Below are 288,358 nucleotides of genomic sequence, written 5' to 3' on the forward strand. Positions count from 1 at the left end.
TATTTTAATATCAATATCCCGATGTATCAAAACAGTCACACCTCTTGCGCATGATGAGTACACTGAATGAAAGGAGTGCTGTATCCATGGTTTACACAGCCCCTGTATTGTTTCGCTAGTCAAATGAGTCTCTTGTAGACAAAGTATAGCGGGCAAAGATCTGTGTATTGCATCAAAAACTGCCACCCTCTTTGCTCCCCTACTCAACCTCATAATATTCCAAGAAATTATTCTCATAGAGGCCTGTACGTTCTTCTAGCCTAGCTGGGTACCCTGGGGACGAGGGGGAGGAGAGAAGACAGGGGGAAAAAAAAAAAATCCTCAACCCTAATGAGCAAATACCCTTCCCCATTCCCTCCTAAATGAGCCAGGCTAGTTACTCTCCTGGTTCTCTTGGCATTACCCCCTCCTTGCCAACCTCCTGCCCTTTTGCCCCTCAGCTCCTTATATTTTCTTTTATCAAACTTTGGACCGCATCTGCTTTCTCAAAAACCCAGTTTTTATTTTCCCACTCAATCCTAAGTTTCGCCGGAAACATCAGCGAATATTTGACATTATTAGATCACAGTTTTTTTTTCACCTCAATAAAACTGCTTCTTTCCTGCATCGTTTGTTTTGCATAGTCTGAGAAAATCATTACTGTTGCATCCAAATATTGCAATTTCCCTTTTGCCCCAGATCTACGCAAAATCTCCTCCTTATCCCTGATCAATAGCAGACTAAACAGTATAGGTCTCTATCTCGTTCCAGATACCGGTAGCTTAGATGGTATCCTATATGCACATTCCACAAAATTTTTATAATCTGAGATGTCCTGAGCTCCCTGAGCCATACTTGCAGAAAGGCACATAAATCTTGCCCCTCCACACTCTCAGGGATCCCAAGACACCTCAGATTTAACCTTCTAGTCCTATTTTCCAGCTCCAGTACTTTATTTTTTAATAACCTTTCTTGCTTCAAAAAAATTTTTTATACTTCACCATGGTCTGCAGCAGGTCCTCAGAATCAGATGCCCTTTTCTCAACTTCTATCACTCTTTCTTTGTATTTTTGGACATCCGCTCTGAGGAGCCCCACAGATTCCCTAATATTTCCAGTCTGGAGAGAGAGATCGTGGATTGCCATATTACATTTTTTAATTTCTTGGAATATATCCTGCAGGCTTGGAGCTTGCAACTCTTTTGTTGCGGCAATTTCTTCACTCGTCCCTGTCTTACGACACTCTCCACAGACTGGAAACTTGCCTCTAATGTTTTCAACCCAAAACTTCCCTCCATAACAGGTTCTCCCTCTTGTACTAAAGACACATCCGCTTAATTCTTTTTTGGCGGGCTAATCTGTCCTCGCATATTGGTCAGGAGTAACTGTTTTGATTTTTCAGATTTTTTAGTCATTGGGGAAATTGAGGTATTGAGCTCCACCTGTGCCCTGAACCTTTTTTCGCACTCCCTGTTGAGCCATCTCAGTGTTTCCCCTCCACCTACCACTCACCCACCTCCCCTACTCGCCTTACCTATCGACCACAGTAACAGTACTAAATCAATAGCAAAGAAGCAACAGCTCACTGATCCAATATATACCTGTTTGTCATCAGTTTTCTGTTGCATACATATTCCATTGCCCCTACTGCTTCATAGAATCCTGATCTAACACTTTACATTCTCCCTCCTAGACCTGCACCTGCAGTTAGTTACATAAGGTTATAAAGCAGGAGAAGGGAAAAAACGGAAAGGGGAGATGAAGAAAGGGAAAAAAATAAAATAAATTATTAGCGATGGCAATCTCCTGATTAATTCTCGTTTGCTAAGGAATTAGTACATATCAATCATAACAGCCTGTAGTTGCACAGTTCCATTGGCAAGCACTTAATGCCTATTTGTGTCCCAAAAGACGGTAATGGATCTCGATTAGTAGGTGTTAATTTTCCAGTTAGTTCCTACTCTTCATGAAAGTTTATTATTCAGTTAGTAGAAAAAACTTCTCATTATTATAGTTCCATTTCCAGAGGCACCAGCAGTCACACCGCCCGGTCCTCAGAACTTTCTATTCAGTTTGCCACCTCTCCGCTGATTACATGCAGCAGCCTCTCCTCTTGCCTCGGCTCCAAGATCCGGACCTTACACAATCAGTGCGCCCAGCCGCAGTCCAGTGGCACGGCAGCACCTCGATTCCTCAGGGCATCAGCAGGAGGTTGAAACTGGCAGCGGTACACCTAGCACAGTCTCGGCGTTCCTGCTCGTAAGGGCGATCGTCTGGGCAGGAGCTCGGCAGCCAGGAGGGAGGTGCGTGCGTCACCTACGTATGCCCGCCATCATGCCGCTTCTCCCCTGTCGGAGGGTTGGTACTGGTTAATCCTCCCCATAATCTAGCGATAATCCAATATTCAAAGGGATAAATGTTCAAAAAGAGTGATTAATCCAAAGAGTTAATAATTATAAAAAAATGAATCCAGCTGGGGGTTCCAGTTTGTCACAGAAAATGATAAGGGGCTGCCAAAGGTCTGTGTGACCAACATTTAGAGTACTATAGCAGGCAGGTGTTCCCACAGGAAGATGATACCCTGTCTGCTGTTACCTTTTTGATGTCTTCTACGATCGCTTGCTGATGTCTCCTCTGGCAGCAGTCTCCTTTTAGTGTATGCGGCAGGGATGGTGTCCGCGTGGTATTGGACTTTGCGCACTCACAGTGCTTGGCATCCCACGTGGTCTTCTGTTGACTTCGGATGAGTTCGGCATGTCACGTGGTTGTTCTGCGCTAGTAGTATATGCCGGGGAGGCTGTAGTGGATATGCAGGCAGTGATTATCTGCAGAAGCATTTCCTAAAATGTCCATTCATTTATTGGACATGGGGGTATCGCAATATACCAGATGCTTTTTGGGGTCTGAACTGACCCCTTCCTTAGTGGTAACCCGCAATTGACAATGGTGCCCTTTTTATCCACTCCCTCTAATTAAAGAATAGTTTTAATCTAAATTGAATAAAGCGGTTTTATAATGATATAATAGGTGTTAATTAATTGTTGGTTCTGATTGTCAGCGCAATCTTCTTGGGTTTAACCCTTGAGTGCAGTGATTGGATGTGTAAATAGTAGGAAATCATTTCAAAAGAATAGTGTATTAAATATAAAAGAGTGGTTGTTTGAAATAGTTTGTATTTGAGTGGAGGGAAAATATATAATAAAAAGAAAAAAAAATGAAAAATGATAAGAAGTACAGGTATTATTGTGTGGAAAGTACCTGACCCAGGACTCACAGGAATCCGAATAATTCAAGTTCTGCATTTAGGCCTTCTGGTAAAAGTGTGTTGAATTCGAAGATGAAGCATGATTCTGCAGGACATTTTTGTAAAATGTTCTCCTCCCCTCCAATTGTTCTCGATCTTCTCAATGGCTGCAAAGGATATGGCTCTAGGGTCTTGATTATGGTATCTTTTAAAATGGCATGACAATGAGTGTTTATTGTATCCTTTCTTATTGTTGTTGACATGTTGTGCTCTCCGTGTTTTTAATGATCTTTGTCCTCCCCATATATTGTTTCTTGCACGGGCATTGAACAATATAGATAACATTGGTGCTGGTGCTAGTGAGGAATTCCTTGATCTCATGTGAGAAGTTGTTTGTGGTGGAGCATATCTTATCGGTCTTCTTTGGAAAAGAGGTAAGTTTGCAGTAAGTCTGTTGCATCTATAGAAACCTTTTAGTTTAACATGACTGCTGATTGGATGTTCTTGTGTTTTTGTTTTTATGTGGTTTGATGGAAGGTGCAATCTTCAGGCCTAGATCTTGGTCTTTTTTTTTGTCTCCCAGACCACTCGCAATTCTCTGTAATTTGAGAATCTGTCACGGCTGTAAGTGAGCAACACACAGTAAATAGCAACTGACCGGACCCAAACTAGAGAGGATAAAGGGTGACCCCTGTCAGACCCTAAAAGCTCTCCCTAAGCTGCTATGCACATGTCCAGATCCATATGGTGGATCGAGACATGCCCGCGTACCTCAGGCTGATGACCACTGAAACCCCTACAATAGTGTAAGGGGCACGGCCACCGGTGCCCTGCTCAGTATATGGACGGAACCGGGGTCGCCTCGGATCCAGTCAGCAAAGAAACAGAAACACACAATGTCTGAACACTTATCTGAAGGAGCTGCGGCTGCAGTGAAAACAGATCCAAAGTCAGCAGACAATATCCGAAGTACTTGCTTCAGCAGAACACAGATCCAGTGAAAAGATATCACACAGGTGAAGATACTCAAGCGAGAGATACAGCTCAAATGAAAAGTATAATCCGCACCTCTACAAAGGAGGAGGGGTGATTTAAAGGCAGCGAAATCAAACACAGGAGACACAGCTGGGAGGAAGGAAACAGAAAGTGAAGACCTCATCACAAGGGCGGAGAAACAGGGCAGAGGGAACTCCTCCAAGCTCTAGTAGTGACATCATCACAGGGGTGGAGAAACAGAGCTGTGAGAACGTCTCAAAGCTCTGGTAGTGACAGAATCTGTCCCTTATTTTTTCCGATAACCTTCCCTGCCAAGTTGAAGAAGCTACTTTTGCTCCCCAACCTACTCCACTTGCGTCTGTTACTATCTGTATCTCCAGATCTTTCTGTCAGACAGCACCACTTGAGAGATTTGTCTTTTTCTTCCACCAGTTTAGGTCCAACTTTACTGACTGTGGAATGACTATCTTCCTGTCTAAGGATGATTGTTTTTCGTTCTAACTTCCTAGGATCCAAGTTTGCATAATTCGAGTGTGAGCCTGACACCAAGCTACTGCTGTTATGCGGGATGTCATAAGGCCTATATGCTCATAGCCGTTCTGATAGAGCACCGATGTAGAGATTGGAAACTTGCTATCTTTTCCCTGATAGCTTCTATTTTCTCTTGCGGGAGAGATGACGTCTGGGACACCGAGTCCAACATTACGCCCAGAAACTTCCTGCTGGATGAGGGTATTAAATAAGACTTTTTAGGTTTACTAACCAACCCAAGTCTGACAGTTTTCAAGGAAATACTCTGTATGTCTAATTGTTACCGTTTCTGAACTTCCTATAATAATATCATCCAGATATGAATGATTGACAGTCCTTCCTCCCTGAGGGGGGCTAACATTTCTACTACCAGTTTTGTGAAAATTCTTGGCACCGAGGAAATACCAAGTGGAAGGGCAGTGAACTGGGCATGATGTAATATGCCCCTGGGATCTCTTAGTGCAAAACTGAAATACTTCTGTAAGTTTAGATGGATGGGAATGTGATAGTAGGCGTCTTTTAGATCGATTGACGTCATACAGGCCCATTTCTTGATTAGAGGTACGATGGACCTGATTGATTCCATTTCAAACTTTTTATACATAATCGATTTGTTCAAGCTCTTTAAATTTATGATGGCACGGAAGGATTTGTCAGTTTTTTTTACTAGAAACAGCCTTGAATAGAATCCTTTGTCTGATTTGGGTACAATTACTATTACACCTGATTCTTTTAACTCTAGCACCCCCTGCCAGATTTTTGATAAAATGGCGGGACTGTGGGAAGTGGTCTGAAACTTTTTGGGGGGAGTTGAGGAAAATTCTATTTTGTAAGTTTTCATAATGTCTAAAGCCCAGGGATTGGATGTTATGGATTTCCACTGCATCAGAAATTTTCTCAACCTCCCCCCTACTCTGGCATCATTGTGTTTTGCCCAGCTTATTTTGGGGATTAAGGAGGAATACCCTACCTTTACCTTCTTTTTAATAGCTCCAGCACCCTGTTTCTCCTTTACCCCTATAGGGTCTGGACTGCGAGTTAAATAGACAAAAGGGTCTTTTTTTTTTACTCTCCCTTTCATATGGAAAACCCTTCTTTTTATCAGCAGCTTTCTCTAGTATTTTGTCTAGTACAGGACTGAACACATTCGACTGAAAAGCACAACCCCTCCCTAGTACTTCATCCAAAGAGCCCATCTAGCTGAATTAGAGCCACATCCTTGGCTGCACATCTAACTGATTCAGCGGAGGTATCTGCTTGGAACGCAGTGGCAGACCTAAGAAGGGGAATGTATTGTAAAATCTCCTCCCTTGGCATCTTGTTTTTTTATGTGATTTTCTAGCTCATCGAGTCAGAAATACATGGCCCTAGCCACTGAAGTTGCGGCAATATATGTCTTTACGCCAAACATGGAGGCTTCCCAGCATTTTCTCAGGAGGGCATCGGCTTTCCGTTCCATTGGATCACGTAACTATGATGAATCCTCAAACGGCAGAAGTTTTCTTTTGCCACCTGGATATAAATTTTTGGGTTATCATTAAAAAGCTTAGCTTCAGATGGATCAAAGAGTACTCTATTTCTAAATTCTTTAGAAACTCCCAACCTCTTTTCTGGTTCTATCCATTCATCAAAGATCTTATCCTTAACGTTTTCGTTAATAGGGAACACTTTGGACTTTTTCGCACTTAATGCCCCAAACATTTCATCCTGTACTGACTGTGGTTTTTGAACATCTTCATGGCCTTTAGTAAATACTCCATTTTCTCTGAGGAAATTTTTTATCGTCTTGAACTATTTCGCCATCAGACAACTGATCTTCGTCAATACCATGTCTAGAGGTGGAAGCCTCTTTATCCATTGTTTTTAAATGGAGGCATAGGAGGAACTGGCGTACGAGGCTAGGGAAGATCTAATTTCATCCTGAATCATGGACTTTACTTCCATAAGGATAGATGGTTGCTCTTTCTTTAACAAATCATTGATGCAGGATTTGCATAATTTATTTTTGTAACTTTCTGGGAGTTTTTTGCACAAGCGGCAGATTTTGTGTATTTAGATTTAGATTCCTTCACTCCCTATAGAAAAAAGAGCAACCAGGTATCAGAAGTGCCATAGGCGCGCTGACACGCGCACATCCCGAAACTCCGTCCCCTCACCGGGAACTCTGAGAGCTGTATTCTGGCTCTGCCCCCACGACGTGTGATGTCCAGCTATCAGAGGGATGAGAGACCATGCGGCATGGGGTGAGAACAGGCCCCCGACTTCAGGGACCAGAATCATCCTAATTTCCTCTGCCCAGCTTTAGCTGCAGCTGTGGGAGGGCAGAGGAGAAGATTGGCAAGCCAATCCTTTGAATATAAAAGGAAATAAAGAAAAAAGTTAACTATAAAAACTAAAAAAGTCTTCACCTCCCTCCTGGGAGGCTTCTCTGTGTAATGCCTCCATATGGACAGGAAACACTGAGGGAGAGAGTGGGTGGAGGCTTTTATACTCTCTGTATCTGTGTATTTCTACCCGTACAGAGGTCAATCTCAGCTGTGGTCGTGGTGGTGGATGAAATGGAAAAATTGTCTTGGTCCTTAAAGGGGTATTCCCATCTTGCTACTTCATCCTTACCTGCAGTCAGCTATGCTGTTCACTTTCTGGTTTTCTACTTCTAAGGCTGGGCAGGCTTAGACAGTTTGAGTGAAGGCCGGCCACACCTCCTTATGACATCACACTGAGAAGTCAGTCCTTGCGTGCTAGTTTATGTGAAGAGTATGAGTCATCAGTCTGGCAGCCTGCAGGGTCTGTGAGGCCCCTCCCCCCTGCTGGGGAATCTGCTCAGAGAGCCATGGGAAGTGATCTCAGTGTACAGTAACATGGGGCTGTCCTGTATTCTAATACCGTTTTACACACAAAACCCATTCTGAGCAGCAAAACAATAATTCACTACTATATATCAGCCCAAAAGCATGTTGCTAGTAGCCAAATGATCTGTGCTTTTGCCTCCCCTAAAATATTACCATCCTCCACCAACCAGCACTGATGCAGATTTGTTTCCATTACAGCTCGGATCCGGCATTTTCCCCCATAGGAATGTATTAGTGCCAGATCCGTCTTTCCGATCTGTGCAAGCACAGACAGAAAAGAATTAATGCCAGATCTGTTTTTCCGGATGACACCGGAAAGACGGATCTGTCATTTCAATGCATTTTTCTGACTGATCAGGATCCTGATCAGTCTTACAAATGCCATCAGTTTTTGCCGGATCCTGCAGGCAGTTCTTGCGACAGAACTGCTTGCCGGATCACTCTGCCGCAAGTGTGAAAGTAGCCTTAGACCATGTATCTGTATAGCTGCATATACAGCTCTACTATATCTATCTTCGCCAGTACCCTCTAGCACTGTGGCAGAACCGCTTCCTATACAGCTCTGCTACATCTGTCTTCGCCAGTACCCTCTAGCACTGTGGCAGAACAGCTTCCTATACAGCTCTGTAACATCTATCTTCACCAGTACCCTCTAGCACTGTGGCAGAACAGCTTCAGATACAGCTCTGCTATATATATATCTATATTGTTCCATATACAAGCAGTGTTCCATATACAAGCGGAAAAAATAATAATATATATATATATATATATATATATATATATGGAAAGGACCCAGACAAAAAATACTTTCTTGTGCATGAGCTCTAAGGGTAGGTTCACACTGAGGTTTTTTGAAGCAGGTTTTGAGGCAGATGATTTCCAGGGAGGAAGGAAGGCAACGTTGAGTCCTTCTTTTACATTTCCAATTCCTTTCGAACCCACTTCTGGTTTTAAATGAAAAAACTGCAGGAAATTTTTCCTCAAAACCTCCTCCAAAAATCTCTGTGTGAACCTACCCCTATTCATGTCCTTTTTACGCAAATAACTGAAAAATAACAGGGCATATCTGTAAATTTTCTAGACAAAATGCTGTATTTATGAAGCGCTGCTCTGTACCATGCACCAGTGTTGATAAACCTGCGTTCACACTGCAGTCAGTGGACGCAGTTGGCGTATGTAGCCATAGGCCTGTATTCACCCGACGGGAGCCAAACAAGTTTCCTCTTGGCTTCTATGGCAATTTATTACCTCATAAAAGAGCGCGTCGGGCTGGCTATTCATATACAGCAGGTCATAGCTTTTTTTTTTTTATTATTATTATTATTTAGTAGCCGTAGCTTTTTTATTTTTTTTATTTTTTAACCGATTGTCCTAGGTAGGGGCTAATTTTTTGTGGGATGAGATGACGGTTTGATTGGTACTATTTTGGGGGGAAAACGCCCTTGTGATCGATTGGTGTTGCACTTTTTGTCATGGTAGGTGCCAAAAAATAGCTTATTTAGATTTTTTTTTTTCAGTGTTCACCTGAGGGGTTAGGTCATGTGATATTTCTATAGAGTCGGTCGTTACGGACACGGCGATACCTAATATGTTTACTTTTTCTAAGGATGCATATGTCCTTTCGATCCCTTAGTGTGGCACTTTTTGTGATAGTAGGTGACCCAAAAATGTAATTTTTGGCTTTTTTTTTTTTTACCGTGTTCACCTGAGAGGTTAGGTCATGTGATATTTTTATACAGCTGGTCGTTACGGACGTGGCGATTCCAAACATGTTTAGGGTATTTTGTTTTCTTAATTTTTACTGAATTAGAAAAGTGTGTATATGGGAAAATGTTAGATTTTTTTTTTAAACATTTTTGGCTCAGACCCACTTGGTTCTTGAAGATCCATTGGGTCTGATGCCTCTATAATACACTGCAGTACACTGTATAGTGTACTGCAGTGTATTTTCTATTACACTTTAGCAGGAGACTGATCAGGCTTAGATATACCATGGCAAGCCAGATGCCTGTGAAGGAGTCCGGTTGCCATGGTAACCATCGGGGCTCACACAGCAGCGCAGCGGCCAATGGAGGAGGGAGCTCCCTCCCTGCCCCTTCCATACAGCGGTCCCTATGGACCGCGGCATGGAAGGGGTTAACTGACATCAGTGCCAGCATGGGGCATGGGATTCCACTCGTCCTGAAATTTAAAGGGGACGGGTGCCGGCACAGTTATACACAGCAGCACAGCCTCGATCTCCTCACCACTCACTGAGGAGATCAGGGCTGCGCTGTTTAACGCTGCGAATCGAACACAAAGCCCGGACAGCTCCACTCCTCCTCCCCTGATTTTCAACCATTCTCTCCCCCTACGACTGCACTGAATACAGAGCATGCGCGGCTCTGTATCAGACGTGCGCACTCTCGTGCGAATGACAGGCTGCCTGGGTGAAAAGTAAGTGCGGTCTGTGCAAATGTGGCCCATAGATGCGGCTGTGGAGTGGTAGCCGTATCTATGGGTTGCCAAGTGCAAACAATAGGGTAGGAGGGAAGGCAATTTATCTAAAAGGGTGCATTATAAATAATAGAAGCAATTTAGAAATTGGTACTCACTTTTCCATAAGCCCATGACAGCACCCTTGAGAGACCGCCTCCATCCAAGACAGGAAACAGGAACTTTTGTGGAGAGCTCTTAAGGAGGAGCATGGCCCCAAGACCACCAGTTAATAGCGAGAACTTGTCCTAAAACACACTCTTACAGAAAAGATATTATACACTCACCTAAAGAATTATTAGGAACACCATACTTCAGAACTGCCTTCATTCTACATGGCATTGATTCAACAAGGTGCTGATAGCATTCTTTTAGAAATGTTGGCCCATATTGATAGGATAGCAGCATCTTGCAGTTGATGGAGATTTGAGGGATGCACATCCAGGGCACGAAGCTCCCGTTCCACCACATCCCAAAGATGCTCTATTGGGTTGAGATCTGGTGACTGTGGGGGCCATTTTAGTACAGTGAACTCATTGTCATGTTCAAGAAACCAATTTGAAATGATTTGAGCTTTGTGACATGGTGCATTATCCTGCTGGAAGTAGCCATCGGAGGATGGGTACATGGTGGTCATGAAGGGATGGACATGGTCAGAAACAATGCTCAGGTAGCCCGTGGCATTTAAACGATGGCCAATTGGCACTAAGGGGCCTAAAGTGTGCCCAGAAAACATCCATTACACCACCACCACCAGCCTGCACAGTGGTAACAAGGCATGATGGATACATGTTCTCATTCTGTTTACGCCAAATTCGAGACTCATCAGACTAGGCAACATTTTTCCAGTCTTCAACAGTCCAATTTTGATGAGCTTGTGCAAATTGTAGCCTCTTTTTCCTATTTGTAGTGGAGATGAGTGGTACCTGGTGGGGTCTTCTGCTGTTGTAGCCCATCTGCCTCAAGGTTGTGCGTGTTGTGGCTTCACAAATGCTTTGCTGCATACCTCGGTTGTAACGAGTGGTTATTTCAGTCAACGTTGCTCTTCTATCAGCTTGAATCAGTCGGCCCATTCTCCTCTGACCTCTAGCATCAACAAGGCATTTTCGCCCACAGGACTGCCGCATACTGGATGTTTTTTTTTCCTTTTCACACCATTCTTTGTAAACCCTAGAAATGGTTGTGCGTGAAAATCCCAGTAACTGAGCAGATTGTGAAATACTCAGACCGGCCAGTCTGGCACCAACAACCATGCCACGCTCAAAATTGCTTAAATCACCATTCTGACATTCAGTTTGGAGTTCAGGAGATTGTCTTGACCATGACCACAACCCTACATGCATTGAAGCAACATACATACAGTACAGACCAAAAGTTCGGACACACCTTCTCATTCAAAGAGTGTTCTTTATTTTCATGACTATGAAAATTGTAGATTCACACTGAAGGCATCAAAACTATGAATTAACACATGTGGAATTATATACATAACACAAAAGTGTGAAACAACTGAAAATATGTCATATTCTAGGTTCTTCAAAGTAGCCACCTTTTGCTTTGATTACTGCTTTGCACACTCTTGGCATTCTCTTGATGAGCTTCAAGAGGTAGTCACATGAAATGGTTTTCACTTCACAGGTGTGCCCTGTCAGGTTTAATAAGTGGGATTTCTTGCCTTATAAATGGGGTTGGGACCATCAGTTGAGTTGTGGAGAAGTCAGGTGGATACACAGCTGATAGTTCTACTGAATAGACTGTTAGCTGCTTTTTTCTTGCCATAATACAAATTCTAAGTAAAGAAAAAAGAGTGGCCATCATTACTTTAAGAAATGAAGGTCAGTCAGTCCGAAAAATTGGGAAAACTTTGAAAGTGTCCCCAAGTGCAGTCACAAAAACCATCAAGCGCTACAAAGAAACTGGCGCACATGCAGACCGCCCCAGGAAAGGAAGACCAAGAATCACCAGCCTCAGAAATCGCAGGTTAACAGCAGCTCAGATTAGAGACAGGTCAATTCCACACAGAGTTCTAGCAGCAGACACATCTCTAGAACAACTGTTAAGAGGAGACTGTGTGAATCAGGCCTTCATGGTAGAATATCTGCTAGGAAACCACTGCTAAGGACAGGCAACAAGCAGAAGAGACTTGTTTGGGCTAAAGAACACAAGGAATGGACATTAGACCAGTGGAAATCTGTGCTTTGGTCTGACGAGTCCAAATTTGAGATCTTTGGTTCCAACCACCGTGTCTTTGTGCGACGCAGAAAAGGTGAACGGATGGACTCTACATGCCTGGTTCCCACCATGAAGCAGGGAGGAGGAGGTGTGATGGTGCTTTGCTGGTGACACTGTTGGGGATTCTTTCAAAATTGAAGGCATACTGAACCAGCATGGCTACCACAGCATCTTGCAGCGGCATGGTATTCCATCCGGTTTGCGTTTAGTTGGACCATCATTTATTTTTCAACAGGACAATGACCCCAAACACACCTCCAGGCTGTGTAAGGGCTATTTGACCATGGACGAAAAATGGGGTGCTGCGCCAGATGACCTGGCCTCCACGGTCACCGGACCTGAACCCAATCAAGATGGTTTGAGGTGAGCTGGACCGCAGAGTGAAGGCAAAAGGGACAATAAGTGCTAAGCATCTCTGGGAACTCCTTCAAGACTGTTGGAAGACCATTTCAGGTGACTACCTCTTGAAGCTCATCAAGAGAATGCCAAGAGTGTGCAAAGCAGTAATTAGGGCTGCAACGATTAATGAAAATAATCGATAATAATCGATAACTGGATTCGTTGTCGACGAATCCAGTTATCGAATAATCGCTGATTCGTTGCTATCACTGCATCTTTATTTTACCTTTTACAATGACGCTCCAGTAACAGGCAGAGCGGACGGCGGCGTAACGTCACTTACTCACGTGATGCACCTGCTCCACCTCCTTCATTCATAAAGTGGGCGGAGCAGGTGCGTCACGTGAGTAAGTGAGGTTACGCCACCGTCCGCTCTGCCTGTTACTGGAGGGTCATTGTAAGGTAAAATAAAGATGCAGTGATTAGTCCGACTAAGCAGCGGGGCCGGGGCTTTTATGGGGAGGGGGATCGGTCTATGGCACTGCTATGGGGAGGGGGGTCTGTGTATGGCACTGCTATGGGGAGGGGGATCTGTGCACCGTTATGCCCATAACAGTGCACATATCCCCCTCTTCATAACGGCGCCACCCACAGATCCCCCTCTCCATAACGGCGCCACCCACAGATCCCCCTCTCCATAACAGCGCCACCCACAGATCCCCCTCTCCACAACAGCGTCACCCACAGATCCCCCTCTCCATAACAGCGCCACCCACAGATCCCCCTCTCCATAACAGCGCCGTCCACAGATCCCCTCCCATAACAGCGCTGTCCACAGATCCCCTCCCATAACAGCGCCGTCCACAGATCCACCATAAGTGTCGTCCACAGATCCCCTATAATAGTGTCATCCACAGATCCCCCCATAATAGTGTTGTCCACAATTAGTTTTAATATGGCCTTTGAACATAATTTTTCAAGTAAAAATCATATAAACCTCTTTGTTTTGTAATTTTGTCGTTTTTCCCGATTAATCGTAGAAATTAATCGGCAACTAATCGATTATTCAAATAATCGTTAGCTGCAGCCCTAGCAGTAATCAAAGCAAAAGGTGGCTACTTTGAAGAACCTAGAATATGACATTTTCAGTTGTTTCACACTTTTGTTATGTATATAATTCCACATGTGTTAATTCATAGTTTTAATGCCTTCAGTGTGAATCTACAATTTTCATAGTCATGAAAATAAAGAAAACTCTTTGAATGAGAAGGTGTGTCCAAACTTTTGGTCTGTACTGTGTGTGTGTGTATATATATATATATATATATATATATATATATATATATATATATAATTTATTTATTTTTTTCATATATATTTTATATATATATATATATATTTATTTTTTTGGTATATACAAAAACACAAATAAATATTATATCTATATGGGGTGGGAATAAATCCCGGGTGCTGTCATGGGCTTATGGAAAAGCGATTACCGGTGAGTGCAATCTTAAATTTCCCTTACGGCCATGACAGCAACCTTCAAGAGACGACTAGAATAGTAATTCTTTTAGGGGGGGACTACTGCCTGGAGGAGTTTCCTACCGAAAGCTAGTTGTTCCCTAGAGCCTAGGTCTAGTCTGTAGTGACGAAAGAAGTTACACGGCAACTGCCATGTGGCTGCTCTACAAATCTGTTCTATGGTAGCATCAGCCCTTTCTGCCCAAGAATTGGAAACTGATCTGGTGGAATGAGCACCAAACCTTTCGGTGGAGTTTTCCCTGCTGAAGAATAGGCCAAAGTAATGGCGCTCACAATCCATCTGGAAAGAGATTTAGGAGAGGCTGAGAGACCTTTGTTTTTGCCACTAAATTGAATGAAAAGCTTAGGTTTTCCTCCATTGACTAGTAATGTCCAAATAATGAGATAGACATCTTTTTACATCTAAGCAATGGAGTTTCTTCTCTTTTTCATTACTTGGATTCTGGCACAGGGAAGGAAGGACAATGTCCTGTGTTCTATGGAACATAGAAACCACTTTTGGCAGAAAGGAATGGTCTGGCTTAATAAGTACCCTGTCATCTAAGATGTTAGTATAAGGTGGGGAAATTGAAAGAGTCTTATGGGTAAGTCTTGTAATGGTTCAAAGGGAGGATCCATGAGGCTAGTGAGGACTAAGTTGAGGTCCCATGGGGGAACTGAAGGTCCAAGTATCGGTCTAACTCTGCTGATGGCTTTGAAAAAATCTAACCCAAGTGTGGTTAGCGATCGGGGAATCAAAAAAGGCACTTAGGGCAGATACCTGTACCTTGAGAGTGCTAGGCCTCAAATTCTTTTCATGACCGCCTTGTAAGAAATCTAGGATCTTACACATAGGAGGAGGGTTTACTTTATAGGATTCACCGGATCCTTGGCAAACTTCTGGAAGGTGTTGCAAACTGAGATAAATCCAGGAGGTGACCTCCTTTCTGCAGGATAGCAAGGTGGAAACTACTTTCTTGGAGAGGCCTCTACTTTCTAAGATTTCCCCCTCAAGAGCCATGCTGTTAGATGTAACTGCCTTACATTCGGATGGATGACAGGTCCTTAAAACAAAAGATCTTGCCTTTCTGGGAGAATCCAAGGGTCTGCTAGGGAAAGTTTCCTCAACCAGGTGAACCAGGTTCTTCAAGGCCAAAATGGAGCAATTAGGATTACTCTCGTTCGTTCTTGCCTTAACTTTTGGAGAAACCTTGGAAGGAGTCTTAACGAAGGAAAGGCGTAGAGGAGCTGGTTCGGTCAATGGAGGGAGAAGGCATCTATCCCCGATGGTGAATCTCTTGCCCTGAGGGAAAAGAAAAGACAGCATTTTCTGTTCTCCCTGGTTGCAAATAAGTCCAGATGCGGACGACCCCAGGATAGAGTTATTTGGTTGAAGACCTTTTGATTTAGACACCATTCCCCTTGGTCTAGTGTGTTTCTGCTTAAGAAATCTGCTAGCTTGTTTTCCGTGTCCTTTAGATGTACTGCCATGATGGATGGAACGCAAGGAATTATAAGAGAAAAAATGTCTGTGGCCAAACGGCATAAGATTTTCTGATTTGGTTCCTCCTTGTCTGTTGAGATAGGAAACGACTTTCCCCTGAATTAAAGGAAGAAATTATTTTAAAGGAAAGAAGAACTGCTCTCAGTTCTCTCATACTTTGAGAGTCCTGACTCTCTTCTTCTTTCCAAACGCATTGCCGCAGGTACCCCTGGCAATAGGCCCCCAGCCGAAAGGACTTGAGTTGGCGGTAAGGGTTATAAAATTCAGTTGGTTCCAAGGAAGCCCCTGAGACAGATTTACAGGATTCAGCAACCAGCGTAAAGATTGGTGTATCTAGCGGGCAAAGGGCACCCTGCCATTCTTTCAGGATTTGCCACTGGAGGGGTCTGGAGTGAAGCTGGCTCCAACTGACCGCTGGTATAGTGGAAGTCATTCTGCCCAACACCGCCATAGCCTGCCTGATAGTACGGTTCTTTGCAGATATCAGAGACTGAACTCCCTCTGTTAATTTCTGAATCTTGTCTTGGGGAAGGATACAGCATAAATTCTGCGAGTTCAGGATCATTCCTAGAAAGATACATTCTTGGGAGGCTATTAGATGCAATTTCCCCCAGTTTATTTGCCAGCTGAGTTCTTCTAGGATCCGCACCACTTCTTTGAGATGCAACTCCAGACGGTTCTTTGACTCTGCTATCACCCAGAGATCGTCTAGATAAGGGATTACTAGAATGTCTCTCTCTCTTATATGGGCCATGACCTCTGCCATTACTTTCGTGAATAGTCTGGGAGCCTGAGAAAATCCAAACTGAAGGGCTGTATATTGCAGGTGATGAATCTGACCTTCTATTGAAACTGTGACTCTGAGAAATTTTTGACAGTCTGCATGAATAGGGATGTGGTAGTATGCATCTCTTATATCTATTGTAGCCATGAAACAGCCCCCAAAAATATGTTTTAAAACTGACAGGATTGACTCCATTCTAAACTTTTTGTAAGAGAAATTGATTTAGATCTTTTAAATTTATAATGGTTCTGAATGTGCCATCTGGTTTGGGAACCAGAAAAAGGGAAGAGTAGAAACCTTTCCCTTTCTCTGATTCTGGCACTGGAACAAGGACATTTTTCTCTAGTGTAAAGCTAGGTTTTTCACTGAATTTCTTAGGATATTTGTGACTTTGAATCTGTCCAGCGGGCGAGAGACAAACTCCAGGTAAAAACCTTCCCTTATAATGTTCAAAATCCAGAGGCTTGAGATTTTCTCCCAAGCTTGAAATGAGTGAGTTTGCCGCCCACAGGAGAGAGTCATTGCTGAGTGGGTTTGGAACCTGAGGAGGATTGGGAACTTGCCTTTCCTATTTTTATTATCTGCTCTGAAATCATTTCTTTGTCCCTTTTATAAAAATCCTTTTTGTTCCTTCGAAAAAAAAGCATATTTTTTTTTTTTGGGGGGGGGGGGTCTGGAGGTAGGGAAACCTTTTTTATTGTCTGAAGCCTTATCTAAAAGGTCGTCTAAAATAGAACCAAAAAGATAATCGCCCTGACAAAGAATGGCACAAAGTTTATTTTTAGATCCAGTGTCTCCAGACCACCCTTTGAGCCAAATAGCTCTCTTAGCGGAATTAGAGAGTATGGCTGACCTAGCGTTCAATTTCAACGCGTCAGCTGAGGTGTTGGAAATGAAATCCACCGCCTTAAGGATAGTGGGAAAAACGGCTAGTAATTGATCTCTGAGTTTTATTTTGAATGTGAGATTCCAACTCTTGTAGCCATAATTTTAAAGATCTAGCAGTGGATGTGGCGGCAATGTTAGGCTTGAGCTGAGGTCTCCCAGACTTTTTTTAGGTAAACATCCGCTCGCCTATCTATAGGGCCTTTTTGAAATTTTAGCAACTTGTGCATCCAACTTAGGAGGCCTGTCCCAATTTACAGAGTTCGCCTCATCAAAAGGAGACTTCCTCTTTACATTTTTAGGGACAAATTTTTTTTTTATCAGGCTTTTTCCATTCTTTTTGTATCAAGAATTTTAGGTTTTCATTCCTGGGAAAAACACTGGATTTTCTCTGACCTAGATCACCAAACATAATATCCTGAACGGATTTCTATCACTGGATTCATCAGGTTTCATTGTAGCACGGATTGCTTTTAATAAAGCTTTTGTATCATCTGGGGAAAAAAGTGGCCTGCCGGTGGATTCTTCGTCCTGCGACGAGTCTGAACTATCTAGGATTTCCCCTAGCTCACTTTCTTCTGATGAATCCGAATCTGACGTCTTATTAGCCATGCCTTGTCTGCCCGAGATTACGGAAGGGAGGCTCTTTTTAAAAACTGGGGCAAAACCAACCTCACCACTGGGTTTTGCAGGGGCCTGTTTGCCAGCCTCTTGCCTCAGGATTATGGCCCATACTAGGAGAAGACAGACAGACCGCACAGCTTAAATCTGTGGAACTGTTTTGGGCAGGAAAGCCAAGCTTGCGGCCGGCCAAATGTGACTTCCATGGAATTCGGGAACCCCTGCTCTGATCTGGGTGATTTTTGGATATGTTGTTCGCCCAGATCAGAGCTATCCATGGATGTATACATTATGGGGATATGTGGGGTTTTGAGGTGTTTTCGGTGTTTTGGGAAAAATGTGTGGTTTATGTCTGTGAGTGATTAAGTTAGCCCATCAGGTGTATATAAGTCAATGCTGTGTGCTCAATAAAGAGTTGCTGTATTACATCCAACATAGAGCCTCGTCTCATGTGTGTGGGGATTGCTATACGTGTATACTCCCCTGGCTATTACTTCTAGCTCTTGTAAGAGCTGTTCCTGGTTCCTGTGGTGGTATCGGTGTCGAGCGGAGTGCTTGGAGTCCTCGGGAGGCACTGGGAGCATCCATCAACGGAGGTACGCAGTCGGGGTGTCAGGAGATCCTTTACAAAAACTTTCAAGGAATCAGACACTTCCGACTTCACCATATCTCTAATATTCTGAAGTAGGGATGGGGATTCTTCTTTGACTAGTTTTTCAGCACAATGTTAACATAACATCTTTGGCCAAGAGGGCACAAGCTTCTTTTTACACATGGCACATTCTCTCCCTCTGGTCTTTGAGACAGCCTTTCTAGGCCTCTCTTTTATTGTCTAAAAATCAAGACAGAGACAAAAGAACGCTTAGCATGGCCCAGAAAAAAAAATAAAAAAGGATGGGGAATGATCCCCCTTACCCCACCAGGAGTTCCAGTCTGATTTCATGACCCTCCTGTGGTTCAGCGAGCTGGGCACTCTCATCCTCCATGGTACTGCAGGATAGAGTGTTTGTCCAGAGAGGATTCCGGATTCTCAGTAGGCTGGCAGAGCTGCTTCTGACCACGCGCTTCAATGGGAAAGAAATTTCCCGGTCGGGTCCTTGCTGATGCATGCTGCGGCCTTTAGTAGGGATTTTACTTCCTACTTCCGGAACGCACAGTGCGTGCGTTCCAAAACCGGAAGTCGTCGAGTGGCAGGCGGTGATCCGAACTGGGTGCCTGCTCAAATCATTGAGCAGGCACCCTGGGACAATGCAGGGGGGGGGGGGGGTCCTGTGTCTAGCGATGATGATGAGCCCACAAGGCGGCTGAGACGCCGCCAGGCAGAGCAAGGTGACCGCCATGCTAGGGACCCTGTGGCCCACACTAGTACGAGCAGCTCTGATGCTCGTACTAGTTTTCCGGCCCACCAGTTAAGTCCACCAGAGACCCCTGCCGGTGAACTCGTCTGGTGTACCTCAGAGCATTTTGAGCCCGCAATTCCTGATTTTGTAGGCCAACCAGGAATCCAGATTTCCACAGTGGGCTTCACTGAATACGACTAACTTTGTAAACCTGATGGTGGAGCAGAAGAACCTGTATGCCCAACAGTTTGTTGCTCAACACTCGGGCTCCTTTTTGGCTAGGGCCGGTGGCTGGACTCCGGTCAGTGCAGCCGAGATGATGACATTTTGCGGCCTCGTGCTACAAATGGGCCTAGTCAAAAAACCTAGTGTCAGGCATTACTGGAGTGGGGACGTCCTCTACCAGACCCCACTTTACAGTACGGCCATGACACGTACCCGGTTTGAGGCCATCCAGAAGTGCCTGCATTATGCAGATAATGTAGCATGCCCCCCCCCCCTCCCCCCAAGGTGATCCTGCCTAAGGCCGATCAGGCCGGTCATCGATCACTTTGGGGCCAAATTTGTGCAGGCCTATGTACCTGGAAGGGAGGTCGCGGTTAAGGAGTCTCTCATTGCTTTCAAGGGGAGACTAATTTTCCGCCAGTATGTTCCCTTAAAGCGGACGAGGTATGGCGTGAAGCTGTACAAACTTTGTGAGAGTACCTCAGGGTACACTTACAAGTTTTGTGTGTACGAGGGGCGAGATTCCAGTATTGAACCACCAGAATGTTCCCCCATTCTGGGTGTTAGCAGGGAACTTGTGTGGGACCTTATGCACCCACTGCTAGATAAGGGTTACCACCTGTACGTGGATAACTTTTACACTAGTATCCCCTTGTTCCAGTCCCTCACCGCCAGATCCACGTCCACTTGTGGGACTGTGCGGAAAAATCAACGCGGCCTCCCTACCCACCCCCTCCAGGTACCTATCCCCAGGGGTGCGACCCGTGCCCTTACCAGTGGAAACCTGTTGCTGGTCAGATATAAGGACAAGAGGGATGTCCTTGTACTGTCCACAATTCACGGTAACGGCATCACCCCGGTTCCTGCGCGAGGAGGTACCATGGCAACGGTCCTCAAGCCTGATTGTATCGTCGACTACAATCGGTATATAGGAGGAGTTGATCTCTCTGATAAAGTCCTCAAGCCATATAATGCCATGCGCAAAACCCGGGCAAGGTACATAAAAGTTGCGGTCTACTTGGTACAGGTTGCCTTGTACAACTCTTTTGTGCTGTCCTGGAGCGCTGGCAACACAGGGACATTCCTTCAGTTCTATGAGGCAATCCTCAAGGACCTGATTGTTTCTGACCGGGAAAGAGCAGGCCGGGGTACCTCGGGAACTGGAGGCGCCTGGATCGTCCCTGGCCAACACTTTCCAGGTGTGGTCCCCCATACTGGAAAAAAAGGACGGACCCCTAAAGTGCAGAGTGTGTCACAGGAGGGGGATACGGAAGCACACCACTACTCTGTGTGACATGTGCCCCGATCATCCGGGCCTCTGCATTGACGGTTGCTTCAGGGAGTACCACACCTCCATGGAGTACTACATTTACATTCCCCTTCCCAAATTTAGCAACTGACAATCGGATAAAAAAAAACAAATGGTTCTCAGACTTGAGACCCTAAAACAAAAAACAAAAAAAAAATCACAAATATTTAGTTAAAATAAAAAAGTAGACATATTAGGTATCGCCACGTCAGTAAGAATAAAAAAAAATTAAATAAAAACGGTGCCAAAACAGCAATTTTTTGGCATAACATTGTAATAGCAAGCAATAAAAGTCATATGCCCCCCAAAATAGTGCCCCAAAAAAATGAGCCCCTACCGAAGATAATCGGCTAAAAACAAAAAAAAACAACTAACTCAGACTATAGAGATACTAAAATGTTTTGGTTATAAAAAGATAATATAGTTTAAAACATAAATAAATAAAAAAAAAGACATATTACGTATTGCCGCGTCCGTAAGACTCTGCTCTATAAAAATATCCCATGACCTAACCCCTCAGATGAACACGGTCCATAAAATTAAGTAAAACGGTGCCAAAAAAGCAATTTTCGGGCAAATTTTCCATTTTAATCCGTTTTTTTTCCAGTAACAAAGCAAGGGTTAACAGCCAAACAAAACTTTAATATTTATTACCCTGGTTCTGCAGTTTACAGAAACACCACCTATGTGGTCGTAAACTGCTGTATGACCAAACTGCAGAAGGAAAGGAACGCCGTATGGTTTCTGGAAGGCAGATTTTGATGGCCTTTTTTTGGCACCATGTCCCATTTGAAGCCCCCCTGATGCACCCCTAGAGTAGAAACTCCATAAAAGCGACCCCATCTAAGAAACTACACCCCTCAAGGTATTCAAAACAAATTTTACAAACTTTATTAACCCTTTAGGTGTTCCTTAACAGTTTATAGCAAATGGGAGATGACATTTCAGAAATTATATTTTTGGTAACCTTGCCTCACAAAAATGGAATATAGATAAACCAAAAATCATATGTACCCTAAAAGTAGTCCCAAAAAAACTGCCACCTTATCCAGTAGTTTCCAAAATGGGGTCACTTTTATGGAGTTTCTACTATAGGGGTGCATCAGGGGGGCTTCAAATGGGACAAAGGGTGTAAATAAACCAGTCCAGCAAAATCTGCCTACAAAAAACCACACGGCGCACCTTTCCCTCTACGCCCTACTGTGTGCCCGAACAGTAGTGTACGGCCACATATGGGGTGTTTCTGCAAACTACAGAATCGGGGCAATAAATATAGCATTTTGTTTGGCTGTTAACCCTTGCTTTGTTACTGGAAAAAATGGATTAAAATTGAAAATTTGCCAAAAAAATGAAATTCTCTAATTTTATCTCCATTTGCCAATAATTCTTGTGCAACACCTAAAGGGTTAACAAAGATTTTAAAATCAGTTTTGGATACCTTGAGGGATGTCGTTTTTAGAATGGGGTCATTTTTGGGTGGTTTCTATTATGTAAGCCTCACAAAGTGACTTCAGACCTGAACTGGTCCCTAAAAAATTTTGGGGGGGAAATTTCAAGATTTGCTTCTAAACTTCTAAGCTTTGTAACGTCCCCAAAAATTAAAATATCATTCCTAAAATGATCCAAACATGAAGTAGACATATGGGGAATGTAAAGTAATAACTATTTTTGGAGGTATTACTATGTATTATAGAAGTAGAGAAATAGAAACTTGGAAATTTGCTAATTTTCCCCAAATTTTGGTAAATGTGGTATTTTTTTTTATAAATATGGTCTGGATAAGTAAAAGCGTTAAAGTTATCACCACATAAAGTGACACTGATCAGAAGGTCCTTAAGGGGTTAAATTGTTATGATTTTTGTACTATTTATATATGGATTAAAAAACGAATTTGTATTTTTAAATATGGTCACAGTTTACCCAGCTCAGCTCCCCTAGCTTAAACCCCCTTAAAGGGATTCTGTCACCTCCCCTAAGCCAAAAAACGATTTAAAAGCAGCCATGCAGCACAGCTTACCTGGATTAAGCTGTGCTGTTTAATCTTGAAATCCGTCCAGCAGTTACTGCAAAAAACCGCCCCTCTTTCAGTGCCCAGCCCGCCTTCCTTGTACTTCCTAACCGCCGCCCCCAGCCTGCCACAGCCTCCCCTCCCTCTCCTCCCCCTCCCTCACGCCGAACGAAGTCTCGCACAGGCGCAGTAACCACTGAGGGCTGCGCCTGTGCGATCATCAGGAGACTGAGGGCGGCAGCTTCATCTTCGTCACTGGGCATGCGCCGAGCCCAGTGACCTCCGATGCTCGCTCTTCCCTCAGTCAGTCTGGTAGGAAGCGCAGAGGATTGCCGATCGCTGCTGCACCCTGCGCTTTCTCCAGTCTGCCTGCCACAGTGAAGACGGCCAGCGATTTCTCTCCCCACCCTCCCTTCAGGAAAGAAATAAGTATTTGTTGGGGCGAATTAGGTATTATTATATTAAGTAAAGGTTTACTGAATTTATACATTTTCACTGAGCAAAATGTAGGATATAAAGATAAGAAATGAATGTTATGTGAGCAGCTAGGTCTGCACCCTTAGGAATAATATGTCTGCCACCCTCAGTATATCTGTATGTATCCCCTCCACCATCTATGCCCTCCTCAAAGCCTGCACACCCATCATAGTCAGGACCTCCTGCCCCAATATGTCACCCCCTCCATGGCAGGAACACACACACAATTGCCCCCCCCTCCCCCAAATGCTGGAACCAACATATGTGTCCCCTTTCAAACGCAGCATACCTCATTTGGCCTCTCCACCACCCCCTCCCCCAAATGCAGGCAACCCCTCCCTTATGTGTCACCACCACTGCTGTCAGTCACAAATCTTACGCCACCACTGCTGTCAGTCAGATGTTACGCCACCACTGCTGTCAGTCAGATGTTACGCCACCACTGCTATCAGTCACAAATCTTACGCCACCACTGCTGTCAGTCAGATGTTACGCCACCACTGCTGTCAGTCAGATGTTACGCCACCACTGCTGTCAGTCAGATGTTACACCACCACTGCTGTCAGTCAGATGTTACGCCACCACTGCTATCAGTCAGATGTTACGCCACCACTGCTATCAGTCAGATGTTACGCCACCACTGCTGTCAGTCAGATGTTACGCCACCACTGCTGTCAGTCAGATGTTACGCCACCACTGCTGTCAGTCAGATGTTACGCCACCACTGCTGTCAGTCAGATGTTACGCCACCACTGCTGTCAGTCAGATGTTACGCCACCACTGCTGTCAGTCAGATGTTACGCCACCACTGCTGTCAGTCAGATGTTACGCCACCACTGCTGTCAGTCAGATGTTACGCCACCACTGCTGTCAGTCAGATGTTACGCCACCACTGCTATCAGTCAGATGTTACGCCACCACTGCTGTCAGTCAGATGTTACGCCACCACTGCTGTCAGTCAGATGTTACGCCACCACTGCTGTCAGTCAGATGTTACGCCACCACTGCTATCAGTCACAAATCTTACGCCACCACTGCTGTCAGTCAGATGTTACGCCACCACTGCTATCAGTCAGATGTTACGCCACCACTGCTATCAGTCAGATGTTACGCCACCACTGCTATCAGTCAGATGTTACGCCACCACTGCTGTCAGTCAGATGTTACACCACCACTGCTATCAGTCAGATGTTACGCCACCACTGCTATCAGTCAGATGTTACACCACCACTGCTGTCAGTCAGATGTTACACCACCACTGCTGTCAGTCAGATGTTACGCCACCACTGCTGTCAGTCAGATGTTACGCCACCACTGCTGTCAGTCATAGATGTTACGCCACCACTGCTATCAGTCAGATGTTACGCCACCACTGCTATCAGTCAGATGTTACGCCACCACTGCTGTCAGTCAGATGTTACGCCACCACTGCTGTCAGTCAGATGTTACGCCACCACTGCTGTCAGTCAGATGTTACGCCACCACTGCTATCAGTCACAAATCTTACGCCACCACTGCTGTCAGTCAGATGTTACGCCACCACTGCTATCAGTCAGATGTTACGCCACCACTGCTGTCAGTCATAGATGTTACGCCACCACTGCTGTCAGTCAGATGTTACACCACCACTGCTATCAGTCAGATGTTACGCCACCACTGCTGTCAGTCAGATGTTACGCCACCACTGCTATTAGTCAGATGTTACGCCACCACTGCTGTCAGTCAGATGTTACGCCACCACTGCTGTCAGTCAGATGTTACGCCACCACTGCTGTCAGTCATAGATGTTACGCCACCACTGCTGTCAGTCAGATGTTACGCCACCACTGCTGTCAGTCAGATGTTACGCCACCACTGCTATCAGTCAGATGTTACGCCACCACTGCTATCAGTCAGATGTTACGCCACCACTGCTATCAGTCAGATGTTACGCCACCACTGCTGTCAGTCAGATGATACGCCACCACTGCTGTCAGTCAGATGTTACGCCACCACTGCTATCAGTCACAAATCTTACGCCACCACTGCTATCAGTCAGATGTTACGCCACCACTGCTATCAGTCAGATGTTACGCCACCACTGCTGTCAGTCAGATGTTACGCCACCACTGCTGTCAGTCATAGATGTTACGCCACCACTGCTATCAGTCAGATGTTACGCCACCACTGCTATCAGTCAGATGTTACGCCACCACTGCTGTCAGTCATAGATGTTACGCCACCACTGCTGTCAGTCAGATGTTACGCCACCACTGCTGTCAGTCAGATGTTACGCCACCACTGCTATCAGTCAGATGTTACGCCACCACTGCTATCAGTCAGATGTTACGCCACCACTGCTGTCAGTCATAGATGTTACGCCACCACTGCTGTCAGTCAGATGTTACGCCACCACTGCTGTCAGTCAGATGTTACGCCACCACTGCTATCAGTCAGATGTTACGCCACCACTGCTATCAGTCAGATGTTACGCCACCACTGCTGTCAGTCAGATGATACGCCACCACTGCTGTCAGTCAGATGTTACGCCACCACTGCTATCAGTCACAAATCTTACGCCACCACTGCTGTCAGTCAGATGTTACGCCACCACTGCTATCAGTCAGATGTTACGCCACCACTGCTATCAGTCAGATGTTACGCCACCACTGCTATCAGTCAGATGTTACGCCACCACTGCTGTCAGTCAGATGATACGCCACCACTGCTGTCAGTCAGATGTTACGCCACCACTGCTATCAGTCACAAATCTTACGCCACCACTGCTATCAGTCAGATGTTACGCCACCACTGCTATCAGTCAGATGTTACGCCACCACTGCTATCAGTCAGATGTTACGCCACCACTGCTGTCAGTCATAGATGTTACGCCACCACTGCTGTCAGTCAGATGTTACGCCACCACTGCTGTCAGTCAGATGTTACGCCACCACTGCTGTCAGTCAGATGTTACGCCACCACTGCTGTCAGTCATAGATGTTACGCCACCACTGCTGTCAGATATTACGCCACCACTGCTGTCAGTCAGATGTTACGCCACCACTGCTATCAGTCAGATGTTACGCCACCACTGCTATCAGTCAGATGTTACGCCACCACTGCTGTCAGTCAGATGTTACGCCACCACTGCTGTCAGTCACAAATCTTACGCCACCACTGCTGTCAGTCAGATGTTACGCCACCACTGCTATCAGTCAGATGTTACGCCACCACTGCTGTCAGTCATAGATGTTACGCCACCACTGCTGTCAGTCAGATGTTACACCACCACTGCTGTCAGTCAGATGTTACGCCACCACTGCTGTCAGTCAGATGTTACGCCACCACTGCTATCAGTCAGATGTTACGCCTCCACTGCTATCAGTCAGATGTTACGCCACCACTGCTATCAGTCAGATGTTACGCCACCACTGCAGTCAGTCAGATGTTACGCCACCACTGTTCACAGTGACAGATGTTACACCATGATTCCTGATACTGAACACTTTTTATATTAATTTAATTTCTATGTTTTAATTTGTTTAAATGTAACACTTATTTTATAAGATTTGTACCACTATGACGTCAAGTGAATGTGACGACATTTCGGATACAGTAAATGAAAATCAAAATATTGATTCCTCGACGACAAACATTGTGAGTATACAGGATATTATTAACGCTTTAATATTAAAATATAAATACTTAGATATGTAACTAATTATTTATATTATAGGTAACTAATTCAATGGAGTTGGATATACTAAATTCTTCAAATACTTGTACTATCTATCTGGATTATCCATATCAATTGGAGGCTTGTTATGTGGATGATGAAATTGTCAACCTTGAGGTAATTTAACCACTTCAGCCCCGCTAGGTGAAACCCCCTTCATGACCAGGCCACTTTTTACACTTCGGCACTACACTCCTTTCACCGTTTATCGCTCGGTCATGCAACTTACCACCCAAATGAATTTTACCTCCTTTTCTTCTCACTAATGGAGCTTTCATTTGGTGGTATTTTATTGCTGCTGACATTTTTACTTTTTTTGTTATTAATCAAAATGTAACGATTTTTTTGCAAAAAAATGACATTTTTCACTTTCAGCTGTGAAATTTTGCAAAAAAAACGACATCCATATATAAATTTTTCGCTAAATTTATAGTTCTACATGTCTTTGATAAAAAAAAAATGTTTGGGCAAAAAAAAAATGGTTTGGGTAAAAGTTATAGCATTTACAAACTATGGTACAAAAATGTGAATTTCCGCTTTTTGAAACGGCTCTGATTTTCTGAGCACCTGTCATGTTTCCTGAGGTTCTACAATGCCCAAACAGTATAACTACCCCACAAATGACCCCATTTCGGAAAGTAGACACCCTAAGGTATTCGCTGATGGGCATAGTGAGTTCATAGAACTTTTTATTTTTTGTCACAAGTTAGCGGAAAATTATGATGATTTTTATTTATTTATTTTTCTTACAAAGTCTCATATTCCACTAACTTGCGACAAAAAATAAAAAATTCTAGGAACTCACCATGCCCCTCACAGAATACCTTGGGGTGTCTTCTTTCCAAAATGGGGTCACTTGTGGGGTAGTTATACTGCCCTGGCAATTTAGGGGCCCAAATGTGTGAGAAGAACTTTGCAATCAAAATGTGTAAGAAATGACCGGTGAAATCCGAAAGGTGCACTTTGGAATATGCGCCCCTTTGCCCACCTTGGCAGCAAAAAAGTGTCACACATGTGGTATCGCCGTACTCAGGAGAAGTTGGGGAATGTGTTTTGGGGTGTCATTTTACATATACCCATGCTGGGTGAGAGAAATATCTTGGCAAACGACAACTTTTCCCATTTTTTTATACAAAGTTGGCATTTGACCAAGATATTTCTCTCACCCAGCATGGGTATATGTAAAATGACACCCCAAAACACATTCCCCAACTTCTCCTGAGAACGGCGATACCAGATGTGTCACACTTTTTTGCTGCCAAGGTGGGCAAAGGGGCACATATTCCAAAGTGCACCTTTCGGATTTTGCAGGGCATTTTTTACACATTTTGATTGCAAGGTACTTCTCACACATTTGGGCCCCTAAATTGCCAGGGCAGTATAACTACGCCACAAGTGACCCCATTTTGGAAAGAAGACACCCTAAGGTATTCCGTGAGGGGCACTGCGAGTTCCTAGAATTTTTTATTTTTTGTCACAAGTTAGCAGAAAATGATGATTTTTTTTTTTTCTCTTTTTTCCTTACAAAGTCTCATATTCCACTAACTTGCGACAAAAAATAAAAAATTCTAGGAACTCGCCATGCCCCTCACGGAATACCTTGGGGTGTCTTCTTTCCAAAATGGGGTCACTTGTGGCGTAGTTATACTACCCTGGCAATTTAGGGGCCCATATGTGTGAGAAGTACTTTGCAATCAAAATCTGTAAAAAATGACCGGTGAAATCCGAAAGGTGCACTTTGGAATATGCGCCCCTTTGCCCACCTTGGCATCAAAAAAGTGTGACACATCTGGTATCGCCGTACTCAGGAGAAGTTGGGGAATGTGTTTTGGGGTGTCATTTTACATATACCCATGCTGGGTGAGAGAAATATGTTGGCAAAAGACAACTTTTCCCATTTTTTTATACAAAGTTGGCATTTGACCAAGATATTTATCTCACCCAGCATGGGTATATGTAAAATGACACCCCAAAACACATTCCCCAACTTCTTCTGAGTACAGCGATACCAGATGTGTCACACTTTTTTGCAGCCTAGATGCGCAAAGGGGCCCAAATTCCTTTTAGGAGGGCATTTTTAGACATTTGGATCCCAGACTTCTTCTCACGCTTTAGGGCCCCTAAAAAGCCAGGGCAGTATAAATACCCCACATGTGACCCCACTTTGGAAAGAAGACACCCCAAGGTATCCAATGAGGGGCCTGGCAAGTTCAAAGAATTTTTTTTTTTTTGCATAAGTTAGCGGAAATTGATTTTTTTTTGTTTTTTCTCACAAAGTCTCACTTTCCGCTAACTTAGGACAAAAATTTCAATCTTTCATGGACTCAATATGCCCCTCAGCGAATACCTTGGGGTGTCTTCTTTCCAAAATGGGGTCAGTTGTGGGGTGTTTGTACTGCCCTGGCATTTGAGGGTCTCCGCAATCATTACATGTATGGCCAGCATTAGGAGTTTCTGCTATTCTCCTTATATTGAGCATACAGGTAATGAGATTTTTTTTTCCGTTCAGCCTCTGGGCTGAAAGAAAAAAATGAACGGCACAGATTTCTTCATTCGCATCGATCAATGTGGATGAAAAAATCTCTGCCAAAAAAAAAAAAATGGAGGGGAAAGGCGTCTGCCAGGACATAGGAGCTCCGCCCTACATCCATACCCACTTAGCTCGTATGCCCTGGCAAACCAGATTTCTCCATTCGCATCAATCGATGTGGATGAATAAATCATTGCCGGGATTTTTTTTTTTTATATATATATACATACAAAGCGCTTGCCAAAGCATAGGAACGCCGCCTCCTCCTCAGCTCGTATGCCTCGGCAAACGTATCTGTCACTGCAGAGGAGAAAATCCCGTCTTGCAGCGCCGTATACACCGACTTGCGTGTAATCTGACAGCAGCGCAATGCTTCTGTCAGAATGCACATCGGTGCTGCAGCTAGTAGATCGGTTGGTCCACCTGGAAGGTAAAAAGACAAAAAAAAAAAAAAAGAAAAAAACAGGCCACAACGCAATAATTTTATTAACTTTGGAACAGAACATGTAACTTTAACTTTTGGAACTAAACATTAACCTGTTTGCTTACCTGTTTTTTTTTTGTTTTTTTACCTTTATAGAACAAACCTCTCCTTCCCCATGGGTCAATGTGCAAAGCGCAAATCGCCCAAAGATGTGGCGAAGTGCGTTATGCACTTTGTCCCATGTGAAAGGAGACGTTTGCAGCAGCAGTGAGTGAATGGGCCCTAATAGCCCTGTGTGCCTGTCCTGGTGAGATGATCCCTATGCTAATAGTGTACCTGTGAGTGGTACTTCCGGAAACACTCTCCAAAGCATAGGGCAGGGTGGTCCGGACAGTCAGGACAGAAATAGCGGGTGTCACGCCTTATTCCACTCCTGCTACAGACACAACATCTTTTTCGGGGTGACGGTTGGGTTGAGGTACCAGGAACGACATTGGGGAAATGTCGCTCGTGTAGACGGCTAACTACACTGGTGGTTGGGGCCACGGAACCTCCTGGATACAGGAGGTTCTCAATGATCTCTTCCTGAAATTTGAGGAAGGATCCAGTTCTCCCAGCCTTACTGTAGAGAACAAAACTATTGTACAGAGCCAATTGAATTAAATATACAGACACCTTCTTATACCAGCGTCTGGTGCGTCGGGAAACTAAATACGGAGACAACATCTGGTCATTGAAGTCGACCCCTCCCATGTGGAGGTTATAGTCGTGGACTGAGAGGGGCTTTTCAATGACACGGGTTGCTCGCTCAATTTGTATTGTCGTGTCTGCGTGAATGGAGGAGAGCATGTAAACGTCACGCTTGTCTCTCCATTTCACCGCAAGCAGTTCTTCGTTACACAGTGCGGCCCTCTGCCCCCTTGCAAGACGGGTGGTAACGAGCCGTTGGGGGAAGCCCGCGCGACTAGTTCGCGCGGTACCACAGGCGCCAATCCGTTCTAGAAACAAATGCCTAAAGAGGGCCACACTTGTGTAAAAATTGTCCACATAAAGATGGTACCCCTTGCCGAATAAGGGTGACACCAAGTCCCAAACTGTCTTCCCACTGCTCCCCAGGTAGTCAGGGCAACCGACCGGCTCCAGGGTCTGATCTTTTCCCTCATAGACCCGAAATTTGTGGGTATAGCCTGTGGCCCTTTCACAGAGCTTATACAATTTGACCCCATACCGGGCGCGCTTGCTTGGGATGTATTGCTTGAAGCCAAGGCGCCCGGTAAAATGTATCAGGGACTCGTCTATGCAGATGTTTTGCTCTGGGGTATAAATATCTGCAAATTTCTGGTTGAAATGGTCTATGAGGGGCCGAATTTTGTGGAGCCGGTCAAAAGCAGGGTGGCCCCTGGGACGGGAGGCGGTGTTGTCACTAAAGTGCAGGAACCGCAGGATGGCCTCAAAACGTGCCCTGGACATGGCAGCAGAGAACATGGGCATGTGATGAATCGGGTTCGTGGACCAATATGACCGCAATTCATGTTTTTTTGTCAGGCCCATGTTGAGGAGGAGGCCCAGAAAAGTTTTAAGTTCGGAAACTTGGACTGGTTTCCACCGGAAAGGCTGGGCATAAAAGCTTCCCGGGTTAGCGGTGATAAATTGTGTGGCATACCTGTTTGTTTCGGCCACAACTATGTCTAAAAGCTCCGCAGTCAAGAACAGCTCAAAAAATCCCAGGGCCGAACCGATCTGAGCCGTCTCAACCCGAACTCCAGACTGGGCAGTGAAAGGGAAAACTACAGGTGCGGCTGAAGTTGGGGACTGCCAATCAGGGTTTGCCAGCACCTCTGGGATTCTAGGGGCTCTACGGGCACGTCTTTGCGGTGGCTGCGACGGGGTCACTACTGCACGTGCCACCGTACCAGCTTCAACTGCCCTTCTGGTGCTCGCTACTTCACCAGGTTGTACGGCAGTGCTGGTACTAGGTCCAGGGAGGGCTGGGCTGCTGGTGTATGCCTCACCACGTAATCCGACAGCACCAGCCCCACTCTGCTGCTCTTGAAGCGGATCCTGCGCAACCTGCGGTCTAGCGACACGGGGCCGGGTACGCCTGGTGCTATCAGGGACCTCAGCCTCCTCGTCCGAACTTTGGGTCAGAGAGCCACTGCTTTCTACAGGTTCGTATTCTGACCCGCTGGATTCATCAGATGAGGGTTCCCACTCCTCATCCGACTGGGTCAGAAGCCTGTAGGCCTCTTCAGAAGAATACCCCCTGTTTGACATGTGGGCAACTAAATTTAGGGGTATTCCCTGAGACTACCCAAGAAAAAAAAAGCAAGCCTGTCTTACAAAGGGGAGCCTAGCGAAGTACCGGAGGCCGCTGCGGTTGATAAAAAATATCAAAACTGATTTTTTTATCGCCGCAGTGCGTGTAAAGTGAATGTGCAGTGATCAAAAAAAATTTTTTTTTTGTCACTGCGGTGGGGCGGGTGTGGGCGAACGCACGTGTGGGCGACCGATCAGGCCTGATCGGGCAAACACTGCGTTTTGGGTGGAGGGCGAGCTAAAGTGACACTAGTACTATTATAGATCTGACCGTGATCAGTTTTGATCACTTTCAGATACTATAAAAGTACAAATGCTGATTAGCGATACGCTAATCAGCGAATAACGGACTGCGGTGCGGTGGGCTGGGCGCTAACTGATCGCTAACTACCTAACCAAGGGACCTAAACTATACCTAAAACCTAACGGTCAATAACAGTGAAAAAAAAAAGTGACAGTTTGCACTGATCACTTTTTTCTTTTCACTTGTGATTGACAGGGGGTGATCAAAGAGGTGATCAAAGGGTTAATTGGGGTTCAGGGGGGTGATCAGGGGCTATAGTGTAGTGTTTGGTGTACTCACTGTGAAGCCTGCTCCTCTGCTGGATCCAACCGACGAAAAGAACCAGCAGAGGAGCAGGCAGCCATATAACAGATCATATTTACAAATATGATCTGCTATCTGGCACTTTGATTGGATTTTTTAAAAATCAGCAACCTGCCAGCCACGATCATTGGCTGGCAGGTTGCTGACGAAATACTTCTGTGCGAAATGCCGGCGCGAACTGCGCATGCGCGCGCGCATAGTCGCGTCATCTCGCGTCTCGCGAGATGACGCGTATATGCGTGACTGTGCGCAGCGCTGCCACCTCCGGAACGCACATGTGCGTTAGGCGGTCCGGAGGTGGTTAAAAGTATACTCCAAATAATATATGTTGTTTTTTTTTTTACAATGGTAATCTGTCAACAGGAATTTTTATATTGAAAGGTACAATAAAATAACTTTTTTCGTGCAGTAGTTCATGCTGTGATAATTTTTTATTATGTCACGTTGTCGAATTTAGAGTTATGCAAAGGAATCTCGAAGGAGGTAAGACTGGCGTTTTCGTCCACCTTTGCAGCCCAATAACTCCCCCCCTGCAGTGCCCAGCCGTTCAACCGTGATGTTCCCGGATATTTTAAGAAGTGGGCGCGTGCTTTGGCTCGAAATTAATGTGTGCTGGGCACTGCAGGGGCCATAATTTGGATGCAGAGAGGAAAGGTAACACTCCTCCGGGCACTTTGGAGGTTCATTTGTGTCGCGAAACCAACCTCGCCACTGTGTTTTGGAGGGTGCTGTTTAAAAGCCTCTTGCCTCAGGATTATGGCCCATTCTAACTTTTAAACACCTGAACCTATTGCAGGTAATTTTGGATAGGTTTGTTCACCAAGTTATACTGTTTAAATTGATGTAAGTTTTATGTATGTACAATGTAACCTCGCAAAGTTGTAATAATTTATAATAAGTGTAACTTGTCAGCTTTGGAGGAATATGCTGGGTGTGGTTCTATTGTCCCATTGTGTGTTTAAATGGTGATGTCTGTCCTGTTGTCTCCGCATGTGTATTGGCGATCTCCCCTTTGTCCTGAGAGATAATTGGATTGCCCTGTGTTGTCTCTGGGACAGAGAGGAGGAAACCATGATGCATTGTGGGGATGTGTTGTATCTGTCCTGTGTTGCAGTCTGCCTTCTGCTCCTCTGGGAACGTGAACGTTTGGTTGCTGTATTTACATTGTATGTGTTGTAAATTACTGATTGGTTGTATTTCAAAACACTGTGGGCGGACCTGTATTTGCAACAACTGTAATAAAAACCAGGATGGGTGTGCCAGCACATCAGACGACTGCTTGACCCTCAAGACGGAGCCTTGTCTCGTTATTGGGGGGATTCCCTATATGCTGTTAGAGACTGTTTGCCATGAGTGTAAGCGAATTGTATGCTTTTCCTGTTCGTCTGCCGGCATCTATTAGCAAGGTTCCATTTTGGAGCGCTAATTTGTATCCAGTTCGGAGTTTGGTGTTATGCAGTAGCTGGGCCTGTCTCGCAGAAAGGGGCATATCGCCTAAACGGATTTTAACCCCTTGTCTGCTGAAACGGTCCGTTACAGTTTGGATAACTAAAAAAAGGAAATTTTATAATAAAATTACACCGTGACATAAAAAAAATAATATCACAGCAGGAAAGAAGGTAGTTTATTGTATCTGGCAATGGTGGAAGATTAAGGTAACATTGTAATTACTGACATTGGGGGCATATCGCAAAGATATGCCCCCCATTCTCTGATCATTGCGGGTCCCACCGCCAGGACCAGCAATTATATTGAGAACGGGGCCCAAGAAGTGAAGGAGGGTGTACCGCCCATGTGCGACCGCCATCCATTCATTTCTATGGTGCCGCTGACAATAGCCGAGCTGGCTCCGCCATATCAGTGGCCTCTATAGCAGTGAATGGGAGCGCAATGCGCATGCCGGGCCCATGCTCCCATTCACCTCTATGGGGGAGTCTGGGAGAAGTGATGGGTGGTTGAAGGACCACATGAAATATGTGGTCCCCCTAGCCAGAACTCTCCCTGCTCCATTTTCAATATATGTGCTGGTTGCACCAATAAGACAATAGGGACATATCCTAGCGCTATGCACCCATTGTCTGAAATGAGAAAACCCCTTTATTATGTTTAAATCGGATGACAATTTCACTTTCAAATAACTAATTTAATCTAAATTATTCTAATAAATTGAAAACTATATTTGTGAATTATGAGATAAATTTATTTTAAATTATTTAACCTTATGAACATGATATTTTTTACAAATATATTTTATACTTTTTAAAACAGAGTCTATTTGAAGGAGAAGGACAACTATTAGATCAAATAATCGAAGAATCAAGCGAGGTGGCTATAATTATAAAATCAGAAGAGTCCTCCACATTAAATTCAAGAGACAGTGTGAATACCACTAACAATGTTGGTAAAGCAAAGGGAAACACAGAGGTATATAAAGTATAAACATTTTGATAACTTAATTATTTATAATTGAAGACTCAGATATGATGTCACCATGTTTTAGCATATTAAGCTGTCACCGTTGCAGTGTACAATAAACAACCTTTTTTCCTTTTGTGGTCTTATTTTTTCATGACATGATGTAATTTTTATAAAGCAGCGATTTTAGTGCTGTGCAAATCAACCTGCAAGGTGCACAGAGGGCCGTTACCTTTCTTCTCTGGAACAAGTAACGCCCATCTGCTGTGTTCAGTCGTTCAACTTGGCTATAGGAGGATCTTCCTTGAGAAGAGGTGGGTTGGGAACTGACGGGTGCGTTACTGGTCTCCATAGAAGAAAGGTAACTACCCTCTGGACACCTTACAGGTTGATTAGCATAGCATTAAATGCACTGTTTTATCAAAATTACTTCATGACATGAAAAAATAAGAGCACAGCAGAAAAGAACGTTGTTTAATATACACCGCATTGGTGACTGCTTAACATGCTGAAAGGGGGTGACATATTCCGTATAAAATATTATAAACATTGGTAGTTTATATCAATGTTTCTGATATTATATTCATTACTGTATTTTCCAGCGTATAACACGACTGGGCGCATAAGACAACCCACAACTTTTCGATTTGAAATATATGGTTTGGGCTATACTCGCCGTATAAGACTACCACTCTTCCAACGCGCACTAAATAAAAAAATTTAATCACCCAATTTGAATTAAATATGGTAATTTTAATTGAAATGCCCAGCCCTCCCTGTCTCAAAAACAATCTTCTCCAGTGTAGGCTTCAGTAGCATCCTGGCTGCCATGGTAACAGATCGGAGCCCAGCAATTACACTTGGTTAAAAAAGAGTTACCCGGAATCTCATTGTTGTAATAAAAAACATACTGTACTTTTGTTAACCCCACCTGTGGTTTACAGTATTTATTTCCAAAAAGCAATTTTATATATATGCAAATTTCCAGTACCGTTGTTCCAAGGGGCGTTTCCTCCGCCGTTTTGTGCCCAGCCGCGCTCCGAATCTTGGATCCCAGCGCTGCCACTATGTTAATTTATTCACTGCACTTTTTTTTTTTTTTTCTTCTAAAGCTGCTCGTATTGTAGCGCATGCGCAGTTAGTTGGCGCGGTCTCCTCTATTCCCTCTGACCTCACAGCAAGAATGAGCGAGTGATCCAACTAACTGCGCATGTGCGAGATTACGAGCGGCTTCAAAAGATAAAAAACGGAACTGCAGTGAATAAATTAAGAGAGGTGCGGCGCTGGGATCCAGTATTCGGTGCGCGGCTGGGCACAAAACGCCAACAGCCCCTTGGGCACATAGGTACCGGTCCTGGTAATTTGTATTTCTAGTAAATTATTTTTTTTGCAAAAAAAAAAAAAAAAAAACACATGTCCCTCCTCCGCCCCTCTCTCATCATTGGTGTCAACGGGCAGCACAGGGGGGAGGGAGGTACTGCTTCCTTCTCCCCTGTGCTGCCTAATACCCGGCGTATAAGACAATCCCCGACTTTAAACAATGATTTCTGGTGTTAGAAACTCGTCTTATATCCCTGAAAAGACAGCATTTTAAACTGCCATCTAAACTTAAGTAAACTTTATAATTAATAACAATGATATATTTATATTATTATTTAACAGATTACTGCACTTCTTTCGGAATTACGACTAAAATACACTCAACATTCAAACATGGAATGCTTCCCTCACAATCCAACTAGAAGAGGAAACGAACAATTTATAGAGTTTGATGAAGAGCCGGAGGATACCCGAGTTGGAAACACCAATTGGTGTACATGTTCAAAATGTCATATAATGCCAACTTATGTTGAGTCCATCTGTTGCCAAGAAATCCAAAATGCTGAACCGTTCATTTTGGACTGTTCATGTATAACACTTCATGAGTATTTTAATTTATACTGCCAACGAGAAGAGCTTTTGAATATAAATTTACGTGCCCTTGGACAAGTTCGGACACCACCTGCGGATAGAGATCTCAACCGGTAATTTGTTCATCTAATAGAATTATTCTAGTTGTAAATAGTTTGCATTTTTTATCTCTCGGACGCCAGTGCCATGTGAATAAAAACTCCGGGCCACAGGGCATGGACACAGAGTTTCGAAGCCGCAAGGGAATCTAAGCCCCATTCCGTGATCCCTCCATTCCCCCCCCCCCTCCAAAAAAAAATAAGACTGTTTTTTCGTTGAGCAAGTTTGGAACTGAACCTCTGAAAGCAATCTGTATTGACCCCCGCAGATCAGCTGTTTGAAAAGGCAGCGGCGCTGGCAGTAGCACCACAGCCTTCTCTCTGTTTACCGCAGGCCCAGTGACGTCATGACTTGTATCACTGGCCTGTGTGGAGCAAAGCTTCATTTCTAGTGAACCGAGCTTTACTCCGCCAAGGCCAGTGATACTAGTTGTGACGTCACTGCCCCGGTGGTAAACAGCGAGAGGGCCTCGGCACTACTGCCATTGCGGCTGCCCTATCAAACAGTTGATTGGCGGGGTTCCCTGGTGTCAGACCCCTGCCGATCAGATGCTGATGATCTATCCAGAGGATAGATCATCAGTTTAAATAAGCTGCAGGAGTCCTTTAACTAACGCCAGTTCTCTTTATCCCCCTCTTGTCATTTCCCCCCCTTTTAATTCACTTCACCCAACTTTGTTATTCTCTTTACCTTTTGTGTCACTCTCCCACCCCCCATCCTTGTTATTCTTTTTACTCCCCTTCTTATTTTCTATCCATCTTGTGTCATTCGTCCCTCCCCCGTCATTCTCTTTATCACCCCTGTCATTCTTGTCGACCTTGTCATTGTCCCCCTCCCCTTGTCATTCTCTCCCCCCCCCCCCCCGCTACCTCAATTGTAGCGTGCCCGAGCACTGTATGCTCCACGGGTACTGGAGCTTTAGTTTCCTGTACCCGGGCAGACTGACAGGAAGTGCATACTGTGTGCACACTTGATGTTGGTCCGGCAGGGTACAGGAGACAGATCCTCCCTGTACCCTTGCACCATAAAGGGCTTGGCCACGCTACAATGAGGGACTGACAGGAGGGAGCGCCGAGCGCTTTCCTCCTGTCAGTCACTTTCTTCATGCTGTGCCGGGGCGGGGCGCACTCATGGACGCGCCAGACGGGGCAGTGCAGCAGCCGCCGAAGGCTCTATATAGAGCGCTTGGGCGGCTGCAGCATGAGGGGTGGCCAAAGCTCCCAAGGGGCACTCTACGCGGCTGCCTAGTCAGCCTATAGGACGCACTATCCCTGCTTTCAGGGCACTGCAGATTCCCTATTCCCATTATTACTTTAGTTGCCCTCCTCTGGACCCTCTCCAGCTCTGCTATGTCTGCCTTGGTCACAGGAGCCCAGAACTGTACACAGTACTCCATGTGTGGTCTGACTAGTGATTTGTAAAGTTGTAAGATTATGTTCACATCAAGGTCTGCTATTAAATATTACTAATAATAATTTTTTGCTAATTTTTTAATAGGATACGGCGTAAGACGGCATATCGTTTTTTCACAACTTGGGTACATGGATACCTTGGTGTTGGAAACCGCAAACCTATACCCTCTTGTGCAGTCTATCTTATCCGAAATACCTTTCCAGATCCAGAGGACCACTACTTGGGTTTCAAAGAAAGTTCTAATTACCCTGCAGAGTATTTAGCTTTGGAATAAATACATTTTTATAGATAGAAATGTGATTTTTCAAAGTCAATTGTGACGGCTTTTATACTTTTTCTGTTTAGAAACAGTAAACCTTACTCATAGAATGTTTTATAAGAGTGTTATTTTGTTTTTGCTGTGGCATGCATGACAAATAAAAAAAAAAAATCGTTGTTATTGGTGTTAGAGATAATGGGGGTATATTACTAGAATATGCTCCGATTGTCTGTTATGTTAGGGTCCCACCAGTGGTACGCACACCTATATCAAGAACATGGCCACTTTAAGTGAATGAGACCGCACTCCGCATGTGCGACCCAGGCTCCAATTCACCTATATGTAGCCAACGGCAGTAGGCCAGTAAACGCGCTTGGCTATTGTCTGTTGTCTCCTAGGAAAGTGAAGGAGGGTGTCCGTGCATAAGCAGTACGCCCTCCTTCACTTACGGGGCCATTTTCTCGATATAGGTGTCCGTACAAGCGGTGGTACCTGAAACTAACAGACAATGGGGGCATATCCTAGCAATATGACCCCATTGTCATAAATCGGAATAAACTTGTAATATTTAAATTTTATACACATTTGTTATTCTAAATCTTGTAGTTTTTTAATATTGAATTATATATTATTAAACAGATGTGTGAACAAACAACAGATAATATTTGTCAAAAGTAAATTGTATTTTATTTTCATATTTTTGAAAAATAAAAATTATTTAACGATGTATTTTTTTGGTAAACAAAATTTAAGACAATAGCAAGACAATAGCGGTAACTTAACAAATAATCACTATACACATTTTATTAAGAATACTTTATATTGAATAGTAAAAGTAATACTAAATAATCAAATTATACTATATAAAAAAATTCCTCTCCTCGAAATACACAGAGAAATCTATAATGAAATTGGAAGATGATGGAATTCTTTTTAAAATTTTTGTACTTGATTATAATTTCTTAAGATTATTTTTTAATTTTTAAACAAACATATATAACATTTGAACTAAACAGTGGTAGAAATTTTCAAAAACTTTGATTTCTTCTTCTTGTAGTCTTATTTTTTTTACTTTTATAATCTGGGATGCGTTGAAATTAGGATTTAAAAATTCCTCTTGTCCAAATGAGTCTTTGTTTTTTTATATCCTCCTTGTTGGGTCTCTCCATGTTACTAATATTAGGAGGAAGTGAAGGAGCTCTTGAAGTCCAGTCTGAATCCAATTCTCCATTAGCAATTTTGAGAACATCATTGCACAATTTCTCCAGATACTTTACGGACATTTTCTCATAGATGTTCCTTGCTATCCAACGGCTATTGCCTTTTGGTAACACAATGTTGGTTCTTCGTGTGCCTAAAGGCTCTGTTTTTTTCTTTTCAACAGTTACAACTGCCTGTGTTCTACCGACATTGTTATTATGTGTTAAGACGGCCAATTTAGTCCGCGCTTCCATACCGTCAATGGAGAAGTGTATCCTCTTTGTGCGATACTTTAATGCAAGGTTATGGAAATTCTCTAAAGCCCCTGTTATGGCAGTTGTGTACCAGATGTTGAAGATCATTCTCTAGTTGCCGGCTATTTACAATCTTTTGAATGTGGAGATAAGGTGGTTTATCTTTTTGTAGCCAAAAAATGTTATCATCATTTTCAACAACAATTTCGCCATGTGAACATTCGGAATACAACTCTCCATCCCACTGGTGTTGATCAATTAGATGTTGTAATAGCGATAGCCATTTTTCTTTCAAAAGGTCATTGTTGTCATCGCAAGTTTGTATGCTCCACCAAAAATGCCTGATTATTTTTGGAATCCAAGGTGTTATCTCCTTACATAACTTTAATCTGCTTGCAGAAGTAAGCTTCTTTTTGAGTGACTTGGCATAATGCCATACATCAAACTGGTGTTTGATATTGCTATATTCCTGTCTCATTTTCTTTCTGATTCCGACATGCCGATCAGATGCAAATATTTTTATGTTGTATTTTTCATTTAGTATTCGATCGAGAACAATCCCGAAGCCATGCTTCTCCATAGCAACAGATGAAGAACATTGAGTTCTTTGCACGACTTCAAAGTCTAATATTTTCATTGTGACGGTGTCCATCATTGTGTACACGCAATATTTTGCATTATGTCCAGGGCTATCACACTGCCCGTCGCCTGCAATGCACAAATCTTTATGCAGAATATCTTCTTTGGTAGATTTTTTATCTAGTTGCCAGGCCAAATCAATTGCAGGGAAAAGAAACTTACTTTGGTAACGGTAAAAACTTTTTTCAGAAAAACTCAACAGGCCAAATATATTAAAAAGTTCTTTTACCTTATGAAAATTCAGTCCACTAAACAAGATTGCTGCAGCGAGAAGTAAATTGCCCGCGCCATAATTTTTAATTTTTGGTTGGTTTTCAAAAACTTTAAATTTGTGACCTATACCACAAGTTGCATTCACTGACATATAGGTTCCTTCAATATTCTTTTTAAAACTTTTAATAAGAAATGGACAGTCAACATCAAATTGACATTTTACCTTATACAAGAGATTGTCCAGGCATGATTCAAAAACTAGAAGTTTATTTTCCAACACCAAGTCTTTTTCTTCTGTAAAGTTGACCAATGGTGTTTGTTGTTTTTGGATATTAGAAAATGTATTGAATGAATTTAAGGTTTCGTTATCGTTAGATGTCAAGCTTTGATCATGTGGAATGTAAGTTTCATCCTTTTTCGAATTGTCTAACTCTTCTTCCGTAACATTAATGGATAAATTCATTAAATCATCTTCTATTGTTTTTTCTTGTGTCTCTTGGAGAAGTATTTCTAAGTCTTCAGTAACTGGATCGATCTCATTAGGAAAAAATTCTTTTTCCAAATTTCGCCTTTTCCTTAAAGGAGATGCAACTTCTTCTGTATGGTATTTTCTTGTTGAATTTATTATGGAATGTGGAGTCGAAGAGGTTATTGGTAACCCGAAAACCCTATTAGTAAAGTTTGGATTGGAGACAGTAGTGCATTCATACTCCTCCTTGAATGCGATGACACAATTACTGAAAGTGTAGTTGGTCTGTGTACTAGCATCTTTAAATTTACTGGACACTTGTGTCTCTTCATTAATTAACTCTTCCACTATTGTACTCGATTCTGAAGGTTCATTCAAAGCTAACATTTGTTTGCAGTCTCTCCTTCTTTTATACTGTTTTTTTTTTTAAAGGATTCCGATATTATGCTTCCACCATCTTCAATTATTGGAAAAATTGTTGGTAAAGCATCTTTTTTAAGATATTTTTGGTGGTTAATCACTTCGTAGCAATCGTGTGTAAAATGACAAGAGCAGATTCTAAATTTGTCCTTTTTCCTACCCTCCATTATTTTGGTAACCATGCTGTTAATATCGTTGAACCTTTGTCTAGTCTGCTCTAGCCATGTTTGAATTCTTTGAAAATCTGGAGGAAAACGATGAAGGATAATGTTTTCACTTTGTCCTTTGCGACCTGTTTTGCTGAAACATTCATTTACAATGCAGGACGGCATTTTCTTGACTAAACAATTCACACAATCCTAGGATAAAACAAAAATTTTGAATAAAAAATTATTTTATTTTATAGGCTATTGTATAATAACTAAACATAAGTGACATCAATTAGAAGGCATCATTTTACTCATACCTGTTAGTCAATACGCCTCCAATGTTGACCAGGTTTACTATGTTGATTTTTATGAAATGAAAGATCACAGATGTTCAATGAAATCACCAGAATGACGTACTTTTTTGAGGTTGGATAAAAGTTTTTCTGATTATGGATGACCTATACAGAATAAAAAAGATATATAATTGGTATAACTCCTTCATCAGACACTAACATTCACTTCTCTGAATAAACTTACCTATTACTGTTTCAATTTCATCCACGAATAAAAATGGACTACTAAACTACTAGTAGTTGTTTTCTAAAAACATTATAAAGATAAAAAAAATTTGTTCTATTTGGTACATACGTAATGTCAAAAATATAAGAATGTAATATAATGTACTTTGCTGTAAGTCAAAAATTTAATTTGCAGTCTGGAAATTGTATAATTGCTATATAGGTGCACAACTATAAATAATTAACGTTCTTGCCTAACATCTGTGACTGTCAGCAGTGGTGGTGAAACATCTGACTGATAGCAGTGGTGGCGTAACATCTGACTGACAGCAGTGGTGGCGTAACATCTGACTGACAGCAGTGGTGGTGTAACATCTGACTGATAGCAGCAGGGGCGGACATACCGCATGTGCAGCCAGTGCGGCTGCACAGGGGCCCAGAGCAGGAGGGGGCCCCTTCCTACCGGCAGCAGGGGGACATGAGCGCTTCCATTGTGGAAGCGCTCATCTCTATTCATCTGTATCGCTGTCCTTATGACAGCGATACTGATGGATGCTGCGACGGGGCAGGGGAGAGGCATCTCACTTCCCCTTCCTCTGATAGGTTGCAGGCCTAGTGCCTGCAGCCTATCAGAGGACGGAACAGGCGGCGTGATGACGTCATCACGCCGCCTGAGCCATACAGCGTGGGACACAGGCCAGAAGAGGCCTGCATCGCATCGCTGAAAGTGGCAAGGAGGTAAGTATGTGAGTTTATATTTTTATTTATTTACACTTTACTAGGGGCCCTATCTGGCACTCATGGGGGCATCTACTGGGGGCCAGATCTTATGGGCACTATGGAGGAGGAGGAGCACTATGGGGGCCCTATTTTAAATACTAACACACATGGGGCACTGTGGAGGGGGGGGGGGGGAGTACGATTTGGGTCCTATTTTATATATTGGCACACATGGGGGGCACTATGGAGGGCTCTATTTTATATATTGGCACACATGGGGGCACTATAGAGGGGGGAGTACTATTGGGGCCCTATTTTCTATACTGGCACACAAGGGAGCACTATGGAGGGGGGAGCACTATGGGTGGCCCTATTTTAAATACTGACACACATGCTGGCACTATGGAGGGGGGAGTACTATTAGGGCCCTATTTTATATACTGGCACACATGGGGGGCACTAAGGAGGGGGAGGAGCACTATGGGGGCCATATGTTAGTTAATGGAACACATGGGGGGTACTATGGAGGGGGAGAAGCACTATGGGGACCTTATGTTATATACTGGCACACATGGGGGGCACTATGGAGAAGGGGGGAGAGGAGCACTATGGGGGCATCTTCTGGGGCTCTATCTTATATATTGGCAGACATGGGGGGCACTAAGAAGGGGGGAGCAGTATGGGGGCATCTACTGGTGACCCTATTTGATATACTGGCGCACATTATGGGGGCATTTTTTACTGGCACATTGTCAGGCACCATGGGAACAAGGGGAGGCACACGATATAGGAGTATTTCATACTGGCACAAATTATAGGGCACAATGGGGACCTTGGCTTAACTGGGGCACTAAGAGGGTTTTTTGGGCAAACAGTAGAGGGCATTGGCACACATTATGAGGGTACTATGGGGACATTGACTCTACAGAGGGCACTAAGAGGAGATATTTTTTTTATACTGCCACACAACAGGGCACTTTTATGTACTGGCGCACATTATAAAGAGAATTATTACCACTGGGGACATTATGGTGGACTTTATTACAGTTCAGGGACTATGAGGAACTTGAATACTAGTATGAACACTATGGGAGCATTATTACTTCTGGGACACAGTGGGGTCATTATTACTGTAGGGGCACTATTACTACTACGTGTTGTCTGGTAGATAATTATTTCTTTTGGTGGGGTTTTAGGGAGCACTGTTACTTTGGTGGGCACCCTGGCACGGTATCAGCTTAGCACACTTATTTTTGGAGAACATTATATTTACACTATTAGTGTCAGGGACACTGTTTCCTGGGCGCAGTTATTTTTTAGGACACTGTGTGCCAGTAATTATTTAAGGGGAACTATCTTTGTGTAACTAGTATAGGGAGCACAGCGGGCACAGTATTAGTGGGAGGGTGATGGAAAACTAGGAAACTAAGATGTCTGTCTGTCAAACCCTGCAGAAAGAAGAGATGACAGAAAGAAATCATCATGGCGGTGTGGTCTGAAACAAGAAGATGAAGACAGAGAACATCTACATCAACGAAGACGTCCCTGGATGTACGAGGTATGTGGACCTGTATTAGGCTACCTTCCCATCTGAGTTAGTGATTCTGGCAGAGAACTGGAATGCTCCAGCACTGCTGGATGCAGACAGAATGTCCGCTGGCCTCATTAACTATAATGGGGTCTGGCAGAGATCGGCCACAATCCGGCAAAAATGCAGAGAATCAGCGGGACACAAACCGCTGCATGCCTGAGTTTGTGTCCGGCCAATTCCATGCATTCTCTGCCGGATCAGGTGACCGGAGCGTAGTGCTGCAGGTGTGAAAGTAGCCTTAATCTGTATGTTTTGTATTGCTATAAGTAATGCTAGGACGGAATAGGTTATGTTGAGAATTTGGCTTGAGAGGAGGGGGGGGGGGGGGGGGTCAGGCACATTATTTGCACAGGGGCCCTCTGCTGTCTGTGTCCGCCCCTGGATAGCAGTGGTGGTGTAACATCTGACTGACAGCAGTGGTGGCGTAACATCTGACTGACAGCAGTGGTGGCGTAACATCTGACTGACAGCAGTGGTGGCGTAACATCTGACTGACAGCAGTGGTGGCGTAACATCTGACTGACAGCAGTGGTGGCGTAACATCTATGACTGACAGCAGTGGTGGCGTAACATCTATGACTGACAGCAGTGGTGGCGTAACATCTGACTGATAGCAGTGGTGGCGTAACATCTGACTGATAGCAGTGGTGGCGTAACATCTATGACTGACAGCAGTGGTGGCGTAACATCTATGACTGACAGCAGTGGTGGCGTAACATCTGACTGACAGCAGTGGTGGCGTAACATCTGACTGACAGCAGTGGTGGCGTAACATCTGACTGACAGCAGTGGTGGCGTAACATCTGACTGATAGCAGTGGTGGCGTAACATCTGACTGACAGCAGTGGTGGCGTAACATCTGACTGACAGCAGTGGTGGGTAACATCTGACTGACAGCAGTGGTGGGTAACATCTGACTGACAGCAGTGGTGGCGTAACATCTGACTGACAGCAGTGGTGGCGTAACATCTGACTGATAGCAGTGGTGGCGTAACATCTGACTGACAGCAGTGGTGGCGTAACATCTGACTGATAGCAGTGGTGGCGTAACATCTGACTGATAGCAGTGGTGGCGTAACATCTGACTGATAGCAGTGGTGGCGTAACATCTGACTGACAGCAGTGGTGGTGTAACATCTGACTGACAGCAGTGGTGGCGTAACATCTGACTGACAGCAGTGGTGGCGTAACATCTGACTAACAGCAGTGGTGGCGTAACATCTGACTGACAGCAGTGGTGGCGTAACATCTGACTGACAGCAGTGGTGGCGTAACATCTGACTGACAGCAGTGGTGGCGTAACATCTGACTGACAGCAGTGGTGGCGTAACATCTGACTGACAGCAGTGGTGGCGTAACATCTGACTGACAGCAGTGGTGGCGTAACATCTGACTGACAGCAGTGGTGGCGTAACATCTGACTGACAGCAGTGGTGGCGTAACATCTGACTGACAGCAGTGGTGGCGTAACATCTGACTGACAGCAGTGGTGGCGTAACATCTGACTGATAGCAGTGGTGGCGTAACATCTGACTGACAGCAGTGGTGGCGTAACATCTGACTGACAGCAGTGGTGGCGTAACATCTGACTGACAGCAGTGGTGGCGTAACATCTGACTGACAGCAGTGGTGGCGTAACATCTGACTGACAGCAGTGGTGGCGTAAGATTTGTGACTGATAGCAGTGGTGGCGTAACATCTGTGACTGACAGCAGTGGTGGTGTAACATCTGACTGACAGCAGTGGTGGCGTAACATCTGACTGACAGCAGTGGTGGCGTAATATCTGTGACTGACAGCAGTGGTGGCGTAATATCTGTGACTGACAGCAGTGGTGGCGTAACATCTATGACTGACAGCAGTGGTGGCGTAACATCTATGACTGACAGCAGTGGTGGCGTAACATCTATGACTGACAGCAGTGGTGGCGTAACATCTATGACTGACAGCAGTGGTGGCGTAACATCTGACTGACAGCAGTGGTGGTGTAACATCTGACTGACAGCAGTGGTGGCGTAACATCTATGACTGACAGCAGTGGTGGCGTAACATCTATGACTGACAGCAGTGGTGGCGTAACATCTGACTGATAGCAGTGGTGGCGTAACATCTGACTGACAGCAGTGGTGGCGTAACATCTGACTGACAGCAGTGGTGGCGTAAGATTTGTGACTGACAGCAGTGGTGGTGACACATAAGGGAGGGGTTGCCTGCATTTGGGGGAGGGGGTGGTGGAGAGGCCAAATGAGGTATGCTGCGTTTGAAAGGGGACACATATGTTGGTTCCAGCATTTGGGGGTGGGGGGGGCAATTGTGTGTGTGTTCCTGCCATGGAGGGGGTGACATATTGGGGCAGGAGGTCCTGACTATGATGGGTGTGCAGGCTTTGAGGAGGGCATAGATGGTGGAGGGGATACATACAGATATACTGAGGGTGGCAGACATATTATTCCTAAGGGTGCAGACCTAGCTGCTCACATAACATTCATTTCTTATCTTTATATCCTACATTTTGCTCAGTGAAAATGTATAAATTCAGTAAACCTTTACTTAATATAATAATACCTAATTCGCCCCAACAAATACTTATTTCTTTCCTGAAGGGAGGGTGGGGAGAGAAATCGCTGGCCGTCTTCACTGTGGCAGGCAGACTGGAGAAAGCGCAGGGTGCAGCAGCGATCGGCAATCCTCTGCGCTTCCTACCAGACTGACTGAGGGAAGAGCGAGCATCGGAGGTCACTGGGCTCGGCGCATGCCCAGTGACGAAGATGAAGCTGCCGCCCTCAGTCTCCTGATGATCGCACAGGCGCAGCCCTCAGTGGTTACTGCGCCTGTGCGAGACTTCGTTCGGCGTGAGGGAGGGGGAGGAGAGGGAGGGGAGGCTGTGGCAGGCTGGGGGCGGCGGTTAGGAAGTACAAGGAAGGCGGGCTGGGCACTGAAAGAGGGGCGGTACTGGGCTCTCTCAGAAGAAAAAAAACGCCCCTCTGGGCACCTTCAGGACGCATTTCCTTATTGATCAAAGTCGTTTTTTGAAGTAACTGCTGGACGGATTTCAAGATTAAACAGCACAGCTTAATCCAGGTAAGCTGTGCTGCATGGCTGCTTTTAAATCGTTTTTTGGCTTAGGGGAGGTGACAGAATCCCTTTAAAGTTATATTATAATCTTAATGATCACTGTTAAATCTGTTAATGATTTAACAGTGATAGGAGAAAGGATTGCGCTGCAAGAGATGATTTTTATTTATTTTTTTAAGTTCCTATTGTTTTCTCTTTCTTACATTCGGAAAATCTTCAGTTAGATGGACCACATTCAATCATAGAAATTCAACAGATGCATGGAAACCTAAAATGCTGTGAAAAAAACGCACTATGGTGTAGTATGTTCAGACACCAGTCGCATCAGATGTATGCGATATACTCACAAGGATCACTTGTAATGCACATAGAAAGAGATCGGTGTGTCTTCAGTAAAGGAGCTCGGGTTGTGGGGCAGGTCAGGCCCAGAAGCCGTCGATTCAGAAGATCTTTGTCTGAACTAGGATCCTACCAAGAGAGCGTCACTCCAAAATATCACCCGTCTCACACTTCCATAAGGCTCAAAAAAGGAAGGAAGGCGCAAAGATGGTGGTTGCAATTGAAAAGGGTTTATTGTACTTACAAAAAACACAGGAATAAAATTGTGTTAAAAACAATGTAAGTACAATAAACCCTTTTCAATTGCAACCACTGGTAAGTACTTCACCATCTTTGCGCCTTCCTTCCTTTTTTGAGCCTTATGGAAGTGTGAGACGGGTGATATTTTGGAGTGACGCTCTCTTGGTAGGATCCTAGTTCAGACAAAGATCTTCTGAATCGACGGCTTCTGGGCCTGACCTGCCCCACAACCCGAGCTCCTTTACTGAAGACACACCGATCTCTTTCTATGTGCATTACAAGTGATCCTTGTGAGTATATCGCATACATCTGATGCGACTGGTGTCTGAACATACTACACCATAGTGCGTTTTTTTCACAGCATTTTAGGTTTCCATGCATCTGTTGAATTTCTATGATTGAATGTGGTCCATCTAACTGAAGATTTTCCGAATGTAAGAAAGAGAAAATAATAGGAACTTTAAAAAAAATAAAAAAAAAATCCTCTCTTGCAGCGCAATCCTTTCTCCTATCACTTTATCTAACAGACTTTTACCCACATTGTCTTGGGATCTGCAGCGCTTGAGTGGACCGATTTCTTATACAGAGACTTTGTGTTTTTATTCCAATTATTTAACAGTGATAATTTTTCTAAATATAGTTCATTAACAAATCCCCACACCTTAGAAAAAAATAAACCTATACTTACCTGACTGTTGTCTTCCGTCTCCCCTGGTTACGGCCCCCGCTCTTCTCAGGAATCGCAGTGGCCGCGCGTGCTCAGACGACTTCTTTTCTTCTCCTGGCCGGCCGCGCGCTGTACTGAACGCGCACGCCGAGTCCGCGCATGTGCCCTGGTGACTTCTTCCTGGCCAGTATACTATACTGGCCAGGAAGAACTCACCAGGGCGCATGCGCGGACTCAGAGTGCGCATTCAGTACAGCGCCCGGCCGGGAGAAGACATCAATGAAGATAGAGCCCGTCCCTTGCCGAGTGCCGAAACCAGGAAGTGGACGGCGCGCCGGGAGCAGGTAAGGATAAAACCGCGTCTTGAGAAAACCCCTTTAATGACCAGACCACTTTTTACAATTCTGCACTACACTACTTTCACGGTTTATTGCTCGGTCATACAACTTACCACCCAAATGAATTTTACCTCCTTTTCTTCTCACTAATAGAGCTTTCATTTGGTGGTATTTCATTGCCGCTGACATTTTAACTTTTGTTTTATATTAATCAAAAATGACCAAAATTTTTGCAAAAAAATTTCATTTTTCACTTTCTGTTGTAAAATTTTTCAAATAAAACTACATTTCTATATAAATTTTTCTCTAAATTTATTGTTCTACATGTCTTTGATTAAAAAAAAAGCAATAAGTGCATATTTATTGGTTTGGGTAAAAGTTATAGCGTTTACAAACTATGGTGCAAAAACTAAGATTTAGTCTTACCGGTAAACGGTTTTCCCAGAGTCCGACATGACAGTACCCACTGGAGGATGTCCTATTGGATCTCTGTAGGGACAGGAAGAGTGAGAGGTTAAAAGGCCCCTCCCCAGCCCTCCCACCAGTGTTCTTTCCAATTACTACACCAGATAGGATCCAAAGCATTTATTAACATTCCATGTTAATCTCACATTGGAAAAGTAATTAAGGATCCAGTCAATAACCGGAAAGGAAAAAATGGCGGGGGGGGGGGGGTAAATAACGGGTACTGTCATGTCGGACTCCTGGAAAACTGTTTACCGGTAAGACTACATCTTAGTTTCCATACTTTCTTAAATTCTCTGGGTTGGTCCACCAGGATAGAGAACTTAGACACTGCTTTGTAAGCACTATCTTTGAGTTTAAGGAATGATGATCCCTGTCCCATAATGCCAGGACTGCGATCTGTAGGATCCTGGAATGAAACAGAGCCCACAGAATTACCGAAATACATGATGTCATTAGGCCGAGAATCTTCATTGCCTCTCTTAGAGTATGGACCTTTCTTTTCTGGAAGGATACTATCTTTCCCCTTATTTTCTACTGCTTCGATTCTGGAAGGAAGGAAAATTGATTCTCTGTGTCTAAGAGAACTCCTAAAAACTGCTTCCTGGTACTTGGTACTAGGTCTGATTTGGGGTAATTTATTACCCAGCCCAGATCCTTGAAAAGGGCTATGGTCTGATGGATACTGCTCTCCAGATTCTGTCTCGTGTCTGCAATTAGGAGAAAATGGTTGCAAACCTGAGAAATTTTTGGTATAGTGGATGAATCAAATGTGATAGTAGGCATCCTTCAGGTCCATGGTACATAGGAGATCTCCTACTGAAATTAACGGAATTGCTGACTTTATGGATTTCATCTTGAACTTGTGGTAAGCTAATGACTTGTTCAGAGTCTTCAGGTTGATAATTGTCCTGTAGTTTCCATCCAGTTTTTTTTTATTAGAAAGAGACTTGAATAATGACCCAAGTATTTCTGATCCTCTGGAACCTGTACTATAGCTTTCAGTTTTAAAAGTTTCTGTAAGTCCAGACATAACTGATTTTGTTGCACCACTGATTGGAATCTTGTGATTAGGAACCTTCACGGACGGAATTGAGGATCCACTGATTTTGGGTAACCAGAGTCCAGGATTCCCCAAAAAAGCGGAGCCTGCCCCCGACTGGCCTGATGTCATTGTTTGCCTGAGCCAGGGTTTGGGTTGAAGAGGAAACCCCTACCTTTCCCTCTTTTAGGGTAGCTCCATCTACCTGTTTTACCTTTCCCTCTCTCTGAGGTTGTAAACTGCTTAGAGGTTTTACGAAAGGGCTGTGGCTTTTTTACTTTCTCTTCCGGAAATCCCTTCTTTTTGTCCGCTGCACTTTCCAGAATGGAATCGAGGACCTCACCAAAAAGGTATGCTCTGGTAAAGGGGATTGCACATAATTTATTTTTAGAGGCAATGTCTCCCGTCCAGGATTTGAGCCAGAGGGCTCGTCTTGCCGTATTTGTAAGAGTGTCATTTTTAGCTGCGAATCGAATAGATTCCGCTGAGGCATCTGCCATGAAGGACACTGCAAACTTTAATAAGGGTAAGGATTCTAATATTTCCTCCCTGGATGTCTTCATCTTGAGATGATTTTCAAGTTGCTCTAGCCATAAACACATGGTGCGGGCTACCGAGGTTGCTGCAATATTAGTATTAATAGTGACTGCAGAAGATCCCCAGTTTCTTCAGAAGTCCATCCATCTTTCGATCCATAGGGTCTTTTAACTGTGAGGAATCCTCGAACGGTATGGACGTCTTCTTCACAACCTTGGCCACCTGAATGTCGACCTTTGGAATCTCATCCCAAAGTTTTGTTTCTTCAGGGTTGAAGACCAGCCTGCTCTTGAATTCCCTGGGTACATAGAGCTTTTTGTCACCCTCTTCCCATTCATCTTTAATAAGATCCTGCAAATAGGAATTCACAGGAAAAAGCTTCCTTTTCCTGGCTCTTAATCCACCAAACATTTCGTCCTGTATTGTACGTTTCTGCTCCTCTTCCTCCACCGCCATGGTCTGTCTTACTGCTGTTAGGAGCGAATCAAGATGTTCTGTGGAAAACAGATATCTTCTAGGTTCCTCCGTCATGGAAGGGGGAAAATCTTCCTCCAAATCGTCCGAAGGGCACCCGGGTTCTTCCTCGGAATCCAAAACTAACTGTACTCTGGCACGTTTGGACGGAGGGGAAGAGGGGACTGGAAGGGAAGGGGGCTGACTCATTCCCGCCGCCTGTACTTTCTCCCTCACAATGGTTCTTAGCTCCTCCAGAAAGGACGGTTGTTCCTCCTTCAGGATCTTCACTAAACAATCTGTGCAAAGGGCCTTCTTATATGACTCAGAAAGCTTCTTAGTGCAAGTTGCGCACTTCTTAGCTTTTTTCTTGGAGTCCCCATGCGGTCTATGTCCAGTCTCCTTTTCCACCTTAACAGGGGGAGAAGGAGATATATAATCGGGCCAGTAGGAAATTCACCTAACCAGTGGATACTACTTACAATATTTTGGATGAGGGGGTCAGCAGCAGCATCTAGCTTGCTCAAAGCCTGGGCCTCCATGATGCAACAGCCTGTAGCTAACATCAATGCTTTTTAACCGCTTGCCGCCACGCTAACGCCGAAAGGCGTCATCGCGGCGGCTCTCCCAGGTCACACTAACGCCAATAGGCGTCATCTCGCGAGACGCGAGATTTCCTGTGAACGCGCGCACACAGGCGCGCGCGCTCACAGGAACGGAAGGTAAGCGAGTGGCTCTCCAGCCTGCCAGCGGCGATCGCTCGCTGGCAGGCTGGAGATCCGAATTTTTTAACCCCTAACAGGTATATTAGACGCTGTTTTCATAACAGCGTCTAATATACCTCCTACCTGGTCCTCTGGTGGTCCCTTTTGTTAGGATCGACCACCAGAGGACTCAGGTAGGTCAGTACAGTCGCACCAAACACTACACTACACCCCCCCCCCCCGTCACTTATTAACCCCTTATAAACCCCTGATCACCCATGATCACCCCATATAAACTCCCTGATCACCCCCCTGTCATTGATCACCGCCCTGTCATTGATCACCCCCCTGTCAGGCTCCGTTCAGACGTCCGTATGATTTTTACGGATCCACGGATACATGGATCGGATCCGCAAAAAGCATACGGACGTCTGAATGGAGCCTTACAGGGGGGTGATCAATGACAGGCGGGTGATCACCCATATACACTCCCTGATCACCCCCTGTCATTGATCACCCCCCTGTCATTGATCACTCCCCTGTAAGGCTCCATTCAGACGTCCGCATGATTTTTACGGATCCATGGATACATGGATCGGATCCGCAAAACACATGCGGACGTCTGAATGGAGCCATACAGGGGGTGATCAATGACAGGCGGGTGATCACCCATATACACTCCCTGATCACCCCCCTGTCATTGATAACCCCCCTGTAAGGCTCCATTCAGACGTCCGCATGCGTTTTGTGGATCCGATCCATGTATCCATGGATCCGTAAAAAATCATGCGGATGTCTGAATGGAGCCTTACAGGGGGGGTGATCAGTGACAGGGGGGTGATCACCCTGATTACCCCCTGTCATTGATAACCCCCCTGTAAGGCTCCATTCAGACGTCCGCATGCGTTTTGTGGATCCGATCCATGTATCCATGGATCCGTAAAAAATCATGCGGATGTCTGAATGGAGCCTTACAGGGGGGGTGATCAGTGACAGGGGGGTGATCACCCTGATTACCCCCTGTCATTGATAACCCCCCTGTAAGGCTCCATTCAGACGTCAGCATGCGTTTTGTGGATCCGATCCATGGATCCGTAAAAAATCATGCGGATGTCTGAATGGAGCCTTACAGGGGGGGTGATCAGTGACAGGGGGGTGATTACCCTGATCACCCCCTGTCATTGATAACCCCCCTGTAAGGCTCCATTCAGACGTCCGCATGCGTTTTGTGGATCCGATCCATGTATCCATGGATCCGTAAAAAATCATGCGGATGTCTGAATGGAGCCTTACAGGGGGGGTGATCAGTGACAGGGGGGTGATCACCCTGATCACCCCTGTCATTGATAACCCCCCTGTAAGGCTCCATTCAGACGTCCGCATGCGTTGTGTGGATCCGATCCATGTATCCATGGATCCGTAAAAAATCATGCGGATGTCTGAATGGAGCCTTACAGGGGGGGTGATCAGTGACAGGGGGGTGATCACCCTGATTACCCTGATCACCCCCTGTCATTGATAACCCCCTGTAAGGCTCCATTCAGACGTCCGCATGCGTTCTGTGGATCCGATACATGTATCCATGGATCCGTAAAAAATCATGCGGATGTCTGAATGGAGCCTTACAGGGGGGGGGTGATCAATGACAGGGGGGTGATCAGGGAGTCTATATGGGTGATCACCCCCCTGTCATTGATCACCCCCCTGTCATTGATCACCCCCCCCTGGTAAGGCTCCATTCAGACATTTTTTTTGGCACAAGTTAGCGGAAATTTTTTGTTTGCTTTTGTTTTTGTTTTTTCTTACTAAGTCTCATATTCCACTAACTTGTGTCAAAAAATAAAATCTCACATGGACGCACCATACCCCTCACGGAATCCAAATGCGTAAACATTTTTAGACATTTATATTCCAGACTTCTTCTCACGCTTTAGGGCCCCTAAAAAGCCAGGGCAGTATAAATACCCCACATGTGACCCCATTTCGGAAAGAAGACACCCCAAGGTATTCCGTGAGGGGCATATTGAGTCCATGAAAGATTGAAATTTTTGTCCTAAGTTAGTGGAAAGTGAGACTTTGTGAGAAAAAACAAAAAAAAAATCAATATCCGCTAACTTATGCAAAAAAAATAAAAAATTCTAGGAACTCGCCATGCCCCTCATTGAATACCTTGGGGTGTCTTCTTTCCAAAGTGGGGTCACATGTGGGGTATTTATACTGCCCTGGATTTTTAGGGGCCCGAAAGTGTGAGAAGAAGTCTGGGATCCAAATGTCTAAAAATGCCCTCCTAAAAGGAATTTGGGCCCCTTTGCGCATCTAGGCTGCAAAAAAGTGTCACACATGTGGTATCGCCGTACTCAGGAGAAGTTGGGGAATGTGTTTTGGGGTGTCATTTTACATATACCCATGCTGGGTGAGAAAAATATCTTGGTCAAATGCCAACTTTGTATAAAAAAATTGGAAAAGTTGTCTTTTGCCAAGATATTTCTCTCACCCAGCATGGGTATATGTAAAATGACACCCCAAAACACATTGCCCAACTTCTTCTGAGTACGGCGATACCAGATGTGTGACACTTTTTTGCAGCCAAGGTGGGCAAAGGGGCACATATTCCAAAGTGCACCTTTCGGATTTCGCAGGCCATTTTTTACACATTTTGATTGCAAGGTACTTCTTACACATTTGGGCCCCTAAATTGCCAGGGCAGTATAACTACGCCACAAGTGACCCCATTTTGGAAAGAAGACACCCCAAGGTATTCCGTGAGGGGCACGGCGAGTTCCTAGAATTTTTTTATTTTTTGTCACAAGTTAGCGGAAAATGATGATTTTTCTTTTTTTTTCTTTTTTCCTTACAAAGTCTCATATTCCACTAACTTGCGACAAAAAATAAAAAATTCTAGGAACTCGCCATGCCCCTCACGGAATACCTTGGGGTGTCTTTCCAAAATGGGGTCACTTGTGGCGTAGTTATACTGCCCTGGCAATTTAGGGGCCCAAATGTGTGAGAAGAACTTTGCAATCAAAATGTGTAAAAAAATGCCCTGCAAAATCCGAAAGGTGCACTTTGGAATATGTGCCGCTTTGCCCACCTTGGCAGCAAAAAAGTGTGACACATCTGGTATCGCCGTACTCAGGAGAAGTTGGGGAATGTGTTTTGGGGTGTCATTTTACATATACCCATGCTGGGTGAGAAAAATATCTTGGTCAAATGCCAACTTTGTATAAAAAAATGGGAAAAGTTGTCTTTTGCCAAGATATTTCTCTCACCCAGCATGGGTATATGTAAAATGACACCCCAAAACACATTCCCCAACTTCTCCTGAGTACGGCGATACCAGATGTGTCACACTTTTTTGCTGCCAAGGTGGGCAAAGGGGCACATATTCCAAAGTGCATCTTTTGGATTTCACCGGTCATTTTTTACACATTTTGATTGCAAAGTTCTTCTCACACATTTGGGCCCCTAAATTGCCAGGGCAGTATAACTACCCCACAAGTGACCCCATTTTGGAAAGAAGACACCCCAAGGTATTCCGTGAGGGGCATGGCGAGTTTCTAGAATTTTTTATTTTTTGTCGCAAGTTAGTGGAATATGAGACTGTAAGTAAAATCATCATTATTTTCCGCTAACTTGTGACAAAAAATAAAAAGTTCTATGAACTCACTATGCCCATCAGTGAATACCTTAGGGTGTCTACTTTCCGAAATGGGGTCATTTGTGGGGTTTTTCTACTGTTTGGGCATTGTAGAACCTCAGGAATCATGACAGGTGCTCAGAAAGTCAGAGCTGTTTCAAAAAGCGGAAATTCACATTTTTGTACCATAGTTTGTAAATGCTATAACTTTTACCCAAACCATTTTTTTTTTGCCCAAACATTTTTTTTTTATCAAAGACATGTAGAACAATACATTTGGCGAAAAATGTATATATGGATGTCGTTTTTTTTGCAAAATTTTACAGCTGAAAGTGAAAAATGTCATTTTTTTGCAAAAAAATCGTTAAATTTCGATTAATAACAAAAAAAGTAAAAATGTCAGCGGCAATGAAATACCACCAAATGAAAGCTCTATTAGTGAGAAGAAAAGGAGGTAAAATTCATTTGGGTGGTAAGTTGCATGACCGAGCAATAAACCGCTAAAGTTGTGGAGTGCCGATTTGTAAAAAAGGGCCTGGTCACTAGGGGGGTATAAACCTGTGGTCCTTAAGTGGTTAAAGGACTTACCCTTTTGGCCCTGCCCTAATCGCCGCACGGATCCGCCTCCTCTTCTGGGGGACTCATTCCTAAGAAGAATCGACCTGTCATGTGAGGCCTCCAGCATGGATGCACGCCGTCATCTTCACTGCGTCACTTCCGGTCGCATAGGAAGTGACGCGGACCGCTTCATCAGAGGAGCGACGGAGCCGCCGCTGTGCGCAGAGCTCCACCAGAGAAGCCGCAACAGTGGCCTGCAGCAGAGAAAGGTACCCAGAGAGCTAGGGGACCCCTTCCCAGAGGGGTGCTGGCTTTTTAGGCTGTGACAGAGGCTGAAGAGAAGAGGCATGAGCCCCCCCGACCAGCCTCGGCCTAGTGATGTTCCCTACTATCCAATCAGGGATTCCTCCTCACTGCTCCTATCTCTGTAGAGACAGGAAGAACACTGGTGGGAGGGCTGGGGAGGGGCCTTTTAACCTCTCACGCTTCCTGTCCCTACAGAGATCCAATAGGACATCATCCAGTGGGTACTGTCATGGAGGGACGTCCTGGAAAAATTTATTTATGCACTTTCTGAGCACTGTCATGTTTCCTGAGGTTCTACAATGCCCAGACAGTAGAAACACCCCACAAATGACCCCATTTCGGAAAGTAGACACCCTAAGGTATCCGCTGATGGGCATAGTGAGTTCATGGAAGTTTTTATTTTTTGTCACAAAGTTAGCGGAAATTGAATTTTTTTTCTTACAAAGTCTCATATTCTGCTAACTTGTAACAAAAAATAAAATTTTACATGAACTCACCATACCCCTCATGGAATACCTTGGGGTATCTTCTTTCTAAAATGGGGTCACTTGTGGGGTATTTATACTGCCCTTGCATTTTAGGGGCCCTAAAGAGTGAGAAGTAGTTTGGGATCCAAATGCGTAAAAATGCCCTGTGAAATCCTAAAAGTACTCATTGGAATTTGGGCCCCTTTGCGCACCTAGGCTGCAAAAAAGTGTCACACATGTGGTATCGCCAGACTCAGAAGAAGTAGGGCAATGTGTTTTGAGGTGTATTTTTACATATACCCATATTGTGTGTGAGAAATATCTCTGTAAATGACTTTTTACATGTTTCTATACAAAGTTGTCAATTTACAGATATATTTCTCTCACCCAGCATGGGTATATGTAAAAATACACACCCAACCACATTGCCCTACTTCTCCTGAGTACGGCGATACCACATGTGTGACACTTTTTTGCAGCCTAGGTGCGCAAAGGGGCCCAAATTCCAAGAAGTACCTTTTAGGAGGGCATTTTTAGGCATTTGGATGCCAGACTTCTTCTCGCGCTTTAGGGCCCCTAAAATGCCAGGGCAGTATAAATACCCCACATGTGACCCCATTTTGGAAAGAAGACACCCCAAGGTATTCCGTGAGGGGCACGGCGAGTTAATTTATTTATTTTTGGCTCAAGTTAGCGGAAATTGATATATTTTTTTTCTTACAAAGTCTCCCTTTCCGCTAACTTGTGACAAAAAGTTCAATCTTTCATGGACTCAATATGCCCCTCAGCGAATACCTTGGGGTGTCTTTTCAAAATGGGGTCATTTGTGGGGTGTTTGAACTGCCCTGGCATTTGAGAGTCTCCGCAATCATTACATGTATGGCCAGCATTAGGAGTTTCTGCTATTCTCCTTATATTAAGCATATGGGTAATAAAAAATAATATATTTCCGTTCAGCCTCTGGGCTGAAAGAAAAAATGAACGGCACAGATTTCTTCATTCGCATCGATCAATGGGGATGAAAAAAATCTCTGCCAAAAAATGTGCCAAAAAAAAAAAAAAAAAAGGGGAAAGGCGTCTGTCAGGACATAGGAGCTCTGCCCAACATCCAAACCCACTCAGCCCGTATGCCCTGGCAAACCCAATTTTCTCCATTCACATCAATCGATGTGGATGAATAAATCATTGCCGGATTTTTTATTTATTTTTATATACAAAGTGTTTGCCAAAGCATATGAACACCGCCCCTCAGCTCATAAGCCTCGGCAAACGTATCTTTTTTACTGCATAGGAGAAGTCTTGCAGCGCTGCATACACCGACTTTTGTGTAATCTGACAGCAGCGAAATGCTTCTGTCAGAATGCACCTCAGTGCTGCAGCTGGTTGATCGTTGGTCCACCTAGAAAAAAAAAAAAAAAAAAAAAAAGCACAATTAGTACAAATGCGATTGATAAAAATATATGAAAACTTTTTTTTTTTTTTATCGCCGCAGCGCTTGTGTAGTGCTAAAATTTTTTTTATAATTTTTGTCACTGCGGCGGGGCGGGCATGGGTGAACGCACGTGTGGGCGACCGATCAGGCCTGATCGCGCAAACACTGCCAATGCTGATTAGCGAATCAGCATTGGTACTAATCAGCGAATCAGTGACTGTGGTGCGGTGCGGTGGGCTGGGCGCTAACTGAAGCCAACTGCCTACCAAAGGGGCCTAAACTAACCTAAACCTAACAGTCAATACTGGTGAAAATAAATAAATGTGACAGTTTACACTGATCACTTTTTTCCCTTTCACTACTGATTGACAGGGGTGATCAAGGGGTTAATTGTGGTGATGGGGGGGGTGATCTGGGGCTAAATATGTAGTGCTTGGTGTACTCACTGTGATCTGTGCTCTCTGCTGGGACCAAGCGACAAAAAAGACCCAGCAGAGGAGCACAGAAGCCATTTAACACATTATATTTATAAATATAATGTGTTATATGGCTTGTTATTTTAAAAGTCACCAACCGGCGGCCAGCGCTGATCATTGGCTGGCAGGGTGGTGACCAACTCCTTCTGCGCCTTTTGCTGACGCGCACTGCGCATGTGCGGGCCGGATATGCGCGTCATCTCGCATCGATGCGTCAAAGAGGAATAACCCGGACGCCGGCAGGACGCATCCCTGCGTTAAGCGGTCGGGAGGTGGTTAAGTGCTACTTGTACTTGTTTTAGTAATTTTCTATGCCTGGATATCATATACATCAACCATTCATTACATTAAAACCAGGTCTGCTTATAGTTGATAACTTACAACTGTGGAAAAACAAAGCTCACATGACAGACAGTTTTCACGTCCAAGAGGATTTAACAAGCTAACAATTTTATTTTTATTGTGTTCTAGGGACATTAAAAAGGTACTAAACTAGACAGTCCAGTTAAAGCTCCATTGTATAGGCTCAGACATCAACTATGCCAATCTCTGTTTGTGTTTGCCATTACTCTTGCAGTAGACATAAAGCTGCCCACGTCTTTTCACAATGTAACAGTCTTTGCAGCGCTTCTTCAAGACACCTTTAGTTTTCAGCCCAGACATCTGTTGCACTGGTAGCAAGTAATTACCAGGCAGAAGAAACGTACTTCTGAAGTAAATAATATTCTTTGGATTGCAATATCGAGTACAAGTGTTGAAGGCCATGGACATGAAAGAACAATGTATACTGCTCTTGCCAACAAGTTTCAGAGGATTCGACATAGAGTACAAAGCTCTCCCAAGAAGCAATGCCATAGTCAGACCTGCAAAAATAAATTATGTAAGATTAGGTCAACTTTAGTATGTGAGATACTTTAGAGACCCTCCAATCAAAACCTAGTATCAGACCATACATGACAATTGTATATTCTACATAACTACATTCACATTCTGCGTTTTCATGCAGAGAGCTGTAAGAGTCTAAAATAAGGTCCACTCTCCTTAGATGAAACAGAACCGATGACTTATGGGCTGTCTATCTCAGGAAAGGAAAGGAAAGGGAAGGGAGAACAGAACTGAGGCAGCAAGAGAAGAATGTAGGATACCAGGTATAAATGTTGTGGCAAAACCAACCTCGCCACTGTGTTTTGGAGGGGGTTGTTTGCCAGCCTCCTGCCCTGGGATTATGGTCCCTTAAGTTATTGGGTCTTAAGGCACTTGGGACTGAGCCCTCTGTCCCTGGATTGCATCATTTGCCTTACTTGCTTGGATTTTACTATTCCCATGGTGAGAACAATGGATGAAGCACATGGTGAGAACAATAGATAGCGGCCATTTTAACTCACAGACCACTGCTTGACCCTCAACACGGAGCCTTGTCTCGTTATTGGGGGGATTCCCTGTATGCTGTTAGAGACCGATTGCCAGGAGTGTAAGCTGATTATATGCTTTTCCTGTTCGTCTGCTGGCAGCTATTCGCGAGGTTCCAGTTTGGAGTGCTATTTTGTATCCAGTTCGGGAGTTTGGTGTTCTGCAGTAGCTGTGCCCGTCTCTCAGAAAGGGGCATATCGCCTAAACGGATTTTAACCCCTTGTCTGCTGAAACGGTCTGTTACAAATGTTAACTATATAAATGTGACATACATAGTCATATTTTAGGTACTGTATGGACCGGAGGGTCACTAACATTCAAAAGCAAGATCAACATATTAAAGCAAACAAATACAACCGAGGACTATTCTAAACCTATTTTATTAGAATTATTTCTTAAAGGGGTTGGTACATCTAAGACACTGATAGCATATCCTAGTGATGCCATTAACGTCAGCTAGGTGCAGGTCCCACTCCTATCTCCAGAACGAGGGCCTCCAAAGGGAAAGGCAGCACACCCACATGCACGGCATGCTCGCCATTTATCGCTATGGAAGTTCTGAAGACACGATCAGCTGCTTTTGAAAGTCCCATGGAGGTAAATGGAGGGTGCACTACACCAGCACAGACACTGCTCCATTCACCACTATGACACTTCTGGAAATAGCCAAGCAGCCACTCAGCTAATATCAGAATTCACATAGCGGTCAACAGAGGGTGGCTGCACAAGTGGGACTGCAGTCTGTTCACTTCGGGGACCCCGCTCTGGATACAGGAGCAAGTCGCAGAAGTGGGACCTGCACCTATCTGACATAGCGATGTGCCATCAATGTCTGAGATGGGAATACACCTTTAACCCCTTAAGGACCGGGCTCATTTTCACCTTAAGGACCAGGCCATTTTTTGCAAATCTAACCAGTGTCACTTTAAGTGCTGATAACTTTAAAACACTTTGACTTATCCAGGCCATTCTGAGATTGTTTTTTCGTCACATATTGTACTTCATGACACTGGTAAAATAAAGTCAAAAAAATTAATTTTTTTGCATAATAAAATACCTAATTTACCCAAAATTTTGAAAAATTAGCAAATTTCAAAGTTTCAGTTTCTCTACTTCTGAAATACATAGTAATACCCCCAAAAATTGTGATGACTTAACATTCCCCATATGTCTACTTCATGTTTGAATTATTTTGGGAATGATATTTTATTTTTTGGGGATGTTACAAGGCTTAGAAGTTTAGAAGCAAATCTTGAAATTTTTCAGAAATTTACAAAAACCCAATTTTTAGGGACCACTACAGCTCTGAAGTCACTTTGCGAGGCTTACATAATAGAAACCGCCCAAAAATGACCCCATTCTATAAACGACACCCCTCAAGGTATTCAAAACTGATTTTTACAAACTCCGTTAACCCTTTAGGTGTTGCACAAGAGTTATTGGCAAATGGGGATGAAATTTGAGAATTTCATTTTTTTGCCTAATTTTCCATTTTAACCCATTTTTTCCACTAACAAAGCAAGGGTTAACAGCCAAACAAGACTGTATCTTTATTGCCCTGACTCTGCCGTTTACAGAAACACCCCATATGTGGCCATAAACTACTGTACGGCCACACAGCGGGGCGTAGAGTGAAAGGTGCGCCGTATGGTTTTTGGAAGCCAGATTTTACTGGACAGTTTTTTGGACACCATGTCCCATTTGAAGCCCCCTGATGCACCCAGTAGAAACTCCATAAAAGTGACCCCATCTAAAAAACTACACCCCTCAAGGTATTCAAAACTGATTTTACAAACTTCGTTAACCCTTTAGGTGTTGCACAAGATTTAATGGAAAATAGAGATACAATTTCAAAATTTCACTTTTTTGGCAGATTTTCCATTTAAATTTTTTTTTCCAGTTACAAAGCAAGGGTTAACAGCCAAACAAAACTAATTATTTATGGCCCTGATTCGGTAGTTTACAGAAACACCCCATATGTGGTCGTAAACTGCTGTACGGGCACACGGCAGGGCGCAGAAGGAAAGGAATGCCATACGGTTTTTGGAAGGCAGATTTTGCTGGACTGTTTCTTTGACACCATGTCCCATTTGAAGCCCCCCTGATGCACCCCTAGAGTAGAAACTCCAAAAAAGTGACCCCATTTTAGAAAGTACGAAATAGGGTGGCAGTATTGTTGGTACTAGTTTAGGGTACATATGATTTTTTATTGCTCTATATTACACTTTTTGTGCGGCAAGGTAACAAGAAATAGCTTTTTTGGCACTTTTTTTTGTTGTTATTTACAACATTCATCTGACAGGTTAGATCATGTGGTAATTTTATAGAGCAGGTTGTCACGGACGCGGCGATACCTAATATGTATACAATTTTTTTTTATTTATGTAAGTTTTATACAATAACTTTTTTTTAAAACCAAAAAATTGTTTAGTGTCTCCATAGTCTAAGAGCCATAGTTTTTTCAGTTTTTGGGCGATTATCTTGAGTAGGGTCTAATTTTTTGCGGGATGAGATGACGGTTTGATTGGCACTATTTTGGGGTGCATATGACTTTTTGATCGCTTGCTATTACACTTTTTGTGACGTAAGATGGCAAAAAATTGCTTTTTTTTACACCGTTTTTTTTTTTTTTTTTTTACGGTGGTCATCTGAGGGGTTAGGTCATGTGATATTTTTATAGAGCCGGTTGATACGGACGTGGTGATACCTAATATGTATACTTTATTTTTATTTATGTAAGTTTTACACAATGATTTTATTTTTGAAACAAAAAAAATCATGTTTTAGTGTTTCCATAGTCTAAGAGCCATAGTTTTTTCAGTTTTTGGGCGATTATCTTGAGTAGGGTCTCATTTTTTGCGGGATGAGATGACGGTTTGATTGGTACTATTTTGGCGTACGTGCGACTTTTTTGATCACTTTTATTACCTTTTTTGGGAAGTAAGGTGGGCAAAATTTCAATTTTCTCATAGTTTTTATTTTTTTATTTTTATGGCGTTCACCGTGCGGGGAAAGTAACATGACCGTTTTATAGATCAGGTCGTTACGGACGCGGCGATACCTAATATGTGTAGTGTATTTTATTTTTTTAATTTTTATTCAGTGATAAATGTTTTTTTTTTTATCTTAACTTTTTTCACTTTTTTTTTATTTTTTTGACCCAGACCCACTTGGTTCTTGAAGATCCAGTGGGTCTGATGTCTGTATAATACAGTACAGAACCTATATAGGGTTCTGCACTGTATTTTACTTACACTGAACAGATCTATGCTTTCAGCACAGATCTGTTCAGCACCATGGACAGCAGGACGCCTGAGCAGGCGTCCTGTTGCCATGGGAACCTTCCCCGTCTGCCACAACTTCGCAGACGGGGAAGGGTGAGGACGGGGCTTCGGGGGGCTGTCTGGGGGCTCTCTCCCTCTCCCATCGGGGGGCTGCAAAGGCACAGCAACCCCCCGATCGGCGAGGGAGGGAGCTCCTTCTTACTGTTAACTCTTTCCATACAGCGGTCCGTACGGACCGCTGTATGGAAAGGGTTAAACGGCTGACATCGCATCAACGATGTCAGCCGTTTATACCAGGGTGCCAGCAATGTGCTGGCACCCTGGTATACCCACTGTACACCAACGATTACGCAATAGGAGGCGGGCGGGGGATCGCGATCCCGCCTGCCGCACCGCCCGCCTCCCGCAACGCCCCCACCGCCTGCGACACCCCCCCCTGCACCACCCGCCGCCATCAAATCGTGCAGGGGTGCAGGGGGAAGGTGAAATCTTGATTTTAGGCACTCTGAAGTTTCTGATCCCCACGGATCAGAAACTGCAAAAAGCGCAGCAAACCGCAGGTCTGAATTGACCTGCGGTTTGCTGCGATCGCCGACACGGGGGGGGGGGTCAAATGACCCCCCCCTGCGTTGTTACGGGATGCCGGCTGAATGATTTCAGCCGAAATCCCGTTCCGATTAACCCCCGCGGCGCCGGTATTCAGATTTTAAATCAGGACGTACCGGTACGTCCTCGGTCCTTAAAGGGAACCTGTCACCGGTATTTTGTGTATAGAGCTGAGGACATGGGCCGCTAGATGGCAGCTAGCACATCCACAATATCCAGTCCCCATAGCTCTGTGTGCTTTTATTGCTTTAAAAAAACGATTTGATACATATGCAAATTAACCTGAGATGAGTCCTGTATGTGAGATGAGTCAGGGACAGGACTCATCTCAGGTTAATTTGCATATGTATCAAATCGTTTTTTTTACACAATAAAAGCACACAGAGCTATGGGGACTGGATATTGCGGATGTGCTAGCGGGCATCTAGCAACCCATGTCCTCAGCTCTATACCCAAAATCCTGGTGACAGGTTCCCTTTAAGGACTCGGGAAATAGGGCGTACCGGTACGTCCTCGGTCCTTAAGGGGTTAAAGATGTTCCTAAAAGCTGATAAAATGTTGATCATACTGCCTAATCTGTGTGGCTACATCAATCTACCCCAGTTAAGCTCTGTTTATGAGCCAACAGCATTTTGCAGGTCTCAAGTTTATTTATTTTTTCAATAAATAAGAAAATGTTAGGCTATCATTTTATGAAAATGAAAAAATGCTAACTCTTAGGCCCAGATGTACTAATCCTATAGACCAGTGATGGCGAACCTATGGCACGGGTGCCAGAGGCGGCACTCAGAGCTCTCTCTGTGGGAACCCGCACTGTGAAAAAAAGTCTATGGTGTACCAATATGCCTTAGACTTTTCCTGCCATTCATCAGCACAGGGCACACTATGTACAGCACAGGCAGGGCACTGAATGTAGGCAGGCTTTAATAGCTAAATGATAAAGTACATGGAATATATACTATATTGAACTATAGTATTCAGGTTAAATTGCCGTGTAGGCACTTTACGATAAATAAGTGGGTTTTGGGTTGCAGTTTGGGCACTTGGCCTCTAAAAGGTTCGACATCACTGCTATAGACAGTGTAAACTTAGGCTGTCAAGTCAGGGATCCGCCTGGATGACACATTTGTCTAACTCCATAGCCTCTATCGGTTAGGTTAGCTTACTTTATAATGGATTTTTATGCCAGAATTGTGGTTAATTTTAGACCACACAGCCTTTGCAACAAAGATCTTCCCCCTTGTCGACCAAGATCCATATTGGACTTTCAATCTTTCGCCATGCACACCACACTTTCCTTTGGCACCTGCTGCTCCAGTGCTCTGATCCAGAAGTGTGTGGTCCATGAAGACATAAAGTGACTGTGGTCAGTTACTGCAGATGGACATGATACAGGCAGGAAGTGGCCGTCAGTCACATGACTATAGAGGACATATAATTACAGCAGACCCTTACTAAGTGTAGTCACTATTTTTATATTTTTCTCGAAACAAACTTTATATGCACATAACAGATATAACACAAAACTTTGACGCCCGTGTGACTCGACCCAGATAAGCCATTACCCATCCGCTTACTGTAATTCTCACCCCCGAGCCGGACTCACTACTGAATACACCGACCTCAACACTGCGGACCGCTCCACGCAAGCGCACTTCTCAACCTCGGCTGTTACTAACCCGTCGGGGAAGGTGGGGGTGTGTGGATGACACACAAGTAACCCACTCTCTCATTGGTTCGCAAGATCTTTAAACTCGGAGATACTTGTACTTCTTTACACATTACTTCCGGAGTCCAAGTCACTTTAAGGCGGAGCTAACTGGGAAAAGTGGAGGTCACTGTTGACATGGCGGCCTCCTGGTTGGTGCTGGGACGTGGTATCGTAAGGAGTTACCGGAGCTCTTTTTTTGTTCCACGTTCCTTGGCATGTGTATTCGTACATACTGGGAGACAGCTCAGCGCCGCTGTGTCGAGTACTGGGGAGAAGGTCACCCACAGCGGACAGGTCATTGTATTTTCCATCTCACTAACCCAGAATGATGCACAGGCCCCACAGTTCTGAATGCATAAAACTAACACTGACAGCAGCCCGGCTACATCAGCATTGTTTCTTCCACAGCCTGAGGCCCCTTTTGCTATCAAAAGCCATGTGCACTTTTGCAATACCTTTGCAAAATATCGTGATTGAATGTATATTACCATCATTTTGTATACGATTATAAGGGTGCATTCTTCCAACCTTTATGTATTTTGCGGTCTGCAAAACACAGATCCGTAAAAAAATACGGATGATGTCTGTGTGACATCAGTGTTGCATCCGTTTTCATTGCAGATCCATTGTAACAATACCTACCTATCCTTGTCCCCAAAATAGACAAGAATGGGGGGCATACTAAAAGGAATGACAGAGTGGAATGCCCATAGAGAATAATTAAAATGTAATATTTGAATTAGAGACAAAACCATTTGACATATCAAATAATTATTTAGCAGACATACTTTCCAAATTCAGTGGGATTATTTAATGTTCAGATTAAGGCTCCTTTCACACCTGCGTTCAGGTGTGCACTCGTGACCTCCGTTTGAAGGGGCTCACAAGCGGCCCTGAATGCAGCCGTCTGGCCCTAATGCATTCTCAGTGGAGGCGGATCCACTGAGAATGCATCCGCCTGCCAGCGCTCAGCCTCCGCTCCGCTCAGTGAGCGGACACCTGAACGCTGCAAGCAGCGTTCGGGTGTCCGCCTGGCCGTGCGGAGGCGAGCGGATCCGTTCCGACTTATAATGGAAGTCAATGGGGACGATCCGCTTGAAGATGACACCATATGGCTCAATCTTCAAGCGGGTCCGTCCCCCATTGACTTTCAATGTAAAGTCTGAACGGATCCGCTCAGGCTACTTTCACACTTAGAATTTTTTTCTAAGTTATAATGCAGACGGATCCGTTCTGAACAGAGCCACCGTCTGCATTAATATGAGCGGATCCGTTCAGAACGGATCCGCCTGAACGCTAGTGTGAAAGTAGCCTAAGTGGAATTATCTGCAGAATGACGAGGGTGCAATGACACAAAGGCATGTCCATAGACTATAATGGGAAGTAAAATATGAGTTTATTTACAGGTAAATCTGTGTTTATGTAGGAAATTAACCTTTACTGCAATTGTTCCCTGGTTAGAGTAGCATATTGTAAAATGAAAATTACCTTGAATTATAACTGTTTTCTATAGACTGCCCATAGACTATAATGGGAGGCAAATTTTGATTTGGAGTCTGAACCATTTAACATATTGAGTAAATCTTTAGCAGGCTTACTCGTCAAATTCAGTGGGATTATTTAAAATTGAAATTAAGTGGGATTATCATTGGTTTCTATGAAATGACAAGAGGTATGACACAATGGAATGCCCATAGACTATAAGGGCTGTTTCACACGAGCAGATGCCGAGCGTGACATTCGCTCCGTTAATGACAGCCAAGACCCGATGCGGACAGCAGAAGCACTAACATGATTGATAATGCTCCGTGCCTCTCTGTGACCTCTTAACTACAAAATCACAGTGACAACTTTATTTCACTGTGATTTCGTAGTAAAGAGGTCACAGAGAGGCACGGAGCATTATCAATCATGTTAATGCTCCGTGACTCTGCAGTCCGCATCGAGTCTTGACTGTCATTCACGGAGCGGATGTCACGCACGGCATCTGCTCGTGTGAAACAGCCTTAATGGAAGTAAACTATGAGCTTATTTGCAGATAAATCTGTGTTGTGTAGGAAATTACAGTGGAATTTATAGGGTCTGTCTGTGTAGGAAATTAACCTCTACTTCAAGTGTCCCCTGGGTTAGAGTAGCATACTGTAAAATGAAAATTACCTTGGATTATAACAGTTTTTTATAGAATGACTGAACACAACGTCAAATCTACAGCATCAAATATGTGCAGGATACAGTACGTTTGAATACACCCTTAGGATAGGGTGACACTGAGCGCATATGCAGCGTATTTGTGGCTGCGAGATATGTGCCGGGCAGCGGGAAATACTGCATATGTGCTAGGAGCAGACACACAGGGCATTCCCTCCGCGGCCCTGTGTGTGCAGTAAGGTTCGGAGGCGGGCAGAGCGCACTGACGTAACTGACGCGCGGGGTCACCTGCAGACACTGTGGAGAAAAGCCCTGTGTATCTGCTCCTAGCACATACACAGCGCATTTTCTGCTGCCCGGCACATTTTTCACAGCGTCAAATATGCTGCGTATGCGCTCAGTGTGACCCTACCCTTAATTTGTAAAAAAGAAGCCTCTGAAAAATTTACAAAGCAATCTGTTTGGTTGCTATGGGCAACTGTCAGCTATTCCTCTGTACAGATTTTGATAAATCTCCCCCTATGTTTTTAGGTTTATCAATTTGTTGTAAAAATTGTTCTTGGTTTGTTTACCCTTTTCTCTGACAATATACTTTGCTACTTCATACACTCCCCTATGGCACTGCCATTGTTTGCCACTGCATTCTTTTGTCTGAGTCTCGTGTTTTTCCTGCTGGGTCAGAAATGTCTGTTTATTTGTATACTTTTTATTTTGACCCCTCCCCACTTCCCATCCCTTCTTTGCTTTTGCCTCCCTCCTATTTTTGATTCCTGTTCTACAAAAAAAAATAAAAATAAACTTTCAATAAAAGTTCTGTTAAAGGGATTCTGTCACCTAACCCAAAATCGGCTGTGCTCTTCAAACTTGTAATCCGTCCAGTAGTTTGAGAAAATCGACTTTTATGATTATACAAATTAGCCCTGAGGGTGCCCAGAGGGGCGTTTTGTTCCCCTTAGTGTGCCCAGTAACACCCTCTTACAGTGCCCAGCCCGCCTTCCTTCCGACTGCCTAACCGCCCACAGCCTCTCATCCCTCTCCTCCTCCTCCTCCCTCACGGCCGAACGAACTCTCGCGCAGGCGCAGTACCCACTGAGGGCTGCGCCAGTGCGATCTGCAGGAGTCTGAGGGCAGGAGCTTCATCCTCGTCACTGGGCATGCGCCGAGCCCAGTGACGTCCGATTCTTGCTCTTCCCTCAGTCAGCTGACTGGATTACCCCTTTAAATAAGACAAGTTTTAAATAAAATAAGTATTTACACATTCTCTATAAACTTGTCAGTTTTCATTCTCAGTAATACCAACATGCTATGGGTGTTTCTTCAGTCAAAGTAAAAATCTGCTCAGCAATTACACTTGGAAATTTTGATGCAGCAATCAATGTCAATTCCGCTGCACAGTGCACACTACAGAATTCCACAGAAAATTTTCTGGCGAAAGAATGAACATGTTCATTCTTTCAGCGGAATATTGAGCGGAATGCACTGCCAACTATAGGAAACGACAATGGCTGTGCTGCCCAAGCACCGACTAAGGCCTCATGCACACGACAGTTTTTTTTCACGGTCCGCAAAAACGGGGTCCGCGGGTCTGTGATCCGTGACCGTTTTTTTCGTCCGTGAGTCTTCCTTGATTTTTGGAGGATCCACGGACATGAAAAAAAAGTCGTTTTGGTGTCCGCCTGGCCGTCCCCATTGACTTTCAATGTAAAGTCTGGAGTTCTTTTATACCATCGGATTGGAGTTTTCTCCAATCCGATGGTATATTTTAACTTGAAGCGTCCCCATCACCATGGGAACGCCTCTATGTTAGAATATACTGTCGGATATGAGCTACATCGTGAAACTCATTTCCGACAGTATATTCTAACACAGAGGCGTTCCCATGGTGATGGGGACGCTTCTAGTTAGAATACACTACAAACTTTGTACAAGACTGCTGCCTGGCAGCACCCGATCTCTTACAGGGGGATATGATAGTACAATTAACCCCTTTAGGTGCCGCACCTGAAGGGGTTAATTGTGCTATCGTATTCCCCTGTAAGAGATCAGGGCTGCCAGGCAGCAGGGGGCAGACCCCCCCCCCCCCTCCCCAGTTTGAATAACGTTGGTGGCACAGTGTGCGCCCCCCATCAGGCCCCCCCTTCCTCCCTCTAATGTTAGAAATCGTTGGTGGCACAGTGTGCGCCCACCATCGCCCCCCCTCCCTCCCTCTATTGTAATAAATCGTTGGTGGCACAGTGTGCGCCCACCATCGGCCCCCCTCCCTCTATAGCAGTAACAACATTGGTGGCAGTGTGCGGCCTCCCATCCCCCCCCATCATTGGTGGCAGCGGAGTTCCGATCGGAGTCCCAGTAATCGATGGGGCTCCGATCGGTAACCATGGCAACCAGGAAGCTACTGCAGCCCTGGTTGCCATGGTTACTTAGCAATAGTACAACAGTAGAAGATTCATACTTACCTGCTTGCTGCTGCGATGTCTGTGTCCGGCCGGGAGCTCCACCTACTGGTAAGTGAAAGGTCTGTGCGGCGCATTGCTAAAGAACAGTCACTTACCAGTAGGAGGAGCTCCCGGCCGTTCAGACTTACTGCTGCGATAGCAGCAAGCAGGTAAGTATGAATCTTCTACTGTTGTACTATTGCTAAGTAACCATGGCAACCAGGGCTGCAGTAGCTTCCTGGTTGCCATGGTTACCGATCTGAGCCCCAGCGATTACTGGGACTCCGATCGGAACTCCGCTGCCACCAATGATGGGGGGGGGGGGGGGAATGGGAGGCCGCACACTGCCACCAATGTTGTTACTGCTATAGAGGGAGGGGGGGCCGATGGTGGGCGCACACTGTGCCACCAACGATTTATTACAATAGAGGGAGGGAGGGGGGGCGATGGTGGGCGCACACTGTGCCACCAACGATTTATTACAATAGAGGGAGGGAGGGGGGGCGATGGTGGGCGCACACTGTGCCACCAACGATTTATTACAATAGAGGGAGGGGGGGCGATGGTGGGTGCACACTGTGCCACCAACGATTTATTACAATAGAGGGAGGGGGGGCGATGGTGGGCGCACACTGTGCCACCAACGATTTATTACAATAGAGGGAGGGAGGGGGGGCGATGGTGGGCGCACACTGTGCCACCAACGATTTCTAACATTAGAGGGAGGAAGGGGGGGCCCGATGGGGGGGGCGCACACTGTGCCACTAACGATATTCAAACTGGGGAGGGGGGGGGGGTCTGCCCCCTGCTACCTGGCAGCCCTGATCTCTTACAGGGGAATATGATAGTACAATTAACCCCTTTAGGTGCCGCACCTGAAGGGGTTAATTGTGCTATCATATTACCCTGTAAGAGATCGGGTGCTGCCAGGCAGCAGGGGGCAGTCTTGTACAAAGTTTGCAGTGTATTCTAACTAGAAGCGTCCCCATCACCATGGGAACGCTTCTGTGTTAGAATATACTGTCGGATATGAGTTTTCACGAAGTGAAAACTTAGATCAGAAAAAGCTTTTATGCAGACGGATCTTCGGATCCGTCTGTATGAAAGCAACCTACGGCCACGGACACGGATGCCAATCTTGTGTGCATCCGTGTTCTTTCACGGACCCATTGACTTGAATGGATCCGTGAACCGTTGTCCGTCAAAAAATTGGACAGGTCATATTTTTTTGACGGACAGGATACACGGATCACGGCCTCGGCTGCGAAACGGTGCATTTTCCGATATTTCTTTATTTATTTTTTATTTTTTTTTATTTTTTTTTCCACGGACCTATTGAAAGTCAATGGGTCCGCGAAAAAAAAAGGAAAACGGCACAACGGCCACGGATGCACACAACGGTCGTGTGAATGAGGCCTAAATCAGTTGGGACGGGACGCATTTGGAATTTCAGAACTGATTTTCTCCGCTTGGAAATTTCGTAGTGTGCATGGACCTGTAGTTGCCCCCCATGTATCTTCCACCCCAAAATCACAAAATCCATTTCTAGTCCTGGGCCTATATTTAGTAAGGGGGAGGAAAGCTGTTGTCTTTAGTTCAAAAATTCTATTTCAATTATTCTCTAGGGTTATTCCTCTTCCCATTATACCCTTTGAATCCCCTTTAATTTAATTTATGTCTGCTAAAGATTTATTTGATATGTTGAATGGTTCACACTCCAAATCACATTTTACTTCCCATTATACTGTATTGGCATTCCATTCTGTCATTCACATGTTATTGTATAAAAAAACTGCTTTAATCCCAGATTGTTAATTTAAAACTATGTGCTACTCTACCCAGGGAACACTTGTGGTAAAGGTTAATTTCCATTTCATCCACCATGACGACTCTATCATGATATTGACCTCTGTAGGGGCTAGGGTTGTTGCGGGTATCGAAATTTCGATACCCAATCGATACTTTTGTCCCGGTATCGATACGATACCGGGATTTCCGTTTTTTCGATACTGGGCTGCGCTTCTGCGCAGTCTAGTATCTCTGAACATGAGCGCGCTGCTATCGGCGCGCTCATGTTCTCTCTCAGCAGCACGGGGAGAAGGAAGCTGTCCTCCCTCCCCCTGTGCTGCTGCTGCTGCCGCTGCCACCAATGAGAAGCGAGGGGCGGAGGAGGGGCGGCAATGAGAAGCGAGGGGCGGAGGAGGGGCGGCAATGAGAAGCGAGGGGCGGAGGAGGGGCGGCAATGAGAAGCGAGGGGCGGAGGAGGGGCAGCGCCGGCAATGAGAAGCGAGGGGCGGAGGAGGGGCAGCGCCGGCAATGAGAAGCGAGGGGCGGAGGAGGGGCGGCGCCGGCAATGAGAAGAGAGGGGCGGAGGAGGGGCGGGCGCACTGCGCCACCAATGATAGGATTATTTCAACACAGAGCTGCGCCCAGCGATGCCCCAGCACTCACCATTAGTCCTGGGCGCCGCTCCGTTCGCCTGCAGTGCCCCATTACTGTCTCCTCTCCTGCTCCACATGCTGCTGATTACTATCGGAGCGATGGGAGGAGACATCAGCTTCACTAGTAGGCGTTCCTTCTCCCTGCGCTGCGATTGGACAGCGCTACAGCCAGGGAGAAGGAACGCTCACTAGTGAATCTGATGTCTCCTCCCATCGCTCCGATAGTAATCAGCAGCATGTGGAGCAGGAGAGGAGACAGTAATGGAGCACTGCAGGCGAACGGAGCGGCGCCCAGGACTAATGGTGAGTGCTGGGACATTGCTGGGCGCCGCTCTGTGTGGCCTGATAGTGAAAGTCTGGACTCATATACAGTAGTCAGTCTTTAACACATACAGGAGGCGGGTGCCGGCAGCAGAATCGCATTGCCGGCACCCTGCCCCTGACAGGGAGCTGCGATCAGCGGCAGTTAACTGCCGCTGATCTGCCAGTACCCGCCTCCTGTATAAAGAGGTAGTTATCATTGTCCCCCCCCCCCCCCCCCTCAACCCACCCATCCCATTAAAATCATTGGTGGCACAGTGTGCCGGCCCCTCTCAACCCCCCAGTATTAAAATCATTGGTGGCAGTGGCCACAGGGACCTCTCTCCCCCCCCCCTCATTGGTGGTGCAGTGGCAGCTTCTGATCGGAGCCCCAGCTGTGTAAGCCTGGGGCTCCGATCGGTTACCATGGCAGCCAGGACGCTACAGAAGCCCTGGTTGCCATGGTAACATCCCTGATGCTGTGTGCACAGAGCAGCAGGGACAGTGTGGAGTCCTATTCACCCTAATAGAGATCTATCAGGCTGAATAGGAAAAGGGATGAAAGATCCCAGGTTCTAGCCCCTAAGGGGAAAATAGTCATTAAATAAAAAGTGTAAAAAAAACAAACAAAAAACACTAAAATATGAAGTATAAATCACCCCCTTTTCCCAATTTCACATATAAAATATTTAAATAATAAACATATTACATCGCCACGTCAGAAAAGTCCAAACTATTAAAATATATAAAAAAAAATCTAGGTGGTGAATGCCGGAACAGAAAAAATAAAATAAAAACTGCGCGATTCGCCATTTTTAAAAATGAGGAATGCACGTGGCTTTTTTTGTTTATTTTTTTCGCGTGGTATCGAATGGTATCGAGTATCGCAATACTTTTTCATGGTATCGAAACCGAATCAAAAAATTGGTATCGCAACAACTCTAGTAGGGGCAGGAACACAGAATACTCTATGGGCATTCCGTTTGGCTTCATTATAGTCTATGGGCATTCTCTTCCCTTGTGAAACTGTATGGGCATTCTATTGTCATTCCTTTTAGTATGCCCCAGAATAGGACATGGAATGGACATACGGATGCGGCCAGCACACAGTGCGCTGCCTGTATTTTTTTGAGGACCCATAGGAATGAATGGGTCCACATCCTATCCACAAAAAATTCGGATCGGACATGGACAAAAAATAAAGTTGTGTAAATGCACCGCGCCTGCATCGAATGCTGAACGGCGTGAGATTTCACCAGAGCACAGGGCTGGCAGACAGATGTGAGCGCTGCCTGGCCCTGTCAATCAGGACTTGGAGGGAGGTGACAAAGGTGGGAGAACAGAGCCTCTAGGAGCAGGAACAACGCCCCCCCTGCTCCTAGAGGCTAATTAGCATATTATAAAAATAGATTTCTTGTGTAACGGGCCATAGATAAAAGTAGGTATAGGCTAGTTAGGTTTAGCTGACAGCACATCGCTAATGTCAGCTAGCTTAATAGGGTTAATTCTGGTGACAGAATCCTTTTTAAGGCCTCATGCACACGACCGTTCTGTTTTTGCGGTCTGCAAATTACAGATCCACAAAACACGGAAGCTGCCCGTGTGCCTTCCACAATTTGCGTAACGGTACAGGTGGCCCATTGTAGAAATGCCTATTTTTGCCTGCAAAACGGACAAGATAAGGATATGTTATTTTTTTTGCGGGACTACGTAACGGAGCAACGGATGCGGACAGCACACGGAGTGCTGCCCGCATCTTTTTCGGCCCCGGTAAAGTGAATAACTCCGCACCCAAGCTGCAAAAACTGCGGTTCGGATGCAGACCAGAACGGTTGTGTGCATGAGGCCTTACATGTAGACTGTGTGGTTATTGACAAAGAATATGTGCAGTCTGTTCCTTCAGTCATGGGGGGCTGTGTTCACACTGCATCTTGGTCTCCTTTTACAATGAAAACCAAAGATCATGGCATCTGTGAAGTAGGCAGGAACATGTTTGTGCATTATTCCTGTTATATTTGACAGAATCTGCAAAGTGCCTTCAGGCAATGACACTAAAGTTTGTTTCTCAACCCCTTCCTGACGTGGAGATTTTCAGTTGGTGTGCGTGTGTTTTTTTTTTTTTTCCCCCCTCCACTCCTTGCCTTCCCAGAGCCATAACTTTTTTTTTATTTTTTCAGTTCACCTGGCTGTGTGAGGGCTTTTTTTTATTTATTTTTTTTGGCAGGACAAGTTGTACTTTCTAATGCCACCATTTAATATGGCATACAATGTTGAGGGAATGCCCTCCTCCTCCACAGTATGGGGAAGGGTGATCTCTAATGCCATCACTTGTCCCAATACATAATCATTGTCTGCCGCCAGAAGAGACTGTTTGTTTACACAGCACAGCAAAACGATCATTTTTGTGATCACATGAAGGATCTATTACCTGATAAACAAGGCTTTTGCTCGTTCATCGGTTAATTGGTGGCACATCTACACTGCCAGTTAATCGCTAACGAGTGTTCCTGTAAACACTCATTAGCGATTATCTGTGGGATTCTCAGCTTAGGCTCCTTTCACACTAGCGTTCGCTGGTCCGCTCGTGAGCTCCGTTTGAAGGAGCTCACGAGCGGACCCGAACGCAGCCGTCCAGCCCTGATGCAGTCTGAATGGAGCGGATCCGCTCAGACTGCATCAGTCTGGCGGCGTTCAGCCTCCGCTCCGCTCGCCTCCGCACGGACAGGCGGACAGCCGAACGCTGCTTGCAGCGTTCGGGTGTCCGCCTGGCCGTGCGGATCCGTCCAGACTTACAATGTAAGTCAATGGGGACGGATCCGTTTGAAGATGCCACAATATGGCTCAATCTTCAAGCGGATCCGTCCCCCATTGACTTTACATTGAAAGTCTGGACGGATCCGTCCCAGGCTATTTTCACACTTAGCTTTTTTTAGCTAATATAATGCAGACGGATCCGTTCTGAACGGAGCCTCCGTCTGCATTATTACGATCGGATCCGTTCAGAACGGATCCGATCGAACGCTAGTGTGAAAGTAGCCTTATGTAGAGGGCTTTTTGACACAAGCGTGTTACTTGTGGGAATCGCGTTCCGTATGAGAGAGGGATTGTGTAGTCGGGACTTACAGAAGTGCCCAGCATTATCAATCATGATAATTCCGGGCACACAGATGGGCATCAAACTGGGCACAAAATTGTGACTTAAAGGGTTGAATGAATTTGGGCCAGTGATCTTGCACTGCTATCATACAGAGGGTGATGCCCTGTATCGTATGCAGTTCAACCTAGCCCAAGCAGATTCCTGATGTAACCTCATAATATGGTATCAATTAGAGTTGCACCGGGAATCAAAGTATTAATACCCAATCGAAACTTTTAGACCTGGATCAATCCGATACTGGGTTTTACTATTTAACGATACTAGGCTGCACAGCCTAGTATCAGTTAGAAAACATGGCATGCGCCGCGCTCAGCGTGTGTGCCATGTTCTCTTCAGCAGCACTGTGCTGCTGCCACCAATGGAAACTTGCTACTGAGGAGGGACTCTGGCCACTTCGCCACCAATGAACATAATCAATTTAAGTGTAGGCGCCGGAGGTATCCTATACACGGCCTTAATAACAGCACCCGCTTCCTACACTTAAATTAATGGGTTAATTATTTTCATTTGTGGTGCAGTGCCCCCTCCAACCCCAGTATTATAAATAAATTATAATCATTGGTGGCGCGGTGCGCCTCTAACACCCCAAGTCATTGGTGGCAGGAGGCCTAAAGCTAACCATACACCTGAGAGTACTGCAGGCTGAACACTTTTTTTCCTCCAGCAGATACCTCTCAGGCTTATTTCACATAAGGGCTCTTTCACATCTGCGTTCTTTTCTTCCGGCATAGAGTTCCGTCGTTGGGGCTCTATGCCGGAAGAATCCTGATCAGGATTATCCCCATGCATTCTGAAGGAATAGAAATCCGTTCAGGATGCATCAGGATGTCTTCAGTTCAGGACCGGAACGTTTTTTGGCCGGAGAAAATACTGCAGCATGCTGCGCTTTTTGCTCCGGCCAAAAATCCTGAACACTTGCCGCAAGGCCGGATCCGGAATTAATGCCCATTGAAAGGCATTAATCCGGATCCCGCCTTAAGCTAAACGTCGTTTCGGCGCTTTGCCAGATCCGACTTTTAGCTTTTTCTCAATGGTTACCACGGCTGCCGGGACGCTAAAGTCCTGGCAGCCATGGTAAAGTGTAGTGGGGAGCAGCATACTTGCCGTCCGTGCGGCTCCCGGGGCGCTCCAGAGTGACGTCAGGGCGCCCCAAGCGCATGGATCACTTGATCGCATGGCACGTCATCCATGCGCATGGGGCGCTCTGACGTCACTCTGGAGCGCCCCGGGAGCTGCGCAGACTGTAAGTATACCGCTCCCCCGCTCCTACTATGGCAACCAGGACCTTAATAGCGTCCTGGCTGCCATAGTAACACTGAAAGCATTTTGAAGACGGATCCGTCTTCAAATGCTTTCAGTACACTTGCGTTTTTCCGGATCTGGCGTGTAATTCCGGCAAGTGGAGTACACGCCGGATCCGGACAACGCAAGTGTGAAAGAGGCCTAAGCTATATGGTTTGTGTCAGGATCTATTCTGAAAAAACTGGTTTGCAATTGCAATCAGTGTTTTCTGTCTGGATTGCATGTTATTTTCATGCACATGAAGAAAAAAAACACAAACAATCTGTATATCGCATTGCATCCTGATGCAGTGCTTCAGACAAAAAAAAAATACCTAGTAGCCATTGGCTCCTGAACTGAAAAATTTAGGAGCCAAATCAAATTTTTAGTCGCCAAATCGAAACCCAATCAAAATTTTGGTATCGTGACAACGATACGCCGATCAGATCGGCATAGGGTTGTTTTGATACCAAAATTTTGATTCACTTTCGTCACCATAAAAAAGTATTGCGATACTCAATACCGGAAAAAAAGCTGTGTGCATTTCGCATTTTATGTTTATTGTTTTTATATATTTTATATGTAAAATTGGGAAAGGGGGGATTTAAACTTAATATTTTAGGGTACTTTTACACTAGCATTTTTCTTTTCCGGCATAGAGTTCTGTCACACAGGGGCTCTATACCAGAAAAGAACTGATCAGTTTTATCCCCATGCATTCTGAATGGAGAGCAATCCGTTCAGGATGCATCAGGATGTCTTCAGTTCAGAAAAAAAAACGAAAGATTTGCCTGAATGCCGGATCCAGCATTTTTTCCCATAGGAATGTATTAGTGCCGGATCTGGCATTCAAAATACCGGAATGCACCCGCAACTCGTGGTTGCTAGGATGAAAGTCTATTCACTGTATTATTTTCACTTATAACATAGAAACATAGAATGTGTCGGCAGATAAGAACCATTTGGCCCATCTAGTCTGCCCAATATATCTGAATCCTATGAATAGTCCCTGGCCCTATCTTATATGAAGGATAGCCTTATGCCTATCCCATGCATGCTTAAACTCCTTCACTGTATTTGCAGCTACCACTTCTGCAGGAAGGCTATTCCATGCATCCACTACTCTCTCAGTAAAGTAATACTTCCTTATATTACTTTTAAACCTTTGCCCCTCTAATTTAAAACTGTGTCCTCTTGTGGTAGTTTTTCTTCTTTTAAATATGCTCTCCTCCGTTACCGAGTTGATTCCCTTTATGTATTTAAAAGTTTCTATCATATCCCCTCTGTCTCTTCTTTCTTCCAAGCTATACATATTAAGGTCTTTTAATCTTTCCTGGTAAGTTTTATCCTGCAATCCATGTACTAGTTTAGTAGCTCTTCTCTGAACTCTCTCTAGAGTATCTATATCCTTCTGGAGATATGGCCTCCAGTACTGCGCACAATACTCCAAGTGAGGTCTCACCAGTGTTCTGTACAGCGGCATAAGCACTTCACTCTTTCTACTGCTTATACCTCTCCCTATACATCCAAGCATTCTGCTGGCATTTCGTGCTGCTTTATTACATTGTCTTCCCACCTTTAAGTCTTCTGAAATAATTACTCCTAAATCCCTTTCCTCAGATACTGAGGTCAGGACTGTGTCAAATATTCTATATTCTGCCCTTGGGTTTTTATGCCCCAGGTGCATTATCTTGCACTTATCCACATTAAATTTCAGTTGCCAGAGTTCTGACCATTCTTCTAGTTTTCCTAAATCCTTTTCCATTTGGCGTTTCCCTCCAGGAACATCAACCCTGTTACATATCTTTGTGTCATCAGCAAAAAGACAAACCTTACCATCGAGGCCTTTTGCAATATCACTTATGAAGATATTAAACAAAATTGGTCCCAGTACAGATCCCTGTGGAACCCCACTGGTAACATGACCTTGTTTTGAATGTTCTCCATTGACTACAACCCTCTGTTGTCTGTCACTCAGCCACTGCCTAATCCACTCAACAATATGGGAGTCCATGCTCAATGACTGCAGTTTATTGATAAGTCTTCTATGTGGGACAGTGTCAAAAGCCTTACTAAAATCTAGATATGCAATGTCTACTGCACCTCCACCGTCTATTATTTTAGTCACCCAGTCAAAAAAATCTATAAGATTTGTTTGACATGATCTTCCTGAAGTAAACCCATGTTGTTTTTCATCTTGCAATCCATGGGATTTTAGATGTTCCACAATCCTATCCTTTAATAGGGTTTCCATTAATTTGCCTACTATTGATGTCAGACTCACTGGTCTATAGTTGCTCGATTCCTCCCTACTACCTTTGTTGTGAATGGGCACGACATTTGCCAATTTCCAATCTTTCGGGACGACTCCTGTTACTAATGATTGGTTAAATAAATCTGTTAACGGTTTTGCCAGCTCACCACTAAGCTCTTTTAATAATTTTGGGTGTATTCCATCAGGCCCCTGTGACTTATTTGTCTTCACTTTAGACAGCAAACTTAGAACATCTTCCTCTGTAAAGACACATGCATCAAATGATTTATTAGTCATCCTTTCTAGTGGAGGTCCTTCTCCTTTTTTCTTTTGTAAAAACTGAACTGAAGTATTCATTAAGGCAGTCCGCTAGCCCTTTATTCTCTTCTACATACCTTCCGTCCTTTGTTTTTAATTTAGTTATTCCTTGTTTTAATTTCCTTTTTTTCATTTATATATCTGAAGAATGTCTTATCCCCTTTTTTCATAGACTGAGCTAGTTTTTCTTCTGCCTGAGCTTTAGAAGTTCTTATAACTTGCTTGGCCTCTTTCTGCCTAATCTTGTAGATTTCCTTATTTTCATTGCTCTGGGTTTTTTTATAATTACAAAATGCTAGCTTTTTATTTTTAATGATTTGGGCCACTTCTGCTGAGTACCACAGTGGTCTCTTCCTTTTTTTGCTTTTACTGACAAGTCTAATGCAATTTTCTGTTGCCTTCAATAATGCACCTTTTAAGTAGTCCCATTTCTCCTGGACTCCATGTAATTAGTTCCAGTCTGATAAGGACTCATTTATGACTAATTTCATTTTTGAAAAGTCTGTTTTTCTAAAATCTAAAACTTTTGTTTTTGTGTGGTGGGACTCTTTCACAGTTATTATATTAAACCACACTGACTGGTGATCACTAGATCCCAAGGTTTCGCCTACAATGACATCATATACCGAATCCCCATTTGTGAACCTTCCGGGTTGGCTCCTCAACCATTTGTTGTAGGGATAACCCCAGTAGGGAATTTAGAATATCTGTACTCATGATAGAACTTGCTATTTTGGTTTTCCAGTTTATATCTGGAAGATTGAAATCTCCCATGATGAGAACTTCTCCTTTCATTGTCATTTTAGCTATTTCTTCAACTAGTAGATCATCTAGTTCTTTAACTTGACCAGGTGGTCTATATATCACACCTACACGAGTTACTGCATGATTAGCAAACTGCAACGTAACCCAAACTGACTCTATGTTGGCCTCACCAACTTGTATTAGGTTAGATTTAATGCTATCTTTCACATACAGGGCCACTCCTCCTCCTTTCTTGCCTTCTCTGTCTCTTCTGTATAAAGAGTACCCTGGTATGGTTATGTCCCAGTCATTTCTTTCATTAAACCATGTCTCCGTAACAGCCACTAAATCTACATTCTCAGATGCCATTATTGACCCAAGTTCATAGATTTTTTTTACCTAAACTGCGAGCATTTGTAGACAGGACTCTGAGCTTATCATTTAACCTCTGTGCTTCTGACCTGTTCTGGCATTGTTTCGGGGGGCAATTGGACTCTTTTATTTTCACTCTTTTTTGCCCCCCCTTCCTAGTTTAAATACTCTTTCGCAAATTCTTGGAGTTGTTCACTAAGTACATTTGTTCCTTTGAGAGAAAGATGCAAACCATCTTTTTTGTACAGTTCTTTTCTATTCCAAGTAGAGCTATCATGAGAAACAAAGCCAAATCCTTGCTCTTGACACCATTTACCAAGCCATATGTTGAACTCCTTTATGCGCCTCTGCCTATTATTAGCAACATTTTGCACAGGCAGAACTTCAGAAAATGAAATGGTGGATGCAAAATCCTGTACGTCATTACCAAGTGTGATAAAAGATTTTTCACCTCTGACACTTCATTGCAAGCCAGGTCATTTGTCCCTAGATAGACAAGAACATACACGTCCCCTTCCTGCTTTGCTTGCTTAACAATATTAATAATACGTCTTCTATCTCTTCTAGCAGTAGCCCCATGGAGACATCTCACAAAACCATTTTCTTTAAGCTCCACACTTCTTATGATTGAATCTCCCAGCAACAGCTGCTTTCTTTGAGACTTCACTTTGTCTTTTTTGTCCTTGGCTGCAGTCTTGCATACGTTAGACATAGGAGTCGATGGTTTCTCCCCCTCTGTGCTTGAGTCCATATGCATGTTGTCCTTACATTCTGAGAGTGCTGCAAATGAATTATGGAGAACCACCGACTGTGGGACATGTCTTCTATCCACCACTCTAAGTCTTCCAGAACCTACAGTAATCCATCTGCCATTTCTAGGGGTCCTCTGTGGCAGTGGAATTGCAGCAGTCCTAGCTGGAGTTTAACAGATAATTTAAATATCTCAGATTTCAAAAATGCAATTTCCTGCTGCAGTAAGGAGAACTGTCTACAGATCTGACAGCATCCGAATCTCCAAAGAGTGGTTATAAGGGAAAATAGCATTCTTTAATACAGAATGCATAGTAGAAGGTCAATATAATAAACAATGGTGGCGCGGTGAGCCCCCCCAACACCCCAGTATGATAAACATTGGTGGCGCAGTGCGCCCCCCCCCCTAAAATCCCAGTATGATAAACATTGGTGGCGCAGTGTGCCCCCCTCAATATAATAAACATTGGCGCAGTTCGCACCCCCCCAACACCCCAGTATAATAAACATTGGTGGCGCAGTGGGCAGTGCCAATGAGGGTTAAAAAATAAATAAAAAAATTAACTCACCTCCTCCAATTGATCGTCTCCTGTTTTCTTCAGGACCTGTCAAAGGACCTGTGGTGACATCACTGTGCACATCACATGATTCATCACCATGGTAATGGACCATGTGATGAGCTCAGTGACGTCACCACAGGTCCTGAAGAAAGAACAGTAGACCGGCAGCTACTCGATCAATTGGAGGAGGTGAGTTAATTTTTTAAAATTATTTTTTAACCCTCATTGGCACTGCCCACTTAGCCACCAATGTTTCTTATACTGGGGTGTTGGGGGGGGGGGGGGGCACACTGTGCCACCAATGTTTCTTATAATGGGGTGTTGGCACAGTGCACCCCCCCAACACCCCATTATAAGAAACATTGGTGGCACAGTGTGCCCCCCCCCCAACAATGTTCCTTATACTAGGGTGTTGGGGGGGGCCGCACTGTGCCACCAATATTTCTTATACTGTGGTGTTGGGGGGAGCACATTGTGCCACCAATGTTTCTTATGGTGGGGGGGGGGGGGGTGCACACTGTACAGGGAGTCTAAGAAAGAATCGAATGAGTCACTAACTAAGTCGGATCTTTAGATTCTTTTCACCTGTGACTCATTCCATTCTTTCTTGGGGCTCTTTCACACTTGCGTTCTTTTCTTCCGGCATAGAGTTCCGTCGGGGCTCTATGCCGGAAGAATCCTGATCAGTTTTATTTTAATGCATTCTGAATGGAGTGAAATCCGTTCAGTATGTCTTCAGTTCCGGAACGGAACGTTTTTTGGCTGGAGAAAATACCGCAGCATGCTGCGCTTTTTGCTCCGGCCAAAAATCCTGAACACTTGCAGCAAGGCCGGATCCGGAATTAATGCCCATTGAAAGGCATTGATCCGGCCTTAACCTAAACGTCGTTTCGGCACATTGCAAGATACGACGTTTAGCTTTTTCTGAATGGTTACCATGGCTGCCGGGACGCTAAAGTCCTGGCAGCCATGGTAAAGTGTAGTGCGGAGCGGGGGAGCAGCATACTTACCGTCCGTGCGGCTCCCGGGGCGCTCCAGAGTGACGTCAGGGAGCCCCAAGCGCATGGATCATGTGATCACATGGCACGTCATCCATGCGCATGGGGCGCTCTGGCGTCATTCTGGAGCGCCCCGGGAGCCGCACGGACTAAGTATACCGCTCCCCCGCTCCTACTATGGCAACCAGGACTTTAACCCTGGGTTCACACCTGAGCGTTCTGAAAGGAGCACTCTGTATGCGCGGTTGTACCGTCGTTTACAATTGCGCATACAGAGACAGGCGAACACACATTGTCGCGCGTTCCCGAATATCTATGTACGGGAACGCGCGACAAAACCCCCCTAAAAAGCTCAAGAACTTGTTTGAGCGTTGGGCGTTTTACAGCGCGATTGTACGCTCTGTAAAACGCTCAGGTGTGAACTTAGGGTTATAGTGTCCTGGCTGCCATAGTAACACTAAAAGCATTTTGAAGACTGGTCCGTCTTCAAATGCTTTCAGTACATTTGCGTTTTTCCGGATCCGGCGTGTAATTCCGGCAAGTGGCGTACACGCTGGATCCGAACAACGCAAGTGTGAAAGAGGCTAAGACTCCCTCCTGTACTTGTGTCAGTGACTCAGAACTGCTAGTGCTTGCCTTGCCTCAGCTCTGATTGGTTGGTGGGCGAGGAGAGGAGTGGCTGGCAGAAGCAGCTTACACTCTAGGATCAGATTACACTCCTCCCGAGCCCCTCCCCTCCCCGCTGCCAGCGGCTCTGCTATTGTGTGCTGTGACTCACTGACTCAGACGGAGAACAACATCGGCGGCAGGGCAGAGAACTATCAGCTCCTGTGCCCGCCGCTGTTCAACTGCAGAGCTGCCGCGGAGGGTCTAGTCGCAAATGGCGACAAGACTAAAAAGTCTTGTCGCCATTTGAGCCCTGTGATGTCTTCCATTTTTCACGCTGAAGTGCGAATATGGAGTTTCTGATTATTGGGTCTGATAAAATTATCCTGCTTATATTTGTCGGAACTGTTTATTGAGAACTTGTCCATTTCTGTCTGAAATGAGCAAAGAAACTGGTGTGGAAATGTTTGTGGAAGGCTTTGTCTATTTTATCTGATAGACTGGACAAAGAGACGTGTACCAAGTATTCTTCTATGTATTTGTGTCGGTGAACAAGGTGCTGTTTGGAAATGTGTGTGCAGGAGAAGAGTTAGCATTGTCTGCATAGTTTGTCTTGGTATCCTGATTTACTGAGCAGCTATTTTTCCCACGTTTATCCCCATTTTCATGCACTTCCCACTTTATTATTACCTATTGACTTGATACCTACTTGGCACTTGTCAGGGGTAGATGGGATTTGCTGCTTTTATTATATTGCTACATTACCAGCAGTCCAGTGTCATTCCTGTCTTCATTGCCATATATATGTTTCACATACAGGTATGTTTTACATTTGAATACGGCTGTGTTGTACGTTTTATAGGTGTTTAACATTCCCCATATGTCTACTTTATGTTGGCATCATTTTGTAAATGTCATCTTATTTTTTTGGGACATTAGAAGGCTTAGAATTTTAGCAGAAAATTTCCAAAACCCACCTTTTAAGGACCAGTTCAGGTCTGAAGTCACTTTGTGGGGCTTGCATAGTGGAAACCCCCATAAATGACCCCATTGCAGAAACTACAATACCTCAATTTACTCAAAACTGATTTTGCAAACTTTGTTAACCCTTTAGGTGTTCCAAAAGAATTAAAAGAAAATGTAGATGAAATTTCACTTTTTTGGCAGATTTCCCACTTTAATCCATTTTTTTTTTTCTTTCTTTAACACATTGAGGTTTAACGGCCACAAAACACTGTCCAGAGATCAGAGAGAAAAGACTATACGGTACACTATACTGTGCAACAGTCCAATATACTGTGTATAAGACTGTCCTATATCCTGTGCATTCATCCCAGACTCCACCCACTGCTCCCTGCCACAACGACCAGACATCCCTGTTCAATTCTCCGATCCCTGCCTGACAGATTTGGTGCTTCTTCTTCTTCTGAGATAGAAATTTAAAATTCAAATTCTGCACTGAAGACATTAGAGGAAGACTGGTAATGTTTTCCCTTAATGTTATGTAGGCCTACGTATTATATTTATAAATAACTGCAATTTTCGTCCTCCGCTAAAAATACTCTTCCAGAAAAAATGTAGTGCGACCTCTTCCCGATAAACAAATTTGTATGGATTAATTCACCCATGACTAGTTGCGACTTTCTGAAGTTTTATACTGTTTATGCAACTTTGACAAATTTGCCACTTAACCCGTTCGATACCAGCGTCGTACATGTACAGCGCTGGATCAACATGTAAACATGGCACCCGCTTGCACGTGCAGAGGGCGCCATGGCCGGCAGATCTCTGCTGTTTCAAACAGCAGAGACCTGCAGCTAATTATTGTGACCGACAATAATGCTGATCGCGGTAATTAAATGCTTGGTCACAGCATCTAAATGCACAAACACCTGGAAGCTCGGGCTTCCTACCATCGGTACTTGTGCTGAACACTTTCAGCCTCGCTGATGAGGCTGAAAGTCTTTGTGATGCAATTCTTATTTTGCCCACCAGATGGCAGGCCATAATAAGACATTCACAAAATTGAGCTTAAATGGCATTTTAAAAATCCCTGATAGACCAAAAAAAAAATAAAAAAATTATAGGCTCATAGACTAAATATATAAGTAAAAAAATATATAAAAGTTTAAATCACCCACCTTTCCATATTAATAAAAAAAAGCCTAAATAACAATAAATGTAAACTTCATGGGTATCACCGCAACCAAAACGCCCATACTATTTAAATAGTAAAAAAAATATATATACGGCAAATGGCGTAACGAAAAAAAAGGGTCAAAATGACTGATTTGCCTTTTTTTTCATTGCTTCGCTTACCCAATTTTTTAAAATAAAATGTGATCCAAAAAGTCACGCACACTCCAAAATGGTATCGGTAAAAACTACAGATTGTTCTGCCAAAAATGAACCCCTGAACAGCTCAGTAGACATAAGTATAAAAAAAGTTATGGTGGTCAGAATATGGTGTTTCAATTTATTTTTACACTATTTAGACATAAAGAACCTATACATATGGGGTATCGTTGTAATTGTCCTGACCCAGAGAATGAAGGGCATGGGTCAGTTTTTCCGTAAACGAAACGCCGTCAGAACAAAACCTGTAAAACTGTGGATGAATTGCGTTCTTTTCAGAATTCCACCCCACTTGAATTTTTTTACCGCTTTCCACTAGGGATCGACCGATATAGATTGATATATATATTTTTTTTTTATTTTTTATTTTTTTTTAGAGCCGATACCAATAATCTGTGAACTTTCAGGCCGATAACAGATAATTTATACCAATATTCTGTCCATTTTTATTTTTGAAAAAACTAATAATTCCTACACAAATCTGCTGAAAATAACCATGTTTATTGTTAACTTTTAGCTTTTTTATTTATTAATTTTTTAATCTTTTTTTTACTAACTTTTAGCCACCTTAGGGGGGCTCGCAACCTTGTCCTATTCACCCTAATAGAGCTCTATCAGGGTGAATAGGACTTCACACTCCCTGCTGCTCTGTGCTTTGTGCACACAGCAGAAGGGATCTGACTATGGCAGCCAGGGCTTCAGTAGTATCCTGGCTGCCATAGTAACTGATCGGAGCCCCAGGCTTACACTGCTGGGGCTCTGATTAGAGGCTGCTACTGCACCACCAATGAGGAGGGGAGGGGACCCTGTGGCCACTGCTACCAGTGATTAATACTGGGGGGGGCTTGGGTGGGGGGGGGGGTGCACTGCGCCACCAATGTCTTTAATACTGGGGTGGGGGGCGCACTGCAACACCAGTGAAGATAACCCACCCATTAATTCATATACAGGAGGCGGGTGCTGGCTGCGGAATCATCAGTTTAGAGTTGTTTCGATACCAACATTTTTACTGTTTCAATACCATAAAAAAGTATTGCGATACTCGATACCATTCGATAACGCGCAAAAAAAAGGTGCGTGCTTTCTGCATTTTATGGGACGTCCGGCCCATAATCAAAGTCCTATCCTATTTTTTGGGGGGAACAAGGTGACTAAAAGAAATGGCGAATCGCACGGTTTTTCTTTTTTCTTTTACGGCGTGCACTGCATAGGAGATTTTAAAAATATTTTAATAGTTTGGACATGGCGATATGTAATGTTTTTTTGTTTATATATTTTATATGTAAAATTGGAAAATGTAGTGATTTTATACTTTACTTTTTATTTAATAACTATTTCCCCCCCTTAGGGGCTAGAACCTAGGATTTTTTTTATCCCTTTTCCTGTTCACCTTAATAGATCTCTTTTAGGGAGACTCTGTGTCACGGACGGTGTACAGGAAACAAGGCAAAGCAACATGCATAAATGACTCGCTGGATTCAAGAGCTAAGGAACCAAAGGGAGACCCCTGCAGAAGACCTGGCACTTTCCCTGGCTGCTCAGCCTATGCAAAGATCCGAATGGTGGAAGTTTGCATATCCACGTACCTTGACTATATAACCCCTGAGCACCCTACAATAGTGAGGGGACACGACCACCGGCTCCCTAAACAAGATACGGAGGGAGTCAGGGTCACCTGGGATCCAGCAAACAGAAAATAACAGATAAATGTTCAAACCTTAACTTTGTAGCAGACAGGAGAACAAGATCAGCATGCACACACACTCCAGGAAGAAGTATAAGCCGCCCAGAAAAGCATTCTGGGGAGGAATTTAAAGGGAAGCAATTAGTCCAACACATGACAGCTGAGAGAGGCTAATGAGATGAGGAACTGAATACCACAACAAAGAAACTCAAGGGGGAGGTTCTGAAAGGCCTCTGTCAGAGCTTCTCAGCTGTCTGGTTGTGACACTCTGCCTGCTGCCCTGTGCATAGTGCACACAGCAGCAGGGAGCTAACTATGGCAGCCAGGGCTTCAGTAGCATCCTGGCTGCCATGGTAACCGATCGGAGACCCAGGATTTCACTGCTGGGGCTCAGATCAGAAGCTGCCACTGCACCACCAATGAGAGGAGGTGAGGGGACTCTGTGGCTACTGCCACCAATGATTTTAATACTGGGGGGAGGAGGCGCACTGAACCACCATTGATTTTAATACTGCGGAGGGGGAAGAGGGAGGGCGCTTTGCCACCAATGTTTTTAATACTGGAGGAGGGGAGCGTACTGGGCTGTGCCGCACCTGATGGGTTAATTGCAGCGGTATTGCAGTACCCTGTCAGAGGTCGGGTGCCGCCAATGTGTTTCTGCCGCTGGCTGTATTTGTATTAAACGTTAATTATCATTGTAGCGCAGAGACTGCTTCCTTCTCCCTGTGCTTCTGAGAGAACAGAGCCGCGCTGAGAGCAGCGCGATCCATATTCTCCGATACTGGGCTGTGCAGTATAGCACAGTCTAGTATTGATAAAAGGCAAATCCTGGTATCGTATCGATACCGGGACAAAAAGTATTGATTGGGTATCGAAAATTTGATATATAGTACAGACCAAAAGTTTGGACACACCTTCTCATTCAAAGAGTTTTCTTTATTTTCATGACTATGAAAATTGTATATTCACACTGAATGCATAAAAAATATGAATTAACACACGTGGAATTATATACATAACAAAAAAGTGTGAAACAACTGAAAATATGTCATATTCTAGGTTCTTCAAAAAAGCCACCTTTTGCTTTGATTACTGCTTTGCACGCTCTTGGCAGTCTCTTGATGAGCTTCAAGAGGTAGTCACCTGAAATGGTCTTCCAACAGTCTTGAAGGAGTTCCCAGAGATGCTTAGCACTTGTTGGCCCTTTTGCCTTCACTCTGCGGTCCAGCTCACCCCAAACCATCTCGATTGGGTTCAGGTCCGGTGACTGTGGAGGCCAGGTCATCTGGCGCAGCACCCCATCACTCTCCTTCATGGTCAAATAGCCCTTACACAGCCTGGAGGTGTGTTTGGGGTCATTGTCCTGTTGAAAAATAAATGATGGTCCAACTAAACGGGATGGAATAGCATGCCGCTGCAAGATTCTGTGGTAGCCATGCTGGTTCAGTTTGCCTTCAATTTTGAATAAATCCCCAACAGTGTCACCAGCAAAGCACCCCCACACCATCACACCTCCTCCTCCATGCTTCACGGTGTGAACCAGGCATGTAGAGTCCATCCGTTCACCTTTTCTGCGTCGCACAAAGACACAGGGTTTGGAAACAAACATCTCAAATTTGGACTCATCAGACCAAAGCACAGATTTCCACTGGTCTAATGTCCATTCCTTATGTTCTTTAGCCCAAACAAGTCTCTTCTGCTTGTTGCCTGTCCTTAGCAGTGGTTTTCTAGCAGATATTCTACCATGAAGGCCTGATTCACACAGTCTCCTCTTAACAGTTGTTCTAGAGATGTGTCTGCTGCTAGAACTCTGTGTGGCATTGACCTGGTCTCTAATCTGAGCTGCTGTTAACCTACAATTTTCCCCTCCCCCACGACAGCACCTTAGAGAGATGGCTCCGCCCCAGGACAGGAAACCTGCAGCATAAAAAAGGTGGAGCCGCTCTCCCACCTCAGTGAGGTTTCCTGTCCTGGTACGGGAGCCTGCAGTGTCGTCCTGACCTTGAAGTCCCGGTAGAAGGCGGAGGGTCGGGGCGGCAGTCGGTACCTGCCCGATTGTTCCCCACAGGCGCGGGGATGAAGTTCCGGAGGCGGCCGGGCGTCTCACTGGATTCAGGGCGGAAGGTGCTGGTCCCTCAGGCGAGGAGGACGGCGCCGGCGGTTGAAGAAGGCCAGAGGGCCTTGCTGACTTGCAGACTCTCCAGACGCCGCCGGATGTGAACGCGGCGAACCGGAAGTGCCGTGCGTTCCACGGCAGTGCACTTCCGGTCAGGTGACCGGAAGTTCGGCTTCCCGGTAGTTTTTAAACCCGGCTCCAGGCAGGTATGATAACTGGGTGGTTCTGGACGCCAAAGGCGGATATCCAGAGGCCAGAAAGTGGACCAGAGGGGTTCCTGGACAAATTTGGCGTGGTGGGTCTGCAGAAGCAGTGATCTCTCAGGTGAGAGTAGCACTTGGTGGCAGTTTATAATTAAGGCATTGTTGTATCAGTGCAGGTTGTTGCCCCCACTATGGACGAAGAGAAGAGGTCTGAAAGTGCAGATGTGGAGATCCTGCCACCGGTATTGTGAGTCCTATTCTCGATTGTTAGAGAGATCTGGACTGTTCCTCAGTGTTGGGTGTGTTCCGTTTTTTCTTAGACGGTGCCTAAGAAGGTGGCGGCAAAGAAAAAGAATAAAGAATGCCCTATCTGCAAATGCCCGCTGTCTTCTTCTTACACTAAAAAGCTCTGTCAGCAGTGCATTGAGAAGACGGTGGCGGAGGAGACTCCAAGTCTTCTGAAAGACCTGAAGTCAATCATGTCTGAAGTTAAAAATTCCCTGAGAAGTAGGAAGAGGAGAAAAGCAGTGAGGCAGGAGTCCGACGTCGAATCGAAGGATAGCGACTCTTTATCCAGGGACGAGGACTCTGATTCCTTTTCTTCAGAAGATAATATAAAAGAAGGAAAGTTCCTATTTCCTGCGGAAGATACGGACAAATTATTAAAAGTTATCCGATCTACCTTGGAGTTAGAAGATACCAGGGAGGATAGGTCGGTAGAGGATGTTATGTTTGAAGGCCTTAGGGAAAGGAAGCGTAGATGTTTCCCGGTCCATAGGTCTATCTCAGCAGTGATAGAAAAGGAATGGAAAAAACCGGATAAAAAGCCGTTCATTTCTAAAACCTTCAAACGGAAGTGGTCTAGAATCTCAAAATTGGTGGCTCACCTCAGGCAGGGTTCTGGATGGTGCTGCTAGCCCAATTTAGAGGATCACCCCTCCTCTAGTAATAAATGTAGCAGAATTTAAAAGTGAGGGCGAGCACTCAACACCTGGAACCAGTTAGTGATGCATAAAATTATTTATTAAATCACCATATAACAATATGACATACAAATGGACCATATAAACTAAAATGCAATAAAATACAATATAGATACCACTTAGAAAATAGTTAATAGTTAAATAATGACAGTCTCTTCTGTTCAATGCTGGTAATGTAGCAAATAAGTTATACCGCTAGGTTACAGTATCCCATGCGAATATAGCAATAGTCAATGGAATTAGCTGGCTCTTAAGTGCTGCTCCAATAACGGCCCAACAGTAGTGCAAATGGATTCAGTAATGTCCGCCACCACATATAAACAGGGCTTGATATCCTTAGATGCCAATGATCTTATAAGCATGCACCTTCCGTTGGTAAGCCTCACCGTATGAGGTTTGGACTGATAATGTTCCTACCTTCCTCTGGTTTCGAGGACGTCCCGTCGGACGTGTGCGGTGGCTTCTTTATGGATAAGATGGCTAGGACGGAGGCAACACAAGATGTCGAGACCATTAACAATAAAATCATTCTTCCATTCACGAAAAGTCATAAGCGATTACAGAAAATTGTCAAAACCCACTGGCACCACATTTTATGTGACAAAAAGATAGGCCATCTGTTACCAACCACCCTGGCCTTAATATTCACCAAGGCACCTAATCTAGGTTTAAAAATAGCCCCCTCAATTAAAAGATCTGAAGCAATAAAAAAGGAGAATACAATTTTGGGCTCTTGGATGAACTTAAAGGGTTTCTTTAAGTGTGGGAAATGCATGGCCTGCAGGGTCAATCCCACACTCAGAAAAACCACCACTATCTCCTCAATGCAGAACAACTTCACATGGGAGATTAAAGAGTGCATCACTTGCAATACGTCGGGAGTTATCTACCTTGTCCAGTGCCCCTGTAGGAGACAGTATATAGGGAGAACTAAACGTCCCTTGAAGACCAGGCTAGCTGAACATATAGCGAATATAAGGAAGGGCTACGACAAGCATTGCCTGTCTAAACACTATAAAGATATACATAATAAAGATCCTTCCGGCCTGGTCTTCACGGCACTGGAGAAGGTAGACAGACATTGGAGGGGCGGAAACTATATCAAACAGATGTCCAGGTTGGAATCCAAACACATTTACCAGTTTGGATCTCTGTTGCCAGTGGGCTTGAACGCCGAATTGGAGATTTTTGGTTTTTTGTAGATTGGGTGCCCCCATCTCGACTCCTACGACTTAGTTTGGTCGCTTAACGACACTAAGTCGTGGCCTCGATTGTGGGCACTCAATCTCATTCACCACATCAAGTTGATGAAGCCAGTCCGAACCATAGTATTGAAACTGACATGTAACCATCCTGAATGTGCGTTTTTCAATCTTTAAATTTTTATATTTTTATATTTTATACATTCTATTTTATACATTTTTTATATCGAGATTTTGAGATTATGATTGTCTAATCTCTCTCTCAGCCTAATCCATCATTTTATACATCTGTACTGAAGTAAATGTATGTACTACATATCACCAAGATACCAATAGAACAGATATTTATATTTATATACACAAGAGTTATGTTCTACTGGTAATCTATATTTTATACAGTTTTATTGTATTTTTATATATAAGAATAGATACCCAGATGCTATATATGCCATTTATTATGGTTCTATCAATTTAAATAGGATAACTTATAATGCAGGTTGCTAGTCAAATGATATTATCCAATATCTATTTGGATGCCAACATTTTTATTTCAGTCATATAAATGTAAATTACATATATGACCTATGCAGGATACATAGATTGTCATAAGGAATCCATTTTATATCAAAACGCATGTCTTTAAAAAAAACGCTCCAATACCGCTAGAAAAAACGCATGTATACTCCATGTATTTGATAGCCAATCCGGTGATCCAGTTTTTTTGGGAGCTAATTGAAGGTATAAAAGGCGGAGTAAAACAGGTGTAGCTGGACCACTGACGAAGGGAAGGAGTTCCCGAAACGCGTCTGGGCCGTACACCTGTATCAGAAGCATCTCCGCAATAGACGCATGGCCATGCAAACAATTCAACTAGCGGAAGAAGCAAGATCCCTGAGACGCTAAGTACATAACTTCTAATCACCGCTGTGCCGTCCAGGGACATACCACTTCCGAAATCCCGCGAGACTTGGGAACAGCTGATCACAGACACCACGAGCGAGACGCCGGAACAGCCGCTTACAGCCCATCCACCGCACACGTCCGACGGGACGTCCTCGAAACCAGAGGAAGGTAGGAACATTATCAGTCCAAACCTCATACGGTGAGGCTTACCAACGGAAGGTGCATGCTTATAAGATCATTGGCATCTAAGGATATCAAGCCCTGTTTATATGTGGTGGCGGACATTACTGAATCCATTTGCACTACTGTTGGGCCGTTATTGGAGCAGCACTTAAGAGCCAGCTAATTCCATTGACTATTGCTATATGCGCATGGGATACTGTAACCTAGCGGTATAACTTATTTGCTACATTACCAGCATTGAACAGAAGAGACTGTCATTATTTAACTATTTTCTAAGTGGTATCTATATTGTATTTTATTGCATTTTAGTTTATATGGTCCATTTGTATGTCATATTGTTATATGGTGATTTAATAAATAATTTTATGCATCACTAACTGGTTCCAGGTGTTGAGTGCTCGCCCTCACTTTTGAATTCTTCAAACGGAAGTATCCATTTGAGGAGGAAGCGTCTACATCTTGGGACAAGGCCCCTAAGCTGAATGTAGCCATTTCTAAGATTTCTAAAAAATCCTCACTGCCCTCTGAGGACATGGGGTTCTTAAAAGACCCCTTAGATAAAAGAATTGACTCCTCCCTTAAGAATGCATGGGAGTCTTCTGCGGCTGCTTTCAGACCTAGTATAGCTGCCAGGGTTGTTGCAAGGTCTATGTCACTTTGGTTGGAGAGGTTAGAAGGGCAGATTAGGGAAAAATGCCCTAGGGAGCAGTTATTGGCTTCAATTCCGACCTTCCAGAAAGCCGCGGATTTTATTGCAGATGCCGCAGTGGACTCGGTAAGGCTGGAAGCAAGGACCGCTTTCCGCTTCCCTTTCTAATTCTGCACGACGAGGTTTGTGGCTGAAGAATTGGAAAGGGGGAGATCTGTCATCCAAGTTGAGGCTTTGTAGCATTCCCTGTGATGGCCAGTTTCTTTTCGGGTCAGAGCTTGACTCTTTACTCGAGAAGGCGGCAGATAGGAAGAAGAAGTTTCCCCAGGAATCTCTTACGCAGTTTAGACAATATAAGCGGCCCTTTCGGAACCCGTCAAGGTTCCAGGGTAAGAGGCAGATGGGGGACAAAGAACAGGGGGAGTGTGCCAGGTCTCTGGATCGGGTTATGGAGGTTCTTCGGTCTCTGGGTTGGAGCCGTCAACGAGCCAGGTTTTTCTGGGTCTGGTTCTGAACTCCAGGCTGGAGAGAACCTTTCTCACAGACGAGAAGGTAGCTGGGGTTCAGGGAAGAGTTCAGGGGGTTCAGTTAGAACGGAACCTGTCTATAAGAAAAGCTATGTCTCTGTTAGGAGTTCTAACTTCCTGTATACCAGCAGTCCAGTGGGCTCAGAGACATTCCCGCCAGTTACAGGTAGAGATCTTGGCTGCTACGAGACGGGCGGGGGCATTCCTGGAGTCAGTGATGAGCTTGTCAGAGGTGACTCTTTCTTCCCTAGATTGGTTGAAGGAGGTAGAAAATCTGAATCAGGGACTTCCCTGGGCCTTTCCGGAACCAGTGGTGGTTACTACAGACGCCAGCCCCTGGGGTTGGGGGGCTCATGTGGAGGATCGGATCTTTCAGGGAGAGTGGTCCCAGGGTCAGAAACAGTTTTCATCGAATCGGAAGGAGCTGAGGGCAGTTTTGCTGGCCTTGAGAGCGATTCTTCCGATGATCCTGAACAGACATGTGAGGGTGATGTCCAACAATCGGACAGTGGTCTCATATCTCAATCGCCAGGGAGGGACCAGGTCAGATTCTTTACTGAGGGAGTCGAGATGGATATTCGAGGAGATAGAGGGGAGAGTACTTCATCTCTCGGCCATTCATATCAGAGGGGTCGAGAATTCTCGAGCAGACTTTCTGAGTCGCCACAGACTGCGTCAGGGAGAGTGGTCTCTAAATCCCAAGATTTTTTCCCGGATAGTAAGATTATGGGGGTTACCTTCGGTAGATATGTTCGCCACAAGAGAGAACAGAAAGGTACAGAATTTTTTTCTCCCTCAGTCCAGAGGAGTGCCCATCTGGGGTAGACGCCTTTCTCCAGAAATGGGATTTTCCACTAGGCTACGCCTTCCCTCCGCTTCAGCTGATTCCTCTGGTAGTAAGGAAGATCAGGTACGAAGGAGCCAGGGTGATCATGATAGCCCCCTTCTGGCCGAAGAGGGCGTGGTTTTCCCTGTTGAGAGCAATGTCAGTCTCGGATCCTTGGATCCTCCCAGAAATTCCAGATCTATTATCTCAGGGTCCCGTGTCCCACCCAGAAGTGGGGTCCCTACATCTTTCAGCATGGAATTTGAGGTCATTTTTAGCCAGTCAGGGATTCTCCGAGGAAGTAATTTCCACTTTGATGAAAAGTAGGAAGGAGGTAACAAATGTTATTTATGCTCGGGTATGGAGAAAGTTCCTGTCCTTTATAGGCACAGAAGTGGTTTCCTGGCCGTTAGAATTTTCCATAGTTCAGGTGTTGGAATTTTTACAGAGGGGATTGTCCCTCGGGTTAGCAAAAAGTACACTAAAGGTGCAGGTGTCAGCCTTATCAGTTCTGGGGAGAAGAAGTTTGGCCATGGACCCTTGGGTGGTTAGGTTTTTTAAGGCAGTGGATAGGATTACGCCAGTAGCAGGCCCTAGGTTTCCTCCCTGGGACCTTAACTTAGTACTTAATGCCCTTACCAGACATCCCTTTGAACCTCTGGCATCTTGCTCGGTCAAACCATTAACCCCTCCAAACCAATAACTTTATACATGCCCATTGGGTTTGGAGGGGTTAATGGAAGCACCTTGGCATTAGGCATGTATAAAGTTATTGGTTTGAAGAGGTTAATGAAAGCACCTAGGAGGTGCCTTCATTAACCCCTCTCTAAACCAATAACTTTATACATGCCAAGGTGGTGCTTGCAGCCTCCATTAACCACTCTCTCTCCATCTGCCTCCCCCCAGCCTCTGATCTGCCTGCCCCCTCTGGTAACGCAACCCCCCCCCCCCTCCCCAGTATTAATCATTGGAGGCAGTGGCCACAGGGTCCCCCTCCTCCCCCCCATCATTGGTGGCAGTGTCAGTTCCGATCGGAGCCCCAGCAGTGTAATGCTGGGGCTCCGATCGGTTACCATGGCAGCCAGGAGTCACGCTACTGAAGCCCTGGCTGCCATGGTATGTTAGTGAGCAGAGAGCAGCGCATTATACTCACGTGCGCTGTGGCCGCCGGTCGTTCCTTCTGTCTGTGCGGCGGATTGCTAATGCTTACAGCATTAGCAATGCGCCGCACAGGCCTATGAGAAGGAGCGACCGCCGGCCACAGCGCACGTGAGTATAATGCGCTGCTCTCTGCTCACTAACATACCATGGCAGCCAGGGCTTCAGTAGCGTCCTGGCTGCCATGGTAACCGATCGAAGCCCCAGCATTACACTGCTGGGGCTCCGATCGGAACTGACACTGCCACCAATGATGGGGGGGAGGAGGCGGACCCGGTGGGATATGGCCGGCACAGTCATTGGTAGCGCAGTGGCCACAGTCCCTCCCCTCCTCCTCCTACTCTGTCCTCATTGGTCTTCAGCGGAAGCCGCGCACAGTGGGGAGGGAGAGACTCCCTCCTCCTCCCTCAGCTGTGCCGGCCGGCTCAGTCCTGCCTCTCTGACCTCCGGAGGACACGGAAGCGGTGAGTGAGGCGCTTAATTTCACTCCCGCTCCGTGATCACGTGATGTAAACGATTCATCGATGCAGGGAAACTGCATCGATGAATTTTTTGACTCTATTTAATCGAGTTATTCGAATAATCGTTTCAGCCCATATATATATATATATATATATATATATATATATATATATATATATATATATATATATATATATATATATATATTTATTTATTTTATGGTAAAAAAATTATATTCTACAGAAAGGGGTGTAATTTAATTTTTATTTTATTTTTTTAACGTTTTTAAACTTTTTTAAAATGATTTTGAAGATAGTACTTGAGCCTACAAAATCCAATATTAATATATATTTTTATTTTTATTTTAAACAATCATGGAATTTTTATGTCCATTAATTGTTTAGAATTGCTAATTTCTTATGTTGGCCTTCAATACCTTTGGTCTGCGAGACCTAGGGTATTGAATTCAATTACCGGCATACTCTTCATACTCCCTTTTTCACCCTTTTAGATGCTGTTATCTCGCTTGATCACGGCATCTAAAGGCTTTATTGCTGTTTGTGGTCATTAGATACGGGTTTGAAACAGCATAGACCCGCCGGCGAGCACACCCACAAGCAGGCGCCTTGTTTGTACTTTGATCCAGTGCCGTAAATGTATAGCCCTGGCAGTGAAGGGGTTAATAGGTCTTTTATTATCTTGCTCCAACACCATTTGGACAAAAGGAGCTTTTACACTGCGCTGATGAGCAGACAGTTAGTTATTGGGAAGAAAGTGTTCCATCTTACAATTGCCTGCTGAAGCACTGCATTTACAGAGGTGTGCTGATTACATAGCCATGATCTGCTGGCCAGAAACAATGACTGAAGTGTCTGCATCAAAGATCCTTTCACCTGATGATGAACAAGTGTTGCTTGTTCTTCGGGGGAAATGCAGCACCTTTAGGGCTGTTTCACACGAGCGAGTCCATTGCGGGAATCGCGCTCCGTGTGAGTGAGATCCTCTGCTCTGGACTTGCAGGAGCGCACAGCATTATCATGATTTATAATGCTATGTGTCTCTGCATGGCCTTTTTTCCACAGAATCATAGTAACAAAACTGTCAGTATGATTCTGTACAAATAAGGTCAAGCAGAGACACATAGCATTATAAATCATGATAATGCTGTGCGCTCCTGCAAGTCCAGAGCGGAGGATCACACTCGCACACGGAGCGTAATTTCCGCAATGGACTCGCTCGTGTGAAACAGTCCTTAGGCCTCTTTCACACTACCGTATGGCTATTTCAGTGTTTTGCGGTCCGTTTTTCACTTTTTGATTTTTTTGTTTCCTTTCCGTATGGCGTATACAGTAATTACATAGAAAAAATAGGGCTGGGCATAACATTTTCAATTGATGGTTCCGCAAAAACGGAACTGATACGAAAGACATACGGATGCATTTCCGTATGTGTTCAGTTTTTTTTGCGGACCCTTTGACTTGAATGCAGCCATGGAACGCGATTTGTGGGCAGTAATAGGACATGTTCTATCTTTCAACGAAACGAAAATACGGAATGCATACGGAGTACGTTATCTTTTTTTTGGTGTGAAAGAGGCCTTACATGGACAGTTTCATACGAACACTTGTTCCCAATAATGTTTATTGCCCATAATCTGTCTGACGAATGCGCCTTAAAGGCTATGTACACACAATTTTTAAAACCATGATTATTGCATTGTGCATTTTGAGCTAAAATCATTTTTTTGATTGGTCTTTTAAAAAAATAAATAAAAATATGGTATCCTTTTTTTTCTGTACAGAGCTGACATGCTGTAGTGGCAGCCTGTGGATTTTCTGTCTTTTCCGTCATCTGGGGAACAGACTTCTTATCTCTGCTCAATGCCCTTATAAACAGGCATAGCTCAGTTCTTCTATTACTGCTGTGTTTATGACCTCTCAGAAGTATAGAGATAAGGTTTATTAGATGACCAGCACAAAGTGAAAGTACTAAACAGATAACCCTTTGTGACAGAACAGTTCAATGTATTTAAGGCTACTTTCACACTGGCATTTTGGCTTTCTGTTTGTGAGATCCGTTCAGGGCTCTCACAAGCGGTCCAAAATGGATCAGTTTTGCCCTAATGCATCAGTTTGCCTCCATTCCGTCTCCATTCCTCTTTGGAGACAGACACCAAAACTCTGCTTACAACGTTTTGGTGTCCGTCTGACGAAACTGAGCCAAACGGATCCATTCTGACACACAATGTTAGTCAACGGGGGCAGATCCATTTTCTAAGACACAATAGAAAACGGATCCGTTCAGTGTTTTCAAGACGGTGTTTTTCGGTGTTCAAGACGTCTTTGGCTATGTTAAAGATAATACAAACGGATCTGTTCTGAACGGATGCAGATGGTTGTATTATCTCAACTGATCCGTCTATGCAGATCCATGACGGATCCGCATCAAACGCGAGTGTAAAAGTAGCTTAATAAAGGCTAATTGAAAAAGTGCTTTTTATTTTATTTATATATATATATATATATATTTTTTTACCAAAAATAAGCAACATGCAGTCATTTAAAAAAATTGCCTCAAAGGTGTACATAGCCTTTTAGGCTACTTTCACACTGGAGTTTTGGCTTTCTGTTTGAGATCCGTTAAAGGCTCTCACAAGCGGTCCAAAACGCATTCGTTTTGCCCTAATGCATTCTGAATGAAAAAAGGATCCACTCAGAATGCATCAGTTTGCCTCCGTTCAGTCACCATTCTGCTCTGGAGATGGTTACCAAAACGCTGCTTGCAGCGTTTTGCGGTCCGCCTGACAAAGCGGAGGCAAACGGATCCGTCCTGGCACACAATGTGAGTCAATGGGGATGGATAAGTTTTCTCTGACACAATCTGGCCCAATAGAAAACAGATCAGTCCCCCAAGACATAATACAACCTAATCCGTTCATGGCGGATGCATGCGGTTGTATTATTGTAACGGAAGCATTTTTGCAGATCCATGACTGATCTGCAAAAACCGCTAGTGTGAAAGTAGCCTAAGACTGCTGTATGAAACATTGGTCTTGGTAAACTCCATGAGCACACTGGGGGAGCTTTACCAAAACAGCTGTAAAGGAAAACTGGCTTGGTTGTCCGTAGCAACTTGTGTTGAGCAAGGCAAGCTTTGGATGAAGCATCTGAATTCACTTCTTTCAAAACTTCTGAATACTATAATACAGTTATACATCTCCGTACAGTATTAGAATGTATGGGCCCCCATGAGCCGAAGCTAGTTATTCATGAAGTCGCATGTGACTTCATTGAGTAACTTCGGTAATTGATTTTTAAAGTGTAAAACCACATTAAAAATCAATTACCGAAATTATTCAATTATTCAAGTCACACGCTACTTCTTGAATAACTTCTTCGGCTCATTGAAGCCCATACTTTCTAATACTGTACGGAGATGTATCTCCACTTCCACAGTATTATTCTGAAGTTTTGAACAAAGTGACTTCGGATGCTTCATCTGAAGCTCTCTTTGCTCAACACTAGTAGCAACCAATTGGATACCACATTTCATTTTTAAGAACTCCTTTGGAAAATGAAAGGTGGAAACTGGTTAGCTGCTATGAGCAACTAAGGCTACTTTCACATTTGCGTTCGGGGCTCCGCTTGTGAGTTCCGTTTGAAGGCTCTCACAAGCGGCCTCGAACGCAGCCGTCCAGCCCTAATGCATTCTGAGTGGATGCGTATCCGCTCAGAATGCATCAGTCTGGCAGCATTTGGTCTCCGCTCAGCAGGTGGACACCTGAACGCTGCTTGCAGTGTTCGGGTGTCCGCCAGCCGTACGGAGGCAAACGGATCCGTCCAGACTTACAATGGAAGTCAATGGGGACGGATCCGTTTGTAACATCCCCAAAAAATAATATATCATTCCCAAAATGCTATAAACATGAAGTAGACATATGGGGAATGTAAAGTCATCACAATTTTTGGGGGTATTTCTATGTATTACAGAAGTAGAGAAACTGAAACTTTGATATTTGCTAATTTTTCCAAATTTTTGGTAAATTAGGTATTTTATTATGCAAAAAAATTAATTTTTTTGACTTTATTTTACCAGTGTCATGAAGTACAATATGTGACGAAAAAACTATCTCAGAATGGCCTGGATAAGTAAAAGTGTTTTAAAGTTATCAGCACTTAAAGTGACACTGGTCAGATTTGCAAAAAATGGCCTGGTCCTTAAGGTGAAAATGAGCCTGGTCCTTAAGGTGAAAATGAGCCTGGTCCTTAAGGGGTTAAAATCCTGCAGTTTACTTTTCGCACTGGCCACTAAGCTTAATAATACAGGTCCTTCTCAAAAAATTAGCATATTGTGATAAAGTTAATTATTTTCTGTAATGTACTGATAAACATTAGACTTTCATATATTTTAGATTCATTACACACCAACTGAAGTAGTTCAAGCCTTTTATTGTTTTAATATTGATGATTTTGGCATACAGCTCATGAAAACCCCAAATTCCTATCTCAAAAAATTAGCATATCATGAAAATGTTCTCTAAACAAGCTATTAACCTAATCATCTGAATCAACTAATTAACTCTAAACACCTGCAAAAGATTCCTGAGGCTTTTAAAAACTCCCAGCCTGGTTCATTACTCAAAACCGCAATCATGGGTAAGACTGCCGACCTGACTGCTGTCCAGAAGGCCATCATTGACACCCTCAAGCAAGAGGGTAAGACACAGAAAGAAATTTCTGAACGAATAGGCTGTACCCAGAGTGCTGTATCAAGGCACCTCAGTGGGAAGTCTGTGGGAAGGAAAAAGTGTGGCAGAAAACGCTGCACAACGAGAAGAGGTGACCGGACCCTGAGGAAGATTATGGAGAAGGACCGATTCCAGACCTTGGGGGACCTGCGGAAGCAGTGGACTGAGTCTGGAGTAGAAACATTCAGAGCCACCGTGTACAGGCGTGTGCAGGAAATGGGCTACAGGTGCTGCATTCCCCAGGTCAAGCCACTTTTGAACCAGAAACAGCGGCAGAAGCGCCTGACCTGGGCTACAGAGAAGCAGCACTGGACTGTTGCATGTCATTCGGAAATCAAGGTGCCAGAGTCTGGAGGAAGACTGGGGAGAGAGAAATGCCAAAATTCCTGAAGTCCAGTGTCAAGTACCCACAGTCAGTGATGGTCTGGGGTGCCATGACAGCTGCTGGTGTTGGTCCACTGTGTTTTATCAAGGGCAGGGTCAATGCAGCTAGCTATTAGGAGATTTTGGAGCACTTCATGCTTCCATCTGCTGAAAAGCTTTATGGAGATGAAGATTTCATTTTTCAGCACGTCCTGGCACCTGCTCACAGCGCCAACACCACTGGTAAATGGTTTACTGACCATGGTATTACTGTGCTCAATTGGCCTGCCAACTCTCCTGACCTGAACCCCATAGAGAATCTGTGGGATATTGGGAAGAGAAAGTTGAGAGACGCAAGACCCAACACTCTGGATGAGCTTAAGGCCGCTATCGAAGCATCCTGGGCCTCCATAACACCTCAGCAGTGCCACAGGCTGATTGCCTCCATGCCACGCCGCATTGAAGCAGTCATTTCTGCAAAAGGATTCCCGACCAAGTATTGAGTACATAACTGAACATAATTATTTGAAGGTTGACTTTTTTTGTATTAAAAACACTTTTCTTTTATTGGTCGGATGAAATATGCTAATTTTTTGAGATAGGAAATTTGGGTTTTCATGAGCTGTATGCCAAAATCATCAATATTAAAACAATAAAAGGCTTGAACTACTTCAGTTGGTGTGTAATGAATCTAAAATATATGAAAGTCTAATGTTTATCAGTACATTGCAGAAAATAATGAACTTTATCACAATATGCTAATTTTTCTAGAAGGACCTGTAGATGCCACTTTTTGGTCTGTACAGATCTCTTTACTGCAGTTACCTGCTTATCTGTCATTCTAATCCTGCCTGTAATGATATCATCTCTGTGTATAGATTAGACAGGATCCACCATTCATAAAGTGTGATTGTGAAAGCTTATCTATTCTTTCCTAGTACAATTACCACTGCACAGAGGATGCCTACAAAACTCTCCCCATAAAGGTTGAGGTCCCCTCCCATCTATTATGCTTATGGCCAATGGGGCTGCCATAAAGCATTTTTTGTAATGCTTTCCAAATGCTGTTAAAGAGGACCTTTTAATAGGTTCAGACATTATGAAATAACTAGCAGGTGATGTAGGGCATAGTTCAGGGATGTAATAATGCTTACTAGTTTGTCTGGGCATCGCTCCGTTCTCCCGCTGTGCCCCCCTGCAGTTTTCCCGGCTGGTATGCTAATGAACAGCATCGGTACAGGGAGGAGGAGACTGCCCTGTTTCTCAATGGGTGTCTTCTTCTCCCTGGCTGTAGCGTGGTCCAATCACAGTGGAGAGCGCCACAGCCAGGGAGAAAAAAAAAAAAAAAACTCACCTTCTCACCATTGAGAAACAGGGCAGTCTCCTCTTCCCTGTACCGATGCTGTTCATTAGCATACCAGTCGGGTAAACTGCAGGGGGGCACAGCGGGTGAATGGAGCAGCGCCCGGATAAACTAGTAAGCAATATTTCATCCCTGAACTATGCCCTAAATAACCTGCTAGTTATTTCATAATGTCTGAACCTATGAAAATTCCTCTTTAAAGGGAACCTGTCACCGGGATTTTGGGTATAGAGCTGAGGACATGGGTTGCTAGATGGCCGCTAGCACATCCGCAATATCCAGTCCCTATAGCTCTGTGTGCTTTTATTGTGTAAAAAACACGATTTGATACATATGCAAATGAACCTGAGATGAGTCCTGTCCCTGACTCCTCTCACATACAGGACTCATCTCAGGTTAATTTGCATATGTATCAAATCGGTTTTTTGACACAATAAAAGCACACAGAGCTCTGGGGACTGGGTATTGCGGATGTGCTAGCGGCCATCTAGCAGCCCATGTCCTCAGCTCTATACCCAAAATCCCGGTGACAGGTTCCCTTTAAGAACAGCTCGTGCAAGATATCTGCCCCATAATCATGCTCAGATAATTGATAAAAAAAATGATAATCTGTAATGAGAAAATAAAAACAGATTAGAATATAAGGATATGTGCCACTATCTGATTTTTAACTGACAGATATAATTTTGGGTGACACAGTTCCTTTAACTGCTCCTATCCCAGTTCATGGTACAGAATAAGGCCTCATGCACACGACCGTTTTTTTTTTTTTTTTTTTAAGGTCCGCAGGTCCGTGATCCGTGACCGTTTTTTCCTCCGTGGGTCTTCCTTGATTTTTAGAGGATCCACGGACATGAAAAATGAAAAAAAAAATCTAAGTCAAGTTTGCCATTTAATGATGGGAAAAAACGGATCACGGACGCGGATGACAATCTTGTGTGCATCTGTGTTTTTTCACGGACCCATTGACTTGAATGGGTCCGTGAACCGTTGGCCGTGAAAAAAATAGGACGGGTCGTATTTTTTTTACGGCCAGGAAACACGGATCACGGATGCGGCTGCCAAACGGTGCATTTTCCGATTTTTCCATGGACCCATTGAAAGTCAATGGGTCCTCGAAAAAAAAAACGGAAAACGGCACAATGGCCACGGATGCACACAACGGTCGTGTGCATGAGGCCTAATGCAGATCAGTACTCTGACATAAACTAATCACTTGAACACTAATGTCATTGGATCTGGGAAGCAGAATTCTAAAATTCAATTAAGTGTAAATCCACTTTCACCTGCAACAAATGGTATTTGGCTACAGGCTTTTTATTTCAAGCCTGTTACACAATAGGGGGCAAAGTTATTTGAAGATTGAGGGGGGGCTATGTGTAAAGATGATGATTTTACTGAATAATTAATTGAAAACAATTTTCTGTGTTTTTTTTATTTTTTATGATTTTAATAAAACTATACGTTCATTTTTAGGTTTTTGATGAAGGTGACTACAGAAAAGTAAGATTTGCTGGAAAGCAGAAGGAGGTAAGTCTTTTGAGGAGAACAGTTGTTTTTTTTTTTGTTTTTTTTTGTTCAGTTTTATAGCTTTGTTTTTTTTGTTTTTTTTTACCGTGATTCCTCCAAAATTTCTACTATGTTTAGAGCTTATTTAATACTTAGCTTCGACCTATAAAGATAAGAATGTTCACATGCAGCTGTTTTTTTACAGATATTTCTGCCCCTGAAAATTCATTCCATAGGTCTGAACTGTAACGTGTAGATGAGTGAGACAGTTAATTAAATTTCAGCCATGTTTGACTATACTCAGTTTTGTATGGAATAATTTAGGCTGTGTGAGGATTCCCTCTGGTAAATAGGGTGTGTGGCCGCAGTACCAGAGGCAAATTACCAGGTTTTAAATCAAACTTCCGTGTTTATTCACACATAAAGCAAAAACAAAATGTCACTTTGCAGTCTTGTTGTTAGTTCACACACAATGGAAAGTCCACATAGCAAAAATCACCTTGGTGGCAGTTCTGCCTCAAAGTCCAAATACAGGCTTTAGGTGGCCGGTTCCCCTGACACATGGGTCTCCGCTCTCCAGCCCAGTACAGGCCTCAGATCCCAGCACACAGACCACCTAAGCTCCACTGTCAGACAGAGATAATCCTCTCTACCTGGCAGTGCTGGCTGGTTTTATGCCTGGCAAAACCGTCCTGGAACGTGGGAAGTAGTCACCCACCCAGCACTTTAACTACTCCCAGTAAGGGCCATCCCAGATCAGCTATTACAGTTATAATAAATAGCAAGGTGTCAAACAGCTACTGCTGCTGACAGAAAACTGGCTCTTACTCCACCGAGACCAGAAGCCTTGGTGACACATACCTTCTGTCAATGACTTCCTACAGCTGTTATAGTATGTTTTCATTTCACCCACCATGACTGCCACAAGGATTGACCCTTGACCTCTGTAGGGGAAGGAACACAGAGAGAGTTTAAATTAGCCTACCCACCCTCTCCCCTCAGTGTTTCATGTCCCTACAGGGGTCAGGTCAGAGAGAGGCCTCTCTCATGAAGGAAGGTGAAGATTTTGTTATTTTATTCCAGGATGGGTCTATTGGGGGCGGGCAACCCTCTTTAGCTCTTACCACACATTGAAGTATCCTGGATCCCCCTGTCCTCCTGCAGCCTATGCTAACGCTGGGCAGGGGGAATAAAGGAGGTGCTCACTGCCCAGCCGCAGCCTCCACCGCTCCTAAGAAGCTCCTGCGCTCTTTCCCTCCGTGGGAGACAAGCTGGAAAAAGCTCCCCCATGTGGTATTAAGGGGGAAGTACAGGGCCACGCATTCACTTGGCGTGTTCTACAGCAGTCACAGGGGACGGTCATGTGACCGGCGTGATCGTGTCACATGAGGAGGCGGAGTTCGGCCCTGCACACACCATAAATGCGGCAGGGCCAGGAAAATGACGTCAGATGTCAAACTAGCCCCTTAAAAGTGCGGGCAGGCAGCAGAAGGACCGAGACTTAGGTCCAGCATGTTAGCAGCAGATCCAGTCAAAAAAACGCATGGATAACCCCGATCCCTCAACAGTGGCTCCTATTGTGAGTTCCCCAATGGGGAGAAAGTATGTGACATGTATTTTATGCATACAACTTAAATACATGGTTGCTCTCTGGTTCTTTTTAATAGGGAAGTAAAAAGACAAAAATTAAACTTTAAGAGGACCTTTCATTTTTTTAACCCTAGTCTAATTAGGGTCTTACTTTATAGGGTGGCCCCCACTGATTTAACCACACTTATTTTTTTTTCCCGCCTTATATTCTAATTAGCCGAGTTGGTTATACTAGGCAGAGACTGAAGCGGTTCTCCCTGGCTGTGAGCGCATCCAATCAGTGGATCCAAAAGTGCGATGACATCAGTGGGGGCTGCCTTATAAGGTAAGACCCTAATTAGACTAGGGCTAAACAGATGAAAGGTCCTCTTTAAGTCTCTGAAATGTGCTATATGCACAAAAAGGCTGCCTGAAAACTACAACAAAAAGATCTGTAAAGAATGTATTCAGGATCTATTAAAAGAAGAGCAGCCATCTATTTTATCAGAAGTCAAAAATGACACAGGAAGAAATTAAATCTTCACTCGCCTCATTTTCAGCCCCCAGTTCCTCTCCAGTACCTACTTCTACTAAAAAAAAATAAAAAAAAGTTTTTCTGTTCTGTCTTCTTCTGATCTTGAAGAATTAGATGAATATGCCTCCCCCAAATTTTTGGGAGAAGACAATCTATCTGAGGGGGAATTGATTCAGGAAGAGAGAAAATGATTTTTCTATGGAGGAGTTGGATGGACTTTTAAGGGCGGTCAGATCAACAATGTGCATTGAAGATTTGCAAAAGCCTAGAAGTGTGAGATGAAATGTTTGGCAGTTTGAGAATTAAGGCTACTTTCACACTTGCGTTGTTTGATTCCGGCAGGCAGTTCCGTTGCCTGAACGGACTGCCTGATCAGGCAAACTGTATGCAAACGGATGTCATTTTTTCTGACTGATCAGGCATTTTTCTGACTGATCAGGATCCTGATCAGTCAGAAAAATGCATTGCAATACCGGATCCGTTTTTCCGGTGTCATCAGGCAAAACGGATCCGTTTTATTTTTATTTTATTTTTTTCATTTTTAAAGGTCTGCGCATGCGCAGACCGGAAGGACGGATCCGGCATTCCGGTATTTTGAATGCCGGATCCAGCACTAATACATTCCTATGGAAAAAAATGCCGGATCCGGCATTCAGGCAAGTCTTCAGTTTTTTTCGCCGGAGATAAAACCGTAGCATGCTACGGTTTTCTCTTTTGCCTGATCAGTCAAAACGACTGAACTGAAGACATCCTGATGCAAACTGAACGGATTACTCTCCATTCAGAATGCATGGGGATATGCCTGATCAGTTATTTTCCGGTATAGAGCCCCTGTGACGGAACTCTATGCCGGAAAAGAAAAACGCAAGTGTGAAAGTACCCTAAGAAAGCCAGAGTATTCCCTAGACACACAAACATCAAAGATATGATATTAGATGAGTGGCTGGATCCTAAAAAAAGGCTAGGAGTCTCCAGGGAATTCAGAAATAGTCTGTTATTTGATGCTTCTGACTTTGAATCTTTGAAACCCTCACAAATACGGGATCCTATTGATCGAAAAGCAGATTGTCTGCTAAAAAAGGCTTGGGAAACTTCCATTTTTGGAGTTAAAACAAACATTGCAGCTACATCAGTCGCAATATCAATGTATCTATGGCTAAATGAGCTTGAGGAACATTTAAAAAATGAAACGCCAAGAGAGGAATTAATAAACTCTATTTCGCTCCTAAGGTCAGCTACTGCTTTTATGGCGGATGCTTTTGCCAAATTAGTAAGATTTGCTACAAGAAACTGAGCCTTATCTAATTCTGCTAGTCGCGCCCTGTGGATGAGGTGCTGGTAAGGGGATAAAACGTCAAAATCCAAATTATGCTCCACAGCCTTTTTGGGCGAGTGTGAATTCGGCCCAGTTCTGCAGCTTCCGTTCTGAAATTCTTCCGCACCAAGAATTTTTACGAAATTGGTGATAGAAATGATGGCATTCTTCAGATAAAAAGAGGTAACAATTATACCATATCTAGGCGACTTTCTTGTATTCGGAAGAATGGAAGAAGACACGCTCAGAAACACAGATTTCTTCATAAAAAATTTTGAAACTCCAGGATGGATAGTAAACAGGAAGAAATCCTTTCTGCAGCCAGCAACAAAAAGGAAGTTCTTGGGCATTCTAATGGATTCAAAGGAACAAGTTTATCTTTTGCCAGAGGAAAAGATATTGGACCTGAAGAGAGAGTTAATAAAATTCCAGTCTCATCAGTGCTGCTCAGTAAGAGAAGCAATGAGTGTTCTAGGTATCCTGACTTGGTGTATAACCTCAGTAGCATGGAGCCAGGCACACACACGAATAATCACGGATTCTAAGAAACTGGAACAGGAATCAGTCATCATTAGACAAGAAAATTCTCATTCTCAGATTTGTGAAGCTGGACTTGAACTGGTGGAAAAGAACCTTCAACAAGGAATCTCTTGGCACAGAAGGCCATACGGATGCCAGCAAGTCAGGTTGGGGTACAAAAGTAGGAAATCGGGTGTTTCAAGGTCTATGGCAGACATTAAGAGGTCTAACATATAGTAAGAAAATGCCATGTGAAAATACTGTCAGACAACACCACGGCAGTACAAAAAAAAGCCAGTGGAAATAATATATAAAAAATAATATCAACTTTATATTTTTATACATATCATGTAATAAAGGAAAAAAGGCAAGATGGACATGATATGCAGAAAAGCGAAGGGCATTCCCTCAAATGGACAACCATTACTTCATTTAATAAAGTTGATATTATTTTTGATATATTATTTCCACTGGCTTTTTTTGTTATGACATTGTGCGTTGTCTCAGGTGGAGTGTTGTGCTGTCGGCGGTAGACAGAGAGGTTTTGTAGGTTTACAAACGCCACGGCAGTAGCCTACCTAAAGCACCAAGGGGGGACAAGATCTCCAACATTGGAACACCTGACAGCAAAAATATTCTCTTGGGCAGAAAACAACATCCTATCTGTAATAGCAATACATCTCAAGGGGTCCTTGAACCAAGAAGCAGATTTATTTTTTTAAGCAGGACGATCTTAGATCCGGGGGAGTGGTCCTTTTAAACCCGTCAATATTTAAAAAAATAACAGACCGATGGGAAACTCCAAAGATGGAACTATTCGCAAAAATGCAAAATCTCCAATTCTGTTCTACTTACCAAGGATTTTCTCTGTGGCTTAGAGATGATTTCCCTTTAGTTTGGAATTGAGACCTGGCATATGCCACCCCCCCCCCCCCTTCTGGCCCAAAAGGAGTTGGTCTCCGATTCTGAAGCAGATTTCGATCGAAGAATCTTGGATTTTCTCACACGGGAACCAGTTTGTCATCGAAACCCAAAGATCTTCAAGCTAGCAGCTTGGATCTTGAGGGAGACATCCTAGGGTACTTTCACACTAGCGTTGTTAGAATCCGGCAGGCAGTTCCGGCAATCCGTATACAAACCTAAAGCGTTTTTTTCTGGATCCGGTGAAATACCAGATCCGTATCATCCGGAATAACAGATCCGGAATTTAAATATTTTTCAAAGATCAAAAGAGAAACCCGCTCCTCCTATATACCGGTGCATGTGCAGACCGGAAAATCAGATTTGGCGATGCGGCAATTTCAGTAACACTTGGTACCTGATCCGGCATTAATACATCTATATGGAAATTAATGCCGGATCCGGCAAGTGCGGTAATGTTCCGGGATTTTGGCTGGAAAAAATATTTTTTTTTCCCGGTCAAATACCGTACAAGGGACGGAATGGGAGGCATTCTGATGCATACTGAATGGATTGCTTTCCATTCAGAATGTGTTAGGACAAAACTGATGCATTTTTTTTCCCCGGTATTGAGACCCTTTATCCTAAGACAGCAGGGTCTCACCGACGACGTAATCAATACTCTTAAAGCCAGTAGAAAGAAAGTCACCTCCGTTATTTATTTTATGGAAAAAGTTCTGCGGCTGGTTAGGGAATCCAGCTCCAAATAAATCAAAACCAGTTATTCAGAAAATTCTAGATTTTCTTCAGCAGGGTCTAGATCTGGATCTTAGACCTAGCACTTTAAGGGTTCAGATCTCTGCATTGAGTATTTTCTATGATATTAAATTAGCCAAACATCACTGGATTAGGCTCCGTAATAATGGGGCCGCATCCGTTCCGCAAATTGCAGAACGGGTGCGGACCCATTCATTCTCTATGGGGACAGAATGGATGCAGAGAGCACACTATGTGCTCTTCACATCCGCATTTACGGAGCACGCCACTGATCTTCCGGTCCATGGCTCCCGAAAAAAATAGTCTGTCTCTAGGTTAAGACCTTCCATAAGACGTGTTCCGCAGTGGGACCTTTTTAATATTGTTCTTTAAAGCAGCTATCATTTAAAACTGCCTTCCTCATAGCCATTACCTCTGCAAGATGAATAGGTGAGATTCAGGCTCTTTCATCCAGGGAACCCTACTTATCTATATCTGATGAAAGAATTTCTCTCAGATTAGACCCGTTTTTTATTTATTTTTACCAAAGGTAGTATCTACTTTCCACAGAAATCAGGAATACATTTTACCCTCATTTTGTAACAATCCTAAAGAACAGTTTTATTCTTTGGATGTAAGAAAAGCTATTATTCATTACCTAGAGGCCACAAAGTCGTTCCAGAAAGATGTTAATCTCTCAATCAAGTTTGCAGGTTGCAATGGTAAAGGCTTTCTAGCGCCTCTATAGGTAGGTGGATCAGATCCACTTGCCTAGGGGATATACAGCACCAGCGTGAGGAGTTTATAATAATAGATAAGTCCAGTATAAGGAGATTAATATGAGAGATATATAGAAAATTCCGTGCCATGTCAGCAGAATAGGGACTTGAGTAGTTGCTATATAATTAGGATCCATCCAACCACGCAATTTAAAAGAAAATGAATGAATATCAGTTATTAAATCTAGTAATATAGAAATTCTTAAGTGTTGACCTCTCCTCCGATCATGCGATCGGAAGATATACGTGATCGAGATAGGCGGAATGAGGGAAGTAACGCTATGGGAAGACTCCTCCTTTGGTCATGTGGTAAGGTTATGTGATTTAGTCATGTGATGCACGTGACCAGATGGGGCGGAACAAGGAAAAGATCACGCGGGACAACTAATGAAGAATGACATCACAGCGCATGCGCAATGCGATAATGAAGATGCCAGAAGTATCGAGGCGAAAAGCGCGATGTATCCTTAATGGACAGATCCCACAGCCTGAAGATGGTGGTAAGAAACAGAAATTAACACCTGAATTGGATAAAGAGATGTGTAATTTTTTTTGTGGATTTTTTTTTTTTTTTTTTTTTTTATATATATATGTAAGGGGTGGCACTGACTGGAATAGGTGGAGTTAAGTTGAACCAATTGTAGCAACTGGGAGACTAAATATGTTCACACATGCTGTATAAGTTTGAGCTTGATAAAGACCATAAGGTTGAAACGTTGCGGTTTCGGTGGAATAAAGAAAACCATTAAGATATTGGAGTGCCACAGTTTTCCTTTACTATTCTCAGATCCACTATTGCTATCTGCTATATCACTCAGGGTCTCCAGTGCCCCCCAGGTATTAAGGCACACTCTACTCGTGCAATGGCCTCTTCTTGGGCTGAAAACGCTGGTGTTTCTCTGGACCAAATTTGTAAGGCAGCCACCTGGTCTAGTATAAACCCTTTCATCAAACACTGCAGGCTAGATGTATCATCCTTGGACAACCTGAGGTTTGGCAGATGAGTTTTACAAGCAGTTGCCCCTCCCTAGGATAAATATTATCTGTTAGTTCTCCTTGTGGCCGTCATGATGGATGAAATGGAAAACCGGAATTAGACTTACCAGTAGTTGTTTCATTGAATCCACCATGACTGCCCAAAAAATAAAATTAAAATGAGTGAGTCTGAGAGTGTAAAAAAATAAATAAAATTATATACAGTGCAGGCCAAAAGTTTGGACACACCTTCTCATTCAAAGAGTTTTCTTTATTTTCATGACTATGAAAATTGTAGATTCACACCAAAGGCATCAAAACTATGAATTAACACATGTGGAATTATATACATAACAAAAAAGTGTGAAACAACTGAAAATATGTCATATTCTAGGTTCTTCAAAGTAGCCACCTTTTGCTTTAATTACTGCTTTGCACACTCTTAGCATTCTCTTGATGAGCTTCAAGAGGTAGTCACCTGAAATGGTTTTCGCTTCACAGGTGTCCCCTGTCAGGTTTAATAAGTGGGATTTGTTGCCTTATAAATGGGGTTGGGACCATCAGTTGCGTTGTGGAGAAGTCAGGTGGATATACAGCTGATAGTCCTACTGAATAGACTGTTAGAATTTGTATTATGGCAAGAAAAAAGCAGCTAAGTAAAGAAAAACGAGTGGCCATCATTACTTTAAGAAATGAAGGTCAGTCAGTCCGAAAAATTGGGAAAACTTTGAAAGCGTCCCCAAGTGCAGTCACAAAAACCATCAAGCGCTACAAAGAAACTGGCTCACATGCGGACCGCCCCAGGAAAGGAAGACCAAGAGTCACCTCTGCTGCAGAGTATAAGTTCATCCCATTCAACAACCTCAGAAATCGCAGGTTAACAGCAGCTCAGATTAGAGACCAGGTCAATGCCACACAGAGTTCTAGCAGCAGACACATCTCTAGAACAACTGTTAAGAGGAGACTGTGTGAATCAGGCCTTCATGGTAGAATATCTGCTAGGAAACCACTGCTAAGGACAGGCAACAAGCAGAAGAGACTTGTTTGGGCTAAAGAACACAAGGAATGGACATTAGACCAGTGGAAATCTGTGCCTTGGTCTGATGAGTCCAAATTTGAGATCTTAGGTTCCAACCACCGTGTCTTATGCGACGCAGAAAAGGTGAACGGATGGACTCTACATGCCTGGTTCCCACGTGAAGCATGGAGGAGGATGTGTGATGGTGTGGGGGTGCTTTGCTGGTGACACTGTTGGGGATTTATTCAAAATTGAAGGCAAACTGAACCAGCATGGCTACCACAGCATTTTGCAGCGGCATGCTATTCCATCCGGTTTGCGTTTAGTTGGACCATTATTTATTTTTCAACAGGAAAATGACCCCAAACACACCTCCAGGCTGTGTAACGGCTATTTGACCATGAAGGAGGAGAGTGATGGGGTGCTGCGCCAGATGACCTGGCCTCCACAGTCACCGGACCTGAACCCAATCGAGATTGTTTGGGGTGAGCACACACATACAGGCAGGATCTACTAGCAGAGTAGACTATATTAAAGAAACACCCAGGGCATTTGTAATATTTTTTGTGGGTACCTGTACACATCAGTATCCGCAATAAGAAAATCAGAGTAATATTGGAAATAACTGAATCCATTGTTTAATCCATTTTTATTTTTGATATTTTATCATATGTGCATTTTTATTGTATTTTAACCAGATACAGTTACAATAAATTGTTTAGACTCCGTCAGGCTCCGTATGTATGAGTGTGCCAATCTTCTATTGACAGTTATTTAAATTGAAGGGTGAATTCATCAGATTGTGCACCTTCCGTGATTGTGTGGCTAGTGAGCTATTTCCAAGAAATTTACACAAAGTTGTGAAGAACTCCCCAGTAACCGTTCTGTTATTTTACCTCCCTGCTACTTAATCCCTGAAAAAAAAACTGAGGTCATTTTCCTCATAAATCCTTCCTGACTCCAGTCAGGCAATCAGAATAACTCACGGGATCAACTACCATTCTTCTGAATTCTAATAACTAAAAACCTGTAATATTACACTCCAGAAATACATCCAGGCCCCTCTTTTACTCTTAGTGAATTTACAATCGCCACCTCCTCAGGCAGAGAGTTCCATAGTCTCACTGCTCTTACCGTAAAGAATCCTCTTCTATGTTTGTGTACAAACCTTCTTTCCTCTAGACGCCTGATATATTTATACATAGTTATTAGATCTCCCCTTAGTCGTTTTTTGTTTTTTTTTTCTAAACTGAATAACCCTAATTTTGATAATCTTTCAGGGTACTGTAGTCCACCCATTCCAGTTATTACTTTAGCTGCCTTTCTCTGAACCCTCTCCAGCTCTATGTCTGCCTTCTTCACAGGAGCCCAGAACTGTACACAGTACTCTGTGTGGTCTAACTAGAGATTTGTGGCAGGTCTATGTTCTCATCACGGGAATCTATGCCCCTTTTGATGCAACCTATTATCTTATTGGCTTGGCAGCAGCTGCCTGACACTGGTTTCTACAGCTTCGGTTTCAATGTTTTACCATTTAGTATGTACTGGCGACATGTATTTTTACTTCCCATGTGCATAGCCTTAAATTTGTCATTATTAAACCTCATCTGCCACTTCTCTGCCCAAGTCTCCAATCTATCCACATCCCTCTGTAGCGGTATACTGTCTGTTGTTTTTTTTTTTTGTTTTGTTTTTTATAATTACTTTACATCGTTTAGTGTCATCTGCAAAAATTGATATTTTACTGTGCAAGCCTGTGCAAGATCATTAATAAATATATTAAAGACAAAAGTGCCCAATACTGACCCCTGAGGTACTCCACTAGTGACAGTGACCCAATCTGAGTATGTACCGTTAATAACCACCCTCTGTTTTCTATCACTGAGCCAGTTACTTACCCACTTACAGATGTTTTCTCCCAGTCCGAGCATTCTCATTTTATATACTAACCTTTTATGTGGTACAGTATCAAATGCTTTGGAGAAGTCCAGATATACGACATCCATTGATTCACCACTGTCGAGTCTAGAACTTACCTCCTCATAGAAACTGATTTAAATTAGTTTGACATGACGACCTATCCCTCATGAAGCCGTGCTGATAGGGTGTTATTCACTTATTTTCCTTGAGGTACACCAAGATAGCATCTCCTAGAAAACCTTCACACAGTTTAGCCATGACCGATGTTAGACTTATCGCCTATAGTTTCCGGGCTCTGTTTTTGGACCCTTTTTGAATATTGGCACCATGTTTGCTAAGCGCCAATCCCGTGGAACACTCACTGTCAATATAGAGTCCTTAAAGGGAGTCTGTCAGCAGATTTACCCCTTTTTAACAGTTGCCATACCGCTGTAGCCGCAAAACAGACGATTAACACAGTACCTTGATACGCTTTGGTGGACTTTTAAATCTGCCAAAAACGAACTTTGATGAGGGCTCGCAAGTGCCCAGGGCGGAGTCCACCGGGTTGGAGCCCAGGCAGCTCTGCCTCTTCGGCTCTTATCCCCGCCCAGCCTCCTCCTCTGCTCGCCTATCTGTTGTCTCTCCCCCTCAGCGAGATCCCGCGCCGACGCGATAACTTCCTTGGTCGGGGCATGCGCATAAGCTACTGCGATGCCGTGTCAGCAATGGGCATTGCAGTGCGCATGCCCCGGCCAAGGAAGTTATCGCATCGGCGCGGGATCTCGCTGAGGGGGAGAGACAACAGATAGGCGAGCAGAGGAGGAGGCTGGGCGGGGATAAGAGCCGAAGAGGCAGAGCTGCCTGGGCTCCAACCCGGTGGACTCCGCCCTGGGCACTTGCGAGCCCTCATCAAAGTTCGTTTTTGGCAGATTTAAAAGTCCACCAAAGCGTATCAAGGTACTGTGTTAATCGTCTGTTTTGCGGCTACAGCATAATGGCAACTGTTAAAAAGGGGTAAATCTGCTGACAGACTCCCTTTAACTATAAGAAATTAGGATCTGTCTATTACATTGCATACACCCCCGTAGAGAATTAAGTAATCTGGTGCCAGAGATTTGTTTTCTTTTTTAGCTTTTTAAGATGTTGCTCCACTTCTTTCTGTGTCAGACAGGCCACTTTTAATACGGAATTCACTTTTGCATTCTGCATTTCATTTGACTAAATACAGTGGAGAAAAAAAATACTTAAAGGGAACCTGTCACCTCTACTGTGCTACCCTCAGTAAGCGTTTCTAAATGTTCATTGTATTACCCTAAACATATAAATTACACTTTTCATTTCATTTGCAGACAAATTCAGTAAGTATTATGCATTTTTGTACTTCCCGCCTTTTATGCAAATTAACACGAGTCATATCTTACTTGTGTGACCAGAGAAGTCATATTTTCAAGCTCTGGCTCATCTCAGGTTAATTTGTATATGTATCAAATAGTTTTTTTTTTTACACAATAAAAGCACAGAGCTTGCCGATGTGCTAACGGCCATCTAGCAACCCATGTCCTCAGCTCTATACCCGAAATCCAGGTGACAGGTTCCCTTTAATAGCTTTGCTTTCTCCTCATCGCTTTCTGCAATCCCCCCCCTCATCACCCTGTAAAGGGCTGACGCCTTCAGATTTATACTTTTTACCATTTATCTAACTAAAGAACATTTTAGGGTTAGTTTTACTCTTTTGCAATGAATCTCTCTGTCTCTAGTTTTGCTGCTTTTTATGTGTCTTTTTGTCTTTTACATAGTTAGTTATTTTTATTTATTTCCTTATAGTTTTTCAATGCTTCTTCTCCTCCTGTTTTTTAAATGCATTATTTTTGTCATTTTTGCTTTGTTTACATTTTTATTTATCCACTTTTTTTTTCTTGTTCCTTAGGCTACTTTCACACTGGTGTTTCTGGGTCCACCTGTGAGATCCGTTTCAGGGCCCTCACAAGCGGCCCAAAAACGGATCAGTTTAGCCCCAATGCATTCTGAATGGATAAGGATCTGTTCAGAATGCATCAGTTTGGCTCCGTTCCGTGCCCATTCCGCTCTGGAGGTGGACACCAAAACGCTGCTTGCTGCGTTTTGGTGTCCGCCTGGCGATGTGGAGCCAAACGTATCTGTCCTGACTTACAATATAAGTCAAGGGGGACGGATCCATTTACAGTGACACAATATGGTGCAATTGTAAACTGATCCGTCCCGCATTGACTTTCTATGTAAGTCAGGACAGATCCGTTTGAATTTCACTTAGGCCTCATGCACACGACCGTTGTGTGCATCCGTGGCCGTTGTGCCGTTTTCCGTTTTTTTTTCGCTGACCCATTGACTCTCAATAGGTCCGTGGAAAAATCGGAAAATGCACCGTTTTGCAGCCGAGACCGTGATCCGTGTATCCTGTCCGTCAAAAAAATATGACCTGTCCTATTTTTTTGATGGACAACGGTTCACGGACCCATTCAAGTAAATGGGTCAGTGAAAGAACACGGATGCACACAAGATTGGCATCCACGTCCGTGGTCCGTGGCCGTAGGCTACTTTTACACAGACTGATCCGCAGATCCGTCTGCATAAAAGCTTTTTCAAAGCTTTTTCAGAGCTGAGTTTTCACTTTGTGAAAACTCAGATCCGACAGTATGTTCTAACACAGAGGCGTTCCCATGGTGATGGGGACGCTTCAGGTTAGAATGTACTAAAAGAAACTGTGTACATGACTGCCCCCCTGTTTTTAACTCATTGGTGGCCAGTGCGGCCGCCCCCCCCCCTCCCCCCCTGTTTTTAACTCATTGGTGGCCAGTGGGCCCCCCCTCCCTCCCCTGTAGTTAACTCGTTGGTGGCCAGTGGGCCCTCCCCCCTCCCTACCCCTCCTAATTAAAAGCTTCCCCCCCTAAGCATTGGTGGCAGTGTAGCGTACCGATCGGAGTTAAAAAAAGCGGGGGGGGGGGGGGGGGGTCTGCCCCCTGCTGCCTGGCAGCACCTGCCAGGCAGCAGGGGACAGTCATGTACACAGTTATTTTAGTATATTCTAACCTGAAGAGTCCCCATCACCATGGGAACGCCTCTGTGTTAGAATATACTGTCGGATCTGAGTTTCACGATCTAACTCATATCCGACAGTATATTCTAACATAGAGGCGTTCCCATGGTGATGGGGACGCTTCAAGTTAAAATATACCATCGGATCGGAGAAAACTCAGATCCGATGGTATAAAAGGGACTCCTGACTTTAAATTGAAAGTCAATGGGGATGGATCAGTTTGCAATTGCACCATATTGTGTCAACGTCAAACGGATCTGTCCCCATTGACTTGCATTGTAATTCAGGACGGATCCGTTTGGCTCCGCACGGCCAGGTGGACACCAAAACGACTTTTTTTTCATGTCCGTGGATCCTCCAAAAATCGAGGAAGACCCACGGAAGGAAAAACGGTCACGGATCACGGACCTATGGACCCCGTTTTTGCGGACCGTGAAAAAATACTGTCGTGTGCATGAGGCCTTAGACTTAGACTTTTTGACAGAGTAATGCAGACTGATCTGTTCTGAACGGATACCAGCGTTTGCATTATAGGTGCGGATCTGTCTGTGCAGATACCAGACAGATCTGCACCTAAACGCAGGTGTGAAAGTAGCCTTACCCTTTTATTCCCATAAGGTATGTACCTCTCACAAGCAGAGTTTATGATGGTTTTAAAAATATCCTATTTAGTGGCTGCATTTTTTATTTTTGAAAACCTATTTTTGTGCCTCCCTGAAGAAAAGCTCTTTTGAATGACAATAGGAAATGTGACTGTCTAAATATGAGTTAGTCTGTCATTCCCTTATTCCCATGAAATAATATTGCCAATAATCCACAGAGTAAAATATCTTTGGTGTTGCATAATAATCCACACAGGAGCCAAAGCTTCATGCTGGAACAAGACACGTTTAATGGAAAAACAAGGGCATTCAATTTAAACAGCATCAAACTACTCCTCTGAGCCAGCGAGACAATGGAGTTTTGGACACTCAATTTACATGGCTTGGTCACATGGCTTACAAGCAATCACGGTGTTTTTCCAAGACAATGGCCAAAAGTGTTATCTTGTGTGTACACATGTCCTTGATAGACATAGATGTCTACGTCCATTGTTAGGAGTAGGTATCCATGGGGAATAAGTATCAGGGAAGTAAAATAAAAGAACGGTTACTGGGGAGTTCTTCACAGGAAAGTTATTATTTTATGGTCACTATTTCCCAGGTGTGCCCCAACCTGCACATCTGTTGTTCTGTCAAGTCTATGGGTTAGTACTAAGTCCAGTATGGCCGTCCCTCTAGTCAGACGGCCATCTTGGATGCCGTGTCCTGAACCAGTTGGGAAATTGTCTTTTGTTATTACTAACAAATTATTTCCTTCATGAGATCTACAGTTTTCAGTTTCCCAGTCTATATCTGGGTAGTCACCCATAATAAAAACCTCATTATGATTTGCCGCCTCGTCTTTTTCCTTTAGTAGCAGATATATTAGGTGGCTTATAACAAACTCCTATCAGTATTTTTTTATTGTTTTTTTACTCCATGTATTTCTGCCCACAGTGACTCCACATGTTCATGTCCCTCACTTATATCTTCTCAGAGTGTGGGCTTTAGACAGGACTTTACATAAAGGCAGACCCTTCCCCCTCTCCGGTAAATAATCTAACAAGTTTTTTATATGAACATCGGCTGGTTGAGGTGCTGTACATTGAATATATGTATGAAGTGCAGTAAGTCTACTGTGGTATGTGCGACTTGTGCAGGGGGTGGGGGACTAGGGGCCCACAGGGGAATTCCCCTGTACCCCTGTGGGCCAGTCCAAGCCTATGTGTGGTCACGTGCCAGAGACCCAAGGCAGACCTCCGGGATGTCATGCATACAGGACACAGCCAAGATTCAGACCAGGGACCAATAGAGTAATAAATGAACATGACAGTACAGTATGCAGGTTAGGCAATAATGGTACACCTACCACAGAACCAGGTGCATCGGCAGACCAGAGGCAAAACCCAGAGAGCGGAGAGCCAGTGAGGCCTGTTCTTCAGAGTCCCTGGTGGTGAGGATGAACTGGGCCGAGGGCTCACTGGTCGCACCTCCAGGAAGGTCCCGGTACACTTGGTCCCTACCTGCAGAGAACCACCCTGGTGAAACAAATAGCGGAACAGACAACAAAACTGGAATCCAAAAAACACAGGACGTGGAACAGACAACAAGATCAACGGGAACAAGCACAGAAGCAGATGCCTGGTCCCCAAGAGGAATGGAAACATGGTGGTCTCAGGCAGAGCTGCACACAGACTAGAGATCCTCCCTCCGGAGAACCCAGGAGCCCTCTCACGAAGGCAGGACAGACACAGGAACAGAAGCAGTAAGGCACTGCAGGGACAGACAAGGAACAGACTAGATAAGAAGCAGTAGGTCCTTCCAGGCTATCAGATGCAGTTAGAGCACTGCTAGGCTACACAAGGTACATAGTGTATCCAGACAGAACGGGTACAGAAGAACAGGCAAGGCATGGACAAGAATAACCACATAAACATCATACAGGACAGGTACAGAAGATAAGACAAGGACATAACATGACATTACCAGGCAACACCACAAACAAGGTTGGCGGCAAAACCCCCTGGGTCAGCAGCAAGGGGCTACACCCAGTAAGGCACAGGAAACTGACCACAAGCCCCACAGCTCACAGATGGAAATGGCTGCATAACGAGGGCACCTAATAAGCCACACCCAGGAACAGACCAGGGGAAGTTAACCCCATCAGAACCAGGAGTACCAGAACCATAGAACAACCTATACAGGCCACAGTTCACACACAAGGTCGCAGCCAGCACACATTGCAGAACCAGCATACATGGGAACACCCACAGCCAGTACACATAGTGCATGCAGCCAGCCAGCACGGCTGTGGTGACAGGAACCACAGAGAAGCAGATACTGGAATCCACAGGCCACAGTTCACACACTACACCGCAGCCAGCACGCAGTCCCAAGCAACCAGCATACACAGGTTTTGGCCTGCAGCCAGTACGCAAGAGAGCATGTAGCCAGCCAAAACTGTCACAGGAAACTGCACTGTGACGGGCATGCACCTCCATATTATTTTTGGCCTGCTGTGCTGCTATTGTCATAGAAAAAAAAAATATATATATATATATATATATATATATATATATATATATAATCCTGCAGTATATAACTCTTTTGCTAGAGTTAATTGTGCATTTTGTGTGTGTATGCCTTTTGTGAGACAAGGTAACAAAAAAATGTCTGTTCTGGCACAGCTTTTATTTTACAATATTCACCTGACAGGGTAGATCATGTGTTATTTTTCTAGAGCAGGTCGTTACGGACGCGGCGATACCTAATATGTGCATTTTTTATTTTACACTAAGACTTTTTGGAAAAACTAAATCATGTATTGTGTCTACATTTTTCTGAAAGCCATTTTTTTTTTTTTTTGGACAATTTGTCTTGGGTAGGATCTCATTTTTTGCGGGATGAGATGACTAGTACCATTTTGGGGCACATGACTTTTTGATCGCTTGGTATCACACTTTTTGTGATGTAATGTGATTAAAAAAATGGCTTTTTTGGCTGGATCACATGATATTTTTATAGATCAGGTTGTTATGGATGCAGCGATACCTAATATGCATTTTTGATTGGTACAATTTTGGGGCACTTATGACTTTTTTTTATCACTTTTTATCAGATTTTTTTTTTTTTTTTTTTTTTTTTGGGGGGGGGGGGGGGGTAGTGTGGTGGGCAAAATTGCAATTCCATCATTAGTTTTAAAATGTTAAAAAAAATATATAATTATTATTTTTATTTTTTTATGGCATTCATTGTGCGGTAAAAGTATGTGATCCTTTTATAGATCAGGTCGTTTATGGATGCGGCGATACCAAGCATGTTTATTGTGACCACAGAGCGGGAGTAAAGCACTTGCTATTACTTACTGCACCGTGGTCACCAGCTGGCTCGCACTGCACTTTCTTCCTGACACATCGTCAGATCATAGTGATCATGGTCAGATCATAAGCGCGCACTATGACCCGACGCTGTGTGACGTCAGGATAGAGGATGGAGGAGCTGTGGAGCGGCGCCCCTACAGGAAAGTTAAGTACTGTCGTTGGTGAGATGGTGGCAGTTGGGGGTGCAAGCTGGTGGCACGGGGGCAGCTGGTGGCACTAGGGGGGAAGCTGATGGCACATGAGCTGATCGCGCAGGGGGAAGGGTGTTGGGGATTGATGGCAGAGGTCTGATAAGCTTTTATAAAGGAAAACAGTCTATTAGTTTTTTCTTATTAGATTACTCGATTAATCGTAATAAATAATCAATAGAATACTCTATTTCTAAAATAATCATTTACTGCAGCCCTAGGCTGATGGCTCTACAGTACACTGCAGTACACTGTATAGTGTACTGCAGTGTATTGTCATTCACAGTAAGCCTGATCAGGCTCCTGTCTTTAGCAGGAGCCTGATCAGGCTTAGCTATACCATGGCAAGCCAGATTCCTGTGAAGGCGTCCAGTTGCCATGGAAACCATCGGGACACTGCCACAGCAGCGCAGTGACCCGATGGGGGAGGAAGCTCCCTCCTTCAGATTACCTTCAAACATCGGGCCGCTGCCACAGCAGAGCAGCGGCCTGATGCTTAGCACGTCCATACAGTGGTCCCTAAGGACCACAGCATGGAAGGGGTTAAACGGCCGACATCGATGTCAGCACCGATGTCAGCTGTTTCAAGCAGTGTGTCAGCTGTATGTTACAGCTGACACTCTGCAACGCTGTCTCTTTGCAAACCTTGACTGGAGGGGAGGGGGCAACGGGGGACGAGAGCTTGTTGCCGCCCCTGACCAATCTGAACTGGGGGTTGGTGGGGGGACTTGCGCCACCGCTCAGAAGGGGTGGGGACATTAACCCTTCAAGCATCGGCCCGCTTCCACAGCAGAACAGCACCCCAATGGTTAGCCCCTTCCATACAGTGGTCCCCAAGGACTGTGGCATGCAAGGGGTTAAACTGCCTTTTTTAAGCAGAGCTGTAACTGTATGTTACAGCTGGCACTCTGCTCACCGCTTGCCCATCCTGAACGGAGAGAGGAGGCGGTGGGCTGGGGGGTGAATTTTGCTGCAGTTCTGGCCATCCTGAAGTGGGAGGGGGGTGTCTTCCACCTCTGGGCCATCTTGAATGGTGGGGTGGGGGCAGAGCAGCGGCCCGATGGTTAGTCCCTTCCATACAGCAGCTCCTAAGGACCTCAGCATTGAAGGGGTTATGTCTGCAGTTTGAAGCAGAGTGTCAGCTGTATGTTACAGCTCACACTTTGCAGCGTTCTGCCACCCCGAAGGATGGGGATGGGGGGGTCTTGGAAGAAGAGGGAGACAGTGCATGCCCCCGTGTGGAGCAAGGAGGGGTTGCAGAGAATCCGTCAGATGACGGATTCTCTGTAAATTCGCTGACCGCAGCTTGCTGTGCATAGGAAGCACAGCAGGCTGTAGAAGAAAAAAGAAAAATAAACCCAACCAATTGGAGAAATTATTTTCTCCACAAAATAAATAAATTTGTGTAATTTTTATTTTTCATATACAAAGGTGTCTAAATCCTTTTAAGTTGCCCCAGGTCTCTATCTGCACCATCTTCCCCTCCTATAATGTAACAATTGAGTTGCAGCCCATCCTTATGATAGAACCTGTAGTTGACACAGAAGTTGGACCAGTTCTCCAGGAACTCAAATTCTTCCATCCTGCACCAGTTCTTGAGCCACTTCTGCTTAATCATCTGCTGCATTTCTGGTGTGGCTCCTGGTACAGGTAGTATTTGGGAAAATACTAAATTTGAGGTCCTTGCCCTGAGCTTCTGACCTAAATCGCTAATATAATTTTTTTTTTTTTTAAGGATGCTCCATCTACCTCTAACTTTTGTCATTGGTTTCAATGTGGATCATGACCGCTGGATCATCACCAGCCCTACCAACCCGATCCGCGATATGTCGAACTCGAGTTCCAGACAACACTCTGTTTGACAATCCCGGTCGCCTTATCTGTTCCCCCAATTGGGTCTCCCACTACCAGCACCTGTCTGGGCTGTCCTGGTCCCCTGCTTATTGGATCTGACATTCCACTTGTGCTAGCTCAAGGTTAACAACTTTGTTGGTAATGGTTACACAAGTATTCCACAGTTTAAGTCCCTAAACTTACTGACCTACTGTAGCTTGTGGCACAGTACGCAAAAATCAAGTATGCCTCCCTAGATCTCTGCTTGGGCAACCACTAAACCGGTGGCGGCAGAGCTCTCCTTGATGAGAACAGTGGTTAAGCACAATAGGGATGTAACACCATCAAGACATCTGGTGGGGGGGCAGCCAATAGCAGGGCGCAACGAACCTCCTTAGCGTCACCCACAGTGCTAGGTAGACTTGTCCTGTCGCGGCCTGCTATTGGCTGCTTTTCCCTGTCATCTGATGTTTTGATCCGCACAACGGGGAGATGCGGTGATGTGGGTGCCGGGGAGCAGGGTAAGTATAATTTGTATGAGGTGCCCGGACATATAACCCCTTTAAATTCATATGTCACTTTTTTCCTTCTGTGTCCTGCAGTGTGCTTATACAGCAGTTTACAAGCACATATGAGAAAATAGGTAAAAAATGTAAGGATGCTTTTTCTCCTGTCAACCTTTGTGAAACTGAAACATTTGGGCCTAATGCAGCATTTAATGTTTTTTCTTTATCACAGCCAAGCATTTCTTAATTCTATGAAACTCTTGTTGCTCACAACACCCCTTAGAAAATTCCTTGGCGGTTGTGAAGTTACCAACATTAACTCACTTTTGCAGGGGTTCCCACTATGTGTACCTTGGGGTCTCTTCAAATGCAACATAACACCTGACAATAACAATTACAACAAAATATGGCGCTCCTTCCCTTCTACACCCTGCCATGTGCCCATACAGAAGTTTACGACCACATATGGTGTGTTTCTGTAAGCTGCTCGGGATAATAAATATTGAAGTTTGCTTTGCTGTTAAAGGGGTTGGCCAATTTCCAATATGGATGACCTGTCTTCAGGATTTATCAGTATAAGGCTACTTTCACACTCGTGTTTTGTGCGGATATGTCATGGACTGATCCGCTGAGATAATAGAGGCGTCTGCATCCGTTCGGGACGGATCCGTTTGTATTATCTTTTAAATAGCCAAGACAGATCCGTCTTGAACACCATTTGAAATTCAATAAAGGACAGATCCGTTTTCTATTGTGCCAGATTGTGTCAGTGAAAACTGATCCGTCCCCATTGACTTACATTGTGTGCCAGGACGGATCGGTTTGGCTCAGTTTATTGAGACTGACACCAAAATGCTGCAAGCAGCGTTTTGGTGTCCATCTCCAAAGCGGAATGGAGACTGAACTGATGCAAACTAATGCATTCTGAGCGGATTCTTTTCCATTCAGAATGCATTAGAATGCAAACTGATTGGACCGCTTGTTAGAGCCCTGAACGGATCTCACAAACGGAAAGCCAAAACTCGAGTGTGAAAGTAGACTAAGATTGGCGGGAGTCTGACTTCAGGCACCCCTGCCTATCAGCTGTTTGATGGAAACGCAGCTCTCGTATGACCTCTGCCTTTTATTCACTTTTTAACTGCTCGAAATCGCAGTGGCAAAAAGGTGTAATTGCAGCTCCTTCGTCCCCATTTACTTCAATGGAAAGGAGCAGGCTGCGTGTAACTGCTCTTTGCTATTGAAATCATTAGGAACAGAGGAGCTGCAATTACCTGTTTGTCACTGCAATGTCAATGTTAAGCAGGTGTAATTGCAGCTCCTCTGTTCCCATCCCCAATATGATATTGATGACTTATCCTGGGGACACTTTGTAAAAATAAAGGTAAAAAATAGCGACTATACTATCATGAAGTATGAAAAGGTCAGAATCAGTTGGATCATTTAAAAGCCTTCCAGAGCTAGTACCACATGTCAAGGTGACCTGTCAGGTTTGCTAAATTTGGCTGTGTCAGGATGGTGAAAAATAGCAGTCCTGAAGGGGTTAAACATGTCATGAAAGCGCTTACTGCACAGTCAAAAACTACTGTGATGTATATACAGTTTGTACACACACGCACATTGGTTTCATTACTGCATGCTGAGTGTTCACTTGCTAGTGGTTATGCTACAGTGGCATTTTCTTTCCTGTTTAATAGGGTATGTCTCTTTACTTTACTGGCAAGGTGTTAAATGAAGACATTCATTGTTTTTTTTTTTTAAAGGGATTTTTTAGTTACATACATAGTTACATAGTTAATATGGTTGAAAAAAGACATAAGTCCATCATGTTCCACCAAAGGGATAGGTGTGGATGTGAATCCCAGAAGGAAGCGAGACTTGGATTTCTACACATTTTCATAAGCATAATTAATGTTTACTTTCAAGAATTCATCTAAACCCTTTTTAAAACTTTCCACTGTTCCTGATGTGACCACATCCTGAGTAAGTCTATTACACAGATTCACAGTTCTTACAACAAAGAAACATTGAGGCTTCTGGAGACTGAACTTTTTCTTCTCCAGTCGGAGGCAGTGCCCTTTGTCTTTTGAGGGCAATTTACATGGAACAGTTTTTCACCATATTTTTTTTTTGTATGGCCCATTAAGAAAATTTGTATAGGTTACTCATGTCTCCCCTTAGACGTCTTTTCTCAAAACGAAATACGTTTAATTATTTTAATCTTTCTTCATAACCAAGACCCTCCTTGCCCCTTATTAGTTTAGTCGCTCTCCTCTGCACTCTCTCCAGCTCCAGGGCATCCTTTCTATGAACTAGTGCCCCTACTGAACTGCATATTCCAGATGAGGCCGCACCAACGCTTTGTAAAGTGGTAGTATAACACCCCTGCCTCGCTAGTCTATACCTCATTTAGTGCATGACATTATCCTGGTACGAGTTAAGAACTGGAGTGCTAACCCTGCTACATCTGTAGCCTTAGAAGTAGCTGATTGACATTGTATGCTGTTATTTAATCTACCATCTACAAGGACGCTCAAATGATTCTCTATAAGTGACTCTCCCAGTGTTACATCCCCTAGAACATATGAAGAGATTATTACTACCAAGATGCATAACTTTACATTTATCCACATTGGGCATCAACTTGGCAAATGAGGTTCAATCACTCAGTGTTCAAGTCAGCTTGTATTTTATGGACATTTTCCATAGACTGCACAGTACTACATAGCTCTTAGTGTCATCTGTAAAAATAGAAATGGTGCTTAATCCCATCCTCTATCATTAATAAATAAATTAAATAACCGAGGACCCAGCACTGAACCTTGGGGTACACCACTTATAACCCCAAAACTCTCTGGACACGGTCCTTCAGCCAGTTTTCAATCCAATTACAGACTATACTTTCCAAGCCTATACACCTTACTTTACCTATTAAACGTCTGAGGGACAGTATCAAAAGCCTTTGCAAAATCCAGAAACACTATATCCACAGCCGGCCGTCTGTCCAGGCTTCTACTCACCTCCTCATAAAAACAAATCTGGTAAGTCTGACAACTTCTCTTCTTGGTAAACTCATGTTGGTTATCACTCATAATATTATTTACAGTCACATACTCCTGTATATAGTCCCTTAAGAGTCCTTCAAACATTTTTCCCATAACAGAAGTTAAAATAACTGGTCTATAATTACCTGTGTAGGACCTAGATTTCTTTTTGGAATATGGGCATCACATTTGCCTTGCGCCAATCACTTGGCACTGTACCAGTACTAAGGCTGCACGATATGGGAATTTTGGGCGATTGCCATTAGGGCCCTAAAAATTGCGATAACAATATGCGATGCAATATTTTAGGGGAATTGTGCTAGAGGTCCATTTGCTTGGATTTTCAAGGCAAAAGCACACAAATTACTGATAATGCTGAAATGTAGTTATGCTTAACTCAAGAACTGAAATGCACAGTGTTTTTCAAAATAAAACATCTTTTACTGCATTACTGCAAAAGTACAAAATACAAAACTTGCCATTTTCTTAATAGCACTGCACAAAACAGATAAATTGAGAATAAATAGAAGAACATTTGTTCATTAACCTCCTGCCGGCGGTCCTGCTCTTCTGGGTGGACGCATATACGCGTCCTCCCGCGAGAGCCGAGATTTCCTGTGAACGCGCGCGCACAGGCGCGCGCGCTCACAGGAACGGAAGGTAAGCGAGTGGATCTCCAGCCTGCCAGCGGCGATCGCTCGCTGGCAGGCTGGAGATCCGAATTTTTTAACCCCTAACAGGTATATTAGACCCTGTTTTCATAACAGCGTCTAATATACCTCCTACCTGGTCCTCTGGTGGTCCCTTTTGTTAGGATCGACCACCAGAGGACTCAGGTAGGTCAGTACAGTCCCACCAAACACCACACTACACTACACCCCCCCCCCCCCGTCACTTATTAACCCCTTATAAACCCCTGATCACCCCATATAAACTCCCTGATCACCCCCCTGTCATTGATCACCGCCCTGTCATTGATCACCCCCCTGTCAGGCTCCGTTCAGACGTCCGCATGATTTTTACGGATCCGATCCATGTATCCATGGATCCGTAAAAATCATGCGGACGTCTGAATGGAGCCTTACAGGGGGGTGATCAATGACAGGCGGGTGATCACCCATATACACTCCCTGATCACCCCCTGTCATTGATCATTCTCCTGTCATTGATCACCCCCCTGTCATTGATCACCCCCCTATCAGGCTCCATTCAGACGTCCGCATGATTTTTACGGATCCGATCCATGGATCCGTAAAAATCATGCGGACGTCTGAATGGAGCCTTACAGGGGGGTGATCACCCTGATTACCCTGATCACCCCCTGTCATTGATAACCCCCCTGTTAGGCTCCATTCAGACGTCCGCATGCGTTTTGTGGATCCGATCCATGTATCCATGGATCCGTAAAAAATCATGCGGATGTCTGAATGGAGCCTTACAGGGGGGGTGATCAGTGACAGGGGGGTGATCACCCTGATTACCCTGATCACCCCCTGTCATTGATAACCCCCCTGTAAGGCTCCATTCAGACGTCCGCATGCGTTCTGTGGATCCGATCCATGGATCCGTAAAAAATCATGCGGATGTCTGAATGGAGCCTTACAGGGGGGGTGATCAGTGACAGGGGGGTGATCACCCTGATTACCCTGATCACACCCTGTCATTGATCACCCCCCTGTAAGGCTCCATTCAGACGTCCGCATGCGTTCTGTGGATCCGATCCATGTATCCATGGATCCGTAAAAAATCATGCGGATGTCTGAATGGAGCCTTACAGGGGGGGTGATCAATGACAGGGGGGTGATCAGGGAGTCTATATGGGTGATCACCCCCCTGTCATTGATCACCCCCCTGTCATTGATCACCCCCCTGTCATTGATCACTCCCCCCCTGGTAAGGCTCCATTCAGCCATTTTTTTTGGCACAAGTTAGCGGACATTTTTTGTTTATTTTTGTTTTTGTTTTTTCTTACAAAGTCTCATATTCCACTAACTTGTGTCAAAAAATAAAATCTCCCATGAACTCACCATACCCCTCACGGAATCCAAATGCGTAAACATTTTTGGACATTTATATTCCAGACTTCTTCTCACGCTTTAGGGCCCCTAAAAAGCCAGGGCAGTATAAATACCCCACATGTGACCCCATTTCGGAAAGAAGACACCCCAAGGTATTCCGTGAGGGGCATATTGAGTCCATGAAAGATTGAAATTTTTGTCCTAAGTTAGCGGAAAGTGAGACTTTGTGAGAAAAAAAACAAAAAAAAATCAATATCCGCTAACTTATGCAAAAAAAAAAAAAATTCTAGGAACTCGCCAGGCCCCTCATTGAATACCTTGGGGTGTCTTCTTTCCAAAGTGGGGTCACATGTGGGGTATTTATACTGCCCTGGATTTTTAGGGGCCCGAAAGTGTGAGAAGAAGTCTGGGATCCAAATGTCTAAAAATGCCCTCCTAAAAGGAATTTGGGCCCCTTTGCGCATCTAGGCTGCAAAAAAGTGTCACACGTGGTATCGCCGTACTCAGGAGAAGTTGGGGAATGTGTTTTGGGGTGTCATTTTACATATACCCATGCTGGGTGAGAGAAATATCTTGGCAAAAGACAACTTTTCCAATTTTTTTATACAAAGTTGGCATTTGACCAAGATATTTCTCTCACCCAGCATGGGTATATGTAAAATGACACCCCAAAACACATTCCCCAACTTCTCCTGAGTACGGCGATACCACATGTGTGACACTTTTTTGCTGCCAAGGTGGGCAAAGGGGCACATATTCCAAAGTGCACCTTTCGGATTTCACCGGTCATTTCTTATACATTTTGATTGCAAAGTTCTTCTCACACATTTGGACCCCTAAATTGCCAGGGCAGTATAACTACCCCACAAGTGACCCCATTTTGGAAAGAAGACACCCCAAGGTATTCTGTGAGGGGCATCGTGAGTTCCTAGAATTTTTTATTTTTTGTCGCAAGTTAGTGGAATATGAGACTTTGTAAGAAAAAAAAAAAAAAATAAAAAATCATCATCATTTTCCGCTAACTTGTGACAAAAAATAAAAAGTTCTATGAACTCACTATGCCCATCAGCGAATACCTTAGGGTGTCTACTTTCCGGAATGGGGTCATTTGTGGGGTTTTTCTACTGTTTGGGCATTGTAGAACCTCAGGAAACATGACAGGTGCTCAGAAAATCAGAGCCGTTTCAAAAAGCGGAAATTCACATTTTTGTACCATAGTTTGTAAATGCTATAACTTTTACCCAAACCATTTTTTTTTTGCCCAAACATTTTTTTTTAATCAAAGACATGTAGAACTATAAATTTAGCGAAAAATTTATATATGGATGTCGGTTTTTTTGCAAAATTTCACAGCTGAAAGTGAAAAATGTCATTTTTTTTGCAAAAAAATCGTTACATTTTGATTAATAACAAAAAAAGTAAAAATGTCAGCAGCAATAAAATACCACCAAATGAAAGCTCCATTAGTGAGAAGAAAAGGAGGTAAAATTCATTTGGGTGGTAAGTTGCATGACCGAGCGATAAACGGTGAAAGGAGTGTAGTGCCGAAGTGTAAAAAGTGGCCTGGTCATGAAGGGGGTTTCACCTAGCGGGGCTGAAGTGGTTAAAATGACTTTCCTCCAGCCCCTCCTCCCTCCCCGAACAGTAACTGATGTATCGCCGGCCGTGCTGTGCAGCATAGCGGCTGGCGATACGTCCGTGTCAGCCACCTAAAGTCAACCATCGCTTTATAAGACGCACTGCCATTTCCCCCCACTTTTGGGGGAAAAAAAGTTTGTCTTATAAAGCGAAAAATATATTAATACAATTGCAGCATTTTTAGGTCGGCCAATTGGCGATTGCGATTGCTTTGGCGATTATATTGTGCAGGCCTAACCAGCACCTAGAGAATCTTTAAAAATTATAAACAGGGGCACATCAATGATTGAACTGAGCTCTTTAAGAACTCTTGGGTGTAATCCATCTGGATCCGGAGCCTAGTTCAGTTACCTTATTTCACTTAACTTGGACCATATCTACAGTTGGCCAATTGTGTATATTACTGGATGTGCTAACAGTCCCAGCACCACATATATCAGCTCCTTTCTCTTCTTTTGTGTAAACAGAGATAAAAAAAAAACACATTTAGTTACTCTGTCTTTTCTCATCTTCAGTGACTAAGCCCCTTTACCAATATATAGGGGCCCTACCTGCTCAGACCTCATTATTTTTTTATTTTTATATTTTTTTTTTAGCATTTTATATATTTAAAGAATTCTTGGCCATTTGTTTTGCCACTTGCTATTTGTTTTGTATTAATGCAAATGTTATCTCCTTTTTACAGATTAAGCCCTTTGTAAACGTCAAAGGTTACAGCTCCCCTCATATTTCTATTTTTTAAATGCCTTTTGTCATTTATTGCCCTTTATACAGTAGCTGTAAGCCATGGGGGGTTTAATTTTAGCCATTTATACTTGTTACCTAAAGGAATAATTTTTTTAGTGCAATTATTCAATGTTGATTTAAAGGATAACTGCAGATTATCATAAAAGTAGGAGACCACTATCCGGCGCTGCTGGCATATAGGTCAGTCCTTAGGTTTGGTAATATCATTTTATTAAAGTCAACGCGTTTCAAGGGCGAAGTGCCCCCTTCGTCAGGACAATTTACAGAATACAAACTCGCTTTGATTGAGGGAGCGTCTGCCAAGCACAGGGACAGGGAGAAGTGCACACAGCCCAGGCACTGTTATCAGCTGCTGGGGAGGACCTGGCTTTAATAATTTACTTACAGTCCCTGGCTGTCAGTAATGTGACCCTGCAGGCTGCTGCTTCTGCATCCTCCGTCCTTCAACAGATAGACGGACCATGCCTAGCAACCCTATTTTAAGCACAGGTAAAAGTAGGCAGAACAGGGAACAAAACTGTGGAATTAAGGGGTAATTGAATACACAGTGAAAAGTTTAAATAGGGCGACTAAAGTGATATTAACCCCTTAAGGACACATGACGTACCGGTACGGTATGTTTCCCGAGTCCTTAAGGACACATGACGTACCGGTACGTCATGGCTTTAAATAGGGATGCCGGCGCCGCGGGGCTTAATCGGAACGGGATGCCGGCTGAAATCATTCAACCGGCATCTGTAACAATGCAGGTGAGGGTCATTTGACCCCCCCGCATCGACAATCGCAGAAAACCGCAGGTCAATTCAGACCTGCGGTTTTCTGCGTTTCCGGTCTATTCGGGTGTCCTGTGACCCGATGAACCGGAAAAAGACTGCGATCGGTGGCGTAATTATACACCACCTATCGCAGTCCGAGGATTTGGAGAGGCGGTGCTGGCTCTGGTGCTGAATGCCGCTGTCCAGAGTGCTGATTGGTGCAGGGGAGAGAGGCGCGAGATTCAAACTTCCTTCGCTCCTGTCTCCCCTCCTCTTCCTGTCCAGCACCCTGACCGTGCAGCATCGTCCAGCACCAGCTCCTGTGTTCCCCTAATCGCCATCCATCACCCTCCTGCACCCATCGCCACCCAGGTAGGTTAGGGTCAGTGAGGGAGAGGCACCTTTAGGCAGGGATAGAAGGGAAAAGTTAGGGGAAAAAAAAGAAAAAAGCACATTTATTCTAAACTCTTTTTTGTTTCAGCTTTCAGACCCCCCCCCCCCCCAATCCCCCCGCATCCCCCCCACCACCAGACCCTTCCCCCACCACCACTTTTTTTTTTTTCTGCGTGCGCTGACTGGCCGGCACTTTTTAGCGTCCGTCCACTGTTAGCGCATCGCCCGCCCCACCGACCGCTGATCAGCGTTGAACCGCTGATCAGCAAGTTTGAACTTTTTTTTATTTTTTATTTTTGCCTGGACTTTTTAGTACGTGAACACCCGTGCCCCCAAACACACACACATAGAATAAAGGTTTACACGCACACACATACACACGCGCACACACACACACACCCATGGCCCGCCGGGTGTTCTCGGCCGAGGAGGCATATGCCCAGATTGCCTCCGACTCTGAGAGCCCCAGTGAGGATGAGGATGACCCCACGTTCCTTTTGTCATCCGCATCCTCCTCATCATCATCGGATGGGGGCCCACATGCTAGGGATCCTGTGGCCCACCCTAGTACGAGCCGCCCTGGGGTTCGTACTGGTTTCCCGGCCCACCAAATAAGCCCACCGGAGCCCCCTGCCGATGAACTTAGCTGGTGTCCCCCAGTGGACTTTGAGCCCGAGATTCTGGATTTTGCTGGCAATCCTGGAATCCAGATTCCCACAGTGGGGTTTACTGAAATTGACTTTTTTTAGTTTTTTTTTCAGTAACCCACTGGTGAATCTGATGGTGGAGCAGACGAATCTGTACGCCCAACAGTTCGTCGCTCAAAACCCGGGCTCATTTTTGGCTAGACCCGGTGGCTGGACGCCGGTCAGTGCAGGCGAGATGAGGACATTTTGGGGCCTCGTGCTGCATATGGGTCTAGTGCAAAAACCCAGTGTCAGGCAATACTGGAGTGGGGACATACTCTACCAGACCCCACTGTACAGTACGGCCATGACACGCTCCCGGTTTGAGGCCATCCGGAAATGTCTGCATTATTCCGATAATGCAGCATGTCCCCCCCCGAAGTGATCCTGCCTATGGCCGGTCATCGATCACTTTGGGGCCACATTTCAGCAGGCCTACGTACCTGGAAGGGAGGTCGCGGTTGATGAGTCTCTCGTTGCGTTCAAGGGGAGACTCAGTTTCCGCCAATACATTCCCACAAAGCGGGCGAGGTATGGCGTGAAGCTATACAAAATTTGTGAGAGTACCTCAGGGTACACTTACAAATTTCGTGTGTACGAGGGGCGAGATTCCCGGATTCAACCACCAGAATGTCCCCCCACTCTGGGTGTTACCGGGAAACTCGTGTGGGACCTTATGTACCCACTGCTGGATAAGGGTTACCACTTGTACGTGGACAACTTTTATACCAGCATTCCCTTGTTCAGGTCCCTTGCCGCCAGATCCACGTTCGCTTGTGGGACTGTGCGGAAAAATCAACGCGGCCTCCCTGCCCACCCCCTCCAGGTACCTATCCCCAGGGGTGAGACCCGTGCCCTTACCAGTGGAAGCCTGTTGCTGGTCAGGTATAAGGACAAGAGGGATGTCCTTATGCTGTCCACAATCCACGGTAACAGCACCACCCCCGTCTCTGTGCGAGGTACCGCGGCAACGGTACTCAAGCCCGATTGTATCGTCGCCTACAATCGGTATATGGGAGGAGTTGATCTCTCTGATAAAGTCTTCAAACCATATAATGCCATGCGCAAAACCCGGGCATGGTACAAAAAACTTGCGGTCTACTTGGTACAGGTTGCCATGTACAACTCTTTTGTACTATCCCGAAGCGCTGGCAGCACAGGGACATTCCTCCAGTTCTATGAGGCAGTCCTCAAAGACCTGATCTTTTCGGACCAGGAAAGAGCAGGCCGGAGTACCTCGGGAACTGGAGGCGCCCGGATCGTCCCTGGCCAACACTTTCCAGGTGTGGTCCCCCATACTGGAAAGAAGGGACAAACCCAAAAAAGATGCAGAGTGTGTCACAAGAGGGGGATACGGAAGGACACCACTACTCAGTGTGACACTTTCCCCGATCATCCGGGCCTCTGCGTTATCGATTGCTTCAGGGAGTATCACACTTCCATGGAGTACTAAATTTTTATAATCTCCAACAGTCCCCTAGAGAACATAAAAAAACTATGTCTCTCAGACTTTGGAGACACAGAAACAATTTTTTTTCCCCCAAAAAATATTAGTTTTAGTGCAGGCATCCTCAAACTGCGGCCCTCCAGATGTTGTAAAACTATAACTCCCAGCATGCCCAGACAACCTACAGCCATCAGCAGGGCATGGTGGGAATTGTAGTTTTACAACATCTGGAGGGCCGCAGTTTTAGGATGCCTGCTTAGTGTCTCCAAAGTCTGAGAGCCATACATATTGGGCATCATCGCGTGCGTAAAAGTCGTCGCTATAAAAATAACATTTGACCAAACCCCTCGGATGAACAGTGTTAAAAATATAAAATAAAAACGGTGCCAAAACACCCATTTTTGGGCAAAATTTCCATTTGAATCCTTTTTTTCCAGTAATAAAGCAAGGGTTAACAGCCAAAAAAAACTCAATATTTATGGCCCTGATTCTGTAGTTTGCAGAAACACCCCATATGTGGTCGTAAATGGCTATATAGCCGCACGGCAGGGCATAGAACGAAGGGAACTCCATATGGTTTCTGGAAGGCAGATTTTGATGGACAGTTGTTTTTTTTTTTTGACACCATGTCCCATTAGAAGCCCCCCCTGATGTAGCCTAGACTAGAAACTCCAAAAAAGTGACCCCATCTAAGAAACTACACCCCTCAAGGTATTCAAAAGTTACTTTATAAACTTTGTTAACCCTTTAGGTGTTCCACAAAACTAAATAGCAAATGTAGAAAAATTTTAGAATTTTCTTTTTGTTACCTTGCCTCAAAAAAGTGTATTATAGAGCAACCAAAAATCATATTTACCCCTAAAATAGTCCCAAAACAACAACCACCTTATCCCATAGTTTCCTAGATGGGGTCACTTTTATGGAGTGTCTACTCTAGGGGTGCATCAGGGGGCTTGAAAGGGTACATGGTGTAAATAAACCAGTCCAGCAAAATCTGCCTTCCAAAAACCGTATGGCGTTCCCCTTCTTCTATGTCCTGCCGTTTAGCCAAATAGTAGTTTACGACCACATTTGGGGTGTTTCTGCAAACTACAGAATCAGGGCAACCCATTTTGAGTTTTGTTTGGCTGTTAACCCATTTTTTTCAGTAATAAAGTAAGGGTTAAAATGGAAAATTTTCCAAAAAATCTAAATTTCTAAATTGTTTCTCCATCTGCCATTAACTCTTGTGGAACACCTAAAGGGTTAACAAAGTTTGTAAACCCAGTTTTGAATACCTTGAGGGGTGTACTTTCTTAGATGGAGTCACTTTTTTGAAATTTCTATTCTAGGGGTGCAACAGGGGGCTTCAAATGGGACATGGTATAAACAAAACCAGTCCTGCAAAATCTGCCTTCCAAAACCCATATGGCGTTCCCCTCTTTCTACGTGCTCCCGTTTGGCCAAACAGTAGTTTACGACCACATATGGGGTGTTTCTGCAAACTACAGAATCAGGGCAACCCATTTTGAGTTTTGTTTGGCAGTTAACCCTTGTTTTTTTCCTGGAAAAAATTGATTATATTGGAAAATTTTCCAAAAAATCTAAATTCTAAAAATGTATGTCCATTTGCCATGAAGTGTTGTGGAAGACCTAAAGGGTTAACAAAGTTTGTAAAAACCGTTTTGAATACCTTGAGGGGTGTAGTTTCTAGAATGGGGTCATTTTTGGGTGGTTTCTATTATGTAAGCCTCACAAAGTGACTTCAAACCTGAACTGGTTCAAAATTTGCTTCTAAACTTCTAAGCCTTGTAACATCCCCAAAAAATAAAATAAATCATTCCCAAAATGCTACAAACATGAAGTAGACATATGGGGAATGTAAAGTCATCACAATTTTTGGGGGTATTACTATGTATTACAGAAGTAGAGAAACTGAAACTTTGAAATTTGCTAATTTTTCAAAAATTTTGGTAAATATGGTATTTTTTTATGCAAAAAAAATTACTTTTTTGACCCAATTTTAGCAGTGTCATGAAGTACAATATGTGACGAAAAAACAATCTCAGAACGGCCTGGGTAAGTCAAAGCGTTTTAAAGTTATCAGCACTTAAAGTGACAGTGGTCAGATTTGCAAAAAATGGCCTGGTCCTTAAGGTGAAATAGGGCTGTGTCCTTAAGGGGTTAATCACCACAATCCAATACTCCAAAAAAAATAAAAAATTACAGTTATACTTTAATGCCCTGAAATGCTGCCCTTAACCCAGGGAAATTAGCCTTTCTAAAATTCTGTGTTTGTTTTTGCTTTTCCTGCCAAAGTTTGCTCCTTTGTAATTTAGGGGCAATATAAGTATATTGTGGTCACTATTACCTAGATCCAACAGAGCATTGTTCTGTATAAATTGAATGTCTTGCTTACTGTAAGATTCATACCTGGTTAATGCCACTCTGGTCCTGTGCGCTGTCTACTGTTTCCCCATTCTTCAGTCGCTGCCTTGTTTTCTACTGCTTGGGGAATGGACGTGTCATGTTTGCCATTACAGCCAAATAATTGGCTTTAACTGTGTCTCTGCCCCGGCTGGGGACCAGTAGATCTGGTAACTGTAACCAACGTGCAAGGATCAGGCAAGTATGAATCTTTCAATAGGTGATACAGGTTTTTGGTTGTCAATTATTCCTGGAAAATATTTTTAACGGACAGGTGCTTGTTGTATTATACAGCCGGCACTACCATGTATGGAACAAGCTCAAGTAGTTAACTTGCTCCATACATCCTCTGTACACTAATGCCGTTCATGTTACTATACGTCAAGAAGGTCAGGCCCAAATTAGGCTGCATCCAAAGAGGGGTTATCCCATGTAGACTATTATGTCTTTATAATTAAAGTGCAAAATTACAAACACATTTTATATTAAATCTGATTGTAATTCCAGGGATAGCTGAGTGTGCTGTGCTCGGCTATCCCTTGAACTCCCATAGAAATGAATGGAGTGGCAGTGTGCATACCTGACTGGATGCTGTATTTGTTTTGGGGCCTCCATGGGGTACAGGGCCCCTGTTCTTGTGATAATTGGTGGTCTCAATCCTATAACTTACACAGATCTAATAGTTATCCCCTGCTGCTTGCAGCGTTTTGGTGTCCTTCTGACGAACCTGAGCCAAACAGATCCGTTCTGATACACAATGTAAGTCAATGGAGACGGATCCCTTCTATGACACAATCTGGTACAATAGAAAACGGATCCGTCCTCCATTGACTTTCAATGGTGTTCAAGACGGATCTGTCTTGGCTATGTTTAAGGCTACTTTCACACTAGCGTTCGCTTGTGAGTTCCGTTTGAAGGCTATCACAAGCGGCCCCGAACGGATCCGTACAGCCCCAATGCATTCTGAGTGGATGCGGATCCGCTCAGAATGCATCAGTTTGGCACCGTTTGGCCTCCGCTCCGCTCAGCAGGCGGACACCCGAACGCAGCTTGCAGCGTTTTCATGTCCGCCTGGCTGTGCGGAGCCAAACGGATCCGTCCAGACTTACAGTGCAAGTCAATGGGGACAGATCCGTTTGACGTTGACACACTATGGTGCAATTTCAAACGGATCCGTCCCCCATTGACTTTCAATGTAAAGTCAGGAGTCCCTATTAATATACCATCAGATCGGAGTTTTCTCCGATCCGATGGTATATTTTAACTTGAAGCGTCCCCATCACCATGGGAACACCTCTATGTTAGAATATACCATCGGATTTGAGTTGCATGTAAAACTCAGATCCGACAGTATATTCTAACACAGAGGCGTTCCCATGGTGATGGGGACACTTCATGTTAGAATATACTGAGAACTGTGTACATGACCGCCCCCTGCTGCCTGGCAGATGCTGCCAGGCAGCAGGGGCCAGACCCCCCCTCCTCCTTTAATTTACTTATTGGTGGCCAGTGCGGCCCCCCCTCCCTCCCCAGTATTAATTGTAACCAGTACGGCCCCCCTCCCTCTATATTCATCGGTGGCCAGTGCGGATTCCCAGTATTAAATATGACCAGTGCGGCCTCCTCCTCCCTCCCTCCCTCCCCAGTATTAAATATGACCAGTGCGGCCCCCCTCCCTCTATATTTATTGGTGGCCAGTGCGGATTCCAAGTATTATGACCAGTGCGGCCTCCACTCCCCCCCCCCCCCCCTTCCCCCTTCCCCATCATTGGTGGCAGTGGAGAGTACCGATCGGAGTCCCAGTTTAAATCGCTGGGGCTCCGATCGGTTACCATGGCAGCCAAGACGCTATTGCAGTCTTGGCTGCCATGGTTACTTGGCAATAAATACAAGCATTATACTTACCTGAAGAGCTGCGATGTCTGTGTCCGTCCGGGAGCTCCTCCTACTGGTAAGTGACAGGTCTGTGCTATAGGCAATGCGCCGCACAGACCTTTCACTTACCAGTAGGAGGAGCTCCCGGCCGGACACAGACATCGCAGCTCTTCAGGTAAGTATAATGCTTGTATTTATTGCTAAGTAACCATGGCAGCCAAGACTGCAATAGCGTCTTGGCTGCCATGGTAACCGATCGGAGCCCCAGCGATTTAAACTGGGACTCCGATCGGTACTCTCAGCTGCCACCAATGATGGGGAAGGGGGGGTGACTTTAATTAGGGGGGGGAGAGGGGAGGCCACACTGGTCACAATACTTGGAATCCGCACTGGCCGGCCACCAATGAATATAGAGGGAGGGGGGCCGCACTGGTCATATTTAATACTGGTAATCCGCACTGGCCACCGATGAATATAGAGTGAGGGGGGCCGGACTGGTTACAATTAATACTGGGGAGGGAGGGGGGGGCCGCACTGGCCACCAATAAGTTAATTACAGGAGGAGGGGGGGGGTCTGCCCCCTGCTGCCTGGCAGCATCTGCCAGGCAGCAGGGGGCAGTCATGTACACAGTTCTCAGTATATTCTAACATGAAGTGTCCCCATCACCATGGGAACGCCTCTGTGTTAGAATATACTGTCGGATCTGAGTTTTCCGAAGTGAAAAATCAGATCTGAAATAAACAGTTATGCAAACGGATCCGTTCTGAACGGATGCAAGCGTTTGCATTATAGGAGCGGATCCGTCTGTGCAGACACCAGACGGATCCGCTCCTAACGCAAGTGTGAAAGTAGCCCAAGATGATACTAACGGATCAGTCTGTGCAGATCCATGACAGATCCGCACCAAACGCGGGTGTGAAAGTAGCCTTACTGAACTCTACCAGATGAAAGTTATTTGCAATGCAGATTCAGTTTTGTGCTATTTTTTGACCACTTTGTTGACCACAGCAAATATTTGATTTTCCATCCCTGCTCACTTTTCTGCTAGAAAGCATGTGTGCGTATTTCTGCAGTAGGATTGATTTTCAGAGACCAAGCATTCATAATAAGGTCATCCATGCCATGCATTAAGTGACAGTAGTATGGCCCTTTTGTCATTCAGAAGTGTCAAGGCATTGCATGGATGTCCCACAAAGTAGGTAGATGCCTTGACACTGCTGCCACAGTCGGTGCCTTGATGTCTGCCAGAGTAACCTGAAAGGCATTTGTGTTGTCAGTCACTGAGACATCACATTACTTTAAACTGTAACACAGCCTATGTGCGGTTAGCCGTCCTATCCATCAGCATGAGCAGACGGAAACAGTACATCATTTTAATGTATCCATTTAGAATACCCCGTAAGGAGACAGAGAGACGTATGCTCAGCATAAAGAAGCTACTCACAATTGCAGTGTAATGCAAGGAAAATTTGTAGTTGTGACCAACCTGTTTTTTTTTACTGGTTTGTTAGCTTAGAAAACAGATTCTATATAAAAAATAGTCCTTATATTTTTATTTGCGTGGAATTTTAAAGGGCATAGGATTTATCATGTATACAATATACAGTGCCTTAATATTAATGATTAATAGAATAAGAACGCAAACTGTGCATCATTTCCTCTAACAGTACTGTTTGGCTTTGCAGGTAAACGAGCAGTTTGCTATTAACTTGATTGCAGAGCAGCCTGTGAATGAAGCTGAAAGCAGAATAGTATCTTGTGATGGTGGAGGTGGAGCTCTAGGTCACCCCAAAGTTTATATCAACTTGGTGAGTTCACCTATTTGTGCGACTGTCTTGCTTGTCTTAACCCCTTAATGACCACGCTTGAAAATACATTTAAAGGGTTTATGAAAATACTTTTATTATAAATATATTCCCAGGTGCCTTTTATTAGTTAGAACGGCTTGTTTTGTCTAGGGAGCAATTAGTGGAAATAAAATGGCTGCCGTCCTATTAGTGCTGACAAAACCTGTTTTAATCGCACAGGAAGAGAAGTTACTTCAGAATGCTGAGCTTTAGAGCTGCCTCATCCTCTGCTCCACTTGTAAGGGATTATGATCCTGAATACAGTTTAATGTGCTCTTCAGCTAACTCTCTGTAGGAATGGAGCTCATGAGGAGACATTAAATACAAAGAATAGGTGGGAATGTAGCTAATGAGCAACAGCACTTGTCTGCAGTCTTCATTACCACATTGTCCGTCCTCTCTGTACTTCATGTCTCCTCGTGAAGTCCATACCCACAGAGATTCAGCTGAAGATCAGATGTTTTCAGGATCATAATCCCTGACAAGCAGTGTAGCAAGGAGGCTGAGGCAGCTCTTTACCTCAGTGTTATACATAAATAATGAAAGGAATTTGGGAATATATTTATAATAAAGTAATATTTAAGTATTTTCATTTTTTTTTTATTCCTGGAGAACCTCTTTAATGACCAAGCCAGATTTTAGAAATCTAGCATGAGTGAATTTATTAGAGAATAACTCATTAAAGTTATTGCACATCCAAGTAATTCTAACATTGTGTTTTTTCCCCTCACATATTGTACTTTCGCATGACTGGACTGTTAATATTGAGGGTTTTACACTATTTAGGAAAGACTGGGTCAAAGGAAAAGGCTGTGGCGTGTGCCTGTATGTGAGGAAAGACTACTACTTGGTGTAATCTATATACCCCCTAACATCATATAGGAAATAGAAGCTCAACTGTATAACCAAATAGGGTGGGCTGCAAAGGCTAGCACAGTGGTCATAATGGGAGATTTTAACTTCCTAGACATTGACTGGGGTCATGGTTCTGCCTCAACAGCAAACAGGAGACGATTCTTGCTGCAGGGCCACTTTATGGGCCAGTTTGTAGAAGCTCCCACTAGGGACAATGCTCTGTTGGATTTGATCAATTCTAATGATGCAAAGCTTGTTGGCAATATTATTGTTAGAGAAACACTAGGTAATAGTGACCACAGTATAATTATATGTCCCCTAAACTATAAGAAGAAAACTCTGTCAGGCAGAGCAAAGACACTGAATTTTAGAAAAGGTTAAGGTAATTTCCCTGGGTTAAGGGAAGCATTTCAGGGCATAGACTTGGAGCAGCTACTGTCACATAATAAAACTGAGGATAAATGGGAGAGCTATAAATCCACATTGAGTAATTGCACCAGTAAATGTATTCCTTTAGGTAACAAGTATACACAGCTAAAATGACCCCCCCCCCCCCCCTTATAGCTACTGTACAAAGGGCAGTAAATTACAAAAAAGGGCATTTAAAAATACAAATCTGAGCAGTCAGCTGTAGCTTTTTTTTTTTTTTTTTTTCAAGTTTACAAGGGGCTTAATAAAATCTGTAAAAAGGAGATAAAATCTGCAAACATACAAAACAAACAGCAGGTGGCAAAAAAGAGCAAAACAAATCCCCCAAAATTCTTTAAATATATACATGCTAAAAAAAAAAAGGTCTGAGCAGGCAGGTCTAAATAATGGTAAAGGGGGGTTAGTCGCTTTTTTAGCTCTGTGCTCCAGACTAAAAAAAATATCAAGGAGTCATTGGCTCCCAACCTGAAAAATTTAGGAGCCAAATAAAATTTTTAGTCGCCAAATTTAAAATGCATATAATTATGGTATAATTATGGTATAATAATAATAAAATTAAAAGAAAAAGACTTGTCTTACCTTGTGTAGTTGCCCATTTGTCTCTCTCTTTGATTCGTTCTTCTAACCCCATCAATCTTGAGGCTCTTGAGGGGTTGTGCACTCATTTCTATGAACTCTCAGACTAGCCAGATTTGTGTTGCTGATCCTGCTTCCTTGATCCCTAGGTGCTGGGGCCTTAGTTCATCTGCTTCCAGTCCTCCTCTTGGAAGATATTTATCTCACCCAGCATGGGTATATGTAAAATGACACCCCAAAACACATTCCCCAACTTCTTCTGAGTACGGCGATACCAGATGTGTCACACTTTTTTGCAGCCTAGATGCGCAAAGGTGCCCAAATTCCTTTTAGGAGGGCATTTTTAGACATTTGGATCCCAGACTTCTTCTCACGCTTTAGGGCCCCTAAAAAGCCAGGGCAGTATAAATACCCCACATGTGACCCCACTTTGGAAAGAAGACACCCCAAGGTATCCAATGAGGGGCCTGGCAAGTTCATAGAATTTTATTTTTTTTCGCATAAGTTAGCGGAAATTGATTTTTTTTTTTTTTGTGTTTTTTCTCACTTTCCGCTAACTTAGGACAAAAATTTAAATCTTTCATGGACTCAATATGCCCCTCAGCAAATACCTTGGGGTGTCTTCTTTCCAAAATGGGGTCAGTTGTGGGGTGTTTGTACTGCCCTGGCATTTGAGGGTCTCCGCAATCATTACATGTATGGCCAGCATTAGGAGTTTCTGCTATTCTCCTTATATTGAGCATACAGGTAATGAGATTTTTTTTTCCGTTCAGCCTCTGGGCTGAAAGAAAAAAATGAACGGCACAGATTTCTTCATTCGCATCGATCAATGTGGATGAAAAAATCTCTGCCCAAAAAAAAAAAATGGAGGGGAAAGGCGTCTGCCAGGACATAGGAGCTCCGCCCTACATCCATACCCACTTAGCTCGTATGCCCTGGCAAACCAGATTTCTCCATTCGCATCAATCGATGTGGATGAATAAATCATTGCCGGGATTTTTATATATATATATATATATATATATATATATATATATATATATATATATATATATATATATATATATATATATATATATATATATATACACAAAGTGTTTGCCAAAGCATAGGAACACCGCCTCCTCCTCAGCTCGTATGCCTCGGCAAACGTATCTGTCACTGCAGAGGAGAAAATCCCGTCTTGCAGCGCCGCATACACCGACTTGCGTGTAATCTGACAGCAGCGCAATGCTTCTGTCAGAATGCACATCGGTGCTGCAGCTAGTAGATCGGTTGGTCCACCTGGAAGGTAAAAAAAAAGAGAAAAAACCAGGCCACAACGCAATAATTTTATTAACTTTGGAACAGAACATGTAAACTTTAACTTTTGGAACTAAACATTAACCCGTTTGCTTACTGGTGTTTTTTTTTTTGTTTTTTTACCTTTATAGAACAAACCTCTCCTTCCCCATGGGTCAATGTGCAAAGCGCAAATCGCCCAAAGATGTGGCGAAGTGCGTTATGCACTTTGTCCCATGTGAAAGGAGACGTTTGCAGCAGCTGTGAGTGAATGGGCCCTAATAGCCCTGTGTGCCTATCCTGGTGAGATGATCCCTATGCTAGGTGTACCTGTGTGTGGTACTTTCGGAAACACTCCCCTAAGCATAGGGCAGGGTGGTCCGGACAGTCAGGACAGAAATAGCGGGTGTCACGCCTTATTCCACTCCTGCTACAGACACGACATTTTTTTCGGGGTGGCGGTCGGTTTGAGGTACCAGCAACGACACTGGGGAAGTGTCGCTCGTGTAGACGCTAACTACACTGGCGGATGGGGCCACGGAACCTCCTGGATACAGGAGGTTCACCATGATCTCTTCCTGAAATTTGAGGAAGGATCCAGTTCTCCCAGCCTTACTGTAGAGAACAAAACTATTGTACAGAGCCAATTGAATCAAATATACAGACACCTTCTTATACCAGCATCTGGTTCTGCGGGAAACTAAATACGGAGACAACATCTGGTCATTGAAGTCCACCCCTCCCATGTGGAGGTTATAGTCGTGGACTGAGAGGGGCTTTTCAATGACACGGGTTGCTCGCTCAATTTGGATTGTCGTGTCTGCGTGAATGGAGGAGAGTATGTAAACGTCACGCTTGTCTCTCCATTTCACCGCGAGCAGTTCTTCGTTACACAGTGCGGCCCTCTGCCCCCTTGCAAGACGGGTGCTAACGAGCCGTTGGGGGAAGCCCACCAGGTACCACAGGCGCCAATCTGTTCTAGAAACAAATGCCTAAAGAGGGCCACACTTGTGTAAAAATTGTCCACATAAAGATGGTACCCCTTGCCGAATAAGGGTGACACCAAGTCCCAAACTGTCTTCCCACTGCTCCCCAGGTAGTCAGGGCAACCGACCGGCTCCAGGGTCTGATCTTTTCCCTCATAGATCCGAAATTTGTGGGTATAGCCTGTGGCCCTTTCACAGAGCTTATACAATTTGACCCCATACCGGGCGCGCTTGCTTGGGATGTATTGTTTGAAGCCAAGGCGCCCGGTAAAATGTATCAGGGACTCGTCTATGCAGATGTTTTGCTCAGGGGTATACAAATCTGCAAATTTCAGGTTGAAATGGTCTATGAGGGGCCGAATTTTGTGGAGCCGGTCAAAAGCAGGGTGGCCCCTGGGACGGGAGGCGGTGTTGTCACTAAAGTGCAGGAAACGCAGGATGGTCTCAAATCGTGTCCTGGACATAGCAGCAGAGAACATGGGCATGTGATGAATCGGGTTCGTGGACCAATATGACCGCAATTCATGCTTTTTTGTCAGGCCCATGTTGAGGAGGAGGCCCAGAAAAGTTTTAAGTTCGGAAACTTGGACTGGTTTCCACCGGAAAGGCTGGGCATAAAAGCTTCCCGGGTTAGCGGTGATAAATTGTGTGGCATACCGGTTTGTCTCTGCCACGACTAAGTCTAAAAGCTCCGCAGTCAAGAACAGCTCAAAAAATCCCAGGGCCGAATCGATCTGAGCTGTCTCAACCCGAACTCCAGACTGGGTGGTGAAAGGGAAAACTACGGGTGCGGCTGAAGTTGGGGACTGCCAATCGGGGTTTGCCAGCACCTCTGGGATTCTAGGGACTCTACGGGCACGTCTTTGCGGTGGCTGCGACGGGGTCACTACTGCACGTGCCACCGTACCAGCTTCAACTGCCCTTCTGGTGCTCGCTACTTCGCCAGGTTGTACGGCAGTGCTGGTACTAGGTCCAGGAAGGGCTGGGCTGCTGGTGTATGCCTCACCACGTAATCCGACAGCACCAGCCCCACTCTGCTGCTCTTGAAGCGGATCCTGCGCAACCTGCGGTCTAGCGACACGGGGCCGGGTACGCCTGGTGGTATCAGGAACCTCAGCCTCCTCGTCCGAACTTTGGGTCAGAGAGCCACTGCTTTCTACAGGTTCGTATTCTGACCCGCTGGATTCATCAGATGAGGGTTCCCACTCCTCATCCGACTGGGTCAGAAGCCTGTAGGCCTCTTCAGAAGAATACCCCCTGTTAGACATGTGGGCAACTAAATTTCGGGGTATTCCCTGAGACTACCCAAGAAAAAAAAAGCAAGCCTGTCTTACAAATGGGAGGCTAGCAAAGTACCGGAGGCCGCTGCGGTTGATAAAAAAATATCAAAACTGATTTTTTTTATCGCCGCAGTGCGTGTAAAGTGAATGTGCAGCGATCAAAAAAAAAAAATTTGTTTTTTTTTTTCACTGCGGTGGGGCGGGCGTGGGTGTACGCACGTGTGGGCGACCGATCAGGCCTGATCGGGCAAACACTGCGTTTTGGGTGGAGGGAGAACTAAAGTGACACTAGTACTATTATAGATCTGACCGTGATCAGTTTTGATCACTTCCAGATACTATAAAAGTACAAATGCTGATTAGCGATACGCTAATCAGCGAATAACGGACTGCGGTGCGGTGGGCTGGGCGCTAACCGATCCCTAAACTACCTAACCAAGGGGCCTAAACTATACTGAAACCTAACGGTCAATACCAGTGAAAAAAAAGTGACAGTTTGCACTGATCACTTTTTTCCTTTCACTAGTGATTGACAGGGGCGATCAAAGGGGTGATCAAAGGGTTAATTGGGGGTGATCTGGGGGCTAAGTGTGGTGTAGTGGGTACTCACAGTGATGTGTGCTCCTCTGCTGGAACCAACCGACCAAAAGAAGGAGCAGAGGAGCACAGCAGCCATATAACCCCATCATATTTACTAATATGTGGGGGTTAAATGGCTGCTGATTGGATTTTTTAAAAATCAGCAACCTGCCAGCGAATGATCGTGGCCGGCAGGCTGCTGACGAAATACTGTGCTGCGAAAAGCTGTGACGTAGTCTCGCGAGATGACGCGCCGATGCGTCCAGGAGGAACAAATCAACCACCTCCCGGACGCATCGGTGCTTACAGCAGTCGGGAGGTGGTTAAGTGCTGATAACTTAACGCTTTGACTTATCCAGACCTCCAAAAATAGTTATTACTTTACATTCCCCATATGTCTACTTCATGTTTGGATCATTTTGGGAATTATATTTTATTTTTTGGGGATGTTACAAGGCTTAAGTTTTAGAAGCAAATCTTGAAATTTTTCTGACATTTTCAAAAACCCAATTTTTAGGGACCAGTTCAGATCTAAAGTCACTTTGCAAGGCTTACATAATAGAAACCACCCAAAAATGACCCCATTCTAGAAACCCCCTCAGGGTATTCAAACCGGATTTTACAAACTTTGTTAACCCTTTAGGTCAGGGATGGCCAACCTGCGGCTCTCCAGCTGTTGCAAAACTACAACTCCCAGCATGCAAAGACTGCCTACAGCTATCAGCCTACAGCAGGGCATGGTGGGAATTGTAGTTTTACAACAGCTGGAGAGCCGCAGGTTGGCCAGCCCTGCTTTAGGTGTTCCACAAGAATTAGTGGAAAATAGAGACACAATAGATTGCACTTTTTTGGCAGATTTTCTATTTTAATAATTTTTTCTAGTTACAAAGCAAGGGTAAACAGCCAAACCAAACTAAATATTTATGGCCCTGATTCTGTAGTTTACAGAAAAAAAACATATGTGGTTGTAAACTGCTGTACGGGCACATGGCAGGGCGCAGAAGGAAAGGAATGCCATACGGTTTTTGGAAGCCAGATTTTTCTGAACAGTTTTTTTTGACACCATGTCCCATTTGAAGCCCCCCTGATGCACCCCTAGAGTAGAAACTCCAAAAAAGTGACCCCATTTTATAAACTACGGGATAGGGTGACAGTATTGTTGGTACTAGTTTAGGGTACATATGATTTTTGGTTACACTTATTACACTTTTTGTGAGGCAAGATAACAAGAAATGGCTGTTTTGGCACTGTTTTTATTTTTTGTGATTTACAAAATTCATCTGACAGGTTAGATCATGTGATATTTTTATAGACCAGGTTGTCACATACGCTGCGATACATTAAAAAAACAAAAACAAAAAAAAAAAAAAGTATACATATTAGGTATGTTTTACACAATGATTTAATTTTTTTAAGCAAAAAAAAATCATGTTTTTGTGTTTCCATAGTCTAAGAGCCATAATTTTTTCAGTTTTTGGGCGATTACCTTGGGTAGGTTATGATTTTTGCGGGATAAAATTATTGGCACTATTTTGGGGTGCGTGTGACTTTTTGATCGCTTGCTATTACACTTTTTGTGATGTAAGGTGACACAAAATGGTTTATTTAGCACAGTTTATTTTTTACGGTGTTCATCTGAGGGGTTAGGTCATGTGATATTGTTATAGAGCCGGTCGATACGGACACAGCAATACCTAATAATGTACCGGTATAAGTTTTTGTTTATTTTTACTTGAAACTTTTCATTTTTGGGGGGGAAACCTTTTTTTTTTTAAACTTTTTTTTTCACTTTATTTTTTGTCCCACTTTGGGACTTGAACTTTTGGGGGTCTAATCCTTTACAATGCATTCCAATACTTCTGTATGAGTAATACTGTGTGTATTACTCATACAGCTTCCGGACTGTGAGATCCAGGGGGGCTGGATCTCACAGGCACGTCACAGGAAGGCAGCGCGATTGCCTTCCTTGGGCATCGCGCTGCCTTCCATGCAATCTGGTCCCCCCCTACAGCCGCATGGGACCCGCACGCACATTTAGCCGAGGTGCCTTCTCAATGATTTGAGCAGACACCGGGTTCTGATCATCGCCCGCCTGGCGGCGGTGATCGGATATACACAGGACGTACCCACCCGTACGCCCTGTGTCCTTAAGTACCAGGACATCAGGGCGTACCGGTGTACGCCCTGTGTCCTGGAGAGGTTAAGGAGTAAATTTTTTTATGGGCGTTTCAAACCGAAATCCCTCTATATGTAACACAGACTGGGTTAAAATAAACTATCCCCACTAGGGTTGTTGCGATACCCAAATTTTAATTCGATTTCGATACCATAAAAAAAGTATTGAGTTATTCGATGCCATTTGATACCACACGAAAAAAAAAAAAAGCAGCGAGCATTCCGTATTTTATGGAACGTCTGGCCCATAATCAAACAGTCTGATCCAATTTTCTGGGAGGACGAGGTGACAAAAAATGGCGAATTGTGCGGTATAAAAATTTTTTTTTTCTGTTATGGCGTTCATCGCATCGGAGATATTTTCTTTATATTTTAATAGTTCGCACTTTTTTGAGGTGGCGATATTTAATGTTTATTTGTTGTTTATCTATCTCATATGTTTTATATATCTTATATGTAAAATTGGGATCTTATATGTAAAATTGGGTCATTAAAACTTAATATTTTTGGTGTTTTTTTTTTTTTTTTTTTTTATACTATTAGCCCGCTTAGAGGCTAGAACCCTTATCCTATTCACCCTAATAGATCCCTGTTAGAGTGACTAGGACTTCACACTTTCCATGCTGCCCTGTGCATAGTACACACAGCAGCAGGGAGCTGACTAAGGCTACTTTCACACTTGCGTTCGGGGCTCCGCTTATGAGTTCCGTTTGAAGGCTCTCACAAGCGGTCCCGAACGGATCCGTACTGCCCTAATGCATTCTGAGTGGATAAGGATCCGCTCAGAATGCATCAGTCTGGCAGCGTTTGGGCTCCGTTCCGCTCAGCAGGTGGACACCTGAACGCTGCTTGCAGCGTTCGGGTGTCCGTCTGGCCGTGCGGAGGCAAACGGATCCGTCCAGACTTACAGTGTAAGTCAATGGGGACGGATCCGTTTGAAGTTGACACAGTATGGCTCAATTTTCTAACGGATCCGTCCCCCATTGACTTTCAATGTAAAGTCAAAACGGATCCGTTTGCACTATCATGAACATAAAAAAATAAAAAAAATTGTGAACGGATCTAAGCGTTTGCATTATAGGGGCGGATCCGTCTGTGCAGATACCAGACAGATCCACTCCGAACGCAAGTGTGAAAGTAGCCTAAGGCAAACAGGGCTTCAGTAGCGTCCTGGCTGCCATGGTAACAGATCGGAGCCCCAGGATTACACTGCTGGGGTCCCGATTAGAAGCTGCCACTGCACCACCAATGAGGAGGAGGGGAGGGGACCCTGTTGCCACTGCAACTAATGAATATAACAATGGGGTAGGTGCCACCAATGATTATAATAGTTATAATGCTGGGGGGAGGGCGGGGGGTTGGGGGCGCACATATAATTAACACATTATTTAAGTGTAGGCAACAGGTGCCGGCAGTGGTATCGCATACCCGGCACCTGCCCTCTATGACATGTAGCTGCGATCCCTGGCAATTAACCCCCTCAGCGCAGTGGCCACAGTTAACCTTCATTGGTGGCGCAGTGGCCACAATCCCTCCCTACTGAGAGCTTGCCATGTTCTCAAACAGATATGATCCGGGTCTAAAAGTATCTCTTCAGCTGCAGCGCTGCGGTCCACTCGCAAATGGCGACAAGAATAAAAAGTATTGTTGCCATCTGCAAATTTTAAGGTGCATTGGCGACCATTTTGGTCGCCATCTGGAGCGCTGGCTCTGTATATACAAAAGGAGAGAAATGAGCTGATATCTGTGGTGCTGGGGCTGTTAGTACATCCAGTAATATACTCAATTGGCTAACTGTAGATATGGTCCAAGACAAGTTAAATAAGGTAAATGTGAACAAGGCTCCGGGTCCAGATGGATTACACCTAAGAGTGCTTAACCGCCTCCGGACCGCCTAACGCAGATCCGCGGTCCGGAGGCGGCAGCTCTGCGCAGAGTGTCATCTCGCGAGAGCTGTGACTTCCTGTGAATGCGCGCACACAGGCGCGCGCGCACACAGGAACGGAAGGTAAGAGACAGGATCTCCAGCCTGCCAGCGGCGATCGTTCGTTGGCAGGCTGGAGATGCGATTTTTTTAACCCGTAACAGGTATATTAGACGCTGTTTTGATAACAGCGTCTAATATACCTGCTACCTCGTCCTCTGGTGGTCCCTTTTGTTTGGATCGACCACCAGAGGACACAGGTAGCTGTGTAAAGTACCACAAAACACCACTACACTACACCCCCCCCCCTGTCACTTATTAACCCCTTATGAACCCCTGATCACCCCATATAGACTCCCTGATCACCCCCCTGTCATTGATCACCCCCCTGTAAGGCTCCATTCAGACGTCCGTATGATTTTTACGGATCCACGGATACATGGATCGGATCCGCAAAACACATATGGACGTCTGAATGGAGTCTTACAGAGGGGTGATCACCCCATACAGACTCCCTGATCACCCCCGTCATTGATCACCCTCTTTAAGGCTCCATTTAGACATTTTTTTTGGCACAAGTTAGCGGAAATAGATATATAATTTTTTTTTTTTTCAATTCGCTTTATTGAACACACAAAGCCAATTATGATGACAATCATTGTACATATTCCACTTCATTACGTACATTAGTAGATTCCAGTAATTATATATAAATTACATGACTTTGCATAAAAAACAATGCAATAAACATCTGTGCTGTATCCACTTGCATGCATTTTTTGTCTAGACATGAGGTAATTGTCTGAATGAACAAAACATTCTATGGCTTCTCTCACGTGACCTGCTTCTTTCGCCTGTACCCCTTGTTTCTCCTTTTTCAAAGTGAACATCTATTCAATTTGTTCTGCATTTAAAGCTCCAGTCATCCCTCGAACAGAATAGGCAAGTCCTAGGAGACGCACACCATGCCCCCCACACTTTTTGAAACTTGGGCGAGCAGCCTCTGTTTTTGTACACCATGTTCTCGTATGGTATGATAGTGTTAACCAGTTGTTTCCACTGCGCCAAGGTAGGTGCCCTGTCAACCATCCATCTCATGGCTATTGCCTTTCGTGCTAAAAACAATGTCTCCCTCAGAAATATCCTAGTGTGATGAGAGTATGTATTTTCATCTAATATTCCAAAAAGACAAGTTTTCGGGTGCAATGAGATTGTGCTATCTAGGATATCAGAAAGCAATTTCACTACTTCATCCCAAAATGATTGTATAACTGGACATGCCCAAATAAGGTGCCAGAAATCAGCACCTTCTGACGTGCATCTATGACACTCGTAGTGAGTACGTCTACCTATCTTAAATAGTCTGGATGGAGTTAGGTAACTTTGGTGTATTATACATACTTGTATAAACGTATTATTCATGGCCGGTGACACTAGTGTGGGGGATTCCAGTACGTCCTCCAAATCTTCATTGGATAGGTCGGAAATCAGGGCGTTCCATTTATCCAATACCAACATCGGGGTACCTTTCAGCTTGGCATTTAAGAGGTGAGTATATAGTGCTGATATGAAGCCACGTGGCCCTTGAGAGCGTATTACACCAATCATTGGAAAAGAGGACCGGGGCGTCTCGATAATGTGTCTGCAGAGCGTGTCTCAATTGTAGGTATCTATAAAATGCTTGTCTCGGAAGTTCATATTTACGGCTGATGGATTCGAAATCATTGAAAACATTATTACTATAGAGATTTCCCATTGTGACAACCCCATGTTCCTTCCAGAATGCCCTGTCTTGAAGTGTCATCAGATCGGGGAACATGGGGTTATCCGAAATGGGGGTTTCCAACAGTTCCGCCTCCATATTATGTAGCCGTTTGCATGCCGTCCACACTTGAACTGCCACTCTATGAATTGGTAATTGTTTACGTGGGAATAGCTTCGGCCGTTCCAGAACCGGCCATAGGGTAGTGAGTCCTAGATAGTCAGCAAGCTGTATTTCCTGTCTACAGAGAGAACCTAGTGGGTTTAACCATGACTTGATATTCCTTAATTGCCCTGCAAGATAATACAGGTGAATGTCTGGCAAGGACATACCCCCTTCTTTTTTAAAACGGGTTAAGTTCACCATTGACAGCTTGGGCCTATGTGCCCCCCAGATGAAAGGCGAAAGCAAAGAGGCAAGTCTCTGAAAAACTACTTTTGGAACCAAGCAAGGAGCGTGTTGTAGGACATACAGACACTTAGTAGTATAATAGTAGTATAATTAGTTTTATCAGGTTTATTCTCCCTGACACTGACAGAGGCAATCCTTGCCACACCCTACATTTGTCTTTGCAGTATGTTATAAGTGGTTGAATATTTAAGGCATGATAGGATGTGACATCTTTTGTTATGTATATACCTAGGTATTTATAACTTTCTACAATGGGCAGGTCCGATCTGCCGACGATATCTCCCATCTGATATAGTGGGCACAGAGTCGATTTGGACCAGTTTATCCGTAGTCCGGAAAATTGGCTGAACTGTTCAATTACAGCAATCGCCCTAGGGAGTGTGGATTCCGTCTGTGACATGAAGAGCACCATGTCATCAGCGTATAAACCCACTCTAACTTCCTGTCCTCCTATTCGGGTGCTATGGAACTGCAAGTCTGCCCTGATTCGTATAGCCAATGGCTCTATAGCTAAGGTGAATAATAATGGTGACAGGGGACATCCCTGTCTGGTACCTCGTCCCAATCTAAAACTTTCAGAAGCATCCCATTTACTAATATATCCGCTCTTGGATGCTTGTACAACATTTCCACCCATTGTATAAATTTAGGTCCAAAACCAAATTTCTTAAGGAACCTGGAATAAGTAAGGCCATTCAACAGAATCAAACGCCTTTGCTGTGTCCAAAGACGCTAAGGCCCATTTTTCTTGTCTCTGGAGCCCAATCTGTGTCACTACTTGTACTCTCCTAATGTTATCAGTGGTGGATCTCCTGGCAAAAACCCGGATTGATCAGGATGGACCAGGGTGCAGGCTACCTTGCCGAGTCGTATAGATAAAATCTTTGCAATGACCTTATAGTCAATATTTAATAAAGATATCGGACGATAAGATCCACAATCGTCCGCATCCTTTCCTGGCTTCAACAGTACAACTATAGTTGCGTCATACAGTGGCGGTGGGAAGCATCTATGTTTAAATGCGTCTGCATACATACGTAACAGCACCGGATTGATATGGGAAGCATATTTAATATAAACTTCCAGTGGAAGTCCATCAGGACCAGAAGCTTTCCCCCTTGCTAACTGTGTTATGGATTCCTGTAATTCTAGGGCAGTTATCGGGGCTTCCAGGCTCTCCACTGCCTCTTGTGTCAGAGTAGGGAATTCCAGGTCCTCAAAGTATTGTGTGACATCTTCTATCTCATAGTTTACCCTGGACTCATATAGATCCCTGTAGTACTCCTGGAATCTATTCGCTATAGATCCTGGCTCAGACAGTATCTGTCCATCTAATGCCTTGACTCGTAATACCGCAGGGGAATTCTGATTTTGTTTAACAATGTGAGCCAAAAGCTTACTAGATTGATTGCCCAGTTCAAAGTATGTTTGTTTTGTAAAAAAACATTTTCATTTGAGCTTTTTCTCTGAGTAAGGCCAAGTATTGTCTCCCCATTGTCAGCCAAGCATCCCTGTTCACATCACTTGGATCAGCTATATATGCCGTTTCTAACCTTGAGCATTCTTTTGCTAATCCTTCCTCCTGTCTAGCCGCTGACTTTTTAATATATGATATAGTAGATCGCAAACAGCCTCTAAGGTATGCCTTCATGGTTTCCCACAATAGCATATTGTCTGTTTCTTCTTCATGGCCCTCTAAAAACACCGCCAATTGATCAGGAATGCGATCAGACGGTCCGAACAGGGTCAGCCAAAAAGGATTGATCAGTGTTGAGCGTCTGATCGCACCCCCACCCAACATCAGTCTTAGTAACACTGGCGCAATATCGGATATACCTCTAGATCCGTATTCAATAATGTATGTTAAAGAGCACATATGCGAGTTACCCAGGGCATAATCTATTCGCGACAGCGCTTTATGACTGGCCGAGTGACAGGAATATTGCCTAACATCTGGGTACTTAAGGCGCCACACATCCAACCAACCCACCTCCTCCAGTAGTGCTGCTAGGGATGTCTTATTATGAAGTTGACTATCCCCAGTCCCTGCCTGATGGTGTCTATCTAGCTCCCTGTCTAGAGTCATATTAAAGTCTCCAAGACCTATTATGTGTGCCGATGGATAAGAGGCTGTGAAGCTTATCGCCTGCTGCATCACTTGCAGGGAGAAGGGTGGAGGAATGTATATACCAAGGATTACACACAACGTACAATTAATATATGCCGCCGCAAACGCATATCTCCCGGCTGAATCTATCTGACACTGCTCCAGTTCCCATCTAAGGGATTTATGCACCATTAATGACACTCCCCTAGACAAAGTCGTATAATACGAGTGTTGTGCCCACTGAATCCAAGGTTTTTGCATTCGCCCTGTATTCTCGGCTGTCCGGTGAGTCTCCTGTAGACATAGAATATGTGGATTAAAATTCCTGACAGCCGAGAACACCATGGTGCGTTTCCTCGCCGTTCCCAATCCTCTTACATTCCAGGACATTATACGCAATTCTGACATTGTGATTTGGTTCTAAGGACCTAATTTACCTCTCTCCCCTCTTCCTTCACTACAGCATGACTGATACAGCACAGAACAGATAACAATTGAACCGTCAGGCTTCTCCTGACATGAACTGTGAGTGCCCACATGGTGTTACTGAGAAGCATACACTGCACTCTCGGCATGTAACGAGAAAATATATACCACGTTTGTTAGGTGGCACTGCAAATAAACGGGGTGTGCATTTGGTGATTTACTAGTAGCACTATAGATCTAATAACTGATATGAGGGTGAACTGTATCTAACTCGGGAACCTATTCCCCAACTTCTAACGGGAGCCGGTCCAAGCCCCGGATAACTAGGCCAACGGGAGACTTCACCCCTATTCGGGTCTCTCAGCTTGTTTGATCAACTTCTAATACATAGGAAGTAGTAGTCCTGTTCTCTCCATTCTTTTCCTACCACATTTTCTTTCCCCCCCTCTGACCCTGTCTGAATATGAACATGTATGCGGATGGTAACATAGGGAAAAATACTATAACAGAGACTAAGAGTATCCTAGCTTCCCTAAAGCTGAGTTCATACACATGTATATAACGTTACCGCTGACAGTATGTTCAAGTCCCCGGCTCTCCTTGCCATGCCGTCAACAAATCTTCAGTGTCCATAACTTCATCTGGGAGCTCTTGCATTTCTCCCCCTTCCATCCAGCCATTCAGTGGCCTCTTCAGGGTTGTTGAAGAATCGGCTCACTTCCCTATTCACTACTCTTAAACGGGCCGGGTATACCATAGAATAAGGCAGATTCTTCTCGCCTACTTTTCACTGTACTGAACGTCGCCCTTCTTTTCTGCAATTCAGAAGAAAAGTCCGGGAAAATCATGATGTTGCTGTTCTCATACTTGAGTTCTCGCTTGGTACGGGCCATCTGTAACACATGGTCTCTGTCCATCGAGTTTAGAAGTCTTGCAAGCAGGGGTCTCGGTGGGGTCCCCGGTGGAAGAGGTTTGGCGGGTACGCGGTGTGCTAGCTCTATAATAAACGCTGCTGAGAAAGTTGCCTCTGGAAAGGAGCTGCGCAGCCATGTAGTGAAAAAATTCACACGGATTGTTGCCCTCTGCTTTTTCGGGCATTCCGATTATACGTAAGTTATTGCGGCGTGTACGGTTCTCATAATCGTCACATTTTTGTTGCCAGAAGCTGACCTTTTGCTCCAGCTCTTGCACTTTCGTGGGTATTAGCTGTAGGCGGTCCTCCACATCAGATATTCTGGTCTCAGCTTCTTTTACGCGATCCCGAATAGCCTGCATGTCATGGCGGAGCAGGCCTATGTCCACCTTCACCTCCTCCAGTTTCCCCACCATCGATGTACGGCAGGTAGCTATTGCGTGCAGTAACTGTTCAGTAACTTGCTTTAGGGATGGTTCGGTGGTTGCCTGTTCCGCTCCCACTTGCGCGGGATCCTCCGTTACCTCCTCTGTTGAGGAGGTGCGTGAGCCCGCGCCATCTTGGTCTTCCACACGGGCAAATTCTCGGAGGCGGTCTGCAGCGGACTGCGCTCTGTTCCTGGACATATTTGTTACGGGTCTTTCCCGACGACCTGCTGGTTCTGGAGGTAATTTTTGTGGCAGGTATGTATCAGGATAAAGTAGAAGTTAGGGATTTGGGTCCAGAGCTCTTCTACATGCGTCCGCTCATATCAGCTTCCGGCCACGCCCCCCAGATATTTTTTATTTATTTTATTTTTCTTACAAAGTCTCATATTCCACTAACTTGTGTCAAAAAATAAAATCTCACATGAACTCACCATACCCCTCACGGAATCCAAATGCATAACATTTTTTAGACATTTATATTCCAGACTTCTTCTCACGCTTTTGGGCCCCTAAAATGCCAGGGCAGTATAAATACCCCACATGTGACCCCATTTCGGAAAGCAGACACTCCAAGGTATTCCATGAGGGGCATATTGAGTCCATGAAAGATTGAAATTTTTGTCCCAAGTTAGCGGAAAGGGAGACTTTGTGAGAAAATACAACAAAAAAAACTATTTCCGCTAACTTGTGCCAATAAAATACAATTTCTATGAACTCGCCATGCCCCTCATTGAATACCTTGGGTGTCTTCTTTCCAAAATGGGGTCAAATGTTGGGTATTTATACTGCCCTGGCATTTTAGGGGCCCGAAAGCGTGAGAAGAAGTCTGGGATCCAAATGTCTAAAAATGCCCTCCTAAAAGGAATTTGGGCCGCTTTGCGTATCTAGGCTGCAAAAAAGTGTCACACATGTGGTATCGCCGTACTCAGGAGAAGTTGGGCAATGTGTTTTGGGGTGTCATTTTACATATACCCATGCTGGGTGAGATAAATATCTTGGTCAAATGCCAACTTTGTATAAAAAAAATGGGAAAAGTTGTCTTTTGACAAGATAATTCTCTCACCCAGCATGGGTATATGTAAAATGACACCCCAAAACACATTCCCCAACTTCTCCTGAGTACGGCGATACCACATGTGTGACACTTTTTTGCTGCCTAGGTAGGCAAAGGGGGACACATTCCAAAGAGCACCTTTAGGATTTCACAGGTCATTTTTTACACGTTTTGATTTCAAACTACTTACCACACATTAGGACCCCTAGAATGCCAGGGCAGTATAACTACCCCACAAGTGACCCCATTTTGGAAAGAAGACACCCCAAGGTATTCCGTGAGGGGCATGGCGAGTTCCTAGAATTTTTTATTTATTTTTTTGTCACAAGTTAGCGGAAAATGATGATTTTTTTTTTTTTTTTTTCTTACAAAGTCTCATATTCCACTAACTTGTGACAAAAGATAAAAACTTCCATGAACTCACTATGCCCATCACAAAATACCTTGGGGTGTCTTCTTTCCAAAATGGGGTCACTTGTGGGGTAGTTATACTGCCCTGGCATTTTAGGGGCCCAGATCCGTGAGAAGTAGTTTGAAATCAAAATCTGTAAAAAAAATGGCCTGTGAAATCCTAAAGGTGCTCTTTGGAATGTGTGCCCTTTTGCCCACCTAGGCTGCAAAAAAGTGTCACACATGTGGTATCGCCGTACTCAGGAGAAGTTGGGCAATGTGTTTTGGGGTGTCATTTTACATATACCCATGCTGGGTGAGAGAAATATCTTATAACTTTGTATAAAAAAATGGGAAAAGTTGTCTTTTGCCAAGATATTTCTCTCACCCAGCATGGGTATAAGTAAAATGACACCCCAAAACACATTCCCCAACTTCTCCCGAGTACGGCGATACCAGATGTGTGACACTTTTTTGCAGCCTAGGTGGGCAAAGCACCTTTCGGATTTCATTTTTTACAGATTTGGATTTCAAACTACTTCTCACGCATCTGGGCCCCTAAAATGCCAGGGCAGTATAACTACCCCACAAGTGACCCCATTTTGGAAAGAAGACACCCCAAGGTATTTTGTGATGGGCATAGTGAGTTCATGGAAGTTTTTATCTTTTGTCACAATTTAGTGGAATATGAGACTTTGTAAGAAAAAAAAAAAGAAAAAAAATCAGCATTTTCCGCTAAGTTATGACAAAAAATAAAAAGTTCTATGAACTCACTATGCCCATCAGTGAATACCTTAGGGTGTCTACTTTCCGAAATGGGGTCATTTGTGGGGTGTTTGTACTGTCTGGGCATTGTAGAACCTCAGGAAACATGACAGGTGCTCAGAAAGTCAGAGCTGCTTCAAAAAGCGGAAATTCACATTTTTGTACCATAGTTTGTAAACGCTATAACTTTTACCCAAACCATATATTTTTTTTTTTTATCAAAGACATGTAGAACAATAAATTTAGCGAAAAATTTATATATGGATGTCGTTTTTTTTGCAAAATTTTACAACTGAAAATGAAAAATGTCATTTTTTTGCAAAAAAAATCGTTAAATTTCGATTTAATAACAAAAAAGTAAAAATGTCAGCAGCAATGAAATACCACCAAATGAAAGCTTTATTAGTGAGAAGAAAAGGAGGTCAAATTCATTTGGGTGGTAAGTTGCATGACCGAGCAATAAACGGTGAAAGTAGTGTTGTGCAGAAGTGTAAAAAGTGGCCTGGTCTTCCTATTGATATGAATGGGACGGCTTGGGTGTAATTACACCTGCTCACCACTGCAGATGCAACGGCTAGAAGGTAAACCGTGAAGAGGAGGCAGCTCTGACACCGTGCGAGTCTCCTCTTCAAACAGCTGATCGGAGGGGGTGCCGGGTGTCAGACCCCCTCCGATCTGATATTGATGACCTATCCTGGGGATTGGTCATCAATAAATATAACTTGGACAACCCCTTTAAGGGGGTTTCAGCTAGGGGGGTTGAAGTGGTTAAAGAGCTCAGTTCAGTCATTTCTGTGCCCCGGTTTAAAATTTTTAAAGATTCTCTAGGTACTGATACAGTGCCAAGTGATTGGTGCAAGGCAAATTTGGTGCCCATATTAAAAGAAGGGTATAGGTCCTCTACAGGTATTTATGGACCAGTTATACTATCCCTCATAGACGTTTAAAAGGTAAACCAAGGTCTATAGGCTTGGAAAGTATAGTTTATAATTTGATTGAAAACTGGCTGAAGGACCATGTCCAGAGAGTTGTGGTCAATGGTTCCTATTCAGAATGGTCCCGGATTATAAGTGGTGTACCGCAAGGTTCAGTGCTGGGTATTCTATTATTTAATTTATTTATTAATGATATTGAGGATGGGCTTAATAGCATATTCACGCACGGTTGCTAGGAAACGATCGGGATGGAGACCCGATCATTATTATTTTCCCTTATAACATGGTTATAAGGGAAAATAATAGCATTCTGAATACAGAATGCATAGTAAAATAGCGCTGGAGGTGTTAAAAAAAAATTAAATAAAAAGTTAACTCACCTTAGTCCACTTGCTCGCGCAGCCCGACATCTCCTTCTGTCTTCATCTTAGCTGTGTGCAGTAACTTTTACCATGGTGATGGATCATGTGATGACTGTGACGTCACCAAAGGTCCTTGTTGCTACACAAAGCTAAGATGAAGACAGAAGGAGATGCCGGCTACGCGAGCAAGTGGAGTAAGGTGAGTAAAATGTTATTTATTTATTTTTTTAACCCCTCCAGCGCTATTTAACTATGTATTCTGTATTCAGAATGCTATTATTTTCCCTTATAACCATGTTATAAGGGAAAATAATACAATCTACAGAATACCGATCCCAAGCCTGAACTTCTGTGAAGAAGTTCAGGTTTGGGTACCAAACATGCGCGATTTTGCACTCGCGCTGAAAAATCGTGGGTGTTCCCGCAACGCACCCGCACATGTTTCCACAAAGGCCGTGTGAAAGAGGCCATAGAGAAGGATTTGGGTGTCTTTGTAGATTGTAGATTAAATTGCAGCATACAATGTCAATCAGCTGGTTTTAAGGCTACCAGGATATTGTCATGCATTAAACAAGGCATGGCCTCGCGGGGCAGGGATGTAATATTACCAAAATGTTGTTGCAGTCTCATCTGGAATATGCAGTTCAGCCAGAAAAAGGGGGGACATGATTAACCTATACAAAAAATACGGTGAAAAACTGTTCCATGTAAAATGCCCTCAAAAGACAAGGGGGGCACTGCCTCCGACTGGAGAATAAAAAAAATTCAGTCTCCAGAAGCGTCAAAGCTTCTTTACTGTAAAAACAGGTGTCAGCATTTTGAATACTATGCCACTATAACGTACTTGAGGCCTGTGGAAGGCATCGGGCTTCCTTAGCAGCCATCTGCTCCCTGTCACAGCGCAGTGGGCGGATGGGGTCGGAGAGGGAGCCCCCTCCCTCTGCAAACCCCATTCAAGCTGCAGTCAGTTTTGACCGAGCCATATAAAGGGTTAATACGCTGGCATCTGTGTTTTCACCAATGCTGGCCTCTGTACTGATCATGCCATCATAGCTACTGTGCCCGCCCGATTAGCGTAAAGCCGATAACCAAGAGATGTATAAATACAGTACTTGGTCACTATCGGGTTAAAGGGGTTTTGCAGTGTCAATCTTGCTGCCCTACCCTTGCCGATCAGCTGTTTTGACGGGGTCGTCTAAATACTTTATCCTCTTTAGGGGCTGTGCACATGAGCGGTGATTTCCACGCATCACTTGTGCGTTGCGTGAAAATTGCAGCATGCTCTATTTTGTATGTTTTTCACGCAACGCAGGCCCCATAGAAGTGAATGGGGCTGCGTGAAAATCGCAAGCAGTGCAATTTTTATGCATGGGTGCTAGGTGATGATCGGTATGGGTTCCCGATCTTTATTATTTTCCCTTATAACATTGTTATAAGGGAAAATAATAGCGTTCCAGAATGCTAAGTAAAATGTGGATTGATGGATTTAAAAAAATAAAAATAATTAACTTGCCTTTCTTCTTTAATCATGAGCTCCCGGCTAAAGGACCTGTGGTGACGTCACATCACATGGTCCAATCGCATGATCCATCACCGTGGTGATGGACCATGTGATGAGCTCAGTGACATCACCACAGGTCCTGAAGAAAGAGCAGAGACCGGCAGCTATGGAGGAGGTGAGTTATTTTTATTAAATTTTTTTTAACCTTCAATTTACCTTCTACTAAGCATTCTGTATTAATGAATGCTATTATTTTCCCTTATAACCATGTTTTAAGGGAAAATAATAAAATATACACTACAACTAACCCAAACCCGAACTTCATTGTAGACGTTCGGGTCTGGATACCACATTCAGGTTTTTTTTCTCATGCGCGTGCAAAACGCATTGCACTCGCGTGGAAAAAACTGAACCACGCAACGCAATCTCAGTCAAAACTGAAATTGTGTGCTCACCCGCACGATTTCCCCGCCACGCACCCGCGTCCTATCCAGCCCCAATCCGTAACGCCCGTGTGAAAGAGGTCTTAGTGTTTACCTGCATGACGCCTAGCTTTTAGCAGCGGCGCAGTATACTTATGAGTACTCGTCCCATTCCCTAAGGGGAGGGTTTAATGTGGTCAATGAGCCAAAATTGAGTGCAATAATAATCTATATTTATATAGTGCCAACATATTCAACAACATTTTACAATTGGGGGGTTTGAGTCATTAATAATGTACACTACCAAATTACAAAAAAAACACACGCAATACAAAAATTGTCTTTATTATATCATATCTTAAAGACATACAATACATAAATATAGAGAATAATAAAACAGTGCAGATCAATGCTGTGAGAATGATAGCCCCACTGAGCTCAAGGTCCGCATGTATTATATTAGCCCATCTCTCTTAAAGATGTTGTTAGTAATATTGAAAATTCAACCAATAATATAGAGATATAGACTAAATCACTCACTAACACCAGCGCCATATTAACTGAAAAGTAGTATTAGAATCCAATCCCCAACACTTTATCATTGTCATAAACATCAATTTACAATAAGGGAATGGTCAGACCAAACTATTATCATAATAATAAAAAAAAATCTGGATGACCTCCCTAGTTAAAATAAAACCGGAGAGCATGGGAAGTAAAGGGTTAAAGAGCACTGAAATAATGGAGACATACAGACAAGGAGTGGGGGGGGGGGGGGGGCAGAGAAACCCCGACGTACGTTTCGCCTCGCTTCCTAAATTGAGTGAAAGTGAATGGTGCAAGGTGACAAAGTGCTCATGCAGTTACTGTTATTTATTTAATTGTCATCACTTTATTTGACAATCATGGGTTTAGGTTAGTGTACTTTCACACTAACGTTATTCTTTTCCCATCATTGAGTTCCGTCCTAGGGGCGCAATACCGGAAAAGAACTGATCAGTTTTATCCCCAAGTTTTTTCCCCAATACATTCCATTCAGGATGCATCAGGTTGCCTTCAGTTCAGTCTTTTTTACTTTTCGGGATGGAGATATTACCGCAGCATGCTGTGGTTTGATCTCCGTCCAAAATTCCGGAACACTTTCCGGAATGCTGGATCCGGCATTTTTTCCCATTGACATGCATTAATGATCCGGCCCAGAGTGTTCTGGCAAAATGGATCCGGCATTGCGGTCTGCGCATGCTTAGACCGCAAAAAATGTGAAAAAAAAATGCTGGATCAGTTTTTACGGATGACACGGATCCAGAATTTTTAATGCATTTGTCATATGGATCAGGATTCTGATCCGTCTGACAAATGCCATCAGTTTGCATGCGTTTTGACAGATCCGGCAGACCGTTCCGGTGACTGAACTGCCTGCCAGAATCCTCTGCCGCAAGTGTGAAATTTGTCTAACTCTTATATACTGTATATGGTTGTCACCTTTTGAGATGTGGTCAGGGATTGACCTAGCCCTATAACACTATTATGTGGGCATATTGCCCTTTGTAAAGATGGCGCCTGCTGGATTCTTTGGGACTGGCACCACGGCTTGTGCACTCGTTGGGTGGCCCGGCTGCTGGCCTTTCGCCCCCCGTGTGTGCAGGCGTGGGAGTCCAGGGATACCCTTGTGGGGTGGTCAGGTTACTGACGCGAGATTTGGCCGTGTTGGTTGCGCTCCCCGCACGTGATCTCGTGATACATCACAGGATTTTGCCGCCATGTTAGAAAATGCCATCTAATGCTATGCTCTATTTATGGGACATATCTGCAGATCACCGGTGAATTACTTCATTGATATTAAGGAAGGAGGGAGTGGTGATATTGAAGAGGGTATTTATAGTTTAAAGGAACACTGACAGGCCCAATAAGCATATTTAGCTATATATATATCTGCACAGGTCTTCTAATGTGTAATAAAAACATATAAGTATAACCCCTGTCCACCTTATAAATACAGTAAACTGATGTTTTATAACCTGATTGAATCGTCTTCTTTCTGCCCAAGGGGCGGCGTTTCAGTTCACTTGCGCCCAGCCAGCCTCGCCCCAACCGCCGTTTTGAAGCGCCGCCCAGCTCATCAATATTCACTTCGCTGGGCGGCTTCTGCTGTCCCCGACCTTCCGAGATCCGGCGCATACCCAATAGAAAGCTATGGGCATCGAACTCCATTTCAACTTCAGCATATGCTCTCGGCAACCTCACTTGCCGGGATCGCATCGCGCCTGCGTCCCCTCTGCTTCTTTGAGGCCGCTTCAGCCTCTGCGCCGGACACTCTTCTGAGCAGCGCTTCAGAGCGCTGCTCTCAAACACATCTGAAGCCGCCCAGCGAAGTGAATATTGATGAGCTGGGCAGCGCTTCAAAACGGCCGTTGGGGCGAGGCTGATGGGCGCAAGTGAACAGAAACGCCGCCCCTTGGGCAGAAAGAAGACTATTCTATCAGGTTATAAAACATCAGTTTACTGTATTTATAAGGTAGACAGGGGTTATACTTATATGTTTTTATTACACATTAGATGACCTGTGCAGAGAAAATTTGAGAATTCAATTTAATGAAAACAACGAATAAACTGAAACAGACTGTTTTTCAGCTGATCAAAAGTTTAGGACCACACCTCCAAAAAAAAAAAAAACGAACCCCCCCCCCCCTTCCAAAACAGAAATCAAACTTCCAAACATGAACTCGGTAATGAGTAGCTCCGCCGTTATTGTTTATCACGTCCAAAATTTGTTTTGGCATGCTTGATGCAAGCATTTCCATGAGGTGAGTGGGGACATTCTCCAAGTGGTGAAGACGGCCACACGAAGGCCATCTACTGTCTGGAACTGTTGTCCATTTTTGTAAACTTGCCTTGCCATCCATCCCCAAAGGTTCTCAATTGGATTTAGTTCAGGGGAACACGAAGGATGGGCCAAAAGAGTGATGTTATTCTCCTGGAAGAAGTCCCTTGTCCTGCGGGCATTGTGTACTGTAGCTTTGTCCTGTTGAAAAACCCAGTCGTTACCACACAGACGAGGGCCCTCAGTCAAGAGGAATGCTCTCTGCAACATCTGGACATAGCCAGCGATCGTTTGACGCCCCTGCACTTCCTGAAGCTGCATTGTTCCACTGAAGGGAAAAAGGACCCCAGACCATTATGGTGCCCCCTGTATGACTGTATGAGATCTGGTCAGATTAGGGTTGGACGATATTAAAAATATTCAGCTGATAATGATATAAAAAAATGTATCGCGATAACGATATATAGCGAGATAAATACCTGTTTTAAAGAAAAAAACACAAGGAGACGTATTACTGTATGGGGGGCCACAAGGAGACATTACACTGTATGGGGGCAGCCACAAGGAGACGTTACACTGTATGGGGGCAGCCACAAGGAGACGTTGCACTGTATGGGGGCAGCCACAAGGAGACGTTGCACTGTATGGGGGCAGCCACAAGGAGACGTTGCACTGTATGGGGGCAGCCACAAGGAGACGTTACACTGTATGGGGGCAGCCACAAGGAGACGTTGCACTGTATGGGGGCAGCCACAAGGAGACGTTGCACTGTATGGGGGCAGCCACAAGGAGACGTTGCACTGTATGGGGGCAGCCACAAGGAGACGTTATACTGTAGAGCGACACTTCGCTCGGCCGTCAGGGAGGGGGAGGAGAGGGATGAGACGCTGTGGGCAGTTAGGGATTCAGGAGGAAGGCGTTTTGGGCACTGCAGGGGGGCGTTACTGGGCACACAAAGTGGAACATAACGCCCCTCTGGGCACCTTCCGGATTAATTAGCATAATTATAAAAGTCGTTTTTCAGCAAAACTACTGGACAGATAACCTTGAATCGGCTTTGCTGTTCTATACTGTAATCTGTGGAGCATGACTGGTTTAATCTGAATTTGTGTTATGAGAGGTGACAGAATCCCTTTAAAGGGCACAGCGCTTTCACTCTGCAGTGGAGTGGGTAACACAATAGCTTATCTATCAGCAACCGTGAGATCAGACAACTCTTTCCTAATTTGGAAGAATCATTATAAAGAGACTGCTCTATAGTAGAATCTTGGTTAAGCACATTATACCTGACATAAACATTGACCTGTAAGGCCTAATGCACACGGCCATGCCCTTCTTGCTGTCCGCAAAAAACGGAAGCCGCCCGTGTTGCCTTCCGCAATTAATGGTACGGGCGCTGGCAATATAAATGCCTATTCTTGTCCGCAAAGCGCGAACAAGAATAAGACATTTGAAAACTTCACCCATCTCTAAAAATAATACATGGCTTGATGAGGGGAGGGGGGCTTTGTTTTACACTTGGTTTTATATTTAAAAAAAAAAAAATATTTCTTTTATACTTGCCCCCATAAAAATAAAAAAAAAGGCTGCCGATTTATCCTTTATCTGGGGCTGAAATTGTAGCCCTAGCTACAGGGGGAATACAGCACCCAGAGAGGTATAAAATGTTGTACAGCAACTCCTGCAGACTCCCTACCCTAGAAGTCACATGACTGCTGGGGCCAGAGGAGGAGTCAGCATTGCCAGCAATCTATTATAGATCCACATGATTGTAACTCTGCTTACCAAGGACTCTTAAAGGCAATGTGCCTAGCTATGTCACGATTTAGGAGTGAGGAGGATTGTTCTTCATATATTTAGTATTCTTCAGTCTAATACAGTTCCACGGTGGTAACTAAATCTATTTGTTCTATTAGTAAGTTGGAGATTCCAGTCAACAAAATAGCTACACTGTCTGCATAGACAAGTTATCCACACTGAACCCAGCCTCTTCCTCTTAAAGACAGAAAAAGGGGGCATATAGTTAGGATATGCCCCCATTGTCTTATAGGTGTGAGTCCCACCACTGGAACCTGCACCTATATCGGGAACAGAGCCCCGCAAGGTGGTGGCTGGCTCCCCATAGAAGTGAATGGGAGCACACTGCGCATGACCGGCCATGGCTCCCATTCACTTCTATGGGCTCGACGGAAATAGCCGAGCCAGGGCTCTGTTATTTTCACCGGCCCCATAGAAAATGAATGGAGGGCGGTTGCGCAAGCACAGTGCGCCCTCCTTCACTTTTGCCGCTCCGTTCTCCTGCCGATATGCCCCCATTGTCTATGATGAGACGACCACTTTAAGGCGTTGTCTGAGAAGGGAGACTGCACATGCGCACTGCACACACCATCTCCTCAAACAGCTGATCCGCGGGGGTGCCAGGTGTCTGACCCCTGCCGATCTGATATTAATGACCTATTCTGAGTATAGGTCATCAATAGAAAAAGCCCTTACAACCTCTTTAAACCTCCTAGCTCACATGCATTAGCATGAGAGGGGGGAGAGGGAAGGGGTAGTAGACATGGCACCACATAATGCCCTAGTACATATAATAGCCCACAAATATATACAATGGCTCCCTAGTCAAGAAATTATAAAAAAAAAAAAAAAAAAAAAAAAAAACTGCCATGTGACTAGCACCATCAACTTTAATTCAGTTATGCACAACCTTTTCTGGTTCGAGGGCCGCATTGTCATACTGAACCATTTTGAAGGGCTGCAATAAGGCTGGGACCACACAGCAACATATATTGCAAAACCGCATGTTTTAGAAAAGTCACAAAAACAACTTTAGAGCTGCAATTTAGCTATTGAAAAATAAATCAGCCAAATTGCAGAAAGGTTGTAGGTAAATCGGTCTCATGCTACTTGCTTTGTAGTCTGTGTTGGTCTATAATGGTAAAGTTGTTTATGACGTGTGAGCAAACATCCAGCAGTGTTGGTCACATGCAGTGCAACATGACAATCTTGACACGTCACTCTTTAGCCCAAACCTAAAACTTACAGGGCTATTACCATCTGAGACATTTTTAACAAGTATATGTCTTAAATGTCTGATAGCTGCAGGTTCTATTTCCAGGACCTCAAAATACATACGGTCATGTGAATGTAGCCCTAATCATAGATTATGGGTGTTGTGGAAACTGCTTAGCATTTCACAACATCTATACAGATAGCTGTCCACTTCTAACTCGTATATTGCCTTCTGGAATGTCAACCAAGGGATTAATGGACCCCCTTTCTCCTGATATGAGGGCCCTAAAGATGTGTACAAAGTGCATCAGTAGTACTTGCCTGTCCCTTGGGGCTCATGCACACGACTGCTGTTTGGGTCCTCAAAATGCGGCTCGGATGTGGACTCACTTCAATATGGCCACATAAGATAAGGACAGCACTCAGTTTGCTGTCCACATTCGTTGCTCTGTTCTGTGGCTTCGTAAAAAAATAAACATGTCCTATTGTCCGTTTTGCATTTCTAACATGGGCCACTCGTTACGCAAATTGCAGATGGCCAGCATCTGTGTTTTGCGGACTGCAAAACACGGCGCTGTCATGAGCATGAGTCCTTATTCTGAGTTGTGCGCGATTCATTTTCTCTTTGCAGTGGAAACTACACTTGAGTATCCACACACAAACATGCTTTTCTGTGTGTAGATGGGGCCGACTATGGTCCCCAGGCCACAGGTTATGCACCCCTGCTTTAACGGGGTTGTCCCGGTTCAGAACTGAACGAGGACATACCCACATTTTGACCCAGGCAGCCCCCCCTAATATGAGCCCCTCCCCCCAATGCTCTCCTTTTGCCTGTAAAACGGCTATAGCAGCACTAAAGCCCGCCCATGAGAGCCGGTGATGTCACAGAGTACACTGCTGGGCGGAAGCCTCCGCCTATCAGTGAACCCGGACAACCCTTTTAATTGGTTCTAAAAACCGTTGTCACGCAGCTTTTTTTCAACTGTCGTGGGAATGAGCCCTTAGACATTATTAGTAAATCTGCTCCAGTTTAGAAATGGTTTTATGTATTGACCACTTTCCAGTATTTAGTTTGATATTAGAAAGGGTAATGGTTATTTATTATGGGTGTTAACTACAACTTTTATAAGATACTGCTTACTAAAAGCTATTGAATGGGATTATTAGACCTATATGTCACATGCTTTAGAGCTGCTTACTGTCTGAGTTGGATCAGTTGACACACCAAGAGCACTGAATGTCCACATCATGTGTCCAGTGCTGCTGAAAATTCGCTTCTAGTGTGCTTTGTCTTACTGGCTGGCCTGCAGAATTTTAGGAATCATTCCCCGCCAAACAATGGGACTGAGCATATGTGACCACTGACAGTAGACACATTAGGAAATCGAAAGAACACCTGGGGAGATATAATAATATCTACAGAGACATTTTATTTTTAGATGATTCCTGTTGAAAAACTATTTTGCATCATCTAACAGAGGAATATAATAATAGTAGGGGAACCCATTTAAATGGGACCTCTGACCAAAAATGCAATGCAATCTGAAATCAGAGCAGAAAAAGCTGAGCTGATTCCTATATCGTTTTGTGGGAAAAGATGCAGCAAAACCTATAATTTTTACATTTTATATCTCTGCTTTTTCTACCTCCTGTGGACAGAGGGAGGGGTTATCAGTGACTGACAGCTTTCTCTGTATGCACACTTATACACACTGCTGTCAGTCACTGATAATGCATCCCTTTTGTGCCGATAAATCTTCACAGGGCTGCAAAAAAGCAAAGATATAAATGTATAAAATACAGGTTTTACTGAACCTTTTCCCACAAAAATATACCGTACATCAATCTGCTCAGCTTTTACTGCTCTATAACATGCTGCTGTCAGATTGTGTTGCACTTTTTGGTGACGGGCCCCCTTCAAGTGTACAATAATGAGCTTTGCTGTATAAACCAGCAACACATTCAACAGATAGAACTGTTGGCTGTCTACTTTGTAACAATTACTACTGTAGATAATGCTGACTTGTTTAATTATTTTCTCCTTTTCCCAACAGGACAAGGAAACCAAAACAGGAACTTGTGGATATTGTGGGCTACAATTTCTGCAGAAGCATCATCATTAGTCATCAATCATTAATGAACTGTCTATTGCATTTGTAAAAACCTTAGCTATTAAACATATAGGATTAATCAGATTTTGCCTCCTCCATTTTGTGTTACTTTCCCCCTCTGTTTAGGTCAGTTTTGTTGGTTGATATTATTATTCATATGTAATATATACCATGGTGAATATATATTTTTTTTGTCTTTTATACTCTGTGACAAAAGAATCCATAACATACACAAAACTATCCACCCACAAAAACTGGTATCAAATTGGCAGTAGTAAGGAAGTGAGATGACCTCCCTCCCGCTGCCCTAATTTTTCTTGGTACGTTATGCAAACCGTGGTGTACGCGACCCAAAATGGTGACTCAGCCTCTTCCTGGGCGTCTCTAATTCATCGCAGCTATGATGCATTTTTGGTGCGACCAGTGACTTCATGTAAATTGGACACCATGAAGTAGGTGCTGCTCAGTCCCATTCAGGTGAATGCGACTCGGGTGCAGTATCAAACACAGGAACATCACCACTTGCGTATTGACAACCTATCCTGAGGATATTTAAAGGGGTATTCCGGTTATAATAAGTTATAGCCTGTCCACAGCATAGGGATAACGATCATATCTGTGGACCCCCGAAATGGACTGAGTGGCTGGTCAGAAAATGGCACTGCCGCGCCATTCATTTCTAGAGAAATCCTGGAGATAGCAGAGTACAGCACTCGGCTATTTCCAGTGCTTCTTTCAAATCAATGGAGCAACGGTGTGCTTTTCAACTGCTCCATCCATTGCAGGTGGCTCCAAAGTGGGCCTGCATACTCTGATCTGATAGTTAACACCTACGCTGTGAATAGAGGATAACTTGTAACCGGAATACCCCTATTTAAATTTATCTACTTAAATGGGTTGTCCGGGTTTAGAGTTGAACCCGGACAAACCTTTATTTTCACCCAGGCCACCCCCTGACTTGAGCATTGGAGCAGTTCATGCTCTCCTTTGCGCTTCCCTAAATTGCACATGGCAAAGGCTCTTTAGTTTACAATAACACACTGCCGGGCGAAGGCTCTGATGGGCGGGCTTTAGTGCTGCCCTAGCCATTTTACTGGCTAGAGCAGCACTAAAGTCCGCCTATCAGTGCCGATGACGTCACCGGGCTCTTTGAGCAGCTGGAAGAAGAGGACAGGGATGTATGTTATATGTATGTCTGTCTTGTACTAATGGAACAAAGTCCTCAATCCTGGAGAACCCCTTTAATAGAAATCTGACCTTGTTCCCCCTAGCAACCAGTGTAGTTTTATTTTCTCAAGTAGTATAAAGCCACGCAGTGTATGTGGTTTTGTGACAGAACAGTAGCTTCCAAAGAAGAGTGTAAATGTTTCTCCAACTAATAATCTAAGGGTAAGGCCCTTTTCACACTGGCAAGAATTCCGTGCGGGTACAATGCGTGACGTGAACACATTGCACCCACACTGAATTCGGACCCATTCACTTCAATGGGGCTGTGCAGATGAGCAGTGATTTTCACGCATCACTTTGCTTAAAAATCGCAGCATGTTCTATATTCTGCGGTTTTCACGCAACACAGGCCCCATAGAAATGGGGATGTGTGAAAATTGCAAGCTTCCGCAACTAAGTGCGGATGCAGTGCAATTTTCACGCATGGTTGCTAGGAGATGATGTTAGTAAATTTGATAAGTCAATTTACTGTACTATTTTCCCTTATAACATGGTTATAAGGGAAAATAATAGCATTCTTAATACAGTATGCTTACTAAAATGTGGCATGAGGAGTTAAAAAAATAAATAAAATAACTCTCCTCATCCACTTGTTCGCGCAGCCTGCATCTTCTTCTTTCAGGACCTGCCAATGGACCTTTGACGTAATCGCACTCACCGGTGAGCGCAGTGACGTCAGCGCAGGTCCTGCTGAATGAATATAGAAGAATCCACACCTGTAAATTTTTGGGCAGATTTTTCCACTATGTCAGCTGTTGTAGGTTGGGCATTTGCAGCCATGGTTGTTACTTATCACATCAAGTTAACACATTATAAAAGGGTCCAATACTCTAAGCTAATACTCACTTTACAGACACCTATATGACTGTTATACATCAAAAAAAATTCTGAGATTTATTAACGTATACTGAGCTATGGCTAGTTTCTTGAGCGGAACTGTATTTACGGAAGCACTAATCAAAGAGGCAGAAGACATTTTTTCAGAGAAAAAGAGATTCCGGGCCTTTCCTCCTCCGTTACTTGTAAATTAGCCTTTAACGAATTTTACACAGGCTTTAAAGACCATATAAAGTTGTGGTGGGAGATTAAATCACTTGAGAGCTACTTGTTACATAAAATAGTTCCCAGGGGTTTGCGCATAACTATCATTCAAGCTGAGCGCATTTCTTACCCTAGCCTAAACAAACGCTGGGAGGAGGAACTGACCCAGAGTTCACTCAATCTTATGAGAATTCTCTTGGAGGATGAAAAGGGGCTCCAAAATAACAAGAAAAACGGTCCAGCTTCACTGAAGATACTTGAGGCTTTATTTAAATCCCGTGCAGATAAAAACCAACATACAGCAATGCAGAAAATCGCAGAAAGTCAGAGCTGCTTCAAAAAGCGGAAATTCACATTTTTGTACCATAGTTTGTAAACGCTATAACTTTTACCCAAACCATTTTTTTTTTTTTATCAAAGACATGTAGAACAATAAATTTAGCAAAAAATGTATATATGGATGTCGTTTTTTTTGCAAAATTTTACAACTGAAATAGAAAAATGTCATTTTTTTGCCAAAAAATCGTTAAATTTTGATTAATAACAAAAAAAGTAAAAATGTCAGCAGCAATGAAATACCACCAAATGAAAGCTCTATTAGTGAGAAGAAAAGGCGGTAAAATTCATTTGGGTGGTAAGTTGCATGACCAAGCAATAAACTGCTAAAGTTGTGGAGTGCCGATTTGTAAAAGAGGGCCTGGTCACTAGGGGGGTATAAACCTGTGGTCCTTAAGTGGTTAAACCAACAGGGGGGGTACAAGGAGCAGAGAACTACAATATATATCGGGGAAAAAAAACTTCAATTGGGCAGAGAAAAATATAAAGTCCCTGGTAGCTGTCCATCTAAGCTGTCAAAAAGATCCTGGTTTCCCCTCCTCTACAATCTGTCGGGAGGTCAATTCTGGTCTCTCCAATCGTATCCAGATCTACTACGTCAGGGTCCAGTGTTCCATCCAGACGTAGCGAGACTACATTCAACAGCCTGGAAAGTGAACAGGTCCACTTACAACAAAGAGGCCTATCCGAGTCGGTAATATCCACTCTGCTCTGTACTAAAAAGGACTCTACCTCTCGGATCTATAGAAGAACATGGAAAGCATTTTTGGAGTTTGCAGGAGACAGACTGTACTACAGTCAGGAAGCCAATTCTCCACTCATACTGAACTTTCTGCAGGCAGGTCTTGACAAGGGTCTCAGGCCGAATACCATAAAAGTGCAGGTCTCAGCATTGTATAACTTTCTTGAAGTAAAACTGGCAGACTTACCGTTGATTTACATCATTACCAACATATAGGGTTTTACAGGGCCAGACAGGGCAGGTATGGGGACAGGGAGGTTCCACCATTAGGGATTATCCCTGGGCAAAGGCTAACCTAGGTCTGGTACAGGGAGAGAGCTACCCCCAACACCTATTCAAGTGCCCTAGCCTTCCCCTAATTTATACTTATCGCCAACGTCACAAGTGCCCTTGTGGAATCTGTACTATCCATACGGCATCAAACTCACCAATTCACGGTGGTAGCTGGGCGGCATCTTGTCCTTACCTTTTTGAGGTCACCGAGATATCACAGGGTGATTTATTCTCTTTTTAATTAGAATTAATAAAAGCTATATTTTAAAAGGTATAATTTCCAGCATAGACAAATAAACCCCTAAAATAATACTTTAATGGTATACGTTAAAAGGATCCCAGAAGGGTCCGCTATATGCAAACTAATTAGTATACAGACAGAAAAATTAAGTGACCCGATAACCACATCCAGCAAAAGTTATTCGCCTGGTGTGCGGGAAAATTTATCCCTAAGTCTACCCCTATCCTAAAACCTCAGCCCAGGGAGGGCTCCTGGTGGTGGAGGCCCCCTGTCCACGTACCTATACTGCTAACCCTCATTTTTTTTACCATCACTTATCTTGGAGCACCTTCTCCATGTGACCTGGTTCTGCACCAGCATTTATCTAGTCACATACATAATTTTGTAAAGATTAATAGTTTTACTACACCTCCTGATGATCCCATAGCACTGACTTGGGGGAAACGCGTCGAGGTAACTGAGGCGTATGACTATAACGTCAACCCTGATCAATTGTATTTTTGTATTTGTCTGTACTATGTTTGTGTTTCCTTTTTCTTTTTTTCCCATCCAGTTGACCTATATAGTTGGTAATTTAATATCCATACCTCATACCTGGGACAATTTTTTTACCATCTCTGTGACACCCCTATAGGGAACAGTGAGGGTTAGCGGTATAGGTACGTGGACAGGGGGCCTCCACCACCAGGATCTCTCCCTGTACATCACACGTCTATTATTATTGTTATTATGTACTAATTATAGGGCCTCATTATAGTGGTCACTATTGTGGCTCTATTTGCACGGACCCCTTATATGTCACCTTTTTATTATGTCATGGTTATTACTTACTGATTCATCTTATGTGCCTATTGATGTTTCCCTCTTATGATATCTCCTGTGAGTGTGGGGCCTGGTGAGGACACGACAGGTGTGCACCTATAGCATTGTGGCAATTGCGTGACCATGTTCCGTCCCCCTGTCTCTGGTTGAGACATGGATTGCGGCTCACCTGCGTTCCACGGGGTGCGCATGCGCTGGGTGACGCCATCTCGATGCGCTCCGGTTCGTCTGCTTTTGTCGCCGCGTAATTTCGGTCCATTGCCCCACCCCCATCATGTCCTATATATACCCTGCCTATGTAATGCAAAGTACCTCCTGACGAAGCCGTGAGGTGAAACGCGCGTCGAGGTCCCGCGCCCAGGGTCTGTCATTCCAATTGCCACCATGTCTTCAGGTACGGTCCGCATTAGCATGTGTTAGATTTAATGTGGGGTCCCCTGTATGTGTTCTTACCAGGTCCCATACACTCAGGCGCCTACTAATTGTATTTCTCTAGCCTAGTTATTATCCAACTATTATATTAGACTGACAGTGACGCCTATACTATCAGGGTATATCAGCTACGACTTTGGGTTCACCTATTGTCTGTGGTGCCGTGTGTACCATACCCCTATTGGGGTGACTACTATATGTGATATCCCTTTGGGTTCCCAGAGCCTTAGCTTTTGCCCTACTTTTTGACCGTATCTTACTGCACATTATCCTGTGCAGTTCCATGGTGCTCCTTTTGAATGTACTTACCCTGTGCTTTTCCGTGTACTGTATTACAGCATCCCGTTGTTCTCCATTTTTTACATTTTATAATAAATGATATTTTTTGATACACTATTCCACTTGGTTGGTTTTTAGTTTATTCTGGATTTGGTGCAAGTGGTCATTATAGCTGTCTTAGTTGACAGAGCTGCCTTGTTGTAGGTTAATAGGATCCCTCCCTGGGCTGAGGTTTTAGGATAGGGTTAGACGCTGCAGCTTCTGCTGTTTGTGGTAATGGAGACAGTGGGTGACTTTGCGAGGGGTTTCAGACACATGGGTACCAAAAGCTGCTGCAAGCTGCTGCAAGCCTACAGCTTGCCATTCTAGCCAACCTGTTTGAGAACCCAGTTCTCAGGCTCCACCCCCACTGTGATTGGTCATCATGCATGGTGTCATCATAATCTTCCTTCTCCAGTGGTTGTTCCACTTGAGTGGTTCCTTTCTCCTTTTGGGTCCTGAACATCTACAAGCGGAAAGCAAGATGCATATCACATACTCCATGCAGGCAGGATGTTATTTCTACTAAATGCAGTGTGGTTATGAAGTTAAGGTCATTGTTGTTGACCACCTTTCCCAGTTGGAGTTGGCGGGGAGAAAGCCAGCATAACGCTCTCTGCTTGATGCACTTAGGCAAGTGATCAGATGTCTAGCTACTCTCGCCTAGGCCGAGCAGATCTAACACTGCATAACAACTCTTCACTTTGCACATATGATAGGAAGGAGGCTTCTGTTGGAGGTGGGAGGATGTCCATGGAGGAGGCATATAAGCACCTGGTGTGGGAACCAGACCAACACAAATGTGGAGGTGTCTATAAGACATGGCCATGGTTATGCTGTGTAGCACACTGACCCAGTGGGCCTTGAAATAAATGTACTGTCCAGCCCGTAACAGCTGCTCTAGCTGTCTTTGATGGAGTGCACTTTTCTACACAGTAAAAATTGCAATTTAAAAAATATATATTTTGAAGAAAAAAAAATAGCCGGGAAGAAATATGAATATCAGACAGCAGGATGAAATTTTACTGAAGGCGCAGAACTGTGTCACCATTATCACAATTAAGCAGTACAGCAGCAACTGCACTACCATCAACTTGGCTAGGTGGGCAGCAACTGCACCGCCAGTAACTTGGCTAGGTGGAGGTTCAGCTTCAGTTCAGGTTCCTGTCCTCTGGATAGGAGGTCCTGGGGAACCTACCTCTGAAGAAGCTCACACCAAGGATGACTGTGGAGGGTCCAGTCTTTAGCACGTAGGTGACTTTTCCCATGGCGGCATAAGACTTCTTGAGCCGCTTGTCGAGCCTGCTGTTCCTCCACCTCTCCTCCCAGATTCCCCCATGTTGGGAGCTACGGTTTGATCACAGAGTGGGGGATCATCAAAGATGGCTGCAGCGTCCATGCGCTGGGCGTAGGCATGCGCAGTAGTAACATTGCATCGGTGCCAACGGAAAGCATGTGTGCTGGGCCCGGCTAAAGCAGGGGAGAGTGCCTAGGGCGGTATATATAAATGGGCAGTGGAGGACAGCAGCCAGCCAGGTATATTGCCCAGGGTGCTGTGCAGGATTCCTCCTACTGAGAATGTCTGAAACAGGAGATGCAGTCTGCGCCAAACCCCATTGAGCCCTCTAGACCATCAAGCCCGGTACTTTGGCCTGAGGAGTGGGGGACAGCTACCAAAAGGGTGAGATAATTATTTTATTTCTCTGGCATTGCTGATTGGATTATTTTTGGCTGGATACTATAGGTTCCTAGAATTCCTAAAAAAAAAACACAGTAAAGATTAAGCACAGAGAGTGTTCTATCTGTAAAAGTATGCTGCCTGCTTCCCATCTGAAGCCTATATGTCAATCTTGTATTGAGAAATTAGTGTTGGAAGCATTTTAATCTATGTAAAAAAATATCAAAGCTCTGGTAAAATCTGAGGTTAGAGCTTCCCTTAAAACAGCTCTTTCCTCAATCCGCATGTGGTTCTAGACAGAATGTGGATTCAGATTCAGATGAAGATAAATGGAATTTTGATGCATCTGGTGAATTGGCGAGTAATTCTTCTTCTGAAGATGAAGCAGGCAGAGCACTTTTTCCTACTGAAGATACAAAGCCATTATTAAAGGCAGTGAGAGCGACAATGCAATTGGCGAAATCCATTGCTGACCATGTTTTTTTTAGGAATTTGCACCTAAAAAGCATAGTTTTTTACATTCATATAAATATGGAGGCCTTAATTAAAAAAGAAGGTATAAATCCGGATCGTACATTTTTTGTTTCTAATGCAATAAAAAAAAAAATGTTTTCCTCTTGCCTATGCATTTCCTCCTTTTCTGCTGATTCCCAGGGTTCTAAAAAAGATTTGTCAGGAAAAAGCTCATGTCATCCTGATAGCCCCTTTATGGCCGAAAAAATCCTGATTCCCCCTTCTGAAACTCCTCTCAGTCTAAAGCCCGTGGGTGTTTCCCTGGGTGCAGGATCTATTATCTCAAGGTCCAGAGTTCCATCCCAGAATAGAGAGTTTACATCTTGCTACATGGAACTTGAATGGGTGACATTAAAATCCAAAGGCCTGTCTGATGCTATAATCAATACCATGGCTGCCCCGCAAAAAGGGAGTAACCTCTAAAATGTATTCTACGGTTTCGAAGAGATTTTGGTACTGGTGTAATCAATCTGAAAATTCTGCACAAATGTGTTCCATTCAGATACCAGGATTTCTTCAGTCAGGGTTCGAAAAGGGTTACGTCTAAATACCCTGAGAGTTCATGTCTCTGCATTAAGTTCAGTCTTCGATAATAAAAAAAATTGCGGATCATCCGGTTTCTCAAAGGGGCAGATAGGTTGAGGCCTTTCCTAAGATCAGGATTGGCAGTTTCTTCCTTTGAACCACTGACTGAGGACTCTCTAAGATATCTCTCTGTTAAAACATTATTTTTAGTGGCTATTACTTCTGCACGCAGAGTACCGTATTTTTCATCCTATAAAACGCACCGGCTCATAAGACGCACATAGGTTTTAGAGGAGGACAATAAGAAAAAAATGCATTTTTCATTAAACCTCAGGTCAGACCCCCAATGTTAATAAGACCCCAATAAAATCTCAGATTAGACTCCCAATCAGACCTCAGCTGAGACCCCAATGTGAATGACCCCCAATCAGACCTCAGATAAGAGCCCCATGCCTCTCATCAGCCACTATTGAAATATTTCACTCCCATAATAGCCGCTATCGCCATATTTCAGGCCCCATTGCCATATTTCAGCCCTCATTATCAGGCCCCATTGCCATATTTCAGGCAATGGAGCCATTAAACTGTTACCTCTCCTGCTCCCGGATGCTGTGTGCAGTCACTGCACAGCCGAGGAACAGGAAGCGGTGAGTACAGAGCCTTCACCGCTTCCTAGTCCTCCGGTACTAATGAGCGCTTCCATAATGGAAGCGCTCATTAGTATTCACCCCATAAGACGCAGGGGCATTTTACCCCCTCTTTGGGGGGGGGGGGTTGCGTCTTATGGGGTGAAAAATACGGTGAGTGAGATTCAGGCACTAAAAATAGTTGAACATTTCTTCATGGTTTTTCCAGACAGAATAGTGTTCAGACTGGATAAAATTTTATTATCCAAGTTTGTATCCAGTTTTCACAGGCAGGAAAAGATTATCGTTCTCTCATTTTGTACAGATCCAAAATAAGAAGGAGAAGTCAGATTTCATATATTGGATGTGAGACGGGCCATTGTAATCTAGAAGCTACTAAATCATTTATAAAATCAAATTACTTGTTTGTGCTGTTTCTAGGGGAAAATAAAGGTCATAAAGCTATGGAAAAACACAGTCTAGGTGGATAAAAATTGCAATCTCCGAAGCCTACAATTTGTCAGGAGTAGTTCCACCTAAAACTCAGAGCCTACTCTACGAGGTCTGTCTCCACATCTTGGGCTGAAAAAGCGAATGCATCTATAGAGCAAATCTGCAAAGCAGCAATGGTGGACAAGTCCACATACATTTATCAAACATTACAGAGTTTGGTAGGAAAGTCTTGCAGGCTATAGTCCCTCCCTAAAACATTATAATCTGGTATATCTCATTGTAATGCCGTCATGGAGGATGAAAGGAAAAACCCATATTACTTACCGGTAATTTTCTTTTCATGACTCCTCCATGAATGTGTTTGGATGAAAAAGACTCTCTAGGTTAAGTCACTGAGGAGGAGCCGGAGGAGGGTCATATTTATTTTTCCTGTCCCTACCTGATTGGAGGTGGGTCATCTCTCATGGTAATTCCGCCATTGAGGGTTCATGAGTATGAAATTACCGGTATGTAATATGTTTTTTTCTTTACTTCAGAAAGGGGTCGTAAGTTTAGTTCCCGAGGTGGAAAAAGGAACCGGGTTCTATTCTCCGCTTTCTTTAGTAAAAAGAAACCAGCCTGTTCCTTCAGAGTAATCTTAAATTTAAAGAAATTAAACAAGAATCTGAGATACAAGAAATTTTGTATAGAGACCATAACATCCACCATAAATTTACTCTCCCAGAACTGTTGGATGGCAAGTATAGATTTAGAGAAGGCATACTATCACATTCTGATCGGTGTCAGCTCCCAAAAGTTTCTGAGAACGGCGGTTTGTGTTTAGGGCCCTCTTCTTCATCTGCAATACAAAGCCCTCCCCTTCGGAATATTACAGGCCCCTCGAGTATTTACCAAGATTATAGCGGAATTAGCAGCCTTTGTAAGATGGATGCCTTCAGTACTGAGCCACTTTTCATCTTAAATCCCAGGCCATGTGTCACTTTATGTGGTAATAACTTTGGAATGCTTTTACTGATCCAAGCCATTCTGAGACTGTTTTCTCGTGACATATTGTACTTCATGACAGTTATAAATATGAGTTAATATATTTCATCTTTATTTATGAAAAAATCCCAAATTGACCAAAAATCTTGAAAAATTTAAAATGTCAATTTCTCTGCTTTTAAAACAGAAAGTGATAAAACATGTATTACTTAACATTCCCTATATGCCTACTTTATGTTGGCATCATTTTGTAAATGTAATTTTATTTTTTTAGGACGTTAGAAGGCTTAGAAGTTTAAAAGCAATTTTTAAAATTGTCAACAACATTTCCAAAACCATTTTTTTGAGTACTTAATCAGTTATAAAGTGAATTTGAAACTACACCCCTCAAGTAATTCAAAAATGATGTCACAAACTCTAATCCTTGAGGTGTTCCACAAGAATTAAAGGAAAATAGAGGTGAAATTTCAAAATGTCACTTTTTTGGTAGATTTTTTATGTTAATCATTTTTTTCTTGCAACACAGCAAGGGTTAACAGCACAATAAACCTCAATATACATTACTCTGATGTGCAGTTTACAGAAATACCCCATAAGTGGTGGTAAACTGCTCTATGAGACATTCAAAACCATCTCTTAGAGCTCTGAGAGCCAGTAAGCCTCAAAGTTGCTTCATATCTGTTGGATGGCTTGGGTGTACCTGCGCACCTAGATCATTATCATTAGGGTGACAAAAAGTTTTCCGATTGTCCTAACATAATATTTAATAACCTTTCTATACAGTTTTGTCATGTAAACTCATTTTTATAAAAATGGGCATATGGGAAAGACATGCAAATAAGCAGAATCTGCCTTGTTTTTCAGCTGAAGAACATTTGCATGGAAAATTTGCAATAAAAATTAATGATCTACACTACTCATGAACATCGGAATCTATTGGATACATAGTGTTATGATAAGACTATTAATCCAATAGATGGCGCCGTTCATGATTCATGAACAGCGCCATCTATTGGATTCATAGTCTTCTCATAACACTATGAATCTAATAAATGGCGCTTTCATGAGTAATGTTGTTCGCAAATTTTCTAATCACAAAATTTTAACGCAAATCTTCCATGCAAATGTTGTTCAGCTGAATAACAAGCAGATTCAGCTAATTTGCATATTCTCACAATTATGAAAATGAGTTTACATGACAAAACTGTATAGAAAGGTTGTTGAATATTATGTTAGGGCAATCAGAAAACTTTTTGTCACCCTAATGATAATGATTTAGGTGTGCAGATCCACCCAAGGCATCCAACAGTTATTAAGCAACTTTGAGGCTTAGTGGCTCTCATTCAGATGAGAGCTGGTTTTGAATGTCTCATAGTGCACAAAGCTGCCATTGTAAGGTATGCTGACTGTATCGGTCTCATGGATGGATTGTTGCCTTGCACATACCTGGTTTTTGGCATATAGCCTTTGTGTGGTTGTCTATTGTATGTCATAGGTAATGGGAGTCCAAGATCCATCCAGACATCCTTCCCATGCTGTTTTTAAACCATTTTGGTGGTGTTTCCATCAATTTCTAACCTTTTTCTGTGAACTAGACACCCTCTCTTCTTCAAAGCAGGGGGTGCCTGGTTTAATGCTCGGGTCTTCCATTGATTTTCATTGTGTTCAATTGTGCTTGAGCATACACAGTATTCGGCCGAACATTGCGATGTGCCGCTCAACACTAATGAATACTGCAAAACCCCATATGTGGTGGCAAACTACTATAGTGGCACATGGCAGGACTCAGAATGGAAGAGCGCCATATGGCTTTTGAAGTGCAGATTTGGATGGATTGGTTTACAGGTGCCATTGGTTTTTATTTTTTAAGTGATTGTCTTATGTGGAGGCTAATTTTTTGCGGGATGAGATGACGCTTTCATTGGTACCATTTTGGGATACATAAGGCTTTTTGATTGCTTGGTAGTACACTTTTTGCGAGGCAAGGTAAAAAAAAAAAAAAAAAAAAAGTCTGTTTTGGTATAGTTTAATTGTTATTTTATTTTATAGCATTCACCTGAGCATATAATGTGATATTTTTATAGAGCAGGTTGTTTGGACGCAGCGATACCTAATATGTCTATATATATTTTTTTTTAATTAGGTTTTACACAGTGGAAGCATTTTTGAACAGAATAAAATCTGCCTTTTTCTGAGAGACCCTATTTTTTAGTTTATTTTTGGGCGATTGTCTTAGGTAGGGGCTCATTATTTGCAGGATGAGATGACGGTTTGATTGGTACCATTTTGGGCTAAATATTAGTTTTTGATCGCCTAGTGTTACACTTTTTGTGGGGCAAGGTGACCAGAAAATGGCTGTTTGACACTCTTTTTATATATTTGGCAGGGTGGATCATGTAATATTTTTATAAAGCCGATCGATACGGATGCGGCAATACCTAATATGTCTACTTTTCTCTTTTTCCCTAGTTTTTTAACTTTATTTTTTTTGTCCCACTCTGGGAATTCAACTTTTGGGGGATCTGATCCCCTTTACAATGTATTACAATACTTCTATATTGTAATGCATTGGCTGTAAGTGTATTACCGGTGTAATACACTTACAGCCTGCTTCCTGTGAGATCCGAGGAGGTTGGATCTCACAGGTTGACACGGATGGCAGCCACAATGTCTAAGGAAGGCATAGGGCTACCGTCTAAGCCATCGGGTCCCCATCACAGCAGCGCGGGGACCCAATGGACATGCGGCAGGGACGTCTTTAATAAGGATTGGACACTGGGCAAAAATTTACTTGGGCCCCCTGGATCCCGCCTTCCCACACCCTAGCATACAATCACTCCCTCCACCACAACACACACAGAATACAGCACTGTAAAGCAGTATAGTACCCCACAGTATACAGCAACTCAACGGTATACAGCACCCCACAGTATACAGTAGAGCAGTATAACACCCCACAATATACAGCCCCCCACAGTATACAGCACCCCATAGTATACAGTAGAGCAGTATAGCACCCCACAGTATACAGCACCCCATAGTATACAGTAGAGCAGTATAGCACCCCATAGTATACAGTAGAGCAGTATAGCACCCCACAGTATACAGCACACCACAGTATACAGCAAGCCATAGTATACAGTAGAGCAGTATAGCACTCCACAGTATACAGCATCCCACAATATATAGCACCCCATAGTATACAGTAAAGCAGTATAGCACTCCACAGTATACAGCACCCCACAATATATAGCACCCCATAGTATACAGTAAAGCAGTATAGCACACCACAGTATACAGCCCCCACAATATATAGCACCCCACAATATACAGCACCCCATAGTATACAGTAGAGCACCCCACACTATACAGCACCCCACAGTATACAGTAGAGCAGTATAGCACCCTACAGTATACAGCATCCCACAGTATACAGTAGTATAGCACCCCACACTATAGAGCACCCCACCATATACAGCACCCCACAGTATACAGTAGAGCAGTATAGCACCCCACACTATACAGCACCCCACAATATACAGCTCCCTACAGTCTACAGTAAAGCAGTATAGCACTCCACAGTATACAGCAACCCAACAATATGCAGCACCCCACAATATACAGCTCCCTACGGTATACAGTAAAGCAGTATAGCACCCCACAATATACAGCTCCCCACGGTATAAAGCACCTTACGGTATACAGCACCCCAAACTATACAGAATGCAGCACCCCACAGTATACAGCACTCCATAGTATACAGTAGAGCAGTATAGCACCCAGTATACAGCACCTCATAGTATGCAGTAGAGCAGTATAGCACTCCACAGTATATAGCCCCCCACAGTATACAGCCCCCCACAGTATACAACACCCCACAGTATACAGCACACCACAGTATACAGCACACCACAGTATACAGCCCCCCACAGTATACAGTAGCTTACAGTATATTAGTATAACAGTGCCTTTCACCTTTTCCTGGTGTAATCTTCACAAAAAAAGCTCCATAGTTAAGGCAAAATTCTCCTGCAGCAACATTCCTGGTAGACAGGACCTTTGATGACCTCATAGCCATGTGGCCAGTAATATTGCTAGGTTACTGGTCACATGGTGATGATGTCATTTAAGGTCCTTAAGAGAATCACAGCTCTCACAGTTTGCTGCCTGATGCTGACAGGCAGGCATGGCATGGCAGAACCCCCCTGTGTAGTTGACAGCCTGACACCTGGGGCAGTGGTCAGCAGGGCTCAAGAGGCAGCTGCATTGGGCCCCCCAGCAGCAACTAGGCCCAGGGCAGCTGCCCCTTTTGCCCCTTGTTAAAGAGGGCCCTGACATGCGAACCCGTCAGGATACCGCACGTGCCACGGTCAGTACTTACTGCGACAGTGCAAGGGTTAATGCACAAGCATCAGTGTTTTCACAGATGCCAGCACATACGGCAGTGGTCCTGCTATCAGTGACTGCCGGACCTCTGAAGCTGTGCCCACCCGATCAGTGCACCGTAGCTGTACGGCACTGGGATTTCTGACCCAGTTCCCAGAGCTGTACATAGATGGCGCTGGTATCCTACGGGTTAAAGAGAGTCACTCTAGTACATTATTTAGATTACTTTTTAATAATTTCCCAAAATTGTCTTTGAAACTACAGACAGATCAGTTGTGTGGAATTCTGGAATCTTTAGGATGGAAGGCAAATTGGAAAAAATCCAAGTTACTTCCTACTCAGAGATGTGTTTACAAAATACAGGATCTCTTTCACAGGCTATGTCAGTACTAGGTTTAATGATATGATATCCACCATTCCAGCAGTAACCTATGCTCAGATTCATTCAGGGCCATTGCAGAGGGACATCCTAAAGAACTGGGACGGTTCTCCCTTATCCTTGGACTACATTTTCATCTAAGTTCGGTAGCAAGGATGTTGTTACTGTGGTGGAGAAACCCACCGAATTTATCCAGAATATGCACTTGGGTGTAGTGATGAGCGGCAGGGGCAACATTCGAATTTGCGATATTTTGCAAATATTTGGTAGAATATTTGTCATATATTCGCAAATTCACAATTATTTTCTTGATTGCGACAAATCGGCAATGTAACATTTGTGTAATGCGCTCAAAATACCTGCGTGGGTCACTATAGCTACATTTTTCAAGCTGCTAGAAGTTTCCTGAGACTGGAGAAAATGGTTGGCACAGCAGAACATTACAATAGCTTTATATGCAGATAGAGTACTCCAATATATTCGAATGATGCAAATATTTTGGCGCAATACGAGCATCTTCACATTTTAACAGGTCTGACTACTTATTAGTGATTGGTGCACTAAGTATTGTTGTGAATTTGTGACATCACAAATATATGTATGTAGCATACATACAGCACTATGTATGTAGCATGTATGTATAGACAGCAGAACCTATCAGCTACACCATATCACTATCTAACCTACACTGACTATCTCCCACTATCTGTAATATATATATATATATATATATATACAGTGGGATGCGAAAGTTTGGGCAACCTTGTTAATCGCCATGATTTTCCTGTATAAATCGTTGGTTGTTACGATAAAAAATGTCAGTTAAATATATCATATAGGAGACACACACAGTGCTATTTGAGTAGTCAAATGAAGTTTATTGGATTTACAGAAAGTGTGCTATAATTGTTTAAACAAAATTAGGCAGGTGCATAAATTTGGGCACCACAAAATAGAAATGAAATCAATATTTAGTAGCTCCTCCTTTTGCAGAAATCACAGCCTCTAAACGCTTCCTGTAGGTTCCAATGAGAGTCTGAATTCTGGTTGAAGGTATTTTGGACCATTCCTCTTTACAAAACATCTTTAGTTCATTCAGGTTTGATGGCTTCCGAGCATGGACAGCTCTCTTTAAGTCACACCACAGATTTTCAATTATATTCAGATCTAGGGACTGAGATGGCCATTCCAGAACGTTGTACTTGTTCCTCTGCATAAATGCCTTAGAATATTTTGAGCAGTGTTTAGGGTCGTTGTCTTGTTGAAAGATCCAGCCCCGGCACAGCTTCAGGTTTGAGTGGAATCCATGCGTCCCTCAACTTTGACAAGATTCCGAGTCCCTGCACTGGCTACACAGCCCCACAGCATGATGGAACCACCACCATATTTTACTGTAGGTAGCAGGTGTTTTTCTTGGAATGCTGTGTTCTTTTTTCCTCCATGCATAACGCCCCTTGTTATGGCGAAATAACTCAATTTTAATTCATCAGTCCACAGCACCTTATTCCAAAATGAAGCTGGCTTGTCCAAATGTGCTTTAGCCCACCTCAAGCGGCACTTTTTGTGCTGTGGGCGGAGAAAAGGCTTCCTCTGCATCACTCTCGCATACAGCATCTCCTTGTGTAAAGTGCGCCATGGTTGAACGATGCACAGTGACTCCATCTGCAGCAAGGAGATGCTGTAGGTCTTTGGTGCTGGTCTGTGGGTTGACTCTGACTGTTCTCACCATTCGTCGCTTCTGTTTATCCGAGATTTTTCTTGGTCTGCCACTTTGAGCCTTAACTTGAACTGAGCCTGTGGTCTTCTATTTCCTCAATATGTTCCTAACTGTGGAAACAGACAGCTGAAATCTCTGAGACAGCTTTCTGTATCCTTCCCCTAAACCATGATAGTGAACAATATTTGTCTTCAGGTCATTTGAGAGTTGTTTTGAGACCCCCATGTTGCTACTCTTCAGAGAAAATTAAAAGAGGAGGGAAACTTACAATTGACCCCCTTAAATACTCTTTCTCATAATTTGATTCACCTGTGTATGTAGGTCAGGGGTCACCGAGCTTACCAAGCCAATTTGAGTTCCAATAATTAGTTCTAAAGGTTTTGGAATCAATAAAATGACAACAGTGCCCAAATTTATGCACCTGCCTAATTTTGTTTAAACAATTATAGCACACTTTCTGTAAATCCAATAAACTTCTTTTCACTTCTCAAATATCACTGTGTGTGTCTCCTATATGATATATTTAACTGACATTTTTTATCGTAACAGCCAACGATTTATACAGGAAAATCATGACGATTAACAAGGTTGCCCAAACTTTCGCATCCCACTGTATATATACACACTAACTATCTAATGTAATGACACAGGAAAGCGGAAACCACAGCAATAACACTGGTATCTTTCTCAGATTTGCAAAATACTGCATACAAGGTCTGCTGGGGAGGTTCTTATATAGTAAGGGGAAGGCAACTTTTCTATTGGTTGCTAGGGATGTTGCTAAGCTCAGACAAAGACATTGCAGCCTTCCCATTGGCCCACAAGCAAGAAGGGAGGTTACTGTATAATCAAAATTATACAGTATAAATAAAAATATCTATCACTATTTTCTAAATATTTGCGAATTCTCAAAGTGCCCATATTCGCTAATAATATTTGAATATTCGAGCCCAACACTACTTGGGTGTCTCAGAATCAGATATCAATTACCACGGACTTAAGCCATAAGGGCAATAAAAAAAAGCCATCGGCTTTGGAAGAAAGAACTGTAATAGTATATTCAGACAATACAACGGCAGTATCCTATATAAATCACAAGGGGGGCACAAGAATAAAAGACCTGTTGCTTTTATCCCAGGAGATTTTTCAGATTGCAGAGAGCAACCAGTTCATTCTCAAAGCGGTCCACCTCAGAGTAAAGGACAATTCCTTGGCCGATTTTATTTTTTTTAGTAGGAAGGAGTTCACAAGTCAGTTTTACAGCACATAGTACAGAAATGGGGTCAACCAACTGTGGACCTCTTTGCAACGAAAGCAAACAAGAATCTAGGCAGATTCTTTTCACTTAACAGAATTGACTTCCCGACAGGGATAGACACTTTAACTCAAACATGGCATCAGGAGTTCAAATACGCCCTCCCTCCATATTTACTCAATCCCAGAGTTCTGAAGAAAGTTAAACAGGAGAGGGCTTCTATGATTCTAATAGCTCCAAAATGGCCCAAAAGAGCTTGGTTCTCAATGTTACAAGACTTAGAGGTGGAACCCCCATGGATGCTTCCAGTATGGGACAACCTTCTGCATCAGGGTTCAGTTCTTCACGCCAGACCAGATCTGCTACAACTAGCAGCCTGGAAATTGAAAGAATAATATGAGCTAGGAGAAGCTTGTTGAACAAGGTAGATTTTACTAGACAGTAGGAAAGAAGTCACAGCTAAAAAGTATGTTAAAGTTTGGGATACTTTGACTAGTTTTTTGGGAAGGTCTCCTGAGAAAAAACTCACTGAAAAAAGTGGCCTAAATGGGTGAAAATGCTCCAAACCCAGACACTGTAGCGTGTCTATAACCGGGGGAGCAATTAATCTGCTTGCGGTCCGCAGAAAATGGCAATCCCCACCAAAAAATGCGTACAATGGAGATTCCCGGGGCAGACCGCATGCACCACAAGAACATCTTACACAAAATGATACATTGTGCAGATGAAAAAATATACATACAAAAATCACTGCAAAAAATGAACCAAAATGATACGCAACTGACAATACTAGCCAATTCCTCAGGCCGATGTTAAAAGCTGATAACTTTGCCAATATCTTCCAGTCAAAAACGTATCGGAGCCCCTCATGCACCACGTCACGGTGTCTCAGCATGCATGGGGTCCTGCCATTAAACTGCCAGTGGTGTTTGAACAGGGTCTGATTCAGTGCTAGAAATCAGTTCCCAGCCAGACTCTAGTGGTATCACCAATGCACTGTGAGGTAGGATAAAGCTGTAAGCTGCACCCACAACAGACTATGTGACACAGAAGCTGCCAGGTGCAAAATAATGTTACCAACAAAATAAAGTGGCACATTCCATACACATAAAGACAAAAACTCACTGAAAAAAGGCCTAAATGAGTAAACATTCTCCAAACCCAGACACTGTAGTGTGTCTATAACCAGGGGAGCAATTTCTCCGCATGCGGTCCGCAGACAACGGCAATCCCCAGCAAAAAATGAAACAGAGTTGGTTTCTAGCACTGATTCACTATGTGTATGGAATGTGCCACTTTATTTTGTTGGCAACATTCTTTTGCACCTGGTAGCTTCTGTGTCACATGGTCTGTTGTGGGTGTGGCTCACAGCTTTATCCTACCTCACAGTGCATTGGTAATACCACTATGGTGGCATGTGAGAGTTTGGCTGTGGTTGGTTTCTAGCACTGATTCAGACCCTGTTCCCACACCACGGGCAGTTGAGTGGTAGGACTCCATGCGTGCTGAGACACTGTGACGTGGTGCATGAGGGGCTCCGATATGTTCCTGACTGGAAGATATTGGCAAAGTTCTCAGCTTTTAACATTGGCCTGACTCGATAACTGGCTATTGTTGTCAGTTGTGTATCATTTTGGTGCATTTTTTGCAAGGTCTCCTGACCCCTTGCAGGCACCTTGTGTGTCTGACTTTTTTTTGCTAAAAGTCCAAGTAGCTGCCTTGGGTTTTTTCTATGACGTTAGATTGACAGAACACTCCTGGATAAAAGGTTCTTGTCAGCAGCCTCCAGATTGCAACCCTCTTTAAGATCTGTCTTCCCCATGGGATTTAAATTTATTATTATCCGCCCTGACTCATTCCCCGTTTGAACCTATTAAGGAGATTTTTTTGTTAGCCATCACATGTGCTAGGTGAATTTCTGAGAGTCCCTTTCAGCTTTACCTCCTTATACAAATATTTTGGAAGACAAAGTCATTTTAACCACTTCCCCTCTGCCCGTTGACTATAAACGTCCGGGTAGTGGATCTCTATCTCTGAATGGACGTTCTTAAAACATCCTGCAGCTTTCTCCCTGTGTGCGGACCCTGTACATAGAAGCTCTGTGGCTCCTGACAGCCAAGAACATGGAGCTTTACCCTGAGACCTTTTTTCCTGGTCTCCAGGCTTTTGATCGCTCTGACAAGCAGTCAGAGCAATCACAAATGCTTGTACCATCTCCCTCTCATTACTGCTGGTCAGAGAGGGAGATCGGTATTTAAACTGGGCATCACGATCGCAATGCAAAACTGTAAGCCCTGGAGACTGATCAGCATGGTCTCCAGGGCATGTCAGTGCTGTAATATCCAGTAACAGCGCTCCCCAGTGTTTGAATGATTTCCCTCTCCTAAGGGCTGTTTGGAGAGGGAGATCGCAATAGCCCCATCGTACCTCGGTGACTCCTGCTGTCTTCAGACCAATCAGAATGGTCTCCAGGGCATGGGATTACTGTGACATCCAGTCACAGCAATTATGCATAAGTTTGTGTATAAATAATAAACTTAAATAAAGTTACTATCATCTCCCTCTAATTACAGCCTGCCAGGGAGGGAGCCTAACACATTTCTTTCTTTCATTCATTTATATATATATATATTTTTTTTTCAATAAATGTCAAAATCTTTCTATCTAGCTATCTATTCAATTTTGTTCTGTGTATCTATACATAAAATACAGTTTTAGGGTATGTTCATATGTGACTGAAATGCTGTGGATTTGCCGCCATGGATTTTCATGTGGCAGGTCCAAAGTGTTGTACAGTATCCACACGCTGCATAAAAAAATCTGTTATTTAAAAGTTGTTAAAACAATAGAAGAAAAAATAAGACATATTTGGTCGTATATACCCCAAAATGGTAGCAATAAAAACCTCACCTCATCCCACAAAAAATGAGCTCTCACACAAGACCATAGCCAGAAAAATAAAAAAATATGGCTCTATGAAAATTGCAACACAAAAACATGATTTATTTTTCTAAAAATGCTCTTATTGTGAGAAATGTAAAATAATAATAAAAACATTACATATTTGGTATTGCCGCATCCGTAACAATTGGCTGTACAAAAATATCACATGATCTACCCCATTAAGTTAACGATGTAAAAAAACAAATAAAAATTATGCCAAAACAGGTTTTTTTTGTCACCTCTCAAAAAACATATCAATCAAAATGTCGTATTTACCCCAAAATGGTAGCAATAAAAATTTCACCTTGTCCTGCAAAAAACAAGCCCTCACACAAGACTATAGTCAGAAAAATAAAAATAAAATATTACTATTGGGAGAAAACATCTGTAAGTGGGTAAGTAACTGGCTCAGTGATAGAAAACAGAGGGTGGTTATTAACGGTACACACTCAGATTGGGTCACTGTCACTAGTGGGGTACCTCAGGGGTCAGTATTGGGCCCTATTCTCTTCAATATATTTATTAATGATCTTGTAGAAGGCTTGCATAGTAAAGTATCAATTTTCGCAGATGACACTAAACTGTGTAAAGTAATTTACACTGATGAGGACAGTATACTGCTACAGAGGGATCTGGATAGATTGGAGGCTTGGGCAGATAAGTGGCAGATGAGGTTTAACACTGATAAATGTAAAGTTATGCACATGGGAAGGAAAAATGCAAGTCAACCGTACATACTAAATGGTAAAACACTCGGTAACACTGACATGGAAAAGGATCTAGGAATTTTAATAAACAGCAAACTAAGCTGCAAAAACCAGTGTCAGGCAGCTGCTGCCAAGGCCAACAAGATAATGGGTTGCATCAGAAGGGGCATAGATTCCCGTGATAAGAACATAGTCCTACCACTTTACAAATCGCTAGTCAGACCACACATGGAGTACTGTGTACAGTTCTGGGCTCCTGTAAACAAGGCAGACATAGCAGAGCTGGAGAAGGTCCAGAGGAGGGCAACTAAAGTAATAACTGGAATGGGGCAACTACAGTACCCTGAAAGATTATCAAAATTAGAGTTATTCACTTTAGAAAAAAGACGACTGAGGGGAGATCTAATTAATATGTATAAATATATCAAGGGTCAGTACAGAGATCTATCCCATCAGCTATTTATCCCCAGGACTGTGACTGTGACGAGGGGACATCCTCTGCGCCTGGAGGAAAGAAGGTTTGTACACAAACATAGAAAAGGATTCTTTACGGTAAGAGCAGTGAGAATATGGAACTCTCTGCCTGAGGAGGTGGTGATGGTGAGTACAATAAAGGAATTCAAGAGGGGCCTGGACGTATTTCTGGAGCTTAATAATATTACAGGCTATAGCTACTAGAGAGGGGTCTTCCTCTGGATCAACTTGCGGGATAACAGGCCGAACTGGATGGACAAATGTCTTTTTTCGGCCTTATGTACTATGTTACTATGTTACTATGTTACTATAAGAAAACGGCAACACAAAAACATGATTTTTTTCTCAAAAATTTATAAAACGTAAAAAAAGAAAAAAACTACACATATTTGGTATTGTTACGTCCGTAATGACTAGATCTATCAAAATATCACATGATCTACCCCATCAAGTGAACGGTGTAAAAACAAAAATAGAAAAATGGCACCAAGCAGCTTTTTTGGAGACTTCACCTCCCAAAAATGAGATAAAAAGCAACAAGAAAGCCAAATGTGCGCCAAAATGGTGCCAATAAAAACTACAGCTTGTCTCGCATAAAATAAGCCCTCACGCAGCTCATTCAACAAAAACTAAAACAAGTTATTGCTCTTAAAATCAATTCCATGTTAGAAAATCCCCAAATAACAGTTTATTGTAACAGTTTATTGTAACGAACACAATTGGGGTGTTACTATATTCAGGATAAAGTGGGTAGCAAATTGGGGTGGGGGGATATTCTCCTGTTATCTTTTGTGAAAAAGAAAGTTTGGGCCCAAAGCACCATTTTCTTGTTAAAAAAAAATAAAAATTTAATTTTTTATTTTCACACCCAAGTATCAAAAATTCTATGAAACAGCTGTTGAATGAAGTGCTTGCTAACATACCTTAAAAATTCCTTGGGTAGTGAAGTTTACAAAATGTGGTAATTTTTGGGGGTTTTCACCGTGGGGTTACATAAAGACAAATCCAGCAAAATCTACCCTCCAAAAACCATATGGCACTCCTTGCCTTCTGTGCCCTGCCGTGTGTCCAAACAGCGGTATACAACCACATATGGGGTGTTTCTGCAAACTGCAGAATCAAGGTAATAAATATTGAGGTTTGTTTTGTTGTTAACTCTTGATGTGTTCCAGGAAAAAAAAATATTAAAATGGAAAATCTGCAAAAAAAAAGTGACATTTTGAAATTTCACCTCTATTTTGCTTTAATTCATATGGAATACCTAAAGGGTTAAGAACATTTCTAAAAAACATTTTGAATAGTTTGATGAGTGTCATTTCTAAAATGGGGTCATTTATGGATTGGCTCTATTATGTAAGCCCCACAAAGTGACTTCAGAACTGAACTGGTCTTTAAAAAGTGGGTTTTGGACATTTTCTAAAAATGTTAAGAATTGCTTCTAAAATTCTAAGCCTTCTAACGTCCTAAATAAATAAAATGACATTTACAAATTGATGCCAACATAAAATAGACATATTAGAAACCACCCATAAATCATCCCATTTTAGAAACTACACTCCTCAAGCTATTCAAAACTGATTTTACAAACTTTGTTAACCCTTTAGGTGCTCCCGAGAATTAAATGGGAATGAAATTTCAAAATGTCACTTTTTTTTTTAGCAGATTTAACTCCTTAAGGACACAGCCTTATTTCACCTTAAGGACCAGGCCATTTTTTTGAAAATCTGACCACTTTAAGTGGTGATAACTTTAAAACGCTTTGACTTATCTGAGATAGTTTTTTTTGTCACATATTGTACTTCATGACACTGGTAAAATGAAGTAAAAAAAAATCATTTTTATTTATAAAAAAAATACCAAATTTAGCAAAAATTTGTTAAATAAATTGCACATTTCCAAGTTTCAATTTCTCTACTTCTATAATACATAATAATACCTCCAAAAATTGTTATTACTTTACATTCCCCATATGTCTACTTCATGTTTGAATCATTTTGGGAATAATATTTTATGTTTTGGGGATGTTACAAGGCTTAGAAGTTAAGAAGCAAATCTTGAAATTTTTCTTAAATTTTCAAAAACACAATTTTTAGGGACCAGTTCAGGTCTGAAGTCACTTTGCGAGGCTTACATAATAGAAACCACCCAAAAAATCTAACAAACTTTGTTAACCCTTTAGGTGTTCCACGAGAATTTATGGAAAATAGAGATACAATTAAAAAATTTCACTTTTTGGCAGATTTTCCATTTTACAAATTTTTTTCAGTTACAAGGGTTAACAACCAAACTCAATATTTATGGCCCTGATTCTGTAGTTTACAGAAACACCCCATATGTGGTCGCAAACCTCTGTACGGGCACACGGCAGGGCAGGAGAAAGAATGCCATACGGTTTTTGGAAGGCAGATTTTGCTGGACTGTTTTTTTTGACACCATGCCCCATTTGAAGCCCCTCTGATGCAACCCTAGAGTAGAAACTCCATCAAAGTGACCCCATCTAAGAAACTACACCCCTCAAGGTATTCAAAACTGATTTTACAAACGTTGTTAACCCTTCATGTGTTCCACAAGAATTAATGGAAAATAGAGATACAATTTCAGAATTTAACTTTTTGGACATATTTTCCATTTTTTTTTTTTTTTTTTTTACTTTTACAAAGCAAGGGTTAACAGCCAAAGAAAACTCAATATTTATGGCCCTGATTCTGTAGTTTACAGAAACACCCCTTATGTGGTTGTAAACTACTGTACGGGCACACGGCAGGGCGCAGAAGGAAAGGAATGCCATACAGTTTTTGGAAGGCAGATTTTGCTGGACTGTTTTTTTTTACGCCATGTCCCATTTAAATCCCCCCTGATGCAACCCTAGAGTAGAAACTCCATAAATGTACCCCATCTAAGAAACTACACCTCTCAAGGTATTCAAAACTGAAAAACGTTGTTAACCCTTTAAATGTTTCACAAGAGTTATTGGCAAATGGAGATGAAATTTCTGCATTTAACTTTTTGGGCAAATTTTCCATTTGAATCCATTTTTTCCAGTAACAAAGCAAGGGTTAACAGCCAAACAAAACTCAATATTTATTGCCCAGATTCTGTAGTTTACAGAAACACCTCATATGTGGTCGTAAACTACTGTACGGGCACACAGCAGGGGGCAGAAGGAAAGGAATGCCATATGGTTTTTGGAAGGCAGATTTTGCTGGACTGTTTTTTTTGACACCATGTCCCATTTGAAGCCCCCCTGATGCACCCCTAGAGTAGAAACTCCAAAAAAGTGACCCCATTTTAGCAACTACGGGATAGGTTGGAAGTTTTTTTTGGTACTAGTTTAGGATACATATGATTTTTGGTTGCTCTATATTACACTTTTTGTGAGGCAAGATAACAAGAAATAGCTGTTTTGGCACAGTTTTTATTTTTTGTTATTTACAACATTCATCTGACAGGTTAGATCATGTAGTATTTTTATAGACCAGGTTGTCATGGACGCGGTGATACCTAATATGTATACTTTTTTTTAATGTAGGTTTTACACAATGATTTCATTTTTTAAGCAAAAAAAATCATGTTTTAGTGTTTCCATAGTCTGAGAGCCATAATTTTCTCAGTTTTTGGGCGATTACCTTAGGTAGGGTATGATTTTTGCGGGATTAGATGATGGTTTTATTGGCACTATTTTGGGGTGCGTGTGACTTTTTGATCGCTTGCTATTACACTTTTTGTGATGTAAAGTGACAAAAAATGGTTTATTTAGCACAGTTTTTATTTAAATTTTTTTACGGCATTCATCTGAGGGGTTAGGTCATGTGATATTTTTATAGAGCCGGTCGATACGCATGCGGCGATACCTAATATGTATACTTTTTTTTATTTATGTAAGTTTTACACAATAACAGCTTTTTTAAAACTCCATGTTCTCCATATTCTGAGCCATAGTTTTTTGTATTTTTTGGATGATTGTCTCAGGTAGGGGCTCATTTTTTGCTGGATTAGGTGACAGTTAGGTTGGTACTATTTTGGTGGGATAACGCCTTTTTGATCGCTTGCTGTTGTACTTTTTGTGATGTAAGGTGACAAAAAATGGTTTATTTATTTTAAATTTTTTATGGTGTTCATCTGAGGGGTTAGGTCATGTGATATGTTTATATAGCCAGTCGATAGGAACGTGGCAATACCTAACATGTATATATTTTTTTTCCCCCTATTTTTTACCAATTTTTTTTTAACTTTATTTGGGGAAAATGAAGTTTTTGTTTATTTTTACTTGAAACTTTTAATTTTTGGGGGTAAAACTTAATTTTTTTTAACTTTTTTTCACTTAATTTTTTGTCCCACTTTGGGACTTTGGGGGTCTAATCCTTTACAATGCATTCCAATACTTCTGTATTGGAATGCATTGGCTGTATGAGTAATACTGTGTATTGCTCATACAGCTTCTGGGGCCTGTGAGATCTAGGGGGCTGGATCTCACAGGCTCTTCAACGGAAGGCAGCGCAGATGCCTCAGGAAGGCATCGCACTGCCTCCCATGCCATCGGGGCCCCCCCACAGCCCCAGGGGGACCCGATGGCACCGTCCGCCGCCGCAATAGTTAAAATCCGCAAACCACAGGTCTGAATTGAGCCGAGGCACCAATGATTTGAGCAGGCACCGGCGGTGATTACTGCACGGCAGGTACGCCCTGTGTCCTTAAGTACCAGGACAAAAGGGCGTACCTGTACGCCCTGTGTCCTGAAGAGGTTAAAAATGTAATCTATATTTTCTGCAACACATCAAGGGTTACTAGCTAAACAAAGCTCAATCTATTACCTTGAATCTGGATTTTACAGAAACACCCCATATGTGCTCAAAAATGGATGGAGGGACGTACAGCATGCTTCATAATGGAAGGCACACCATATGGCTTTTGGAGAGTGGAAGTCCCCAGAAGAAGCCAGTTCACTGGCGAAACAACGTCGGGTGGAGGTGGCTGAAGGATCTACACGCACTCTTGGGGTATTTATCATTTTTTATTCCCACACATAGCCTACCATCTTGTCTATTTTATTGGACCTTTATGTCCGGGGTTTACATTCTCTTATGTTGGCTCTTTGTGTGGTTTTTCCTGATATCCTGGGTACCCCTGCGTGCTGACCCCTCAGCCCCCTCTAGAGTCCTCACTGAAGTTTCCCCCCTTTCTAACAGCTGATTTTATGTTATAATTACTGTCTAATGTATATTCAATAAATCATTTTCTATGTTTCTATATGGAAATGCTGTAGTTCAATCTTTTTGTGGAGTTTTTTTTATAAATAAAGGTAAAACATATTAATAGAATTGAGCAGACACCTGGATTTTCGGGTTCGACGGGTTTAGCCAAACTTCAAAAAAAAAGTTTGAGTTCTAACTCACTAAAATGGCTGTAAAAATGTAATGGAAAGGGCTAGAGGGCTGCAAATGTGGATAGGGAAATAACTTTAAATAATATAAAATGTGTAAAAATAATAATCTTTATCTAGGAGGACAAGGTCCATATGGAGTAGGAGGTTGAGGAGGTGGTGGATGTGGTGGTGAAGGTGGAAGCGGTGGTAGAAGAGGTAACAAAAACAAAGACAGGTGCACTATGCGGTCTTACTAACCCTCGAACTGGTTTAAAATTGAGAATTAGCCAACATATCCTGCTTGGAGGACATGTCTGAGCCCGAGCACCGCGCCAAGGTTTCTCAAGTAGCTCGGGAACCTAACGCTAAACCTACCTGGGCCGTATGGGCAATACCAGGAGCCAGTGGGCGAATTACAGGTGCGCAAGGTCCGACTCAAAGCAATTTCCCAGTAACATCCAGCATGTGACCATGCATACAATGGGAGGAGGCAAAGAGCTCTGAGCCCCACCCAAGCCTGGCTGATATAGCCTGGGCCTCACATGTCCACCAGAATGCTGCCTATGGATGGAAATAAAGGCACATTTCTACACCTCCAAAAATTCAAAATGCAAACTACAAATTGGCGTGGTATTAAAAAGCAGGAAGTGCTCAACCCCATATGCAGTGGTGCATCTATACTGGGGGGGGGGGGGGGGCAGATCCTGCACTTGTGGCCCATCTCTAATGGCAATCCCCAGCAAAAATTCATACAATGGAGGATGCCTGCAGCAGACCACAAGTACCACAATGGACATCCTACACAGGATAGCAATTGTGTGGATGTGATAGGCAATCAAAATAACATAACAAAAACAAAGACAGGTGCACTATGCGGTCTTACTAACCCTCGAACTGGTGTAAAATTGAGAGGAGGAGGTAGCCTACACTGCTTTTTGGTTTTAGATTTATTTATATATTTTTTTTTAAATTAGGGTACACCCTAAAACATTGGGAAATATAACCTGTGATAACCCCCTCCAGTCATGCTAAACACACGTTTAGACAATACACTGGCTGCAGGGCTGGCCAGCACCTCCAAGGCGTAAAGGGCAAGCTCAGGCCATGTGCCCAATTTGGAGACCCAGAAGTTGCAGGAGGCAGAACCATCAGTCAGTTCGTGTAGGCGTGTGCAAACATATTGCCCCACTATGTCGCACGTCCCCGTGATGTTCACGATCCAATTGGATATCTGCTCTATCAACTTTTGATGTTCTTTTCTGCGCCTACCATGTTGATCACGGTTAGCGGCAAATCAGGGTTCCACGCCGGAAAGGGAGCGTGAGAAAGAGAGACCACATCCAAGGGAGATCAATGGATGAAATTTAATTGTGATCGAGTGGAAATGTTGGAGAAGCTATTAAAACGGAAGAATTGAAGGAAAGGAGGGGGCACAAAGCAATTTCCCACTCCCAACTCGGGGCGGTAGTGACGATAAATAACAATACAGGACTCTTAAGATGCCCTGTTATTGAAATCATTAATGAAAAATTAAAGGGAATGTCACTGGGGTATTTTGGATTTGGAACAGTTAGCCAGGAGAGGCTCTGCTGCCGCTTTGTTGACTCTAGATAACTTCTGCCTGATCGCATGTCCCTGTGACGTCCACCATCCATTTGGATATCTTCTATATCAACTTTCGATGTTCTTTTCTGAGTCTACCATGTTGATCACGGTTATCGGCAAATTTAGGGTTCCACACTGGAGAGGAAGCGTGAGAAAGGGAGACCTCACTCAAGGTAGGTCAATGGCTGCAATGGGATGAGGCGGAAATGTGGGACAAGTTATTAAAGCAGAAGGATCGAATGAAAGGGCCAATTATAGACAAATTTTTGAAATTTAGGTCCCTGTCACCTATGCAGAGCAGGGGTTTTCCATCGCCAGAAATGGGTTAATGTCACCCACCAATGGAACAGATTATTTTAAAACATTTCGGTCCCTGTCACCTATGCAGAGCAGGAGTTTATTCACGGCAAAAATTGTAAAATGTCACCCAAGAATGTAACAGAAAAATTCACAATTTTTTTTAACCTGTCTACTAGGTAGAGCAGTGGTATATCACAACGAAAAATTTGAGAATTTCACCTGAAAATGTAACTGAAAAATTAGTGACTTTTTTTTACATGTCTACTAGGTATAGCAGTGGTATATCACACCCCAAAATTGGGAAATTTCAGCAAAAAATGTAACAGACAAATTAGTGATTTTCTTTTACATGTCTACTAGGTATAGCAGTGGCACATCACACCCAAAAATTGGTGAATTTCACCCGAAAATTTAACAGACAAATTAGTGAAATTACATAAAATAAAATACGTACAAATAAAAAATAAAAAAACTTGATTTATGAGGTAAAGGTCCATATGGAGTAGGAGTTTGAGGCGGTAGTAGACGTAGCGGTGTAGATGGAAGCAGCGGTGGAGGAGGATGAGGTAGCCAACACTGGTTTTCGGTTTTAATTATTATTATTTTTTTATTAGGGTACACTCCAAAAGAGTGTGAAATATAAAAAATACAAGAATGAGCAATTGCGTTGTAGTATAACAATGGCTGGTTAAGGCCCGTATACATGTCTATTCTGCAGAAGGTACGGACAAGTCCTGTGGGATCCATGACTAGTTCATTTTAATGAACTTGAGCTTGTCCACATTGGCTGCGCTTGTCTGTGATAACGCCCCCTGCCATGCTAAACACACGTTCAGATAATACACTGGCTGCAGTTCAGGCCAGCACCTCCAAGGCGTAAAGGCAAGCTCAGGCCATGTGCCCAATTTGGAGATCCAGAAGTTGAAGGGGGCAGACCCGTCATTCAGTACGTGTAGGCGTGTGCACACATACTGCTCCACCATGTTGGCGAAATGCTGTCTCCTGCTAAGACGTTCCATATCAGCTGGTGGTGCTGGTTGTTGTGGCGTGCTGACAAATCTTTTCCACATTTCGACCATGCTAACCCTGCCTTCTAAGGTGCTGATGGTGCCCCAGCTGCGTTGGCGACCTCTTCCTCCTCCTCTGCCTTCGCCTTGTGCTTCCACTGTGCCTCCGCTGTCAGGTAGGAATGCCACCAGCAGCACATCTACCAGCGTGCACTTGTACTCGTGCATCTTACGATCAAGTTCCAGTGAGGGAATTAAGGACGGTACGTTGTCCTTGTAACCGGGATCCAGCAGCGTGGCCACCCAGTAATCAGCACAAGTTAGAATGTGGGCAACTTGGCGGTCGTTGTGGAGACACTGCAGCATGTAATCACTCATGTGTGCCAGGCTGCCCAGAGGCAACGAAAAGCTGTCCTCTGTGGGAGGTGTATTGTCTGTGTCTTCTGTATCCCCCCCAGCCACGCACCAGTGATGGCCATGAGCTGGTTTGGGTGCCACACTGCTGTGAACGTGGTTCCTCCTCCTCCATCTCCTCCTCCTCATCCTCCACCTCATAATCCTCCAATACTGTGCCCCGGCTGTACAATTGTGTACCTGGCGTTTGTGGGTGCAGGAACGCACCCTCAGAGCCACTTGAGAATGACTGTCCGGAAAACCTACGAAATGATCCCTCTTCCTCCTCCTCCTGTGCCACATCCTCTTCCATCATCACCAGTAACGTTTTTTCAAGAAGGCATAGAAGTGGGATAGTAACGCTGAGAACTGCATTTTTGACATGTTAGTAAAGTACTTGAAACAGCGCAACAAGGAACACAAGTCTTGCATGGAGGCCCAGTCATTGGTGGTGAAGTGGTGCTGTTCCGCAGAGCGACTCACCCGTGCGTGCTGCAGCTGAAACTCCACTATCGCCTGCTCCTGCTTGCACAGTCTGGCCAGCATGTGCAAGGTGGAGTTCCAACTTGTGGGCACGTCGCATATGAGGCGGTGAGCGGGAAGGCCGAAGTTACGTTGCAGCGCTGACAGGCGAGCAGCAGCAAGGTGAGAACGCCGAAAGCGCGCACAGACGGCCTGCACTTTATGCAGCAGCTCTGACATATCGGGGTAATTTTTAAGGAATCTCTGCACCACCAAATTCAGCACATGCGCCAGGCAAGGAATGTGCGTCAAACCGGCTAGTCCCAGAGCTGCTACGAGATTTCAACCATTATCGCACACCACCAGGCTGGGCTTGAGGCTCACTGGCACCAACCACTCATTGGTCTGTTGTTCAAGGCCCGTCTACAGCTCCTGCGTGGTGTGGGGTTTGTCCCCCAAACAGAAACTGCCTGCTGTCATTTACCCCTAGCTGTGCTGAAGTTGGTGGTGAAGGTGTTACGCTGACCGGATGAGGAAGCGGAGTAGGAGGAGGAAGCAACAGGGGGAAAACTGAAGCGCCCTGCAATCCTCGATGGTGGAAGGACATGCGCCAAACTGCTATCCGCCTCAGGCCCAGCCGCCACTGCATTTACCCAGTGTGCTGTTAGGAAAATATAACGTCCCTGACCGTGCTTACTGGTCCACGTATCCGTAGTGAGGTGTACCTTGCCACGGATGGCATTGCGCAGTGCACACCTGATTTTGTCCCCCACTTAGTTGTGCAGGGAAGGGATGGCACGCCTGGAAAAGTAGTGGCGGCTGGTCACGACGTACTGTGAGACAGCCACCCCCATAAGGCTTTTAAAGCTCTCTGTCTCCACGGAATGGCAGCATTTCAAAGGCCAGTAATTTTGAAATGCTGACATTCAAGGTGAAGATAGGGGGGTACTTCCTCTTCCACTCCAGTGTTTGGGAGATGGAGAGCTGAACAGTTCCGTGGAACATTGTGGAGATGCTTGGTGACCCAGGTGGTGGTGTTGCTGGCAGATCCTCTGTTTGCGGGGTGGCAAGTGGCACAGTCACTCTAGAGGTGGATGAAGAGGCCGAAACTGCAGCAGAAGAGGAAGCAGGAGGAGCCAGAGATCTTTCTTGGTTTTTGAGGTGTCTACTCCACTGCAGCTCGTGCTTTGCACTTAGATGCCTGGTCATGCAGGTTGTGCTCAGGTTGAGAACGTTTATGCCTCACTTCAGGCTCTGATTGCACAGCGTGCAAACCACTCGTGTCTTGTCGTCAGCACATTGTCTGAAGAACTGCCACGCCAGGGAACTCCTTGGAGCTGGCTTTGGTGTGCTCGGTCCCTTGCTGCAGTGGGCAGTAGCAGGCTTACTGTCTAGGGGATGGCCGCTCCACTTTTGCACCCTGCTCCCTCTTCTGCTGTGCTGGTGGCTCTGTGCGACCACCGCCTCTTCCTCCGAACTACACAGGTCACTCCCATGACCTTGATTCCATGTGGGGTCGAGGACCTCATCGTCCTCCACATCATTTTCCACCCAGTCATCACCCCTGCCCTCCTTGTTGGTCTGCACACTTTCGAAAGCCCCAGCAGTTGGCACCTGTGTTTCGTCATCATCCGAGACATGCTGCGATGGTCCTCCCATGTACTTCAAATACAGATTGTTGTTTGATCCAACCGATATAAAGATATTTAACAAAACACCGAAAATCGGCGTCCAAGTAGCAAAGGTAGTCAAGAAAACCTCCATTCTATTCGAGGACTCCTCTCAATTACAGGATCCGATAGAAAGGAAGGGCAGATTCTTTCCTAAAAAAATCTTGGGAAGCATCCATGTTCGGAATAAAATTGAACATAGCTGCAACCTCTGTAGCTAGGTCCATGTTTTTTTTGGCTTAGTGAACTGGAAAACCATATTAGAAATAAGACCCCGAGAGAGCATTTTTGGCGGATGCCTCGGCTGAGTCCGTGAGGTTCGCCGCCAATTCCTGGGGGTACTTTTACATTCGGTAACTCAGGCAACATCTCTTCCTCAAGAAAAACTAATAACCTTTAGAGAAAAAACTAAAAAATTTCAGTGCCAAGCCCAGTGTTCCATCCGCACTGCCATGAGTCTTTTGGAAATGATGACCTCCTGCATCACATCCGTATCGGGGTCTCAGGCTCATACCAGGATAACCCAATCCTGGATCCTGAAGAATTGGGACAAAAAACTGTCCTCTCTAAAAAAAAGAATATCCATCCCCATTCACGTAAAATCAGATTTGAATTTGTGGACGGAAAAGAGGAATCTGTCAAGGGGAGTACCCTGGATAAAAAATCCGGAGATCCAGGTGTTCACAGACGCAAGCGGTACAGGATGGGGGTCAAGGGTAGGCTCCTTAAACTACCAAGGCAGATGGTCCGGGGACATAAAAATAAAATCGTCAAACTACCGAGAGCTGAGGGCGATCTGGGAGACGCTAAATCCCTGAAAGTGGTACTTGGAAAACACCTGAAGATACTTTCCAACAAAGTGACAGCGGTAGCGTACTTAAAGCATCAAGGAGGAACGAGATCTCCAAGCCTAAAAGACCTGACGGAGAAGATATTCTTTTCGGCAGAAAATAATGTATTCTCCATCACAGCAGTCCATCTAAAAGGTACAGAAAATGTACAAGCATACTTCCTCAGCAGGAAGACCATAGACTCTGGGGAATGGTCCCTAAGTCCAGAGGTTTTATGACAGATCTCCAGAGGGTGGGGAACCCCTCAAATAGACCTCTTCACAGCAAGAAAAAACATGAAGGTAGGACTCTTTTGCTCCCTAAATCCTAGGGAAAGGCCTTGGGCGGTGGACGCCTTCTCGATCAGGTGTCCCTGGGATCTCGCCTATGCTTTTCCTCCTTAGGCATTAATTCCCCGGGTACTACAAAATATAAGGTCCGACCCAGTAACAGTGATCCTAGTGGTCCCATACTGGACAAAAAGAAACTGGTTTCCGATCTTAAAGGAATTAGCGCTGGAGGTACCATGGAGAATTCCCCTCCAGGAGGACATTCTATCACAGGGTCCGATCCTCCATCAGAATCTGGGCCTGTTCAATGACAGATGCAGCAAAGGCTGCAAAATTACGATTTTTGCCCTAAATGTGTGTTTTTTATAATACCAAAATATGACAGCAGTATATAATGCTTGAATTTCACATGTACAGATGCAGACAAGGCCGCAAATTAAGTATTTTGCCCAAAATGGGTGTTTATTTAATACCAGAATAGAACAGCAGTATGTAAAGGGTGTATCTCACAATGATAGATGCAGAGAAGGCTGCAAAATTAAGATTTTTGCCCAGAATAGGTGTTTTTTTAATACCAGAATAGCACAGCAGTATCTAAAGCGTGTATCTCACACGTACAGATGCAGGCAAGGCCACAAATTAAAATTTTTGCCCAAAATGGTTGTTAATTTAATACCAGAATATGACAGCAGTATATAACGCTTGAATTTCACACGTACAGATGCAGCCAAGGCTGCAAATTAAGTATTTTGTCCAAAATGGGTGTTTATTTAATTCCAGAATAGAACAGCAGTATGGAAAAGGTGTATCTCACAATGATAGATGCAGAGAAGGCTGCAAAATTAAGATTTTTGGCCTAAATTCGTGTTTTTTTAATAGCAGAATAGAACAACAGTATCTAAAGGGTGTATCTCAAACGTACAGATACAGACAATGCCACAAATTAAGATTTTTGCCCTAAATGTGTGTTTTTTTAATACCAGAATATGACAGCAGTATATAACGCTTGAATTTCACACGTACAGATGCAGACAAGGCTACAAATTAAGATTTTTGCCCAAAATTAGGTTTTATTTAACCTCTTAAGGACATAGGGCGTACAGGTACGCCCTTGTGCCCTGGTACTTAAGGACACAGGGCGTACATGTACGCCCTGTGCATTTTCGATCACCGCCGCACGGCGGGCAATGATCGGAACCCCGTGCCTGCTCAAATCATTGAGCAGGCACTTGGAGCAAATGCGCCGGGGGGTCCGGTGACCCCCCCATGTATGCGATCGCAGAAAACCGCAGGTCAATTCAGACCTGCGGTTTTCTGCGTTTCCGGGTTATTCGGGTCTCTGAAGTCCCGATAACCCGGAACAGGATGGTGATGGTGGTGTGATTTCACCCCACCAATCACCATCCAGCGATCCTGAGTGGTGATGGTGACATCACCACTCAGGATCGCTTTCTGATTGGTCTGTGGGCGGTCCGGCGGCAGATTCAAAAGAGGCAGGCGCTCCTCTCCTCCTCCTTTTGTGTTCCGGAGCCGGAGGAGAGAGGAGCTGCCTGCACGTGTCTGCCACCGCTGCCTGCACCCCGATCTGTGCCCCCCAGGACCCGATCTGTGCCCCCCAGGACCCGATCTGTGCCCCCCAGGACCCCATCAGGTACATAGGGACAGCTAGGGAAAGTTTGGTTTAGGCAGGGAAAAAAAAGGGAAAGTTAGTTTTTGAACTTTGATTGCATCACCCTAAGTTAGGGTGTCTGGGGTCCACAGCACAGCTGTGTGACCCTAGACCCCCCAGGGGTGCTGCCACTTGCCCTCCCACCCCCCCTGCCCCCCCCCCCCCACCTTTTTTGGGGTGCATTTTTTTTTTTTTCGTGTACGCTGACTGTGGCCGGCACTTAGTGTCCGGCCACTGTTAGCGCATCGCACACCCCACTGCTGATCAACTTTGGACGGTTGATCAGCGGTTTTGAATTTTTTTCCCCACATTTTGTGCCCTTTTTTTTAGTTAGTTTATTTTATTTTTTTTCTGTTAGTTTTAGGGTGAGTTCGTGAACACCCGTGCCCCCACACACACGCACACAAAATAAAGAGTTACACACACGCACATATACACGCAGACACACACTCCCCTATGGCCCGCCGGACGTTCTCGGCCGAGGAGGCATACGCCCAGATTGCCTCTGACTCCGAGAGTCCCAGTGAGGATGAGGATGACCCCACATTCCTGTTGTCATCCGCATCCTCCTCATCATCTAGCGATGATGATGAGCCCCCAAGGCGGCGGAGACGCCGCCAGGCGGAGCAAGGGGACCGCCATGTTAGGGACCCTGTGGCCCACACTAGTACGAGCAGCTCTGGGGCTCGTACTGGTTTCCCGGCCCACCAGTTAAATCCACCGGAGCCCCCTGCCGGTGAACTTGTCTGGTGTAGCCCAGAGCGATACGAGCCTGTGATTCCTGATTTTGTAGGCCAATCAGGAATCCAGATTTCCACAGTGGGCTACACTGAATATGACTTTTTTTGTCATTTTTTCAGTGACCCACTGGTAAATCTGATGGTGGAGCAGACGAATCTGTACGCCCAACAGTTCGTCGCTCAACACCCGGGCTCCTTTTTGGCCAGGCCCGGTGGCTGGACGCCGGTCAGTGCAGCCGAAATGAGGACATTTTGGGGCCTCGTGCTGCATATGGGCCTGGTCAAAAAACCCAGTGTCAGGCTGTACTGGAGTGGGGACGTCCTATACCAGGCCCCACTTTACAGTACAGCCATGACACGCTCCCGGTTTGAGGCCATCCGGAAATGTCTGCATTATTCCGATAATGCAGCATGTCCCCCCCGAGGTGATCCTGCCCATGACCGTCTGTACAAGATACGGACGGTCATCGATCACTTTGGGGCCAAATTCATGGAGGCCTATGTACCTGGAAGAGAGGTCGCGGTTGATGAGTCTCTCATTGCGTTCAAGGGGAGACTCATTTTCCGCCAGTATGTGCCCTCCAAGCGGGCGAGGTATGGCGTGAAGCTATACAAAATTTGTGAGAGTACCTCAGGGTACACTTACAAATTTCGTGTGTACGAGGGGCGAGATTCCCGGATTCAACCCCCAGAATGTCCCCCCACTCTGGGTGTTACCGGGAAACTTGTGTGGGACCTTATGTACCCACTGCTGGATAAGGGTTACCACCTTTACGTGGATAACTTTTATACCAGTATCCCCTTGTTCCAGTCCCTTGCCGCCAGATCCACGTCCGCTTGTGGGACCGTGCGGAAAAATCAACGCGGCCTCCCTGCCCACCCCCTCCAGGTACCTATCCCCAGGGGTGAGACCCGTGCCCTTACCACTGGAAACCTGTTGCTGGTCAGGTATAAGGACAAGAGGGATGTCCTTATGCTGTCCACAATTCATGGTAACGGCATCACCCCTGTCCCTGTGCGAGGTACCGCGGCAACGGTCCTCAAGCCCGATTGTATCGTCGCTTACAATCGGTATATGGGAGGAGTTGATCTCTCTGATCAAGTCCTCAAGCCATATAACGCCATGCGCAAAACCCGGGCATGGTACAAAAAAGTTGCGGTCTACTTGGTGCAGGTTGCCATGTACAACTCTTTTGTACTATCCCGAAGCGCTGGCAGCACAGGGACATTCCTCCAGTTCTATGAGGCAGTCCTCAAGGCCCTGATCTTTTCGGACCGGGAAAGAGCAGGCCGGAGTACCTCGGGAACTGTAGGTGCCCGGATCGTCCCTGGCCAACACTTTCCAGGTGTGGTCCCCCATACTGGAAAGAAGGGACGAACCCAAAAAAAGTGCAGAGTGTGTCGCAAGAGGGGGATACGGAAGGACACAACTACTCAGTGCGACACTTGCCCCGATCATCCGGGCCTCTGCATTGACGGTTGCTTCAGGGAGTATCACACTTCCATGGAGTACTAAATTTATATCCCAATTTAGCACTGACATCGGATAAAAAAAACTGGTTCTCAGACTTGAGACACCCAAAAAAAACTCAAATAATTTATTAAAAGTAGACATATTAGGTATCGCCGCGTCGGTAATAATCTCCTCTATAAAACTACCCCATGACCCAACCCCCCAGATTAACACTGTCAAAAAAAAAAAAAAATAGGTGCAAAAAAATAATTTTTTTGTCACCTTACATAACAAAAAGTTTAATAGCAAGCGATAAAAAAGTCATATAGCCCCCAAAATAGTGCCAATAAAACCGTCCGCTCATCCCGCAAAAAATGAGTCCCCACATGAGATAATTGGATAAAAAAAAAAAAAAAAAAATGACCCTTAGACTTTAGAGATACCCAAAAAAAGATTTGTATCAAAAAAGATAATATAGTCAAAAACCTAAATAATTGTAAAAAAAAAGTAGACTTATTAGGTATTGCCGCGTCCGTAAAAATCTCCTCTATAAAAATATCCCATTACCTAACCCCCCAGTTTAACACAGTAAAAAAAAAAAAAAAAAAAACAGTGCCAAAACCGCTATTTTTGGCACTTTTCCATTTCAATCAGTTTTTTCCGGTAATAAAACAAGGGTTAACAACCAAACAAAACTTAATATTTATTACCCTGATACTGCAGTTCACAGAAACACCACATTTGTGGTCGTAAACTGCTGTATCAGTAAAAGGGAGGCCGCAAAAGGAAAGGACCGACATGGTTTCTGGAAGGCCGATTTTGATGGCCTTTTTTATTGACACCATGTCCCTTTTGAAGCCCCCCTGATGTACCCTAGAGTAAAAACTCCCCAAAACTGACCCCATCTAAGAAACTACACCCCTCAAGGTATTCAAAACTGATTTTACATTCGTCGTTAACCCTTTAGGTGTTCCTCAACAGTTAATGGCAAATGGAGATGAAATTTCAGAATTTCAATTTTTGGTAACCTTGCGTCACAAAAATGTAATATAGAGCAACCAAAAATCATATTTACCCTAAAAATAGTCCCCAAAAAAATGCCACCTTATCCCGTAGTTTCCAAAATGGGGTCACTTTTAGGGAGTTTCTACTCTAGGGGTGCATCAGGGGTCTTCAAATGGGACATGGTGTAAATAAACCAGTCCATAAAAATCAGCCCTCCAAAAACCAAACGGCGCACCTTTCCCTCTACGCCCCGCTGTGTGGCCGTACAGTAGTTTACGGCCACATATTGGGTGTTTCTGTAAACGGCAGAGTCAGGGCAATAAAGATACAGTCTTGTTTGGCTGTTAACCCTTGATTTGTTAGTGGAAAAAATGGGTTAAAATGGAAAATTAGACAAAAAAATGAAATTTGCAAATTTCATCCCCATTTGCCAATAACTCTTGCGCAACACCTAAAGGGTTAACGACGAATGTAAAATCAGTTTTGAATACCTTGAGGGGTGTAGTTTCTTAGATGGGGTCACTTTTAGGGAGTTTCTACTCTAGGGGTGCATCAGGGGTCTTCAAATGGGACATGGTGTAAATAAACCAGTCCATAAAAATCAGCCCTCCAAAAACCAAACGGCGCACCTTTCCCTCTACGCCCCGCTGTGTGGCCGTACAGTAGTTTACGGCCACATATTGGGTGTTTCTGTAAACGGCAGAGTCAGGGCAATAAAGATACAGTCTTGTTTGGCTGTTAACCCTTGATTTGTTAGTGGAAAAAATGGGTTAAAATGGAAAATTAGACAAAAAAATGAAATTTGCAAATTTCATCCCCATTTGCCAATAACTCTTGCGCAACACCTAAAGGGTTAACGACGAATGTAAAATCAGTTTTGAATACCTTGAGGGGTGTAGTTTCTTAGATGGGGTCACTTTTAGGGAGTTTCTACTCTAGGGGTGCATCAGGGGTCTTCAAATGGGACATGGTGTAAATAAACCAGTCCATAAAAATCAGCCCTCCAAAAACCAAACGGCGCACCTTTCACTCTATGCCCCGCTGTGTGGCCGTACAGTAGTTTACGGCCACATATTGGGTGTTTCTGTAAACGGCAGAGTCAGGGTAATAAAGATACAGTCTTGTTTGGCTGTTAACCCTTGCTTTGTTAGTGGAAAAAATGGGTTAAAATAAAAAATTTGACAAAAAAAAGAAATTCTCAAATTTCATCCCCATTTGCCAATAACTCTTGTGCAACACCTAAAGGGTTAACAACGTATGTAAAATCAGTTTTGAATACCTTGAGGGGTGTAGTTTCTTAGATGGGGTCATTTTTGGGTGGTTTCTATTATGTAAGCCTCGCAAAGTGACTTCAGACCTGAACTGGTCCCTAAAAATGTCGTTTTTGTAAATTGCTGAAAAATTTCAAGATTTGCTTCTAAACTTCTAAGCCTTATAACATCCCCAAAAAATAAAATATCATTCCCAAAACAATTCAAACATAAAGTAGACATATGGGGAATGTAAAGTCATCACAATTTTTGGGGGTATTACTATGTATTACAGAAGTAGAGAAACTGAAACTTTGAAATTTGCTAATTTTTCCAAAAAATTGTTAAATTAGGTATTTTTTGGTGCAAAAAAAAATATTTTTTTGACTTCATTTCACCAGTGTCATGAAGTACAATATGTGACGAAAACAATCTCAGAACGGCCTGGATAAGTCAAAGCGTTTTAAAGTTATCAGCACTTAAAGTGACACTGGTCAGATTTGCAAAAAATGGCCTGGTCCTAAGGTGTAAAAAGGCTGTGTCCTTAAGGGGTTAATACCAGAATGGCACAGCATTATGTAAAGGGTGTATCTCACAAAGGCTGCAAAATTTTATGCAGCAAAGGCTGCAAAATTAAGATTTTTTCCCAAAATGGGTGTTTTTTTTAATAGCAGAATAGAACAGTATTTAAAGGGTGTATCTCACACGTACAGATGCAGACAAGGATGCAAAATTAAGATTTTTGCCCTAAATGTGTGTTTTTTTAATACCAGAATATAACAGCAGTATATAACGCTTGAATTTCACACGTACAGATGCAGACAAGGCCGCAAATTAAGTATTTTTCCCAAAATGGGTGTTTATTTAATACCAGAATAGCACAGCAGTATGTAAAGGGTGTATCTCACAATGACAGGTGCAGAGAAGGCTGTAAAATTAAGATTTTTGCCCTAAATGGGTGTTTTTTAAAATAGCAGAATAGAACAACAGTACCTAAAGGGTGTATCTCACACTTACAGATGCAGACAAGGCCGCAAATTAAGTATTTTGCCCTAAATGGGTGTTTTTTAAAAGCCAGAAAATTATAGCTGTATTTCTAGCTTAAATTGCACACTGACTAATGCGGCAGAGGCCCCAGATGGAGGCTATTGCCAAAAATTTGTGTTTTTTTCAAAGCCAGAAAATTATTGAAGTACTTCAAGCTTGTTTTTAACAATCACAGATGCAGCAAAGGCTGCAATATTAAGTATTTTGCCCAAAATTGGTGTTTTTTGAATAACAGAATATGACAGCAGTATATAACGCTTGAATTTCACACGCACAGATGCAGCAAGGGCTGTAAAATTGTGTATTTTGCCCCAAAAGGGTGTTTTTTAACCCCTTCCCGACCGCAATCTGTATATATACGTGATAGCTGCACATACCCCGTGCAGCTACCACGTATATAAACGTTCTGGCAGCTCTTTAATCCAAGTGCTGCAAAGCGCTTGGATTAAAGCTTCTGCCCCTGCCCTGCTGCTGTCACGGACAGCATACAGAGCAGTAATGCCGGCAAGGGACCAATCAGAGTGACCCCTTGCCGGCAATCGATCCGATTGGTTAGTCTGTGCAGACTAACCAATCGGATCGCGGCAGTGTTAAAATGCCGGTTTCAGGCTCTGATCTGCGCTCTGCAGATCAGAGCCTGAAATCAGTGTCCTTGCAGCCCCCATCTGTGCAGCCCCCCGCCCCCGATCTGTGCCTGCAGACACTTACCCCCCTGCCCTGATCTGTGCAGGCCCATCTGTGCCCCCTCCGTCTGTTCCTAGTGCTGCGGCACTGCCCCCTCCTTGAGTCCGCCCCCTGCTGCCTTGTCATACCTCCCTCCCCCCCCTTCCAGCACTGACCCCCGTCTGCCCCCCTGCTGTTTGATGGCGGCGGCTCCATTCCTGAGCCGCCGCCATCATCAGAGTGTCAGCTCTATGCTGACACTCTGCTGTAAATTCTGTGACCCCATAGATGCTGCGGCAGCGGCATCTATGGGGTTAATAGAGGGAGGGGGCTCCCTCTCTCCACCATCGGGGCTGCTGCGCTGCGATGGCAGCCCCGATGGTTGCCCTGGCAACCGGACGCTTTGCAAAAGCGTCCGCTGTTGCCACCTACAGGGCATCTGAATGTATTACACTTTGCAATGCAAGAGCATTGCAAAGTATAGTACAGCCATCAGCCCCACTGGATCTTCATGATCCAAGAGGGACTTGATAAAAAAAAAGTGAAAAAAAAATAAAAGTCAAAATTATTAAATAAAAATGTAAAATTAAAAAAAATAACATTTTCCTATAAAAAATTAAAAATGAAAAAACTACACATATTAGGTATCACCGCGTCTGTAACGACCGTCTCTATAAAGATATCACATGATAGACCCCGTCCGATAAACACCATAAAAAATAAAAACTGTAAAAAAAAGCCATTTTTGTCACCTTACATCACAAAAGTGCAACAGCAAGCGATCAAAAAGGCGGTTGACCGCCAAAATAGTATCAATCAAACCGTCACCTCGTCTCACAAAAAATGATACCCTATTTAAGACAATCGCCCAAAAAATAAAAAAAGCTATGGCTCTCAGACTATAGAGACACTAAAACATCATTTTTTTGGTTTCAGAAATGCTATTATTGTGTAAAACTTAAATAAATAAGAAAAAGTATACATATTAGGTATTGCCACGTCCGTAACGATCTTCTCTATAAAACTATCACATGACCTAACTCCTCAGATGAACGCTGTAAAAATAAATAAATGAAAACTGTTCCAAAACAGCCAATTTTTGGGTCGCCTTGCCCCATAAAGTGTAATAATGAATGATCAAAAAATCCTATGTACCCAAAAATGGTACCAATATAAACCTCCACACTTTCTGCAAAAAACGAGCCCCTGCACAAGACGATGGGCAGAAAAATAAAAAACATATGGCGTTCAGAAAACCAATCCAGCACAATCTGCCTTCCAAAAACTGTATGGCATTCCTTTCCTTCTGCGCCCTGCCGTGCGCCCGTACAGCAGTTTACGACCACATGTGGGGTGTTTATGTAAACCGCGGAATCAGGGTAATAAATATTGAGTTTTGTTTGGCTGTTAACTCTCAATGTGTTAAAGAAAAAAAAATTATAAAATGGAAAATCTGCCAAAAAAGTGCAATTTAGAAATTTCATCTCCATTTTCCTTTAACTCTTGTGGAACGCCTAAAGGGTTAACAAAGTTTGTAAAATCAGTTTTGCGTAACATGAGGGGTGTAGTTTCTACAATGGGGTCATTTATGGGGGGTTTCCACTATGTAAGCCCCACAAAGTGACTTCAGACCTGAACTGGTCCTTAAAAAGTGGGTTTTGGAAATTTTCTTAAAAATTGTAAGAATTGCTTCTAAACTTCTAAGCCTTGTAACGTCCTTAAATAATAAAATTACATTTCAAAAATGATGCCAACATAAAGTTGACATATGGGGAATGTTAAGTAATGAATATTTTTTTAGGTATGACTTTCTGTTTTAGAAGCAGAGAAATTGAAATTTGGAAAATTGTGAATTTTTCCACATTTTTGGTAAATTTGGGATTTTTTCATAAATAAAGGTGAAATATATTGACTCAAATATATGACTATCATGAAGTACAATGTGTCACGAGAAAACAATCTCAGAATGGTGTGGATAAGTAAAAGTGTTCCAAAGCTATTACCACATAAAGTGACGCATGTCAGATTTGTACATTTTGACCTGGACACTGGGGCATCAATGACCCTTGGTCATGAAAGAGTTAAAAACCTAGACAATTATAGCTGTATTTCTAGCTTAACTTGCACACTGACTAATGCGTCAGAGGCCCAAGATGGAGGGTATTGCCAAAAATGGGTGTTTTTTTAAACCCAGAAAATTATTGAAGTATTTAAAGCTTGTTTTAACAATAACAGATCCAGCAAAGGCTGCAATATTAAGTACTTTGCCCAAAATGGGTGGTTTTTTAATAGCAGAATATGACAGCAGTATATAACGCTTGAATTTCACATGTACAGATGCATCAAGGGCTGTAAAATTTTGTATTTTGCCCAAAAAGGGTGTTTTTTTAAAACCCAGAAAAATAAAACTGTATTTCTAGCTTAAATTGCACACTGACTAATGCGGCAGAGGCCCAAGATAGAGATTATTGCCAAAAATGGGTGTTTTTCAAAAGCCAGAAAGTTATTGAAGTATTTCAAGCTTGTTTTTAACATTCACAGATGCAGCAAAGGCTGCAATAGTAAGTATTTTGCCCAAAATGTTTTTTTTTTTAATAACCGAATATGACAGCAGTATATAACGCTTGAATTTCACACCTACAGATGCAGCAAGGGCTGTAAAATTGAGTATTTTGCCCAAAAAGGTGTTTCTTTAAAACCCAGCAAATTATAGCTGTATTTCTAGCTTAAATTGCACAGTAACTAATGCTGCAAAGGCACCAGATGTAGGATATTGACAAAAATAGGTGTTTTTTTTTAAAACCCAGATTAACCACTTCAGCCCCGCTAGGTGAAACCCCCTTCATGACCAGGCCACTTTTTACACTTCGGCACTACACTACTTTCACCGTTTATCGCTCGGTCATGCAACTTACCACCCAAATGAATTTTACCTCCTTTTCTTCTCACTAATGGAGCTTTCATTTGGTGGTATTTTATTGCTGCTGACATTTTTACTTTTTTTGTTATTAATCAAAATGTAACGATTTTTTTGCAAAAAAATGACATTTTTCACTTTCAGCTGTGAAATTTTGCAAAAAAAACGACATCCATATATAAATTTTTCGCTAAATTTATAGTTCTACATGTCTTTGATAAAAAAAAAATGTTTGGGCAAAAAAAAAATGGTTTGGGTAAAAGTTATAGCATTTACAAACTATGGTACAAAAATGTGAATTTCCGCTTTTTGAAACGGCTCTGATTTTCTGAGCACCTGTCATGTTTCCTGAGGTTCTACAATGCCCAAACAGTAGAAAAACCCCACAAATGACCCCATTTCGGAAAGTAGACACCCTAAGGTATTCGCTGATGGGCATAGTGAGTTCATAGAACTTTTTATTTTTTGTCACAAGTTAGCGGAAAATGATGATGATTTTTTTTTTTTTTTTTTCTTACAAAGTCTCATATTCCACTAACTTGCGACAAAAAAAAAAAAATTCTAGGAACTCACCATGCCCCTCACAGAATACCTTGGGGTGTCTTCTTTCCAAAATGGGGTCACTTGTGGGGTAGTTATACTGCCCTGGCAATTTAGGGGCCCAAATGTGTGAGAAGAACTTTGCAATCAAAATGTGTAAGAAATGACCGGTGAAATCCGAAAGGTGCACTTTGGAATATGCGCCCCTTTGCCCACCTTGGCAGCAAAAAAGTGTCACACATGTGGTATCGCCGTACTCAGGAGAAGTTGGGGAATGTGTTTTGGGGTGTCATTTTACATATACCCATGCTGGGTGAGAGAAATATCTTGGCAAAAGACAACTTTTCCCATTTTTTTATACAAAGTTGGCATTTGACCAAGATATTTTTCTCACCCAGCATGGGTATATGTAAAATGACACCCCAAAACACATTGCCCAACTTCTCCTGAGTACGGCGATACCAGATGTGTCACACTTTTTTGCTGCCAAGGTGGGCAAAGGGGCACATATTCCAAAGTGCACCTTTCGGATTTTGCAGGCCATTTTTTACACATTTTGATTGCAAGGTACTTCTCACACATTTGGGCCCCTAAATTGCCAGGGCAGTATAACTACGCCACAAGTGACCCCATTTTGGAAAGAAGACACCCTAAGGTATTCCGTGAGGGGCACTGCGAGTTCCTAGAATTTTTTATTTTTTGTCACAAGTTAGCGGAAAATGATGATTTTTTTTTTTTCTCTTTTTTCCTTACAAAGTCTCATATTCCACTAACTTGCGACAAAAAATAAAAAATTCTAGGAACTCGCCATGCCCCTCACGGAATACCATGGGGTGTCTTCTTTCCAAAATGGGGTCACTTGTGGCGTAGTTATACTGCCCTGGCAATTTAGGGGCCCAAATGTGTAAGAAGTACCTTGAAATCAAAATGTGTAAAAAATGGCCTGCGAAATCTGAAAGGTGCCCCTTTGCCCACCTTGGCTGCAAAAAAGTGTCACACATCTGGTATCGCCGTACTCAGGAGAAGTTGGGGAATGTGTTTTGGGGTGTCATTTTACATATACCCATGCTGGGTGAGAGAAATATCTTGGCAAAAGACAACTTTTCCCATTTTTTTTATACAAAGTTGGCATTTGACCAAGATATTTCTCTCACCCAGCATGGGTATATGTAAAATGACACCCCAAAACACATTGCCCAACTTCTCCTGAGTACGGCGATACCAGATGTGTGACACTTTTTTGCAGCCTAGATGCGCAAAGGGGCCCAAATTCCTTTTAGGAGGGCATTTTTAGACATTTGGATCCCAGACTTCTTCTCACACTTTCGGGCCCCTAAAAAGCCAGGGCAGTATAAATACCCCACATGTGACCCCACTTTGGAAAGAAGACACCCCGAGGTATTCAATGAGGGGCATGGCGAGTTCCTAGAATTTTTTTTTTTTTGCATAAGTTAGCGGATATTGATTTTTTTTGTTTTTTTTCTCACAAAGTCTCACTTTCCGCTAACTTAGGACAAAAATTTCAATCTTTCATGGACTCAATATGCCCCTCACGGAATACCTTGGGGTGTCTTCTTTCCGAAATGGGGTCACATGTGGGGTATTTATACTGCCCTGGCTTTTTAGGGGCCCTAAAGCGTGAGAAGAAGTCTGGAATATAAATGTCTAAAAATGTTTACGCATTTGGATTCCGTGAGGGGTATGGTGCGTCCATGTGAGATTTTATTTTTTGACACAAGTTAGTGGAATATGAGACTTTGTAAGAAAAAACGAAAACAAAAACAAACAAAAAATTTCCGCTAACTTGTGCCAAAAAAAATGGCTGAATGGAGCCTTACCAGGGGGGGAGTGATCAATGACAGGGGGGTGATCACCCATATAGACTCCCTGATCACCCCCCTGTCATTGATCACCCCCCCTGTAAGGCTCCATTCAGACATCCGCATGATTTTTTACGGATCCATGGATACTTGGATCGGATCCACAGAACGCATGCGGACGTCTGAATGGAGCCTTACAGGGGGGTTATCAATGACAGGGGGTGATCAGGGTAATCACCCCCCTGTCACTGATCACCCCCCCTGTAAGGCTCCATTCAGACGTCCGCATGATTTTTACGGATCCATGGATACATGGATCGGATCCACAGAACGCATGCGGACGTCTGAATGGAGCCTTACAGGGGGGTTATCAATGACAGGGGGTGATCAGGGTAATCAGGGTGATCACCCCCCTGTCACTGATCACCCCCCCTGTAAGGCTCCATTCAGACATCCGCATGATTTTTTACGGATCCATGGATACATGGATCGGATCCACAAAACGCATGCGGACGTCTGAATGGAGCCTTACAGGGGGGTTATCAATGACAGGGGGTGATCAGGGTAATCAGGGTGATCACCCCCCTGTCACTGATCACCCCCCTGTAAGGCTCCATTCAGACATCCGCATGATTTTTTACGGATCCATGGATACATGGATCGGATCCACAGAACGCATGCGGACGTCTGAATGGAGCCTTACAGGGGGGTTATCAATGACAGGGGGTGATCAGGGTAATCAGGGTGATCACCCCCCTGTCACTGATCACCCCCCCTGTAAGGCTCCATTCAGACGTCCGCATGATTTTTACGGATCCATGTATACATGGATCGGATCCGTAAAAATCATGCGGACGTCTGAACGGAGCCTGACAGGGGGGTGATCAATGACAGGGCGGTGATCAATGACAGGGGGGTGATCAGGGAGTTTATATGGGGTGATCAGGGGTTTATAAGGGGTTAATAAGTGACCGGGGGGGGGGGGTGTAGTGTAGTGTAGTGTGGTGTGGTGTTTGGTGGGACTGTACTGACCTACCTGAGTCCTCTGGTGGTCGATCCTAACAAAAGGGACCACCAGAGGACCAGGTAGGAGGTATATTAGACGCTGTTATGAAAACAGCATCTAATATACCTGTTAGGGGTTAAAAAATTCGGATCTCCAGCCTGCCAGCGAGCGATCGCCGCTGGCAGGCTGGAGATCCACTCGCTTACCTTCCGTTCCTGTGAGCGCGCGCGCCTGTGTGCGCGCGTTCACAGGAAATCTCGCGTCTCGCGAGATGACGCGCCGATGCGTCCAGGAGGAGAAAAGCAACCACCTTCCGGACGCATCGGCGCGTTAGGCGGTCCGGAGGTGGTTAATATTGCGGTATTTCAAGCTTGAATTTCAATGTCACAAAAGTACATATGCAGTGCTGGTGCACTGAGCTTGCATAAAATGGCCGCCGCCGCCCACCTAACAGATGGATAAAAGTTATTTTCCTCTGTCACTGGGCTCAGGGCAGGGTAAAAACATTGTGCACTGCACCCACACAACTAAATCTATGTAGATCGCTGTGTTCAATTGCAGTTCTGATTAAAGTTTCTTTCCTATTCTCTCCCTCACAGCAGCAGCATCCTTTCCCTACACTAGTAACAGCAGAGTGACATGCAGCGCTACGTGACTCCAGCTTATATAGAGGCTGGGTCACATGCTGCACTGGCCAATCACAGCCATGCCATTAGTAGGCATGGCTGTGATGGCTTCTAAGGGCACAGAGTTAAACGCTTGTTGATTGGCTGCTCTGCAGCCTTTCAAAAAGCGCCAAGAAATTGCCGAACACCGAACCCGAACTTTTACTGAAATGTTCGGGTAGGGATCCAAAAATCCTAAAGTTCGGTATGAAACCGAACACTACAGTTCAGCTTCGCTCAACCCTACATATTGACTCAAATTTACCATTAACATGAAGTACAATGTGTCACGAGAAAACAATCTCTGAATAGCTTGGATAAGTAAAAGCATTCTAAAGTTATTACCACATAAAGTGACACATGTCAGATTTTCTAAATTTGGCCTGGTTAGGAAGGGGGTAAATGGCCCGGTCTGCAAGTGGTTAAAGCCTTTACCCTTTTTCTTGCCTGAGGTGGTTTCTGACTTCCATAGAAACCAAGATATAGTTTTACCTTCATTTGTTAATCCCACCAATACTAGAGAACTGAATTTTCATTGTTTAGATGTTAGTAGATGCTTAATCACTTACCTGGAATCCACTAAGGATTGGAGAATATATGAGAATCTCCTGATCCAGTTTCAGGGATCCGGTAGAGGAAAGACATAAAAGTGCATATTCAGTAGCAGGGGTTTGGGGCACACTCAACAAGGGCAGCAGCTACTACATGGGCAGAGAGAGCTGAGGCTTCTCTATCAGATTTGTAGAGCAGCCATATGGTCTTCGCTACATACTTTCTTAAAACACTACAGATTGCATCTGGACTCTGATGCTGCCTTTGGGAGGAAGGTACTGCAAGCTGTTGTCCCCCCTAATTCTAAGTTCATAGTTTAGTCAGTAGGGGTGCTGTCATGGATGAGGGGAAAGCATAAATTGCTTACCGGTAATTAGTTTTTCTTGAAACCCAAGACAGCAACCTAAATTCATTATATAATGTATTCATTATATCCTAATTTAGCTTAGGGAAAGAATTGGTTCCCTGGCTAGGGTCTATTTTGTTTTACGCCTCCGGAGGGTGTTTTCCTTGTAAATAACTGAGATGTGGTGGGGGTGTGAACTTTTTATATTCTTAGGTTTCCTGTACTGGATGGGATGTCCATCACGCATGGGTGTTGTCATGGGTTTCAAGAAAAACAATTACCGGTAAGCAATTCGTTTTTCATAATAAAGTAACATTAACCCCTTAAGGACCAGGCAATTTTTCACCTTTCTGCCCAGGCAATTTTTTTTTAGCAAATCTGACATGTGTCAGTTTACGTGGTAATATCTTTAAAATGCTTTTACTTATCCAGGCCATTCTGAGATTGTTTTCGCATCACATATTGTACTTCATGCAAATTTCCACATTTCAATTTCTCTACTTTCATAATAGATAGTAATACCTTCAAAAATAGTTATTACTTTACATTCCCCATATGTTACTTCATGTTTGGATAATTTTTTAAATGACATTTTATTTTTTTAGGACGTTAGAAGGCTTAGAAGTTTACAAGCAAATCTTAAAATTTTTAAGAACATTTCCAAACCCCAATTTTTTCAGGACCAATTCAGTTATGAAGTCACTTTCTGGGGCTTAGATATTAGAAACCACCCATAAATCACCCCATTTTAGAAACTACACTCCTCAAGCTATTCAAAACTGATTTAACAAACTTTGTTAACCCTTTAGGTGCCCCACGAGAATTAAATGAAAATGGGAATGAAATTTCTGAATTTCCCTTTTTTTTTGCGGATTTAAAAATGTTAGCTATTTTTTCTGCAACACATCAAGGGTTCATAGCTAAACAAAATTCAATCTATTACCTTGAATCTGGAGTTTACATAAACAACCCATATGTGCTCAAAAACTGATGTATGGACGCACAGCAAGCTTCAGAATGGAAACACCACCATATGGCTTTTGGAGAGCGGATTTAGCTGGAATGGTAATTGTGGGATATGTCGCATATAAAGACACTCCGAGGTACCCCTAGAGTGGAAACGCCCAAAACCCTGAGCGTTTCCAGAAACCCTGAGGTGGCTGAAAGTGGAAACCCTCAAAAAGAGACCCCATTCCGGAAACTACACCCCTCAAGGAATATTTCACGGTATGTAGTGAGCACTTTGACCCATCAGTGTTTTACAGAATTAGGAAACGCTTGACTGTGAAATGAACAATTACAATTTTTTCCAGAAAAATTTGCTTTACACCCACATTTTTCACTTTCTCAAGGGGTAACAGAACAAAATGCACCCCACATTTTGTTTCCCATTTCCCCCGAATATGCAAACACCCCATATGTGCTCTCAAACTGATGTATGGGTGCACAGCAGGCTTCAGAGCGGAATGAGCACTATATGGTGTTAGGAGAGCTGATTTAGCTGGAATGGTAATTGGGAGCTATGTCGCATGTGAAGACACCCTGAGGTGGCCCTACAGTGGCAACCCCAAAAAAGTGACCCTATTCCTGAAACTACACCCCTCAAGGAATATTTCAAGGAGTGTAGTGAGCATTTTTACAGAATTAGGAAACGCTTGGCTGTGAAAACGTAAAATTTAAAATTTTTCCTGAAAAAGTTGCTTTACACCCACATTTTACCCTTTCACAAGCGGTAACAGGACAAAATGCACCACACATTCTGTTCCCTATTTCCCCCTGAATATGCCAACACCCCATTTGTGCTAAAAGAGTTATGTATGGGCTCATGACAGGGCCCTAGAGTCAAATAGCTAAATAGGGATTTTGCTGAACTTAATTGGCGGACATGTATTTTAAGAAAAATAACTGAAATAAAGTGGCCTAAATGGGAGGAAACGCTCAAAAACCCCTAACACTGTGGCGTGTTTATAACCGGGGGAGCAATTCCGGCGCATCTGATCCGTTGCTAACGGCAATCCCCAGCAAAAATGCATACAATGGAGGATGTCAGCAGAGGACCACATGCACCACAATGGCATCCTACACAAGATGGATTAGCGTGTGGATGCAAATATAAAAATACATAAATCCTTGCAAAAGGTGCACCACAAGGATATGCAACTGACAACGCTGGCTAATCCCTACAGCTGATGTTAAGAGCTGAGACTTTAGCCAATGTATTCATGTCAGGAACAAATCAGAGCCCTTTTGCACCACTGTCAAGGTATCTCAGTGTGGCATGGGTTCCTACCAGGTGCTAAGATACACCTTACAGCCAAGCCCCACCTATAACAGGCCATGTGACACAGGCTACCAGGTGCAACAGAATGCTACCAGCAGTATGTAATGGCACATTCTAAACATATCAAGAAAAATAACTGAAATAAAGTGGCCTAAATTGGAGGAAATGCTCAAAAACCCCAAACACTGTCACGTGTTTGTAACCGGGGGATCAATTCCTTCGCATGTGATTCATTGCTAACAGCAATCCCCAGCAAAAATGCATACAATAGAGGATGTCAGCAGCAGACCACATGCACCACAATTGCATCCTACACAAGATGGAATAGTGTGTGGAAGCAAATATAAAAATAAATAAATCACATAAATCCATCTTGTCGAGTATTTATTTCATATAACATATATCATATTTTTATGAAATATGAAAAATTCAAAATTCAAAATGTAATTGGCGGACATATAAACGCTAGTTCTTTTATTGATGAGATCTAAAGTCAATTTGTGCAGCTAATGAAACAGGGTGCAATTAATTATATAAAATATAATTTATTACAAATAAATACAGTAAAAAAGGCATACAAATTAATACAAGGACAATATCAAAATTGAAGATAAAAGGATAAACACGGATTAATACAGGAAGAATAACTGATCCACTATGTCCTTATGACCAATCAAAGATATATATATATATATATATATATATATATATATATATATATATATATATATATATATTAATATGATATTATACCCCGCTCGGCAATCAGACTATGGAAATATAATTTCTCAGAGTTTTTCCTCTACTCAGACAATATCTAATCTCCCATTAGCAATATACATCTTTGCTAAAAGGATGACTAGCATTAGGGAGGTGTTTAACACTATATGTTCCCACAGTATGGTAACTATTGACTATATGCTGAGAGGAATATCTTATTAATACCACAATCAGTAAGTATAAATATACATTACCGGGTCAAGGATGAACAGAGTTTCGGATGTGACCAGTTCTCAAAAACTTCCAGAATACAAAAATGAATCCAAGTTTCTTTGTGATAAATCCTTCTTATGGGCAATTTTCTCTGTGCCAATGTTTCTTTGTAGCAAGATTTTCTTGTGTTGTAGTTGTATTTTAGTTGTAGAAGTAAGTTGTTAGTTGAAGTTCTGTCTAACCTCTCACATGAATACTTTATACCCCATGTTATCTAAGAATTCATCCACTTCTAGATTAGGGATTTCCAATCAGATAAGGTGGGTGTGACGTATGTTAATCATGGGGATGATGTCACTTTATTGGCATTCCTTAGAAACTTCTGCCTATCTACCACTTGATGGCACTGTTGTATCATATAACAATTTTAAATATTTTAAGAATTAACACATATATATGGCTTCATTACACAACTTAAACTTTGACCTTTTCCACCTTAAATCAATTAGGAGGGATTCTTCTTTGACACTTTAGAGTCACTTTCCCAGACATCACGGATCCAGCTTGACAGTTAACATACCATCTTATTTATGGTCAGATAAGAGAACAATAATCTTTTAACTTTTACCCTGGTTTGTGTACCCTAATAGGGATGAGCGAACCCGAACTGTATAGTTCGGGTTCGTACCGAATTTTGGGGTGTCCATGACACGGACCCGAACCCGGACATTTTCGTAAAAGTCCGGGTTCGGTGTTCATCGCTTTCTTGGCGCTTTTTGAAAGGCTGCAAAGCAGCCAATCAACAAGCGGCATACTACTTGCCCCAAGAGGCCGTCACAGCCATGCCTACTATTGGCATGGCTGTGATTTGCCAGAGCACCATGTGACCCAGCCTCTATTTAAGCTGGAGTCACGTAGCGCCGCACGTCACTCTGCTCTGATCAGCATAGGGAGAGGTTGCAGCCGCGACGTTAGGGCGAGATTAGGCAGTGATTAACTCCTCCAAAGAACTTAATTCAGAGATCGATCTGCAGCTGTGGATGATTGAACTGCTGCTATTGAATTGCTCACAGTTTTTAGGCTGCCCAGAGCATTTTTCAGTCACTTTTTTCTGGGGTGATCGGTGGCCATTTTGTGTCTTGTGGTGTGCCAGCACAAGCTGCCACCAAGTGCATTTAACCCTCAATGGTGTGGTTGTTTTTTGGCTAAATCCTACATCTGGGTGAAGCTGTCACACCAAGTGCATTTAACCAGCAATAGTCTGGTTATTTTTTGGCCATATACTACATCAGGGGCAAGCTGAGCCTGTCACCAAGTGCATTTAACCCTCAATGGTGTGGTTGTTTTTTGGCTAAATCCTACATCAGGGTGAGGCTATCACACCAAGTGCATTTAACCAGCAATAGTCTGTTTATTTTTTGGCCATATACTACATCAGGGGCAAGCTGTGCCTGTCACCAAGTGCATTTAACCCTCAGTAGTGTGGTTGGTCAAGCTGTCACACCAAGTGCATTTAACCAGCAATAGTGTGGTTATTTTTTGGCCATATCCCAGTCTAATTCTGTCAGTAAACGTATACCTGTCACCCAGCGCCTAAATACTAGGCCTCAAGTTTATATCCAGCTAAATCTGTCGTTACTGCTGTACTGTTGTGGCTGGGCAAGTTATTTAGTTTTAACAGTTTTTGTTCTGGGTTGAAATACAATTCCCAATTTAGCAATTTCCTAATTTAGTGGTTTCTGCTGTATCAGAGCTATTTGAAATCTATCCCTAAAAGGGTATATAATATTCAAGGTGCACATAGGGTCATTCAGAATAACTTCACACACACGCTACTGTGCATTTCCAAGTCTAATTCTGTCAGTAAATCTATACCTGTCACCCAGCGCCTAAATACTAGGCCTCAAATTTATATCCCGCTAAATCTGTCGTTACTGCTGTACTGTTGTGGCTGGGCAAGTTATTTAGTGTCCGTCAAAGCACATTTTTTGTTCTGGGTTGAAATCCAATTCCCAATTTAGCAATTTCCTAATTTAGTGGTTTCTGCTGTATCAGAGCTATTTGAAATCTATCCCTAAAAGGGTATATAATATTCAAGGTTCACATAGGGTCATTCAGAATAACTTCACACACATGCTGCTGTGCATTTCCAAGTCTAATTCTGACAGTAAATCTATACCTGTCACCTAGCGCCTAAATACTAGGCCTCAAATTTATATCCCGCTAAATCTGTCGTTACTGCTGTACTGTTGTGGCTGGGCAAGTTATTTAGTGTCCGTCAAAGCACATTTTTTGTTCTGGGTTAAAATCCAATTCCCAATTTAGCAATTTCCTAATTTAGTGGTTTCTGCTGTATCAGAGCTATTTGAAATATATCCCTAAAAGGGTATATAATATTCAAGGTGCACATAGGGTCATTCAGAATAACTTCACACACACGCTACTGTGCATTTCCAAGTCTAATTCTGTCAGTAAGTCTATACCTGTCACCCAGCGCCTAAATACTAGGCCTCAAATTTATATCCCGCTAAATCTGTCGTTACTGCTGTACTGTTGTGGCTGAGCAAGTTATTTAGTGTCCGTCAAAGCACATTTTTTATTCTGGGTTGAAATCCAATTCCCAATTTAGCAATTTTCTAATTTAGTGGTTTCTGCTGTATCAGAGTTATTTGAAATCTATCCCTAAAAGGGTATATAATATTCAAGGTGCACATAGGGTCATTCAGAATAACTTCACACACTTGCTACTGTGCATTTCCAAGTCTAATTCTGTTAGTAAATCTATACCTGTCACCCAGCGCCTAAATACTAGGCCTCAAATTTATATCCCGCTGAATTTGAATACAATACATTGGGCCAAATAATATTTTTGTTGTTGTGGTGAACCATAACAATGAGGAAAACATCTAGTAAGGGACGCGGACGTGGACATGGTCGTGGTGGTGTTAGTGGACCCTCTGGTGCTGGGAGAGGACGTGGCCGTTCTGCCACATGCACACGTCCTAGTGTACCAACTACCTCAGGTCCCAGTAGCCGCCAGAATTTACAGCGATATATGGTGGGGCCCAATGCCGTTCTAAGGATGGTAAGGCCTGAGCAGGTACAGGCATTAGTCAATTGGGTGGCCGACAGTGGATCCAGCACGTTCACATTATCTCCCACCCAGTCTTCTGCAGAAAGCGCACAGATGGCGCCTGAAAACCAAGCCCATCAGTCTGTCACATCACCCCCATGCATACCAGGGAAACTGTCTGAGCCTCAAGTTATGCAGCAGTCTCTTATGCTGTTTGAAGACTCCGCTGGCAGGATTTCCCAAGGGCATCCACCTAGCCCTTCCGCAGCGATGGAAGACATAGAATGCACTGACGCACAACCACTTATGTTTCCTGATGATGAGGACATGGGAATACCACCTCAGCACGTCTCTGATGATGACGAAGCACAGGTGCCAACTGCTGCGTCTTTCTGCAGTGTGCAGACTGAACAGGAGGTCAGGGATCAAGACTGGGTGGAAGACGATGCAGGGGACGATGAGGTCCTAGACCCCACATGGAATGAAGGTCGTGCCACTGACTTTCACAGTTCGGAGGAAGAGGCAGTGGTGAGACCGAGCCAACAGCGTAGCAAAAGAGGGAGCAGTGGGCAAAAGCAGAACACCCACCGCCAAGAGACTCCGCCTGCTACTGACCGCCGCCATCTGGGACCAAGCACCCCAAAGGCAGCTTCAAGGAGTTCCCTGGCATGGCACTTCTTCAAACAATGTGCTGACGACAAGACCCGAGTGGTTTGCACGCTATGCCATCAGAGCCTGAAGCGAGGCATTAACGTTCTAAACGTGCCCTGGACATAGCAGCAGAAAACATGAGCATGTAATGTATTGGGTCTTTAGACCAATAGGACCGCAATACATTTTCCAGATTGGCGGTAATATACTGTGTGGCTGGTTTATGCCACAACAAAGTCATAGAGATCCGCGGTAAAGAACAGCTAATAAAAACTCAAGGGCTGATCCTAAATGAGCTGTCTCCATGCCAACTCCAGACTGGGCGGTGAAAGGGGGCAATACGGGTGCGGGGAAGCAGGGTAGTGCCAATTTGGGTTTGCCAGCACCTCTGGGAGACTAAGTCTACGGGCCTGTGAACATGGTTGCTGCGACGGGAGAGTTACTGCACGTGCCACCGTACCAGCTTGAACTGACCTTCTGGTGCTCACCACTTCACCAGGGAATACGGCAGTGCTTGTAGAAGGTCCAGGATGTGCTGCGCTGCTGGTGTATGCCGCATCATAAAAAAAATCAGCGCTAGCACCACTCTGCTGCAAATGAGGCTCATAACGCGGGGTATGCAGAACACTGACATGGGATCGGGTACGCCTGACCGTAGCAGGGACCTCAACCTCGTCATCTTTGCTAGCGGTTAGAGTGCCACTGCTGTCTACAGGTTCATATTCTGAACCACTGGATTCAGCGTGTGAGGCGGCCCCATCGCTTTCATCAATCACGGACAGAATCCTGTAGGCCTCTTCAGCAGAATTCCCCTTATATTTGGGGCTCACTAAATTTAGGGGGTATTCCTCTGAGACTACCCAGGAAAAAGAGCAAACCTGCCTAGTAAAAAGGAGTGCTTGCGAAGTAAAGCTGCGATCGCAGAAAAAAGAAAAATTCTGTCACTGCAGTGGGGCGGACTGAACGCAAGTGTGCACACAAGATCAGGCCTGATCGGGCGAACACTGAGTTTTTTTGTAGAGCCTAAGTACTTATATAGATCTGATTGAGATCAGTCTTGATCACTTACAGATACTATATAGTACTGGTGCTGATTAGTGACAGCGATGATGCTAATCAGCGACTGCGGTGCGGTGGGCTGGGCGCTAACTACCTAACAAGTAGCTAAGTAACTGGCGGTGATAAGGGACCCTTACAGGGGGGTGATCAGGGAGTCTAATATGGGTGATCAGGGGTTAATAAGGGGTTAATAAGTGACAGGGGGGTGAAATGCGTGTGTGGTGATTGGTGCTACTTACAGAGCTGCCTGTGTCCTCTGGTGGTCGATCCAAGCAAAAGGGACCACCAGAGGACCAGGTAGCAGGTATATCAGATGCTATTTACAAAATAGCGTCTGACATACCTCTTTGATTGGATCTTTTAAAAATCTACAGCCTGCCAGCCAATGATCACTGCCGGCAGGCTGTAGATGAACTTCTGAACTGCGCAATCCTGTCAACACGTGCTCCTGTGAGCGCACGTTCACAGGAAATCCCGGCTCACACGAGATGACGCCAATAGGCGTCGCTGAGACTGCATATCAGCGTTGGGTGTGCGGCAAGCAGTTAAAAAAAATATAATTGGAATTTTAATTTGCGGGTGAAATTAACTAATTTTTGGGTGTATAGTACCACTGCTATACCTAATAGACCAGTAAAAAAAAAGTGAAAATTGTCAGTTACATTTTCAGGTGAAATTAATCAATTTTTGGGTGTATAGTACCACTGCTATACCTAGTAGGCTGGTTAAAAAATAAAATTGTCATTCACATTTTCGGGTGAAATTCACCAATTTTTTTGTGTATAGTACCACTGCTATACCTAGTAGACCGTTATATACAGTTATATATTCTGGTGAAATTCACCAATTTTTGGGTGTGATGTACCATTCCTATGCCTAGTAGACCAAAAAGAATATATATAATTGTCAGTTATATTTTCTGGTGAAATTCCCCAATTTTGGGATGTGATGTACCACTGCTATACCTAGTAGACAGGTTTAAAAATAAATTGTTAGTTACATTTTTTGGTGAAATTCACAAATTTTTGGGTGTAATATACCCCTCCTCTACCTAGTTGACAGCTTAATAAATTTCAATAACTTTTCTGTTACATTCTTGGGTTGACATTATACAATTTTAGATGTGAATAAACACCTGCTATGCATGGGTGACAGGGAATAAATTATTCAGCAATTAATGCGCACCACATCCTTTCATTCAATGCTTAAACTTTGAAAAGTTGTCACACGTTCATGCTTTAATAATTTCTCCCATAGTTCAACTCTCTAATTTTAAATTTGAAAAAATAAATCCTCCCTTGGATGTGGTCTCTCTTTCTCACGATCCCTCTCTGAAATGGAACCTTGATTCCCCGCCACCCGTGATCACCATGGTAGGCGCATAAAAGAACATCGAAAGTTGATAGAGCAGATATCAAATTGGATCGTGAACATCATGGGGACGTGCAACATGGTGGGGGCAGTAAGTGTACACATGCCTACACGAACTGACTGGGGTCAGCCCCTGCAACTTCTGAGTCTCCAAATTGGGCACATGGCCTGAGCTTGCCTTTTACCCCTTGGAGGTGCTGGCCTGCCCTGCAGCCAGTGTATTGTCTGAACGTGTGTTTAGCATGACTGGAGGGGGTTATCACAGGTTATATTTCCCAATGTTTTGGGGTGTACCCTAATTTGCAGCCCTCTAGCCCTTTCTATGACATTTTTACAGCCATTTTAGTGCTCAAAAGTTTGGGTCCCCATTGACTTCAATGGGGTTCGGGTTCGGGGTCAAGTTCGAGTCCCGAACTCAATTTTTTTTCTCAAGTTCGGCTGAACCCGTCGAACCCGAACATCCAGGTGTCCGCTCAACTTAAATAAGAAGTACTTATTTTTTACTATTAATAAACTCCAACAATGGCTGTATGGCAGTGTAAATTTACCTCAGAATGGCTAATAACACATACTTATTTTTGCTATTAATACAGTGCAACAATGTATGTATTTCAATGTAAATTCACTGCAGAATGGCTAATAACACGTTCTTATTTTTCCCATTAATACTCCCCAACAATGACTGTATGACAATGTCGGTTCACTGCAGATTTGCTAATAAGACGCATTGTTTTTCCTATTAAGACACCTCCAAAAAATAAATATGACAATCACAATTCACTGCAGAACGGCTAATAGGACGTACGTATCTATCGTATTAATACACCCCATAAACGGCTGCAGTACAATGGAACTTCACAGCTGAACGGCAAATATATATATTTTTTCACAACAAAAAGGACTGCAATTTTCTCACTTCACCACATAACGGATAATAAGCTCTATTTTTACCCCACTTATACAAGCCAAAAATGCTTTAGAACAAAGTTTTTTTTTTTTTTTTTTTGCCACTAATACATGCCAAAAAAGGCTATAGAACATATAACTGCTGAATGGCAAATTAGCCTTCTTTTTCTGCTAATACATGTCAAAAAAGGCTTTAGAACATATAGCTGTGGCCGTAAACGGCAAATCTAGTGTTTTTTTTCGCCACTAATACACACCAAAAAGGATGTAAATTTCTCACTTCACCACACAACGGCTAATAGGCCCCCTTTTTCCCCGACTAATGCATGCCAAAAAAAGCTTTAGAACATGCAACTGCGGCTGTGAACAGCAAATAATACAATTTTTTGTCACTAAAACACACCAAAAAGGATTTAATTTTCTCACTTCACCACACAACGGCTAAAAAGAAGGGTTGAGCGAACCCGAACTGTAGAGTTTGGGTTTGTACCGAACTTTAGGATTTTTGGACCCCAGATCCGAACCCAAACATTTAAGTAAAAGTTCGGGTTCGGTGTTCGGCAATTTATTGGCGTTTTTTTGAAAGGCTGCCTATCAAAAAGTGTTTAACTCTGTGGCCTTAGAAGCCATCACAGCCATGCCTACTAATGGCATGGCTGTGATTGGCCAGTGGAGCATGTAACCCAGCCTCTATATAAGCTGGAGTCATGTAGCGCTGCTTGCTACTCTGCTGTGCTTAGTGTAGGGATAGGATGCTGCTGTAAGGGAGAGAATAGGAAAGAATCTTTAATCTGAAGTGCTTGTTAACTCAGAGATGTACATAGATTTAGTTTTGTGGGTAGAGTGCACAATCTTTTTACCCTGCCCTGAGCCCTGTGACAGAGAAAAATAACTTTTATCCGTCTGTTAGGTGGGCAGTGGCAGCCATTTTATGCAAGCTCAGTGCAAGCTTTATGCAAGCTCAGTGCACCAGCACAAGCTTAAAATACTGCAATAATAATCTGGGTTTAAAATAAAACCCAAAATTTTTTGGCAATATCCTACATCTGGTGCCTTTGCAGCATTTGTCAGAGTGCAATTTAAGCTATAAATACAGCAATAATTTTCTAGGTTTTAAAAATCACCCTTTTTGTGCAAAATACTAAATTTTACAGCCCTTGATGCATCTGTCAGTGTGAGATACACGCTTTAGATAATGCTGTCAAACATTTTGGGCAAAGTACTTAATATTGCAGCCTTTGCTGCATCTGTGATTGTTAAAAACAAGTTGGAAATACTTCAATAATTTTCTGGGTTTTGAAAAACACCCATTTTTGGCAATACCCTCCATCTGGGGCCTCTGCCGCATTAGTCAGTGTGCAATTTAAGCTAGAAATACAGCTATAATTGTCACCGCCAGTTCTGTGAGAAGATCTGGCAGACATTTTTCTCTACCTCTGATATGATGTTCTTTGTTTTGGTTTCACTTTCTCATCTCCTTTCCTTCTGCCAGGTGTCACTTATTTCGACTAATCGTCTTCATTTATAATCCCTCCCATACTGCCTCACTTTGCGGTTTATACTACTTCCTGGATGAGGTGTTCACTGCTGGAGGCTGCGTCTGCTGTTTGTACAGATAAGTATTTTACTTTATTGTGTTTACTTGCTGGCTTGATTCTAGGTGACCCTGACTGCGTTCGTATTAAGTGCAGTGAGCCGGTGGTCGTGTCCCCTCACTATTATAGGGTTTTCAGGTGTCACACAGTATTAGGTACGCGGGCATGCAATCGTCTACCATACAGACCCTTGAATGCGCATAGCAGTCAGGGAGAGCTCTTAGGGTTTTATAGGGCTCACTTATTAGCTCCTTAGTTTGGGATCAAGCCAGTCGCTCGTTTATTTATGTGTTCCAGCTATCTGCTAACTTCATCTGGGTTTTAAAAAAACACCAATTTACGGCAAAATACTTAATTCGCAGCCTTGTCTGCATCTGTACATGTGAAATACACGCTTTAGATACTGTTGTGCTATTCTGGTATAAAAAAACACTGATTTAGGGCAAAATTTTTTACTTTGCAGTCTTGTCATTGTGAGATACATCTTTTAGATACTGTTGTTCTTTTCTTCTATTAAAAACCCCAATTTAGGGCAAAAAAATATATAATTTGCAGACTTGTCTGCATCTGTACGTGTGAGATACAGGCTTTAGATACTGCTGTGATATTTTGTTATAAAAATAAAACACCCATTTTGGGCAAAAATCTTAATTTGCAGTCTTGTCTGCACCTGTACATGTGAGATACACGCTTTACATATTGCTGTGCTATGCTGGTATAAAAAAACAACCCACCCATTTAGGGCAAAAATCGTAATTTCAGCCTTTGCTGCATATGTTATTGTGAGATACACCATTTAGATACTGTTGTTCTATTCTGTTATTAAAAAAACAAAAATTTTGGGCAAGATCCTAAATTTGAGAAATATGAGGAGAGTGTCAAATTAGGGACGTGGCCCCCATTGTGGTGCTGCTGGTGGAGCTCCTGTTGCAGGGAGAGGATGTGGTCGATCTGTGCCAGCTATACGCACAAGTGAAACATCTTTCTCAGGTACGAGTAGGCGACAGAACCTTCAGCGGTATTTGGTCAGGCCTAATGCGGCTCTACGAATGGTGAGGCCAGAACAAGTACAGGTGATAGTAGATTGGGTTGCTGACAGTGCCTCCAGTTCCTTTACATTTTCTCCCACCCAGTCTCCTGCTGAGAGATCAGAGTTGGCACATGCTGCCGATGTCCATCAGTCTTTCAACTCACCCCCTTGCAAATCAGCCAAGCATAGAACCGAAAAAAGAAGGGCCTCACTATAATACCGTAGGTAAGGGCAACCAGAGAACCAATCATATAAACCTATAAATGCTGCTATAAAAACAACCATAGAATGCCCAGTAGAAATATAAATACTTTATTAGATCATCAATGGATCACAAGAATTCATAAAATATGTTTTATACACAGATATGCTATGGAGAATAGTCAGCAAAACAGACTGGAAACAATAGTCCCCCCCGTCGGTGCCTCAAACACCCACCAAACAGATGAACAACATGTCAGTGTGATGTGCAGTGAGGTGATTCACCAGTAGAGAGTGTCAGTAAACATCCACTACAAGTGTCTGTGATATCCAACTCGCTGCACAACCCAGGGAGAGGTTATTGTGTGAATACAGCAGAAAATGATAATAATATTCTGGAACACAAGGTTACAACACATCCATCAAATACATCTAGATGCAATCTGCCCATATATAGTAAGTTAAAGATATCAGGCTGTACAATCAAAATCCCACAAAAAAGTATCCACTGGGGACGTGAACATACCCACAGACATGATGGAGGGTGGAGGCACCGAACACAGGGCTGGAAGGAAGTCTGAGCCCCAAGTGATGCAGCAGTCTCTTCTGCTTTTTGATTACTCTGCTAGCACGTTATTGCAGGGCCATCCACCGATGCCCAACCACTTATCTTTCAAGTTGAGTACATGGGAGGACCATCGCAGCACGTCTCGGATGATGACGAAACACAGGTGCCAACTGCCGTGGCTTTTGAAAGTGTGCAGACCGACAAGGAGAGCAGGGGTGAAGACTGGGTGGAAGATGATGTGGAGGACAATGAGGTCCTCGACCCCACATGCGAGTGACCTGTGTAGTTCAGAGGAAGAGGCAGTGGTCGCACAGAGCCACCAGCACAGCAGGGAGGGAACAGGGTGCAAAAGCGAAGCGGCCGTCCCCTAGACAGTACGCCTGCTACTGCCCACCGCAGCAAAGGACCGAGCACGCCAAAGCCAGCTCCAAGGAGTTCCCTGGCAGTTCTTCAGACAATGTGCTGACAACAAGACACGAGTGGTTTGCACGCTGTGCAATAAGAGCCTGAAGCGAGGCATAAACATTCTCAACCTGAGCACAACCTGCATGACCAGGCATCTAAGTGCAAAGCACAAGCTGCAGTGGAGTAGATACCTCAAAAACCAAGAAAGGTCTCCAGCTCCTCATGCTTTCTCTTCTTCTGCAGTCTCGGCCTCTTCATCCACCTCTGGAGTGACAGTGGCAACTGCCACCCCGCAAACAGAGGAACTGCCAGCAACACCACCACCTGGGTCACCAAACATCTCCACAACGTCCCATAGAAGCGTTCAGCTCTCCATCTCCCAAACACTGGAGCGGAAAGGGAAGTACCCCCCTATCAACCCATGATCCCTGGCCCTAAATGCCAGCATTTTAAAATTACTGTCCTTTGAAATGCTGTCATTCCGTCTGGTGGAGACGGAGAGTTTTAAAAGCCTTATGGCGGTGGCTGTCCCACAGTACATCGTGTCCAGCCACCACTACTTTTCCAGGTGTGCCATCCCTTCCCTGCACAAGCAAGTGGGGGACAAAATCAGATGTGCACTGCGCAACGCCATCTGTGGCAAGGTCCACCTAACTACTGATACAGTGAACCAGTGAGCACAGTCAGGGACGTTATATCTCCATAACAGCACACTGGGTAAATGCAGTGGAGGCTGGAACTGAGGCGGATAGCAGTTTGGCGCATGTCCATCCACCACCGAGGATTGCAGGGCGCTTCAGTTTGCCTCCTGGTGCTTCCTCCTCCTACTCCGCTTCCTCATCCTCTACCAGCTCCTCATCCAGTTAGCGTAACACCTTCACCACCAGGGGAAAATGACAGCAGGCAGTTTTAAAACTTATCTGTTTAGAGGACAAACCCCACACCACACAGGAGCTGTGGACGGGCATTGAACAACAGACCAATGAGTGGTTGGCGCCAGTGAGCCTCAAGCCCGGCCTGATGGTGTGCGATAATGGGTGAAATCTCGTAGCTGCTCTGGGACTAGCCGGCTTGACGCACATCCCTTGCCTGGCGCATGTGCTGAATTTGGTGGTGAAGAGGTTCCTTAAAAATGAACTCGTTATGTCAGATCTGCTGCATAAAATGCGGGACGCCTGTGCGCGCTTTTGGGGTTCTCTCCCTGCTGTTGCTTGCCTTTCAGCGCTGCAGCGTAACTTCGGCCTTCCCGCTCACCGGCTCATATGAGACGTGCCTACAAGATGGAACTCCACCTTGCACATGCTGGCCAGACTGTGCGAGCAGCAGCAGGCGATAGTAGAGTTTCAGCTGCAGCATGCTCTGCGTAACAGTACCACTTCACCACCAATGTCTGGGCCTCCATGCGAGACCTGTGTGCCTTGTTGCGCTGTTTAGAGTACGCCACCAACATGGCCAGTGCCGATAACGCCGTTCTCATCGTTACTATCCCACTTCTATACCTCCTTAAAAAAAACGCTGCTGGCGATGATGGAAGAGGATGTGGCACAGGAGGAGGAGGAGGAAGAGAGATCATTTCACAATTCGCACAGTGGAAGCACAAGGCGAAGCAGAGGAGGAGGAAGAGGTCGCCAACGCAGCTGGGGCACCACCAACACCTCAGATGGCAGGGTTAGCATGGCCAAAATGTTAAAAAGCTTTTTTAGCATGCCACAACAACAATTCAGCTGATATGGAACGTCTTAGCAGGAGGCAGCATTTCACCAACATTGCGGAGCAGTATGTGTGCACATGCCTACACCTACTGAATGGCGGGTCTGCTCCCTTCAACTTCTAGGTCTCCAATATGGGCACATGGCCTGAGCTTGCCCTTTACGCCTTGGAGGTGCTGGCCTGCCCTGCAGCCAGTGTATTGTCTGAAAGTGTGTTTACCACGGCAGTGAGCGTAATCACAGACAAGCGCAGCCGCCTGCCAACCAAAAAACAGTGTTGACTACCTCGTCCTCCTCCACCGCTGCTTCCACCTACACCTCTACATCCACCGCATCCTCAAACTCCTACTCCATATGGACCTTAACCTCATAAATCAAGTAATTTTTTTAAAAAATGTGTACATACAGTAGAGACCAAAAGTTTGGACACACCTTCTCATTCAAAGAGTTTTCTTTATTTTCATGACTATGAAAATTGTAGATTCACACTGAAGGCATCAAAACTATGAATTAACACATGTGGAATTATATACTTATCAAAAAAGTGTGAAACAACTGAAAATATGTCATATTCTAGGTTCTTCAAAGTAGCCACCTTTTGCTTTGATTACTGCTTTGCACACTCTTGGCATTCTCTTGATGAGCTTCAAGAGGTAGTCACCTGAAATGGTTTTCACTTCATAGGTGTGCCCTGTCAGGTTTAATAAGTGGGATTTCTTGCCTTATAAATAGGGTTGGGACCATCAGTTGCGTTGTGGAGAAGTCAGGTGGATACACAGCTGATAGTCCTACTGAATAGACTGTTAGAATTTGTAATATGGCAAGAAAAAAGCAGCTAAGTAAAGAAAAACGAGTGGCCATCATTACTTTAAGAAATGAAGGTCAGTCAGTCCCAAAAATTGGGAAAACTTTGAAAGTGTCCCCAAGTGCAGTCACAAAAACCATCAAGCGCTACAAAGAAACTGGCTCACATGCAGACCGCCCCAGGAAAGGAAGACCAAGAGTAACCTCTGCTGCGGAGAATAAGTTCATCAGAGTCACCAGCCTCAGAATTCGCAGGTTAACAGCAGCTCAGATTAAAGACCAGGTCAATGCCACACAGAGTTCTAGCAGCAGACACATCTCTAGAACAACTGTTAAGAGGAGACTGTGTGAATCAGGCCTTCATGGTAGAATATCTGCTAGGAAACCACTGCTAAGGACAGGCAACAAGCAGAAGAGACTTGTTTGGGCTAAAGTACACAAGGAATGGACATTCTTGCTTTGGTCTGATGAGTCCAAATTTGAGATCCTTGGTTCCAACCACTGTGTCTTTGTGCGATGCAGAAAAGGTGAACGGATGGACTCTACATGCCTGGTTCCCACCATGAAGCATGGAGGAGGAGGTGTGATGGTGTGGGGGTGCTTTGCTGGTGACACTGTTGGGGATTTATTCAAATTTGAAGGCATACTGAACCAGCATGGCTACCACAGCATCTTGCAGCGACATGCTATTCCATCCGGTTTGCGTTTAGTTGGACCATCATTTATTTTTCAACAGGACAATGACCCCAAACACACCTCCAGGCTGTGTAAGGGCTATTTGACCATGAAGGAGAGTGATGGGGTACTGCGCCAGATGACCTGGCCTCCACAGTCACCGGACCTGAACCCAATCAAGATGGTTTGGGGTGAGCTGGACCGCAGAGTGAAGGCAAAAGGGCCAACATGTGTTAAGCATCTCTGGGAACTCCTTCAAGACTGTTGAAAAAACATTCAGAGGTGGCTACTTTGAAGAACCTAGAATATTACATATTTTCAGTTGTTTTACACTTTTTTGTTATGCATATAATTCCACATGTGTTAATTCATAGTTTTGATGCCTTCAGTGTGAATCTACAATTTTCATAGTCATGAAAATAAAGAAAACTCTTTGAATGAGAAGGTGTGTCCAAACTTTTGGTCTGTACTGTATATTATTTTATGTAATTTCACAAATTTGTCTGTTACATTTTCGGGTAAAATTCACCAATTTTTGAGTGTGATATACCACTGCTATACCTAGTAGACAGGTAAAAAAAAAATCATTAATTTGTCTGTTACATATTCGTTTGAAATTCGCCAATTTTTGGGTGTGATATACCCCTGCTCTACCTAGTAGACAGTTAACATTTCACTAACTTGTCTTACATATTCGGGTGAAATTCACAAATTTCACCCGAAAATTAAACAGACGAATTAGTGAAATGTTTTTACCTGTGTACTAGGTACAGCACCTAGTACACAGGTAAAAACATTTCACTAATTCGTCTGTTTAATTTTCCGGTAAAATTCACAAATTTTTGGGTGTGATATACCACTACTATACCTAGTAGACAGGTAAAAAAAAATCACTAATTTGTCTGTTACATTCTTGGGTGACATTTGACCATTTTTGCCGTGATTAAACCCCTGCTCTGCATAGGTGATAGGGACCTAAATTTCAAAAAATCATCTGTTACAAGGTGACATTTCACCAATTTTGCCGTATATACAGGTCCTTCTAAAAAAATTTGCATATTGTGATAAAGTTCATTATTTTCTGTAATGTACTGATAAACATTAGACTTTCATATATTTTAGATTCATTACACACCAACTGAAGTAGTTCAAGCCTTTTATTGTTTTAATATTGATGATTTTGGCATACAGCTCATGAAAACCCAAATTTCCTATCTAAAAAAAATAGCATATTTCATCCGACCAATAAAAGAAAAGTGTTTTTAATACAAAAAAAGTCAACCTTCAAATAATTATGTTCAGTTATGCACTCAATACTTGGTCGGGAATCCTTTTGCAGAAATGACTGCTTCAATGCTGCATGGCATGGAGGCAATCAGCCTGTGGCACTGCTGAGGTGTTATGGAGGCCCAGGATGCTTCGATAGCGGCCTTAAGCTCATCCAGATTGTTGGGTCTTGCGTCTCTCAACTTTCTCTTCCCAATATCCCACAGATTCTCTATGGGGTTCAGGTCAGGAGAGTTGGCAGGCCAATTGAGCACAGTAATATCATGGTCAGTAAACCATTTACCAGTGGTTTGGGCACTGTGAGCAGGTGCCAGGTCGTGCTGAAAAATGAAATCTTCATCTCCATAAAGCTTTTCAGCAGATGGAAGCATGAAGTGCTCCAAAATCTCCTGATAGCTTGCTGCATTGACCCTGCCCTTGATAAAACACAGTGGACCAACACCAGCAGCTGACATGGCACCCCAGACCATCACTGACTGTGGGTACTTGACACTTGGCATTTCCCTCTCCCCAGTCTTCCTCCAGACTCTGGCACCTTGATTTCCGAATGACATGCAAAATTTGCTTTCATCCAAAAAAAGTACTTTGGACCACTGAGCAACAGTCCAGTGCTGCATCTCTGTAGCCCAGGTCAGGCGCTTCTGCCGCTGTTTCTGGTTCAAAAGTGGCTTGACCTGGGGAATGCGGCACCTGTAGCCCATTTCCTGCACATGCCTGTACACGGTGGCTCTGGATGTTTCTACTCCAGACTCAGTCCACTGCTTCCGCAGGTCCCCCAAGGTCTGGAATCGGTCCTTCTCCACAATCTTCCTCAGGGTCCGGTCACCTCTTCTCGTTGTGCAGCGTTTTCTGCCACACTTTTTCCTTCCCACAGACTTCCCACTGAGGTGCCTTCATACAGCACTCTGGGAACAGCCTATTCGTTCAGAAATTTCTTTCTGTGTCTTACCCTCTTGCTTGAGGGTGTCAATGATGGCCTTCTGGACAGCAGTCAGGTCGGCAGTCTTACCCATGATTGCGGTTTTGAGTAATGAACCAGGCTGGGAGTTTTTAAAAGCCTCAGGAATCTTTTGCAGGTGTTAGAGTTAATTAGTTGATTCAGATGATTAGGTTAATAGCTCGTTTAGAGAACCTTTTCATGATATGCTAATCTTTTTAGATAGGAATTTGGGGTTTTCATGAGCTGTATGCCAAAATCATCAATATTAAAACAATAAAAGGCTTGAACTACTTCAGTTGGTGTGTAATGAATCTAAAATATATGAAAGTCTAATGTTTATCAGTACATTACAGAAAATAATGAACTTTATCACAATATGCTAATTTTTTTAGAAGGACCTGTAGATGACAGGGAATTAAATTTCAAAAATTCTTCTTTCATTGATGCTACTTTCATTCAATGCTTAAACTTTAATAACATTTGCGCTTCAATAATTTGTCCCACTTTTCCGCTCGATCATATTTAAATTTAAAAAAACTTAACCTCCCTTGATGTGGTCTCTCTTACTCACGCTCCCTCTCCGGTGTGGAACCCTGATTCGCCAATAAACATGATCAACATGGTAGGCTCAGAAAAGAACATCGAAAGTTGATAGAGAAGATAATTGACGCGCGCCCCCTCCTTTCGTTCGATTCTTCTGCTTTAATAACTTTTCCCATATTTCGATCACAATTACATTTCATCCATTGATCTCCCTTGGATGTGGTCTCTCTTTCTCACACTCTCTCTCTGGCACAGAACCCTGATTCGTCGATAACCATGATCAACATGGTATGCTCGGAAAAGAACATCAAAAATTGATAGAGAAGATATCCAAATGGATCGTGGATGTCACGGTGACATGCGACATGGTGGGGCAGTATGTGTGCACAAGCCTACACCAACTGACTGATGGGTCTCCAAATTGGGCACATGGCCTGATCTTGCCCTTTACGCCTTGGAGGTGCCCTGCAGCTAGTGTATTGTCTGAACGTGTGTTTAGCACGACTGGAGGGGGTGATCACAGGTTATATTTCCCAATGTTTTGGGGTGTACCCTAATTTGAAAAAATATAAATAAATTTAAAACCAAAAAGCAGTGTAGGCTACCTCCTCCTTCTCCACCGCCGCTTTCACCTACACCGCCACATCCACCGCCTTCTTAACCTCCTACTTCATATGGTCCTCGTCCTCCTAGATCAAGATTATTTTTTATTTTTACATATTTTATGCTATTTAAAGTAATTTCCCTATCCACATTTGTTTGCAGATCACTTGCTATGCTCTTAACCACATTTTGATTCCATTTGCAGCCCTCTAGCCCTTTTGATGACATTTTTACAGCCATTTTAGTGCTCAAAAATTCAGGTCCTCATTGACTTCAATGGGCTTCGGGTTCGGGGTCAAGTTCGGGTCAAGTTCGGGTCAAGTTCAGGTCCCAAACTCGAACTTTTTTGTGAAGTTCGGACGAACTCGTCGAACCTGAACATCCAGGTGTCCACTTAACTCTACAAATACGCCCTTTTTCTTTTTCCCCACTAATACAAGACAAAAAAAAGACTTTAGAACATATAACTGCGGCCGTGAATGGCAAATAATATATATTTTTTTGCCACTAATACACACCAAAAAGGCTGTAATTTTCTAATTTTACCACACAATGGCTAATAAGCCCCCTCCCCTCCCCCCAATACACAACAAAAAAAGGCTGTAGACTATATAACTGCAGCAGGTAACCGCAAAAAGTCCTTTTTTTGCCACACATACATGCCAAAAAGGGCTGTCATTTTCTCACTTCACCACACAACGGCTAATAAGCCCCCCCCCCCCCCCCCCCACTAGTACATGACAAAAAAAGACTTTAGAACATATAACTGCACCCGTGAACGACAAATAATACTTTTTTTTGCCAGTAGCATATACCAGAAAGGGCTGTAATTTTCTCACTTCAACACACAATGGCTAATAAGCCCCTCCCCCACTAATACATGACAAAAAAAGGCTTTAGAACATATATATATATATAACTGCACCACACAAGGTCTAATAAGATCCCAATAAAAAGTATGGTTTGCTGGAATTACAGAGGTATTGCAAACCTCAAATGAGCAGCAGTATAATGGCAATTTTGATCCGTAGTCAGTGCATCAAGGTGTAATAGGATTGTTCCTATTACCCAGGCTGTAAACACCCCTATTGAACCCTGTTCTGTTTTAATACTGTACAATAATTCCTCCCTATCCTTTCCCTACACTTCTAATGCTCTTTCCCTAAACTTCTATTGAGCAAAATATAAGTTTTCAAGTCTTTCCTAGCACTGTCCCTAGCGCCTGCGAACGTCTCTCCATGCACTAAGCACACTGGAAAATGGCTGAATTCAAGATGGCTGAGGCTATTTATAGGGCTGTGACATCACAGGGCTGGCTGGCTGCTGATTGGCTGCATGCATGGCATTGTGGGTGATCCCTCGTTCCCAGAGTTACTTGCTCCATGTTCTAACATGTACAGGAGCCATTTTAGAAAAAAATAAATTCATTACCGCTAAGTGGGACAAAATTCGGATTCGGTGCGAATCAAATAATTACTGAAATTCTGATTGAATTCCACTTTGTCAGCTTCGATTCGCTCTTTTCTAATTACAACTACCTTTTCTAGGTCAATAAACCTGCATATCTCTTTATTCCTACACCTCCTTTGCACCCAAGGGTGCTGGCATCACAAACCTCAGGGATTCTGTCTGCCCTGCACCTCAAACCCTATACAATCCAGGGCACCTCGACAGGATCATCTGGCAGGAGATCCCTCAACACCAGAGTGTGCACCAAAGGAATCTGGTGCCTTCCTTCTCATTACTGCACACCGGCAGACGGAGCTGCAAAAAAGTGAGCACCAACTACTATATCCATCGGGCCACCGCACTTACACATTGTACCCCTGTGGCCCGGTTTCTGCAAGTAGTTAATACCTCAAGGACTCCAGTGCCCACGTTATAGCCAAACATTCTTGTTCTACAATAGATCATTTTTGTTTTGCACAAGTTGAGTTTTCTGCTTAAATACATGACTGGATGCTCTTCTCCCTCATTTTTTGAGAAAAAACATCCCCAAGACCATCCTCTGATGCATCTGTTGTGCACCATAACATCTGATGCAATAGGCCTTGGCTGTCTACACTATACTATTTTGAGCTTTTTCTGCTCAGGTGACCAGTGAACCATTACTGACTTTAGTAAGGTCAGACAAAGGAGCTGCAATTCAGGCAATTAATTTCGAGCTGACCCTTCACAACGTGTTGAGACACAGTATTCATTTTTTATTTACAAATGGTCAGTGAGATTGTCTCTAGTTTGACACGTGTGATTGTAATCTAATCTAAAACATAGCGTTTATTATTAGTATATATACATTTAAAAAAAACACTACACTGGACTCAAAATTCTCAGCTATGTCTGCAGTATAGGTCGTGAACCGTTTTTTAATATATTAGCGCCATGGGGTATGCTGAAGGTTCTAATATCTACCCTTGTTCCCTACTCTGCTGTGCTGCTTTCTATTTAGCAGCCACTGCAGATTGTTTCTAGTGCCAGCACTGTTAATCAACTGTGCAGGGTCACGCACGGTAGCCGGTGAACACTCACTAAACAACGCCTCCCTGTCTAACTAGCGCTTGCTCTTAATCATAGCTTGTAGGACGCAGGCATAGGACGCTGGCCTATCAGAGAACAGCTTGTACATCTATTGCGTTTCCGCCTACCCACTCCACCAATGAACACCTCCGTACTTGTCTATTGCACAGGCACCGGGACTTTGGTATATGTCCGCATTCTAGAGATCCCTTCTGCGCATGTCACAGGACTTAGACTCTGTGCCCGCTCTCTCGTATTGAGTGCGCATGTGTTAGATCTTTGTTTTTTTCCTATCGATCGTCCTGTGTGTTATGTATGCTTGCGCTCCAACTTAGACAAATCACACTCCATCTGTCTTTATTCTGCGCATGTCATGGCACTTTAAAAGTATACTTGTGACTTGATCCATTCTACAAGTTGTCCCAAGCCTTCTATGCGCCTGCGCCCCAACTTTGAGTAATTGTGTCTTCTATGCGCCTGACTTTGAGTAATCGCGTTAGGTGCGTCTTTCTCCTGCGCATGTCACATCACTTAGAATTTTCCTGGTGTCACTAGTGAGTATTTTTCCCTCCAATACTTCTGGGCTTTGTGGTTAGGTTATACGTTCTGGAGTGCTTGTCATTGAGCTGAAAATGTATTGTCACTAAGACTTCTATATGGTGACAGGTTTTATTAACCATTTCTTATACTCCTCCCACAGCTTTTTCCTCTTTCCTTCCTCTGGGGGAATACTATAACTGCCTTTAACTATTATATATGGCCTATTATAAAACTCGGATTTGACTGTCACTCCATATTATATCCAGTGTCACACTCAATAACCTGTTCCTTATATTATTATTGCTTCCTATTGTCTTATTTTTACTCGCATTTGATGTGGCCGGTATCCTTAGTTCTCGCTGGCCTTTTTTAAAAAAACCCCTCTAGTCTCACCCTTTTTCATCTTGCACATGATTGTTTTGTGTATTACAATGTGTGTATTCCCCTTAATGTCACATTTAAATATCAGTTTTAAGTGTAATCACCTCCGTGGGTTCCTTTTAGAAGAATGATACATATGTAAACCCCTCATTTAAGCCACGTGGGGCCAGGCTTCTAAGGCGGTATATCCATCTAGTTTCCTCTTGCTGCAGCTTTCTATCCAAATCGCCCATACGTGGACCCATCTTCATTTTCTGGATACCCCACACTGTCAGGGTCAGAGTAATGCCATTATGGACTGTTTTTACATGTCTAGAGAGGGAAGTGTCAGAGTCAGTATTGATGGTGCTTAGATGTTTAGATATGCGCCTCCTGAGTTCTTGTGTTGTTTTACCTATATATAGCTTAGGACACCCGCATTGGATGGCATAGATGACCCCTGTAGATTTGCAATTAATATACTCCTTTATTACATATATTTTATTGTCTACAGGGTTGATGAAATCCTTTTTGGTGTCATTTTCTCACAGAAAATGCACCCACCACAGGGGTACAATCCTTTCGTGCTAAGCCACGTTTGTGTATGTGATATTCTTTCTTGTGTGAAGTGGCTATGTACCAGCTTTTCTTTTAAGTTTTGTCCCCTTCTGTAGGTAATGGCAGGGTGGAGAGGGAGAATTTCTTTTAGCTCTTCATCTGCGAGTAGTATATGCCAATGCTTTCTAAGTATATTTCGGACCTTATCATATTGGCTGTCATAGTTACCTATACACCGTACTATTTTCTTGTCATTTTGTTGGTGTTTGAAATTAGAAAGTAGTGAGGTCCTATCACTTTTTTGGGCCTTATTATATGCTTTGTGCAATGCTTTTTTAGGGTATCCTCTCACTAGGAATCTGTCATACAACAGTTTGCACTCATCTTCAAATCCCTCGTCAGTGGAGCAATTCCGCCTTGCCCAAAGGTACTGCCCAACAGGGACACCTTTTTTCAATGTAGTGGGATGGTGGATATCCCAATAAAGTAGGCTATTTGAAGACGTGGGCTTCCTATATATTTTGGTGTTGATAGTGCCACTCACATCCAAGACAATAGTAAGAACCAAGAAATTTAGCCTGTTGCTGTTTATTTCTGCAGTGAACTTAAGGCCTAATACATTATTGTTGAGTTTTTAAACAAAATAAAAAAAATGTGTTTCTGTGCCCTCCCATAAAATTAAAATGTTGTCTATAAAACCACCCCAGTATAATATGTTCTTTGTGAAATCTTGGTGTTCATCTGTGAAAACTGTCCTTCTTCCCACCACCCCAAAAACAAATTTGCAAAACTTGGTGCACAAATCGTCCCCATTGCGGTCCCGGTGGTCTGTAAATAATATTTACCATCAAAAAATAAAGTAATTGTGCGTCAACAAACAGTGAACTATGGACAGAACAAACTTATTGTGCTCATAATATTGGGTGCCCTTGGTTTGTAAATAGTGTTTTATGGCCTCAAGTCCCAAGTCATGCTTGATGTTCGTGTAGAGAGCTTCTACGCCAAGGCTGGCGATCATGGTTGCTCTGCTTACTTGAATGTCTTGGAGTTTAGTCAGAGTATCTTTAGTGTCCTTAAGGTAGGATGAAAGGCTCGATGCAAAAGGGTAAATAATCAGATCAACATAACTGCTGATCCCCTCACAGAGACTCTGATTGCCTGACACTATAGGCCTCCCCGGTATGGGGTCACGGTTCTTATGTATTTTGGGGATGGCGTAGAATTTTGCTATAGTGGGTCTAGGATTGAAGAGAACTTGGAATTCATCTTTTGTAATTAGACTTTTCTTCTTTGCTACGTCTAGGATTTTTTTCAGTTCTTTCTTAAAGGGTTCTGTTGGATTTTCTTTTAATGGTTGGTACGTATTTTTATCACTCAGGAGGGTCATCACCATCTTGTGGTAGTGTTCTTTTTCGAGGAACACAATATTTCCACCCTTATCAGAGGGCTTAATTTCTAGTTTTTTTTTCTTTCATGACATGGTCCAGGGCATCTTTCTCTTGTTTAGTGAGATTAGCTCCCACAATTTCTTTTCTGGTTTCAATTTGCTGTAGGTCTCTAGTTACTATATCTACAAAATATTGTATTTTACCATATTTGGTAAACGGTGGAGTGTATTTAGATTGTGGGGTCAGCGTGCTGTATGGTGCACTGGGTGGGATAAACTCACCCATATGTTGCCTCTGTAGTTCTTCCAATATCTGTATTGTAGCGGAGTGCAATATTAGAATCCACGATCTCTGCTGGTATAACAGGTAAATCCACAGTCAGCGCTGAACAGTATGGCAATATTCCCAATCCTCCCAATAACCGGACGAAACACAGTCTGGGAGTCAACTACTCGCTTTATTCACAAGCTTGTATATTTATACAGTTCCCCATGCCATTGTACACAAACTCCCCTCCCCTCTGTCTGTAACACAATACACAAAACCAAATGAGCCTTGTCTGAGACGTAATTAACCAACACAGTAAGCCTTGTCTGAGACGTAATCCACAAAATACAATTACCAAACTTAATGGACTAACTTGAACCCTGGCATACACATATACAATATAACCGAACACATAATAACATACATAGTCTGTAGGACAGCCTGAATGCAATCTGCTACCCAGTCTAAAAGGGGCAGTAGTAGCAATATAAAATACCACATGCCCAAATATTGCATTCAAACGTACGGACAACTTTCTTACATTATAGTCCAGAAGTGGCTAGGTTTGCCACAATGCTCCCCCAGAACCAAGCCGGCATACACAGTCTGATCCCAACGGATCGGCTTGGGGATGTCCGGGAGAGTCCTCACAGATCACTTTTCCAGTTCTGTTTGTCTGGATAACCCGTCGGCATTACCGTTTTGTTTCCCTGGGTGGTAGTGGATGGTAAAGTCATACGGCTGCAGTGCCAGACTCCAGCGCAGCAGCCGGGCATTGTCTCCAGCCACACGGTTTAGCCACACCAACGGGTTGTGATCTGTGAGTAAGGAAAAAGGTTGTCCATATAAGTACGGCTGTAACTTTTTGAGGGCCCACACCACGGCCAGGCACTCCTTCTCAATGGCGGCGTAGCTTACTTCTCGTGGCAATAACTTTCGGCTCAAGTAAGCTACGGGGTGTTCTCCGCCATCGGCTCCAACTTGGCTCAGCACTGCTCCCAATCCAAACATTGAAGCGTCTGTGTGAACAAGAAATCTTTTAGTTGGATCAGGAGCAGCAAGTACGGGAGCATTAGTTAGAGCAGTCTTCAGTTGCTGGAATGCCTGATCACACTCTGGGGCCCAGACAACCTGTCGAGGAAGATTCTTACGCGTCAAGTCAGTCAGGGGTTTGGCCAGGGCGCTATAATTGGGCACGAATTTTCTATAGTACCCTGCGGTACCCAGAAACGCTAGCACTTGGGTTTTTGTCCTAGGAGTGGGCCATTTAGCTACAGCTTCCACTTTAGCTGGTTCCGGTTTCTGTTGCCCGCTCCCCACCCGGTGGCCCAAGTACTGCACTTCGGCCATCCCTATATGACACTTGCTGGGTTTCAGCGTTAATCCTGCCTCTCCAATACGATCTAGGATGGCTCCTATGTATTGTAGGTGCTCTGCCCAGGTCTGGCTGAATATAGCGATGTCATCTAAGTAGGCACAGGCGTATTCCTGGAATCCGTCCAGTAACCGATCGACCATCCGCTGAAAAGTTGCCGGAGCGTTTTTCATCCCGAATGGCATGACCCGAAATTGATACAGGCCAAACGGGGTGACAAACGCCGACTTGCGGATGGCATCTTCGGCTAGTGGAATCTGCCAGTATCCCTTACATAGATCTATGGTAGTGAGATACTGGCCCTGTGCCATCTTATCCAGCAGCTCGTCTATCCGAGGCATCGGATATGCATCAGACACCGTTTTGTCATTTAGCCTCCGGTAGTCGACACAGAAACGTCTCGTGCCGTTCTTCTTGGGTACCAGCACTACCGGCGATGCCCAGGGGCTATCGGAAGGTTCGATAACCCCCAGCTGCAACATCTCATCAATTTCGGTTTTCATATGGGTTCTGACTGCTTCAGGGACGCGATATGGAGTCTGCCGCATAGGTAGCTGTCCCGGGGTTTCGACTCGGTGGGTGGCCAGCGGAGTGTACCCAGGCAAATTGGAGAAGGTAGCCCCTTTAGCTACAATGAGCTCTTGTACCTGGGCATGCTCCTGAGGGTTTAGCCGCTCCCCCAGCCGAACCCCCTTGGAGGGCTCTGTCTGTTCTTCCTGTTCTAATAGGTCAGGTAGGGGCAGATTCTCCTGATCCTCAGAGGCTGAGGCGCATATCGCCGCCACGTCCTCTATCCTCTCATGGTAGGGTTTGAGCATGTTTATATGGAGCATGCGCCTCTTCCCTACCCCTGAGCAGGGGCCAATCACATAGGTGGTGTCACATCTCTGTTCCACCACCTGGTATGGGCCTTGCCAGATGGCCTGCAGCTTGTCTGTGCGGACGGGTTTTAAAATCAAAACCTTCTGCCCCACTTGAAAGCTGCGGCCTCTGGCTCCCCTATCGTACCATCGGCGCTGGCGCTGCTGGGCCGCCCGGAGGTTGGTGCGCACAGTCTGAGTCAGCGCCTCCAGACGGTCCTGGAACTCCAGTACGTAAGATACGATAGGGGTTCCATCTGGCCTACTCTCACCCTCCCAATGCTCCCTAATTAGGAGTAATGGCCCTCGTACCCTCCTTCCAAACAGTAATTCAAAAGGAGAAAACCCTGTCGATTCTTGGGGTACCTCCCTGCATGCGAAGAGCAGGTGGGGTAAAACCATTCCCAGTCTTTGTGCGTTTCTCCAAACGTACGGAGCATTTGTTTCAGCGTACCATTAAATCTTTCGCATAGCCCATTGGACTGGGGGTGGTAGGCAGAATTTATTATTGGCTTAATGCCTCATATCTTCCACAGTTGTTGGGTGACCTCGGCAGTGAATTGGGTGCCCCTATCGGATATTATTTCTTGGGGAAACCCTACCCGGGAAAATATCTTCATTAAAGCCTCGGCCACCATTTCAGCATGGATATTAGTGAGGGCTACGGCCTCAGGGTATCGTGTGGCATAGTCCACTACTGTTAAGATAAACCTTTTCCCAGAGGGGCTGGGTTTGGGTAGAAGCCCTACTATGTCGACGGCCACCCTACTGAAAGGTTCTGCAATAATAGGGAGGGGACATAATTTAGCTTTGGGGCGGTCACCTCGCTTGCCTACTCGCTGGCATATATCACAGGATGTGCAGTGCTGCCTCACATCTTTAGAAATCCCTGGCCAGAAAAATGCATGGGTTAACCTGTATCGGGTACGGGTCATCCCTAGATGCCCAGACAAGGGAATATCCTGCGCAATCCTAAGTAGCTCTTGCCGATATTTCTGGGGAACCACTAACTGTTTGGTGGTCACTGTGACTGACCCCCCCACTCCTCTTTCAGCAATACGGTACAGTAGCCCCTTCTCCCATGTGTACCGCTCCCCCTCTAACCCAGCCTGGTCGGTGTGTACTCTGTCCCTATATATCTGTAGTGTGGGGTCTGACTTTACCTCTGCCTCAAATGTAGTTGGGGTATCCCAGGACATACGTGTCGTGTGGGGGTCATGGTCTTTTACCTGAGCCTCAGAGTGTGCTAGTGGAGCCGTGATGTGAGCCTGTTGCCGTGTGGTCACTGGATGAGCTTCCTGGTGTGGAGCCTGGGGTACAAAATCAGAGGTCATCTGGCCCAAGCCATTCCCCAGTACAACATCTGCTGGTAGATTTTGCATGATGCCCACTTCCACAACCCCCTCTCCCGCACCCCAATCCAAATGCACTTTAGCAGTGGGTAGTCGGTACACTGCTCCCCCTGCCACCCTTACGGCCACTGATCCGCCAGTGTGAGCGGAACCTGGAGTGTGAGCGGAACCTGGAACCAGATGGGGTGCGATCAAGGTTAGCGTGGCTCCGGAATCTCAGAGCCCTTTTACTTCCTTCCCTTCCAGGGTCACCAGCTGGCGATGGTGCTGCCTGTTGTCGGTGGCTCGAACTGACATCACCTCGTGTAATACCCCTAGAGGTTCCTCGGCTTGCACACTCCACATCTCTTGGGCAGCTGGCTCCCGCTGATAATGTTGGGCAGCAGCCCTTGGTGCCGGATTCAGTCGAGCTTGGTTCCAGGCGGGTCTGCCTCGATTTTGGGTGCACTCACGGGCCATATGCCCCCACTGTTTGCAGGTGTGGCACTGGATATTGACACGTCCATTATACCTGGAGGGTGGTGGTAGGTTCCCTGGGGACGGGCGAAGAGGAGATGCAGTGGGAGCGTGGGGGGGTGGAATGCTGGGTGACCCCGCGGGTCACGGGTACCTCTTGGGGAGGGTTACCCGATGCGTTCTCGCATCAAAATGCTGATCGGCTAAGCGTGCCGCTTCTGTTAGGGTGAGAGGCTTCCTGTCCCGCACCCATTCTTGTGTCTCTGGAGACAAACCGTTGAAGAATTGCTCCAACAGCATTAACTGTCGCAATTCTTCCATAGTAGTGGCTTGGCTGGCTTGTATCCACCCTTGTGATGCTTGGTCCAGCTTGTGTGCCCACTCAGCATGAGAATCTTTCTCTGGTTTTCGCAGGTTTCTAAATTTTCGCCGGTATGCTTCTGGGGTAATGGCATACCTCTCTAATATTGCTCGCTTCACTTTTTCATAATCTCTACTGTCCTCGCTGGGTACAGCGCGATATGCTTCTGCTGCCCGCCCTGCTAGCTTGCCTGCCAGCAAGGGGACCCATACTGCCCGTTCCAAGTCATGTAAATCACACAGCCTTTCAAAATCCTGTAAAAACCCATCAATCTCATCCTTCTCCTCGCAAAATACTTTAAAGGCATGATAGGGAATTTTGGGTTTTACCTGGCTGTAGAGTGACCCAGTCGTTGACTCCGCTCGGGACGGGGCATGCTGTCGGCTGTGTGCCATCACGTACTCCTGCACATTTGCCATTACCATTTGCATCATGGCCTCTGATATAGGCTGTGGCAGAAATTCCAGCCTGGTTCTCATTTCCCTCTGGTAGAGTGTCTCCTCCATGGCTGCTGGGGGTGTAGCGCTGCGGGCTCGGTCTCCCTCCATCAGCTCGGCAATTAGTACATCCTTGGGTTTGTTGCTGGCTACTTTACCCCTTGCTTCCAATAGCTCTTTCAATGTCTGCCGTTTCAAAGCAGCATAAGCAATCTCCATTCACCTCGTTGTTCGTTTCTTTGTTCCATACGAATTGTCCTTCACTTTCCTTGTTCGGTAGTTTCAATTTACACGAACACCGCTTTTCGGCTGTAAGGTTGGATCCCACTGCTGCCACCAATTGTAGCGGAGTGCAATATTAGAATCCACGATCTCCGCTGGTATAACAGGTAAATCCACAGTCAGCGCTGAACAGTACGGCAATATTCCCAATCCTCCCAATAACCGGACGAAACCCAGTCTGGGAGTCAACTACTCGCTTTATTCACAAGCTTGTATATTTATACAGTTCCCCATGCCATTGTACACAAATTCCCCTCCCCTCTGTCTGTAACATAATACACAAAACCAAATGAGCCTTGTCTGAGACGTAATTAACCAATACAGTAAGCCTTGTCTGAGACGTAATCCACAAAATACAATTACCAAACGTAATGGACTAACTTGAACCCTGGCATACACATATACAATGTAACCGAACACATAATAACATGCATAGTCTGTAGGACAGCCTGAATGCAATCTGCTACCCAGTCTAAAAGGGGCAGTAGTAGCAATATAAAATACCACATGCCCAAATATTGCATTCAAACGTACGGACAACCTTCTTACATTATAGTCCAGAAGTGGCTAGGTTTGCCACATGTATGGCTGTAATTTCTTTTGCCGTTTGTTTATTTGGGTCCCTTTCTGTATTTAGATGTTCTTTATGAAGGGCCAGTTTTCTGGCGAATAAATTAATATCTTTAACCCAGCTGAAGCAGTCATGGTATGGTGCTGGTGTAAAAGATAGACCCTTATATAGGAGAGTTTAGTATTCAGAGGTTAACACTAGGTTGGTGAGATTTATAATCTGCATGTTTTTATTGCTCAACGGGGCTAATTCCCCTGTGGATACCCCCAGTTGCCCCTGTCTCTCAGCTGTATGCTCGGTACAAAAAAATGTGGCATAATTGTTTGAGTGGTGGTGCCAGTTGGTCCCCCACTTGATATCTGTGATGGTTGTGGACAAGAGGGCAGCAATTGTAATGATGGCTGTCCATCCCCTCCACTTTGTGGTCCCCCTAGATTGGTATTCGTTACTGTTGTACATTTTATGTTATCGTTGGGACTGTATCTAGTTCTCCTCTGTGTGGACTGGTATCTATTTTTTTCCCTTTTCCGTCTGTTTCCTGGCCTGTAGTTTGAGGTTCCACCTTCTGACTCTGACACTTCTGACTCTGACATGTCAGTGTATTGGGCACGATTGCCCATATAATTACTGCGATACTCTGTTTGGGTGTTCTTCACATATACCTTCCCTGTCTCAAAATCTCTTTTATCCCTGTTATATTTACGATGTTTCCTTTCTTTTACTTCACTCTGTAGGTATTCTAGATTTTTTTGCAGTTTGGCTTCGTGATTAGAAAATTCTGAATGGGAGCAAAATGTTTGTATATTATTAATCTCTCTTTCCAGTTGTAACACTACTTGATTTAATACTCTTTTCTCATATTCCAATAGGTAAGCCTGATTCACAATGAACTTTCCGTCAGCAAAGCCTCCCACCCCTTCAGGAACTCAGGATCATTCTGATGGGAATTTGGCGTGATGTGTATCCTGATGCCTCTATATACAATTTTCTGCTGCAGGTATGTCTCTAAACTTGTCACTTCCCATATAGATCTGATGTATTGTTTATGTGTTTTGTTTAATCCTTTGAAAGCTAGGTTTATATCCAGGGCATTCGCTGGGAGATTTTCTGTGGAAAACACTTTATTAGTTTCTTCTAAATATTGTTGTGTGATAGGCTGATTGGACAGAAAGCTTGCCATGCTTCAATGGCGTGTGATGCTGAAACTTCCTCTGAAAGTGGGGTCCCACCGGAGTGGGGTCAAGATGTTGGGGTTTTCCCCCAGATATTACTATTAATTTCGAACTGACCCTTCACAACGTGTTGAGACACAGTATTAATTTTTTTTTTACAAATGGTCAGTGAGACAATTACTGGTCTCACTGACAATTTGTAAATACAAAATTAATACTGTGTCTCAACACGTTGTGAAGGGTCAGCTCCAAATTAATAGTAATATCTGGGGGAAAACTACAACATCTTGACCCCACTCCGGTGGGACCCCACTTTCAGAGGAAGTTTCATCATCACTCGCCATTGAAGCATGGCAAGATTTCTTTCCAATCAGCCTATCACACAACAATATTTAGCAGAAGCTAATAAAGTGTTTCCACAGAAAATCTCCCAGTGAATGCCCTGGGTATAAACCTAGCTTTCAAAGGAATAAACAAAACATATAAACAATACATCAGATCTATATGGGAAGTGACGAGTTTAGAGACATACCTGCAGCAGAAAATTGTTTATAGAGGCATCAGGATACACATCACGGCAAATTTGCATCAGAATTATCCTGAAGGGGTGGGAGGCTTTGCTGATGGAAAGTTCATCGCGAATGCAGGCTTACCTATTGGAATATGAGAAAAGAGTATCAAATCAAGTAGCGTTACAACTGGAAAGAGAGATTAATGATATACAAACATTTTGCTCCCATACAGAATTTTCTAATCAGGAAGCCAAACTGCAAAACAATCTAGAATACCTGCAGAGTGAAGTAAAAGAAAGGAAACATTGTAAATATAACAGGGATAAAAGAGATTTTGAGACAGGGAAGGTATATGTGAAGAACACCCAAACAGAGTATCGTGGTAATTATATGGGCAATCATGCCCAATACACTGACGCGTCAAACTACAGGTTAGGAAACAGACGGAGAGGAAAAAATAGATTCCAGTCCACACAGAGGAGAACTAGATACAGTCCCAACGATAACATAAAATGTACAACAGTAGCAAATACCAATCTAGGGGGACCACAAAGTGGAGGGGATGGACAGCCATCATTACAATTGCTGCCCTCTTGTCCACAACCCTCACAGATATCAAGTGGGGGGCCAACTGGCACCACCACTCAATTATGCCACATTTTTTTGTACCGGGCATACAGCTGAGAGACAGGGACAAGTGGGGGTATCGACAGGGGAATTAGCCCTGTTGAGCAATAAAAACATGCAGATTATAAATCTCACCAACCTATTGTTAACCTCTGAATATCAAACTCTCCTATATAAGGGTCTATCTTTTACACCAGCACCATACCATGACTGCTTCAGCTGGGTTAAAGATATTAATTTATTCGCCAGAAAACTGGCCCTTCATAAAGAACATCTAAATACAGAAAGGGACCCAAATAAAGAAACGGTGAAAAAATTACAGCCATACAGATATTGGAAGAACTACAGAGGGAACATAGGGGTGAGTTTTTCCAACCCAGCGCACCATACAGCACGCTGACCCCCCAATCTAAATACACTCCACCGTTTACCAAATATGGTAAAAAACAATCTTTTGTAGATATAGTAACTAGAGAACTACAGCAAATTAAAACCAGAAAAGCAATTGTGGGAGTTAATCTCACTAAACAAGAGAAAGATGCCCTGGACCATCTCATGAAAGAAAAAACACTAGAAATTAAGCCCTCTGATAAGGGTGGAAATATTGTGCTCCTCGAAAAAGAACACTACCACAAGATGGTGATGACCCTCCTGAGTGATAAAAATACGTACTAACCATTAAAAGAAAATCCAACAGAACTATTTAAGAAAGAACTGAAAAAAATCCTAGAAGTAGCAAAGGAGAAAAGTCTAATTACAAAATATGAATTCTGAGTTCTCTTCAATCCTAGACCCACTATAGCAACATTCTACGCCATCCCCAAAATACATAAGAACCGTGACCCCATACCGGGGAGGCCTATAGTGTCAGGCAATCAGAGTCTCTGTGAGGGGATCAGCAGTTATGTTGATCTGATTATTTACCCTTTTGTATCGAGCCTTTCATCCTACCTTAAGGACATTAAAGATACTCTGACTAAATTCCAAGACATTCAAGTAAGCAGAACAACTATGATCGCCAGCCTTGACGTAGAAGCTCTCTACACGAGCATCAGGCATTACTTGGGACTTGAGGCCATAAAACACTATTTACAAACCAAGGGCACCCAATATTATGAGCACAATAAGTTTGTTTTGTTCATACTTCACTTTTTGTTGACGCACAATGACTATATTTTTGATGGTAAATATTATTTACAGACCACCGGGACCGCAATGGGGACGATTTGTGCACCAAGTTTTGCAAATTTGTTTTTGGGGTGGTGGGAAGAAGGAGAGTTTTTACAGATGAACACCAAGATTTCACAAAGCACATATTATACTGGGGTGGTTTTATAGACAACATTTGAATTTCATGGGAGGGCACAGAAACACATTTTTTTTTAATTTTGTTTAAAAACTCAACAATAATGTATTAGGCCTTAAGTTCACTGCAGAAATAAACAGCAACAGGCTAAATTTCTTAGATCTTACTATTGTCTTGGATGTAAGTGGCAGTATCAACACCACAATAAATAGGAAGCCCATGTCTAAAAATAGCCTACTTCATTGGGATAGCCACCATCCCACTACATTGAAAAAAAAGTATCCCTGTTGGGCAGTACCTTTGGGCAAGGCGGAATTGCTCCACTGGCGAGGGATTTGAAGATGAGTGCAAACTGTTGTATGAAAGATTCCTAGCGAGAGGATACCCTAAAAAAGTATTGCACAAAGCATATAATAAGGCCAAAAAAAGTGATAGGACCTCACCACTTTCTAATTTCAAACACCAACAAAATGACAAGAAAATAGTACGGTGTATAGGTAACTATGACAGCCAATATGATAAGGTCCGAAATATACTTAGAAAGCATTGGCATATACTACTCGCAGATGAAGAGCTAAAAGAAATTCTCCCTCTCCACCCTGCCATTACCTACAGAAGGAGACAAAACTTAAAAGAAAAGCTGGTACATAGCCACTTCACACAAGAAAGAATATCACATACACAAACGTGGCTTAGCACGAAAGAATCGTACCCCTGCGGTGGGTGCATTTTCTGTGAGAAAATGACACCAACAAAGGAGTTCATCAACCCCGTAGACAATAAAAAATATGTAATAAAGGAGTATATTAATTTAAAATCTACAGGGGTCATCTTTGCCATCCAATGCGGGTGTCCTAAGCTATATATAGGTAAAACAACACATGAACTCAGGTGGCGCATATCTAAACATCTGAGCACCATAAATACTGACTCTGAGACTTCCCTCTCTAGACATGTAAAAACAGTCCATAATGGCAATACTCAGACCCTGACAGTGTGGGGTATCCAGAAAATGAAGATGGGTCCACATATGGGCGATTTGGATAGAAAGCCGCAGCAAGAGGAAACTAGATGGATATACCATCTTAGAAGCCTGGCCCCACATGGCTTAAAAGAGGGATTTACATATGTATCATTCCTCTAAAAGGAACCCACGGAGGTGATTACACTTAAAACTGATATTTAAATGTGACATTAAGGGGAATACACACATTGTAATACACAAAACAATCATGTGCAACATGAAAAAGGGTGAGACTAGAGGGTTTTAAAAAAAAAGGCCAGCGAGAATTAAGGAAACCGGCCATGAGCCATAAGTGCAAATAGAGGAATAAGCCGGCCAATGGCTGGGCCCCCCCCCCCCTTAAAAACCAATAAACACTTTGCGTGCCAGTAGTGAAGATTGTAGATGGTGTATTGTTAGCAGGCACAACCATCACCTGCAATGAAATAATGTCAACAATGTCAAAAAAGAACAACTAGTACACATACAGAAATTGGTAGTCTACACATGCAAGCATGATGTTCATCTCATATCAAATGCAAGTAAAAATAAGACAATAGGTAGCAATAATAATATAAGGAACAGGCTATTGAGCGTGACACTGGATATAATATGGAGTGACAGTCAACTCCGAGTTTTATAATAGGCCATATATAATAATTAAAGGCAGTTATAGTATTCCCCCAGAGGAAGGAAAGAGGAAAAAGCTGTAGGAGGAGTATAAGAAATGGTTAATAAAACCTGTCACCATATAGAAGACTTAGTGACAATACACTTTCAGCTCAATGACAAGCACTCCATGTGATGTTTCCTCCAAGGGGGTGCATCGCGGGATTTTTATTTTAGACAAGCTTCGCAATGCAGACCGTCAACGTGCAGAGGTCAAGCCTGTGGGAGGATACCTCGAGCTGTGAAAATGACTGCTCCTTCGTGACGATTACCTACTTCTGGCGGTTAACACCCCATAGGTTGGTGTTTGCATATCCTAGCTTAAATGATGTTCACATAAAGCGTTACAGTGTCACATAAAGAATTTCACTCCATCCCGCGAAAAAGTGCTTCACCACATATAACTGCACTGCTGAACGGCAATTAGAGATACAGAATTGCAGATAAGTGCAACGATGAACGGTGAATATATATTTTTTTTGCCAGTACTACACGGCAAACTGGGCTTTAGAATATATCACTGCACCGCAGAATGGCAATTAGGCCCAATTTTTTTCTATTTTTACACTACACAAAATGCTTTTCAACAGATAAGTGCAACGCTAGACAGCGAATATATTTTTTATTTTGCCAGTAATACACGGCAAACTGGGCTTTAGAGTATAGCACTGCACCGCACAAGGGCAATTAGGCCCTAATTTTTTTTACACTTTTACAGAACACAACAGGCTTTTCAACAGATAAGTGCAAAGCAGGATGGTGAATATATTTTTATTTCGCCAGTAATACACGGCAAACTTGGCTGTAAAATATCTCACTGCACAGCTGAATGGTAATTAGGCCCTAATTTCTTTCTATTTTTACACAAAAGGCTTTTCAACAGGTAAGTGCAACGATGAACGACAAATATATTTTTATTTCGCCAGTAATACGTGGCAAACTGGGCTGTAAAATATTTCACTTCACTGCACAAGGACAATTAGGCCCTAATTTTTTTTCTATTTTTACAGAAAAGGCTTTTCAACAGATAAGTGCAATGATGAATGGCGAATATATTTTTATTTTGTCAATAATACACGGCAAACTGGGCTTTAAAAAATATCACTGCACTGCTGAGCTGCAAGATATTTTTCCTTTTTTTACTGATACATGGAAAAAGGGCTTTAGAACAGATAACTGCACCGACAAAAAGGGCTGTAATTTTTGCACTTCACCACACAGCGGCAAATAAGTAGGGTTGAGCGAACCCGAACTGAAAAGTTAGGATTTTTTTTTTTTGCCGGCTGGATGCATAGCGGCATGACGTAGCAGAAATGTGCCGCGCGTCAGCCTGGGCGCCACCCCACCCCCCCGCCACGTTGTCTCCCCTGCCTGCTTGCTCCCTCTCCTGCTCCCACCTCCGTTTGGCATGCAGCGTATGGCATGCAGCTTGATGGCTTGACCGGCTGATCTGACCGACCTGAGAGGTGTATGTGTGGGGCGCCGATGTGCCAGGCAGTGGAACACGGCAAGAGCAAGACCAGGTGCAGATCGTGTGAGCTGGGGACCAGTGGGATCTGGGCTTGCTTGCACCGGGCAGGATGCTGCTGAGGAAGTGGCCCCCACAAGTTGCTACATCTCCGGCACTCAAAGTGCACTCTGCAACACAGGATCCGTGCACCAAGTGAAGCGGCCGCAGGTCAAGATTGTTCAGCGACTGGCTGACACCGTTTTACTCCAGGCCTGCTGACCGAAGACTGGTGAGAGTGGGGTTGCCCCAGGCTTCATTAATCTACCATTAACACGCACTAACTATTAATCCGCAGTTATATAACCCTATCTTATGTGGTTCAGAACACTGGTCCAGGGGCAGCTCGGTGGGCTGTGGGGTATGGACACTACATCAGTCAATTTGGAATCGGTGTATTTTGCAGATATGCTGATAGAATAACATTTGCCGATAGACCACTACCAGTCCTACCCCTGACGTCCGGGGTCCCGGTTTATTTGGGGGAGAGGTTGTGTGCCGTTGAGACCCCCCTACACTCTGCCTCCTGCTCTTCATAGATACACTGACCCCTTGGACTGTTTGAAGAACTTGGCTGTCATATACAAGTTGTGTCATCACTCTTGGAGACCCACACAACCAACGCCAATATATCAACCGTATATACCTGATACTTGGGGTGAATAGCAGTCTTCAGACATCTCTGGAAAATTATTTACAGGATACCGGCTTATATTGGACTACAAGCTGGAGCCATAACACCCGGGTTCTTGGCTTAAATGGGGTAGAGGTGCTGTGGTTTGTGGAGGGTCCACTACCCCTATAACTGTTTGTTTCTATATATATATACACTGACCCCCCAGGATTGATTCCAGGAACTAACAAGGAATCAATATATAACCCAACTAATATATTAATTGATTGAAACATGTGGGATTATATATAAGTTATATATGTATTTTTGGCGACGTGGTGGGAACCATTATAGCCATCACCAACGTCGCAACTGTCTGTATTGGCCACCAGCGTGAATATTTGCCCTTATATAGTATTGTAATCTGTCTGTGGGTGGCGGTTTGTTGGATTCTTTATGTTTTTATGTCTCTGTAGAACCTTGGGGTGTGGTACCGAGAGGTAGCACATTTTGGGGATATCCCTTGGTCCTCGTTATTGTGAGACTTTGGGATACCACCAGATAACAGGACAAGGTAACCAACAATATGCCGCCAAAATATAGTAGAAAATCGGTCAGCACTGGATCACCCAAAGCTGGGGCGGGAAGTAGCCCACAGGCTAGAATGGAAAAATATTTGAAATCATCTAAGCCCAGAGGAGGGAAAAAACGACGGAGGTAGTGGAGGGTTTGATGGACCCTTCATTGCAGGTGGAGCAGGCAACTCACAGGTTAAGGGAAATAGACGCAGACAGATTAGATACTATTGACAGCAAGTTGGTGGACATATTGGGGGTGGTTCAGACTACGAATTAATCCGTGATAGACATCTCCACCACTGTGAAGGCACTACAGATAGACATCACCCTAATTAGGGATGACATGAATAAAATTAGGACTAAGATTAAACATGTAGAAACCGGATTGGTGGAGGTCCAAACAGAACAGAGACAAATGGCCAAGACGATAGACGACGACTTAGATAGGGAAAATCGGTGGGTTAATATGAAACTGACTGACCTGGAGGATAGAGCACGCCGGAACAATTTGAGAATAGTGGGCTTCCCTGAAGGTGTAGAGGGAGAAAGCCCCGCTGGATTTTTACAAAAATGGTTAATACAAGTATTGGGAACTGGAGGGGATTCAACCACATTTTGCGTGGAGTGAGCCCACAGAATTCCCTTTAAAAAGCCTCCAGCTGGTGGCCCTCCTCGCCCCTTTCTGATTAGACTACTATGCTCGAGTGATAGAGACTGGGTGCTTCGGCGTAAGAGGGAGTTGCAGGAGATCGATAATAATGGGAATAAGATACAGATATACCCAGATTTTCCCCGCGATACACAAAACAAACGTAGGGAGTATTACGATATAAAGAAAAGATTGCGAGATGCTAACATCAAATACTCCATGATGTACCCCCGCCAAACTAAGAGTGGTCTATAGGGACACCGTTATGTTTTTTTGCAAAGGCGATTGATGCATTGGAATGGTTGGATTCTGTAGAGAAGGAGAAATAGAATATCGATGTGGGATGGCGGGGGAGAGGCGGGGGGGTGGTGGGTGGGTGCCCAGTAGCGGGCGGCGTTATGGAAGAGGTTGACAGGGTGAGTTTCATCAGTGAGCCAGGTTGGGGGTATGGGGGGGAGGGACTGGGGAGTGATGGGAGGGAAATGGGCACCGTCACGGTTGTTATTAAGGGGCGGCAAACAACTCTCTTATAGCTCTATAACGTGATGAATGAAAAAGTCCTAAAATGGAATGTATGTGGTTTAGGGGATAGAACAAAACGGGTTATAGTTTTTGATCTGATTACTCAACACCTCCCCGCAATAATAGCACTACTGGAAACACATGCATCACCAGAGATCCCTGATTATTTGACCAAAAAATGGGCAGGGTATCAGTTCCACTCCAGATTTTCGTCATACTCTCGTGGGATTAGTGTATATGTCCATCGGAACCTTGATTATGTGGCGTTGGAACACTTGATTGATATAGATGGGAGATTTATCTTTTTATATGGCCGGTGGAATGGTAGGAAGTCCATTCTAGCTTTTTTATACATCCCACCCCCATTTGCGATAAAAGTCCTTATCAAGTTGATGTTGTTCATGAATAATAGAGAGCGGTGCCCGGTATTGGTATGCGGAGACTTCAATTGCGTATAAGATCCTGAACTAGATAGAAGGGCTACTGCTGGAACATATAAGCAGGGAAAACACTCCCTATTTCTAGGGTTTTGTGAGGAAACAGGGTTAAATGATGTCTGGCGATGGCTGTCTGGCAATAAGCAGATGTTTTCTTGTTTTAGTAAAACATACAATGCCATGTCTAGAATTGACATCGCCTTGGCCAGTAGTGAGATGCTCATTCAAATCTCGAAATGAAATATGAGATCCATAGCATCTCGGACCACTCACCGATTTTATTGGCCATTAAGATAGGGGGACAATCTGCAATAACCAGACCGTTTAGATTGAACACACATTGGTTAACCATTTTAAAAGACACAGAGAGGATAAATAAGGACCTTGCTTATTTCTGGCGTGAAAACATTGGTACAACGCATATTCACTTCGTGTGGGACGCAATAAAGGCATATCTACGTGTGTTGTACTACGGTATAATTAAAAAGAAAAGGACAGAGTTTTTCAAAGAGGAAAAAAGTTTGGAAGAAAATGTAAAATACCTGGAAGGTAGAATTAGAACAAATAATGATGAGAATAAACGGGCCAAATTAAAAGTAGCTAATGATCAATATAGAAATTACATGACGAAAAAGGCACAGAATAAATTGTTCTTCCAAGGATATGAGCATTTTTGTGAGGAAGGTACCCCAGGTAAATTGATAGTCTCCATAATATCAAACCAAAAAGCCCCCCAAAAGATCAGACAAATTCAAACAGGTGAAGGTCAGAATTTGGAAAGCGCACTGGAAATTGAGGGAGAATTTGTAAAATACTTTAATAATATTTATTGTTCTGAATTAGATGACGCAGAGACCAATTTAGAAGATTTTCTGCAACAAATCACAATTCCAGCATTGTCGGAACCAGATTCGGCCCTCCTGAACTCCCCCATTCTTTTGGGGGAGCTGCAGGAGGTCATAATGGGAATTCAGGGATCCTTGGTCCCTGGATCGGACGGGCTCCCATTTGGTATATATAAAAGTCGTGCAGAGATCCTCCTACCCGGGCTATTGCAGGTATTCAATGAATCCTGTCTCAGTGGAAAACTGCCCCCTTCTTTAATGGAGGCAGTTATCACACTGTTATTGAAGAAAGGGAGGGATGGAAATAAAGTTGAGGCTTTTCGACCTATATCCCTGCTCAACGCAGATTATAAAATTATTGCCAAAGTCCTCGCAAACAGATTAAAAAAGCAAATTAACAGGATTAGTTCATACCGACCAGACGGGATTTATCCCCGGGCGACAAATTCAGACCAATACACGGAGGACCTTTCTGAACGTGCAGATGGGGGGGGGGGGGAGAGGACCGCTCCATCCTGTCGTTAGATGCCGCTAAGGCCTTCGACCGGGTGGAGTGGCCCTTTCTTTGTCAGACCATGTACAAGATGAACTTGGGCCAAAAGTTTATTGAATGGGTGAAAATATTATACAATGGCCCAGTGGCTAGAATTAAGGTTAATGGGGCGATCTCCCCTGCCGTTGGCTTGCAGCGCGGTACACGTCAGGGTTGTCCACTTTCCCGACTTCTTTTTGCAGTCTTTATGGAACCTCTAGCATGTAGAATTAGAGCTGGAGGATAAGATCAGTTTATATGCGGACGACGTATTGCTTTACCTAAATGATGGGTGGAGAAATGTCCCACGTGTTATGCAAAAAATAGATGAGATAAACTGGTCTAAGTCCGTCCTCTTCCCTCTAAACTGTGTACCCCCACAAAATGACTTAAAGGTAAAAATCATCTCCCCATTAGACCACCTGGAATATTTAGGTGTAAGGATTGGTAGCTCAATCAAGGACTATAACAGCCCAGCAGCCAATCAACAAGCGCCATACTACTTGCCCCAAGAGGCCATCACAGCCATGCCTACTAATGGCATGGCTGTGATTGGCCAGAGCAGCATGTGACCCAGGCTCTACAGGGAGTGCAGAATTATTAGGCAAATGAGTATTTTGACCACATCATCCTCTTTATGCATGTTGTCTTACTCCAAGCTGTATAGGCTCGAAAGCCTACTACCAATTAAGCATATTAGGTGATGTGCATCTCTGTAATGAGAAGGGGTGTGGTCTAATGACATCAACACCCTATATCAGGTGTGCATAATTATTAGGCAACTTCCTTTCCTTTGGCAAAATGGGTCAAAAGAAGGACTTGACAGGCTCAGAAAAGTCAAAAATAGTGAGATATCTTGCAGAGGGATGCAGCACTCTTAAAATTGCAAAGCTTCTGAAGCGTGATCATCGAACAATCAAGCGTTTCATTCAAAATAGTCAACAGGGTCGCAAGAAGCGTGTGGAAAAACCAAGGCGCAAAATAACTGCCCATGAACTGAGAAAAGTCAAGCGTGCAGCTGCCAAGATGCCACTTGCCACCAGTTTGGCCATATTTCAGAGCTGCAACATCACTGGAGTGCCCAAAAGCACAAGGTGTGCAATACTCAGAGACATGGCCAAGGTAAGAAAGGCTGAAAGACGACCACCACTGAACAAGACACACAAGCTGAAACGTCAAGACTGGGCCAAGAAATATCTCAAGACTGATTTTTCTAAGCTTTTATGAACTAATGAAATGAGAGTGAGTCTTGATGGGCCAGATGGATGGGCCCGTGGCTGGATTGGTAAAGGGCAGAAAGCTACATGTCCGACTCAGATGCCAGCAAGGTGGAGGTGGAGTACTGGTTTGGGCTGGTATAATCAAAGATGAGCTTGTGGGGCCTTTTCGGGTTGAGGATGGAGTCAAGCTCAACTCCCAGTCCTACTGACAGTTTCTGGAAGACACCTTCTTCAAGCAGTGGTACAGGAAGAAGTCTGCATCCTTCAAGAAAAACATGATTTTCATGCAGGACAATGCTCCATCACACGCGTCCAAGTACTCCACAGCGTGGCTGGCAAGAAAGGGTATAAAAGAAGAAAAACTAATGACATGTCCTCCTTGTTCACCTGATCTGAACCCCATTGAGAACCTGTGGTCCATCATCAAATGTGAGATTTACAAGGAGGGAAAACAGTACACCTCTCTGAACAGTGTCTGGGAGGCTGTGGTTGCTGCTGCACGCAATGATGATGGTGAACAGATCAAAACACTGACAGAATCCATGGATGGCAGACTTTTGAGTGTCCTTGCAAAGAAAGGTGGCTATATTGGTCACTGATTTGTTTTTGTTTTGTTTTTGAATGCCAGAAATGTATATTTGTGAATGTTGAGATGTTGAGAAGTTGCCTAATAATTATGCACAGTAATAGTCACCTGCACACACAGATATCCCCCTAAAATAGCTAAAACTAAAAACAAACTAAAAACTACTTCCAAAAATATTCAGCTTTGATATTAATAAGTTTTTTGGGTTCATTGAGAACATGGTTGTTGTTCAATAATAAAATTAATCCTCAAAAATACAACTTGCCTAATAATTCTGCACTCCCTGTATATAAGCTTGAGTCACATAGCGCTGCTCGTCACTCTGCTGTTACAAGTGTAGGGAGAGGATGCTGCTGAACTTGTGATTTCAGGGAGAGAATAGTAGAGAATCTAACTCAGCGATCTACAGACAAATAGTTGTGTGGGTGCAGGGCACTATCGTTTTACCCTGCCCTAAGCTCATTAACCAAAAAATACTAACTTTTATAATTCTGTTAGTTAGGCGACGGCGGCCATTTTATGCATGGTCAGTGCAGCAGTACTGCATCTGAGCTTTTGGGACATTGCAAATCACCATTTTTTGGGGGCAAACTACAACATCTGGATTAGTCTGTGTGCAATTTAAGCTAGAAATACACCCATCATTTTCTGGGTTTTGAAAAACACACATTTTTTTCTCCAAAAGCAGTATTTTCCAGATCTGCAAGTGCTAAATTCAAGTTTAATATATACAGCTTTCATATTCTGTTAGCAAAAAAATACTTTTTGGGCAATCTACAACATCTATATTAGTCAGTGTGCAATTTAAGGTAGAAATACACCCATCATTTTCTGGGGTTTTAAAAATACACTATTAAAAAAAAAAAAAAGTATTTTCCAGATCTGCAAGTTAAATTCAAGTTTAATATATACAGTTTTCATATTCTGTTAGCCAAAAATGACTTTTTGGGCAATCTACAACATCTGTATAAGGCCTAATGCACACGACCGTTGTTTTATTCCGTGTCCGTTGCTCCATTTTTCGTGATTTTCTGCGGACCCATTGATTTTCTATGGGTCCATTGAAAACTCGACTAATGCACCGTTTGCCATCCGCAGCCGTGATCCGTGGTTCCAGTTGTTCAAAAAAATATAACCTGTCCTATTATTTTCACGGAAAACAGTTCCGCTAAAAAACGCGGAGGCACACAAGATTGCCATCTGCGTCAGTGTCCGTTTTTTTCTATCATTTGCATGGCAAACTTGTCTTAGACTTTTTTTTACATTCCTTTATGTCTGGTGGTCCTCCAAAAATAAAGGAAGACACACGGAAACAAAAACGGAAACGGATCACGGAACAACGGAACCCCATTTTGCAGAACGGAACACAACAACGGTCGTGTGCATGAGGCCTTAGTCAGTGTGCAATTTAAGGTAGAAATACACCCATAATTTTCTGGGGTTTGAAAAACACACTTTTCTTTTTTTCAAAAAAAACTAAATTTTCCAGATCAGCAAGTGTTAAATTCAAGTTTAATATATACAGCTTTCATATTCTGTCAGCAAAAAAAAAGACTTTTTGGGCAATCTACAACATTTGTATTAGTCAGTGTGTAATTTAAGGTAGAAATACACCCATCATTTTCTGGGGTTTGAAAGAGACTTTTTTGGCAATCTACAACATCTGTATTAGTCAGTGTGTAATTTAAGGTAGAAATACACCCATCATTTTCTGGGGTTTGAAAAACAATTTTTTTTTACCCCAAAAAACAGTATTTTTCAGATCTGCAAGTGTTAAATTCAAGTTAAATATATACAGCTTTCATATTCTGTTAGCAAAAAAAGACTTTTTTGGCACTCTACAACATCTGTATAAGTCAGTGTGCAATTTAAGATAGAAATACACCCATCATTTTCTGGGGTTTGAGAAACACAGTATTTTGACAAAAAACACTATTTTCAGGCCTTGCAGCATCAGCACGTGTGGAATTACAGGCTTATATGCTGCTGTCAAATTCAGTTTTTAAACAAACACTCATTTGGGCACAAAAAAAAATAGTTGGCAGCCTTTGATGCAGATATCATTGTGAGATACACCCATAATACATTTGAGTTACATTCAGAGATTTAAAATACCGCCATATGGTGCACCAATATTGAATTCAGGCCTACACTGGTTTAGGCCTTGTGAGATACTCCCTCTACATACAGGGGTTTGAATTAGGCATTTGAAATACAAATATTTGAAATACAGCCATTTTGTGCAAAAATATATTTACTTCAGGCCTAAAGAGGTTCATGCCCTCTGAGATACTACCTCTACATACAGGGGTTTGAATTAGGCATTTGAAATACAGCCATTTAATGCAAATATATATTTAAGGCAGGCCTACACTGGTTCAGGCCCTGTGAGATACTACCTCTACATACAGGAGTTTGAATTAGGCATTTGAAATGCAGCCATTTGAAATGCAGCCATTTTGTGAAAATATATATTTACTTCAGGTCTACAGAGGTTCAGGCCCTCTGAGATACTACCTCTACATACAGGGATTTGAATTAGGCATGGAAAATACAGCCATTTGAAATATAGCCTTTTTGTGAAAAGATTTATTTGCTTCAGGCCTACAGAGGTTCAAGCCCTGTGAGATACTACCTCTACATACAGGGGTTTGAATTAGGCATTTGAAATACAGCCATTTAAAATACAGCCATTTAATGCAAATATATATTTAAGGCAGGCCTACACTGGTTCAAGCTCTGTGAGATACTACCTCTACATACAGGAGTTTGAATTAGGCATTTGAAATGCAGCCATTTGAAATGCAGCCATTTTGTGAAAAGATATATTTACTTCAGGTCTACAGAGGTTCAGGCCCTCTGAGATACTACCTCTACATACAGGGGTTTGAATTAGGCATGTAAAATACAGCCATTTGAAATATAGCCTTTTTGTGAAAAGATTTATTTGCTTCAGGTCTACAGAGGTTCAAGCCCTGTGAGATACTACCTCTAAATACAGGGGTTTGAATTAGGCATTTGAAATACAGCCATTTGAAATACAGATATTTTGTGGAAAGATATATTTACTGCAGGCCTACACTGGTTCAGGCCCTGTGAGATACTCCCTCTACATACAGGGGTTTGAATTAGGCATTTGAAATACAGCCATTTTGTACAAATATATATTTTACTTTAGGCCTACAGAGGTTCAGGCCCTGTGAGATACTACATCTACATACAGGGGTTTGAATTAGGCATTTGAAATGCAGCCATTTTGTGCAAAGATATATTTACTTCAGGCCTACAGAGGTTCAGGTCCTGTGAGATACTACCTCTACATACAGGGGTTTGAATTAGGCATTTGAAATACAGCCATTTGAAATACAGATATTTTGTGCAAAGATATATTTACTGCAGGCCTACACTGGTTCAGGCCCTGTGAGATACTACCTCTACATTTAGGGGTTTGCATTAGGCATTTGAAATACAGCCATTTTGTGCAAAGATATATTTACAGCAAGCATACACTGATTCAGGTCCTTTGATATACGACCTCTACATACAGGGTTTTGAATTAGGCATTTGAAATACAGCAATTTGAAATACAGCCATTTTGTGCAAAGATTTATTTACTGCAGGCCTACACTGGTTAAGGCCCTGTGAGATACTACCTCTACATACAGGAGTTTGAATTAGGCATTTGAAATGCAGCCATTTGAAATGCAGCCATTTTGTGAAAATATATATTTACTTTAGGTCTACAGAGGTTCAGGCCCTCTGAGATACTACCTCTACATACAGGGGTTTGAATTAGGCATGTAAAATACAGCCATTTGAAATATAGCCTTTTTGTGTAAAGATTTATTTGCTTCAGGCCTACAGAGGTTCAAGCCCTGTGAGATACTACCTCTACATACAGGGGTTTGAATTAGGCATTTGAAATACAGCCATTTTGTGCAAAGATATATTTACTTCAGGCCAACACTGGTTCAGGCCCTGTGAGATACTACCTCTACATACAGGGGTTTGAATTAAGCATTTGAAATACAGCCATTTGAAATACAGCCATTTTGTGCAAAGATATATTTACTGCAGGCCTACACGGGTTCAAGCCCTGTGAGATACTACCTCTACATATAGGGGTTTGAATTAGACATTTTAAATACAGCCAAGCAAAGATAGGTGCACTCTGCGGTCTTACTAAACCCTCAAACTGATTTTAAAATTGAGAGATTAGTCAACATGTCCTACGGTGTAGGACATGTCTAAGCCCGGGCACCACGCCAAGGTTTCTCAAGTAGCCCGGATCCTAACGCTCTCCTACCTGAGCAGTATGTGCAATACCAGGAGCCAATGGGCAAATTACAGGAGCATGAGGCCGACTCGCAAACAACTCACCAGTTACCTCCAGCATGTAACCATGCTTGCAATGGCAGGAGGGAGGAGTCTGCAAGTCCCACTCAAGACTGGCTGATATGGCCCAGGCCTCACAGGTGCACCTAAATGTGGCCTGGAGATGGAAAACAGGCACATTTAAATTGGAGTTTATACACCTCCAAGAATCTCTATATATACAAACTGAAAAGAATGGCGCGGTATTAGTAGGAGATGCTCAAACCCACATGCAGTCGTGCATATAATCTCTCAATTTTAAAATCAGTTTGAGGGTTTAGTAAGACCGCAGAGTGCACCTATCTTTTCTATTATTTTGTTATATTCTTATATTGATTATCACATCCACATAATTGCTACCTTGTATAGGATGTCTATTGTGGTACTTGTGGTTCGCTGCAGGCATCCTCCACTGTATGCATTTTTGCTGGGGATCGGCCTTAGCAACGGGCCACAAGTGCAGGATTTGCTCCCCTATATACAGACGTGGACAAAATTGTTGGTACCCTTTGGTCAATGAAAGAAAAAGTCACAATGGTCACAGAAATAACTTTAATCTGACAAAAGTAATAATAAATTAAAATTCTATAAATGTTAACCAATGAAAGTCAGACATTGTTTTTCAACCATGCTTCAACAGAATTATGTAAAAAAATAAACTCATGAAACAGGCATGGACAAAAATGATGGTACCCCTAACTTAATATTTTGTTGCGCAACCTTTTGAGGCAATCACTGCAATCAAACGCTTCCTGTAACTGTCAATGAGACATCTGCACCTCTCAGCAGGTATTTTGGCCCACTCCTCATGAGCAAACTGCTCCAGTTGTGTCCGGTTTGAAGGGTGCCTTTTCCAGACTGCATGTTTCAGCTCCTTCCAAAGATGCTCAATAGGATTGAGGTCAGGGCTCATAGAAGGCCACTTTAGAATAGTCCAATTTTTTCCTCTTAGCCATTCTTGGGTGTTTTTAGCGGTGTGTTTTGGGTCATTGTCCTGTTGCAAGACCCATGACCTGCGACTGAGACCAAGCTTTCTGACACTGGCTAGTACATTTCTCTCTAGAATTCCTTGATAGTCTTGAGATTTCATTGTACCCTGCACAGATTCAAGACACCCTGTGCCAGACGCAGCAAAGCAGCCCCAGAACATAACAGAGCCTCCTCCATGTTTCACAGTAGGGACAGTGTTCTTTTCTTGATATGCTTAATTTTTTCGTCTGTGAACATACAGCTGATGTGCCTTGGCAAAAACTTCAATTTTTGTCTCATCTGTCCACAGGACATTCTCCCAGAAGCTTTGTGGCTTGTCAACATGTAGTTTGGCATATTCCAGTCTTGCTTTTTTATGATTCGTTTTCAACAATGGTGTCCTCCTTGGTCGTCTCCCATGTAGTCCACTTTGGCTCAAACAACGACGGATGGTGCGATCTGACACTGATGTTCCTTGAGCATGAAGTTCACCTTGAATCTCTTTAGAAGTCTTTCTAGGCTCTTTTGTTACCATTCGGATTATCCGTCTCTTAGATTTGTCATCAATTTTCCTCCTGCGGCCACGTCCAGGGAGGTTGGCTACAGTCCCATGGATCTTAAACTTATGAATAATATGTGCAACTGTACTCACAGGAACATCTAGTTGCTTGGAGATGGTCTTATAGCCTTTACCTTTAACATGCTTGTCTATAATTTTCTTTCTGATCTCTTGAGACAGCTCTTTCCTTTGCTTCCTCTGGTCCATGTCGAGTGTGGTACACACCATATCACCAAACAACACAGTGATTACCTGGAGCCATATATATAGGCCCAATGGCTGATTACAAGGTTGTAGACACCTGTGATGCTAATTAGTGGACACACCTTGAATTAACATGTCCCTTTGGTCACATTATGTTCTGTGTTTTCTAGGGGTACCATCATTTTTGTCCATGCCTGTTTCATGAGTTTATTTTTTTACATAATTCTGTTGAAGCATGGTTGAAAAACAATGTCTGACTTTCATTGGTTAACATTTATAGAATTTTAATTTATTATTACTTTTGTCAGATTAAAGTTATTTCTGTGACCATTGTGACTTTTTCTTTCATTGACCAAAGGGTACCAACAATTTTGTCCACGTCTGTATATGCACGACTGCATGTGGGTTTGAGCATCTCCTGCTAATACCGCACCATTCTTTTCAGTTTGCATAAGCAGTATAGTACTTTTATAGTTTAAACAGTAATGTGCAGTGCTTCTGTCAGGACTAACATGTGCTAGAAAATGTCTGCTGTGATACATGTGCTACTGTTTGTTGAAGTAACCTTTCTTTCCCCCTTTTTTTATTTTTTTTCCGTTTGGTTGTGGATGATTTTTTATCCTGTTAATCCCTGGCACATGACATCCCAATATTTTTTTTCCTTTTGTGCAAGTTTCAAACTTGTGTTCAGCTAACGGCCTCCAGACACTCCATGAATCCTCAGCACTCGCCAGTAGTTTGTTTAAAATGTTGTTTTAGTCAGTCAGTCAGCCATGTTACAGCAGGCTGTATCCTGCCTGTCTGAGTGGATAATTTTTAATTTTTTGAGAATTACTGGCGAGTTCAGGTGATTTTTGGAGTGTCTGAAAGAATTTGGTCCCTCTGTCAGGATCTCTATCTGCGTGCACCACCCTGTTAGAAGTCTATATACCGGTCTGTACCCTATTTCGTGGGATTGTGCTGCTGCCAACCCCTGAGATTTCCAGCTAACGTCCTCATCATACCTAATGTTCACATAATTTAGAACTTGCAAAACACTCTCTGCTTTTTAAAGGGGCAAAACACAGTTTATGTAACTTAGTTGTGGTAGTACTGTCCACACCCCAATAGCTGTTAGTGTTTTGCTCATATACACATTTTTTTAAATCAGTTTAATCAACCAAGGACATAGGGCACAGATGGCGAGCCGTTTTCAGACTGAGTTGCGAATGTTCGAGCCAGATCCGTAGCATTTATTGTAAAATTTCAACTCAAAGCAATTTAGCATGAATACTGTACTCCAATATAGTGTAACGTCATTGCATTTTAGTATTTTGCTCTATTTTCCTGCTTAAATTCTGTGCTGCCTGTCGTTTTCAGAGTGTGCCCTGTGCTGATGAATGCTTTTGAAAGTCAAGGGTGTATATTTTAAAACCTTAGACAGGATATGTCCACCCCCTCTCATCTCTCCTTCTAAACCCTGGTATGTTCGCATTGAACCTTACTGCTACACCCAGCTTTCCCAGTCGGATATTGTCCACCCCCTCTCATCTCTCCTTCTAAACCCTGGTATGTTTGCATTGAACTATTAATGTCTCTTTTCCTGCTGGATTTATTGAGTATTTGTTTACACTACTTCACCCCTGTATCTGGTCCTCCCTTGATTAGTCCATATGTAGCCCCCTCCCCTCTTGGTCACACCTGATTGATCACTGAGTGGTATAAATCTAAGATCCATGGTCTTCCAGACCTTAGTCTTTCCACATGCAACATCTCTCAAGTGCAACTCCTTAAGTGCACAGACTGAATTATACCAGAATTGGACCAGAAGGGGACCTCAGGTAATTAGACATAGTCATTGCAAACAATGTTTAAATTTTTCCTCTTACTCCTCCTACTTTTCCACAACCTCCTGAAATACCCCCACATCCATTCACCCAGCAAGGAACTATTCATCTCTTCTTCCATCTTACCTTCTCATCTGATAGCTTGCACAAACCTGTTTGCAAACATAAAACACTTCCTTCCAAAACACACACAGACACCTCATGCCCTCTCTTATTCTCACCTATTAACACTTTCTCTGCTTCTCCTTACTGCTGGTGATATCTTTCCAAATCCAGCACCCCTCAGCAAATCCCCACCATCACCTCCATGTACCACTACAAATCTCATTCTACAAATTCCTGCAACCCCTTAAACCTAATTACCATTCCTCTGACCCCTGCCCCTTTGGCTCCTCTTGCAGGAGCACTATGGAACGCGCGCTCTGTCCGTAACAAACTGTCGTACATTCACGAACTGTTTATCTCTCAAAACCTTTCCTTTCTGGGTCTCACAGAAACATGGCTGACACCCTCAGACACCTCCTCCCCTGCTGCACTCTCTTATAGTGGATTTCAATTCACTCACACCCCCCGCCCCGACTGCAAACATGGTGGAGGAGTTGGTATTCTCCTATCAGACACCTGCTCCTACAGCCCAACTCCACTGCCACCCTCCATTACGCTCACCTCATTTGAAGTACACCTTGTTCGCATCTACTCTCCCTCCAACCTTCAAGTAGCTGTCATTTACCGCCCTACAGGCCCAGCAACCATCTTTCTTGACCACTTCAACACCTGGCTACTACACTTTCTTTCTGCCGACATCCCCACTATCATCATGGGTGACTTCAAAATCCCTATTGACACCTGCCACTCGGCCGCCTCTAAACTCCTGTCGCTCTCTTCCTCCTTCGGCCTATCACAGTGGTCCTCAGCTCCCACCCACAGAGATGGTCACACTCTGGATCTGATCTTTACCCGCTTTTGCTCCCCATCTAACCTTTCTAAGTCGCCTCTCCCCCTATCCGACCACAACCTACTCACCTTCTCTTCACTGGTCTCTTCTGTAGCCCCCCGGTCCACACACCAGCACACCCCCGCAGGAACCTTAAACATCTCGACTTTCGCTTGCTTTCTGACTCTCTTCTCCCACTCTCTACCATCTGTTGCCTCCAAGACCCAGAAGCTGCTACCACCCTATACAACACCACAATAAGTACAGCTCTGGACACTGTTGCCCCCCTCACACATAACAAAATCCGGAAAATCAACAGACAACCCTGGCACACCAACCTGACCAAGAAACTCAGACAAGCTTCCAGGGCTGCTGAGCGACGATGGAAAAAATCCCCTTCTATAGATCATCTTACTGCATACAAGCAATCCCTTCTCATATTCAAATCCTCACTCGCTGATGCAAAACAGGCCTACTTCTCATCTCTCATATCTTCCCTGTCACACAGCCCTAAACAACTTTTTAGCACTTTTAACTCCCTTCTCCGCCCTCCAGCGCCCCCACCCTCTCCTCTCTTCTCAGCTGAGGACTTTGCCAAATATTTCAAACAAAAGATAGTCCACATCAGAGAAAGCTTTACTACGCAGTCCCCACAGACCCTCTACACAACTGCTCGGTCCTCTCCCCCTAAAACCCGCTTCTCCACCACTACATAAGAAAAACTCTCCACTCTACTCTCCAGATCACATCTCACCACCTGTGCACTTGACCCAATCCCATCCCACCTCATCCCTAACCTCACCCCAGTGTTTACCCCAGCCCTAACTCATCTCTTCAATCTATCACTAAACTCTGGTGTCTTCCCCTCTGCTTTTAAACATGCTACCATTACACCCATCCTCAAAAAGCCTTCACTTGACCCATCTTCCTTGTCCAGTTATCGCCCCATTTCACTTCTTCGGTATGCCTCAAAGCTACTTGAACAACATGTCCATTCTGAACTGTCCTCCCACCTCTCCTCTTGCTCCCTCTTTGACCGCCTTCAATCCGGCTTCCGAACCCACCACTCGACCGAGACTCCCCCTACCAAAGTCGCCAATGACCTACTGACAGCCAAAACCAAGAAACAATACTCTGTCCTCCTTCTCCTTGACCTGTCCTCTGCCTTCGACACTGTTGACCACACCCTTCTGTTGCAAACTCTCTCATCTCTTGGCATCACTGACCTGGCTCTCTCCTGGATCACATCATACCTCACAGACCGGACGTTTAGCGTCTCCCACTCCCGCACCACCTCCTCGTCTCATGCCCTCTCTGTTGGTGTCCCGCAAGGCTCTGTCCTAGGACCCCTGCTCTTCTCAATCTACACTTTTGGCCTGGGACAGCTCATAGAGTCCCATGGCTTTCAGTATCACTCCTATGCTGATGACACACAAATCTACCTTTCTGGTCCAGACATCACCACCTTACTATCAAGAATCCCACAATGTCTATCTTCTATATCATCCTTCTTCGCCTCTCGCTTTCTTAAACTTAACATGGATAAGACAGAATTCATAATCTTTCCCCCATCTTGTTCAACCCCCCGAACAGACCTATCTATCACGATCAATGGCTGCACATTATCCCCAGTCAAAAAAGCCCGCTGCCTTGGAGTGACCTTAGATTCTGCCCTTTCCTTCCGACTGCACATCCAAGCCCTTTCCACCACCTGCCGCCTCCAACTCAAAAACATCTCCCGCATCCGTGCTTTCCTTAACTTTGAATCTGCGAAAATGCTCGTACATGCCCTCATTATCTCCCGCCTAGACTACTGCAACATTCTCCTCTGTGGCCTTCCATCTAGCACCCTCGCACCCCTCTAATCTATCCTAAACTCCGCTGCCCGACTAATCCACCTCTCACCTTATTACTCCTCTGCCTCTCCCCTCTGCCAATCCCTTCACTGGCTCCCCATTGCCCAACGAATCCACTTCAAAGTACTGACAAACGCATACAAGGCCGTCCATAACCTGTCCCCTCCCTACATCTCTGAGCTACTTTCCCGATACATCCCCACACGCACTCTCCGATCCTCACAAGACCTCCTTCTCTCCTCTCCTCTTATCGCCTCTTCCCACAATCGACTCCAAGATTTCTCCCGTGCATCCCCCATACTCTGGAACTCGCTACCCCAACATATCAGACTCTCACCTACAGTGGAATCCTTCAAAAGAAACCTGAAAACCCACCTCTTCAGACAAGCCTACAACCAATGACCCTGCTGCCTCTATACCGCCATGACCAACTCAACCCGCACCTACTGTGTCCTTCTCCCATACCATGTAGATTGTAAGCCCTCACGGGCAGGGCCCTCTCTCCTTCTGTACCAGTTTGTAACTCATCTTGTTTATGATTAGTACAATTGTCTGTTATGTATGTGCACCGCTTATCATATGTACAGCGCTATGGAATGAATGGCGCTTAAATAATAAATAATAATAATAATGTGGGTGCCGACAGAGAGGGCCTTGAGTGCCGCCTCTGGCACCCGTCCCATATGTTCCCCACCACTAGACATAGGGTGTTTACAATCATGTAGTGTATACAACTTTATACTTCAATCTTTGATCTGTTGTTCCCTTTGATGTCCCGTTTACTTTTTTATAACTTTTTTTTATCAACAGATTCCTTGTGACTGGGAACTCCTTTGCATCACTGCATTTAGAGTTTCTTTTAGGAACCTCGACGATCTTGAGTATTGTACGACACACTTGCCATGTCATGTGGCAGCAACTCCGAGAGACGGTGATGCCGCAGCCCAAGGCAGACGATTGGGTTCGGATCGCTGAGGGCTTCCAAAATTCTGTGCAGTTTCTAAACTGCATCGGGGCAATGAATGGCAAGCACATCCGTGTGAAGAAGCCGCCACACTCAGGGAGCCGTTTCTTCAATTATAAACAATATTTTTCGGTAGTGCTAATGGCTGTTGCTGACAGTAACTACCGGTTTATAATGGTTGATATCGGGGCCTATGGAAGCACTGCGGATGCTCGCATCTTTAATGCTTCTAGAATGGGTGAGCGGCTTCGTGCCAACCAGCTTGCCCTGCCCGAGTCCAGAAGACTTACCGGATATGCAGGTCCGCCGGCTCCATTTGTCATCGTGGCGGATGAAGGGTTTGCATTGACTCCACATGTTATGCGGCCCTTTCCAAAGCGTAGTTTAGGTGTCAGGAGGCGTATATTCAACTACCGGTTGACTTGTGCCCGTCGGTATGTTGAGTGCGCTTTCGGGATACTCTCTAGCAAGTGGAGGGTGTTTTTGTCATCCATACAGATGGCTCCGGAGAATGCTACCCTGGTGATTAAAGCATGAGTTGTTCTGCACAACTTCACCAGGATTCACGAGGCTTCCTTTTCTGTTGACATGGAAGATCTTCCTACGTCTTCAGATTTGGGTTTGGAAAGGACCCTGAATAGATGACCTGGGACTGCAGGCATTGCAGTTCGGGAACTCTATGCAGACTACTTTTACAGCCCAGAGGGGTCCTTGCTGTGGCAGAGGGATGCTATTTGTGGCAGTTTTTTAAATCTTCTGGGCTCTTTAGCTTTTTTTTATTTTCTAGATAGATTACAAAAAATTATTGTGGTAGTTGAGTGTAGGGACTCACAAGAGAATGAGGACGTGGGCTTGCGGGCTGAGATTTTTTGGACATAACATATTTTAATCTGCATATATTATATGTGATGATTTGGTCAAATCAAAATTGACTTTAACAAATTTATATTTGTATTTTCTGGTGCAAATTTTTTTCTAATACCTCTTCATGACGGTATCCAAAAATAAAGATGTGGTCCATCCAAATAAAGTGTTGCTTTGATAGTTTTAAAGTAAGTGTGGTTTCTTTAAAATATAGAAGTTTAAACTGAAAATGTTTTGTGAAGTGTGCTTAAAAAACAACAGTCGACTACTTTTCCCCCAAACCACATTTATGTCATAAATTGGGATCAACGTTTGAAAATGGAAGCCTATACTTTCAACATTTTGCACAAGCATATAAAGTACACAAAAAAAAACAATATCAAAATTACAAATTAAGAAGGTCCTGTGTGAAGGAACCCGGGGCAAACAAGGACCGTGGCCTTACATGGGCCTGTTGTTGGGGCACAGCTGGCAAACTGCTTGGGTAAAGGGGCTGACCCATCTGCTGCATTGGGCCCTGGGGGAGGCCGTACTGGGGTTGGAAAGAAGGGCCTTGGGTTGTTTGTGGGGCAAACTGAAATGCTCCTGGCCTTTGCTGCTGTGAGGCATTCTCTAATTCTAATTTCATCGAATTCAAACGCCCCAGAATGTCGCCATGGTTGGGGATGGCAAACATTTTAATCACGACCGCTAATGAAGCAATACACTCGTGATTCTCCAAAGGAGTGACGTGCTTCATTAGCGGCCCTAATCCCCTTAGCATTTTCTCCTCCATGCCATCACTCCTCCTCTGGGCAAGAAAATCTATGACGCGGGCGTCAATAACTTCCCGACTCTCTTGCCCAGAGGTAGAGGGAGGGACTTGGCGGCGACGTCGGGGCTGGGGCTGTACAATCCGCGGTGGACTGGCCAGTGGTAGGGGGGCCTGGGCCGAGTCTTCTGGGTCCTCTGCTGGTGTTACTGCCGGACTTGTGGTGGGGGAGAAAACCGCAGGGGTTTCACTCCCAGACGTGTCCGAATCTTGGGAGGGATCCAGACTGTCCACAGTACTGTAATGGAAATAAACAAAAATAAACATTAGATCATTTGATTTCCATAATACAAAAATACATAGACTATATTAGTTGAAAACTGCTGTGTGTATACAATATATATACAGAGTGGCAGCATACATCCGACATTTGTTTTTAATTATTGAATAATAGCTTCTATGTGAATAATTCAATGTCAAAATTATAAGCATTTTAAATCTAACGGTAGGGCAAGTCTTGTAAAGGCCTAATGTTACTGTAATGGGAAAACATTGTTTGCCGTTTGGAGCTGTCCAGCCACAGAAGAGGATTCCTCATTCAAGGACCAAAACCAGTGCTGAAATTCAGGCCATCTGGTCTGTATGTGCCCCACTACCACCATCCAAAGATACAAGATGTAATTTGAACCTAGTAGAACATAATTTACTGAGAATCAACATGTACCAGGCCATGGTTGACCATGGTTAGAGTAGTAGTTTTAATCCTGCTGGTCAAGCGTATTTGGAACATCATTCTAATCCATTTGGTTTGGATCTGGTTTTTGTCATTTTATATGAGCAATATAAGGAATCCAGGTTGTGTTTGGTGCAATACCATTTAAGCAATATAAATGACAATGCCAATACCGAATGGGTTACAATTTCAAAAACATACAAAAGTAAGCTAATCGGTCTCTATGGTAAAAATGACACGTTGTCCAAAATCTAAAAAAAGAAATAAATATTCAGGCCTCCGATTAAAAGGGGAGGCTTTTTGGAAGCTTTGAAAAATATTGAACCTATCCTTTGGATAGGTTCAAACAAATATATTGGTGTGTGACTTAGAGCTGGCAAACACGATCATCTACTGTATGAGGAAATAATGCGTGCAGTGTGCACGTGTCATCTCCCTTCTCCTATCTTGTTCAGATTGCAAACATCTATGTTCCAGGACGGACAATAAATTGATTCTACACAAACAAAACAGACAGGGGAGGCGCTATCTGCACACTACACATGTCGTCTCATCAGCTCATAAGCGGTGGGCCCTGGTTTGACTCCACCACAAAACTGATGTAGACAACCAACACCAGGCATGTACAAACTGTTGCCCACCAGCTGATGCACAACTACAACTCCAAGCAGGACTGATTAGCTTACAGCTATTCTGGCATGCTGGGAGTTTCAGTTGGTATAGAGCTGGATGTAGTCAGTTATGACATGGCTGCCCTACAGAAAGTATAGGTCTTCTATACAAGAACACAACTGTATCCTTTAGTTTCTTGCACACTTTTACTCGTCAAGATACAAACGAAAGTGTGCACCAAATTTACATAAAAATAAAAAAACATGAAAAATACTTACGGCCTTAAATTCATTACTGGCCTTAAAAACTGCAACTGTGCAGTATAAATGTAGGCCCGTTTCTTGGAGGTTCCCTCCCCACTCCGGCCTTTGCTGTTGACCTCCCACCGGAATTAGTCCCGGCAACTAGCCCAGCGGGTTTTGGTTTGTTTGACTGTTTAGAAATGAAATAAAAGACAATTGTGAGGTTAGAAATGTTAAAAGGTTTAAAAAGCTTTTAAAAAATAAATGAACACAAAAAAATAAGGCAACAGGTGAAAGCGCAAAATATGCTAAAATGGACAGATTAAAAAGCACATAGTAAAGTCCAGCAGGTGTGTGGATACTAATGAAGAAGTACAAAATGGAGGAGACTAGTCGTGCAAGCCATTACAGCTAAAAAAAGTTACAATATGTGAAGGTGACAACTGTAAGATGCGCAATTACAAGGACGCATGTGTCATCCATAAAAAAATGCCCAGACATGTGATTATACATGAGTACTGTATGCTGTAGCAAAGGGAGGGACAGCCATTTAAAGTTAGAAATGGTGGAGTATGGAATTTAATAGACGTCTCTTTAATAAACCATGTACAGGCCTTTATGTAAAATGAGGCTGGACTACAAACAAAACACTATTGTGACCTCAGGGAATTAAAAACTACATCTTTTAGCCACACAGAGGGAAATGACAGCACAACTACATTGCTATCACTTACCTAATTCAGCACAACCTCGGCTATCAGCTTTGGCCCATTCATGTTTTCTAAGGCTTCGGGCCACTTGCTCCTACGAAGCATCCTTTTTTACCCTGTCACAATATGAATTGGCTCGGATGTCCCAAAGCTCGGGCCTCTCCTGGACCAGGGTAATAAGCTTTTCTACATTCCAACGTGGCATGTTTGAAGCAAAAAATAGGCTGAAATGGCTGCCTCACCACACACCAGCTTTTCGGCACAGGTGGCTAGAAATTAGCATATCCTGTAAACTTCCTGTATATATATATATTTTTATTTTATTGCCACAAGTTTAGCCAGACAATTTGGCCATGTCATAAGTATGAAATAAAACGGGCGCGGACACAGGCGCGGACACGGGTGCGGCCGCGAATGTCAATCGGGTGTGCAACCGCGTTTTTCACGGCCCCATTGACTTGAATGGGGCCGCGAGCCGTTAGCCGTGAAAAAAATAGGACAGGTTAGATTTTTTGACGGGCAGGAAACACGGGTCACGGGCGCAGGTGACAAAACGGAGCAGTAGCCAAGTTTTCAAGGGACCCATTGAAAGTCAATGGGACTGCAGAAAAACACGTTAAACGGGACCACGGCCATGGGTGCACACAACGGTCGTGTGAAGGAGGCCTTAGGCATTTGAAATACAGCCATTTGAAATACAGCCATTTTGTGCAAATATATATTTACTCTAGGCCTACATTGGTTCAGGCCCTGTGAGATTCTACCTCTGCATACATGGTTTGAATTAGGCATTTGAAATACAGCCATTTTGTGCAAAGATATATTTACAGCAAGCATACACTGATTCAGGCCCTGTGATATACTACCTCTACAAACAGGGTTTTGAATTAGGCATTTAAAATACAGCAATTTGAAATACAGCCATTTTGTGCAGAGATATATTTACTGCAAGCCTACACTGGTTCAGGCCCTGTGAAATACTACCTCTACATGTAGGGGTTTGAATTAGGCTACTTTCACACTTGCGTTCGGGGCTCCGCTTGTGAGTTCCGTTTGAAGGCTCTCACAAGCGTCCCCGAACCGATCCGTCCAGCCCTAATGCATTCTGAGTGGATACGGATGCGCTCAGAATGCATCAGTCTGGCACCGTTTGTCCTCCGCTCAGCAGGCGGACACCTGAACGCTGCTTGCAGCGTTCGGGTGTCCGCCTGGCCGTGCAGAGGCAAACGGATCCGTCCAGACTTACAATGGAAGTCAATGGGGACGGATCCGTTTGAAGTTGACACAGTATGGCTACTTTCACACTAGCGTTCGATCGGATCCGTTCTGAACGGATCCGATCGTAATAATGCAAACGGAGGCTCCGTTCAGAACGGATCCGTCTGCATTATATTAGCTAAAAAAAGCTAAGTGTGAAAATAGCCTCGGACGGATCCGTCCAGACTTTCAATGTAAAGTCAATGGGGGACGGATCCGCTTGAAGATTGAGCCATATTGTGGCATCTTCAAACGGATCCGTCCCCATTGACTTACATTGTAAGTCTGGACGGATCCGCACGGATCCGCACGCCTCCGCACGGCCAGGCGGACACCCGAACGCTGCAAGCAGCGTTCAGCTGTCCGCCTGTCCGTGCGGAGGCGAGCGGAGCGGAGGCTGAACGCCGCCAGACTGATGCAGTCTGAGCGGATCCGCTCCATTCAGACTGCATCAGGGCTGGACGGCTGCGTTCGGGTCCGCTTACATTGACTTTCAATGTAAAGTCAAAACGGATCCGTTTGCACTATCATGCACTATCATCCGTTTGCGCTATCATTTTTTTTGTTCATGGTAATGCAAACGGATCCGATCTAACGCTAGTGTGAAAGTAGCCTTAGGCCGGTGAAATCCGAAAGGTGCTCTTTGGAATATGTGCCCCTTTGCCCACCTTGGCTGCAAAAAAGTGTCATACATCTGGTATCGCCGTACTCAGGAGAAGTTGGGGAATGTGTTTGTGTGTTTTGGGGGTCATTTTACATATACCCATGGTGGGTGAGAGAAATATCTTGGCAAAAGACAACTTTTCCCATTTTTTTATACAAAGTTAGCATTTGACCAAGATATTTATCTCACCCAGCATGGGTATATGTAAAATGACACCCCAAAACACATTGCCCAACTTCTCCTGAGTACGGCGATACCAGATGTGTGACACTTTTTTGCAGCCTAGGTGGGCAAAGAGGCCCACATTCCAAAGAGCACCTTTAGGATTTCACCGGCCATTTTTTACAGATTTTGATTTCAAACTACTTCGCACACATTAGGGCCCCTAAATTGCCAGGGCAGTATAACTACCCCACAAGTGACTCCATTTTGGAAAGTAGACACCCCAAGGTATTCCGTGAGGGGCATGGCGAGTTCCTGTAATTTTTTTTTTTTGTCACAAGTTAGTGGAATATGAGACTTTGTAAAAAAAAAAAAAAAAAAATCATAATTTTCCGCTAACTTGTGACAAAAATAAATAAAATTCAAGGAACTCGCCATGCCCCTCACGGAATACCTTGGGGTGTCTTCTTTCCAAAATGGGGTCACTTGTGGGGTAGTTATACTGCCCTGGCATTCTAGGGGCCCTAATGTGTGGTAAGCAGTTTGAAATCAAAATGTGTAAAAAATGACCTGTGAAATTCGAAAGGTGCTCTTTGGAATGTGTGCCCCTTTGCCCACCTAGACGGCAAAAAAATGTCACACATCTGGTATCGCCGTACTCAGGAGAAGTTGGGGAATGTGTTTTGGCATGTCATTTTACATATAGCCATGTTGGGTGAGATAAAAATCTTGGCAAAAGACAACTTTTCCCATTTTTTTTATACAAAGTTGGCATTTGACCAAGATATTTATCTCACCCAGCATGGGTATATGTAAAATGACACCCCAAAACACATTCCCCAACTTCTCCTGAGTACGGCGATACCAGATGTGTGACACTTTTTTGCAGCCTAGATGCACAAAGCGGCCCAAATTCCTTTTAGAAGGGCATTTTTAGACATTTGGATCCCAGACTTCTTCTCACGCTTTCGGGCCCCTAAAATGCCAGGGCAGTATAAATACCCCACATGCGACCCCATTTTGGAAAGAAGACACCCCAAGGTATTCAATGAGGGGCATGGCGAGTTCATAGAATTTTTTCTTTTTTTTGGCACAAGTTAGCGGAAATTGATATTTTTTTGTATTTTCTCACAAAGTCTCCCTTTCCACTAACTTGAGACAAAAATTTCAATCTTTCATGGACTCAATATGCCCTTCACGGAATACCTTGGGGTGTCTTCTTTCCGAAATGGGGTCACATGTGGGGTATTTATTAGAGCTGCAACGATTAATCGATGTAATCGATTATATTCGATAACTGGATTCGTTGTCGACGAATCCAGTTATCGAATAATCACCGATTCGTTGCTATTCGGGCGGGCGGCGGGCGCTGCATCTTTATTTTACCTTTTTACAATGACGCTCCCGCTCCTGTAACAGCCAGGCAGAGCGGACGGCGGCGTAACGTCACTCACTCACGTGACACGCCTGCTCCGCCTCCTTCATTCATGAAGTGGGCGGAGCAGGCGCGTCACGTGATTGAGTGACGTAACGCCGCCGTCCGCTCTGCCTGGCTGTTACAGGAGCGGGAGCGTCATTGTAAAAAGGTAAAATAAAGATGCAAGCGCCGGGGCTGTTAGGGGGAAGGGGGGTCTGTGTATAGCACTGCTATGGGGAGGAGGGGGGGTCTGTGTATGGCACCGCTATGGGAAGGGGGGTCTGTGCACTGTTATGAGGAAAGGGATCTGTGCACTGTTATGCCCATAACAGTGCACATATCCCCCTCTCCATAACTACGCCGTCCACAGATCCCCCATAATAGTGTCGTCCACAGATCCCCCATAATAGTGCCGTCCACAGATCCCCCATAATAGTGCCGTCCACAGATCCCCCATAATAGTGCCGTCCACAGATCCCCCATAATAGTGCCGTCCACAGATCCCCCATAATAGTGCCGTCCACAGATCCGCCATAATAGTGCCGTCCACAGATCCCCCATAATAGTGCCGTCCACAGATCCCCCATAATAGTGCCGTCCACAGATCCCCCATAAGTGTCGTCCACAGATCCCCCATAAGTGTCGTCCACAGATCCCCCATAAGTGTCGTCCACAGATCCCCCATAAGTGTCGTCCACAGATCCCCCCATAAGTGTCGTCCACAGATCCCCCCATAAGTGTCGTCCACAGATCCCCCCATAAGTGTCGTCCACAGATCCCCCCATAAGTGTCGTCCACAGATCCCCCCATAAGTGTCGTCCACAGATCCCCCCATAAGTGTCGTCCACAGATCCCCCCATAAGTGTCGTCCACAGATCCCCCCATAATAGTGTCGTCCACAGATCCCCCATAATAGTGTCGTCCACAGATCCCCCATAATAGTGTCGTCCACAGATCCCCCATAATAGTGTCGTCCACAATTTGTTTTAATATGGCCTTTGAACATAATTTTTCAAGTAAGATCATATAAACCTCTGTTTTGTAATTTTGTCGTTTTTCCCGATTAATCGATTAATCGTAGAAATTAATCGGCAACTAATCGATTATTCAAATAATCGTTAGCTGCAGCCCTAGTATTTATACTGCCCTGGCATTTTAGGGGCCCTAAAGCGTGAGAAGAAGTCTGGAATATAAATGTCAAAACATTTTTACGCATTTGGGTTCAGTGAGGGGTATGGTGAGTTCATGTGAGATTTTATTTTTTGACACAAGTTAGTGGAATATGAGACTTTGTAAGAAAAAAAACAAAAAACTATTTTTGCTAACTTGGGCCAAATCAATGACAGGGGGGTGATCAGGGAGTGTATATGAGGTGATCACCTCCCTGTCATTGATCACCCCCCTCTAAGGCTTCATTCAGACGCCCGTATGTGTTTTTCGGATACGATCCATGTATCCGTGGATCCGTAAAAATCATACGGACGTCTGAATGGAGCCTTACAGAGGGGTGATCAATGACAGGGGGTGATCAGGGAGTGTATATGAGGTGATCACCCCCCTGTCATTGATCACCCCCCTGTAAGGCTCCATTCAGACGTCCGTATGTGTTTTGCGGATCCGATCCATGTATCCGCGGATCCGTCAAAATCATACGGACGTCTGAATGGAGCCTTATAGGGGGGTGATCAATGACAGGGGGGTGATCAATGACAGGGGGTGATCAGGGAGTGTATATGAGGTGATCACCCCCCTGTCATTGATCACCCCCCTGTAAGGCTCCATTCAGACGTCTGCATGTGTTTTGCGGAACCGATCCACGTATCCGTGGATCCGTAAAAATCATACGGACGTCTGAATGGAGCCTTACAGGGGGGTGATCAATGACAGGGGGGTGATCAATGACAGGGGGGTGATCAGTGAGTCTATATGGGTTGATCAGGGGTGATCAGGGGTTAATAAGGGGTTAATAAGTGACGGTGGGGGATGTAGTGTAGTGGTGTTTGGTGCTACTTTACTGAGCTACCTGTGTCCTCTGGTGGTCGATCCAAACAAAAGGGACCACCAGAGGACCAGGTAGCAGGTATATTAGACGCTGTTATCAAAACAGCGTCTAATATACCTGTCAAGGGTTAAAAAAATC

The 288,358-nt window shown here is 43.8% G+C and overlaps 3 protein-coding genes across 3 annotated transcripts; 2 read left to right on the forward strand and 1 right to left on the reverse strand.

Moving 5' to 3' along the window:
* Positions 1-3,640: 3,640 nt before the first annotated feature.
* On the forward strand, positions 3,641-39,723 carry LOC122932831 (P2X purinoceptor 7-like). Its single transcript, XM_044287464.1, has 6 exons — positions 3,641-3,656; positions 26,874-26,963; positions 27,043-27,159; positions 35,188-35,343; positions 36,997-37,358; positions 38,842-39,723. Exons 2-6 carry the CDS (start codon positions 26,886-26,888, stop codon positions 39,029-39,031), a joined length of 903 nt encoding a protein of 300 aa, XP_044143399.1. The 5' UTR covers positions 3,641-3,656; positions 26,874-26,885; the 3' UTR covers positions 39,032-39,723.
* Positions 39,724-39,902: 179 nt separating this feature from the next.
* Positions 39,903-42,917, reverse strand: LOC122932797. Its single transcript, XM_044287414.1, has 2 exons — positions 42,678-42,917; positions 39,903-42,570 (listed from the first exon to the last, which is right to left on the reverse strand). The coding sequence occupies exon 2, from the start codon at positions 42,176-42,178 to the stop codon at positions 40,520-40,522; it is 1,659 nt and encodes a 552-aa protein (XP_044143349.1). The 5' UTR covers positions 42,179-42,570; positions 42,678-42,917; the 3' UTR covers positions 39,903-40,519.
* Positions 42,918-67,014: 24,097 nt separating this feature from the next.
* Positions 67,015-172,804, forward strand: NDUFS6 (NADH:ubiquinone oxidoreductase subunit S6). The gene is made up of 4 exons (XM_044288382.1): positions 67,015-67,229; positions 106,500-106,553; positions 143,054-143,176; positions 172,664-172,804. Exons 1-4 carry the CDS (start codon positions 67,071-67,073, stop codon positions 172,730-172,732), a joined length of 405 nt encoding a protein of 134 aa, XP_044144317.1. The 5' UTR covers positions 67,015-67,070; the 3' UTR covers positions 172,733-172,804.
* The last annotated feature ends 115,554 nt before the right edge of the window (positions 172,805-288,358 follow it).

The sequence above is a fragment of the Bufo gargarizans genome, chromosome 3, assembly GCF_014858855.1.
Source record: "Bufo gargarizans isolate SCDJY-AF-19 chromosome 3, ASM1485885v1, whole genome shotgun sequence".
Taxonomy (NCBI): domain Eukaryota; kingdom Metazoa; phylum Chordata; class Amphibia; order Anura; family Bufonidae; genus Bufo; species Bufo gargarizans.

What these genes read in the sequence shown, in the direction of transcription:
- LOC122932831 (XM_044287464.1), top strand. Translation starts at nt 26,886, where the DNA reads ATGACGTCAAGTGAATGTGACGACATTTCGGATACAGTAAATGAAAAT. An exon ending in ATGAAATTGTCAACCTTGAG is followed by an intron (nt 27,160 to 35,187) that starts GTAATTTAACCA and finishes TTTTTAAAACAG; the next exon opens with AGTCTATTTGAAGGAGAAGG. An exon ending in GCGGATAGAGATCTCAACCG is followed by an intron (nt 37,359 to 38,841) that starts GTAATTTGTTCA and finishes ATTTTTTAATAG; the next exon opens with GATACGGCGTAAGACGGCAT.
- LOC122932797 (XM_044287414.1), bottom strand. Translation starts at nt 42,178, where the DNA reads ATGTTAGCTTTGAATGAACCTTCAGAATCGAGTACAATAGTGGAAGAG.
- NDUFS6 (XM_044288382.1), top strand. Translation starts at nt 67,071, where the DNA reads ATGGCGGCCTCCTGGTTGGTGCTGGGACGTGGTATCGTAAGGAGTTAC. An exon ending in AGGTCACCCACAGCGGACAG is followed by an intron (nt 67,230 to 106,499) that starts GTCATTGTATTT and finishes GTTCATTTTTAG; the next exon opens with GTTTTTGATGAAGGTGACTA. An exon ending in TTGCTGGAAAGCAGAAGGAG is followed by an intron (nt 106,554 to 143,053) that starts GTAAGTCTTTTG and finishes TTGGCTTTGCAG; the next exon opens with GTAAACGAGCAGTTTGCTAT.